Source organism: Lepidochelys olivacea, assembly GCF_965140295.1.
Source record: "Lepidochelys olivacea isolate rLepOli2 genome assembly, chromosome: 4".
In the NCBI taxonomy this organism is placed as follows: Eukaryota; Metazoa; Chordata; order Testudines; family Cheloniidae; genus Lepidochelys; species Lepidochelys olivacea.
In genome coordinates, this window is record NC_140414.1 from 58,585,217 (window position 1) to 58,866,702 (window position 281,486).

Genomic DNA, 281,486 nt, shown 5'->3' on the forward strand with positions numbered 1-281,486 from the left:
TTAAATCAACGTTAAAAACAAAAGGAGTGAGGTGGGAGGGGACAGTGCGAGAAAGTGAGACCAGATTCCTTGGCGATAATACATATAAAACTTTCTTAAGTGACAGCACTGGGTTTATTTTTATGATTATTGCTTCCATCCTTGGAATAGGAATCCAGAGTCTGTTACTGGCAGTGCTAGAGCTCTTGGGGAACGCCAGTGCTGTATCCACCAATGGGCCTACAGCTGTAACAGTAACAGAAATAATTCCTAGCATTGTTGATAAAACCATATTAAATCATATGTGGCTTCCTGTTCTGCATCAACTGCCGCTGCCTCATGTGAACAGTAACTGTAGGAGCTATTACTGTACAATGGAATTTTCTTCCATTTTGTCTGTGAACAAACAAGTATTTCTTTCCCCCATTTTCCTGCCATTCCCAAAGGCAAAGGTTTTATGATCACTTACAGCTAGACTGGCACCTCACAGGCTGCCCTGAATATTTATAGTTGCATTGCCCTAGTAGTCACACTTTTTGGTTCCCACTTCTCCCAGCTCCCTGGCGCAACTCAGCTGTGCTGGCTGGTGTGTTAAGGAAGCAGAGCCCTGGGTGCTCCTACTCTCCTCCAGCCTGTCAGTTCCTTGGCCTCGGTGCAGGAGGGGGAGCAGCTCACATAGGGAGACTGCTCCGCCATTCAGGTCGGAACCTGTGACATGGGCAAAGGGACACTTTGTGCCGCTGACTTCCCTGCCTAAATAGGCTGATTCACAACTGAGACCATACGAAGAAATTTAGGCAGCCTATTTTGTGCAGTATTTTGATAGATTGAGGGACTGGGCAACTCAAGGCCAGTAATAAGAAAGGGAGGTGTTCATGTTTAGGATACTGGTCCAGGGAAATTCACCACCTGCTGGCTTTCTGGAGGTCTGTGTGAAATGACCTCCATCCAATTTACATGTGTTCATATCTCTAACTCACCAACACAACTAGAAGTAACTGGCATCTTTATTGGCAATCTCAGGAGAGAAGCACAGAAAATGAGCAGCCTTTAAATTACTGCAGATGGATAGTCCAGGACAGGGTTGGTTAGGCAAGATGAAGCTTGGACTGCCATTGCTTGGGCAGTATCTCTTTTGCTGGCTAAGCAGTGCTTCCCCTCCAGAGATTTCAATCAAGCGCTTTTCATATGTGCTAAAATACACTTTTAATTTTCTTAAAGAGAAGTAGTTTCTGCTCATGCCATGATTCTGTACATAGCCAACATAACTCATTAAACTCTCATACAGCTTTGCAGACTTGAATCATGGGGGCACTGATCAAGGCCCCATGTCCATGGCTGTGTGAGAGAGGAAAAAGATAACCAGAGCATCAAGCCAATTCTTCACTTTAACAGACAGATCACATCTTTTACTTCCACACGGAAAGCATCTGGGGAGAGAAAGTTCCTCAGGTTTAACATCTTCTCCATCTGTGCATTAGCAGCATCGAGCCAGTCCACTGAGCATAAACATGCTTTGATTATTTTAAAAATAAAAGAGGGGCTAATTAGTGCAGTAGCTTACTGAATAAGCCTTTCACTTCTGGAAAATCTGCGTTCAGATCTTACCTGTGTAACAAGCCATATGAATTCAAACTTCTCTCTAGTGGATGTATTTATCTGGTGCACAATTTGTAGTCCCTCATCAGAAGACTCCAAAGGACTGCAATAGCAGCAGTCGAGTTTAATCAGCAGAACTATTTATTTACTTTTGCCTGGTTGTGCAACTGATTTCTGTGAAGTCCAAACTCAGTTGAAGAAGAACTCAACAAGAAAGCACTAGAAATTTTCATACATCAACAAAAGCTGGATTTACAGTTCTGTTTGGAAATATGAATGACACAGTAATCAGATCCACTTTTATTAAAAAAAGTCGCAATAAAATTTCTTAGTATTCACAATCTTAACTTTTATAGCTGCAATATTTAACTAGTACATAACAGAGTCTCACATACTTACATTCTTACCCTCTCACAAAAATAGCCAGGTGGTACTACTGAATAATGTTTCCAAATATCAGCCTTAACATTTCAGCATTTCCCCCAACTGAGCCACTGTCTATGCTCTTAAGCATTTACAGTATATACTAAAGCAAAATAAAAGTTTGTGCCTCTTGATTTCAGGCAAATCCCTTTAAAGATGATAGTTCTCTGACTCCCGTATTTTTCAAGAGATATAAAGTGCATTAAAGGGGGAGATGTATGCATAATAAAATAACTGCAAAGACTTAACTAACAATTGAAATACATTTGCAATACTGTACAGAAAATAAAGCTTAGACAAATGTCTTGCTTCACAAACCACTACTGCATTGTATAGGCAGACAATTCACAGCTAGCAAAGAATGCTTAATTAAAAATTGTCTATGCAAATACCACCACGTAATTCCTTCATGGTTTTGCATTCGATGTTTCACATATCAAAGTGAGGTTGTTTGGATGATAGAAAATTTTCTTAATGCAGAGGTGAAGGGTTAACTTCCATTACAGCAAACATTGTAGGCTCTGCAGAAACGGATTGTAAAGCCAGCTAAGGAGGCTCACTGCAAAATACACCTTAATCATAGCAGGTCTTCAGCAAAACAAAAGATACGTTTTGCGTGTAGGAACAACAGACCCTGCTTCAGCTTTTAGGAAGGTATGAGAAGCAGGATTATGCTCTAATTTTTTAATATTTCACTATTATAATACAGTTTTCTAACTGGAAATCATTTCAGTAAGATATGCAGGTCTTTCTCTGAAACACAAAATAAAATACACCAAGGAGTTAAATATTTTAGTTTTTCCTTTTTATTTTTTTTTATTGGCATTTGCTGGTACTGGTCTGCTGGAATATACATCACAAGAGAAACCTGTGGAGCCATTGCCGGAGACCGGAATATTTTTGCTCTGCTCATGAACCACATGCTAAGTGGATGCCACATTTATTTTTTGTTTTTGTTTAAAAACTATTTTAAATAAAAATAATTATTTTCTGGAAATGGATGGAATGTATATTTTGACAAGTACAAAATCATTTTCAATGTTCACTAAATATAAGGAACATCTTGCTAAAAAAGTAACAACCCCTCCCAACCCCTGTCCCCTCTTTATATTTCTAATTATAAAATGGTACAGCCATTTCAGGTAACTAACATAAAGCAGGAAGTAAGGATGGGAGTATGTAGACATACAAAACACTGATATTTCACAACTGTAATAACCTTTTACATTCATAGCAAAGAAGTATGTTGATTTTGATGCCTTTTTAAAAATCATAAGCAACAACGTTCTTTCTTCCTTTTTTTCTGCATTCACTCCACCGAATCACAAAGAACATATTTGAGAAATACTGAGTTTTTTTCAGGTGAAAAGTTCTTTCATTGGCTTTTCAATGAAACTTCACGGCATCCTTAATGCACCTTCCCCTTTTACGTTGTTTTTTAAAATATGGACCACATTTTCAGTTGCTGAAGAACCAGTATTTTTATTGGCAACAAAAATTCCCAGTTGCTGAAGAATTAGTATTGGTTGTAATGAGTAAGTCCTTTGAAAACTCTAGCTGGCAGATTAGAAACTTGCTGCAGAGGGCGCTCCTCTCCCTAACTATCCACTTCATCAATCAATAAGTACCATCTGGTACATGAACAAATTCCAGACTAAAGTCCATCCGGTGTTCTTTTTTTCAACTGCAAAACTATCAATTAGTTCAGGCAACAATGTGCTAAAATAGAAGAACTAGTTGTGTTGGATCAACTGCTGCTATTAGAAAAAAGTTCACTAAAGTAACAGTTTTCAGAGTAACAGCCGTGTTAGTCTGTATTCGCAAAAAGAAAAGGAGTACTTGGGGCACCTTAGAGACTAACCAATTTATTTGAGCATGAGCTTTCGTGAGCTACAGCTCACTTCATCGGATGATCCGATGAAGTGAGCTGTAGCTCACGAAAGCTCATGCTCAAATAAATTGGTTAGTCTCTAAGGTGCCACAAGTACTCCTTTTCTTTTTGTAAAGTAACAGTGTCACCCTGTCCTTCCTATCTCTTATAAAATATTTCATTATTTAAATTATTACTCTAAGCAAACCAATTAAATTCTTTGACACTAATTGACCAATATATGCTTAAATTCTTTGGCTCTCTAAAATAAATTAGTCAATGCTCAGTTTTCCTTAACAATCACGGTGTTAGACTGTTGGCCTCATTAGTGTTGATATGAGTGGTTACGTTATCCTGAAACCCTCAAACAACAAGGGCACTATCTTTTACTAAGCATTTAAACTGCATTATGTTGTAGACAAAGAAGACTCCCTCATTCTTGTTTACATTGAGGTCTCTTTGCACTGCCAGAGTGGTGTAAAGCAGCCTTAGTGTGAATTAAAAATCAGGCCCTATATGTTGTACAGGCCAGATCTAGGGCTGTGGGTAAACTTCAAATCAGGGGTGCACAAATCAGGGGTGCTATACAAAGTTGGCAAAGAGCTCACATTTCCACTCTCATGAGTTTGTTGCTATTCTGGGAAGATTAGGGCTCTTGTGATGAGTTAGAGCAACCTAATGGCTGCTCTAAGTTAGGTTGGCAACATCCGCCTGGGCAAAAAATGCAGCCGAGGATTGGTGTTATCCTGGCCTTGCCACCGTCCCTCTGCAACACAGAAAGCAGAGAGAGGGGTGGGCTAAGAACTGCTATATCGTCTGTGTGACTCTGGAAGATCGCTCTTACACTGGAGTGATTCACTGTGGGCAGGTTAAGGTACTGTAGGGCCAAAATACACTTGGGGTATGGTGCAAAGTGGATGCATCACACCAGTAAATCTGGTGCTAAAATATCAGTTTGTAAAGTCAGATCAACTTGGATACAACATATATTCATGATGACATGGCATCCTTATTGTATTGCTATCAGATTTGCAACCTTCTCTTTTTTAGACATCTGCAGAAACATCCCTATCAGGGGAACAAACCCATTACTAATAAAAGAGAAATAAAAATCAGTAAGTGATCATTTGCCAGTGCCGACCTTTATATGCCCAGACCACATGGTCATATCCTTATTGCTCATTCTGACCTATTTGCTTAGCCCGAAACTTTCCTAGGGACAGTTACTGGTTAGGAACAAGCCACCTATAAATAAAATCTCAGCAATTCATAGCTGCTCAGCTGAAATGCATTTGCCTGGGCATAACATGCATTGTCATTGCAACACTGACCAATCGTCAAGACCAGGATTTGCATCCTGTGTTATAGAAAAGCTTGTGCTCTGATCATTGCCTTTTAATCACAAATTTTCCTGGCAGAAGTAATGCAACGTACATTAAACAGAGAAAATTCATAGGGTTGCGTGTCTGAAAAGCTATACGAACAAATTACTGCACTCTAACGTTTCTACACTGAACAGAAACTGCAAATAAAATCCATATTCTGGAAAATCAGTAGTTGAGGTTTGCTAATTAAGTCCACATGCAGGTGTAAAGCAGTCTGCAAATGCTTCTCAGGGCAAGTCAGATCTGTTTGAATAATTGAAGAATTCATAATTAGACAAGATGGTTTTGATTCAGAAGAGGAGGAGGGTGAATAAAACAACAGAAACCCGAGATGGGCCTAAACCAAATCTTGGTTCCTGACACACACAAACTTTGGGATAGTTCAAATTCCAGTCTGGATCTCAAGTCTGTTACTTGGGCCTACCTCTAGCAGAAATGAGAATATATCACTAACTATTCATATAGCAAGTGACAAGTTTCTATTAAAATACTAACCTCTTACAACTGCTTCCTGTGGGCTGGATCCACAGCTCACTGAAGTCCATGGAAAACCTCCTATGGAGATCCTAGGTCCACTTCCTAACAACACTATCACCTTGGTGATAGGAACCAAGCCCTCCTCCTTGCTTGCCCCACATATGAATTCAGTAGTTTTCAATTAAACTATTAAACAATTTAAAAGCTATTAAATTAGCTTTTTTGTGTCACTATCTCTAACTCAAAAACTGACTAAATGTCTATCTCCCTCTGTTTTCATTACAATTAATTCTTAAAAATCGTATCATTCTGTCTGTGCACATACACATGAGAATTCAATACTGTAGAGACCAGGAAGATGAATATCAATTTATTCTGTCTACAAATTATTGACCTATGATCATCCCAGTCCCTCCCCGCCACGTTCTAAAACTACTGTAAATCAGAAAAAAAGTAATATTTCATGCCAATTTTTCAGCCCCTTGCAGAATGGGTGAGTCAGGAAAAATTGATGCACAGCTGGCACATGCCCCATATTTGTGTTCACAAACTAGCATTAGCATGTGTAAATTGGGTAACCTGTGAGTGCATATTTTTTCCCCAAGTGCAGGGTTTTGTCCATGCACGTTTTATATGGTTCATGCACTCAACTGGTCTTTTGGAATGTAGCTTAATTAAACCCACAAAAACCATGAGAAATTCACAGCGTGGGCTCTGTCTGCCCAAATTCACATCTTCAACTGAAGAGTCTTCAGCTTTCCTAAGTTACCCAGCTGCAGCGCCTACTGCTTATCCAAAGGACAAACTACCCCTCAGTAATAATCTCTGCATTACATGGCTGCCCAAGCTTGGCCCTTCCCCAGAGGTGAAGTCACAGTCTCTGATCAGCTCGATGGCTTTTGGGAATGGTGCTGCAGAATACTGAACAAGCTCCGCAACTGTAAGACATTTTAAAGGGTTGCGTTGAAGGTATTCTTTGGTATGAAACTCATCCAGGGGGAAGCCGAAGATTTCTCACCATTCACCCACATTGTGAATGGGAAATCAGAGGAACACTCACGTGGATGAAAAGAACAGCAAGAGAGGGGAGAAGCAAGAGGATTCTCTTCCCAAAATAGGGATTTTCTTTACTTTGGCTTGGTCTACACCTAAAATTTATGTTGACCTAGATTTGCTGCTCAGCAGTGTGAACAGTTCATGCTCCTGAGAGATGCAGGTAAGCTGACCTAAGTCTCAGCGTAGACAGCACTAGGTCAGTGGAAGAATTATTTCGTCGACCTAGCTACCGCCTCTCGGGGAGGTGAATTAACTACAGTAATGGAAGAACCCTTTCTATTGCTGTAGTGAGTGTCTACACTACAGCTCAACAGTGATACAGTTGCAACGCTGCAGCTGTAGCATTTCTATTGTAGACACCTTTAAAGCATTGATCTGTCTCCCCAGCCAGTGACACTGTGCAGGAAGTTACTCTAGTCCTAGGAGTAGCTAGTAAATCCCATGGGCTTTGCAGCACCAGCAGGTATGGCAGTGGTGAAGAGAAACAGACAGTAGATTGAGCGTTACAATCTGAGGGAGGAGGATTATTTCCATGAACACTCCACTTCCTTAGGGCAGACTGACTTGTTTTCTGGATAGGAGGTAGGCTGGCTGTACAGTCAGCATCTGAGGCCCAGAAGTCAATGGATATTCAGTGCTGAAGTGAGCCTTTAATACTGAACCCCAATATTAAACATAACAGTATGCAGGAATTACAGGGAGTTCCAAGCAGGGGGTAATCTTGCATAATATTCCCTAATCTTTCAAATTCTTACATACATGCTTAATTTTACTCATGTGCGTAGCCTCATTGAAGTCAGTGGGCTATTCCCATGAGTAAAGTTAATTATCCCTATAAATATTTGTAGGATTGCGGCCTATATGTATTACAGTATACCTCCGCACAGAACGATGAGTTATACAGAGTCAATCTTAACACTAACTTCAATGATTTTGTGGGTTTAATAAAGCAATGTAATAATTTTTCAGCCTAAGATTCTCAAGGTGCTTGACAAATTTTAAATACAAAGAACACTATCAATCAGGTCCTGATTTAGGAAAGCATCCCCATTCACGACATGGACTTAGCTTTAAACAAACCAAATCAAGGGGATTTGAATACATTCCTAAACTTCAACATGTGCTTAAGTGCTTTCTTGAATAGGGAAGAATTTAAGCATATGCTTAAAGGCCGACCTGAACTGTGGCCCCAATGAAGTGTAACTGCTCTGGCAGGCTTAGAACAGTGCACAGAACAACAGCAGGTGGAATTGGGGAATTAAAAACTGCAATTTGGCCAGGACACAACAACACTTGTGAAAATGACCAGAAGGAGGCCAGGCTTCAGTTTTATATCTGACCAGAAAGACGGCACATCCTTGAGCATAGCTACTTCTAACGCTATTGCTGGGTCAGTGATTTAGCACTGACTAAAAGGTTAATTTCCTGCTCCAGTGTGGGTTTTCTTTCATCTCTCACTGAAGTACTGACCTCACCTGCCTTACTGTTGGGAACATCCCAATATCAGATGGCTAGAGATAACTGGTAATGCTCACCCTTGATATTAGTTTAACAAAAGTTTTGTAATACAATAAATGCTTTGAGACAGCTCCACTGCAATCCATGCTCTGGTGTTAAGGATGATTCTAATTGTTCTGTCTATTTGTAGTCTGCAAATATTTTGATGTTAAAGGGTCACAGTCAACTTAAACATCATGTTTCTTTCTGAACATTTTTTAACTTATTCTTGATCCAAGTAACACCTTAGACGACTATAACTGGGAGAGATTAGTGACTTTTTTCTCTCTCTACTTCATCAACTTGTTTTCTTTGTGTATTGAGAGCTCTTTGTGTATAATCAGTTTCCTTATTTCCCCTGAATAGCCAATTTAGGTGAATTTCATCCCTGTGCAGAAGGTCTATGCATCAGTTACATTCCATTTCAGCATTATTTCTAGAGCTTAAGTGGGGGTTATGTGCTGCCTTGTGCCCAGGGATAGTACTGCACTCTCAGTCAGTCACATTCCCCTGAGGTTAGTGTTGATCTTTCACAGAGAAACAGTGAACAAAAAAAGTTCAAAAAATCTGATTATAAAACCACAAATATGGTGGCAATGGTGACCCAAAGCAGCTGAAGAGTCCGACGCAATCTTTAGCTTGCTTTTCAAACTGACTAGATTTCCAATTGACTATGTCCCTTTAGTAAAGCAAAAAGATATATTTTAAAAACTGTAACGGTGTGTGCACCGGCCACACTTTTGAATTGTTATTAGCTTGAGTTATTTTGCCGAAAGCTCCTAGTTCACTTGTGTGGACTAAGAATACTCAAAATTTCATCTACAAAAGGAACTGTTTGAGTCATAACTGGACAAAAAGAGTCCAGCAAACTCTCTCTCTCCCTCCTCTCAGCCCCATCCTATAATTTAAGAAAGAATCAACCAGCTTTTAAAAAAAATATTGTGAAACAAATTTCTCCTAGTGTAAGACCTCATGTGCCATGTTTCAACAGGGAGTAAACTTTTATAGTTAAAGTATAAATGCCTGAAAAGAGGAGATTAAAATGGCAATGCTGAAAGAACACAGTGGCATTTTGAGATTCTGCTATAATACAAATAAGTGAAAATAATTTTCCTTTCTTTGCAATTTGTATCTGAGCTGTGTGCTGTTGATTCTACTGACCTGCCCAAGAGGGGGTAATGTGATTTAAATCTTTTGACTGTCAAAAGAAAATGTTCCCTCTCTTAGAAACAACAAGCTGAAAGACCTCCTTTGCACTTGACTATTTTGATTGAATCATAAAATTGCCACCTGAATAATTAGCAATAAGTAGCACCTTTCTGTCAGTTATAGTTAAAGACAGGCTAGTAATAGTTAAAGACTTCGGTTTTGGCATTCATATGACGACTTAATTTTTAATGCATCAGCCAGAAAAAAACCCTGAATTCTTCCATTGACATTTTTTTCAGGTTCAAATATACCAGTAATTCATCTCACTCATTGTATTGCCACATTCAGAGGTCTCTAGAAAGCAGTGAACTGAAGATTCACCTAATCCTTGTGTTTGCTAACAATGATGTGCAAAAATTGCACTTAAAAATATGAAGGTAAACAATTTGTCCAGCTGCTCTTGGGTTTAACTATTTATTCTGGAAATTGACATTGTAGTCCTCTTTGCAGTTCAGACCTTTTCTAAAATTATTTCCATCAGCCACAAATACCCACATGAAGATTATCAAGCGCTCTCTTGAAACTGCTCACTCATTGGTCTGCTAATTTTTGTTTTTAAATTTAAGGAAGTACCTGATTTTAAACTAGATCTTGTTTTCCAGCTACTGAATAAGGAAGTCACAAGGAAGGCCATTAATACCAGAGGCTGTTAATGGCAGAAAATATAGCAAGGACAGGAAGAAGTTTAGTGCCATTGATTTTTCTCTCTTACACGTTATTGTCTGTGCATGTAATCGAGCTCTGTAAGTGGAAGCCAACATAATGCAGTTTCAAACAACAAGACATCAATGTCAATTCATTGAGGGCTTCAACTCACGTGGGTAAAGGCTTCTTGAAGATATAATCTCCAAGACTCACTTTAAAGGTTTTAAAATCTTAAAGAAAATAGGCTTCATATTAATACAGAGTGCTGAAGCACTGTTTCTTTTCAAAGCCATGCATACTTCATGCAGAAATGTCAAGGCAATAATAAATCCTGGAGACAGATCATGAAATGATCAAAGAAGAGGAATTCAAACTTTCAGACTGAACTCTTGGAAAAGCTGGGGTCAGTCAGTGAAAAAAAAACAGTATCCATCGATATTCAACTATAAATAAACATCATCATCTTTTAAAAAAAAAACAATGAACAAGAGTAGAAAACACTCAAGCTGTCATTTCAGTTGTACACTTACGAGCCACTGAAGAGGTACAGGATTGCTTTTAAGCATGTGGGAAAACAATAAGCTTTCATCTTCCACGTGAACAAAATAGACACATGTAGATGATAAAACTGCATCCAGGTAGACACAGCTGTTGCTATTGCTTTTTCGTGACCATCTCAGAATGGAGTGCACTGGATTGATAGTGTTCTAGAGGGTGTGTGTGTGTGTGTGTGTGTGTGTGTGTGTGAGAGAGAGAGAGTGTGTGTGTGTGACTGGTCCAAATTCTAGAAAGCTTACTCTGTCCCTGCCCCTCATGCCTACCCTTTAGTTTAGTAGGGTTTTCTGCTTGTTCTTCAGGATTTCACCTCTTCGCAGTCTTGGTCAGTAGAAAGCTCCACATCAGACAGTCCCACCTCCATCGCCATAATCAGTGATATATCAGAATCACTGCTGACTGCTGGCTCATGTTCACCTGGAAGAAGACAAGAAAAGGGACTAATGTTCAAGTCTTTATTTCAGTTTACCACAGATATTTAAATCCAGAGATAAGCCCACAATCTAGATCCAAGCTTTCCCAGTGTTTGGATCCTGGAGTCTCATTCTATTCAATCTCTAAGATATTTTAAAAATCAACAAACTCCGGCCAAGAGTGAAGTAAGGCTAAAAAGGGCCTTGATAACAAAAACTTCTGCCGGACTTTTCCACTTCTGAAAAGGTTCCTGTAGAGCTGCTAGTCTCCATGACCTTCTTGCTATTCTACTGACACTTCCTCCCAATATATATCCGCTACCCCCATTTCTCTCCTGCTCAGTCTTCCAGGTGTACTCTGGCAGCTCCAGACCCATCAGTCCCAGGGTTTCTACCTTAATTCACCTTGATCCCAACTAAATTTAGAAGCAGATCAATTAACCTTCACCTGATCACCTTATGCTGTATGTTTAGGAAGTTCACCACTTTTTTGGTATGATCCTGCAGCTCTTACTGTATGTGTATTTCAACACTGATGAAGCCAATGGGAGATCTGCACACCAAAAGACTGCAGGATCAAGCTAATATTATTTTGAGGACAAATAAGAAAACCATCATGTCCTGGTCTTGGGGGGAAAAGAGGGAGGGGAGACTTCCAGAGGCAAAAGGTCACTTGGGTGGCCAACGCCAATCGACAGTATGGATCTTTTGCAAGAAGGCTGCTGTTTCATAATTGTCATTTTAAACAAACAGATTTGACAGTGTTTCACTGTTATGATACAGTGTAGTTAAAGTTGTGGTAGTTCTTCCTTTCTAAACTTTATTTCTAGAGCTGATGACTGAACCACAGAATCTGAGCTAGACTGAAATTTAAAACAAAAAGTCTAAAGGTGGATGTGAGATTGCCATGAGGTCATGAAATGATACCTCAATCAAACCACAAAAGCAAAAAATACAGTATGATTTACCTAAAGTAAATGAGTACGATCTTTTTTCATCCTCCTCCCAACAACTGCAAGATTCTAACTGTGATTATTAAAGAAAAGGTATGTCTATTGTTGTTTGTACTACCATCAGACTTGATATTTTGGCAAGAAAAATTAAGAACAGCTGGGTTAGTGCACAGTCAAACAGTTACTGAGTGCCATTTCCTCCCTGCAACTTTTCACTTTCAATTTTTATACACTTTGTAATTGTAAAACAAATAATCTGACACACAAGTATATCTGTCCTATAAACTCACCTCCATCAATACCGTATCACGGTAGCCAAAAGTTTAAGACCATTGCCTTGGCTATAAATATTACCACTGGAGGGAAAAGGAGTACTTACTGAATGAATAATCTAGGATGCAAACATTAATGGACTTTAATTACATTAGATTGTTGGATTATTTGTTAGATCAGTGAAAAAGTATAAATGTTTATTTCACTGAGACCTCAAACATCATCTTTATTAATAAAAACTGCCTATGTCTGAAAGAAACTTTCCAGACTACCGGTATATTAATATATGTTTCATAGTTTAGGATTTTTAAAAAATAAAATGATAATCAAAACAAACTGACATAATATGTTACATTTTACATTTCACTGACAATATATTCCATTGTTCATATGGTTGAATCACATTAAAAGTCAGCTGGAGGATTTTCAAGACAAAAGTAATTTTAACCTGAACTAGATGTGAGGTAGAGATGAACTAGTTGATTTACACCACCCTATACACAGGTATTCTGAACCACCATGCTGACCCTTCCATACAGATGTTACATCATCATCTAATAAGTACTTCTAGTGCCGTTTTTTCCAGGGAGAGATGGCAAGACCGTGGCAGTGTCCAGAGCAGGAAGACAGAGCAGTGATGATGATAGCACTATGACTCACCTACAGACTTCCTAACATCCCCATGTTCAGAGGTGTGAGAAATCTTTTCAAACCTGTTCACTTCTATTTGGTAATAAAAGGCTTATTTTCCTTTGGCAAAAAAAAAATCACAGTAGGAATTATGAAATACACTGGGTAAAATTAATCTTTGTTTAAAGAACAATAAGCTGCTGCCCAAGTACAGTCATTTTACAATGACCTTCCTTGCTACAGAAATAGAATCCAATCAGACTCATGACGGAAGGGGTCATAACAATTAACACTTGGACAATGCTTCAAAGATGGAAAGTGCTATGTAAGTGCTGAGTAGCATTAATATTTCATTTTTCATTTTTTCAGGGGATTAGCTCATCTGCGATCAAAGCAGAAGTTAAAAAACTTAAAGCTGCAGCCACCCATTTTAATACAGTGAGAAGAAGGTGGCAAGAAAGAAATTAAGGTTGTGGACAACCAGGATTTTTGTCCAGTTTCTTCATAGTGACACGGCCACTTAATGGGCTCAGCACTGAACTTCCTTTGACAGGTGAGAACAATGCAAAAGAGCAGATGTATCTCTATGCATTTAGTGCCTGATTCTGGTCCACTAAATCAAAGAGGGTTTCAACCATTGACTGCAAGAGGCATTGGCTCAAACCCTATAAAATCAGCGTAAGATACATCCTAGCCCTTATGGTAGCAGAGAAAAGCTTGAAAATTTGAATGCTAAAGGCTCAAACACAGAAGGAAAATAAAAAGTACCCCAATTTATTCCTGACCCCCTCGCGTAGTAGCTATTCATGGAGTATGGCTGAAGCATTCCACACAAGTAATCCTGGATCACTGAAATAAGCCTTAAGGGATCCTTCTAACCAGTGAAAGTTAGGACAGCCCACAGGCGGCTCCTACATATACCTGGGGCCAAGCCATCCCCAGCAGCCCCTAACTTCGGTGGGGTAGAAAGGTAGCAGAACCTGAGTGTTGGACCCAGTGGGAGCATGCACATTTTTGCTATTATGACCAGTGGGTCCACACTGGAAAAATGGCCCCAAATATCATATACCAGAAAACTTAACTACTATAGGTTGTTCTCTATGCTAAAGGGTAGATAGACAAATCTTAAGATCTTTGCCATTTTCCCTTCTCCAGGCTTTCAGGTAGCACTCTGTTATTATACCCTCTCTTAAGGAAGCAGGGGAAGTATTGTTTATTACACTTTAAATGACAGGTGTCACCAAGGGTATAATTCAGCTGCCAAAGAGTAACTCAAGCCAAAATTCTCTTTTTCTTGTGGATTAAAAACTTGGGCCACAGCAGTAAACTATTCAGTGGAAAGTTGATCTCTATTCTCCTATATTTTAGTAATGGTCCGTGAACTAATTCAGCTTACTAAGGAGTCCAATCTTTCATGAACACAATTAAACTGATGGTACAAAACCTACTGGGGGTTAATAATTTTATCTTATGACAGTCACATGAATTAGGAAGTAAGAAAAAACTTGCAGGGGGCAACACTTCTAAAATTATGTGCAGACAATGCTGCCTACCCTAAAATGTAGGCTTTTATTTGTGCTAAATACACTTTTCTTGGGTTGCCCCCTGATGTTTTAATCAACGTTGCAATTCCTGACAGAGGATAATAAATATTTGACTTTGAAGGCATATATATAAATATAAACACATTGATTTCATCATCCAGTCAGACATTTTACAACTACAGAGTTTGTTACATTATTTAGGCCAGCTGGTATACATTGATCATGGAAGTCAATGGAGCCCTTCATCTAAAAATCTAAATATCCAGTCAAAATACACTGTATCTGACAGGATCTCATAATGCCATTTCATGAAACTCATCCAGTTTCAAAACTGTTTATTTTATATAGGGGTGGAATTAAGCCTGCACTCAGACACACTCAAACTACGGGAAAGTTTGGATCCAGAGCTAGATAGAGATCCCACCTTCGCAGTTTCTGCCCATTTCTAATTTGGGGCTCAAATTTAGCTTTAAGGCATTACCTCAGGTTAGGTGATATATGGAAGCACCCTGCCCCAAAGGGAAACTGGAGATAGAATTGCCTCCTGGAGCCCTGGGGGGCAGAAAATATGGCTGCTACACCAACCTTTGTCCACTGTTCTCCGAGTCTGGCCAGTTTCTCTGGCTGATGTAAGGAAGAGTGGATGTTGACCTGCCTCCTTTCCAGAGGTTAGTTCCAACAGTATTGCTAACTCTGCAGCGCCCTTGGACTCACTGAGCCACATTCTGCTCAGTATAAATCCACATTAACTCTGCTGATGTCAGTGGTATTATTCTGGTGAAAATCTGAGTAATCTTGATGAGAATCTGATCTATTGTGTCTGGCCACCAAGCAGAGAGGTAGGACTGGGAAAGGAAAAAAATACTCCTCAAGCCCTCTCCCTTCTTTTCATACCCAGAGAGGGGCCAGGCCCAAACTAGTCCTTTATGTATTACTGTCACCCCTCTGCTGAGCAGGTGTACATATTAGGGCCTTGCATGTTGGTTTCCAGTTGCAGAAGACTGTCAGTCCCATGGTGTTATGGCATTTTCTTAGTGTACACTATACACTCTTGCACTATATACTTCAGTCCTGCAACAGAGGTGGTCACAAATGGCACACAAGCAAGCCCATCTTTCAGAAATCTTAACCAAGGCAGCAATGCCCAGTTCCTAGGAAGAAATTATGTCTCAAGAACTGATTTTTGTTAGTGAGATTAAAATGAGAGTTTACTGTTCACCACTCTCAATGCAACTGCATCAAAAAACTAACAACTGTACCAGACTGTACCCTGCACACATACTAAGAAAAATAAATTGTAAGAGTATGCCATCTGGTGACTCCCTGCACAACAGTAGCAATAATGAATTTCATAAAACTACAGGCTAATGAGCTGTTGGAAAAGGGCTCAGTTACAAACTTGCCCTGGGGTATGTGTGAGGGGGGAAGGATTATAAAACTTCTATTAACATGTTTCTCTACACTGGAGCTAACAATGTTGATGGAAGCATTTAAATGTCTATAAAAGGAGAGCAAAGGAGTGGGGGAAATGCTTCAGAATCCAAGATACTGAGGAAAATGCTGAAGCTGCTATACAACCTCTGAGATAGGGGATATCAAAAGAACCTTTTTGATAGTAGGGAAAATATCAGGAAAATTAGCAAGAGATATGGAGGTGGAGACTAGAATCTTTTCCTGAATGAGACTGAGATCAAATTGAACGTAACTACCCACAACAAGGCTCTGAAGGATAAAATGACCTGTATAAAAAGAAAAGGAGTACTTGTGGCACCTTAGAGACTAACCAATTTATTTGAGCATAAGTTTTCGTGAGCTACAGCTCACTTCATCAGATGCATACTGTGGAAAGCGAGCTGAAAAAGATCTTCTGTACTTTCCACAGTATGCATCCGATGAAGTGAGCTGTAGCTCACGAAAGCTTATGCTCAAATAAATTGGTTAGTCTCTAAGGTGCCACAAGTACTCCTTTTCTTTTTGTGAATACAGACTAACACAGCTGTTACTCTGTGGCCTGTATAGATGACTTTGAAAACAGAGGGTCCAAAAAATAAAATATAAAATTGTGGGCATTCCTGAAAAAATGGAACATAATGACCTGAAATAATTCATACAGCTATGATTCCCGCATAAAGTACATTCTGCACTATCAAAAAAGCAATATATTGATGCCAGACACCACATCTCTTTCCTGTTGTCCAACCAGAATTTGTGACTGAAAATGTACCCATATTGTCTTTTTTTATGTTCAGTTTTACACCTAGGGTGAAATCCTGGTCCAATGAAGTCAATGGTAAAACGCCTACTGATTTCACCTTTAGTTTTTATTTACTAACAACATGATGATGATGCAATAACACTCCTTCCCCTGCAATAAACTATGTTCAACCTGCAGAATTGGAGGTGAGTGAACCCACAGAACTTCACTTCTACTTTTCTCCACAAAGATACATAATCCTGACCAGGAATTCATCCCGTAGCTATTCTATCTGAAAGGGCTGGTGGAGCACAGGCATATTTTCTTCTGGCTGGCCACACGGAGAGATGGCTGTCTTCTTCCCCCTGTCCACACTCCAGCAACGGGCTCCCAGAATGTGGGGTACTGTGATGTGGAGACGATGATGCCTGTGCTGTGACAAAAGTGTCTATCTGAAATTCAATGTTGGGTTCATTTTGAGGGATGTAAATACAGATTATTTGGACAGATTCATGTTTATGCCCTAATCATTCACCCAGTCCTGGTAACACTACGGGACAATCTTATCAAATGATGGTGCTACGTCTAGAAGAATGGTACTGAGAAAGGGTAGGTGGAATAGGGGGAAGCCAGCACTGTTCCCCAACCCATCTTCCCTGTATTCCACCTGCCCTTTCTCAATACCATTCTTCTATGATTCATTAAATCCTGCACACCGTAGCCAAAATTTTCAAATCTAAAGTTAGGTTCCTAAATCCATATTTAGGCTTCTAAACAACAATGGCCTGGTTTTTATCTGTGGCTCCCAAAGGGATATGTGGGTGCTTAGCATTCCTGAAACTAAGGTACTTATATTTAGGACCCTAACTTTAGACTTCAAACTATTAAGCCATGTGTTACATTGACTCTACCCCATTGCCCACCCAGATTGATATATTCTGCACAAATTTAGTGCCCTACCATGAATATTTAAATAAGTGAATGTATTTTCTTCCATAAGAAATGTCTAACAGTACAAAAGGATAATCTTTTACACAGATGCTTAATAACTCAGGCAAACATATTTCTAGGTCAGTTGCCAGAACAGTCCTGATGTACTACTATGTGCTGCCATCTCAAACAATAAATGTCAGCATTACTGGTCCTATTTTAAGACTCTCTCAACAGTGAAATACTTTTTGTTATTATTTTCAGCTATGGCTGAAAGATAGTGTCAAAACTGGATCCCTTACTCAAGGAAATAGTCACATGTGATAACCATGGGACCTCTCAAGTGTGTAAAGGAAGCAGGCTTTAGTTTAAAATCCACCCCTTCCTCAGGAAAAAGAAGTTCTGCAAAAGTCCTATTGAGACAGAAGTCAGGTGTAACACTGGGAAAAGTTACATACATTTGTTCCCCATGTTGTCCACAAAAGACTTCAAGAATAATTGCATGGGAACGCATTCTATTGTGGAGAGAGGATCAGTCTTTATACTACCTCAGTTCGGCCCTTCCTGAGCATACCAAATTATGGAATATCTTTGACATCGACTATCACCTACCAGCAGCTAAAGGGTATTGTACAGATCTCTTTCATGTATGCTTTCTTCTCCCTCAGCCAACTCAATGCCTTCTCCCATGCTGTATCCTATGCCTGGAATGTCTTCTCTGATCAGTTATGCCACATTATTCTCTTCCCTCTTTTCTTGTTCAAGTTGTGCTTCAAACTTGCGTCCTTCCAAAAATTAGTCAGTCACTTTCCCACCTTCCTCAGACATTCCCCTTTCTCATATATATCATGGGAAAACAAACAGCTGAACAGTTTGGGCTGAAATTTTCAAAAAAATTCAGCCTGAGGAGGACACCTGGCATGTAACATTTCATCCCAAATGGCTGAAGTTTGGCAAAGTTGTAAGCAACTGTAAACTGGGTCGTATAATAGGAAGTGTTGGGCAATCTTAAAAATAGGAGGTGCTACCAGCCCCACATTTACAATCAGGAACATACATAATGTGCAACGTGTGATACAAGAAAACCTGCTTTCTTTATTTTGTGCATATTTCCCTCCTTCCCTTCCCTTTGACAAATGTAATTTTTCCCTGTGGCATGGTAACATCCCAGATCCTGAAAACACTTTCCATATCTTTGTAACGCTGCTGAGACACATAGTCCTATTGAACTTAACGGGATTACTCATGTGCATTAAATTATCCATGTGCTTAAGTGTTTGCAGGACTGAGGCCTTACAGCAGGACTGTGCCTAATCTCTCTATACAGTACACCCAGGTACACCCATTGTATGGCCGTATATAGAAATATCAAATGTTAATGGTTACAGGTGGGCATGAACACCAACCATTCTGTCAAGGAAGACTTGTGCCTTATTTTCCATTTTTTTAAATGAAAGGCAGGATCAGCTAGATGGCTCTTCTGAACACAGAGTGCATGTCCGGAAATGCCATCTTGGAAACAGAGCACAGCTGATCCACTTCGCAAGCTGACAGGCTGCCATAATGGTTTATCCCTAAATACTACATAATTCACTTCCAGCTACTGCAATGGTGTAAAAACCTTGGCGGCATGGACCTATTTAGGCTTATCTAAATATTGCTGTGTCATGTCCTGACAGTTCATAGATAGCTTTGTCGAGGGCAATTTCAGTACATTTTATACATATTATATACATGCACGCACACCACCAACTCCATGGAGAGAAGCAAACAGATGTTATTGAAATCAGACCATTTTAATACATAATACTTTGCAGTTACCTAAGAAAGGTGAGGGATGGGGATCCGAAGTCCCAAGAGGGAGGGACTTCTCAGTGAGTGAGTCGTAAGAAGCAGCTGCTGAGTTACACCCATAAGCTGGGGTGTGGGAAGTGAACTCCCATGGGTGAGAGGATCCGGCAGGAGCAACAGCAGGGAAAGAAAGGAGCACCTTGTATCCCCCCCTCTCTTTTTCTGCTGCCCCCTCCTGGTCCCCTCCCACACTCTTATCAGCTCTACTGTAGCTCAACTCTCTCCTCCTCCTTCATTCAACACAGTGATCAGCTCAAGCAGCTCTTCCAGTGGGTTGGTGCCCAGCTACACAGCCTTGTGGAGAGGCAGTGCCCCAGAGCTGAGTGTTGGGTCAGCAGAAGGACAGAAAGGAGAAGCTCCAACACCAACATACCTGGCAGCTAGGCCCAGCACCCCACCCAGAAAGAGCCTCCAGCAACAGCCAAACAAGTCACAGCCATCTAGCTCATTCTCTTAGCCCACCGCTTGGACCATGTCACCCTTCTCCTTGCATCCCTCCACTGGCTCCCCCTTCTCTGTTGCATTGAATATAAGCTGCTTGTCTTCACTTTCACATTGCCTATCTGACCTCACCTATCATCTCTCATTCCCTGTAGAGAGGTCAACTCCTGCCTCCAGTTGGACCAAGATGGCAGCCTCCATTGATGGCTTAAATGTTAAACAAGCACCTTTGTGCTTTCTCCCAGGCTGCTACTAATACTTGGGAGGAGCGCCTCAAACATCCACAATACTACCTCATTATCCTCCCTAACACTCTCCTTTGCTAGGATAACCATTGTCAAGGTGGTTGTGGGTATGTCACTGGTGTGCCTGCACCACGGCGCTGACCAATACGGTCTCATTGTTTCCTAGTATTCCCTTCTCAGTCTATTTATATATCTGTCGTCTCAGGTCTTGTGCTTAGATCGTAAGCTCTTTTGGGCAGGGACCATCTTTTTGTTCTGTGTTTGTATGACACCTAGCACAACGGGATCCTGGGCCATCATTAGTGCTTCTAGGGGTTATGGCAATACAAATTAAAATAATAATAAAGCTATCTGTAGGGGTTGGTCATAGATTATGAAGCATTTATCACTATATCACAAACAGTGCAAGGATTTCTACAATAACTAAGTTAAGAAATGAGTACATGTGTATGCTCTGTAGAAAGGGAGTAGAAATCTTTAATTGTGATGCATCCCACTTGAAAAATATCAGTGATAAGAAGAGTGAAATAAAGGTAGTGACTAATATACATATTCCCATATGTAGTACTAGTATATAATATATGCTACATAATCTACAGTCTACTGCTAGACTATTATAGAAAAGAGGGTTTTTTAAATCCAAAAGTATAAGATTCCAATCACAATTTAATATGTGTATCCCAAGGTCAGAAAGATGAATGAATGCTAATGGCTACTAGAAAAGGAGTACTTGTGACACCTTAGAGACTAACCAATTTATTTGAGCATAAGCTTTCGTGAGCTACAGCTCACTTCATCGGATGCAAGCTGTAGCTCACGAAAGTTTATGCTCAAATAAATTGGTTAGTCTCTAAGATGCCACAAGTACTCCTTTTCTTTTTGCAAATACAGGCTAACACGGCTGTTACTCTGAAAAATGGCTACTATGTCTATTTTATTTTATTTATCCTTCTGCAAACACAAGGGGAGAAGGTTCCTGATCAAACAAGTTTATGGTCTTGTTCAGACACAGCATACATTGGCTATAGATTGAGTTTGAGGTGGCAAAGGAAACATTTTTTTAAAGGCTTCATGAAAGAAGCGCTTTTAAAGGAGGCGTTGGGAGAACGAGAGAAGTGGCGCTGGGTGCACAGGTAGGTGGACACCAAGCACACAGATGAGACAAAAGGAAGGATACAAACAGGGCTGGAAGGAAGGAAGCTTAGGCGAGCAACAGTAAAAGGGTGAAAGTAATGTGATACATCTGTGAAAATGTGATGGAAATGTCTCTTGCATTACATTCCGGCTATGGATCACAAATGGTATCCTTTTTCAGAAAGAGGGGCACCACCAGCAATAGTCTATAGCATGTCAATTTTAATTTAAAAATTAAAATTTGACTACGTTATAGTTCATGTACAGTGATAAGTCATTTTTATCATGTGAACTTTAAGATTGCTGTGGCAAGCGAAAACAGAGCCCTTTTATTTAACCTCTGCGATTTGTCACCCTCCAACCCCCCAGAAGATGAATAGCTTGTTTTGAAGGCAATTCTTGTTAATTCTTAAACTATGAATGACTTTTAGAGCTGTTGTTAAATCTGGTCATGTATGCTTCTCTTGGAAATGTGCCACTGATTTTCAAATCTGCCTCAGTGGGTATATTTTACTGCATAAACTCTCAACAGCTAAGGTCACTGTACCAGCTTTCCAAGAGCAAGTACAGAGAAGGTCTCATGCACAAATACATAATGGAAGCATGTGGATCATGGGATTTAGTGTGGTAATATGCACAAGTAGAGAATAATATTACTACTACCCACGGGTGGTGCTGACTTGTTCCTGATTCAAGCAAACAGAATGGAAAGAAAAAAATAATTTATGAGGAAATATATGTATGTTGTCTGAAACATAGCATGAGTGTCATCTTGTTCCCAGTATTGATCCCACATGCCATCTCCTGTATCACTAACAAGAAAATAAGGTAATTCCAATATATATTAACGTAGGGGCAAATCCTGCCGCTTTCTTTTCAGTGTAAAAGGCCTCACATGCAATGGGACTGACCAGGTCCTGCTGTACTGTGTGTGTATAAAAAATGGAAGCAGCGATGGGGATGTGGAACATCTGCAAGGTGAGCAGTCAAGAGCCATGGGAGCACCCAGGGTAGCTGTGCTTGGGAAGGCTAGGCAGGCTGGATATGTGGTCAGGGGGGATCCGTCTGTACCCAGATTTACCAGCTATTTATTACCCATGCAGTGCATGGTTCAGGCACAACAGAGATTTACTGCAGCCTGAAAGTTGTAGTAACAGCTCTGCCGCTGAGCTGTGGCCTCCTTTTCTCCCCACCTCCACTGTGATAACCATCACACAGCCCTCTGTGGTCTACGGGTTGATTTGCAAGCTTCGGCCCTGGATGTAGAACACATATATGATTCACCACATTTGACCATTTCAACTCTCTGTCTTGTAAAAATGTCACTCATTAAATGTGCTTAACCTATTATACAATGGGCAGGCATAACAAAAAGAAACTGGAGTCGTTTGACTAAAGTTCAGTATTTAGATTAAAGATCAAGAATCACAAGTCCATAGAAAAAGAAAACATACAAGAGAAATCTTAATGGTAGATGAAAAATCTAAAATGAACAATAATCAACATTCAATTTGCCACAAAATTGTTTCAGCCATCAATATGTGAATTAGCAATGAACAAAAATGGTTTAACTCTCAGGTCTTTCATCTCTTATGGAAAAGTCCTGTAGATTTTAATGGGGATAAAATTAACAGAGTACAGAAATTACTTTGAAAATCTATAGTATTTCATAAAGAAATACTATAGATTTTCAAAGTAATTTCTGTACTCTGTTAATTTCTGTACTCTTTCTATTCTTTTTTTATTTCTATGGAATGTCTATAATTTGCTTTTAAAGGCTTTAGGATGATTCAAAAATTCTATAGAATGGTTATTATATATAAAGGAAACCTCAGTTTGAAAATTATCCATGCTGGGTTTCTTGTGTACTATTTTCAAAGCGTATAATTCCTTTGCTGCATGTGCACAGCCCACCCACTCACACCTGGAAATACAGTCTTGGCTCATGATTACAGATAGGAAAGTGAAAGAACTCCAGATTGACACATCTAAAGCTAGGACATTGCCTCTATTGTTCGTTAGCAAACACTGAAAATGATACACCACCAGGCAGTGCTGAAAGTACAGCAAACACATCCCTGACAGTAAGTAACCTGAAGTTGCTCTGTCATTTTCATTTTTCATTTTCTCCAGGTTCCAAACAATTTTTTTAAACAAAGGAAAACTCAACTATATTTCAAAAGTAGCTTAGAAGTTGAACAAGATTTTTAAGCTATGAAGTATTTTTCCTTTCTTAAGGAGAAAAATATGGATATCTGGCAGCAACTAAAATCATCCTGTTTATACCCAGTTTAGAAAAAAAATTAACTTATGTCGTCCATCCCTCTGCCGGTGCAGACTGACAGCTGGATGAGCTACAAGAGCTGGTTCACAAAAGCTACAAGAGCTGGTTCACAAAAAAGAAAGAAGAAGAAAAGGAGTTTTGGCATTCTAGAGATGACTAATCAACCACATCTCTCTTCTGCCTTGGTGTCATTCACAATCTTTCACACCATGCAATAAGTTCTACATTCCAGCTCATTTATATAGATGTTGAACAGAAATGGTCCTAATTCTGAACACACTAGTAACCCACTTGATTACCTAAAGATTTAGCCACACATATCCTGCCTGCCAACCAACTTTTACCTGCTACCAGTAGTTGTTCTAGCACTGAAACTTATGTTTTTAGTTTGCTTCTCACTAAAGGTGAAGTTTACCCCTTTGCTGATGGCCCATGCATCACTTAAGGCCTATATCCTCTTTTGAGGTCATAAGTGGGACATAAATGGAGTATAGGCTTTGTGTTGGCCTTCTGCACAGTGTGAATTTCACAGTAATGTTCCTGTTTGTTGGCGTCCTTTCAGTTTTGAATACCTCTCCTAACAATACATGTAGATTAGAGTTACTCAAGCTCACTTTAGGGTTTCTATTTTTGTTTTGATGGTGGCAGGGGAATGCAGTACATTAAGCTGTGGCCAACACATAGACTAACAGATTAGACTTTATACTGGCAGCCATGGTCTATCCATGAATCTGGTACAAGCAGGATGGGTAAAGTAGGAGCAGCAGGAAGGGTAAAGTAAATCAGCACAGCTAGCAACACCCTTTCTTCTTAAGTATGAACATTTACTTGAGAATTTTGTAAATACTGTATATGTAACCAAGACCAAAGAGCACATAAATCATCATCATCACATAAAGTCCCAGGTCAAAGGACACTTAGCAATCCTGAGGAGCTATAAAGTTTGCAGGCCACAGGAGTAAAAGATTTAATCCATGTGGCAAAGAGCTGTTTTTATTATAACCAGGCTTCCTTTCTTTAGGCCAGAAAAAGAGACTGTATCAAAACCTTTCAGTTTTGGACAAAACAGAATCATGGAATATCAGGGTTGGAAGGGACCTCAGGAGGTCACATAATCCAACCCCCTGCTCAAAGCAGGACCAATCCCCAATTTTTGCCCCAGATCCCTAAATGGCCTCCTCAAGGATTGAACTCACAATCCTGGGTTTAGCAGGCTAATACTCAAACCACTGAGCTATCCCTCCCGCTAAATAAAGCGCATTCAATGTCTTCTGGGTCTTCTTTGTGGATCTTTTACTGTCTAGATAAAAGCATGTGGAAATATTTCTTGATTTAAGCAAAACACGGAGTTAACTTTATATAGGAAAACCAGGCAATTTTAAAAGTAATTATGTCCAGATGAAACTGCAAATAAAATAGGAGTTAGACAAGAGTAGAATGATGTCTAATTGGATCAGAATTCTTCAAGATTTTATCATCTCTTGCAGCAGTGCTCATGTTAGTGGACAAAATTCTAACAAATGAGAGTGTGCGTACATACATGCATGACTATTAAACAGCAGCCTAGAAAAGTACCTCCTGTAAATCAAGCACTTTCTCCCATGTCTTGTCCAAATAAAACCTTTAAAATCATTTAAAGTACATCTCTTTTTAAATGGGACATTGTGACGCTCTGTACTTCGGGGGAATGCCCTACACCCCCATCTTTACAAAATGATGATGTGGTATCCAATGCAAAGTTTGTCATGTTGGGTGTCTTCGGAAGGCTCATGATGCACTGAGCATGGTTGTTATAGTGATGTTATAGTAATTTTACAGTAATGGTATAGTAAGGTTATAGGTTATAATTTCATGTATATAATTATGAGGCTGAAAATGTATCCTCATGGCTTAAAATAAGAACAGGCAAAAACTCTCCAAGAGCAGAGAGGCAGTTCACACCTCATCAGGGCAGGTATGGGACAAACCCAGCCTCACAGGAGCAAAGGATGCTGGCCTAGGCAACAACAAAGGATCTGTTAGACTCTTGAGGGAGTTACCCCCCTTCCTTTGGTCAGTTTGGAACTGCGATGAGGTAATGCTCACCTGACTCTCAAGGGGGTGGGGGACAGCAAAGCCAAAAGGGAAGAAAGGATATGATAAAAGGGAGAAACATTTGCCATGCTCTCTCTCTCACTCTTCCACCTACATCTACAGACACTGCACCAAGTGACTGAAGCGCTGATCAAAGGGGAGAGCCTGGCTGAAGAACTACCAGCCAGCTTGTGGTGAGAAGCATCTAAGTTTATAAGGGCACTGAAATTGTTAAGGTCAGCTTAGAATGTGTTTTGCTTTTATTTCATTTGACCATTTTTATTTCATTTGACCAAATCTGACTCCCCTTGGGATAACAAGCCTGGTATATAAGCTTGCAGTGTCTAGCAGACATAACTGGACTCTTCAAGACGGAGGTTCCTAGGGGTATTGGCTAGTGTCATTCAGTTGCACAATCAAAGAAGGAGCTTACATGCCAGAGGCTGTGCGTGAACAGCCCAGGAGTGGGGGTTCTCACAGCAGAGCAGGGTAAGGCTGGCTCCCAGAGTCAAGGATTGGAGTGACCTAGCAGATCACTGGTCTGGATAACACCAGAAGGGAATGTCGCAGACATGTTCCTTAATAATGGTGAAATCAAACTTATTGAATTATTAAAAAAACCAGCCTTTGCCTTCTAGACCATGTCTCTTGGAGTCAAAAGCTTATTTAAAAGAGTGCCTTTAAAGTTTACTTACAGAAAGAAAAATAAAGGCAGCCCTCCTGTTTGATCTGAAATCGAGGTAACAAGAGCATTTCAAATAAAACATTTTTCAGATGATTCAACTTTAAGGTAAAGTTAAGTTTTTAAAAGTTGAAAAAAATCTATTAAGTCATTTAACTTGACCTGATCTGACGAAATGTCAGGCCAGGTTCTTTATTTTACCATCTTTAAACAAGTGATTTTTTTTTTTTGCTTCTTTAATGAGCTTCTTTCACTTTCTTTCCCCTCTATAACAAAAATAATACAATGGAAGAAGAAAAAAATTCCATTTGCCAGATCTAAAGCTGCTAAGGAGATGTGACAATTACAAACCGAAGGGAGGACACAGCCACAAAAAGCAGCAGAGCTAGTGCAGTGGAGGTAGTTTCAGGTCACTGATCCAAACTCATCCCATCCCAGTAGTGATAGAAAGCTGTTACCACTTGACAACTGTTTGGCAGCCTACTTAAAATAAGTGTACCATCTTAGTCCAGTCCCAAGTGGACAAGGTTACACATAACAAAAAAATCCATTATACTTGACGCTAACTAGTATCCTGGTTGGAGGGCTCCTTAGAAAGGCCAAGGGTTGAGGCACTGATAGACTGCTGTGCCTGTGTGGAACCTCTGTGAAGTCAATGAGGCTCTGTACGGGTGCAGTACTCTGCTTGCGTGCAAGAGGTTGCAACACCCAGCGGTGGAATTTACCCCTGTGCAGAAGACCAGCAAAAGGCCTATGCATGATCCGAGTCCTCAAAATAGGGGGTTAGTGGGACTGAAGTGATGCATAGGCCTTGTGCATAAAGAAAAAATCACAGCCATAGTGAACAAGGAGATTTTACTGACTCTGTGAGGAGGCCAGCTCAAGATCAGCTTTAAGGCTCATTGGCCAGGCAGAATGCGGAAACCTATGTTACTTCTATTCTATTGAGAGAGGATTTCAGTTTGCAGATTTTTTTTTATAAGCAGTATAACAAAACAAACAAAACCACTGGAAAGGTGAACAAATCCTTTAAAAATGTGAGGAAGATATTCCTAGAAAACTAGATCACCTGGTCACCAAAGGTGTGCCATTCACATGGCCACCTTGCTGCTCTGCTGCACACAAACCTTTTAACAGAAGCAGCTGTATTAAGTCTACTGAAGTGTTACTATCCAATTTACACCAAGACAAAAACTCATTTCTGAACACTTTACTTGAATTGAAAAGCTTCTGCCTCTATTCCATTCATTTCAATACATCGTTAGTTATGGAAAAGTTTTTTTTCCCTAGATTTTTAAAGAAACACCTCTGTTCCCAATTTATCTTTCCAGTTTTTAAAACCATTTTTAAGTTCTGAACCTTCACACACATTCTTTGGGAAAAAAGAATGAAGGTGACTTGTTATCCTACCCACTGAAGGGAAGCTAAGATAGCTTTGTTATTTTATCTTTCAACCAGGAAAGTTACTTGTGAAACCTCTAAATAAATGAAGCTACCTTTGCACCACTAATTTTAAATCTGTGTTAGTATTTCCGTCATTAACACTGCTATAAAAATAGTGTAGCCATTTTTCAGATATAAAATTAAAAAATAAACGGTTAAAAATATTTTAGTGGAGCTCCAATGGCCTAAAAAAGGCTCTGTTTTTAAACTGACAGTTTCCTTATGGAAAAAGGATGCCTTTTGGGGATCTGCAAAAAAATTAAAAAGTTAAAATATGGCCCAATTATTTCATTTAGAAATAATATGAACCTTCTGAATCAAAATAAACATCCTTTACATGCACAGAATTCCACCGGGAAGGCAGACTTACGTGTAAGCATTAGTCCTATCCTTACTAATGAGAGATAACCTGAAGTGTTTATTTGCCACATCTATTTAGCATGATAGAGAAAGAAAGAATTCCTTCAAACAAACCTAAATGCATCCAGCTAGTGGGTGGAAAGTAAAGTAATTAGTAGTAGTCCAGGCTGATCAGTCCAAAAGATGATCTCTCCATTCCAGCATTTCCTCGCACCTTTTCCTTTAAAATGTGTTCTCAGAATGGAAAAACCTATCAACCTCTGAACAGCTGGGAGAGCAGGCATCAGAAATTCCAGAGCAGGATTTGTTTAGGGTTGTGTTTTCTAAGAACTCTAATGATAAGAGTATTGAAGCCCTAATGATTGCTGGCTTTTCACATATTAGAAAGACATTTTTAAAGGTATCACTAATATTTTGCAAGAGACTTCTAGATTGATATTTAGGACCTTGAGTGTCTCTTTAAGCAGAATTGACACAATGTTTAGCATAGTTCTTAAGTCAATGCCTCAGCCTTGTTAAAAATACCATGCATGTTGGACAAAATGCACCTCAAGTGCCACCTTACATGTTTGATATGTTACTTTGAAAGGGCCATGTTCCAGTGAAATATTCAAAAAATGCTGTCTCATTTTATAACTGTATCAGGAGAAATTTTTATTTTTTAAAATTTTTTAATCAACTTTGCATTTTGTTCTTGAGATAATGCTATTAAAGAAAGAAATCTATTATAAAAGCATGTTCATTGTCATCTGATATTCCAGGGGTGGCCAACCTGAGCCAGAATTTACCCATGTACATTGCCAAACAGCCACAGTAATACGTCAACAGCTCCCCCACCCCGCTCCCAGTGCCTCCCGCCCACCGGCAGCCCTGCCGATCAGCGTCTCCCCCTTCCTTCCTGCACCTCCCAATCGGCTGTTTTCTGGCGTGCAAGAAGCTCTCGGAGGGAGGGGGAGGAATGAGGGCACGGCAGGGGGTGGGAAGGGTGGAGCGGGGGCAGGGCCCGTGGCAGAGCCAGGGGCTGAGCCGTGAGCACCCCCCGGCACATTGGAAAGTTGACGCCTGTAGCTCCAGCCACGGAGTCGGTGCCGGTACAAGGAGCCGCGTATTAACGTCTGAAGAGCCGCACGTCGGCCACCCCTGTGATATGCTGTCCTCTCTTCACTAGTAGACTTCCGGACCTTTTGGTACACGAGTGCTGACTTTTGTTTTTGCTGGCGGGTGCTTTTGAAGAGGTGTGTCTGTTTGGGGTGGGGATGGATGGGGGGGCTCTCTGCCAGTTTTGGGGGGAGGCTATTTTTAGCATATTTATCCACTTCTTTCATATTCTAGTTATTGAATATGTGTCTATATTGATATCTTAATTTAATCATTATTAAACTACATAATTACATTATCATGAATTACAGTATATTAAAATCATTGCACTCACCTACAAGCTGTCTTCACGAATGGCCCAGTTTAAAGACATTATGTCTCACTGTAGCTTTCTGGATGAAACTATCACCAACACAGTGGCGCATAGGTGCTCAGTATCGGATTTACAATGGCATCAATGTGCCGGGCACACATGCAGAAAGGGCCCCAGTGTATGGTCTGCCCCCACACTCTGCCCCCACTCGGCCTCTTCCCCCTGAGGCCACACCCGCCGCTCACTCCTCTCTGCCCCTACCCCCTCTCCTCCCGCTCGCTCCCCACCCTGTGCAAGCAGCAGGCAGGGACTCAGGATGGGGGGAAAGGCTGAGTGGGGGGTAGGACTGGGCCTTGGGACAGAGCAGCGGGCGGGGTCTCGGGGGGAAGAGGCTGATCAGGGGCAGGAAGAAACAGAGGGCGGGGCCACGGTCTGGGTGCCAGGGCCCACAAAAGATTAATCCAGAGCACCCCCTATTTTTTTCGGTGGGCGCTTCAGCTCCAGAGCACCCATGGAGTCGGTGCCTATGTTTTGGTATCTTGTTCTGCATCTTTTCCATACATTTTCTCTGCTTGCAGCCCTTTTCTTTGTTGTCATGCAGCACCATGCTAATCAGAATGTGGCAAACAGAAGAAAAACAGTTCTACCACAAACATTTCCAAATATGTTTCTGTACTTGGTACAACGTGCCATAACATAGAGTCTAATTACTGTCACAGCAGAGCATATGCTCTTGCCCTCTCTCCAAAGAGAAGTGCCTGAGGCACATTATCTAAGTGAAAATGAAGAGAACGTTGAAGAAGCCTGTTGGTGCTATTAAAAACGATAAAGGCCAAAGTTGTGTGTATATTTCACAAATGTCTTTCTGCGCACTTTGGAGGTTGAGTGTGTTTCACGTGCAGGGCTGGAATAAGACAATCCAGAGCCCTGAGCACAACAGACTACAGGTCCCGCCCTGTAGCCCCATCATTGTGATATGGTGGTGGCAGGGGTGCCCCTTGCCTCCCAAATAGGCAAATAGCACGGGGTTCCCTTTTCCTGCAGGAGATGCCATTCTCCCCTTTACAGAGACTTGGTGGCAGCAAAGTATTTCCGCCCCCCACGCCCTCCATCTACTTATCCCAGCAGCTGGAGTGTGCCTGGGTGGGTGGTGTGTTGGCCTGCTGCACTCTTCAACCCTTGCCACACACAGAGTCCTCCACTGAGATGCATGGGGCAGTATCCCCTCACAGAGCTGTAGTTTCAGGCTGGCTGCAAGTTCAGGCAGATGTCACTGCATCGAACTTCCTCACACTGAGGAAACTAGTTCAGTTAAAATAAGCACTGACAAAAACCCTCAACCAAAACTTGAATTCAACCATTTTGAGATTCTAAAACGTGTTACATTGGGGAAAAAAGGTCTCTTTGCATGTCCTGATTTTGGCTGGAACACAAAGTGCCACGATAACTAGGGAAAAGCTGTTTTAACAGTATGCTGCAAAGTACAATATGATCTTGTGATGAGAAGGTATTACCATGAAAAGATAAACATTACCACTTTTTTGCTGACCAGGGTGAAACCAGTAAGTATTGAAAATTTTACAGGAAAACCTGAATTCATGAGCCCAAAGTAATCTGGAAAAAGCTTTTTTTAAGCGCATTGTGACAGGTATGATGAACACAGGCCTATCTGGAGACTGTCTTTAGCATTATGAAATTTTATCTGTATGTTAGAGCCAGACCTTGAAAGCATGAAAACTTCAAAGACCATTATACCAAGATTAGACAGATGATAACGAGCCCATGGAATATTCATAGACCTTTGTATGAATACATGTTATATATGTTTGTGTGTTCCTAGCTCACAAAGCATGCGGGGAGACATCCTGTGGAATCTGAATTCACTAGGGTATGATTAATGAAGAATCTCAAGGCTGGCTATGCAGCTATCCAGTCCTTTTAGCCCCATTGGGGGTGGAGGGGGCAGGAGAAAGAGGACAGTGATCGGCTTTTACCTGTTTTCAGGAGGCTGGGAGACAAAGGCTATTGGGGATAAAGGCTGACTTTAAAGAGACTTTCTGGGATCTTGTTTTTGATTCAACAAATGGATATGACCTTTTGTCCAAGGGGGCACCCCACTATGCTGAAAGGTTGAAAGAACTGAAACTTGTCAGGGTCCCCATAAGGCTGATGGATGACTTCTGGTACGTTTAGTAGATGTTTAGACCTTTATATATTTTTTCTGTATGTTTCTGTTCTTAAATAAAGAAATCTGGTTTGAAAGAGCTGGGAAATCACTGTCCTTGTGGAGAGAAACTAAAAGAGCAAAGGTCTAAATGTTTGTCAGACGTGCTTAGGGAGAATCACAAGGAGACTGCAGTGTAAAACCCCTGTTTAGAAAGGAGTGGATGAGAGTCTTTGCCCAGAGAGATGACAGTTAAGGTATATATCTACATTGCAATTAAATGCCCACAGCTGGCCCATGTCAGCTGACATTGGCTCAGACTACTGGGCTGTTTAATTGCGGTGTAGCTAAAGCCATTGAGATTTTGCCCAGATTTGTTGTTCATGAGGAATTATCCACCTTTTTTACAATGGTTACTAACCTGGGAAAGCTGAGGGAAATCTCTCACTTTTGAAAGAATGCAGCTAGTAAAATTTCCTGTAAACGGAATCAAATTTAGTATGTTGTTGTAACATGTATTTGCTATAGGGGGCTGAAGAGTACCTTGCTTTATAATAGCCCTATAACTTGAAGAAAATAGAGAACATTCAGTTCACCTATGCTGGTCCTATATCTTGTCCTCATGAACTTGTTTTGCCTTAGGTGATTCTGTTGTTGCTGTCTGCATTAGACCTCCCTTCCCCATTGCCTGTTAGATTTATTTTTATGTTACATCTCGCCTTGCCTGCAAATTTTTCAGGGAAGGATCCATCTAGTGCTATGTATACATACAGGGCCTAGCACATTGGCATCCAGACCCTGATGGGGCCTGTGATGTTCAGTGATCACTTAATGCTTAAGGAGCTTGTCAGTGGTCTCTTTTATTCTGTGTCCAATTCCAAATGATTGTGCATAACAAGAGCTTCACAGAGCATCACCATGGCACCTAATATATCAATTTAAACCAATTCACAGTCCTCCCTCACCTCCTTCCTTGGTATTCCAGCCCTCTTTTCCCACACGGCTCCTTTGACTGGCTGAGGGGCTGACATGAGATCCAGAAGAGGTGGACAGGTCTCACAGAGGTGGCTGAGCCCTTCTGTGCAGGAAAAGAGATCCATGCATCAAGGGTCCCCTCCAGGCCTGGAGCTGAAGGGCCTGACCTATGCCATTGCTAAAAGTTTTCCCTAATGTTGCCAGAGATGGCAGATTTGAGACAAATACTTGTCTCAACCTTTCCAATTTGTCTACTTTGTGCATTTGATAGCACTTTCTGTACAATCAGTTTCACTGTCTGCCATAGAGAGACAACTTGTGTTTTGTGGGTTACACACACCAACATGACAAGAAGAAAAAAAATTTAAAATAGGAAAATGTCGTTGTGAAATCACAAACGTTGGCAGAGGGTTAAGGGCAGGTGTAGCAACCAACTATTTTAACTCATTTTATGAAACTGACGATTTCACACTGGTGGTATTCCTGTAAGAAAGTCATCAGCCTTTCAGACCAGCAGTGCTATGTTGGCACTGGTGCAAGTCTTAGGCTTGTCGACACCATACAATTAGTGCTCATCACCTTGAGTGTAAATTTTAGTCTGGACTAGCATATCACGCACAAAGGGACTGCATGGACCCCGCTGCCACACACTAAAAGTTCTTTTGCGTGCATTATCTTAGGACTGTCTGAAACAAGACTACATCAATGACACAAAGGAATGTTTAGCATGTAGCAGAGGGGTCTGCCACACTAGATATTGCGTGGCACATTGCTGTGGACCAGAATTTACACCTCACCTGTTGCACACTAACACACTGTGTAGACAAGCCCTTAAAATAACAAATCCAGGACCTCAGACCACTGTAATTTTCAGTACCTGCTAATTGTCTAGTTTAGCATCACTTTGGAGCTTTAACAGGGCATTAACACACATCGTATCGAAGGCACTTGGGACCCAATCCTCTCACTTTTTGAGTACGTGGATCCCATGAGTATTCCATCTCCAGGATACAAATTTGGTGTTTCGATGCTTTCACCGTTAGCTTGTGCAGTTGTCACATGCTTCTCTCTCCTCAAATTACTCCTCAGAACAAACTACTAATAACACAGAAGAATGGCAAAGTGACTACCAGCAGATAAGATAAAGCAACTGCCCAACTAACGTGAAAGCGTCCTGACAATCTACATCTTTGGAGCTTATCCCCAAAACAACAAAACCCAGGAAAAGAAATTTACTGCCATACCTATCTGAAAGACTTCACAATTGAACTGAGGGTGAAATTGGTCATCTGAAACTCTTTTGGTGAAAAATGCTGATTTGGTGACACCAAAACATTTTGAGAATTTGTGTTGGTTTCACCAAATTGTTGTGTGTAAAAAAAAAAAAAACCCTGAAGAAGTTGGAATGTTTCATTTTGACATTTTTGAATAACTTTCCACTGAGAAATTTCCTTTAATTCTATCAAAACCCTTTAAAATGGTTGAATTGAATGAAATGTTTTGTTGCAAAGGAACTATTTTGTTTGACTTGTAGCAATTTTTTCTTCTACTTTTCTGGAATTGCCAATGAACCAGAAAACACATTCACATAGCTCTGCTTCACAGCTTCAGGTCCACATAAAATCTGTGGACCTCCCCGGCTACCCAGCCATCTTCAAACTGAGCACAGTGGTTACTCCAACTCAGGACCCTCTCTCTTTCTGGTGTTGCCTTGGGAGTTTCCAGAGTTGGGGCGAGGGGAAGTTGAATTTAGGGGGCCCTCTGCAGCATGCCAATCATTTTCTTGAACAGGTGGAGTCAGTACATGTGTCCCTTTGGGGCTTGTAGAGCTTGAAAGGCCAGAGGTATTTATAGGCCTGACCAAGAAATAAAATATGAACAGTGAATGAAGCCTGAAAATGCATACAAACTAACTCTTACCAAAAATAGCAAACACCATGTGAACTGGGAAATTTCCATATGATCACAGATGAAACAAAAGTACATGAATGCTTTATTTGTCTCCAAATGCCAGATTTCTAACAACTATATATATATAGTGACAAAGCTCTGTCCTTGCCTCTGTGGGTCCCACGTTTCCTGGCGGATTTCGCTAGCCTCAGAGGCTCACTGTGACCCTGCACGTAACCCCTCTCTCTAGAGACAAGGGTCACAGTCTACTGAGCCATTTTCATCATAAGCCAGCGAGGGAGGTGAGGAGAAGTTATCCTTCCTTGCACAGTCTCTGTTGTCTCCCAGTCTCAGTGATTAATCAGGGGGCAAAGATGTGTGGGGGGAGGAGGAGTGTGAGGGGGGGCCCGGGCCCACCTTCTACTCCGGGCTCCAGCCCGGGGACCCTAATGGTATCAGCTATGGTAGCTGACCTTTTAGAAACATTACATGTACAATTCCCTGGGCTACTTCCCCCACAGCAGCCCTCACTTCCTCAAGCTCCACTTCATCCTTACCTAAGGGCCTCCTTCCTTGTGCCTGATATGGTGTGTACTACTCAGCCTCTCCCAAAGCTCCTGACATGCACACCCACCTGACTAACTGGGAGGCTTTTAACTAGTTTCAGCCAGCCCTTGATTGGCTTCAGGTGTCCCAATCAACCTAGCCTTCTCCCTGCCTTCTGGAAAGTTCTTAATTGGCCCCAGGTGTCTCAATTGACCTGGAGCAGCTGCCATTTCACTTATCCTGGTACCAGGGATTTGTTTAGCCTGGAGCTAATATATCTATCTCCCACTACTTTTCTATAGCCATCTGGCCTTGCCCTGTCACAATACACACACACACACACACACTCTAGCTGCTCTTTTCCTACGAGAACTACAGTATTTTTAACTCAGACACTTAATGCTGATTATACCTGGCTCAAGCATAGGTGTGGGAAGGATCCTTTAATGCTGACCTTAGGCACTCTATGTAAAGCCAGGGATAACTGCAATTTCTATGCTTGTGGAAATGCAAGGATTCCACACTCAGAGGAACAAATTGTTCCAAAGGGGGTAAGGAGGGGAGGAGAGATGGCCTTGAATGCTGTCTGCACTAACTCAAGGAGCTGTCAGTCTCCAGAAAGGGAAGCATGCTGCACCATTCAAAGGGACACTGTCAGGTGTACACTCCCCATGTGCTCACCCAGGCAAAACCCTCCTGCCGCTCCCCCACCCCCTTATTCGAGGCTGTAGCTAAATGCTACAATCTAACCCCTGCTTTACATTTGCATGGAATTGCTCCTGCTTGAAGGTGCTATGACATTTCCAGACATGATAGCTCTTACTGCAGAACAGCCCACTAATAAGAAACAATGCAGTGTGACCATTACTACAGGTGAGGGAATGGGAAAAGAGATTTGACACTTTGAAGACCTTAAGATTAACAGGGTCACTGATTCTTGAAACAGTAAATCCAATAGCTGACCTGAATATAAAACTAAAGAAATTCTCTCTCTCTGTCTAATTTTAAAATGCGGTATCAGCTGATACACGCAGGGATTGAAAAGGACACTCTAGGATTTAGCATACAAATCCTATTATTAATACCACCTAACAAACATTTCCTTGAAGACTGGGGCCCCCTGTGCTGGGTGTTGTAATGAGATTGGTTGAGCGTACCTCCTGGTCCTTTACTTAGTGCTCTGAGCTACCATGCAAAAAATCTGATCTTGGTTTTTAATAAGGGGTGGCAAAGGTGGACTCTACAATGAGTTCCATCTAGCTCTTCATGGCCAGGAAAGTTACTAAGGGCCTTGAGGAAGAAATTCTCTATTCAGAAGAAGAAGAGGGAAATGTCCTCTGAGCACATTCACAAAAATAAAGTAATAGCACTGGCAAAACTGCATGGATGAAATCTTGGCCCCAGTGAAGTCAATGGAAGTTTTGCCATTAACGTCAATGGATACAGGATTTCATCCCATGTATGCAGCAGTATGAAAATGTCCTTCCTCCAGGCCCACTTTGGGAGGGTCCCTGCCTCTGGATCCTGTCAGGAAACAAATAAACCACCAAACAGTAACAGAAAGAAAAACCAACAGCACTGTGGGATGAGCACAGCAATCCACAAAAACTACAACAGTGGCAGCAAGTGCAGGGTTTGGATGCAGTGTACTCTGTAAACACTGCAAGGCTTCAGCTCACACAGGTTCAATCATAAGAAGAAACCACGCAAATCTCTGGTGCAGACTCAGCCTAGGAGCACTCTTCTGTCATTAACAGTGCATAAGCGGGGAGGGGCAAAAATCAAATATCTCCGCAAAGATTCCTGGTAGCATTTGTAAAATCACAGACAAACCAAGTTCATGCTGGAGTGGGATGGGGGGATGTTGGGGGAAGCTCTGTGGTTCTAGGTCTTTGACCACACTGGAACTATTCAATACAATTAGTGAATACAATTCTGACATAATTCTTGTTGTTTAAAGCCATGTCTATAATACAGCTATAACCAAGTCAGTTACACCAGGATTACACTCTCACCCCCTTATAACTTGGTTTAAGTTGTAGTGTGTATTGGCTGTAACTGTGCCCCCCTAACTGGGTTAAAACTGTGTACGGTTTGAGAACTTGAGGGCTTAATTTCAGAGGGGCGGAACACTTATAACTCCAGTTGACTTCAGTGGGAACTGCGAGTGCTCATCACCTCCGAAACTCAGGCCCCTAACTCCCAGCAGAGCACGAAGGGGTTAGTTTACTGCCAACCCCTTGCAAAATGAACACGGTCCAGTTGCTGAATACTATTGTGAATCAGACCATATGGATGTTTTATTGAAACGATGTAAGTTTGCGCACCCGACCATGCCAAAAAATTTTCAAGCATTAAATGTAATCCTGAAAAGAACAAAGTATAATAATCACCTATACCTAATAAATAATATTGCAGCCCAACTATTATTAACTGAAAAACCAAGCACCAAATCAGAATACCACGGATGAGATTGTGTGCGAAGCGTAGTACATAAACGTACAGCCCAGGGCATTGAAGCTGGCTAAGGTGGCTTTAAGTTTCCAGTATGCCTTCCTGATTCTGGTTGTTCTGAGGGTTGATGCAACCACTCAATGCACTTAGGAGCTGCTTAAGTTACCACCTCCAGTCCTTAGCTGGCAATAGGCTGCATCACCATCTGCAATCTCCACAGTGCTATGGGCAGTTATCCTATCAATGCAGGTGCTTATGAAGTGGAGATTTCCCCCTGTCCAGTGCAGGACTTATTCTGGTTCCTTTCAAAAGCCACAGCAGCACTTCCTTCCAGTGCCTTGCAACCAGCCCCGGGCTCTGGACCAGGAGGAAGAATCTCTCCCCTTAGCTTTGTTTTCTGGCTTTGCCATTTTCAGTAGGATTCTCTGATAGGGATACATTACCTCTGCTGCTATTTGAATGATGGAAAGCAACATCAATAGATTCATCCTGTATAGTTATCCTGTGCTGATTTTTTCATTAATAAGGGTTAAGGAACTGACTCCCTAATATGAGAACCACAGAATCTAGATTTGGGAGTTTTGGTGGATAATCAGCTGAACATGAAGTCCCAGTGTGATATTATGGCCAAAAGAGCTAATGTGATCCTTGGATGTATAAACAGGGGTACCTTGAGTAGAGTAGAGAGGTTATTTTTATCTCTGTTCTTGGCACAAGTGTGACTGTTGCTGCACAATTCAAGAAGGGTATTGAAAAATTGAAGAGGATTCAGAGAAGAGCAATGAGAATGATTAAAGGATTAGAAAACATGCCTAATAGTGACAGACACATGGAGCACAATCTATTTAGCTAAACAAAGAGAAGGTTAAATGGCGACTTAATTGCAGTCTACATGCACCTACATGAGAAATAAATATTCAAAAATGGGTTCTCCAATCTAACAGAGAAAAGTATAATAGATTTCAAAGGCTGGAAGTTGAAGCTAGACAAAATCAGAATGGAAATAAGGCGTAGATTTTATAACAATGAGGTAATTAACCATTGGAACCATTTACCAAGGGTTGTGGTGAATTCTCCATCTCTGGCAATTTTAATATCAAGATTGGATGCTTTTCTAAAAAATATGTTCTAGCAATTATTTTGGGGAAGTTCTCTGGACTGTTTTATACAGGAGGTCAGACTAGATAATCACAATGGTCTCTTCTGGCCTTGAAATCTGTGTATCTATTTTATGTTACTGAAGCAAGAGTGAAATTCTGCATGTATAAGAAAAAATAGTACATCGAAGCAAGGCAGACCAGGGGATAAGGAGTAGCCCAACTTGGCAGACAAGGGCATCCAACAAATGAATTTAACAAAGGAGCTGGGTTATAGGTGTAGATTATCAAGGAAGGCCTTGGTAAAAGGATTCAGTCAAACAACATGTAAAGATGTCTATAACTTTAGTCTACTTTGTGTTAACAGAAAAGGCCTATTTCTACTTAGTCTAGAGTATTCTTCCATACATTTCACTTTGCTATTCTATCAGATTCAATCCATTTATTTGCACATTGGGTTCAGAGTATGTGTGATACAGTAATGCTCCATGATAATTCAAAGGTGCCATTTTAAGCCAAGTTATTTATCCTCTAGATTTCAGTGAAATTTAAGTAGTGAAAACAATATTCCAAGCCCCACACCTCTATACATTTCTTTGTGATTCAGGTTTCTGCATACTATTGTCAGGGCAAACTCTGCCAGAAGGAGAAACTTACTACTTGTTGTGAAGTTACCCTCCCCAACCTGGGGAAGAGGATCTGCATCCGGGATGACTTGTAGTACTCCCACAGTCCGGACAGGAGGATCCAGAGCTACAGAGCTTTCATTCACAGTTATATCACTAGCTCCTGTAATCTGATTAGTTGGTGGTCCTCCTATGGAAGCTTCAAAATCTGGAGGTATCTCATCTATGCAATCCGCATTTGGCTAATGGAAACAAAAAGAAAAGTCTTTGAGCTTTTATTCTACAGAGAAAATACTAAGGACTACAGTTAAGAAAGAAGGCCAGTATTCCGTCTTCTGACAGTGGCCAATGCCAGGTGCCCCACAGGGAATGAACAGAACAGGTAATCATCAAGTGATCCATCCCCTGTTGCCCATTCCCAGCTTCTGGCAAACAGAGGTTAGGAACAGCATCCCTGTCCATCCTGGCTAATAGCCATAGATGGACCTATCCTCCATGAATTTATCTAGTTCTTTGTTGAAACCTGTTATAGTTTTGGCCTTCACAACATCCTCTCACAAGGAGTTCACAGGTTGACAGTGCATTGTGTGAAAAAAATACTTCCTTTTTGTTTGTTTTAAATCTGTGGCCTATTAATTTCATTGGGTGAACCCTAGTTCTTGTGTTATGAGAAGGAGTAAATAACTCCACGAGTCATGATTTTATAAACCTCTATCTTCTCCCCCCTTAGTTGTCTCTTTTCCAAGGTGAAAAGTCCCAGTCTTATTAACCTCTCCTCAGATGGCAGCCGTTATGTACCCCTAATAATTTTTGTTGCCCTTTTCTGAACCTTTTCCAATTCCCATATATATTTTTTGAGATGGGGCAACCACATCTGCACCAGTATTCAAGATGTGGGCATACCATGGATTTATATAGAGGCAATATGATATTTTCTGTCTTATTATCTATCCCTTTCTTAATGATTCCCAACATTCTGTTCACTTTTTTGACTGTCATTGCACACTGAGTGGATGTTTTCATTCTCTGAAAACAATGACTCCAAGATCTCTTTCTTGAGTGGTAACAGCTAATTTAGACCCCATCATTTTATACGTATAGTTGGAATTATGTTTTCCAATGTCCATTACTTTGCATTTATCAACATTGAATTTCATCTGCCGTTTTGTTGTCCAGTCACCCAGTTTTGAGAGATCTTTTGGAGTTCTTCACAGTCTCCCTGGGACTTACCTATCTTGAGTAGTTTTGTATCATCTGCAAATTTGCCACCTCACTATTTGCCCTTTTTTTTCAGATCGTTTATGAATATGTTGAATAGGACTGGCCCAGTACCCCTGGGGGACACCACTATTTACTTCTCTCCATTCTGAAAATGGACCATTTATTCCTACCCTTTGTTTCCTATCTTTTAACCAGTCTTAAAGGAAATAACTGCTCTAGATTTTCTTCCTGAATTTATACATAAGTGGTTGTAGTTAAACAAACATTAATTTAGATTTTTTTCCTCTCGCCCATTCCTTTTAGGGCCCTATCCTGCAATCACTTACTATTATGTCTTGTGCTTATTACTGTTGCCTCACTGATTTAAATGGGACTATGATAAATATTGCAATTTTGGGCCCTTAAATGGTAATATCCAATAAATACATAGTTTATTTGCTTTCTACATACCTGGATCCTCTTAATACTATTTGTAGGAAGACTATCTTGCAGTATGCAGAGGAAATGTTTAGTATGAAAAGTCTTGCCCAGAATATTGATGTTTGCTTCCTCACAGAAAAAAAAAAAAAGTTTGGGGGAGTGTGTCATGGAGTAAATGAGCACATATATTGATATAATCTGCCTGAGGTAGGCACACTGCTGAGTCAGATTATTAACATAAACACAGGCACTAACTGCAAGGGATTTTGTACCTCTTAAGTCACTGCTTTCTTGAAATACACATACTATAGAGCTGATATCAGAGACTTAAGTGAAGGCGAGGAATTGATAAGAACTGCATATGTGCACATTTGTACGAGGGGTGGAAAAGGGGTGTATAATTGCTAAGAGAAGGAAAAATGTTTTCAATATTAAAAGACTTACATTTTGCCTATACTGTACTTCATTTCTTATAGCTGAAAATAATGAGAAAGAATAAAGAATTCATTGTAATGGGAATTTCAGGAGTCTTTCCTGTATTGTGGTCCCAGAGAAACCAAGTGAATTAAAAAACAAAAACAAAATAACTGTTTAGCTCAGAATTAAAACTCATGCCTATAAATGCACATATCCCAGTAAATTCAGGGCTAATGGAAAAGTGATTCAGATGCATTTAAAGCAGATGGTTACAGAGCTTGTGTGTTTTGGTGCCAAGACCTCTGTTAATATCCTCTAGACAGCAACTCACTGGTCAAGCTGAGATGACCAATTGCAGTAGAATTTACTGATCTTTCAAGCATTTCTGTATTGGTTTATTTCCTGACTGTCAGACTGATGATTTCTGGAGAGTTCCCCTCTGAACACTAATGGCAAATTGTGTAAGTCAATTCCCTTTGCCGTACATGAGAATGCAGACTCCCCTAAGCCTTTCGGCAAAGGTGTCAGGTCTGCTCTCTCAATAGCAGGGAGAGGTTGAGCTTGCACACCCACTTCAGATATAATGCCTTAAGGTTATGCCATAAAATAATAAAAACAAGGAAAATTCAAAGATTAGGGTACTGTTTGCAATGTGTTCAATAGCACCTGTAAGCATAAAGGGGCATATTCAGATAGAACTGCAGTTACACAAATATCCTGTTAGGCCTAAAAAAGTTAGCAGACACTACAGGGTAGATTTTCAAATGTATTTAGTGCCTAATCTATTTAGGCACTTTTGAAAATTCCACTTGCTGAGCATCTGCATCTATAGTTGCCTAAATACTTTTGAAAATCTGATTCAGCGGCCCTGATCTAGCAAAGCATTTAAACATTGTTAATGTCAAGCATCTGAGTAGTCCCACTGAAGAAAATGAGACAGCTTATGTTTTTTCAGCTAAACCTGTGCCCAAGTGCTTTACTTGATCAGTCCTTTAGCCTATTTCACCCTTTCCTGTGAATTTCCTGACTGTTGTTTCATGCCAGGATAATGGACTTAAAAAAAAGTGCAGCATGTCTGTTCTCTGAGTTTATTAAGTCTCATGATAAAAAGTCTAAGGGGAAAATATTCATGAAAGCTGGCAGTTTCTCAAAACGACACTATTAAAAGCACAGCAGCAAGCTATCCCGATACAAAAGAAAGTAAGAGTAGCAGTAAGAAGCCAACATGGCTCTATCAGGAGCTCTTTCATGGCCTGAAATAAATCAAAAAAGGAACCTACAAAAAGTGGAAACATGGATAAATTGCTAAGGATGAATAGCAAAGAACAGCACAAGCACATAGGGACAAAATCAGAAAGGCACAAAATGTATTACTCCTAATAAGGGATATAAAATGCAATAAGAAGAACTTCTATAAATACATTAGGAGAAAGAAAAAGATGCAGTGTATAGGTCCACTACTTAGTGGGAAGGAGAGCTAATAACAGATGACATCAAGCAGGCTGTAGTGTTTAATGCCTATTTTGCTTCAGTCTTCACTAAAAAGATTAATTGTGACCAGATGCTTTACACAATTAATATTAACAATGGGAAAAACACAAGCCAGAATAGAGAAAGAGCAGGCTAATGAATATTTAGATAAGTTAGATATATTCAAGCCAGCAGGCCCCGATGAACTTCACTCTTAAGGTACTTAAAAGAACTACCTGCAGCAATCTCAGAACCATTAGCAATTATTTTTGAGAACTCATGGAGGATGGGTGAGGTCCTAGAGCAGGGGAGGGCAAACTTTTTGTCCCGAGGGCCACATCAGGGTGCGAAACTGTATGAAGGACTGGGTAGGGAAGGCTGTGCCACCCAAGCAGCCTGGCCCCTGCCCCTATTCACCTCCTCCCACTTCCCGCCCCCTGACTGTCCCCCTCAGAATCCCCAACCCATCCAACCCCCCTTACTCCTTGTCTCCTGACTGCCCCCTCCTGGAACCCCCAGCCCCAAACCGCCCCCCCTGGGATCCCACCCTTTATTCAACTCCCCCTGCTCCCTGTCCCCTGACTGCCCTGCCCCCTATCCACACCCCCGCCCCCTGACCTGCCCCGAGGGACTCCCACACCCTATCCAACCCCCCTTGTTCCCCGCACCCTGACCGCCCCAGAACCCGCACTCCTAACTGTCCCCTGGGATCCCCTACCCAACCCCCCCGCCGCCCCCTTATCATGCTGCTCAGAGTGGCAGGAGCTCACAGGGCAGAGTAACTGCAGGGGAGAGGGAACAGCGGGGGAGGGGCCAGGGACTAGGCTCCTGGGCCAGGAGCTCGGGGGCTGGGTAGGACAGTCCCGTGCGCCAGATGTGGCCCACGAGCCGTAGTTTGCCCACCTCTGTCCTAGAGGATGGGAAAAGGGCAAACCTATCTTTAAAAAGAGGAACAAAAAGGACCCAGGGAATTATAGACCCGTCAGCCGAACTTTGATACCTGCAAAGATACTAGAACAAGTTATTAAACAATCAATTTGTATTGCCCAATTAGTGGATAATAGAGTAATAGATAATAACCAACATGGATTTGTCAAGAACAAGGGGGAAACAGTAGAAGTGATACATCATGATTTTAGTAAGGCTTTTGACAAAGTCTCATGTTACACTCTCATAAGCAAACCAGGGAAACGTGGTCTAGATGAAGTTTTTATAAGGTGGGTGCATATCTGGCTGAAAGATCATACTCAAAGAGTAGTTATCAATAGTTTGTTATCAAAACTAGGAAGATCTATCTAGTGTGGTCCCACAGGGTCTGCCCTGGATCCATTTTCATCAATGATTTTGATAATGGAGTAGAGACTAAGCTTATAAAATCTGTAGATGATGCTAAGGTGGGAGGGTTTGCAAGCTCTTTGGAGGGTAGGATTATAATTTAAAATGACTGTGACAAATTAGAGAATTAGTCTGATATCAACAAGATGAAATTCAATAAAGACAAATGTAAAGTTCTGTGCTTAGAAGGAAAAGTCAAATGTACAAATACAAAATGGGGAATAACTGCGAGGCTGTAGTACTGCTGAGTAGGATCTGGAGGCTATAGTGGATCACAAATTGAACATGAACCAACAATGTGAAACCATTGCCAAATAAATAAATAAAGAGCACTAATATTCTAGGGCATATTAACAGGTTTCATATATAAAACATCGGAGGTAATTGTTCCACTCGGCACTAGTGAGGCCTCAGCTGGAGTATTGTGTCCAGTTTGGGGCACCATGTTTCAGGAAAAAAGTGGACAAACTGGAAACAGTTCAGAGGAGACTACAACAATGGACACCTAACCTATGAGGAAAGGTTAAAAAACGGGGCATTTTAGTCTTGAGAAGAGACAACTTAGAGGGGTCTGATAGTCTTCAAATATGTTAAAGGCTGTTATAATGAAGATGGTGATCAATTGTTCTCCATATCCCCTGAAGATAGGACAAGAAGGAATCAGCTTAATCTGCAGCAAGAGAGATTTAGGTTGGATATTAGCAAAAGCTTGCTAAATATAAGGATAATTAAGGATTGGATTAAGCTTCGAAGGGAGGTTGTGGAATCCGTGTCACTGGAGGCTTTTAAAAACAGGTTAGACAAACACTGCCAGGCATGGTCTAAGCATACTTGGTCCTGCCTCAGTGGAGGGGGCTGGACTAGATCACTTCTTGAGGTTCTTTCCAGCCTTACATTTTTATGATTCTATGTTACAAACTTAGCATTACTTTAAAATGGTTCATAATAAAAGAATATATTCATTAAAACAATCTTCATATGATTTTCAGTTCACAGACTAAAGTACAGAATGTAGTCAGACAACAAAAAACCTAAACCACAGTTTGGGGGTTTCGCGTTGGGGAAGAGACTAAATAACAGTTGGCGTGAAGACAAAGTGCATCTGCAAGCATACAAAATTCTAAGCAACTTTGAGCAAAGAACAGGCTTTATCCTGCAAAGACATGAGTCCCACTGAACTAGGAGTATTCATGTGTGTAAAGCTATGCATTATGTTTACTTGCAGGACCAGGGACAAAAATTGCTGGGCACAAACATCCACATTTTTTCCCATTAGATTTCTTTTCAAACAGTTGTTGGAAGCCTTTGAAAGTTCATTTTAAAATCAAATTTGGTTTTGAGGATTATACAATTTAAACAAATAGTCTAAATATATATACACACACACACACGTGCATATATATGTGTACATATATATTTTAGCACTATAACTAAGCAAATGCATAAATGTTTTTCCCCCCAGTTATCCATTTGCTCTTGTGTTCGCAGTTTTTGCTAGAATGAGCTTTTATGACCAATTTTTAAACCCTTAAAAATAGGAGAGAATGGAAAGCCTGACAAATACTAACTAAAGTGGCACAAATGTCATGGTTCAATTTAATTGATCCCATTTTACATGCAGGTTTAATATAATTTTACTTGGAAAAAAACTAAACAGTAGACTTTAATCCTAATAACAAATATTGCTTTTTTAAAATTACTATTTATACCTTGACTGTCAGAGTGACACAGATATATTTTGATACATTTTGTTAGTTACATTAGTTTCTCTAGTTCTCTGTACATATGTGCTTTTAGGGCCCGATTTTAAAAATGGGAATCTTTCCACTGACTTGAATGGCCTTTGCATCAGGTTCTCAATAAAAGGCTCCAACTCAACCAATCTAGTAAAAAAAGTGCAGTTGTTTTCCTGTTCAGATCATGTTTCTGGGGAAGGAGTCAGAATTGAAGGGAGATTATTTTACTTGATATGAGCATCCCAACAATGATGTAGCTCTTTGAAATTGAAAGAAAAAAAAGTTTCCCCTTTAGACACTAAGACCAGAAGAAGCTCAGCTTTGTGAGCTGAATTCACCATCAGCATGCCAGTGAAAGGACTGAGGCCAGACATTTGCTTCTGTAAATGGTGGCAGAATTCATTAAGGGTGGAATGCCTCCAGGGGACCAGGCTGCCTCAGCAGAAAGGAGATACATCTTAATGGGAGCTTCTGGGCACTCACCAGTTTTGAAAATCAGGCTAGTTATTTACATGTCTAAATAGGCTTTAGTTTTAGGCAGCCGTTTAAAAAAAATCTTGGCTATGAAGTAAACTCTGTGATGAAACTGGCATGCAGTGACTTAAAAATTTAGATCTAGTTTTTTTAGAACAATATCAGTTAGAAACTATTATACATTCCTCTTAAAATGGAAATGTAATGCCACATTCATACTCACACAAACCAATTTTCAAATGTACATCACTAAGGTAAGCATACAACTGGCATAAAGACATTCTATTATAAATGGAGCCAGTAGCACTGCTTATAAGCCAAGGTTCCCGACACTTTCCATTATAAGACTGTTTTCAGTCGTTTATAACTTTGCCAAACTGCAACCATTTGGGTTGAAGTTTTCCAAGACAGGTGTTTGCCTCAGATTTTTTTTTAAGGGTAGTGGGGGTAGTTTTGGTTACAACAGTTCAGCAAGAATTGAGAATGAGGTTAGGGAGGGAAAATATGTTTTGCCCATGTTAACCAAATTTGTACAACTGTTTAATTGAGAAGCTGTAGGGCTTCATGCTTTGGAACAGGACTTGAAATTGGGAAGGAGAGTGACCTTTTTGTCACAGATGTGCTTTTTCCAGTACCTATGAAATTCCACTCAAATTTGGCCAAGTTTGAGCCTCTGAAAATATCAATTCACACATGCTCAGTAGAGACCTGTTAAAAGTTAGGCAGCTACATTCTCTGAAGATTGCATCAGTACCAAGCATGATCCAGCTCAGCGGACGCAGGAGCTGAGCAGCACTTTCCTGCAATTGTTCCCCCTGGCAGCCAAGGACTGCTGCGGCATAGGAAGCCATAACTGAGAGGAGGGAGACTGTCTCTCCTGTGCTTTTTTTATGCTCCTCCTTCTGGGGCCCAGGCAGCAAGGAGAAATCAGCCTGACTTGAATGCAGAGGGGTGAAGAGCAGTGGGAGGGGAGGAGAAGCTGGGGAGGGGTGATAGGATTTTGGGGAACAGGGACAGGAATTTATGGGGAAAGAGGATAAAGGGGCTGAATCTTGGGGGGGCAGGGAGTTTGGAGTAAGGAAGCAAAGGGGACAGAGACAGGCTAAGGGCAAAAGAGCATACTCCCCTCCAGAACCTGGAACTGAATGCAGGAGTTCTGAGTGGTTTCTTTTCTGTCAGCAATAGCTGTGAAACCCACTGGCAAAGTGTGCGTCTCATCCCCCGCTAATGGCTGGTCTGCATGCTGCATAACAGCCTACTACTGCTGCAAGTTACTTAGAGATCTGTGGTAAGGGTGGATCTTAAGGTCCTAACCCTGCTGATGACCCACGTGGAAGTCAGTGGAAAAAATAGTATGTGATGATGGAATTAAACAGTAGTGCATACTAGGGAGCTGAATGAAGGTTGAACATGCAGCCTTAACACTGGCATTTCCTAATTTCTGAGTGTTTGACTTTGCAACTTTAACAATCTTTCATTGTAGTTTTTTCTGTATGTAACACACACACACACAAAATCAAGAAGCCTAATTATAATGTATCATTAGAATTATATTATTTGCCTCCTTTTGGCTTTATAATTGTACTAAGTTAATGGACACACCTGCATGATTATTTTATTATTGTGCTATTTCCTAGAATAATAATTTCAGCACTTGTATCAGACTTTTTTCATTTCAGTAATCTGTTTGGATTATATGTCCCCATGTCATTTCACTGCTGCTCTTGGGGGTAACTACATTAGCTGTCCTCATTTGTTCATCTGTTGGCCTTTGTCTCATTTCTTTTGTGTAGTGCTCAGATATGTAATGCTGGCATGCTGCTACCTCAGCTTGGGGACAGTGTATTTACAGCAGCTGTTGGCATACCAACCACCACTGGTTCAGTGTTCAACTTGACAGTCAGGAGATACTTTTTCACAAAGCATAAACCTTGATTAATTTCTTGGTGGAGAAGACACTGAACTGTGAGATACCTGTAAATTTAGGGAAAGTAATTGCTGGCAGAACATGTACTAAGTATATTTGACAATAGAATCCAAAGAGTTAATTGGCAAGTTTTGGCAGGTTTAGAAACAGATCTGAATTTACTAAGTGACTAACAATCTAACATTTTCTTATACTGTAATTACATGAATCTCATATGTTTAATAACATTTCCCCCAAATGATGTTTCATAACTAGAATTCTGAGCGCAAGGCCTGCTGATATGCAAGGATGCCTTAAGAGAGGAAATGGAACCAGACAGAAAAGGCAATGACTTTTGCCATCAGAATCAGAGGCAAACTGCCTTAGAACGATACATTGGGAGAGTTTTTATTTGTACACCCTTTACTTTGAGACAAGGAGGAATGTAGTTAAAAAAATCCAGCCCTGATGTAAAAGAGTAAATAGAAAAGGTTTGTATGTGACTGTACAACCCTGCCACAATTACTTAAAACAATCCAACCCCTCAACAAACCAACCAAGCAACACAGACACACATGCACACCCTCCCAGCCAAAGGGCATGGGGGGGGGAGGGAAGAAGAGAAAAATAGATGTCTGCTTGTGTTCCTGTTAATAAATCAGTGTACCATGGTGATGAATGTGGTAGGAGAACCTAAATAACACACAGATGGGCATGTATACAGGATGGAGGTGTTCTCACTCTATTTTGACTAGCCTGTTGCATGACATGCTTACCGGAATCCCTAGAGCTTTTAGAATGTTCATTTTACACATAGGGCAGGTGCGATGATCTAGCAGCCACGGGTCTACGCAAGATTTATGAAAAAGATGCCTGCAATAAAAAGCAAGATATTTTAATTCAAATCCATCCGAGTGTAGCTTAGAGCTGTTCAGTCATAACCAAGAGTTGCTTCTGAATGTAGTATAATAGGGAGTTTTGAAAGTGTAGTTTTTTGGTATATGACAAGGATTATAAAAGTGCATAGACAGGAGTATAAAATCACTGTACTAAATCTTATTCAGATAAGCACACCGATCCCTGCCTGTTAGAGTTCACTGACAAGGTGCAGAAAGTTAGATGTACAAAATTAGACACCAACAATCAGAGAGCCAAATGTACGTGTAGCAGCAAAGCCAACTTTCTTAAAATGCTATAGACTGCCAGCTGTAACACAGATAAATGAAACGCAGCTTTTGGTAAAGGTCAGATCATGTATATATCTACTGTTGGTTCCATAACACAAAACTGACCCCACCACAGTGACCCAGAACTTTAAATAGCTGTAACATGAAGCCATTTTGCATCTGTTATTATTTTGCAGGATCATGACAGTGTGTAAGCAGAAACCCCCCCGCCTTTTTTTTTTTTTTTTTTTTTTTTGAGAGAGAGAGTGTGAGTGCATGGCCTTTTGGGTGAGGCTCCTCCCCTCCCACCTATTTTCCTGCCCCTCAAAAGCCACCCATGAGAATGAGCATCTTTAGACAAACATTTCTCCCTCTGGAGCCGGTTGATACTATCCCTTCAGCCAATATGAAGTGATCATTAGCAAGACAGTGAAGCCATTCTGCCTACATATTTATCCAGTTATGGGAAATATAGTTTCTTAGCCACAAGTGTCAGTTGTCTAAAGTTGCTTGAACAAACTGGAGGTTGCATACTCAAACATGTAATTTATGCACCTCATTCATTCTTGAGAACATGTTCTGTTATGTTGCATTTGACAGGATAAGCACCTCAGCAGACTCAGAGTACAGAGCAAAGTCCTGCAGTTCTGCTGGGTGAAGAATTTAAGAAATGCTGGGAGAAGAAATTAAGAGAATTTCTCAGGGGGCTCAGATACGAGACAGGGAAGTTGTTTGCTGTCTTTGTGCCTCAGCTGGAGCATCCCTACAGAAAACAGCTCCCAATTTCTTTTAATCACTATAGTATACAGAGAATTATAGCCAGATTTTTTTAGTTATTTGTGAGTACTTCAACTGAAGAGAGGGGATATACCAGGTGCATAGATTGCTGTGAGGAAGAACATTCCGGAAGCCTGACTGCAGCTGAATGGAGTATTGTTGGCACAGTGAGGTGGTCTCCAGTGAGACATTGGAGCAGAGATTTCCTCTCCTGTATCCCATAGATTTTTGTGAAAGCTTGTGGTTTTTCATTATTCATCTGTGGATTTTTATTAGAATAATTGTTGGTTTGTTTCCTGTTAACAAACAGTCAATTTTGCAACATCTTGGACTTTTAATTCATTTAGCCAAGTGTAAGATTCATTGACTTATCTCACACATATGTTTGCTGTCTCCTTGAACATGCCATGTGGCTCTATCTGCTCTGTAACGTTTTGTACCTACACCTTTGGTCCAGCTATACTGTTTCTGAAAAACAGGTACAAAGTTTTCTCATGTAACCATAGCCTCAACACCTAAATCTTTGTGTAGTAGTCTGAAAATACACTCACCCACCTAAAAGTCTGATTTACATATAGAAGACTTAAGCAAAAATCAGGAGGAGGACGCTTTTATTCTGAAATAAGAGTGTCCATACTTAGATTTGCATCAAAATAACAAAAGCTGTGAATTAAACATATTTCGGTTATTTCAATGCAAATTTATGTGTAGAGCAGTCCTAAATACCTTTTCTCTAGCAATTAACAGATGTGCAACATTGTGCATGTCGAAAAAAGAAAAGGAGTACTTGTGGCACCTTAGAGACTAACCAATTTATTGAGCATAAGCTTTCGTGAGCTACAGCTCACTTCATCGGATGCATACTGTGGGAAGTGTAGAAGATCTTTTTATATACACACAAAGCATGAAAAAATACCTCCTCCCACCCCACTCTTCTGCTGCTAATAGCTTATCTAAAGTGATCACTCTCCTTACAATGTGTATGATAATCAAGTTGGGCCATTTCCAGCACAAATCCAGGTTTTCTCACCCTCCCAACCCCCCCCCCCCACAGGAGGTAATGTTGTCATCATGAATAGGTCGTAATATGAACAAGAGGCTGCTCGGCAGCTCTCCAGCACCACTTTCTACAAGCCATTACCCTCTGATCCCACTGAGAGTTACCAAAAGAAACTACAGCATTTGCTTAAGAAACTCCCTGAAAAAGCACAAGATCAAATCCGCACAGACACACCCCTGGAACCCCAACCTGGGATATTCTATCTACTACCCAAGATCCATAAACCTGGAAATCCTGGGCGCCCCATCATCTCAGGCATTGGCACCCTGACAGCAGGATTGTCTGGCTATGTAGACTCCCTCCTCAGGCCCTACGCTACCAGCACTCCCAGCTACCTTCGAGACACCACTGACTTCCTGAGGAAACTACAATCCATCGGTGATCTTCCTGATAACACCATCTTGGCCACTATGGATGTAGAAGCCCTCTACACCAACATTTCACACAAAGATGGACTACAAGCCATCAAGAACACTATCCCCGATATTGTCACGGCTAACCTGGTGGCTGAACTTTGTGACTTTGTCCTTACCCATAACTATTTTACATTTGGGGACAATGTACACCTTCAGATCAGCGGCACTGCTATGGGTACCCGCATGGCCCCACAGTATGCCAACATTTTTATGGCTGACTTAGAACAACGCTTCCTCAGCTCTCGTCCCCTAACGCCCCTACTCTACTTGCGCTATATTGATGACATCTTCGTCATCTGGACCCATGGAAAAGAAGCCCTTGAGGAATTCCACCATGATTTCAACAATTTCCATCCCACCATCAACCTCAGCCTGGTCCAGTCCACACAAGAGATCCACTTTCTGGACACTTCAGTGCTAATAAACGATGATCACATAAACACCCCCCTATACCGGAAACCTACTGACCGCTATTCCTACCTACCTGCCTCCAGCTTTCACCCTGACCACACCACACGATCCATCGTCTACAGCCAAGCTCTGCGATACAACCGCATTTGCTCCAACCCCTCAGACAGAGACAAACACCTACAAGAGCTCTATCAAGCATTCTTACAACTACAATACCCACCTGCGGAAGTGAAGAAACAGATTGATAGAGCCAGAAGAGTTCCCAGAAGTCTCCCACTACAGGACAGGCCTAACAAAGAAAATAACAGAAGGCCACGAGCCGTCACCTTCAGCCCCCAACTAAAACCCCTCCAACGCATTATTAAGGATCTACAACCTATCCTGAAGGATGACCCAACACTCTCACAAATCTTGGGAGACAGGCCAGTCCTTGCCTGCAGACAGCCCCCCAACCGGAAGCAAATACTCACCAGCAACCACATACCACACAACAGAACCACTAACCCAGGAACCTATCCTTGCAACAAAGCCCGTTGCCAACTGTGCCCACAGATCTATTCAGGCGACACCATCACAGGGCCCAATAACATCAGCTACACTATCAGAGGCTCGTTCACCTGCACATCCACCAATGTGATATATGCCATCGTGTGCCAGCAATGCCCCTCTGCCATGTACACTGGTCAAACTGGACAGTCTCTATGTAAAAGAATAAATGGACACAAATCAGATGTCAAGAATTATAACATTCATAAACCAGTCGGAGAACACTTCTGTCAAGGTTCCTCCCCCACTCTGAACTCTAGGGTACAGATGTGGGGACCTGCATGAAAAACCTCCTAAGCTTATCTTTACCAGCTTAGGTCAAAACTTCCCCAAGGTACAAAATATTACCCCCGTTATCCTTGGAATGGCCGCTACCACCACCAAACTAATACTGGTTACTGGGGAAGAGCTGTTTGGACGCGTCCTTCCCCCCAAAATACTTCCCAAAACCTTGCACCCCACTTCCTGGACAAGGTTTGGTAAAAAGCCTCACCAATTTGCCTAGGTGACTACAGACCCAGACCCTTGGATCTTAAGAACAATGAACAATCCTCCCAACACTTGCACCCCCCCTTTCCTGGGAAATGTTGGATAAAAAGCCTCACCAATTTGCATAGGTGACCACAGACCCAAACCCTTGGATCTGAGAACAATGAAAAAGCATTCAGTGTTTTACAAGAAGACTTTTAATAAAAAATAGAAGTAAATAGAAATAAAGAAATCCCCCCTGTAAAATCAGGATGGTATATATCTTACAGGGTAATTAGATTCAAAAACATAGAGAACCCCTCTAGGCAAAACCTTAAGTTACAAAAAAGATACACAGACAGAAATAGTTATTCTATTCAGCACAATTCTTTTCTCAGCCATTTAAAGAAATCATAATCTAACACATACCTAGCTAGATTACTTACTAAAAGTTCTAAGACTCCATTCCTGTTCTGTCCCCGGCCAAGACGACTACAGACAGACACACAAAACCTTTGTTTCTCTCCCTCCTCCCAGCTTTTGAAAGTATCTTGTCTCCTCATTGGTCATTTTGGTCAGGTGCCAGCGAGGTTACCTTTAGCTTCTTAACCCTTTACAGGTGAGAGGAGCTTTCCCCTGGCCAGGAGGGATTTCAAAGGGGTTTACCCTTCCCTTTATATTTATGACACGCCCCCCAAATCTCAGCTAGGGTGAAACACTGGCTGGGATTTCTTCCTGGAGCTCTAGGAAAACAGAGTTAATAAGACACATGCATCTCTAAATATACTACCAAGTACATAAAGACTAACAATATTTTCCACATCTCAAGGACGATTTTAACCAGTTGATTCTGGGAAACTTTCACGGGAGAGTGCATCAGCCACTTTGTTAGAAGCTCCTGAGATGTGTTGGATGTCGAAATCAAAATCTTGGAGAGCTAAACTCCACCGAAGAAGTTTTTTGTTAGTTTCTTTGACGGTGTGAAGCCACTTTAGTGCAGCATGGTCGGTTTGCAGGTGGAAACGCCGTCCCCAAACATATGGGCGTAGCTTTTCCAGAGCGTAGACAATGGCATAACATTCTTTTTCAGTGACTGACCAGTTGCTTTCCCTCTCAGACAGTTTTTTGCTGAGAAACACTACAGGGTGGAATTCTTGATCAGGTCCTTTCTGCATTAAAACTGCTCCCACACCACGCTCGGATGCATCTGTGGTTACTAGGAACGGTTTGTCAAAGTCTGGGGCCCTTAGTACAGGGTCAGACATGAGTGTCGCTTTAAGCTTGTTAAAGGCCTTCTGACACTTTCCGGTCCACTGAACAGCATTTGGCTGTTTCTTTTTGGTTAGGTCTGTCAGTGGGGCAGCGATTTGGCTGTAGTGCGGTACAAATCGTCTGTAATAACCGGCCAAGCCTAAGAAGGATTGAACCTGTTTCTTTGACTTTGGGACAGGCCACTTTTGGATAGCATCCACTTTGGCCTGTAGGGGGCTGATAGTTCCTTGACCCACCTGGTGTCCAAGGTAAGTCACTCTGTTTAGGCCTATTTGACACTTCTTAGCCTTAACAGTTAGTCCTGCCTCCCTTATGCGCTCAAGGACTTTTTGTAGATGTTCCAGGTGGTCTGCCCAGGAATCCGAAAATATGGCCACATCGTCAAGGTAGGCGACTGCATATTCTCCTAATCCCGCTAGGAGACCATCTACAAGTCTTTGGAAAGTGGCGGGTGCATTTCGCAGCCCGAAAGGGAGTACATTAAATTCATACAGCCCGAGATGTGTGATGAAGGCTGACCTTTCCTTGGCAGATTCATCTAGCGGTACCTGCCAGTACCCCTTGGTTAAGTCCAAGGTAGAGATGAACTGGGCCCTTCCCAGTTTCTCTAATAGTTCATCTGTGCGTGGCATGGGATAGTTGTCTGGGCGAGTTACAGCATTTAGCTTACGGTAGTCCACGCAAAAACGTATTTCCCCATCTGGTTTGGGAACTAGAACCACTGGAGATGCCCATGCACTTTCAGAGGGGCGGATTACACCCATCTGTAACATATCCTGGATCTCCCGTTCTATAGCAGTTTTAGCTTGAGGAGACACCCGGTAAGGTTGGACCCTAATTGGGTGAGCATTACCTGTGTCAATGGAGTGGTATGCCCGTTCAGTCAGTCCTGGGGTGGCTGAGAACGTTGGCGCGTAGCTAGTGCACAGCTCCTGGATCTGCTGTCGCTGCATACGCCCAAGGGTCATGGAGAGGTTCACCTCTTCCACACCACCAGCACATTTCCCTTCGTAGTAGACACCTTCAGGCCACTCAGCGTCGTCTCCTCCCTGGGCTGTAAACTGACAAACCTTTAATTCTCTGGAATAAAAGGGCTTTAGAGAATTAATATGATACACCTTAGGCTTTCGGTTGGAGGTGGGGAATGCTATGAGATAATTAACAGCTCCCAGGCGCTCCTGGACCACGAATGGCCCTTCCCACGATGCTTCCATTTTATGGGCCTGGAGCGCCTTTAAGACCATGACCTGGTCTCCTACTTTGAAGGAACGCTCTCTGGCATGTTTATCATACCAGGCTTTTTGCTCTTTTTGAGCATCCTGTAAGTTTTCTCTAGCAAGGGCTAAAGAGGTTCGGAGGGTGTTTTGTAGGTTGGTTACAAAGTCCAGAATGTTAGTTCCTGGAGAAGGTGTAAATCCCTCCCATTGCTGCTTCACCAACTGCAATGGCCCCTTAACCTCACGGCCATATACAAGTTCAAATGGGGAAAACCCTAAACTGGGATGTGGTACAGCTCTGTAGGCAAAGAGCAACTGCTGCAATACTAGGTCCCAATCATTGGAGTGCTCATTTACGAATTTACGTATCATGGCCCCCAAAGTTCCATTAAACTTCTCCACCATGCCATTTGTTTGATGATGGTAAGGAGTGGCAACCAAGTGATTTACCCCATGAGCTTCCCAAAGGTTTTTCATAGTTCCTGCCAGGAAATTAGTCCCTGCATCTGTGAGGATGTCGGAGGGCCAACCTACCCTGGCAAAAATGTCTGCTAGTGCCTGGCACACACTTTTAGCCCTGGTGTTGCTTAGAGCTACTGCTTCCGGCCATCGGGTGGCAAAATCCATGAAAGTCAGTATGTACTGCTTTCCTCTGGGTGTCTTTTTCGGAAAAGGACCCAGAATATCCACAGCTACTCGCTGAAATGGAACTTCAATGATGGGGAGTGGCTGGAGAGGAGCTTTGACCTGGTCTTGGGGTTTTCCCACTCTTTGGCACACCTCACAAGACTGGACATAGGTAGAAACATCCTTGCCCATTCCCTCCCAGTGGAATGACCCCCCCAAACGGTCTTTGGTCCTGTTCACCCCAGCATGGCCACTAGGGTGATCATGGGCTAAGCTCAAGAGCTTGGCCCGGTATTTAGTTGGAACTACCAACTGTCTCTGAGGATGCCAGTCTTCCTGGTGTCCCCCAGAAAGAGTTTCCTTGTATAAAAGTCCTCTTTCTACAACAAACCTGGATCGATTAGAAGAGCTGAGAGGCGGTGGGTTGCTCCGTGCCGCCGTCCAAGCTCTCTGGAGGCTTTCATCTGCTTCCTGTTCGGTCTGGAACTGTTCCCTTGATGCTGGAGACATCAGTTCCTCATTGGATTGGGGACATAGGCTTGGTCCCTCTGGAAGCGATATAGGAGATGGAGCTGTTTCTGTTGACTGTGAACCGCTCTCCGCTGGTGCACTATGTTGGGATTCAGGCTCCGGCTGAGCCTCTTGTGTAGGGTTATCGGCTGCTGCCAGTTCAGGTTCGGTGGGGCCCTCTGGTGTTGAGGTTGCAAGTACAGGATTCAGTGCTGGCACGGGGTCTGGTGTTGGTTGTTTGGCTGGTTCCGGTTCTGGGACTGGTTCCGTCTGGGTCTCTGGGACTGGATCCACTACTGCTGTTGCAGACATTGGCCTGGGGTCCAGGTCCATCACCTCTGACTGGGTCCTGATAGAAGTTTCCGGAACAGAGCTAGGCCTCACGGCTTGTTTAGCCTGGTTGCGGGTGACCATTCCCACCCTCTTGGCCTGCTTCACATGATTGGCCAAGTCTTCCCCCAACAGCATGGAGATGGGATAATCATCATAGACTGCAAAAGTCCACATTCCTGACCAGCCCTTGTACTGGACAGGCAACTTGGCTGTAGGCAAATTGAAAGAGTTGGACTTGAAGGGTTGAATCGTCACTTGGATCTCTGGGTTGATTAAATTGGGGTCCACTAAGGAAGCATGGATAGCTGACACTTGTGCTCCGGTGTCCCTCCACGCGGTGACCTTCTTCCCACCCACACTCACAGTTTCCCTCCGCTCCAAGGGTATCTGGGAGGTATCTGGGCCTGTGGACCTCTGGTGTGATTCCGGTGCAATGAACTGTAACCTGTTGGGGTTCTTGGGGCAGTTGGCCTTTACATGCCCCAGCTCGTTACATTTAAAACATCGTCCAGCTGACGGGTCACCGGGGCGAGGTGGGTTGCTGGAGAACGGGGTGGTGGGACAATAAGGGGTCTGGAGGGTTCTTTGGGAGGTAGGTGGGGCTTTGGGCGGCCCCCGGTAATAGGGTGTGGTCTGGGGTGGTCCCTTCTGGTCTCCGCTCCAACTGCGACCAGTTTTCTTCTTCTCTGCCACCTCCACCCATCTGGCTCCAATCTCTCCTGCCTCAATTACAGTTTTGGGTTTCCCATCTAGGATGTATCTTTCTATTTCCTCAGGAACACCCTCTAAGAATTGTTCCATTTGCATTAGGAAGGGCAAATTTACTGGAGATTCAACACTTGCTCCTGATATCCAGGCATCCCAATGTTTTACAATGTGGTAGGCATGTCGGGTAAATGACATGTCTGGTTTCCACCTTAGGGCTCTGAACCTCCGACGAGACTGCTCGGGTGTTATCCCCATTCTGACTCTCGCCTTGGATTTAAACAGTTCATACTTGTTCATGTGTTCTTTAGGCATTTCAGCTGCCACCTCAGCTAAGGGTCCACTGAGCTGCGGCCTCAGCTCTACCATGTATTGGTCAGTAGAGATGTTGTACCCAAGGCAGGCCCTTTCGAAGTTTTCTAAGAAGGCCTCAGTATCATCACCTGCCTTGTAGGTGGGGAACTTTCTGGGATGGGAAGTGGTACCTGGAGAAGGATTGCTAGGGTTTGTTGGTATATTCTGCTGGGCCTTTATCCTCTCCATCTCCTCCACATGCTTCCTTGCCTCCATTTCCCTCTTGTGGGCAGCCTCCTGTACCTCCTTCTCCAGCCGCATGAGTTCTATCTGTCTTTCATGTTCCCTTTGTTTTTCCTCAGCCTGAAATTTGGCTAATTCCAGCTGTAGTCGAGCTGAGGATTTGGCCATTCTAACCTCTCTGTTTTTAACTAACTTTACACCCGAGGTTTAGAAATAAACAAACAAAACTTGGCTGTAAACTTTTGCTGTGCTGGAATAGAGTACCTATTCTCTGATAGTGATTGTCAGCCTACAGAAAAAGACAATTCCCTTGTCTCTGCTCTGGGCCCAAATTAAAGCAAAAAACCTCCAACTACTTGGAAAACTGCTTACCCAGCCCAAAGAAAAAAAAAATTTCTTTTCAAACCTGTGCTCCTTGTAAAACAAAAAAAAAAAAAAATCAAAATCCTAAAAAAAAACCCTGCCACTTTTGTCTCCAGGCAAATGGGTAGAGCACACACCCCTTTTTACTTTTAGGAAGAAAAGAAAAAAAAAAAACCTCTGGGTTGGAAGACTGTGAATTTCCCTGCAGGAGTTAAGTACCCTGCCTCCAGGCAAGAAAACCTGCAATTCACAAGATAATCCCCTTTTGTCTCTGCTTGGCCACAAAGCAGAGAGAAACCAAGCTGCTTTCAGTTTCAAAGCTGCCTTCTGGACTTCCTAAAAATTCCTTTTTAAAATCTGTATTTCTAGTTCAAAAAATCTCAACTGGATCTCAAAATGATTTCAGGTTAATCCCACCACTGTGCCACCATGTCAAGGTTCCTCCCCCACTCTGAACTCTAGGGTACAGATGTGGGGACCTGCATGAAAAACCTCCTAAGCTTATCTTTACCAGCTTAGGTCAAAACTTCCCCAAGGTACAAAATATTACCCCCGTTATCCTTGGAATGGCCGCTACCACCACCAAACTAATACTGGTTACTGGGGAAGAGCTGTTTGGACGCGTCCTTCCCCCCAAAATACTTCCCAAAACCTTGCACCCCACTTCCTGGACAAGGTTTGGTAAAAAGCCTCACCAATTTGCCTAGGTGACTACAGACCCAGACCCTTGGATCTTAAGAACAATGAACAATCCTCCCAACACTTGCACCCCCCCTTTCCTGGGAAATGTTGGATAAAAAGCCTCACCAATTTGCATAGGTGACCACAGACCCAAACCCTTGGATCTGAGAACAATGAAAAAGCATTCAGTGTTTTACAAGAAGACTTTTAATAAAAAATAGAAGTAAATAGAAATAAAGAAATCCCCCCTGTAAAATCAGGATGGTATATATCTTACAGGGTAATTAGATTCAAAAACATAGAGAACCCCTCTAGGCAAAACCTTAAGTTACAAAAAAGATACACAGACAGAAATAGTTATTCTATTCAGCACAATTCTTTTCTCAGCCATTTAAAGAAATCATAATCTAACACATACCTAGCTAGATTACTTACTAAAAGTTCTAAGACTCCATTCCTGTTCTGTCCCCGGCCAAGACGACTACAGACAGACACACAAAACCTTTGTTTCTCTCCCTCCTCCCAGCTTTTGAAAGTATCTTGTCTCCTCATTGGTCATTTTGGTCAGGTGCCAGCGAGGTTACCTTTAGCTTCTTAACCCTTTACAGGTGAGAGGAGCTTTCCCCTGGCCAGGAGGGATTTCAAAGGGGTTTACCCTTCCCTTTATATTTATGACAACTTCAATCTCTCTGGTCACGCTATTACAGACATGAAAGTTGTGATATTACAACAAAAAAACCTTCAAATTTAGACTCCAGCGAGAAACTGTTGAATTGGAATTCATTTGCAAATTTGATACAATTAACTTAGGCTTGAATAGAGACTGGGAGTGGGTAAGTCATTATGCAAGGTAACCTATTTCCCCTTGTTTTTTCCTACCCCCCCCCCCAGACGTTCTTGTTAAACCCTGGATTTGTGCTGGAAATGGCCCACCTTGATTATCATACACATTGTAAGGAGAGTGGTCACTTTAGATAAGCTATTAGCAGCAGGAGAGTGGGGTGGGAGGAGGTATTTTTTCATGCTTTGTGTGTATATAAAAATACCTTCTACACTTTCCAGAGTATGCATCTGATGAAGTGAGCTGTAGCTCACGAAAGCTCATGCTCAAATAAATTGGTTAGTCTCTAAGGTGCCACAAGTACTCCTTTTCTTTTTGCGAATACAGACTAACACGGCTGTTACTCTGAAACCTGTCATTGTGCATGTCAAATTTCAGCTCAACGTTGACAGCTGAGGTATTATAAAAAAGCCCTGCCAACTGGAGTGTTAATAAGTCTTTTTACTCTATGCAAGTCTATATTTCCCTGTGCATGCACTAGCCCTTCCCCATTTGCAGTTCCTCTATATGAATGCATACAAAGCCACCAACTAACAGCGGTAGGGCAGGTTTACAAACTGTCTTAATGCTAGGTACTGAGCTAGTAGATCAATAGTATAAATTCTCTCTTCACAGCAGGTATTATCTCTGTGAGAAATGCAGAATCACCTTGCATACCCAAATAGTCATGTTTAAATTAAGAACACTGCATGCAAAGTAATAATTTTGCTTTGCTATTCCATCCCAATATTTAAAAAACAGCATCCCACACATAAAGATGTATCCATCCTTCCAGTTAGTTGGAAGAGAGACAGAGGTACATTCTCATCAGTGTTAATTTTTAACATCTGTTCCGTTGAACGGTCTTTGTAAGTGGCATCATCCCATTCACGAGCTGGATTTAACACTAAACAGTATGAAAAATACAAATCTAAAAATGCATGAAATTTCATCAGACCCTATTACTCACTTCACTTGGCTCCCTTTCCTACTACTTCAACAGGAAATTGATCGCTTGGGAATAAGAGTTACAAGGAAATTACAGTATTCCATTTTAAACTGACACTGACTTCGCACAGCTGTGGCACAGAAAATCTGTTCTTGGAATCTGAAACTAGTCTAATTATATCACTTGGCTGTAATACCGAAGTTTGTCAGACCTCATCCGATACCGTATGTCAACATGATTAATGTAAATGAAGCATCATGATACTTAAAGTTAAAACCACCACTTTACTAACGTTACAAAGGTTCACAACTCCACTTCCAAAACAACATTCACCATGTTGGGTAGAGAACCAAATGCATCAAATTTCCATCTCTGCACTATATTAACCTCCTTCCTTCCCCTTCTCCCAAGAGATATGTATTCAACATATAATCGCCAGACAAACATTTTGAGTGAGCAGGCGATATAAAAATTACATATAATCCCCAAGTAGCTACTTTGTGAAACAATGAATAAGAAATGTTTTACATTTAAAATGTGTAAATAAAATATCTTGAATGTGTTGATTTATGCAGAATACTGAACTGAAAGTCAATGTCTTACTTTTCAGCTATTTGAAGGAGCAATTTCAAATATTCTTAGTGTTGATTTTTTTTTAATAGTGTGCCCATGTTCATAGGCTAGTATATGTTTAACTGCCAACGTTTAATCTTGATTTGGGCAAAAATAATCAGTGCAAGCTTTCAAAAAGCTCAGATATTCGCTATGCTCTTGAAAAATGGACAAAAAAAATCTGTTTCTGATCAAGAATATATAACCTGAGTGATGTGTAAAATCAGATCAAGTCATTCAGGCATAGATGAGAAAGGCCCCCTTTGTGTTCAAGTTCAAGCTTTGCAAGCCTTAATCAGGCTGCAGATCACATTGCAACATTTCATAATGTTTGTTAGTCAGATAGTGTGTGGAATTTTCATGCTTTACAGACATTTACCTCAAGTTTGGCTGTTCCTAAAAATTAATTGGTTTGAAAGAAAATTATTCTAAAAGGAATGCTATCAATGTTGAGAGATTTAAATCCATAACCATGACAGGTTAAGTCTCCTTGCACTTTAAAATACTATATTACAAGTGTACTATGGCTCTAATTTTAATTTTTGACTTGGTACGTATTAGTTAGATTGAAGGATCTTTTTTATAAAATAGAAAACCACAGAAGAATGAATGCCAAAATTAGATAATCTAAGGACTAAAATTATCTGTTTGTGGGTATGCACATATTTTGATGGAGCATGTGATAAATCCATTTTTGCCAATTTGGATTTGAAGGTCTGTTTTATTTGCTGTTATTTATATAGCACCATAACATGCATGGTGCTTTATAAGAATTAACCAGGAATCCCCGCTCTGAAGCATTTACAATCTAAGTCAAGACAAGAACAGGAGGACAAGATGACAAAGAGTGTGGCAGGAGAACAACAACAGGATCATGCAGTTACTTGGGAAAAAGATGTAGATGTCTTTAGAATTGAAAAAAAATCATCTACATTTCAGTTTACATACCTCCATGGGGAACTGAGTTTTTAAAAGGGATTCAAAGCAGGAAAAAATGAAGGCGCTGAGGGGGAGTTCAGAAGCATGGGGGCAGTGAGAAGGAAGGCACACAGATGGTCTAAGAAGAAGGATATGAAGACTTAAGTGTGAAGAGAAGTTTGAGCTAAGAGAAGAGGACAGGTGAGGGCAAAGGAGACAAGAGCAGATAGAGAGGTAGATTGTAGATGGCCTCACTATAAGAACACACTGCTTGAATTTGACGATAGAGACAATAAGAAGCTAGTGAGTAGATTTTAAGAGGGGGTCAACAGAGTTACAGCACTTAGCAAGGTGCTTTTTTCTTTTTTGAAGAAGTCTAGATAGGAGGAGGAGGAGGGCAGACTTGCAGGAGGCAGTCAAAGGCAAAGAAGAGTTGTCGAGAGTTGTAGTAATGACACTCAGAGGGGAGGAGTACAGTTGCTTTTCAAGGGAGACTGCTATACTGAATCAAGAGGATGGACCTGTAGTGCAGTAAATCTGAATGGTCTCTGGATTGTTTTTCCTCCAGAGCCATTCATCAGCCCTGGAGTCAGTACAGAAAAACTGAATGCAGGAAAGAAGCCAAACATCAAAAAGGATGGGCACAGAGAAGTGATGGAGATGATGGTTTCCTCATGGGAGGCTAACACAAGGAAAGGAAGGAGGGGTTGGAGAGCATCAGTGAAGTCAGAGTTGTTAATAGACTGGAGATTATGGAAGGAATGCGATACTGGGAGGGGTACCAGAGCACGTACAGACAAGGTTGAGAGAATGACCCTGATAATGAGTCTGGAAGGTGACACAGAACAGGAGGATGAATGGAGAAGTTAGTAAGAGGAAGACAAAGCTAGCAATATCAGCAGTCTAGGAGGAGAAAACAAGACAGATGAGGGGTTGTAGAGTAATGATCTGAAGATGGAGATTTGAAGTTGAAAGTGGGAGGAGGACAGGTGAAAACGCTCTGGGAACACTGGAACATGGTTACATTCAATCTTGTGTCAATGCCCTAGAAACTAATTGTAATTATATTTGCTACTGTCAACTTTTAAACCTGGATATAAAACTAAGACTTATTTCCGTCAAGAGAAAAATCAACACAACATGCAGCATCAAAAGGCACATAAGAAAATAAGAATGGCCATACTGGGTCAGACCAAAGGTCCATCCAGCCCAGTATCCTGTCTACCAACAGTGGCCAATGCCAGGTGCCCCAGAGGGAGTGAACCTAACAGGTAATGATCAAGTGATCTCTCTCCTGCCATCCATCTCCACCCTCTGACAAACAGAGGCTAGGGACCATTCCTTAGCCATCCTGGCTAATAGCCATTAATGGACTTAGCCTCCATGAATTTATCCAGTTCTCTTTTAAACCCTGTTATAGTTCTAGCCTTCACAACCTCCTCAGACAAGGAGTTCCACAGGTTGACTGTGCACTGAGTGAAGAACTTCCTTTTATTTGTTTTAAACCTGCTACCCATTAGTTTCATTTGGTGGCCCCTAGTTCTTATATTATGGGAACAAGCAAATAACTTTTTCTTATTCACTTTCTCCACACCACTCAAGATTTTATATACCTATCATATTCCCCCCCTTAGTCTCCTATTTTCCAAGTCTCTTTAATCTCTACTTTATACTTCACACACTACTTTATACCTCAACCTGATCATTTAAATTCTGAGCTTTTCAGAATGAAATTTAAAAACATAGGTAGACGCAGGAGGACGGGAAAAAAAAGTATATATGAAATTGATCTCCCCTCCAAAATAGCCAGTGGTATCCCTTCATTGACTCTCTGCCACACTTAAAGAGAATGCTCTGAGGGAATGACACAGTGAAAGGACCCGAAGAGCTAATAAGAAGCTGTTTATGTGGCTTTGAAATTCATCCACTACTGAAATACTGACTAGTGGATTTTCACTACAAATTTTTGTATAGACGAGGACAACAGAAAGCCTCAAGATAGCTACTAGCTGCATCTGGAAACTTCCTGGTTTAGGGCTGGCTGTGGGAGAGCTGCTGATACACTTGCTTATTTAGATTTGTTCAATATATACATTATGTCTATTCAGGCTCTAAGCATCTTTCACATATATTAAAAATGAAATCATATTAGTTCAAACAAAAATAACCTCAACAGCATCCTCTAAACCAGGAAGGAAAACAAAAATGACCCTAATCCCAGCAGCTCCTCCTTTTTTCAACTAAGGAGGCTATTGACTGGGTGCCTCCACTGATCAAAGCTGTGGCAATATCATGTGGAGAGGGAGAGGCAGTTTCTCAGATATGCTGACCCTAAGGCATACATGGCTTTACAGGTCAAAAGAAACATCTTAAACTTCACCTGCATACCAAAAGGCAACCAGTTCAGATCACCCAGCACTGGTGTCATGATGATACTGGCTTTTCGACAACTGAGAAATTGGAAGTTTCAATAAGGTTTGGTGGGAAGCCAATGTCTTCCCTGAACTGCAGGCTGCTATGCCAATGCCCTGCATATACAAGGTATATACAGTGAGCATACACTGGGGATGACAAAGAACGAAATATGTATTTGCAGGTCTGTGTCTTCCTTTTGCTAATCACCAGTGCAAAGAGTGCTCTTCCATCTTATACGATTTCCCTATTGACTTGAAACTGATTTATCATCAATATTCTTTATTTCCTCTCAGCTGCCCAGTGCATCCTATCTTGTTGGTATTTCTTTATAGATTGTAGACTCTCATTGGCGGGAACTATCTTTATTTTTGTTTCTTGTATAGCATTTGGCAAACTGTTGGCATTTCACCAACAATAATAGTAATAATAATTAACACCAACACCTATGGTGGTGTACAAAAGCTTACAAATCTGTAAAATGTTACCTTTCCTAACTGGTACAGTAGGGAAGATAGTTTCAATAAAGTAGCTACTTGGGAGGGAACTCCTCATCTCTCATAATTCAACAGTGCCAAAGTTCAAAATGACAGGTTTCAGAGTAGCAGCCGTGTTAGTCTGTATCCGCAAAAAGAAAAGGAGTACTTGTGGCACCTTAGAGATCAACAAATTTATTTGAGCATAAGCTTTCGTGAGCTACAGCTCACTTCATCGGATGCATGTGCACTTTACAAGACAGATCTGCTGCTAACCTTTAGCTGGAGCCATTTCCAAGTAACTTTTTAAGTCAACCAAGAGCTAAACATCACCTGCTAACTATGTGTTTCTGATTCAGCAGGCCTTATTTAATACTACGCACTCTCATTTAACCTCGTGAACAACATTAAGGATGACTCTGTGCTGGGTCATTTGTGAGAATGATACAAGTGAAAGATGGGGTTTAGATGTATGTGTTCCATATAATTTCCTCAAAGAAATACCTGTACCTTAAGCACAAAATTTCCAAAATTTGTCTAGGGCCCCACAGGAACATACTAGGAATTAAGCCCACTTCTAAACTGTATATATGTCCCATTTTCTAAACTCTTAGCTGAGGAAGCATTGTGCTTGTGTCTGACAAGAGTACACGTGCTGTGTGTCAGAGATGGGGGTTCTAGAGCTGGCCCAATTTATGGCAGTAAGCATACACATCCAATGACTCACAAGAATGATCACAGGTAGTAAGCACTTAACATTTAAAATATCTACCATGGAAGCCTATTATTTATAACATAGCCAAAAAGGAACAAATATTTCAGTTCTTCATGTCAAACAGAAGATGGGCTCCATAGAAAATGACACTTTACATGTACATGCTTTTGGTATTCCTGTTTCCAAGGAAAGCAAGTTGAGAAATGGAGTATCTAGCTGTCTTTGATGGAAGCCATCCCAGATATGATTTGTGTAAGGTTTCCTTCCCACTTTATTTACACAGCAATTAAAAAGAAATTAAAGTGAAGTTAAAGCTCATGAAAGCTGCTGAATTTCAGATAGCTGTTCTGTGGACAACTAACAATATAGGAAATGGCAATGCAAGTGTCCCTACACTATCCTGCCAATGAACTGCAACCTTGACCTAGAATCAATATTTCTATTCCTCATACTGCTTTAAATCAGGAGTAACTCCTCTAAAATCAATGGAGTTAAACTGGTGGAAGAGACAGCAGGATCAGTCCTCCCCCCACACTTTTTCCCCCTTTTTACTGAAGACTTTGTAATATTTCCAAATTCCACAGACTTAGCAACTGGGCTCTTACAAAAAGTATTACCCTCCAACACTCTGCCTCTCTGCCCAAACCTTCTGAACACTAGGCTACCTTAACACATAGCCTAAATCTCACAACCATTCTCGTTACTAGAAAATATCGTCAGCCAAACTGCTCTTTCCCAGTCAGGCCAATATTAATGGTTAACCAAAAAGCCTGACCAAATAAGATCCCCATATACATGCCAAGCACGAACATAGTTAGACTCAAGCTCTGATGTTAAATGGCTCGTCACTCACTGCAGTTATTATTTTAACTACAAACACATCAGAGTAACATGTCAAATCTTTATGGAATAGTTTTTGAGTACAGAAAAAAAAAATCCAAAAACTTGAAGTTCTCAGATAATCTCATTTTAAGAATTTGACAATTCCAATTTTGCAGTTTTACACTAAAGGACAGAGACTTTAAAACCAAGAACACATTAGTAAATGCCTCCATACACTGTATTAACTTACCTGCATGGTAAGATCCTGACAACATCATTTGGTTTGTAACCTTCAATACAAACTGCACAGTTATCAAAATCTGGCTCAGTTTCCTACAGTAAAGAGAATATTACATTAGATTTTTTTTTTTTGGGTTAATCACTTCAAACAAGAACCTAAGTAGCAGAGCAAAGTTCAAATGGTTATTGATGTGTTTAAGCATGACAATGTATCTTAAGGAAAGTGTGAGAGGCATTCATTAGGGATCCAGACCTGCAAGGGTCTGTGCACATGCGGCATAGATCTACACTTGGAACTGGGGTTGTGAATCCCAGCTCACAGAGACACACTTTAGCACACTAGCTCAAAACAGAATGTAGCAGCAGCAGTACAAGTGGCAGGAAGGGCTAGCTGCCTCATATACATGCCTAGGGTCTCTGATGGGCACGTATTCAGGTCAGCTAGCCTGTCCCACTACTGCAGCTACATTAGTGCTCTAGCTTGACGAGAGCTCGTACAAGTATGTCTCTTTGAACTGGGAATTACTCTATGTACAGTAGTACTCCCACTACGGTCAGTGAGAGTTTTGTCTGAATGAGGGCTGCAGAATTTGGCCACAAAATTTGGTTTGCAAACTGTAACAGCAGCTACTTTAATAGTCAGACTAAAATAACTTTACTGTATCTTTATTTAAAATTTCCCTTCCCTTCCCTCCCTGTTCCATTCCATCCTTAAGTTGCTTACCAGCGCCTTGCCCCTGGCTGTGGGATATTTACTAGTATAAAAAGCAACTGCCACTCCTCTCTTATTTCCCTCTCCTTGGCAGTCTGAGAGGATCCTCGCTGCACAGTTCTAGTTTGAAAGGAAAAAATTACCTTGTCACCTTTCCTGATTGTTCTGACCTGCAGCTTGCTGATTGCTTTCTTTGCAGCATCTCCAAGACGGCGCTGAAAATGCAAAATTGTCCGTTAGTAAAGAATATATCTTTAGGCAGAAGCCATCACCTTATTTTTCTATAGGTGGTTAATAATCTGAAGCAGTTTTACATGAAACAGTAAGGTTCTGTGTAAATGTAAACTGACAGGGCCAGGCAGGTTGCTGTGGGAAATAGCATGACATCCCTTTTAAAAACAAAAATGCTGCATGGATTAAAGGCTCCTCAGTTATCTAAATTTCATTAGGCAAAGCAGCTATAATGCTAATCCAGTGAAGAATTGACACTGGCCTATGACAACACTAAACTATTGCGTTATGGGCATTACATGAAAATAGAAACAGATATGTATTAAGTAACGATTCACTATTTTGGGAGCCTATTTTTTTGCATTAGTCTCATTGACTTCAGTGAAGTTGCAGGCAGGCACAGCAGTCTGCCCGTATGCTCTCAATTGTAGGATCAGCGTCCAACTTTGCAGTTATATGTCATGAACAGCAGACGAGCCCTACAGTCATGGTTTGGCCATCTACTTTCATTTGCGTTTTTCTTGTTCCTTGTCACCTTTCCCTCCACATTACATACTGAATTTCTTTCCAGGTGAAATTTCATAGTGTTTTTCTATTTTTTCGTAACAAAGCATCATCTTCTGATACCTAGTGCCCATTTCTGATCTCACTTACACTTGTTTTACAATAGTTTATTGATTTCAATTACGTTTATTGATCTCATTACTGATTTACACCACCGTAAATGAATTCAGCCTCTGTATATGCACACATGACAGCTACTTCCAGAAACAGCACAGTTTAGAAATGGGGATTTAAGAACGGTGGTGACTGTGAGGACATCGCATTTTTAAGGTCAAATGTTGTGTGAGAGAGAGTTCAGAGACATGCCAGTGTGGAAGCAAATTCCAGCTGGAGTTGGTTAGAAAATGAACCCCAAAATGACGTGAGGTTGTATGTAGCTTGTAAATAGGGACCCACTCATGAAGCAAACTCGATCAATATGTTTCCTCTTTTCCCCTGTTGTTATTCTGATCTATGGCACATTTTTCTCATAGCTTGCCTTGAACAAAAGAATCAAACAAGAGTTGAAAACGTTACTTGCAAACTATTTGTTTCTTTAATATAAATCAAAGGCAGACAGCTAATGTAAAATAAAAAAAGAGAGACATTATGTAGTGCTTCTGGAATTTTTTTTATTTATGTTAATGAAATGTCTTGTTTTTTTCGTATATTCTTCAAGAGAAGAGTTCAAGATTAAAGATTGGTTTAAAACTTTGATCTGTTTGTTTTCATGTTTACCTTTTCTTATCTGACATCGTTTTTGGCTTTCAATGAAAATGTGATCAGTTTTTTTTTTGTTTTTTTAAGGAATACTGTTTCATTGGTATATGCTGGAGAAAAAAAAACATACTTCCGAAGAATCTTTGAAGTGAAATGCATGCTATCAGTAACCAAACACTGCCCCCAAAGATAAGAATGGCTAACATTACAGCGTTTAAATGTTTGAAGTGGAGCTTCGGGATTTATGGTTATAAATCTCGTAATCTAATTAACACTAGGACATTCAGTCCTGAGCTAGTCAGAGTTACCACTCCTTTGGTGTGGGCAGTTGTTGCCCACCCCCGCTCCCCAGGACTCCTGCCCCATCCAACTCCCCCCACGTTCCTTGACGCCCCCCGCAGGACCCCTCCCCTATCCACCCCCCTCCCCTGTCCCCTGACTGCCCCCAGAACCAGGCAGGAGGGTCTCGTGGGCCACTGTAGTGGGTGCCCACCCCACCCCTAAGAGCCAGAGGCACCTGCCGGGGGGGCGAGGTGGGGAGTCCCGGCAGTGCTTAGCTGGGGCAGCTCCCAGGAAGCATCCGGCAGGTCCCTCTGGCTCCTAGGGGTGGGGGAGCGTAGCTGGGGGGGGACTAGGGGAAGCTGCTGCTCCCCCCCCAATCACATCAAAAGCGGCGCCTTAGGCGCCGACTTCCTGGGTGCTCTGGTGCTGGAGCACCCACAGGGAAAATTTGGTGGGTGCAGAGCCCCCACCAGCAGCTCCCTGCCCCACGCCCGGCCCCAGCTCACCTCACCTCTGCCTCCTCCCCTGAACAGCACCATCCCACTCTGCTTCTCTGTGCCCCCCCCGCCCCCCCCCGGGGCAAATCAGCTGTTCGGCGGGAAGCCGGGGGGGACTGAGAAGCAGGCCGTGGCCTCCCGCTCAGGCCGAAGATGGCGGAGGTGAGCTGGGGTGAGGAGTGGTTCCTCTGCACACCCCGCCCCCCCAGGTTACCTGCTGCGGTGCAGGCAGACCTCCTTGCACCCTCCCCCCACCCTGGCTCACCTCTGCCTCCCTGAGCTTGCTTCTCAGCACGCGAACAGCTGATTCGCGGGAAGCCTGGGGGGGTGGAGAAGCAGAGCAGGGCGGCGCGTTCAGCGGAGGAGGCGGAGTGGAGGTGAGCTGGGGCCGAGGGTGGGGCGGGGAGCTGCCGGTGGCCACTTTTGGCCAGTTAAATTTAGAAGCCCTTTTAGAACCGGTTGTCCCTCACGGCATAACCGGCTCTAAAAGGGCTTCTAAATTTAACAACCGGTTCTAGCGACCCAGTGCAAACTGGCTCCAGCTCACCAGTGGGTGTGGGGATCCCGCCAGTAAGGGAGGTCGATGGTGGTTAAACAGAAGGAGTGGCACTGTGGCAAAGAGCCTTCCTTGTGCCAGTCCTGGAGCGGGAGTGCTAGCTGATGGTCAGTGAGAGGGGTAAAGGGACACCTGTTCTCTCTCGAATTTATTTCCTCCCAGATTTCCTGTTTTCTCCATGTTTGTCTTTTAGATTCTCTTTTAGCTTCTCAGGGCAGGGATTGTCTTGATCTCTGTGCCTTGCACAGCACTGAGCATATCATTAGTGCTGAACAAGTTATTTGTGAGTTCAAAGACCAGACTGGGGCGCATACTTTGCCATACTTACCGTTTCCCAGACAAGCGAAGAGAAACGCCATCTGACATGGTGACAAAGTTCACAAAGCTCATTGTCTTGGGAGACTACCACAGCTGCAAAGAGGATACCTTTCATGCGATGACCCAAAGCTTTGTATTCAGGCTCTCTGCTGTAGGTCTCTCACAGGTAACATACAGACACACAGCATACTGGACTGGATCCTCATACTGAATGTGGACACAGGAAATAGAAATTCTCCTCATTTGTGAACAGAGCAGTCCCTACTGCAGGCAGAAGTCAGAACTCGCTCCAGCGTCTCCTTGCCTGATGATATCTCATCATGGTCCAGCCATTCCCCAAAATATCATGGAGCCCACAAAGTTTCAAAACTTACTTACAGCCAACTCCTCCCTAACAAGAAAGCAGGGAGAAGAATGAGTAATGGACAACTCCTGCCATATACTGCTATCAGCCGTCTGGCACTGAAGCACCCTCTCCTATCCCAGGGTTCCCACATGACACAGAGCAAACTCCAGAGGTGCTAGTGGAAAATGTAGTTTGACAGACTGACACAGGAATTTTTATTAACCTATGTCACTGCTGTGAAGGAGGCAAAGAGAGCTGCAGCAGAAGTAACTCTGCAGAATATTTCCAGAACACAGTTTTCTAATCCCAAATTGTTTCTGCTCAGCCCTACAACCCGAGGTCTCTTGATGCAAACAATTCTCACTGCTTTTCATAGAGAAGATCTCTTGCATACAGGATGTCCATTCACGACAACAAGCTGAGCAAAGAACCAAAAGCTACAATGACTTCCTTCTAAGAATTCAGTTCATTTGCACAAGCAGCAGCACGGAAGTACAAACAGGTATCAGAACAGCCACCTGGTTCCTGCCCTGGCTGGCTGATAAAGAGTAGAGCTTGGGCACTTTACCAGAAAGACTATCAAACCTATCTTTTACCCTAAACCATGCCACAGTCCAACCACTACCAGGGACAACAGTTAAACCTGTTCTTTTCTTCTGGGGTAAGGATGACTTTACATTTTGGAAGCCTGAAATTTAAACTAGAGGCCCAAATTTTCAAACGGATTTATGAAAATGCGATTGCAAATGCGGCTGGCACACATAGTTGTATGCACGAAAGCCCACACTGGCAGACGTTTACATGCACACATGGATAACTGCCTGGCTAACTGCCAACCTGCATACACAGTTACCCGTTGGTAAATGCACAAAATAGCAATGTGCACATATTTTGTGGGCACATGTAAGAAACTGTAAATTTCAACCAGAAAAGTAATTCACAACATGGAGGCCATGAGGGAAGAGCCCTCCATTTTTCTGACTGCTGATCATGATGTGGACTTGTTCCTCTCCAGATGGATCACAGTCAGTTCCTTCTCGAATCTGAGCTCAATCCCATTAGGGCAGAGCTACTAACTACCCTGCATGTAGGAAAGGAGGTGGGCCTGGGAAAGAAGGTCACAATGAAAGGAAAGGGTAGACTCTTGAGAAGTAGACAGGAGGTGGAGCACATTTGTCAGGGAGTGAAGACCTAGTGCAATGGGAAGAGGACTTAGTCCAGGTGGATCTGTGGGGAAGGTAAGGCACAGGGGGAGGGGACCAACTGGGATAGTGTGTTGGTGCAATCAAGCGAAGCAATTCAGAAACGCTCTCTTCCTACAACAATATCACAACCTTCAGGTTAATGTCACATCCTTCAGCTTATGGTCTGTTGCTTCATCCCATTCCTTCTATGCAGTGCCTGAATTGCCAATTATAAAGTCTCCGTCTACAGAGAGGTGGTGTGAGCTGCTCTGGATAGCCTAGCTAGTGAGTTAGCAGCTAACCCTAGAAACAGCAAATATGAAAGATCTCAGCATGGATAGTTGGCCTCAGTGGGTCTAGGATCTTCTCTGACACAGAAAACGTTTGTGGATATTAACCCTTCTTTCCCAAGCCCCTGGTTTAAATGCACTGGATTTTAAAGACTTCAAATCTGTTTAATCAAACCCTAGTTAAATGAATCTCAGTCACAGATCTTGGCATTTTCAGAGATAGCCAGCCAGTCTGTAAAGCCAGCCTTTATTGTAACTCTGGAGTGGGGACTGGGAATACTGCCTTTTCTAAACTGGACAACCGGTTGGCTCCCCCTTAATTTGAAACTCTATTTATCCAAAAGGTTATGGCTGTGACCCTAGCTCTTTGGATAAATGGGGCTGTACTTTATTGGACTAAATGAAATACAAACTGAAGATGCATACTTCTCAAACCTGGCTGATGATGCATGTGCTACAGCATGTACAGGACTTTCTACAAGTAAGCACAGTATCTTTGTGCAAAGACAAAAGACACGGACACACACAATGATTATAATGGGAAAAGCCTTTGAGCACCATGACAAGAGGAGTCAGATTTCAACTCTACCCAAGGAAAGAAATACAAGCTGCTGCTCTATCATACACGCAAGAAGATACAGTATCTCAGGACAGGAGTGTTGCTAGCCTATCCCTGTACCATAAACAAAAATGTCAAAGATAAGAAAAATAGAACATTAGGAAAACTGAGATAACCCTCACAGAAAGGACAAGTCTGAGTTGTGCTCTTTTGTTAGCTCCTTACATTAATGATCGCAGGAGGCATGAAAGAGAAAAACAATGAAGCAGGCATGTTGCTATGGTTTCCTCTGTCCAAGTGCCAATGATGTAAAACTTTTCTCTCTCTCCCCATCTGTGCTCTTCTTCCCTATCTTCCTGAGGATTTTCCACATTTTTGAAAATCTGCAGCCTCTATCTATCTCAGCTGACTAACATCTCACTTGCTACAGGCACTGCTTTGGCTGCCTCCTGCATGCATGGACTCCCCTTTTTTGCTACAGAGTGTGACATTATTCCATGTCAAAATCCCCAGCCGCAGGAGGAGAAAGAAATTGGAGGAAGAGAGGCAAAATAGTCAGAGAGTAAAATAGAGATGAGAGAGTAAGAGATCAGTTGCCTGAGGAAACTTTGCTTCTGAACCTCAACCGAACACACTAACATGCCCTGTTTATGTTATACCTTAATGAGATATTGACTTATAAATTAAAAAACACTCACTTTATATGATCTGCCTAGGATTAAATAGCAATCACAGACCAATTTGAGGCTTTTGAGGGTGGAGGCATGCTACACTCTTCTGCACCGGCAGACCCTCTACTGTGTTGAATCAATATTCATAGCGGTTGCTGACAAGAAATCAACCTATATGCCACTCTCCAAGTAGCAACATTAGCACTTCTCTTTACTTCAAAACCTTTTTGGTGTACTGCTATCATCATCATAGCATACTGGCTGGTACTGCTTGCCTGAAACATCCATCCCTATTAGCAGTATTTGATTGTTGGGAAAGGGTTAAATGGGTTCTACTGACTTATTACCCCACTTGGATAAAAGGGAGACAGGCCTGTCCCTGTCCAGAGGGAACAGTCCTTCAATAGGAACATTAGAAGCAGTCAAGCCTGGAAAGTAGTTTTGAGCCAAGCTTTGATATCTTATTGTTAATTTCTATGCTAATCAAACAAAAGCTCAGTAAGTGGGTGAGTTTGGACTCTCCACAGTGTGTGGGCTATGGGGAGGGATATTTCACCTACCTCTGACATGAAGCCCCCTGAGATGGAACATGGCAGTTATCTTACAAACAATACACAATGGTTTACAGCAGAAAATGAAGAATACTGTATCCTATTAAAATTGCAGAGAGAATTTATTTAGGCAGAGGGTAATTATTTCAGTTGGCACTAGGCCACAGCTCCAAGGATAATCAGCTCCTTATCGTACAAACAAAATGCCATGGGATCTTTAATTACCACAAATCGACAGACTTGGTTTTACTTCTCTTATGAAAGATGGTAGCAGTAACTAAGAACCAGTAAAGGGATATAGCATATGTCCAGCATAATATGGTAAAGCAAGCTCTTAGAAACAAATTCCCTGACAATAGGAAATAGATGGATCTTGCCTTTGGTTCTCCCATATCCTAGGTGAGGGCCCTAACAACCCAGAGACAGAGTCATGCTCACTCTTTCCCTGGCCCAATGACTATCCATCGTCATCATGAATGACTATGACTTGTCACTATGAATAACGACAGACAGCCAACGGGCCAAGGAAAGAGTGAGCATAACTTTAAGACTTGGTGGTTAGGGCACTCATGGAGGATGTGGGAGACCCAAGGTCGAGTCCCTGCTTCTGTGACTATTTAATTATTTATACACAGTGGAACAGCTTCAAGAGGAGAGACAGAGAGCATTTTGACTTGAAATATGCTGTTTTGATAATGTCAAAATGTTTTGATTTGAAGCTTTTCCAATATTTCCATTCACTGAAAATTTTCAAAAAATGCCATTTTAGGTTTGACCCAAAAATGAAAATTTGTTTTAACTTTTCACAACTTCCAGCAAACCAAAAATCCACTATTTGCCCAGCTCTAGACAAGAGCTGTTTGTAATACCTCAAATGGTTGGTTCCCAAGAATGGTGACAGTTTTAGTAGATCAAATTCATAAAATGAATTTTTAGTTTGTGCATAGCAACCTCCCCAAACCCTTGAAAAGTACTTATTGAAATTAAAATCCGCTTTAAAGTATGTTATAGTTCAAAATTGATAGGTTTGTGGGATGGAGAGTAGCTTCTACTTAGAAATGTAAAGAATAAATTCTCCACTGAAAATACAGCATGGAATTTTGTGCAGTAAGAATGTAATCATCTCCGCTGGAATTTAGACAGCGCACCAAAGATGATGGGTTCAATATGGGCGTAACATGTCTAGTTTTCAGAAGTTTGGGGATACTAGTGAATATGTTCCTAGTTTCTGCATGTGGGTACCATAACTGTGCATGCAATCAAGTAATTACACCTGGAATCCCATTCATTTCCATACCATACCTGCAGACAATGATTTACTAATAACCAACATTACTTCATATACATGTTCAGCAGTCAGTGTCAACGGCCTGAGAGGAGAATAGATGTCTTTATGCAAAGACCCTTATAGAGAGGTTTTAGTATTTGTGAATAAAATATTTTAAAATTAAAACACTTTTCCATTCTTTTCCCCCTCTTCAGTTGTGGCACACCCCTTTTTTGTACACCAACTTACGGTTCTGCAGTCACCTTTGACTAGGTCTTAGATTCATTTATATGCATTTCTAGGTCAGTTAGATAAATGTACTAAGGGAATCTTTCCCCTTAGATATAGTATTATCTTTCTGATTATTTCTTATACTATTGTGTGTGTGTGTAAATGCCAAATGTACACAAATATTTAATTCTCTTTTCATTATTTATCAGTTGTAGTGACGGTGAGAAGAAAGGAAAACTCATGTCCTTTAAACACCTTGCTTCCTATCCTACTGTCTATGCAAAGAACATATTTATATAGGTTTCTCTTCCTTGAGTCCTGTCTACCCTTCTGGAAGTCTTTTGATTTCCCAAAGATGTTAGCACCTCTCTAAGACAACTCATTTCCCTTTTCGTCAATTGCTACCTCATATTAGTGCTTCCCCCAAGAGAAAATTTTTATTTAAACTTTAAAATCACATGGTGATGCTCTTGGGAGGATAAATGGTCATTTTAAGCAATGCAGGACAAATCCCAAAGCCCATTCACATGTTCCTCACCTGGTTTCTGTCTCTGGCATTTGCATATCGGAATCTCTGGATATAATAGAAGACCAGCCATGCCAGGGAGATGATCATCAACACGATGAAGGAGATGGAGACAAACACCACTGAGGTACGGCTGACGTACTTCTGCAAGTTGCGTGTTCCAATTGTTATATACATCATCACAGTAACATTCCTCTCCAGCAGACTCACTATCTCTTTTCCTTTAGGCTCAGGAATCATTATTGCTACTACATCTTCTACACCTGTCAGATAGGAGAGGGAGGGGGAGAAACAATAAGAAAAAACAGGAACAGCAGCAGCCACAAAAGAAGATGAGTCAGCCGTGGCACAGTAAAAAGAGCTCAACAGTCACAAAATAAAACCTTCCCCTCATTCTGCTGCATGCTGTTTTTTATTGCGAGGTAAGCCAGACAAAATCCAGCAGAAAACTTTGGTTTCAGCTGTAACCAGTTAAACAATCTGGTCCAGCATACTGAGCCTCAAGGGTGGTTGTGTGACTAAGGGAAGTTTCATGAGTTGGCACAAACACAGTTTTCCACTGCTATTGAGGCTTATATAGAAGATATAGCCATGGCATAAATACAAATAGGAGTAGTTGTATGCTACAAGCACAAATAGATGTATCGTGCTCTACTTGCATGCTGCACACTTCATGGGTCTGTAAAAGGAAACAACTATAATGTTTTCCCTCTACATCCAAGTACTCAAACAGGAATTCTTAAAACATACGATTAGATCCTGGGATCTGATCTTGCTGCATCTGGTGTAGTTCAGGATGGCATGATGTGTGTGAGAAAAAAGTACGCAGAAGAAAACTGTCTAAGCGACCAAGGGAGCAAAATCTGCTCTTACACGAGTTTAAAATTTAGATTAACTCTACTGAATGGAGTTACTCTGGATTTCCACTGAATTAACTGAGACCTAATGTTGTCCAAAGGCATCTAATGCTTTTGGAGAAAGCAAAACAGTATTGTCTGGATGATAGCCAGGTTACGTTAAATGTTCCACATTCATTCGCAGCAACGTTTCCAGCATACAGTCAATATAGAGCTCAAAAATGAGTGAGTGATTAGGAGGATAAAAGACAAAGGAAATAAACATGATAAGATTCATTACAGGTCCCTTTTACCAGGTGACTTACAGATGGATCCAATTACATCTTTTCTTTCAAAAATATTACAGGTTAGTAAATGTAACCATCAACTTTACTCCCTTTCCATCTGAAATACATTTTTGTTTTATTACTCTGCTTTAGTTAAGGGTGTCAGACCGCTGGTCTGCTTGATGTATTAATCCAATACCCATGATAGATTCTAGCAAATAAATAAATAAATAAATAACCTAAAATAAAAAATATCTAGCCCTTGTGGTTGCAATGATAACCTTCTGAATGTGATCTGTTGTGGCATAGGCAGCCCGAAACAGCAGCTCAGGGGGTGTGAACTGACTTCATTCATCTTAATGGGAGTTTATCTAATAAGTGGTATAACTGAAAGTGTAATTTGGCCCTTCCCACAGAATGAATTTGACATGTTTGCTCAAAGGGCTCGTTGAAATAAAAGGGACACTGTGTAAAGGTTTGTAAGAAAGGAAAAAAAAAAAAAAGAACCATTATTAACTTTTGCCTTAACTCTCCGAATGGCAGCTTCTGGAAAAAGCCAGCAATCAAATGCATTTGGAGGATGGTATATACATCTCATCAAGGGTTCAACTGTTCATAATATATTGCTGATGACTTTCAACTTTGCTGTTCAAATTCGTCTCTTCAAATGTTTCCTGAGCACTTTGGATTCACCAGAGTCAGAGCACTGACCCCACCACAGGAGACTGGGCTCCAGGACCATGCCTTTGACAGAGAACCGAAGCGGCACATGTGGGCACAGCGCTCCCCACCCCACCTCTTATCTCTCAGGGGCTAATGAATCGTTTAGCTCTCTTTGAGATGTAATTTACCTCAGTAAATTATCCCAAGAACCATGTAAAATTTGACAGATTGCAAAAACAGTAAAGCAGCATATTAGGAAACTGAGATTAAACAACAGGTAAAATAGTTCCAAATACTCCTCAGCATGAACTCAGTTTCACCTAAATAGGTGCAAACCTTGGAATTATATCAGGCAAAGACAGAATGAAACGCTCATAACTTTAAAGATAACTGGTTGTGTTGGTCACTCCAGGCTGTTAAATTCTAGATATTTCTCACTCACCACGAGCTATGTTTCACCCTTTCAGGTCAGCATGCCCACATTTCTGTCAGCCCTTTTTCCCTCCTCAGGCCTCTACTATGAACCCCTTCCATTACTGTACCAGCCATGAAGCGCATGTTGTATTGGCATAAATATAACGTCTGTGCAGATGTCATATCTTAGGAAAAGTAATATTTTCAGTCCCTTTGCTCTCAAGCCCCCTAACATCTCAAAAAACTCTTTTGATCTTCTCCATATACAGTTATCTGCCTTCTCTGCACAAGTCTTTTCTCCAACTGACAACAGACCATTGATTTAGAAATATTTCTTTCAGATCACATTAGTATTCCCTTTCCTGCAACAAGACATTGGTTTATCTCCTGCTCATACACAGTAATGAGAACCACAAGCAGTACTTACATATTTTCAAATCACCATAGAAACTTTAATTAATCAATACCCACAGTACCCCTAGGTAAGTACTGTCTCCATTGTACTGATGGGGAAAGTGAGGCATAGAGAAGTTAAATGACTTGGTGTCACAATGTCAGACCTAGCATTAGGTCTTAGGAAATCCTGGTTCCTATGCCTGGACTAAGACCACTAAGTTAGTGGGAAGAGGTGTGATCTAGGTGCCTTAGTCCAGGCATAATCTAAGACCACTAGATCAACAGCTTCTCTGATCAAACAAAACAAAGCACTAGAATACATAAACCACAAGTAGCTCATTGTGTAAAATGCATGCAGCTCTTAGAAAGGGACAGAGCTGAGATGTACCACTCCTGCAGAAGTTTAGGGCACGTCAGGACTATAAGTGCAACAGTGGCACAGATGCAGCGCTGCAGCTAGGCTGCTGTAGTGTAAACACTTACTTCAGTGACAGAAGGGGTCCTTCTGTCCCTGTAGTAAATCCAGCCCCTCAAGAGAGGGCAACTAGGTCAACATGGCTGCATCTACAGTGAGGAATAGGTCAACTAACTACATCGACACAGGGCATGAAATTTTTCACAGCCCTGAGCGATGTATGCTAAGTTTTAAGTGTAGACCAGGCTTCAGGAATGAACTCTGCCTTGCTGAGGCAGAATAATGCCTTGTGGAATTTTCCAGAGTGCAGTTGGAGTGCCAATTCTGCTCTATGGAGCAGCACAGAGATATTAGAGGGGAGTCAGGGCAGGGGGGAGAAGACAGGAACTGCATTAGAGGAAGAGGCTCTTTATGCTTTCTCTACCTGCGTAAGGTCCTGTTTCAATCTGACCCTAAATTAGCAAAATAAAGGAAGAGCTTTAAAAAAAGCCAAGAAAAGATGGCCATAGAAGGATCAGCCTGAGAAGAAAGGCAGGCATAGAAACACTGTTGGCCATAATGGACTAGATCCTTAGGACCAGCCATTTGGAGACTATGAAAGCTAGCCGATTCCTGGGCCACTGCACCAGTCCTGAAAAGCAACTTACAGCAGTCTCAAGATATATCTTGAGCTCTTTAGAGCAATTTTCAGGCTCTCTGCACAGGTACTATGGCGGAGAATGGTTTGGAAGAGTCATCCGAGGGAAGGGATCAGAAGGAGACCCCATCGACTGGAAGGCATGGGCTATCCTGTCCTAGGGATGAGGGTTCCACGACTACCACTCCCAAGAGGAGGAGACAGGCGGTGGTAGTCGGGGACTCCCTCCTAAGGTTTTTGGAGAATGTTGGGGACAACTTCCTGGTGCAAATGCTGGCGGAACCAACTAGGGGCTGTGCTCCTCTTGAACTGCTGCTCACAAACAAGGAAGAATTGGTAGGGGAAGTAGAAGTGGGTGGCAACCTGGGCAGCAGTGATCACGAGATGGTCGACTTCAGGATCCTGACAAAGAGCAGAAAGGAGAGCAGCAGAATATGGACCCTGGACTTCAGAAAAGCAGACTTTGACTCCCTCAGGGAACTGATGGGCCAGATTCCCTGGGAGGTTAAAATGAGGGGGAAAGGAGTCCCGGAGAGCTGGCTGTATTTTAAAGAAGACTTATTGAGGGTGCAGGAACAAACCATCCTGAAGTGCAGAAAGAATAGCAAATATGGCAGGCGACCAGCTTGGCTTAACAGAGAAATCTTTGGTGAGCTTAAACACAAAAAGGAAGTTTACAAGAAGTGGAAACTCTGACAGATGACTAGGGAGGAGTATAAAAATATTGCTCAAGTATGCAGGGGTGTAATCAGGAAGGCCAAAGCACAACTGGAGTTGCATCTATCAAGGGAGGTGAGGGGTAACAAGAAGGGTTTCCTCCAGGTATGTTAGCAACAAGAAGGTGGTCAGAGAAAGTGTGGGGCCCTTACTGAATGGGGGAGGCAACCTAGCAACAGATGATGTGAAAAAGCTGAAGTACTCAATGTTTTTTTTGCCTCGGTCTTCACAGACAAGGTCAGCTCTCAGACTGCTGCACTGGGCAGCACAGTATGGAGAGGAGCTGAGCAGCCCTCAGTGGTGTAAGAACAGGTTAAGGACTATTTAGAAAATCTGGACATGCACAAGTCTGTGGGGCAGGATATAATGTATCCGAGGGTGCTCAGGGAGTTGGCTGATGTGATTGCAAAGCCATTGGCCATTATATTTGAAAACTCATGGTGATCGGGGAAGATCCCGAATGATTGGAAAAAGGCAAATATAGTGCCCATCTTTAAAAAAGGGAAAAAGGAGAATCTGAGGAACTACAGACCGGTCAGCCTCATCTCAATCCCCAGAAAAATCATGGAGCAGGTCCTCAAAGAATCCATTTTGAAGCACTTAAGAGGAGAGGAAGGTGATCAGGAAGGTGATCAGGAACAGTCAACATGGATTCACCAAGGGCAAGTCATATCTGACCAACCTGATTGCCTTCTATGATGAGATAACTGACTCTGTGGATATGGGGAAAGCGGTGGACATGATATACCTTGACTTTAGCAAAGCTTTTGATATGGTCTCCCACAGTATTCTTGCCAGCAAGTTAAAAAAGTATGGATTGGCTGAATGAACTATAAGGTGGATAGAAAGCTGTCTAGATCGTTGAGCTCAAAGGGTAGTGATCAACGGCTCCATGTCCAGTTGGCAGCTGGTATCAAACGGAGTGCCCCAGGAGTCGGTCTTAGGGCCGGTTTTGTTTAATATCTTTATTAATGATCTGGATGATGGTATGGATTGCACCCTCAGCAAGTTTGCAGATGACACTAACCTGGGAGGGAGAGGAAGATACATTGGAGGGTAGGGATAGGGTCCAGAGTGACCTAGACAAATTGGAGGATTGAGCTAAAAGAAATATGAGGAGGTTCAACAAGGACAAGTGAGGAGACCTACACTTAGGACAGAAGAATCCCATGCACTGCTACGGGCTGGGGACCGACTGGCTAAGCAGCAGTTCTGCAGAAAAGGACCTGGGGATTACAGTGGATGAGAAGCTGGATATGATTCAACAGTGTGCCCTTGTTGCCAAGAAGGCTAAAGGCATATTGGGCTGCATTAGTTGGAGCATTGCCAGCAGATGAAAGGAAGTGATTATTCTCCTCTATTCAGCACTGGTGAGGACATATCTGGAGTACTGCGTCCAGTTTTAGGCCCTCCTCAACAGAAAGGATGTGGACAAATTGGAGAGTCCAGCAGAGGGAAAATGATTAGGGAGCTGGGACACATGATTTATGAGGATAGGCTGAGGGAACTGGGCTTATTTAGTCTGCAGAAGAGAAGAGTGATGGGGGATTTGATAGCAGCCTTCAACTACCTGAAGGAGGGGTTCCAAACAGGAAGGAGCTCGGCTGTTCTCAGTGGCAGCAGATGATAGAACAAGGAGCAATGGTTTCAAGTTGCAGTGAGGGAGGTTTAGGTTGGATATTAGGAAAAAAACTTTTTCACTAGGTGGGTGGGGAAGCACTGGAATGGGTTACCCAGGGAGGTGGTGGAATCTCCATGTTTGGAGGTTTTTAAGACCCATCTTGACAAAGCCCTGGCTGGGATGATTTAGTTGGGGCTAGAATCATAGAATCATAGATTATCAGGGTTGGAAGGGACCTTAGGAGGTCATCTAGTCCAACCCCCTGCTCAAAGCAGGACCTAGTCCCCAACTAAATCATCCCAGCCAGGGCTTTGTCAAGCCTGACCTTAAAAACCTCCAAACATGGAGATTCCACCACCTCCCTAGGTAACCCAAGTATTTGGTTGGTCCTGCTTTGAGCAGGGGGTTGGAACAGATGACCTCCTCAGGTCTCTTCCAACCTTAATCTTCTATGATCGTATGATTCAATTGATTAGGAAGGTTTATGGAACACTTGCATGCCCCAGGGCTAAATTCTGCTCTCAAAGATACACAAAGAACACTTAAAATCCATGGGAGCTTTGCACCTATTCCTACAGGCCCCTTACTCCTGAGGGCATTCTGCACCAAAAAATTAAAAATTCTGTGCACAATATTTTAAAATTCTGCTCCAGAAACACCCTAGGGCCCTGCCCCTCTGCACCAAGCACACCAGGTGTGGGGCAGGCAGGCTCAACCAGGCAGGATCCAAGTGTGGAGGTGAGAAGGTTCTGTGGGGGAGAATCTGGCTGCAGGCAGCTCAGTGGGGGTAGGGTGACTATGTGTGTGGGGGGGATCTGGATGCAGAGAGGCTCGTTGTGGGGGTTCCAGGTGCAGGGGCAATGGGACTCTGCAGGGGCTTCCAGGTGAAGGTGGCTGGCGCTCAGCAGAGGGGTCTGGGTGTGGGGGTTTGGGTGCTGGGGGAGTGGTGGGATGGAGGTCTGGCTGTGGGGGCTCAGAGTGGTGCAGGGGGTGGGACATTGAGTGTAGGGAGCTCAGGGGGTGGTCTGGAGGCAGTGGGGCTCCAGATTCAGGGGTTGAGGTTCAGTGGGGTGCAGTTCTGGTATGGAAGACTAGGGTCATCCTTTCTGTTGAGGGGGGTTCTGGATGTACCGAGTGAGGCTTGGCGGGGTGTCTGGATATGGGAGGTCTGATGCACAAGGGTTGGGTGTATCGGGGAACAGCTCCCCATACAGTGACTCTCCCCCCAGCCCCTGCAGCTGAGGAGTGATGGGGGCAGGAAGCAGAGGAGCACGACACCCTTCCTGCAGCTGGGGGAGGGTTTTGGGGGTGGCCCCAGCCATTCCTTGCAGGGGAAGAGAAAGCCCCATCCTCTCCTTCCAGCCCAGCCAGGACTAGCAGCTGATCCTGGCTTAGGGTAGGAGCCAATGGCTGGGGTGTCCCCAGCCCCGCAGCAATTTACCTCTCTGCCGGCTGCTCTGGGTGTCTGAAATGATGTACCTGCGCTGTTAGGGAATGGTGCATGACTGCTCTTGCAGCTTCCCAGTCAGAAAGTCATTTTTCAGTGGGGAAAGAAGAAATCTGCGGGGGACAAATTCTGCACACGTGCAGTGGCGCAAAATTCCCCAAGGCATATACAGGCAGAACGGCACTTACAATTTTGTATTCTTTTAAACCAGGGGTACGGAACCTACAGCCCGTGGGCTGGATCTGGCCCGCTGCTTCATTTCAGCCGGCCGGCAGCAAGTCTCTGCACCACGGGCCAGAAGCTCTGAGCCTCAGCACCCCCGCACAGGACTGGAGCCACAAGCCCCAGCGAGCCCCGCTGTGGGGGGAAGCTAGGGTTGCCAAGCTGTTAAAAGTCCTAACGGCTCCTAACAGCTCCCAGAAGTGACCAGCAAGTCCCTGCGGCCCTTAGGATCGGGGCAATCAGGAAAGCTCTGCGTGCTGCCCATGACCACACTGCCAGCTCTGCAGCTCCCCTTGGCTGGGAACCACTGTCAATGGGAGATGTGGGGGTGGTGCCTGCAGGCAAGGGCAGCACGCACAGTGGAGAGCCCCCTGGCCCCTCCACCTAGGGGCTGGACGTGCCAGCTGCTTCTGGGAGCAGCATGGAACCAGGGCTGGCAGGGAGCCTGCCTTAGCCCCACTGACTGGGAGCTGCCTGAGGGGGGAGCCGCCTGGCCGGAGCCCGCACCCCAAACCCTCTACCTCAGGTCAAAACTCCCTTCTGCACCTTAACACCCTCCCAGACCCCAGAGCCCGAGCCCTCTGCCCCAGATCAGAACCCACTCCTGCACCCTAACACCCTCCCAGACCCTGCACCCTCACCCCCTCCCAGAGTCCACACCCCAATCCATTTATTCTTTTACGTAGAGACTATTCAGGGGACACCATCACAGGGCCTAATAACATCAGCCACATGATCAGAGGCTCGTTCACCAGCACATCCACCAATGTGATATATGCCATCATGTGCCAGCAATGCCCCTCTGCCATGTACATTGGTCAAACTGGACAGTCTCTACGTAAAAGAATAAATGGACACAAATCAGATGTCAAGAATTATAACATTCATAAACCAGTCGGAGAACACTTCAATCTCTCTGGTCACGCAATCACAGACATGAAGGTCGCTATCTTAAAACAAAAAAACTTCAAATCCAGACTCCAGCGAGAAACTGCTGAATTGGAATTCATTTGCAAATTGGATACTATTAATTTAGGCTTGAATAGAGACTGGGAGTGGCTAAGTCATTATGCAAGGTAGCCTATTTCCTCTTGTTTTTTCCTACCCCCCCCCCAGATGTTCTGGTTTAACTTGGATTTAAACTTGGAGAGTGGTCAGTTTGGATGAGCTATTACCAGCAGGAGAGTGAGTTTGTGTGTGTATGGGGGTGGGGGGGATGTGAGAAAACCTGGATTTGTGCTGGAAATGGCCCACCTTAATTATGCACATTGTAGGGAGAATGGTCACTTTGGATGAGCTATTACCAGCAGGATAGTGAGTTTGTGTGTGTGGTTTTTGGGAGGGGGGTGAGGGGGTGAGAGAACCTGGATTTGTGCAGGAAATGGCCCAACTTTATTATCATGCACATTGTGTAAAGAGTTGTCACTTTGGATGGGCTATCACCAGCAGGAGAGTGAATTTGTGTGTGTGGGGGGGTGGAGGGTGAGAAAACCTGGATTTGTGCTGGAAATGGCCCACCTGATGATCACTTTAGATAAGCTATTACCAGCTGGACAATGGGGTGGGAGGAGGTATTTTTTCATATTCTCTGTGTATATATAAAGTCTGCTGCAGTTTCCACGGCATGCATCTGATGAAGTGAGCTGTAGCTCACGAAAGCTCATGCTCAAATAAATTGGTTAGTCTCTAAGGTGCCACAAGTACTCCTTTTCTTTTTGCGAATACAGACTAACACGGCTGTTACTCTGAAACCTGTCCTAATGTATAGGGGCTTTTTAGATAAACTCCCTTCTAAGCAATTTGACTCTATGGTTAAGCTGTTTTGCCATTAGCAATTGCTATTAATGTTTTTTAAAAAAGATTTTCTTTCCTACCATCCCCTTAGAATCATAGAATATCAGGGTTGGAAGGGACCCCAGAAGGTCATCTAGTCCAACCCCCTGCTCAAAGCAGGACCAATTCCCAGTTAAATCATCCCAGCCAGGGCTTTGTCAAGCCTGACCTTAAAAACCTCTAAGGAAGGAGATTCTACCACCTCCCTAGGTAACGCATTCCAGTGTTTCACCACCCTCTTAGTGAAAAAGTTTTTCCTAATATCCAATCTAAACCTCCCCCACTGCAACTTGAGACCATTACTCCTCGTTCTGTCATCTGCTACCATTGAGAACAGTCTAGAGCCATCCTCTTTGGAACCCCCTTTCAGGTAGTTGAAAGCAGCTATCAAATCCCCCCTCATTCTTCTCTTCTGCAGGCTAAACAATCCCAGCTCCCTCAGCCTCTCCTCATAACTCATGTGTTCCAGTCCCCTAATCATTTTTGTTGCCCTTCGCATACATAGATAATCTTACATAGATAATCTTAAGATTTCAGAATGGCATGTTATGCAATGACATGTATCCTGAATTGTACGAGGCAGGTAAAAAGTAACAAAGCTCAGGTGAATCTGAAAACAGACTATGTAAAAATATTATGTAAAATTAGCATAAACTGAAGTTTAAATGGGTAAAACAAACTCAATGTGTTTAAACTAAAAAAACTTTGATTAGGAAGTTTCAGAGTTTCCAGTCAGGCCACAAATCATTTTTAGTAATGGACCAACGTTGTATTGGAATAAGAGCAAGTATCCACAACTAGGGCAGATATGTGTTTTGATCAATTTATTTTAATATGACAAGTTTGCCACCTGGGTTTGGACACTTTTTCCTGGGGTTACTTGGCAACTTCTGGAGGAGTGAGGAGAAGGAGGACTCAAACTCACTATCAAAGCTGCTGGAGATGCTGTCAGATGCTGGGAATGGATCACTTGATAATTATGCCGTTCTGTTAATTCCCTCTGAAGCATCTGGCATTAGCTACAGTCAGAAGAGAGGATACTGGGCTTGATGGACTATTGGTCTGACCCAATATGGCCATTCTTACATTCTTATTTATGGATGGAGTATAGATACACACCTAGTGGAATTTTCAAAAGCACCTACACCTACAGGTTAAGCACTTAACTCCCATTGAAATCAACTAACTGATTTGGCACTTTTGAAGATCCCACGCAGCAGCTAGATACCTTTCAAAATTTGGCACTAAGGGACTTGCCTTCAGGTCACACAGGAAGGCTGTTGCAAAGCAGGGAATTGAACCCAGGGCTCCCATCCTTCCTCTAAAAGGATCTACCATCACATTGATCTTGAAGTGTCCTAACTAAAGCAGGAAAGGAGAGGGAATCACTTGACATCAGTACCTCTATTAGGTCAGGTTCCGGCTGTTACCCTTCCATAGAGTATTGCTTTCTTTCCCCAGCTTAATTCTTCTACTTCTTTCCTATTTTTCCCATTTTGTCTTCTGACTAATAGGAGCCCATCTTAACCAGATAGGACAGGTCTACTCTTGGAGCATTCCTGTGACCTAAGAAAGGTAAACTGAAAAGAATGACCTATCAGTCTCGTCAGTTTGCCAGGATTCAAGGTGGCTAACAAGGGCATGGATCAGGTGCCACACCTGTAATTTTTCAAGCCAACATGCAAGAAAGAAGCTTCACTTTTGTCTTTTGCTGTTCCTTTCTTGCTGTCCTGTGTGCCTTCATCTGGTTTTTATTTAAAAACAAAACAAAAAACCCACCCGTAAGAATGAAGACACCTCCCCTTCAGAACTGCACTTCAAAAACTACCCCCCAAGAGTTACCATTATAATTAACTGTCTCATTTCTCCAATAAGGGCATTTAACATAGTCTTTAATATCACCTGGAACACTATGAGAAATAACTTTTCCTTTTTAAAGTCTTTATAAAACTAACGGGAAAGGAAACAAGACTTTAAAAAGAAAAGCGTATTTAATTTTCTAAGTGTAAATACCTTAACTGAGTCTTATTTTGCTCTGTTATTTATTAAAAAGTTAAAATGTATTTTATGGTGCTTGTACACAATGGAAGTAGGCCAGATATAATGCTACACCACTCCGGAGCACACTTAGGTGTTTTATTCTGCCTTAGGAAAACAAGAGTTCTCCAAAAAGATTCTCTCCCCATTTATAAGTACAATGGGCATTCTATGCTTTGTGTATTCTTAGAACAATAAAATACTTGAAGACAGCACAGAGAACGTCACCTAATTCAAAATCTCAGTAATTATTTTTTAAAAGGGCAGTTTCAGAAAAATGTGGCTATTTTATTTCTTTATTCTGGGGTGGGGGAGGAGAAACTATTTTCAGGGTCTTGTCCCAACCTACTCCACCTAACTCTGATCTCAGTTCCATGCACTAGCCCTCAACACTTCCAAATTTTATGCCCACTGCTCATCATAGCTGAGCATCACTTTTTCATGTGTGTTGCCTCCACCTGTCAGAAGATGGCACTTGCATTTCCTCCCAACAAGCCACTCTGCAATTTCCCCCTTTCATGTCTTGCTTCAAAACTTCTTGCATCTGATTGCACCTACACACTTTGTTTCTTCATCCTTGCTTCCTCCCCTTTTTCTCTCTGTGACAGTACATGCTATCACAAAGTCTTGCCCTTACAAAGCACTTTGTGATATTTTGCAGCAAAGATGCTACATAAATACACTGCAGGAAAAATATGCTGGACACACCTACACTGTGTAAAAATGGAAAGTCAGAAGACAGCTGTAGCAAAACATGAGCAGAGAGAGTTTTCTGAGACAAATAACCTGATACCCTGGCTTTGCATTCAAGCTTTGTTTAAAATTCCACCGAGTGACTGATCAGAGCTCAAAAGGCACAGTAAGGATTGTTGTTCAATTGATTGGATCACTATACCTGGATTTTTATTCTCAAATATCATATTGCAAAGAAGAGAGAAATAACAAGAGCTTTATGTTCGCATTCCCCCCTCCTCTTCTTAGTAAAATATTTGTTTCTTTTAGTTTCATATGAAATTACACATGGCGCGGCCCAGCCTGTGGGAAACCCATTCAAAGCAGAGGAAAGAGAATAGTCACAGCTAATTAATGTAGGTATTGTATTGATATGTTCCAGTGTAGTTTAACCATTACGTTTAAAAGCATATCAGATAATATACAGAGATGTTTCTTTTGAGCATATGCATGCATATGCAACCAAACGTAAAAAGACATCTCTCATTGCCATATCTTTAACAACAATTGCAATGCCCTAATAGCAGTTTATTACCTACGTATTTTTTTCTATTTCTGTCCAACATTAGTGCAGAGTTTGCTATGAATTTTTAAGCAGTTGTCAGGGTGAATCATAGTGAATCATGAATCAAATGATTGCAGGCTGCAATGAATGGATTTTTTTGAGGCGGGGGGAGGGCTTAGAAAACATTTAACATGTCAATGCTTCCCTCTGTGTGTATCAATCATAAAACAAGTTAGGTAGAACTTGTAGGGCTTTGAGTTGGGTTAAATCATTTTAATTTGCTGAAACACACTTATCTAACCAAACGTGTTTGGGTTGAGTGAATTGTGTGATGTGTGACTAACCTTTCAGCAACTTTTCTGTTTCAAAGCAAACTTGACTTTAGGATTACACACGAGTGCCAATCACATTGTGTCAGTGGGTAACGATGGAACAGGGCATTGTGATTGGACAGTGGCAATACTGAAAAGATGTGTTCTGGCTTAGCCTCAAAAGAGATTCTTTTCTAGTCCGTGGGCCAAATACATCCCTGGTACATCTTCATTAACGTTAATACAGTTACACCAAGTGGTAGTGACTCCATTCATTCAGCAGAGTTAACCAGAGATGAATTTGGCCCAAAATATTGAGTAACTCTTTCTTCTCCATTCCCATCTGCAGGAGAAGGGGTCCTTCTCATGCAGAGCTTCTCTTTGCTACTTGGAAAGTGAGCTCAAAGTGCAGCACGTCCTCCTTATGGAGATGCTCTTCATCCAGTCCTGGGTCTGTGTGGAGGAGAGGACAGAGTTGAGGAGGAGGAAGAAAGCCCGGGAAAGAGTGAGTGGGGTAGACGCAGGGCTCAGGATGAGGGAAGGGTACTCTCCCTCTGGCCTCATGGAAATTAGCTGGAAAAGTTAATACAGCTTTAAGGGCAGGCGGCATAACTTTATTACTATCCAAACCATTTTTCCAAACTGGCCATGAACATACTCCACGGGTACACACAGTGGCGGATTAATGATTTTGCCACCCCTAGGCCCTGAAGTAATTGCCGCCCCAGCCCCATATGAACTTGTTTTAGAATCATAGAATATCAGGGTTGGAAGGGACCTCAAGAGGTCATCTAGTCCAACCCCCTGCTCAAAAGCAGGACCCATACCCAATTAAATCATCCCAGCCAGGGCTTTGTCAAGCCTGACCTTAAAAACTTCTAAGGAAGGAGATTCCACCACCTCCCTAGGCAACGCATTCCAGTGTTTCACCACCCTCTTAGTGAAAAAGTTTTTCCTAATATCCAACCTAAACCTCCCCCACTGCAACTTGAGACCATTACTCCTTGTCCTGTCCTCTTCCACCACTGAGAATAGTCTAGAACCATCCTCTCTGGAACTACCTCTCAGGTAGTAGAAAGCAGCTATCAAATCCCCCCTCATTCTTCTCTTCTGCAGACTAAACAATCCCAGTTCCCTCAGCCTCTCCTCATAAGTCATGTGTTCCAGACCGCTAATAATTTTTGTTGCCCTTTGCTGGACTCTCTCCAATTTATCCACATCCTTCTTGTGGTGTGGGGCCCAAAACTGGACACAGTACTCCAGATGAGGCCTCAACCAATGTCGAATAGAGGGAAACGATCACGTCCCTCGATCTGCTCGCTATGCCCCTATTTATACATCCCAAAATGCCACTGGTCTTCTTGGCAACAAGGGCACACTGCTGGCTCATATCCAGCTTCTCATCTCGTTTTAGTTTTTGTACAAATTCATTGGAACCCACCAGCAGCTGTTTCCTGCGGCAAGCCTGGGAGGGAGAGGGTAGAAGCGGAGTCGCGGCGTGCTTGGGGGAGGAGGCAGTGGAGGAGAGCTGGAGCGGGCAGCAGTTCCTCTGCCCCCCCTCCCGGGTTACTTGCTGCAGCCCTCTCCGCGCCCCCAGCTCACCTCCGCTCTGCCTCCTCCCCTGAGCGTGCCACTGCTCCCCTTCTCCGGCCTCCCAGCGCTTTCGTGCGGCAAGCCTAGGAGGGAGGGAGAAGGAGGGGAAATGCGGCGCGCCCACAGGAGGCAGAGGAGCACGAGCACCCACCAGCGATGGGTAAAGTCGGCGCTTATGGCTATTATAAATTTGCCGCCCCTGTAAATTTGCCGCCCTAGGCCTAGGCCTTTTTGGCCTAGGCGATAATACGCCACTGGGTACACACCAAATTGCAAGTTTCGAAGTCCACCCATTGTTGGGTAATTTGTGTGCATCTGCAGTGAGGAAAATAATAGCTACGGGGACATATGGTATTAATTATATAGTACTGGAAAAGTGAGGGGTTTAGCCCCTCAAATTCAAAAATGGCTAAATAGATTTTGCACTTTCTTTGAGAAGTGAATAAGCATAGAAAACTTTAGACAAAAGGATTTATGGAAGTTTGCCACCTTGACCACAGTGCTGGCTGTCAAACAAATGGCATTATTTATGGATTTTGTTCTTGGAGCTTTACAGGTGCTATTGAATATACTTTATTCCCCTGGTTACTGGTCTGGTAGGGTAACAAAGGCTGCATCTTTAATGCTCTGTCAATTTTTAGGTGAGCATTAAAAGTGTGATGTTTGACACAGTACAGAAAAGATGTAATTCTTGAGGCTGCCAACTGCCCAAGTTTAGTTAAAGGACAAATGATTAATTGAATTATTTGAACAAAATTCAGCAGATTTATGAAGTCTTCTACAAAATCTTCCTAGTAATATGCCAATGAAGGTTTCTCCTACATCAAACACAGAGACAATATGTGGTAAAATAGTTCCTCTTCAAATTTTAACGTGGCTGGTAACCAAACCTTGAACTGTATTTAGGATTTAGGAGTTGCCCTAATGACTTAATGACTCAGATTAATGGTCTATGAAGACGAGTATCCGGTCTGACAGGGGCCAGCAGCAGATCCTTTAGATAAAGGTGCAAGAAACTGTAACAAATCTTTTTTTTAAACTCCTGCATTAAATAGTTTTATTTTCCATATATGTAGTACTTGAAACAGTAAAGCAAATGAAGACCTCAGCAGGTTCTTATTGTCATTCCCATTATTACTGCAGCAATGGAGTAGAATCTGCAAGTATCCCCTAGAAGTATCTTATGGACATCACAGGTGGTTTGAGCCAGCTCAATGGTTCTAATTCCCAAGTTTAGTGGAGCCAGTTCTGTACACAGTGACTTACTATCTTGCTGATCCTGGGATCTCTTTCTCTCAAATGTACACCTCAGCAGCAACTGTTGAGAGAGTGGGTTTTTAATAGTAGGCTTTATCATTTTTACAGTATTTTAAAAACAAAATTATAGTATTTTAAAAATAAATTATTACATTTTGTTACATGATAGAATCTTCAACACAAAGTCTCTGACCCAGCAAGAAAGTCAGTAACTAGCAGAATAAAAATTAATTGGCATCTTTCACCTGGTATTCTTTAGTTTACTGTTCATAAAAGATGAATCCATCATCATAATCCTCTGGTAAAAAAAAAAAGTGCTCTCCTTATAACCATGTTGCTGTTCTGTTTCTTTCCTATTAACATTATACTGGAAATTTCCATCTGATTTGCATATATGCATTTTAATATAAAGTTTAACTACTTATAACCTGCTTCTTCACTATAATTTCCACAAATGCAATGAGAAGTACAAACTCATTATGACAACCCAGTAAAAGTTCAACCATGTTCATATTGCTTAACAAAATATTTGCACTAAACTGGGAAATTATAAAAACACCAGATAACCCCTGACTTCTAACAAACATCCTATAAAAATAAACATGGGTTTAAATCACAGCTGCGTGAACTCAACCAAATTTTGAAAGCCCAAATAGTTCAAGAAGTTTACAAAACATTGAACTCTATGAGCTTCTGCCATTCCAGAGAAGAACCAATACAGTATCACGTAAACAACTCCTTAGATTTTACCTATATCAGCCATGAAACATTACATTTCATAGATAAATAGTCTGGGAGGTGCAACAGGGGTGCCTAATTAACCTGAGGCCTTAGACACACAATACCTATCAAAGTACTCAACTGTGCAACTGAAAGTTGAATTTCCCTATGGGCAGATGAAAGATGAGGTCAGATAATCGGCAGAGAAACTTGCAGGAGTCAGTGCAATACTGCAAAAAGGAGCAGGAACTCCTTTCTACGTAGGAAAAGCAAATCAGAAGCAGCAGGGGCTGGAGCAGACTCAGGCTCCTCACTCTCTGGTCTAGGGGTAAGTGCAGAGGAAGAATGGGAGTGGAGAGCATAACTGACAGAGCCTTATAGCCTGTCCCCCATAAGGTGGCTTTACAATATTATGTTATGGGTTTTTCTTGAAAGATGGAGGAAAGGAGACAGTAAAACGTGACATACCAGATCTGTGCGAGACTTAGGGCCTGGCCCACGCTACCAAGTTAGGTTGATGCAAGTCATCTTGAGTCGACCTATTTACGTATGCAACTACACTCAAGTTTGTCTCCCACCGACACAAGTACGCTGTTACAGACACACAATAAAACCACCTGCCTGAACAGCATTGGGCCATAGACAACCTACTGAGTTTGACGCAGTGTGAGTGTACACACTATGTGACCTATGTCGATCCTAACAGTCATCCAGTAGCTGTCCCACAATGTTGCATTCCCTGAGACAGTGACCACTCTGGTCACAATTTTAAAAGTCCATTGCGCGGGAATCACACAGACCAGAAGCTATCCCCCCCACCCCCCTTAACATTCCCCCCAACCCCCGTGTATTTTTAAATAACTTTTCCTGATTGCAGCTCTCCACTGTTGCATACAACGGCCCATGCCAGCTCCACACATGCTAGACGCACTTCTGCCTGAAGTAGACATGAAGTATTGGATCTCCTGGGCCTGTGGGGAGATGAGGCTGTGCAAGCGCAGCTATGGACCAGCCACAGAAATGCAGACATCTATAAATATATTGGATGGGGATGCAGGCAAACGGGTAAAGACTGGGATCAGCAGGACGGCTGTGTGAAAGCAAAGGAACTGCAACAGGCTGCCCTGCAGATCTGCTGCTTTTACAACATGCTCTATGCCATGCTTAGCAGAGACCTCACCAGCACCACAAAAGCCACTGTGAACCACTCGGAGACAAGACAGAGATCCCTGCGATGAACGGGGGGGGGGGGAGGTGTGAGACGGAGACATGGAGGGTGGTTTCAGCCATGCCACGAGCCAGGACCTGTTCAAGATTCTGCCACAGCATAGCCAGCCCTGCCAGCTGAGCATGAACAACTCCAATGAAGGGGATGGGACATCAAGTAAGTGTATGCATGTAGTTTTCCTTACAGTGTTTAAGTTGTAAGGGTGTCTGGCCCATTCCCAATTAACACAACACAGATACCGACTTTTGCTTGTTTTACTCATACAAAACGAGATGGAGATACAACAGAGGTTGACCTGGCGTCTGCTTTTTATTCCCCTGTTGGGTTAGGTAGGAGGGCCATGAGGAGCAGTTTATGTACATAGCGTTGTTCCTTTTATCCTCCTGAGAGATGTGGATGAAAAACCTCCATGGAAATACTCTGCAATCCTCTCCCAAAGGTTTCTAGAGATGGCTGCCTTATTTCCTCCTCTGCTGTAGAACACTTTTCCATGGTACTCTGCAGTGAGTTTGGCTGACACCATTGCAGTCAACAAGCTACTGGCATTTGGGCCTGGCAGCTTTGAGATAGTAGTAGCAGCTGTGTGCTCTGTGCCTGTGTTAACCTCAGGAGTGAGATATCAGCTAAAACCACCAACGCTTGTGGAAACAGTGCCAATATTCAGTGCCGCTCCCCTATATTTGTACCCATGAATAAGGATAGAAATTATATTGCAAAAGAAAATTCAGGCCCCCACCCCATACTCATGGCTGGGGCTGGAAAGAGGTGCTGTGTAGAGGCACTCCAAAGCTAGCGTGTCAATAAACATCTCATATTAAAAATATTTTTGGGAAGAAGGGGAGGAGTTTTGAAACATCTCTCTCCTTTTCCATTGTGACTGTGAATCCAGTGGTACCTCTGTCTCTTTTTATCAGCAGCATTTGACATGGCAGCCTCAACGGATGCCCTCTCCCCACTAGCGGAATGCCTGACCCTGATGAGGAGGAGAAAGAGGAGGAGTAGGGAAGACATGCTCACTGAGATCCTGCAAGGCAGTGCTGCATCCAACTGTGAACAAAAGGCTTGAAGGGCCAATATGACTGATAGCATGAAGAAGGAAAGAGAGGACAGGAACAATGACCAGGAGTCCCAGCAGAACAAGGAGAGAGAAATGCATCAGGACATAATGGGGCTTCAGGCACTAACTCAAATGCTCCAGACCCTGGTTGACCTAAGTCCAAGAATCCCAGACTCTCCACCCTTTGCAGTTCTTGGAGAACTCCCTAGTCATTGCTTCCTACCAGTGTTCCCTCTAGTTTTTCCCACCCATGTGCGGAATGAATTTTGTTATGTGCACCGATATGGAAGTGATGTGTCACACATCACCTTCATATCGGTGCACATAACAAAATTCATGGGGTGGGGCTAAGGCGTTTGGAGTGTGGGAGGGGGTTCAGGGCTGGGGCAGAGGGTTGGGGTGCAGGGGTGACAGGGCTCCATCTGGGGGTGCAGGCTCTGGGGGTGGGGCCGGGGAAGAGGGGCTCAGGGCTGGGGCAGAGGATTGGGGTGCAGGGGTGAGGGCTCTGTGGTGGGGCTGGGAATGAGGGGTGTGAGGAGCCAGAGGGTGCTCAGGAGCTACGGTGGGGAAAGAGTATTCCGCTCAGCTCTCTTTCCCTGCAGCAGAAGTACCTGGGATGGGGGCGTGGAGAAGCACCTCTCCACACCGCGGCAGCTCTGGGGTTGGGGCTGCAGGATAGGCGCCCCTCCCCTGAACCCAGCAGGTCCAGACTGCTCCGGCCGTGCCATCCCGGTCACGCCTGGGGCTGTGCTACTCCAGCAGGTCTGGTCTCTCCAGCCCAACTGCAGCTGGGCCCAATCTGGCTGCACCGCCCCAGCAGGTCTGGGCGACCCGTCTGTTGGGTCCATTCCGTCCGTGCTTGGGGCCACTGGGCCATGCTGCAGCAGAGCTGGGGATGGGAGAGAGGTGCCCCAACAGGTTGGGGGGCCAGGCTAGGTGGGGGCTGGGGGATGGGCACCCCTCCCTCGGTGGTGGCAGGTCCCTGGGAGGGTTCCTTGAGCGCCTGCATGGCCGCGCAGCTTACAGGGAATTTAGCTCCTTATATCCCCCAACATACCACATGGTATCATGGGCTGTATCCTTACCCCTACCACTCCACATTGGGAGACAGCAAGGAAAACCACAGCTTCACACACACTGACCTGTGAGAACTATGGTTGGTGTATTGTGTAGCCACAACAGGCTGCATTTGTGCACTGAAAGGGACAGAAACGTTTGCTGACTTTCCGATTTTAAAGTTCCACTCTGTTAATTTATATGTTAAAAATTTGTATTACGTTACCTGCAGTTCTCTGCAAAATGTATTTCTGCACTGTTTTTCCCACTCAAATTTCTGTTTTTGGAAAATACAATTATCTTTATTAGTTCACAGTATATTGCAGAATGCATTGTGGTACTCAAAGCACACAGTACTTGAAAACTTACAGCAAGCACCGCATAATACATCAATTCAGGAAAATACCAAGTCGGATTATAATTGTCCTGCAAGCACTACACAATTATTCGCAGCATCCAAAGCTCTGGGTCCAGAGCACAGTCCAGCACAGAACAATACTGTGGCTGACCGCTAGAGTGCTCTTTCAAAGTCTCCCTCAACTACATAGCTCCATGTTGGGTCTTGTAACGGAATTGTGTCTGACTGGTCAAAGTCAGAACACAGTCGCTCACCCTCTGACCTCCACCCTAGTGGCAGGTTTTCCTCCCTTGTCTCACAGATATTATGCCAGACACAACAGGCAGCTATAACCATTGGGATATTTTTCTCACTGGGATCCACGAGCATCCCTTCAATCTATCAAAAGCACAATCAGTTGTCATTCTGCATCTGCTGTTCTGGTAGTTGAATCTTTCCCTGGTGCTGCCAAGGTGGCCAGTGTATGGCTTCATCAGCCAGGGGAGCAAGGAGTAGGTTGGGTTCCCCAGAATCACTATGGTTATTTCAATATGGAATAAGCTGATCGGGAAAGTAAGTCCTGGCTTGCAGCTTTCTGAACAGTCTTGTGTTCTTAAAGATTCGAGCATCATTCAATCTTTCCTGATCAGCCCACACTGATGTCAGTGAAGCATCCCTGATGACTCACTAATGCTTGAATAACCATAGAAAGTTAGCCCTTTCTGTTGATGTACTCTGTAGCAAGGTGGGCTGATGCCAAAACAGGGATACATGTGCCATCTATTGCCTCACTGCACTTTGGGAACCCCATTGCTGCAAATCCATCCAGTATGTCCTGCACTTTGTTGAGAGTCACAGTCCTGCATAGCAGGAGGCAATTAATGGCCCTGCACACTTGCAGGACAATGGCCTCCACTGTTGATCTTCCAGCTCCAAAATGATTTCCCATGGACTGGTAGCCTGTTGCTACCTTCCAGAGTGAGACTGCTATTTGCTTCTCCACTGTCAATGCAGCTCTCGTTCTGGTGTCCCTGTGCTGAAGGACCGGGGCAAGTCTTGCACACAGATCCAGGATGTGGCCCTTTCGCATCCAAATGTTCTCTTGTAATCACTCATTGCTTTACAATGCAATCCCAGCAGCTCATTTCTCAGGCCCAGAAGCGGCCCCCCGTCTGGAGCTGCTCTGTGAATACCACAACCAAGTTTGAATTGTTTTTCACTAAGTCCTTTAGCAAATGGTCCTTGAAGAAGTAGTCATGTCCCTCATTGTTGTAGTACTTCTTGAGAGTCTGCCAATACAGGAGAACAGTATACCCTATCTTGGCAATGTTCATGAGGTTAGTACAGAGCTCTGCAGGCTCCATGATTCTCTTAGAGAAGGTGGACACCAAAAAGTGCCACGTGGGTTTGCGGGATTTAAAAAAAATAATGTGAAAAGTTTGGGATATAGAGGACATTATGGGATGGAGAAAGTTGAATGCTGGGAACTTGACTCCTAGCTCCCCGAGATCCCCTATCCCATAGGAAAAGTTTCCCAAAAGGTATTTTGCTGGACAGTGGTGCTTGGCACACGGGGACACCTGCCTATGGCACACTGTACATTGCATCAACACAAGCACACTGAATGAGTCCACAGAGCATTGACAAGCAGTCAAACATACACGTGCCCGAGTAACGTACAATCTTCGGTGGCTGAATGCAGACTTAACTTGCACTGACCAAAGTCTGTAGTATAGATATGGCCCTAGTATTGTTATGAGAACAGGAACTTTTTTCTATTTAAATCCACAGCCTTTGCCTTGAAGTGATGGAGGACTTCTCCATTTAAAATTTTTAGTTTTTTAAAAAACTAAGGAAGAAAAATCCCTTCACTTAATGCTCTCTCCCTCATTCCTCTTTGACCCTCCTTTCAGCTTTTATCTCCTCAGTCCCTTACCCCTCTTCCAGTGCTTTCTCCTGAAAATGCAGGAGCCACTGCACAGGTGGAGGATACATTCTTAGGAAGTTAGTTCTTTCAGGGGAAAATCTATTGCTTACATTATTAATTTGCTATAGGTTTCGATCCTTTTACCATGAACCACTTTTCACTACAGCAGCATACATGTTAATTCATATCAATGGAGCTCTGGCTACGATATTAAGCAACTGAAATGACTTTTCTACTTGGTCATTAAATGAACAATAAAAACCCCCAGTGGACCCATTGTTGGCTAATTAGATTTCTTTCAATGTTATGATTAGACAGAGACAAGTTGTGCTGGCAGTGATCTTTCCCATGAGGCACAGTCTCTAAGCCACTGTTTAGAAGGACAAAGACATTTCTGCTTGTGTTGCTTTAATCAATGTCAGTCTTGCCAAAGGCCCGAATAAACTGTGGCAAAACAACAAAACCAAACCAGCGTCCAGTGGAAGAGGTACATTTTCCCTGGACTTTGTTTTCCACAAAGAACTTCAATCCATCAGTTAGTTCAACTAACTGACCATACCAATGAACTGTAATTCTCCTATTTATTTTTATCAGATTACAAATGCCATAAAAGGTGCTGTAAACATCTAAGAGTTAAAGGTTCCATCAGACACCATTAAAGTCTTTCCATAGTTGCTATTATAGCCAGTGAAGTATTTTTATTACACGTGCTAATAGTTTACCCTGATGATCACGCTAGAACTCTCCTTTGTTTTCTAATCTATACACACCTTTAATGGAACAATTTACTGCCACTATAAATTCTTTTTCTATTCTACTCCCAGCTTAAATTCTGAGACTCAAGTTCGACTTTGAGAAAAGTCTTCAGATTGTAATCTATACAGTTTGATTTTGCATTATAACACCCTTTATAGAGGCTTTAAGACTATGGCATGCTCAACTTAATAGTGAAACACAAAACTGCTAAAAGAATAAGGTATTTACTGTTAAAATATATCTATTTAACATGACGGGTCATAATCAGCTTTAGTCTAAGCAGAAACAACTCCATTGACTTCAGTGTAGCTATGCTGAGGCTGAGGGAAATTTAACTTTACATCTTCGTAGTATAGTAAAAACACACAACATTGCTATACTAGATAAATATTTTTATCCCCATTTCGCAAACAGGGAAACTAGGGCAGAGGGGTTGAGTGACTTGCCCAAGGCCACACAGAGAATAGTGGCACAGCTAGGAATATAATACAGGAATATCCAATTCCAAGGCACGTCTTGGACTCTATGCAGGTCCACGCATGTAGCAAAACATGTGGGGGCAGGAGGTACTGGGTATGGAATGGCTCTGACCAAGAGGCAGAGGTATGCATTCTCATGTGCAGAGAGGAAGGCAAGAAGCAAGCACTGCTGCTCCTCTAACAGGATGGGAGGAGAGAGAGAAGAGTGGCTAGAGCGGCTGCTATTTTCATAGAATGGGAGGGGAAGCCACTGCTCCTTTAAGAGTGGGAGAAGGAGTGAGAAGCAGAGGGTCATCCCCGAGGAATGGGGGTGCTCAGGACTGAGGCTAGCAGTAGCAGTGCAGCCCAACCCGCCAAAAGGAGATGGTGGAATGCAGGAGAACAGCGCTGATTTTGCTGGTAGGGCAAGAATTGCTAGGAAGAACTGAGTGGAGAAGGAATTGATTAATTCAGTTCATTTTGGTGGGGGGGGGGGGGAGAGGGATGAGAATGGATTGGGCCAGAGATTATTTATGACAGAGAGTGAACAATTACCAATGTAGTAAAATGCATGGATGTGGGGGTGTGGTTTTGGAAGAGTGACAGTGCAGGCATTTTTCACTTGTGCAAGTGGATGTTGGGGAAGTTATTCAAGTCCTGTTCTTACTCTTACCCAAGACCATAAGAGCAATGGACACAACAAGCTGTGCCTCATCAGCAATGGAGAAACCCAACACCTGATCCTGCCAAATCCAACCCAGACAGTTTCGGATTGCTTGCTGGCCCTCATTCCTTGCAGGGACATATACGGAGGGGAAGGGGGAGGAGAGAAGTGGTGATATTTGATGTTAAGGTTGTTTCTGGTGACAGTGATAAGGCCTGGATCCTATTCTCTAAGGCCTTATCTACACTGGCAATTTTTGGGGAAATCCCTCATTGCTGCACTACCATGGTGCAGGTCCACCAATGGAAGTAAGATCAAGAGCCCTAACAAAGAGATCTCTGGCATTTTTACATCCAGACCTGCGGATTCCGTGACTTTCTGTGACCTCCATGACTTTTGCAGTGGCCGGTGCTGGCTCACCTGGGCCAGCAGTAGCAATTTGGGTGTGTAGGAGGGGGCTCAGAGCTGGGGCAGAGGGTTGGGGTGCGGTGCTTACCTGGGGTGGGGGAGGCTCCCCAGTTCCCACTGGCATGTCCCTGCAGCTCCTAGGCAGAGGGGCCAGGGGGCTCCGTGCGCTGCTTGTGCCCCCACAGGTGCTGCCCCCGAAGCTCCCACTGGCTGTGGTTCCCAGCCAATGGGAGCTGCGGAGCCGGCACTTGAGACAGGAGCAGCATGCAGAGCCCCCGGGCCACCCCTCCTGCTAGGAGCTGCAGGGAGACATGGAGCTGGGTAGGGAGCCTGAGAGCCCCGCCAACCCTCCCCCACACCAGCAGGGATCCCAGGCCACCCGCTGCCACCCGCCCCCCCCAGCACCCACTGTTCCCCTGTATTGCCCCCCAGAGCATCCGCAGCCCCCCAGGCCCACATTTTAGTGAGGGGTATATAGTAAAAGACATGGACAGGTCACGGGTCGTGAATTTGTGTGTATTGCCTGTGACCTGTCCATGACTTTTACTAAAAATACCCATGACTAAAACATACCCTTAATCATGAGAGATGGAGTCTGGCCAACAATTCCAGCCCATAGGAGAAAATGGGGGCAGGAGATACCCAAACTACAACTCTGATGAGGCACTGCAGCACTTTAGGCAGATTAAGTTTCATGATGAATTGACTTGGAATTAAATTTGTTTTGACTTTTTTTGTAAAATTGAAATTTTCTCATGGAAAATTTTGATTTGTGGAAAGTGTATTTTCCATCAAAAAGTCATTTCAATGGAAAACACCCAACCAGCTCTAACTGACATTCAGTCTTGCTGCAGCACACTTCACTCTTTGGAGTTTTGCTTTCATTGCTATTTTATGGCACTTTTAATACAGATTTTATTTTATTGAAATAAATGCTTGGGAGTATGGAAAATTCCTAAAGATGGAATCCTCACAAAAGGCCTCATGTTAATCAGTTTTCAGAGATAAATGTGTATGGATCTGACAGTAGAATTTTACCATAAAAATAATCCAAACACATTTAATTCTAGAGCTGCATGTCTACTGCATTTTCTGATGGTGGTTTGGCCCAAGAGGGCATTTTTAGCCCAGCATCTCACTTGTTCACTTTGTCTTGCCTGACAATCACTTAACTGAAGTCCATGTGATATTTAACATCCAAGGTACGATAAATTGCCCTCCCCATGCTTTTCTAATTAAAGTTATCTGGACACATTTCTCCAGTAAGTGAAAATGTTCAAATGCAAATACCTGCAGCCAGAGTCCTCAAGGAAGTTCTGGAAAATCTTAATCTTAGTCATGCATTTGGCTCTGTACATATGGCTCTATATTCCATTGCATTGTGCTATGTAACGTGAATCTATACCTGTACGCCTTAGCCAAACACAGAAGCTTCCAAAGATAATAAGTGACTGACCTCATGAATGCAATCAGGTCTTGAGTAAGAATTTTTTTTTTAATATAGATTGTATTGGGAACTGTCAACTAGGATTAGGAAAAAAAAAAGAGTAAAATTTCCCTTGAAGTATAGATTGCACGTTACTTTGAATACTAGGCTAGCTATTGGTTGAGCACTGACCACGCACCTGCAAATCCCTCCAACCTTCAAATCCACACACTGGAAATATGTATACGATAGGGCTGAATTTGGTAAAAATGCAACCCCGATGAGTGCAACAATCTACTGAAAATTCAGAAGCAAAATCAGTACTGGCAATGTTCAACTTTATTGTTTTTTTGTATTAACAAATCTGCTATACAAAATTATATCTTGTTTATTATGATTAAATTTGTCTTTTTCCATTTGATTTTTATGAAAAAAAATTGACAATAAAAAAACCAAGGAAACAGGAATTAAGAATGAGAAAAATTCAAATATAAAAATGTATCCTTTAGTATGCAAATTAATATAGGCTTTGCAGCTCAATATATAGTCAGAAACAACATATTTTTACTAGGGGGCCACATCCTGTTTACTTTACTCATGTCACTCAGAGGAGATGAAAGACGACACTGAAAGCAGTGGGACCACAAGCATGAGCAAAGCAAATAAGATTTGACCCTTGGGTGCTAAAGTCATTAGGAACTTTCTGAGCAATACAAAGTTGATGCATGTGTAGAAATCTTATTTAAAAATTAAATAATTCAGTTTTAAAACAACATTTTCAATCTGGTTAACACAGGTCAGACTACCACTAAAATCCATGGGGCTGGTTGAATGCGCTGAACTCAGAACACTGATGGGACAATCACCTTTACACGTAGCCTGCCACCAGGATATTGGGGCCAAATTGATTGCTGGCATAAATTAGAGCAACCTCACAGCTACTGTAACTTGTACCAGATGGTAACAACCTCCACGTGGCCATTACGCTAGCTGGAGAGTGCCAGAGAGCAGTAGTGGTCTTGCCCTAATCCCATCCCTATCCCCTCTCCACCACATCAGGCAGAGAGCCCTTGAAAAGCTAAGACAACCTGAACCAGTTCCTGAACAGGTCCTCTGTGGACACACTCAATAAGTGTGCTGCATTGGGTGTAACACTCATGCATTTTCCCCACCATTCACAGAATCCTACAGCCCTGCTGGAATCTCTTGCATCCAGCAGGGCAGCAGTCAGTCAGCAGGGTTTCCCCCGAAGTTCTTCCTTCTGGCCACCACGGCTGCAACCTAACTTCTCTCAAGTTCCCCTTTCTTCTTGCTGCTCCACTCCCCCGCCGTATGCCCCTTCCCCTTCCCTTTGTTGCCTACTATGGTGAGAGGAGCCCGTATGGGAGAAGAACACTAATAGCACCAGCAGCTGCCGATGAGGGTTGATTCAAAAAAGTTCTCCCCTGATATTTAGTTTACTTCTGCTGTAAGATCACTCATGTAGATGCTCTATGCCAACGGGAGACAGCTCTCCTGTCAACATAATTAAACCACCTCCAACGAGCGGCGGTAGCTACATTGGTAGGAGAGCATCTCCTGCCAACTTAGTACTGTTGCCACCAGAGCGTCTGTTGGTGTAACTTATGTCACTCAGAGGGGTGTTTTGGTCACATCCCTGAGCAACATAAGTTAGTTAGCTAGCTAGCGTAGACACAGCCTAAGGTCTACTAACCAAACTAACACAACAGTACACCCTCTTTTATACAGAGAGCCAGGTCAGAGAGTCTACCCCTCCAGAAAAAAACAGCCACCACCAAAAACAGAATCCTTACATATAAGCCCATGCTGAATGCAATCCAGAAAGTTTAAAAGCTTGAGGTTATGAAAACTGACAAACATCCAAAAATACTAATGAAGATTGCTTGCTAAGGACATGGGAACTTGTGTATGACCTGGACGGTATTTGCTATGTAAAAGAACAAAGGTGATCCAACAGTGAGGAAGCCATTAACAAATTAGAGAACTCATTTAGACTGGCTGAAAAACACTGCGGTTACTGGTAGATTCTGATCTTCATTTCAAGCCATCCACTACTTAGACAGCCATGCAACAAACTGGTTCACTGCCACAATCCTGGAACATTTATAATTAATTTCTCTAACTCTCTCTGAGAGATGCTTCCTACTTGAGTAGAATTCAAAAGGCTGAGCATCTTAATCACTCAAAATAGGAAGGTTAAAAACAAACAGGAACTGTGAATAAATATTGAAAGAAATCTATAGCTAGAGTGAGCTGTTTATAAAGAGATCTTATATAAAAATTGTACTAAAATGGGAAAACAAAAGAAAATGACAAATATGCAAAAGTCAGACATCAGCAGAAGAAAACAGACAATGACATTTCTAACTTCTAAAACAGCAGGGGAAGACAGAGCTCTCTCCTGCAAGTTGCTGAGCATCCTTCACTCCTACTGATTTTGATAAGAATTGAAGGCTCAGAAGCACCACACAAAATCAAGCCCTAATTCAGTAACCTAGGGGTCTAACAATTCCAAATGGGACCTTTGGGAATTCCCAGATGATAAATATTTACCAATGCTATTAGATAACAATTATAAGTGAGCAAATTTAAGTGAAAGTTATTCCCAAGCTCCCTAACAAGTGGGTTATAATGTTACATACTTTTTCAGTGAGGAAAAATTCATGGTGGCTTGCCCAGCTGGCCCCCTTTTCCTAGTGGCTGCCATTTTGTGCTCTAAGATGTAAGTGTTCACTTAAAACATGAGTCTCTAGTTATTGTGGTCACAAAGACATTTTTCAGAATGTGACCAGGATGTAAACTGATGCCATGAGACTGCACTAACTACTTCTGAGGGAATTCTGATTATGGCAGCATGTGGATGGAGCTTTGGTTGTGGACTAATTTCAGAAGAGTACCACTATTCTCCACCTGCTTTTGTGCTTTCCTCAGAAGGAGTATTTATTTTTTATTACAGTTTTAGCATCCATATGCAGAAATATGACTTTATTTGTTGTTAACCAGTTAAAAATTATTCACAAAGCTATCAAGAAATTAAAATGTCCAGATTTCCGTTTACTATAACCCATTAAATTCAAATTACTTGTACAAAACTCTAAAAGGTTATATGCACTGATGTGAACATGGAAACAATGAGAAACCGACACACTAGTATTGATAAACATAGAGGCTGTATTTAAAACTATAACCTAACTGGTGTAACCTCCCCAAACTACCTGGCAGGGATGTTCCAGTGAGGATCTCAGCTGGTAGAGGCACCATTAGCTCCAGTGGACTATAAAACCGAGGGGAGAGTGTGAAGGCTATGCCCCCTCTGCAAAAGTCCCTGACTGGAAGTCAGAGTCCTCAACTGCTCTCTTCTTCCACACTGGAGGGAAGGGACCTGCAACCTCTCATCATGTAATGCTGTGCCCAGGACCACATGCCCAGACAGCCAACTGGATTATAGGGAAATCAACTGGGTCTTGCCCAATTCATTAGCGGCACCAGAGCCTGCCAAAGCTGCAGGAACAGTAATTTAACACCTCTCCCCCCGCCCCCAAAAACCAAACCCAGACCTCCTGGATGCTGAATGGAAGGTGGAAGTGCCCACACAGCAGTTTGCCAGTTTTACCATGTGGGAAAAATCCCTTCCAGACCTCAGAACTGGTGATCTGCCTAGTTCCAGCATCACTAGAGATCCAGCAACTAGGTTAAGAATGAGAAGGGTAGGACTGAAATAAGTTACTAACAATGCTTACATCACCAGGCAGCAAACTGTATCAACCAGCTTCATGCTCCCCTACCCCCAAACAGGAGCCCCCAGCACCAGGGAAAAGAGAGAAGCAGCAGCCCCCACATGCTGTAGGCAAGGTGAGTGGGAGAGAGGAAAAGAGAAGGGGCACATAGAAACACTGCCTCAGCAGCTCCCAGTTGATTCTCTCCACTGCTTGCTTCCAACAAAGCCACAACCCAGCTAGTCAGGTGAGCAGTTGTGTTATTTGGCTTTTATGCTAGAAAAGCCTGAAAGCATTGAGTTTATTGGGGATTCTTGAAAAGAACCAACCAACCAGAAAAAGGATTTATTCCGGATTGATTTTATCTTAGAAATATCAGTCTTGCCTTTCCTGTAAGAGTCCTTGGGTTATTCAGATGTGGATAACGGTAACTCTTCTATCCTTATTTGAAAGGGGAGAAGTGCTACATCTTAAACAAAGAGACCTTTTCTCCTAATTAACTAAATAGGTATTAACAAAATAAAGGCTCTGTTCCTCATATGGAAGCTAAAAAAGAGTAAAAGTGTCTTGTACAGTCTGAATAAAATCAATTGTCCCTCTCAGTAGATCAAGTTTTATTTCACTGGTATCACCATCATTAGCCTGCTAGTTCTATGGCTGTCCATAGAATCCCCAAGAGCAGACAAAAATTGAATTTCTAATTTAAAAACAGGAAAAGAAAATGGTAGGCCTTGCCTATATTAAAATACGCACAAGTTTAACGAAATTTAGTTTTTTAAAATTGATTTAGTTAAACCAATGCAAACTTCCTATTATCAATGCAAACCAGGTTCAAATCAGTTTAAGACAGTCTACATAAGGGTTTGCATAAGGTTACATACACAGATTGAAAGATCAACTTTTGATAGATCAACCTTAGAGGGGGGGCGGGAAAAGCTTTCAGGCCTTTTTAATATAGCATAAAGAAGAAATATCAGGCACAAATCACTCCCACCCCACACTTTTCACATCATCTTTAGTGACATGTTTCTCTGAGGATGAAATTCAGTAACACGTGTTCAGTTTTAATGATTCAGAAACACACCAAGTCACAGAAACTAGAGATACAATTGAGGACAAAGCATTTTAAAAGGAGATATGTACAATACCTTGAAGATTTTTTTTAATGAGGGAGTTAGATTCCTGGATAGTTTTTCCTGGATTTTTTCCAGCTAAGATACTTTGCTCGTCCTTCTATACATCAGACCAATTGCTTCAGCTGTGGAACTAATTTAATCCTGTCTGCTTCTAGACCAGGGGTGGGCAAACTTTTTGGCCGGGTAGGAAAGGCTGTGCCTCCCCAAATGACCTGGCCCCTGCCTCCTATTCGCCCCCTCCCACTTCCCGCCCCCTGACTGCTCCCCTTAGAACTCCCAACCCATCCAAGCCCCCCCTCCCGCTCCTTGTCCCCTGACCACCCCCTCCAAGACCCCTGACACTAACCCCCCCGGACCCTACTGCCTATCCAACCCCCACCCCGCTGCCTGTTCCCTGACTGTCCCGACCCCTATTCACACCCCCGACTGCTCACAGGCCCCCTGGGACTACCATGCCTATCCAACCCCCCCATTCCCTGTCCCCTGACTGCCCCCAGGAATCTCCTGCCCCTTATCCAAACCTACCCCCGCTGCCCACTCCCTTACCATGCTGCTCAGAGTAGCAGGAACTCGCAGCCCCACTGCCTGGACAGAGCCAGCCACGCCACCCGGCAGGAGCGGCGGGCCAGATCACTGGCGGCGTGCTGAGGCTGCAGGGGAGGGGGGACAGCAGGAGAGGGGCTGGGGGCTAGCCTCCCCAGACAGGAGCTCAGGGGCCTGGCAGGACGGTCCCACGGGCCACCATAGTTTGCCCACCTCTGTTCTAGACAGCATAAGTAATTAACCAACCTGATTCAAAAGTTAAAACAATGCCTGGTAGGAGGAAATATAAGGCAGTTAAAATTATCTATTGATACCATGTCTGCTGAGCCCACTCTGTCCTGGTCTTCTAACAATACACTACTGAGCTGAGCTGGTGGGATTAGCATCGTAGACACAACTTTTCTGTATTGGATTTGTTCTGGAAGTGCTTGGTTCTGATCCCACAGAAAGCTTGTGCTATTCTTTACAATCATAACACTTTGTTCGTCTACAGCAGCTGTAATGAGGTGGGTAAATCTTATTATCCCCTCAGAGGGGCAAAATGACTTGCACAAAGTCACATAGCAAATAAATAGCACAGCCACAAGCAGAACTCTGGTCTCCTGACTCTGTCCCATGCTCTATAATCTCTAGGCCACATTCTCTTAGACTCAGATTCATAGACTAGCACCAGAAGGGACCATCATGATCATCCAGTCTGACCACTTTCACATTGCAGGCCACAGAACCTTGACCACCCATTCCTGTAACAAATTCTTAACCTCTGGCTGAGCTACTGAATTTCACAAATCATGATTTAAAGACTTCAAGTTACAGATTCCACCATTTAGGCTAGTTTAAATCAGCAAGTGACCCATGTCCCATGCTGTAGAGGAAGGCCAAAAGTCCAGGGTTTCTGCTATCTAACTTGGGGGGAAATTCCTTCCCAACCACACATATAGTGATCAGTTAGCTTCTGAGCATGTCAGCATGACTCACCAGACAGACACCTGGGAAAGAGTTCACCATAGTACCTCAGAGCCCTCCCCATCCACTATCCCATCTCTGGGCATTGGGGATATTGCTACTAGCAATCACAGATGGGCTACAATGGCATGTAGCCCATCATACCATCTCATCCATAAACTTATCAAGCTCAGCCTGGAAGTCAGTTAGGTTTTTTACCCCCATTACTCCCCTTGGGAGGCTGCTCCAGAACTTCAGAACGCCTCTGATGGTTAGAAACCTTCATCTAATTTCAATCCTAAACTTGTTGATGGCCAGTTTATATCCCTTTGTTCTTCTGCCAGCATTGGCCCTTCGTTTTGCTACTACAGCACAGGCCAGAGTAGAGCACACAAGACACTTGTTTTATGTGCACTCCCATTTACTAGTGACTTAAAAGACTGAAAAAGATGTTAGTTCTTACATTCACTTCCTGTAATCTCCCAGAAATATCTAGTTATGTTCCCTGGAAAGATACATACAACAGAAGCTGCATCATATATAAAAATACTCAACTACTGATGATAAAATTTGCAGATGACACACAGATTGGCAAGCAGGGGGTTGGACTAGATGACCTCCTGAGGTCCCTTCCAACCATGATATTCTATGATTCTAAAGCAGTAAATAATGAGGAAGAAAAGGCAGTCATACAGAGTGACCTAGAGCTCTTGGGAAACTTGGGAAATTTCAAATAAAATGAAATACAACGAAATGCAAAATTATTAGGGCTTTCAAGCAATTAAAAAAATTAATCTCATGATTAAAAAAATCAATCATGATTAACAGTGTAATTAATCACACTGTTAAACAACAGAATACCATTTATTTAAATATTTTTGGATGTTTTCTACATTTTCAAATATATTGATTTCAATTACACAGAATACAAAGTCTACAGCGCTCACTTTATATTAATTTTTTTTGAAGTATTTCCACTGTAAAACAAATGAAATATTTTTCAATTCACCTAATACAAGTATTGCAGTGCAATCTCTTTATCATGACAGTTGAATTTACAAATGTAGAATTGTGTAAAACAAAAACAAACACTGCATTCAAAAATGAAACAACGTAAAATTTTAGAGCCTGCAAATCCACTCAGTCTTACTTCTTGTTCAGCCAATTGCTCAGACAAAGTTTGTTTACATTTGCAGGACATAATGCTGCCAGCTTCTAGTTTACAATGTCACCTGAAAGTGAGAACAGGTGTTCTCATGGCACTGTTGTAGCCAGCATCGCAAGATATTTATGTGCCAGATGCACTAAAGATTCATATGTCCCTTCAACCACCATTCCAGGGGACATGTGTCCATGCTGATGACGGGTTCTGCTCGATAACAATCCAAAGCAGTGAGGACTGTCGCATGTTCATTTTCATTATCTAAGTCAGATGCCACCAGCAGAAGGTTGATTTCTTTTTTGGTGGTTCGGATTCTGGAGTGTTGCTCTTTTAAGTCTTCTGAAAGCATGCTCTGCACCTCGTCCCTCTCAGATTTTGGAAGGCACTTCAGATTCTTAAACCTTGGGTTGAGTCTTTAGAAATCTCACATTAGTACCTTCTTTGCGTTTTGTCAAATCTACAGCAAAAGTGTTCTTAAAATGAACAACATGTGCTAGGTCATCATCCGAGACTGCTACAACACAAAACATATGGCAGAATACGGGTAAAACAGAGCAGGGTACATACAATTCTCCCTCCCCACAGGAGTTGAGTCACAAATTTAATTAACAAAAATTTTTTTTTTTAAACGAGTGTCATCAGCATGGAAGCATGTCCTCTGGAATGATGGCCGAAGCATGAAGGGGCATATGAATGTTTAGCATGTCTGGCACGTAAATGCCTTGCAATGCTGGCTACAAAAGTGCCATGCAAGTGCCTGTTCCCACTTTCTGGTGACACTGTAAATAAGAAGAGGGCAGCATTATCTTGTGTAAATGTAAACAAACTTGTTTGTCTTAGTGATTGGCTAAACAAGAAGTAGGACTGAGTGGATTTGTAGGCTCTGAAGTTTTATATTGTTCTGTTTTTGAGTGCAGTTATGTAACAAAAATATCTACATTTGTAAGCTGCACGTTCACGACAAAGACTGCACTACAGTACTTATATGAGGTGAATTGAAAAATACTTTCTTTTGTTTTTCATTTTTACAGTGTAAATATTTGTAATAAAAATAATATACACTTTAACTTCAATTACAACCCAGAATACAATATATATGAAAATGTAGAAAAACATCCAAAATATTTAATAAATTTCAATTGGTATTTTATTGTTTAAGTGTGGTTAAAACTGCGATTAATCGCGATTAATTTTTTGAGTTAATCACATGAGTTAATTGTGATTGACAGCCCTAAAAATTATACATATAGGAAGAAAGAATGAAGGCCATATCTACAGAATGGAAGACTATATCCTGAAAAGCAATGACCAAAGTATTTAAGTGGTCATAGTGAACAAAAAACTCAGCATTGCATTGGGAGCTCATGCTGTGCCAAGAAGGGCTAATGCAATCTCTAAATTTTGCCTCTGTATATGACACTGGCGAGACCAATACTGGAATACGGCTCACAGTATGGGCATCCATTTTAGAAAGGATGTTGAAAAACTGGAGATGGTGCAGAAGAAGAGCCACAAAAGTCATCTGAGGGCTGGACACATGCCTTTCAGTGAGGGACAAAGCACTCAGTCTGTTTAGCCTATCCACAAGAAAACTGAGAGTACAGTGTACAGATTACTGATTACAGTGTATAGTACTTTTATGGGAAGAAAAATGCCAGGTTCTAAAGGGCTCTTTAATCTAGCAGAGAAAAGCATAATAAGAACCAAAGGTTGGAAGCCGAAGCGAGACAAATTCAAATTAGAAATAAGGCACTTTTAAAATAAAAGAAAACAAAAAACAGAGTGATAAATCACTGGTACATACTACCAAAGGAAGAGGTGGATTCCCCATCTCTTGGAGCCTTCAAATCAAAACTGGACTCCGTTCTGGAAGATAGGCTTTAGCCTAACACAAGTTACTGGGCCCAGTACAGGGGAAACTCTAAAATGTAATGTCCTGTGATCCACAGGAGGGCAGACTAGATGATCTAATGGTCACTTCTAGCTTTAAAAATCTTATTTGTCCATGATTCATCAATTTTCACAATGTGCATCCTGACTTTTTAAAAAAAAGAATCTGAAAACTAGAGATGAATTCTTTTTGTCCAATTTCACACCCACTCGCATACAATGGCATTGAAATTTGACTCAAATGTGCAAATTAATCTTTTTTTCCCACCCCTTAGGTGAAAAAAGGAGCAGTGCATATGTAGTGTAGGTAGCAGTACTTTCCACAGCAGCAATAACTTTCAGCTGGGATTCAATTTAACGTAACCCAGATTGGTGATACTTGGAAGCTAGCCTGTGAACAGCACCAGAGAGAAACAGTTATTATTGTTGGTGTCTAACAGCCTCACCCAAGAACCCCTTTAATATTCATTATCGTACTTTAGCCATAGGGACACGACAAGGAGAGAGACTGACTGTAGTGTAAAACTACAAACCACCTGCAGACAAGCCTCTCACCTCCAGAGCACCTCCAAGTGCTTAGGTGAAATGTTGCAGGGTTTTTCTTTTCAGTTTAGCACCCACATTAGCTCTTCTGGTTCCACAGCAATCTGTTTTCTTCTCTGGCCTAGCCCTCCTGCCAGGTCACTACTCAATCCATTCCTCCAGGAAGAACAGAAAAGTTCAAAAATAGGAAACTCTGAATGTAATGGCCTTCAAGCCCATCTCCCGACATCTACCTGGAACCTGGAATTTTTTACTCAACACCCATACACACCCTCTTGGTCTGGGGAAGAGATAAGGAAACCCAGGCCTGCCCTCTCCTTTGGGTTACAGCCCAGGGACCCTATGGCAGATAAAGAGTGTTCCTTTGATCCCTCTGCCACTTCTGAGCGGCACCTACCTGCATCCTGTCTGTCAATGTCTTCATCAAGGCTCTGGACTCTGCATCTATGGTCCCTCACAGCTTCTCCTTAGAATAGTCAGCTTCAAGACTTCTGCCAGCTCTCTTCATTTGAACATCCTCGCTACTTAACCTTCTAGTGTGGAGGCTTCAGCAGGCCAGCCTTCTCCTGCAAGCATCTGCCCTTGCTCTGAGGGAAAACACAGCCTTTATGCTGGCCTCTTTCTCCCAGTTCATCTCCCAATTGGTTGGGGAAGAAAGGAGCCTTGCACTGAGCACTCTGCCAGGCTCCAGGACCCAGGCCTTTAAAGAAACAGAGTCTACCTTTCTTCCAACCACTATTTCCTCTTGGAACAGCTTCCTCTCTATCCCAATTGCTCCGTAGGTCCTTGTATATCTTTATTTGGCCTTCCAAAATCTTTAAAGGGCCATGCCAGGTGGTAGGGTGGGCTGGCCACTAGGCACAACTGCCCTTAAGGGCAGGCCACCCCTTCCCTGACCCTGAAAGGAAAAAAACTCCACCACAGATTAAAATACAAGGGGAAATGTTGCAGACTTGAACCCAGAAAATAGTTGGCATCGATTACCAAACCTCACACTCCACAATGTACACTCATCCCTAATTACTACTGCCAACCAGGACCAAAATGTTTTTAATACACAATCTTCTCAAGGAAATTAAACATAGGATATGAATAGCTATACCTCTCAGAAAAAAACATTTGTACTTCTGTAGAGACAATGTTCATATATTTTAAAAATCACCTTTTTGAATGCTTTTCCGTACTCCACAGAAGAACAAGATTTTGTTCTGGGCTTTCATACTTCTTAAAATTTGTGCAGAGCTTAGATATATCATAGCTATATAAAAACCTACCACGACAGATAAATTGACATGATGGCAAAATAGTAATATTATGCACTACAATGTCCATTTGTAACCGTTAAAATTCAAACATACATACAACCCTGGGTTTCTGGGGTTGGGGACCGGTTCTGGGACATGGATTTCTGTTCAGAATTGACAGGATCTCTATGGGTGTGATCCCACTCCCATTGAAATAAACATTAAAACTCCCATTGACTTAAAAGGTGCAGAATCACGCCCAGCTTCTAAGTAAAACTTTCATACCTGGGGGCCTAGAGGTAGGCATCTAAATCCATATTTAAATACATAAAAGCAGCCTAGTTTTCAGAAGTGCTAAGTACCCACATTTTTACATGAAGTCGAAGGGAGGGGAAGACACCTAGCACATAATGAAACCAGGCCACTCTTATTTAGAAGCCTAAGCTTAGATACCAGGTTTTAAAATTTTGGCTTACAGGCCTTCTTCTCTCACCACAGGATATCAGTAATTCCCACTCCTTTGTATGGGAGTTACACACATCCTGTGGCAGAAGAATAGGGCTCCAAATATCCTGGCACGTGTAAGAGCTAAACATTGTTTTAAAGAATGATTATATGTCCCAGTGTTTTAAGAGATGTAATGGCTAACAAAGCAGAACTATGCACTTCATGGAGCATCTTTTAAAGCTCAGCATCTACATGAACCACTGCTACAAGTATGTACCGAATGATGCAACTTCACAATCTTAATTCAAAGTTATAATTGTTCCCAATGACTTGTTCTGAGGGACCTTTCCCCTCCAGAGAAAGAAAGAAATTCACTCTGCATTTGCAAAGTGCATTTGCCACTGCCAAATATTTATGGGCATGGTATTATGCAGTGGTGGTGTAGCTATGTCAGGCCCAGGATATTAGAGCAACAAGGTGGGTGAGGTAACATCTTTTATTGGTCCAACTTCTGGGCATGGTATTGTAACTCTGGTGTTCCTTTCAAACATAATGTTTCTCTATTTCTTAATAAAGATAGCCTTATTGTTAGATCACTGCCGTAAAAGCCTGTAGAGGTATGAGAGACATTCTGTACCGTGGGGGAGCACCCTATAACCGCTCATATTCCTCATCTATATATAATTGTGATATTACATATAAAGCATTCCTTGTAAGGTATCAGGGGAAAGGTTATGATCTGCTGAAAGTCATTTCTCTATCCATTTATGTATATCATTAATGCATGTGAAGTTATGAGAATTGTGTTGAATGGCTGTCACTAAAACATGCTGTAAATTGGGGAATCAGCCAGTTATCTCCCCAGGGGCAACAGCAAGGAAAGTAACCAATGCCTGGGCGGGGTGTGAAACAACCCATCAACAGCCATTGTCCAGAAAGGGAGCTACAATGCAATCACTCACCTGCATGAGGCCACACCAGGGGAATTGCTTAACCTTGCTTGGAGAGACTCAACAATGCCCCCCCAGACATGCCTGGACTTGTGTTTTCCAAGCACATGGACTGAGGGTATAAAACAGACAGAGTGGACACATACTGGGCCCTTCTCCTGATCCCAACTATGCTGCAAGCAATTAAGACACAGAGGAAGACAAGACTCCAACAGAGGAGATTGGCCCAGGTTTAAGGAACAACCCTGTATATTAAGCATTGCAATATCTAGTGGGGTGAGAAAAACTGCTTAATCTAGATGTTGCCCAGTCTAATAGGGTTGAGAGTTTAGACTGTGTGCTTATATTTTATTTCTTTTGGTAACTAACTGAGTTTTTGCCTATCACTTAATATCTACCTTTGTTTAATTCAATACATAGTCAATACATTTGTTTAATTGTTTATCTTTACCAATGAGTTGATATGAAGTGTGGGGGCAAATCTGCTCATAGTACAAAGGCTAGGGTACATACACTTTCCATTGTTGAAGTGGTGAACCAATTAATAACTTAGATGGTATATTCCTGAGGTACAGTACTGGGAGCTGGGGAGGGGGGATTTGCATGGTGCCTTTCTCTGTGTGATTCATGAGTGGTTCTGGGAGCATTCATGCAATATAGCTGGGTGGGGGGCTCCACATGATGATGTGCTGAGTGATCACAGTGCCTGGAGGGGCTTGCTTGCTGCTCACTAGCAAGGCATTGTGAGAGAGAGCCCAGGCTGGAGAGAGTTAAGGGGGCACAGAGATCCCACAGTCCCAGGCTGCACACTGGGGGGGATCCCGTCACAGTATGTTTCATGACTGAGTGGTGCAGAGAATACATTACTTTTCTTTAAGATTATGTACAATGCTTCTAAACCTTTCAGACACTTGGATTGGAAATGCAGATTATAGAAAACACAATCTAACTTGAGTTATTGCTCTTTTTACACTAAGATTTTCAGAATAGCTATACGTGGCTAAGTTTGTGTTAGTATATAATAATGCTAGATTAAGATGTAATGACATCACATAAAAAGAAAGAACAACTATTTATAACCGCATACTACCCAGAATAAACCTCTTTTAGTGCAAATGGCAGGCAAATTAATTTATCTCATTTAAGGCATTTTCAGGCTTCCTTGAAAATGTGTTTTGTATATTTTTCCTAACACTGTCTACATTCAAATGCTCCTGAGGCTATCCTCATTTTTGTCTAAATGTTCTTAGAGATTGAAATAAAACCAAATTAGAAAAGCCAAACAAACGAAAAACCACCTTGCTAGACCCTCCCATGAGGAGGTGCCCTAGACTCACAGGCAACTAATACTTGTTACCTATTGATTAGGCCGGTTTCATGAAAACAGTCAGCTGTACAACTTGGTTCCATTACACGCACTGAAGACATATTCATTATCTGGTATTCGACAGACAGGGGGCTTCTGAAATAAGGTAAATGCTCCCTTCTTTGTCCATTTGGTAAGATAAAATAAAGTCCTGGGGATCACTGTGCAATATCTATGTAACACAGATATATCCCTTAAATACACAAAACACTCTGAGCTTGTCAAACCCTTGAAGTTATTTTTGCTGTTGAAGAGCTAATGCTCAAAAATATGGTGCCAAGATCTTTTGACATTAATATTATGTTTTTTTCTGTTACCTAAAGCAGAACAAAGAAACTGATCTATTGTCAAAGAGATTGAGGGAGACAAGGACAGGGAAAAACAGAAGAGGTGATGACAGAGAAGAGCACGCCTGCATGTGTTATAGCAGTAATGGATTTCCATTCAAACCCGATCTGCCTGCTCCATATTCTCTCATTGTTCTCGAAGTACATGTGCCAGAGCACTTTATATTTCAGGGTATTCATTGCTCCTGACTAACAAAATGCTATTTGTTTCAAGCCATAGAAGCCTGTTACTGCTTTACTTTGATTCCAAATCGGCAAAGCACAATCATCGAGTATAGGAAGTTTCCAATTAAGTAATAAACTATAACAAAAGTAAATAAATACTTAGTAGTGATTTGTAAACAATTATTCTGTATAACATCCCTGTGTGGTAAGTATTATTGGGCCAAACCCTCTGCTTGTGTAATTCAACTGGCTTCAATGGCCCAAACTCTCTGCTGATGTGACTCAAACTTTAAGGCCAGAAGGAACCATCACAGTCATCAAGTCTGACCTCTTGCACCTTGCAGGCCACAGAACCTCACCCACCCTCTCCGGTAATAGACCCTTAATCTATGGCTGAGTTACTGAAGTCCTCAAATCATGGTTTAAAGACTTCAAGTTACAGAGAATCCACCATTTATACTAGTTTAAACCTGCAAGTGACCCATGCCCCACATTGCGGAGGAAGGCAAAAAAACCCCAAGATCTCTACCAGTCTGACCTGGGGGGAAATTCCTTCCTGACCCCAAAAATGGTAATTAGTTAGACCCTGAGCATGTGGGCAAGACCCACTAGCCAGACATGTGGGAAAGAATTCTCTGTAGTAAGGCAGAGCCCTCCTCATATAACGTCCCATCAGCAGTTCGTTGGAGATATTTGCTGCTAGCAGTCGCAGATGGGCTACATGCCATTGTAGGTAATCTCATCATATCATCCTCTCCATAAAGTTATCAAGCTCAGTCTTGAAGCCAGTTAGGTTTTTTGCCCCCACTGCTCCCCTTTGACATGAGAGAAAACTGAAATAAAAAGAGGACCAATCCTTCAATTCTGAAGCAAGCAGCAGTTCCTCATCTGAATAGTGCCACTGTCTTTAGTCATTTGTTGTGTACTAAGGGTTTCCAAGACTGGTCCCAAATAGATGGGTACTGGAATTTTCAAAAGCCTACACAGGTGCAAGAAACCTGCTGCTAACTGCAAACAGGGTTCCGTGTACTTTTGGTCATACGGGATTTTCAGAACAGCTTGTTAGTTGTGCTCAAGTCCTTGGAGTAATCTAGGAGTGAGCTTCAATAGGGCAGGTCTGAGAAGTGGCTAAGGGGCCAAAAGGCTGCAATGCTCTCAGCCATCTGCTTCTTAGTCATGTGAAGGGCATGACAGTTTGTGCCTGCTGGCTTCAAGTCACCAGCTGTTCATTGGTTAGAGCACTGCACATAGGTGGAAAAACACTACAAGGTGTGAAGAAATGGAATGACTAGGATAGTGAGAGAAGAGCGGAAAGATAACCTTTAGTAGGGGGTTGAGAGTTGGCGCAGGGTTGGAGTGATCTAGGGCAATTACAGGGGACGGGAACTATAGGTGGTCAAAAGGAAGGTTGTTGAGTTTTGGTGTAGAGCAGGGGTGGCCAACCTGAGCCTGAGAAGGAACCAGAATTTACCAATGTACATTGCCAAAGAGCCACAGTAATACGTCAGCAGCCCCCCACCAACTCCCCCCACCCACTCACAGCGCCTCTCACCCACCAATCAGTGCCTCCCCATCCCTCCCTTTACCTCCTGATCAGCTGTTTTGTGGTATGCAGGAGGCTCTGGGGTGGGGGGGAGGAGCGAGGGCACGGCAGACTCAGGGGACGGGGTGGGAACGGGTGGAGTGAGGGCAGGGCCTGTGGCAGGGGCAGGGGTTGAGCAGTGAGCACCCCTTGGCACACTGGAAAATTGACACCTGTAGCTTCAGCCCCAGAGTCGGTGCCTATACAAGGAGCCACATATTAACTTCTGAAGAGCTGCATGTGGCTCCGGAGCCACAGGTTGGCCACTCCTGGTGTAGAGCACGGAGCTGAACCAGTTGTAACTATGTTGCCCTGGAAAAAACGGTTACCTACTTTCTCGTAACTGTTGTTCTTGAGATGTGTTGTTCACGTCCATTCCACATGAGGTGCGCGCGCGCTGCATGCACGAGCGTTGGAAACTTTTTCCCTTAGCGGCTCCCGTCGAGCCGGCAGGCCCCCCAAGTGGCGCCACTGTGCCGAGCATATATACCCCCCGCCGGCCCAACCCCCTCCAGTTCCTTCTTGCCAGTGACTCCGACAGAGGGGTAGGAGGTGGAAGGGATGTGAACAACACATTTCGAAGAACAACAGTTATGAGAAAGTAAGTAACTGTTTTTCCTTCTTCGAGTGCTTGTTCACGTCCATTCCACATTAGGTGAATTACAAGCTTATCTCTGGAGGAGGGTCGGAGTCACAGAACAACTGCTCGGAGGACCGCTCTGCCAACTGCCGCGTCCTCTCTGGCCTGCTGGTTGACCGCATAGTGGTTGTAAAGGTGTGTACCGAGGACCAGGTGACTGCTCTGCAGATCTTCTGGATTGGGACCTGTGACAGGAATGCCGTGGAAGTCACCCGCACCCTGGTCAAGTAGGCCATGACCGCCGGGGCCGGAATACCTGAGAGCTCATAGCACGCCCGGATGCAGCTTGTAATCAGAGACGAAATCCACTGCGCCGACACTGGGAGGCCTTTAATCCTCTCAGCTACAGCCACAAACAGCTGCGTGGATTTGTGAAAGGGCTTGGTGTGCTCCAAATAGAACGCCAGCACTTGACGCACATCCAGGGTGTGCAAGCTGCGGTGACTCGGGTCCGTATGGGGTTTCGGGAAGAACACCGGCAGATAAATGTCCTGGCCCAGATGGAATTGGGAGACCATGTTATGGAGGAACTTGTGATGTGGCCGGAGCTGCACCTTGTCCTTGTGAAATACTGTGTACGGTGGCTCAGAGGTGAGGGCCCTCAGTTCGGACACCCTTCTGGCCGAGATAACTGCAACCAGAAATGCCACCTTCCAGGAAAGGTGGAGGAGAGAACAGGTAGCGAGGGGCTCGAACGTGGGTCCCATGAGTTTAGAAAGGAGGAGGTTAAGGTTCCATGGAGGGACTGGGGGGCGGGAGTACAGGAACACCCTCTCCATCCCCTTAAGGAACCGAACCACTGGGTGGGAAAACACAGAGCTCCCCAAGAACCCTGGATGGAAAGTGGAGATGGCTGCTAGGTGCACTCTGAGAGAGGACGGGGCTAGCCCTTGCTGCTAGAGGTACAGGAGGTACTCCAGAATGGCCTGGCCCGGCCGCACCTGTTGGGGTTCACACCAACAAGAGAACCTTTTCCACTTGGCCATATAGGCAGCCCTGATAGAGGGCTTTCTACTGCCAAGCAGTAGAGCCCCCCTTGCTGCACAGAAAGGGAGCACTAGCTCTCCAAGGCCTTTAGCCACAGAGCCTCCAGGCCGTCAGGTGCAGTGACTGCAGGTCGGGGTGGACAAGCCGCCCACCGTCCTGTGTAATGAGGGCCCGATGCAGAGGTAGGACTACTGGGGCCTCCACTGACAGCTCTAGGAGCGATATGTACCAGTGTTGGTGGGCCCAGGCTGCGGCAATGAGGATCACCACCGTCCTGTCCCTGTGCACCTTGAGCAGGACCTTGTGCACCAAGGGGACCTGGGGAAGGCATACATCAAACCCCCTCTCCACGGGATTGCAAATATGTCCGCGAGGGAGCCTGGGCTGCGGCCCTGGAATGAGCAGAACCACGGGCACTGGGCATTGGCCCTGGTGGCAAACAGATCTACCCAGGGAAACCCCCACCTGCGGAAGAACAAAAGCACGATGTCCACTCTGAGCGTCCACTCGTGCATGCGGTAGGACCTGCTGAGGGAGTCCGCCAGCTCATTCTACAGCCCTAGGAGATACGACGCCTTGAGGTGAATTGCATAGGCTATGCAAAGGTCTCAGAGGAGGAGAGCCTTGCGACAGAGTGGCGAGGAACGAGCCCTGCCCTGCTTGTTCATATAAAACATGGCAGTAGAGTTGTCTGTCAGAACTGACACGCTGTGACCACTCAAAGTGGCGTGAAAGGTCTGGCAGGCGAGACGAACCGTCCTAAGCTCCTTCACGTTGATATGGAGCGACCACTCTGCTTCAGACCACAACCCCTGCATCATGAGGTCCCCCAGATGAGCCCTGCATACGTAGTCAGACGCATCTGTTACCAGCGTCAGGTCCGGAAGTGGGGCGGCAAAGGGGATGCCTTCGCAAACCACAGGCTGGGACTGCTACCACAGCATGGAGTCCAACACATCTCTTGGGGCTGTCACTACCAAGTCCAGGGGGTGCCTGCCTGGGCGCTACATCCAAGAGAGCCACGCCTGCAGAGTCCTGAGTCTCAGTCTGGCATGCCTGACCACGTGTGTGCATGCTGCCATGTGGCCTAGCAGCCGCAGGCAGCACCTGGTTGTTATCATTGGAAACTGGCGCAGGGAGGCCACTGCTTGTTGGATAGCCCAGAATCGGGATACCGGAAGGCTTACCCTGGCTTGCACCACGTCCAGGACCGCCCCAATGAATTCCACTCTCTGCGTGGGTACGAGCATGGACTTGGGGATGTTGACCAGGAGCCCCACTTCACGAAACAATCTCAGGGCCACCTCCACACGGCCCCGCACCTCTGCCTCGGATCGGCCCGTCAGGAGCCAGTCGTTGAGGTACGGGTACACCCGGATTCTCTGCCTCCGTAAGAAGGCTGCCACCACCGCCATGCACTTCGTGAACACCCTTGGGACCGCAGCTCGACTGAACGGGAGAACCGCAAACTGGTAATGTTCTCGGCCCACGGTGAAGCATAGGAACCGTCGATGTGCTGCGAAGATGGTGATATGAAAGTACGCGTCCTTCATGTCGAGGGCAGCGTACCAGTCCCCTGGATCCAGGGAAGGGATGATGGTGCCAGAGAGACCATGCGGAACTGGGCCTTGACCTTGTTGAGCCTGCGCAGGTCTAGGATGGGGCGAAGGCCCCCTTTGCCCCTAGGGATGAGGAAGTACCGGGAGTAGAACCCTTTTCCCCTTAGGCCGTGAGGCACCGCCTCTACTGCCCCCGCCTCTAGCAGTGAGTGGACTTCCTCCTCTAGGAGATGCTTGTGAGAGGGGTCCCTGAAGCAGGATGGGGGCGAACTGCAGCAAGTACCCGTTCCGCACCGTGCATAAGACCCAACAGTTTGATGTAATGGTGGACCACGCATGGGAGAAACAGGACAGGTGGTTCAGGAAACAAAGGGACGGATCCAGTGACTGGTCTGGTACGCTATCCTCGAGCGCACCTTCACCTTAGTGCCCGGCTGGGGTTTGTGCTGGCCTTGGTTCTGGCCCGGTGCATTATTGTTATTGCGCCGTTGTTTGTTATCCCTGTCTCGCCTACGGTAAGGCTCATGCCTATGGTGAGGCTGGTACTGGCGTTGAGGGGGAAGCTGCGGCTTAAAGGGCTTCGTCTGGGTCGCCGGGGTGTGGATACCCAGCGACTTGAGCGTATCTCACGAGTCCTTGAGGCTATGCAGCCTCGCGTCTGTCTGGTCCAAGAAGAGCCCGGACCCTTCGAAGGGGAGGTCCTGGAGTGTATTCTGGACCTTGGGGGCAGGCCTGACTCCTGGAGCCACACTGAGCGCCTCATGACCACCTCTGATACAATCGTTCTAGCCACCGCATCTGCCGAATCCAGGGAGGCCTGGAGAGAGGTCTTGGCTACTGGCTTGCCCTTGTCCACCAGAGCTGTGAACTCCTGTTGGGAACCTTGAGGGAGGTTGTCCTTAAACTTCCCCACCGCCACCCAGGAGTTGAATTATGCTGTTGAGGATGGCTTGCTGGTTAGCAATCCTCAACTGAAGGCTCCCAGATGAGTACACCCTTCTACCAAAAAGGTCCAGGCGTTTCGCCTCCTTGGCCTTAGGGGCTGGGGCCTGCTGACCATGGCGCTCCCTTTCATTGACTGCCGAAACCACTAGGGAGCATGGACTCGGGTGGCAGAACAGGAACTCATAGCCCTTAGATGGGGCAAAGTATTTACGCTCCACTCCTTCAGCCGTTGGAGCGCTGGAAGTCGGGGTCTGTCATATAGTCTTATAGTTAGACTGGATGGTCTTAATGAGTGGGAGCGCTATTCTGGATGGAACTTTGGGGCTCAAAATGTCCACCATGGGGTCCTCCTGCTCAACCATCTCCTCGGCCTGCAACCCCAAATTTTGGGCAACTCTGTGCAGCAGTTCCTGGTGGGCTCTATGGTCTATTGGCGGAGGGCTGGACACCTCTGTACCAGCCGCCGCCTCATCGGGGGAAAACGAGGAGGTTAGCTGCTACTCCACTCCCTCTCGGTGGTCCTCCTGCTCCCCATCTCCCGTGGTAGGGGCCTCCGGTTCAGGCCAGGGTGGAAGTCCATGGGATGGCACCGGGCTCGGTGCCGGACTCTCCGGTCTATGCTGTGGGGGATGCTGGAGGCCTGGATACTGTTGCCTCCAGCACTATCTGGCGTCAGTGCCTGGACCGGGACCGCTGCACTGAGTAACTTGCCCTGGATGGGGCCCCTTGGCGCTCCTGATAGGCCCAGGGGGTCCAAAAGGGTCAATGGCCTGGCGGCCCCCACTGAGATTGCCAGCTCCCTTGAGGGTCCCTGCTTTCCAGGCCCCAGTGCGAGTAGCTATAGCAGCCGGAGCCAGCACCGGACTGCAGCGACGCCGATCGCGAAGGCCATGGCGGTGCCAATGAGCTGTGCCGGCGGGAGAACGAGCGGCTCCTGGCTGAGTGGGAGCGGGAGCGGTACCTGTATCTTCAGGACCAGGAGTGGTGCCGGCATTCCCTGGACCGGGACCATCTCCAGGAGACCTCTAGCGAGGGCCGTCTCAACTCCTCCCGGTGCCGGTCTCTGGGCGGTGCCGGAAAGCGGTGTGCCCTTTCTGGTGCTTCTTCGCGTCAACCCACTGCCGGTGCTGCAACCTCCTTCTGGGCCGCTAGCAAGTGCGAGTCTGCGGAGTCGGAGCTCGACCGGGACCAACTCCGGGAGTGGTGCCGGGACAGTGTCTTCGAGCAACACACCATTGCTGGCTTACCCCCGATGGCACCTGAGGCATTGGCACCGGAGGGTTCTCCCCATACGGAGAGGGCATGCCGCCAACAGCTCAACGAGGTCCTTTGCAGCCTCAAAGGTGCCAGGTGTAGAGGGCTTATCCGTTATGCCCTCAAGCCCATCGTCTGCACTGAGCTCACTTAGGTCTGGGCTCGATGGGGCTTGTGCTGCCGGACCGCCTGTATCAGCGCCGGTACCGCGGCCTACCTGCTCTTGTTGGCGCTCGGGGCCTTGGGAGGCGCCAGCCTCCTGTGCGGGGAACGACCAGGCCTTCCTTTAGGCTGTGCCAGGGGCCGCACCGGGGAGGACTATCAGTGCCGGGGCCTAGCCTGGCACTCTGGGGCCAACAGTTTACGGTGCTTCGCCAGTGCCGGGTCTCTCCCACACCGAGGAAGCCTGAGCCGGCATTGGACGCTCCGGGCCTGGCGGCTGCATCGCAGCCTCCATCAACAGTTGCTTTAGGCAAAAGTCTTTCTTTCCTTGTCCTTGGCTTAAATGCCTTGCACATCCTACACCTTTCAGTTTGATGTCCGTCCCCCAGGCAAGACACGAGTCATGGGGGTCACTAACTGGCACAGGTTTGCGACACGTGGCGCAAGCCTTGAAGCCGTGGGCCTGCGGCATGGGCCCCGCAGCCGGTGCTGGAGGCCTCCAAGCACCTAATGACTTAAGTGTCCACAATCTGTATGTAAACTAACTGATAACAGCTACTCTAAATGCTAAGGGACTGCTCTTCTACAAGTGAGGGGGGGGGGGTTGTTCCAACGCCGCCACGGACGGACGATAAGAAGGAACTGGAGGGGGTCGGGCCAGCAGGGGTACATATGCCATATGCACGAGGCAGAGGCGCCACTCGGGTTTGGAGGGAGGGAGGCAGGGACTGCCATCAATGGCTGTGCTACAAATGCTTTTTTAGGATTTCAAGCCCTCCACATTTTCAAAGGCGTAATGGTTCCTGTGGTGCCCAACAGGCACAGGGAGACGTTATCCCAAGCAGCTGGAGAGAAACACGCAGTTTATGCAACAGAAGTATTCAAATATACAGTGACTGAACAGCATGTCTGTGAGTGGGGTGGGCTGATCAGTTACTGAGGCGTCCCTGGAAAATAGGCCCTTCCTGAAACATGACTACTTATCTGCAGTTCCTAAGTCAGGAAAAAAGTCTGCAGCTACCAGCACCCAGGGTTGGGACAGAATTCATGAGGCAATCAACAAGATGCTGTGTTAGCCCTCATGTGACTTACCTGTTATGACTGCATGGACACACAGAACCTCAGAGCCTTCCCCCTCCCAACCCTGGCACACTTCTGGACAAAATTTCAAATTGCAGTCATATTTGGGGCACATGGATTCTGTCACCTATGGACTGCCTCTAACTGAAATGGACTGGATTTGTGATGGAACACATTTCCTCAAACAGAGTTCACTGTTTCCAGGCGTCTCAGTAGACCACAGAGTGGTTACAGAGTGGCATACTTACAGGCATGGCAATGTAAGGTTATTATTTTTAAGGAACAGGAATGGCGTTAGCAAAATCTGTGCCTTTCTAGTAAAACGATACACTTTGAAGGTGTTCTTTATTGTTTGCAGGTCCTGGTCACCTTTTTGAACTCCATGTGGTGGGGCGGGGGGAAGCTATGCTGCTGGAATGCAGTCCACCGTTAGCAGATACACACTGCTAACCTGGGCTTCTCATAACTTTTGCATGGGTTCACAGAGTGGCAATCCCTCCCACTACTGTATTATAAACATTCAAATGGTGCCACAAACTTACCGGGCTTAGGGGCATCTTCTGTCCCATCTGGGTCTGCTGAGGCTCCGCAGTGGGGTGTTCCTCGGGGGGTGCATCAGCTCCCCTGCCTATGACCCCAGAATGTGCTGCTGATGCTCCTGCTCCAAAGCCTACTCTGGAACCAGGTTCAGCAACAGAGTTACTTCACTGTTCTCACTCAGGGCCTACTGCTGGCTCTCATCAGTCCCCCCGCTGGATTCTGGGACCAGCAAGGCACCATCCCAGCAATCCCATCATCATGCACCACAGTCGCCTCAATACTGGGCGCAGTGTCCAGCACCCAGTCAAACTCTTCATAAAACAGGCATGATTTGGGCAAGTTGTTTAAGGTGCCAGTTCTGGTCCCTGGTTTTTCAGTACCCGCTCTTGAGTTGCTTAATCTGCTCCGTGCACTGGTTGCCAGTCTGGTAAATTTGCAAAGCATGTGTGGTCATTCCTGATACTCTTACTAAAAAGTGCATAGTTTTGCTGGCCTTGCACCAGAGATTAACAAAACCGGCCTGTGCTCCCATGACTATGAAGCAGCATGCTTTGCAAAAGGCTTGTTCTGTTCAGTGTCCATTGCAAACATGGAAGGCTTTCAGATGGTGTGTTTGCAGCTCAGTCATCTGAAAACAATGGAAGGGTTAACACTAACTTACTGAGCTGCTGCACTACACCAAGGATGGTTACTTCCATTTTCAATAGAAAAGATTGAAAGATTCTTGAGATAAAGAGGACAAAGGAAGTTGGCCCATAGGATTGTGGGATACTTTTTGGAAGACTCCCAGGCCCTGAGTCAAGTGGGGCTGAGGCTGCATCTACACTACAAAGCAATAGGCCTTGAACCCTGGGTCAAGGCTTGACCTGGGCTCAGACCCTGCACCCCCACAGGGTCCTGAGACCCTAGGTTTGAGTCCTGGGAGAGTGCAATTTGTGTGTCAATGGAAGGAGGTTAGGCCTGAGCTTACATTGCAGTGTAGACATACCCTGATAGAAAGCAGAGCACATGCCTTTAGGAAGACTGGCTTGCTGCAGATATCACATTTCAAGGCAGGGACCTGTGCAACCTGAAAATCCAGGTCAGGAGGGAGAGACACAGAGGTCTCCAGCTGGAACAACTCATGGCTGGGAGCCAGAAACCTGAACTGGGTGCCCTGGAGGGACCATGGAGAAGGGATACAGGTGCAGTTACCCTGAAACCGATAGGCTCCCTAGATGCTACTGCAATACAAAATAATAAATACAATGGGGGAGGGGAGACTAATTTAGACCATACAGGTTCACTCAACATCAACTATACCCATCCTTTGAGCCTCCCTTGTCCTCTATTATTTTGGTAACAAAAGATGGCGACAACAAGCTTGCATTATTCATTCATTGGTATTGACATTCAAACCAACGTGTGCTTTGTGGATGTCATATTGTATCATGATCTACCACTTATTGCAAACAAGCGATAGGAATGGACTTGACTGAAATAAGAGGAAGATAATGCAATGAACAGTGCTAAACGGAAGTTTGGTATTTCCCTTTTATTTGGGATGGATTTGCTTTATGGCCTGAATGTGCACTGTTAGAAGTAATTATTTGTTTTTTTATTTTCCTAAAGCAGGAAGCCAAAAACCACATTTATGAACTCCAGCTCATTTCGGAACTATCTAGTAAGATAAGAGGGAAAACTCATAAAATAGGGTTGTTGGTTGGTTTGTTTGTTTTTTTTAAGTCCGACCCTTGTATGTATGACATTACTGAAAAGGTGGTGAGGGGTAATCACGGAACCACAGTTTATCAAAAGCAGCCTACCTAGACTATTTTACAATTCTGTTTTCTTTTCAAAAGGGAATTTGAGGAGAAGAGCTAATGTGATGAATGCATCGCCTATTAATGCCAGGTTCCATAGGCAACATCTGAAATTTAATCCTACAAATCAGTAAAAGGAAGGCATTTGATTGAAACAGCCTGCTCTCAAAAGTGATTTCCCTCTGTCAGAATCTGTTCCTGAATGAGCTGCTGCAACTCAGCACCCTCCATGAACGCACGAACAAACCAGATTAACTGTTAGGTAATCTGATTTAAAAAACAATCTCCCCCACCAGTCATGCTTCACTCTGATAAAAGCACTCACCAATAAGAGTCATGAATGGGAAGGCGGAATATTAAGTTCCTCCTGTTGTTTTCAGAACCTGCATACTAAAGCTCTTCTCCAACTCCACCTCCCCACAAAAAATGCAAAAACAGGTTTCATATGCTATCACCATACTTTTCAAAAAGATGCAAAGAGCACACAGAAGAATATGCTGTACCGTAAATTGTGAGATGTTTTTTAAAAAAACAATAAATCAAAATGGAAGGTACTACTCGAGTTTATTTTAAATAGAACAAAATATTGTTGGTTGTTTAAGATAATGATACAGACTCCAATATACCCCAGAATTTTTCATTTTGCTAACTGGAGCAGCTATACATCAGTTAACCTTATTCTCCCCTTTTTTGGTCTTTTAAAGACTTTATTTAATTTCTTGGCATTTAGTCTACATAAATGGCAGCTGTGGACTGAAAAAGATCTTTTCTTTAAAAGCAGCAATTTAAATATAAAGCACCTTTTAGTAAAGAGGCAGGAGACAATGCCTACAGCAGCTGCCCCTTTTCCAGAGCTGCTGGAGAGGGGCATGCTGAAAAAAACATAGGATTACACTAGCCTTTCAAAAACTAGTTACTAAATTTGCTCCTCCTTAACTTCTCTTCATTAATTTGTAAAGGTATTAAAATCTTTGTTTTATTCAACCTTTAGAAAAAACAGATGGAAAAGATGATCATGACACTTTCAATATTTTATAACTATATATAAAGTACTCCTAAAGATAATGCTGGTATATCAACTACATTCATGCACGTAAAAAAGGAAGTCAATCCATACAAGAATATTTGGAAGGTTTATTATAAAAGTAACATCTTGGACTCCATACTACATTCCAGACCTTATGGAGGACTTAATGGTTTAGGCTGGGCATGAGGGGGCACCGCCTCCTCAAATGGCACCAAAGTTCCCTTGTGAATCTAGCCAATTTTTTTTTTTTTAATTATTTTTGGCAGGAATTATTTGGTGAATTTATGTCAAATTTGCGAACAGTTGTGGTCAACCTGAAAGTGAATTTTTCAGCAAATAAACTATTCATCTGAAAAAAAAATCTGCCCATCTCTTAGTACATCGTGGTATATAGTCCCCGAAATGCTTGCACATTTTTATTTGACAATGTTAACTAGCACAGAACAGTAAACACAACCAGGCAGTTCCAGATAAGGGTTAGAGAGTTGATTTACAGCATATGTGGGGCCACTAGCCTACTGATTGATACAATGTTGACATCCTGCTGACATCCTGCTCTGCACATCGTGTACACAGCATTGAAAAACAAGGAGTGAAAAATAGACTGCAGGATAAATCATACACTGTACTGGAATCTGTGCAATTGTCCATCAAAACATCACTGATGTAATGTGAAAAAAATATATATAAAAAGATGAACAGGCACACATTTGACATTCATTAGTCAGAATCCTTGATCACTAATTCAGGATATTCATGGCTAAAATGGTGTTCAGTCATTTAGCCAGATGTTTCTTATACCGCTTTAAGAAAACTGGTGTATGCTTGTCTCATAAAAATATTTGAATGGTTTAGTCAGTCAACCAATGCTACTTGATTTAGCCAATAGATTGTTACTAAAAGACAAAAAGCCAAACAAGCATAACCACCTCACTTATTTGGCAAATTTTGGCCCTTTGCCTCAATTATTACAGACAATACTCAGTGAAGTTATACTGTTTCAGAGCTTATACTTAAAGGAGACGTGAATTACACTGTCACAGATACAGCACTGAAAACAGTAATTTTTCTTTATACTGGCAACATACTGCCAAAGGTGTCCCTTTATAAGCAAGCTTTGTCTGGGATTCTGTAAATCATATTCACTGTAAAGCCTTTTTGTATTTTAGAAATGCAGTCTTAGTACTACTGGGATTATTGCAGGCAATAAAATGGTACTTTAAATTTAAACACACTATAACCCCTCTTCCCCCACACCCCATTATCCCAGGTCACCTAACCCCATTTCATATTTTTTCTAGCCGTGACAACATATCTCAAGTAAAGAAGGTTGATTTTAAGCAAAGCTCATATACTAATAGAAAACTATCCATTTAATATGCGTTCTTTATCACAAAAATTGTGACATCTTTAACGCAAATATTTATTTCCAAAGTTAGTGGGAAAAGTGGTTCTATATTGCATTGGGCCAGATCTTGCTCCTTTTGGAATAAAATGATGGACTTTGAAGGGAGAAGAATCAGACTCATTGACTACAGTGTTTCTTTCATTACAGAATATTCTTTTGTTTGACAGGTTTGCTCATGGATATAGTCTCTTATACCTGCCTGCTATCCAATGAGTTTGGAACGTGTAACAACTTACGAGTAGATTTAGATATGAACAAAACCTTGTAGCTGAACACTGCTGAACTTTGAAGTTTGATCCATCTCAAATAGAAAGAACAGACTATACTCAATTGGACCAAATGTACAAGAGTGGCTTAAACTAGATTTTACAAGTGAGCTCAAAATAAGGTCATTGTTTTGAAGGTTGTTTTTTTTAAATTTTTTTATTTTGGCTCAAGGTCCTCAAGGTTTACCATGATTGCTCATCTTTAAATATCAGCACGCATACTTCAAAATCTCTCAAATATACTCAAGACAAAGCCTTTTCTTCTTTTTTACTGTGCACAAAAAGTGATTTATAAACCAAGGATACACCAAACATAGGGCAACCCCCCTTGCTCTCCTACTGAATATAACTCTTCACTTCCTACACAGAAATGTGGCTTTTTGTTTACACCGCATTATAAAAATCAGTTAATTGCTAAGGCTCCCAATCTCTTTTTCATTGCAAATAGCCATTAAAATGTCTTTTAATTACTATAAAAGACATGACAAAGAATTGTTATTTTTAACATTGTCTCAAATAAATTTAGTAGTCTGAAAGGTACCAGATTGCCAGCCAAAAAGAATGATGTCCTCTGTTTAGAGACAGAACAGGAACAGCATGGACAGTAGCAGTTTAAGATCAACACTGCCCCGACAATCTGAAGAAATGGCAGCAGTTTAAGATCAACACTGCCCCGACAATCTGAAGAAATGGCAGTGATAGACAATCTGCAAAATGGAGTACTAAAACTACATATAGCTTAACACACAAAAATATTCAGATTTAAAATATAATTTATGCCCAGCAACAGAGACTCTGTTTTGAGACTCTGACTCATTGCACCAGTTATAAGTGGTACACTGGCACCTAAAAATGTTGAGTGCCACTATCACAGGAAAGGAAAAACAAAATGGTGGGTCTTGCCAGAAAGTGTGTGTGTGCAGGGGGGCGGGGGGAAACCATCCACAAAGTAACAGACTGCTAATCTTAGACAATATTTTCACTGTGAGTGAAGGATTTTATGTTTTACCTTCAGTTGTTACTAGACAAGTTCATAAAAAAAGTAATACAAAAGCCATTTATGATCCAATATTAGATGCAGAGGATACTAAAAACCAGACCACTTGACTTTCCCTCATATTTTACTTCTGGCAACTAGAATGAAGTAGTGTATGGATCATAATCCGGACACCAGTAGCTGGTACAAATTATTTTCCATCTTCTTTCTATGCAACCTGATATGAGTTTTTCATATCCTGTATAATAAATAATGACAAATGGGGTGAGAGAAAACAGTGAGGTGTGCACACAAACTTTGGTTAAGACAATCAATGAAGCTTTGATAATCTCAGATATTAATAGATACCATGGTAATGGAGGCGGGCCATATAAATGGAACACATCTGTTTGGGAAAGAGTTTGAGATACACAAAGTGATGAAAATTCTATCCCATTGTTGTATATTATTTTATATTAAACTTTCTAAAAATGTTACATTTAAAATATGATTTTTTTATTTTACTTTTTAAATCCTCTTACAATAAAGTTTGGAGATTTTGATTAAAAAGTATGAATCGTTAGATACAAATTCTTTCTAGACTACTAGGAGCCAAAGCACATACCTGGCCAAGAAAGATTACCTTAGATTTATAATAAGATTATGCATTTGATGGATGACCTTGAGGTCATGATAATTTAGTCATTGTCAATATACCTGTTCTTTGAACAGGTTCCTCAACCAGTACCAACATATTTGATGTACCTCTCTACAGTAAGATTGCATTTGAATAGGTGGCCTAATTATCTTTTTCAGTAAGAAATGCTATTCGTGTAAAAAACTGATGTAGGATGAAAGATTACCAAATGATTAGTCTCCATTTTAAATTATAAGATTACATCCAGATAGAACATAGATTTCAATTCAAAGCCCAGGCCTGATTCTGCCTCATGTATTCATGCTGAGTAGTCCCTTGCTCTGTGAGCAGGTTTGCAGAGTAAGGTGCTACTCAGCATGAAATGTGGCAGAATCAGGCCTTCCATGACCAGGGTGGATAAAAAAAAATATTTTTTTTTAAAAAGAATTTTTTTAAAATTTAAATTGGACGTTTTTGATAAAATGCTTTTTAAGGAAAAAACCTAGCTAAAGATAGTTTTAATTCAGATACATTATAGCTCAAAGATATCTCACCATGGAATAGGGATTATAAATTCTAATTCTACAGTAGGAGACAATATATTCATGTAATGTTTAAGAAAAGTTTTGTAAATGAGTTCCAATAGTTCATGGATTAGGGACCCAATCTTATGGGGTTCCAGGGGCTTCTGTATAGATTATTTAGGGTTAATCTTTCTATCTACCCAATGAGACTCAGTGCTCAGTCTAGAAGATACCATCAGAGATGCTCAGTTTTGCAGTTCCCAAACTGTGAATTTGTGTCTCCAGAGATAACATGCTTGTTAACAGCAAAAATGTTTTTAAAATGAGAGAGAAAGAGAGAGAAAGAAAGAGGTGAGATATAACATACCTCAATCCTATTGTCCCTCTGAAAATTTATGTACATAGGGTCAATCCCTCACTTCTCCCTAAAAGTGCAAAGTTTCAAAAAGTTAATGAATAGAAGATAGTTGGGGGCAGAATAGATCTGGACAAGGAGAAGTCTGGAGATAAATGCGAGAAGGGAGGGACAGGCAGTAGAAACAAAAGTGAAACTGTTGGAGCAGCATATTCCAGAAGTCTTGAGGTCTTTCTGTGTGTAGCCGACATTGATTTGAGATCTATCATACCATTCTCTCACTAGAAGGGAAAACCTATAATCACCTATATAAAAAGGCTGTAAAAGAGACCCAGTTTGGGAATATTTTAATGAAGTTCCTCTACCTGTGGGTAAGACAGGCATGCATGCAAAATGCAAACAGTGCAGCAAAGAAATGCAAGGCCTGGTTGCCCCAATGAAACATCATGAGAAGTGATCCTTCTCAGGAGGAAGCTGCATTGAAGATGAAAGGAACATGTCTGAACATACAGGATCTTCAGGTTGGTAAACTTTTTTTATTTCATATGTCTTTCTTAAGGACTGCCTATCTTCCTTCTGGACTATTACTGAATTCTCATGTTTGAGCAAAAAATATAGTTGTTACTATGGTACTATCATTTTAGATGCAGATGTGATAAAAATAATTAGCTAAGACAGGCAGATCTTCCTTTTACAATTTCACCTTTATAGTAGTACTGATTGTCAGTGAATGCAATGAGTAATACTAAATGAGCAGTATGGTAATAATAATTAAAAAACTGCATTGACTTATTTTGTTTAGGAGAATCCATCCTCAACATACAGGATTCTGAAGACTATCCACCTTCAAGATCACCATCATTTTCTATAGTTTCAGAGTTATCTGCCAGTGATAATGTTTCAGTCATATCATGTATGTCACATAACCACAGTATATCACCTGTAGCAAAAAGAAAAAAACCTCCATCATCCAGGAACAACCATAAATAAATTTGTGATAAGAACCAGCAGATTACAAAAAGAGGTAATAGATGAAAAAATTGCACGGTTTGTTTATGCAACAAACTCTCCTTTCTATATTTTTGAGAACCCACACTTCATTAACATGGTTCAGTCATTAAGACCAGGATACATTCCTCCCAACAGAACAGAGGTCACAGGAAAATTGCTGGATAAAGTGTAGGAAAGAGAAATTGAGCAGTGTGCAAATGGTCTAGAGGGTGAAATTGTTAACCTGAGTTTTGGTGGGTGCAGCAATGTCCACAATGATCCTGTTGTATGTGCTTGTGTGACAACAGAAGAAGGGAATGTCTTCCTCACAGAAACAACTGATACATCAGGAAATGCACACACAGCAGAATACTTACAAGAAGTAGCAGTAAAAAGCTATAACAAAGTGTGAAAAAAATTAAAATGTCTAATACGCAGCTTGGTCACAGACAATGCTGCAAATATATCCAAGATGAGAAGAAATTATTTAGAAGACAGTTCCAAGTTAACAACATACAGTTGCAGTGCTCATTTGATGCACCTCCTAGGCAAAGACTTCAGTGTTCCAGAAATAAAGGCTAATGTCGTTGAAATTGCAAAATAGTTCCGTAACATCCACTTCGCAGCAGCTGCTCCGAAAAAAGTGGGATGGAACTCAGCAGTGGACTGTGTTGAGCACTAGATCAAGAACTGGCCTATTCTGATGACAGTTTGTGAACAAAATCGTGGAAAAAATAGATGGCATTGTTACAGCCAAAGCTCTCAACACTGGGCTTAAGAGAAATGTTGAACACATGCTGAGTACCCTGAAGCCTATTTCTGTAGCCTTGATCAAAATGCAGGGAAATAGCAGTTTTATTGCTGATGCTGTTGAAATTTGGAAAGAACTGGGTAAGATCTTAAGAGAAATATGCAATGACAGAGTTAAATTATAAGCATTAAAAAAAAAACAGGACAAGCACTATTTCCAGCTCATCTTCTTGCAAATATTCTCAATACCTGGTACCAGGTTCAAACTTTAACTGCTGAAGAAGAGGAGTTGGCTACGACATGAACATCCAGCAATCATCCCTCCAGAATGCCAACTATAATAAACTTCAGAGCGAAGGGTGATGTTTTACAGAAAGTCACACCAGTGAACTGGTGAAAATCAGTTAAGCACTTGGATTCAGAGACTATTGAAGTGAATCTCACTTTTAACAGCAGTAGCTTCTTCTGCCAGTGTAGAAAAAATATTTTCTTCCATTCGACTAATTCATTCCAAATTGAGAAATCGTTTTGGACCTGAAAAAGCAGAAAAGCTTGTTTTTCTTTTCCAGATTATGAACAAACAGGAAAATGAAGGGGAAAATGACTGAGTTAGCTGCAGAAGCCAATATTTTAAGTTTTTCATGTTGACGTGGCTGACAGACAATTTGTTTTTTTTTTAAAAAAATATTTCATTTAACTATTTTAGATAAAAACAATTTTAACAAAAACAAACCTGATTTTAAAAAACTTGAATGTTGAGCATATGAATTTTTGAATTTAGTTTTGTTAAAATATTATATATTTGCTGTTGAAGAAAAAAATCCAGAATACATAATGTTGTTGTTTTAGTTAAATAAAACAATTTAAATGTTTGTCTGGTGATGTTCTCCGCCTAATACAGCATGGCAAGAAAATCCTCCAAATATTAATGATTAACCTGTTGAATTGGAGATAGTTTACCTTCCAATGACTTCATAAATATCTGCTTCAATTGCTTTTGGTAAATGAAATAACCAAACAATCATTCATTTTCTGATATAGTTGTAAAACTAATCTGAAAAGTTTTCATAATAAATCACTTTAAAAACGTATAGTGTGTACCTTCTAAAAATGAAACCTACATCTATCTGAGTTGCGAAGAATATGTATTAAGGTTATTACAAACAAGAATGCACTTTTATGAAGAAATTCATGATTAAATAGAGTCTTCCTGATTTAAATCATGGATTTAAATCAAATCCACCCTGTCCGTGACTAACGAGCCAGACATGGCATCACCACTCTGACTGCTCAGTCTATTAGAATATTTTCAGCTGATCAGTTGTTGATAGTACTACACAGATTTATTTTCTTTGGGCTACTATACAGCTGACACAGAACTTGATTCTACTTGAGAGAATTAAAGACAATTAGGACAAGAAAATTTGTGTACATTTGATTTCTTCTGCCTATGCTTCTTTCTTTTTCTAACAAGAGATTCAGTGGGCCAAGTTTCCCATTGGAGCAGGGGACAAACTGAACATTTCTGCCCCTCCTGGCTGACTACATATTGGCCACAGTCCATTAATAAGTCAAGGGTCATTAATAAGTCAAGCGCAGAGTAACAGTATGCTACATCTATAAAGGAAGCTGAGAAAAGTGAAGCACTGGGCAGAGCATCAACAATGTGCTAAAAAAATAAACGAACAAGTGAACCCTTACCTAGCTACTGGTACACATGTAGCTGATTGGGCAAGCATGCAGAATGCACATATGCTTAAGTGTGCACTTGTAGAAATAGGAAATTTTTCTATTGAACATGATCTGCAGTTATCAAAAATTTGTCATGTTGGTAAATTAAAGCCTCCCCCCCGACCAAACAACAGCTTAGTTCTCATTGGTGCCCAGGTACATGACACATTTCAAAGATAAGTAATTTTTCTGTAGCCCTGCTCAGAAGAACGGTTAGAAATTATTATTGTTGGTTTTATGCTGGGAAAAGTACTTTTCAGTTTTCTAAAGAATGGCTAAGAGAGACCTTGTTGAAACTTTCCAAATCAATTAGTTTCTGAACTCAGAGAAAGGCAACGTCAGCTCGAAAAGTAACCCCTTTGGAAAGTCATGATCATGCAAACACAGAACTCCAATGGAAACTGTTCTGCAGCCTTTACTAGGATGGCCACTACCTGCAACAGATACAATATGAAATGCATTAAACACACACAAACGCGCGCAAATTGCCAATTTTGGTTGGACATATTCCTGGAGGTCTCATCACATGACAATCCTGGAGGACTGGCAACCCTCACACACACACACACACAGAGGGAAGGAGTGAGTGTTACAATGTTTCATTACTTTACATTCTAGTTGCAGGGAAATAAATATTTGTGTCTGGTGCACCGAGAATATTGAGCAAGCATGAGCCATAAAATCAACGAAAAGAAAGGACAGCTTAGAGTAAGCTCCTGCACCAGTGTATTTGTAAACATCACAGAGCACATAACATGAGTAAGACATACCCTTCTTCAGCAGGAAAAAACAAAACCCAAAGCAATGTGTATGTAATGGGATACAACCATAACTGGATTGTAGCTTACTTGTATTAGAAATTCCAACCACTTTTCCTGGAAATTACAATTACTGACCTTAAAAACTGAATGGCTGCATGTGCACTATGAATTTACTTAAGAGAAATAAAAATCCTCAGTGGAATCATCTTCACTTCTGAATTGAGTCACAAAAGCTCAGGATTTGGGGAGATTTGTTCAGGAGAAGACAAGACATCAACACCTTATTTTGGAACCTTGAAGTTAGTTTATACCAGGGTGCACAAAAAGATATCAAAACAAATCTCACAATCTATTTTATTTGTAGTTTTGATTTTTCTTCTAAATCAATTCTTTAGAGTAATAGAAGCTGGGCTCCTGTCAGGCTTAATACTTGGAGGGGTGTGTGGGTGTGCGTGGGGGGGGGGGGTATCTCAATGTTCACTTTTGTCAGGTTTCCAAAATGTTCTTGGTTAAGAAACTAAATTAAAATATCAAAAACACACCTGCATCAGACAGGCACACAGCCAATACTGTTACAGACGTACCCATCCCACTCCTGTAACTAGGTCCTCTCTTCTGAGAAACTAATACCAGACTGAACAAAACTAGTAGGTCAGTCCCCAAAAGCAGAAAGGAGATTTCAAGTATGCATAATCAGTGGATTTCTCATCAACATTGTTACCTCTCATAATGTGTTCAGATGCAGAAGTCTATTAGTTTCTTTTTTTAAGAAGGGGACAGGCAAAAAAATAAGGCAAATAAAGGAGTAGGTGAGGAGAAGAAACAGGTACAGGTTAGTAAAACAAAAGAAAGCAGCTACCCTGCACGGAGCTCAGTCCTCAAATACTACCAAGCATATGTTTCCTGCCATGAGCAGAGCCATTAAAATCAATGGGACTATCATGAAAATATGATTAAGCATGTGTATGAATCTTTCCAGGATCAGGGCCTACATTTGGTAATATCTGTTGCAGGATTGGACATATTTGCAATTTTAGGATCTCTTCTCCAGGGAAAGCAATACAAGAACTAAAGCCGTAGACCAGTGGTTCCCAGACTTGTTCCGCCGCTTGCGTAGGGAAAGCCCCTGGCGGGCCGGGCCGGTTTGTTTACCTGCTGTGTCTGCAGGTTCAGCCGATTGCGGCTCCCAGTGGCTGCAGTTCGCTGCTCCAGGCCAATGGGAGCTGCTGGAAGTGACACGGGCTGAGGGACGTACTGGCCGCAGCTCCCAGCAGCTCCCATTGGCCTGGAGCAGCGAACCGCAGCCACTGGGAGCCGCGATTGGCCGAACCTGTGGATGTGGCAGGTAAACTGGCCCGCCCCGCCAGGGGCTTTCCCTGCACAAGCAGCGGAACAAGTTTGGGAACCACTGCCATAGAACAACCCATGCATCTATTCTTTGTTTGTGTGTTTGATTTCTGAGGCTTTCAGCTGAAAGTTTCTAATCAGTTCTGAAACCATTAAAAAATGCCAAAACTCTTCCTGATGCTGTCTGCTTAGAAAATGGAGTTTCTCTGGTAGATGAGCTCTTAAAGAGGATCACTTCATCTTACAAAGGACCTGTACATTTGTAAAGCCTGCAGGATTTCACTAAATTGTTTGTTGACAAAAAGAGCCCTACCCCCAAGGACAAGAGGCTATTTTCACATTTAATTTGGAAGCTTAGCTTCTTCTTAAATAGAAGATGTGGTTTAGAATAGAAATATTTCAAAGAAACATGAAACAACACAGGGAAAAGGGCAGGTTGAAGACATACTAACATTACATCCCTAGAAATTCAAGTAATGACTTTGAGGATTATGTAACTACCGCAGTTAATCCTCCTGCCTGAGATACTGACAAAGAATAATGAATATAATGAACATAAAAGCATGAAGTATTCTAGGTTTGACTCACTAATAATAGTGGTAAAGATCAAGGAAAACTCTTACAATAAGGAGGTCTCACTACGACTGACCAAACTGAAGAAAATCTTTGCAAGAATTTTTGCTAAAATTTTAACTTGGTTTGCAATTTCCCCTTGATTTTGAGAGACTGAACAGTTATTTTTTTTTAAACAGTGACGTATATGAAAAACACACAAATACCTTTTGCATGAAAAAAAACTTTTACAAAAAAAGCACATTTTCATGAAATTTGAAAGAGGAGAATTAGCTAAGAGTTTGAAAGAAGAACAACAAAAATTCAGCAAAAAGGCAATGTCCTTAAAAGGCAGGTGGTCTGGTGAATTATATCGGTGGGCATCCAAAGAGTTTACAAGCATTACATTTACACACAATTAACATTGACAAGCACTGTACTAGGGAAATATCACTATCTCCACTTTACAAATGAGAAAATGGAGGTTCAGTGATGTCACTACTTTTTCTGGATGACATTGGGCCTCAGTGTTAGGGCCAGGATTAGACCTCTATATACAGTACTTTAACTTGCACATTGAGCAGCTGGAAAAATGTACGGTACACCACTTTTGACTGCAGTACACATTGGTACAGAGTGGTCTAATTTACACCACTTTATTCAACACCTCTTAATTTGGCCCCCCGTTTGTTTTCTGGGGGTGGCAAGGGTAAACTGGTATTGCCATCTTCTCCACTGGTAGTTTTTTTTAAAATTTACACTTGTGAATTTAATCAAAAAAAAACTTTTGCCATGAATATTTTGCCCCTCTGTAGTCCTTACAATATTAGAAAAACAGGGTGGGTGAGGTAAAACCTTTTATTGGACCAACTTCTGTTGGTCTGAGAGACAAGCTCTCAAGCTTACACAGAGCTCCTCTTCAGGTCTGGAAAACCCAGTAGTTGTCCAGACCCGAAGAAGAGCTTTGTGTAAGCTCGAAAGCTTGTCTCTCTCACCAACAAAAGTTAGTCCACTAAAAAAATATTACTCCACTCTCCTTGTCTCTCTAATATCTGGGGACCAACACAGCTACAACACCACTCCTCACAATATGGCAGTTTCCCATACCAAGGATATCTGATAAAGGAAAGTGCTTTGGTATACTACTGAAAAGGAAAGCCTGAGAATTAGTGTGAATTGAACAAAAAGGGCTCTTTTTTCAAAAAGTGACCTCAAAGCCTGCACATAAAATCCCCATGTGCAAAGCTCATATTTATCTAAGTGGAAGTTGGGTAGTTAAATGCTCATTTATGTATTCTGCATGCACAAATGCCTATTTACACATTTGCATGCAGGTTTTTTGCATCCCCAAATTGCTAGGATGCCTTCCCAAAGATATGTGAATTTAGTTAGTTTTCTCATCACAACTCAGACCAACACTAACAGGATCTGCGTGTATGAATTCTCAAATGCTGGGATGGGAATATGTATCACAAGACATGCTCACCTGACAACAATAATCAGCAGCAAAGAGACAGCTGAACTAACACATTTGCAGTGCTAGACTTCATCCCCAGGCAGCACCTCTTATGGTCTGTAAACAGATCTCAAGGAAGGTACATAAATCTTCAAGTAACATTCATCCATTATTGTAACTTTAGCCAATAAACCAAACTTGAACGTTGCTTCACAGACTATATGGCAGTAGAGCAGCAGCTGCAGCAGCTTGGGAATTCTTCCTGCAGGGCTGGAGCCCCTCTTAAAACCACCTTGGTGAAAACAGGAAGTGAATGTATCAATTTTTTTTTTAAATGGACAAAATGAGGACATTCAGATCAGTGAGTACAGATCAGCAATTAGGAAATGCAAACAATTGATTCAGGAAACTAATGGATATCAGTGAAATATCTATGACCAGTAAGGTTAAGGACAATAAGAAGGAGTTCTTTAAATATATTAGGAACAAAAAATCCTAACCATATGTCATAAATATAAAGGGAAGGGTAAACCCCTTTAAAATCCCTCCTGGCCAGAGGAAAAATCCTCTCACCTGTAAAGGGTTAAGCTGCTAAAGGTAACCTCGCTGGCACCTGATCAAAATGACCAATGAGGAGACAAGATACTTTCAAAAGCTGGGAGGAGGGAGAGAAACAAAGGGTCTGGGTCTGTCGGTATGCTGCTTTTGCTGGGGATGGACCAGGAATGGAGTCTTAGAACTTTTAGTAAGTAATCTAGGTAGGTATGTTTCAGAGTAACAGCCGTGTAAGTCTGTATTTGCAAAAAGAAAAGGAGTACTTGTGGCACCTTAGAGACTAACCAATTTATTTGAGCATAAGCTTTTGTGAGCTACAGCTCACTTCATCAGATGCATACTGTGGAAAGTGTAGAAGATCTTTTTATATACATACAAAGCATAAAAAAATACCTCCTCCCACCCCACTCTCCTGCTGCTAATAGCTTATCTAAAGTGATCACTCTCCTTACAATGTGTATGATAATCAAGGTGGGCCATTTCCAGCACAAATCCAGGGTTTAACAAGAACGTCTGGGGGGGGGGGGGATAGGAAAAAACAAGGGGAAATAGATTACCTTGCATAATGACTTAGCCACTCCCAGTCTCTATTCAAGCCTAAGTTAATTGTATCCAATTCGCAAATGAATTCCAATTCAACAGTCTCTCGCTGGAGTCTGGATTTGAAGTTTTTTTGTTGTAATATAGCAACTTTAATGTCTGTAATCGCATGACCAGAGAGACTGAAGTGTTCTCCGACTGGTTTATGAATGTTATAATTCTTGACATCTGATTTGTGTCCATTTATTCTTTTACGTAGAGACTGTCCAGTTTGACCAATGTACATGGCAGAGGGGCATTGCTGGCACATGATGGCAGATATCACATTGGTGGATGTGCAGGTGAACGAGCCTCTGATGGTGTGGCTGATGTTATTAGGCCCTGTGATGGTGTCACCTGAATAGATATGTGGGCACAGTTGGCAACGGGCTTTGTTGCAAGGATAGGTTCCTGGGTTAGTGGTTCTGTTGTGTGGTATGTGGTTGCTGGTGAGTATTTGCTTCAGGTTGGGGGGCTGTCTGTAGGTAAGGACTGGACACTACAGTGCTAATAAACGATGGTCACATAAACACCACCCTATACCGGAAACCTACTGACCGCTATTCCTACCTACCTGCCTCCAGCTTTCACCTTGACCACACCACATGATCCATCGTCTACAGCCAAGCTCTGCGATACAACCGCATTTGCTCCAACCCCTCAGACAGAGACAAACACCTACAAGAACTCTACTACCCCCCACCAGACGTTCTTGTTAAACCCTGGATTTGTGCTGGAAATGGCCCAACCTGATTATCATACACATTGTAAGGAGAGTGGTCACTTTAGATAAGCTATTAGCAGCAGGAGAGTGGGGTGGGAGGAGGTATTTTTTCATGCTTTGTGTGTATATAAAAAGATCTTCTACACTTTCCACAGTATGCATCTGATGAAGTGAGCTGTAGTTCACGAAAGCTTATGTTCAAATAAATTGGTTAGTTGCTAAGGTGCCACAAGTACTCCTTTTCTTTTTAGGTAGGTATGTGTTAGATTATGATTTCTTTAAATGGCTGAGAAAAGAACTGTGCTGAATAGAATGACTATTCCTGTCTGTGTGTCTTTTTTGTAACTTAAGGTTTTGCCTAGAGGGATTCTCTATGTTTTGAATCTAATTACCCTGTAAGGTATCTACCATCCTGATTTTACAGAGGTGATTCTTTTACTTCTATTTCTATTAAAAGTCTTCTTGTAAGAAAACTGAATGCTTTTTCATTGTTCTCAGATCCAAGGGTTTGGGTCTGTGGTCACCTATACAAATTTGTGAGAATTTTTACCAAACCTTTCCCAGGAAGTGGGGTGCAAGGGTTGGGAGGATTTTGGGGGAATCTGCAGACTATGTCTAAGATTTCCAAAGGGTTCAGCACCTCCATTTGAAATTTTTTAGGGGTCCACAAATGAAAAAGGTTGAAAACCACTGCTTTACATCAGTAAGGAAATACTGTCTATTTCATCAGTAATTAGGGAGGATGTTAAAACTGCAACTATTAAACATTTTTAAAGCGAGCAGGACTGGATAACTTGAACCGAAGAGTATTAAAAGAACTGACTGAGGACCTCTCTGAACCACTAATGTTTGTTTTCAGCAAATCTTGGAGGGGAAGTTCCAGGGCACGGGGGGAAAAAAGGCAATGTTGTGCCACTATTTAAATAGGGTAAGAGGATGACTTTAGAAACTAGAAATCGGTATAATTAATACCCATCAGCATAGTTTGATGGAAAATAGGTCTTGTGAAACAAACTGGACATTGGTTTGTTTGTTTTTTGTTCTTTTGTTTTGAATAGCATTACAAGGTTGGTTAATAAAGGTAGCTGTGTGGACATAATATACCGAGCCTTCTGGAAGTCATTTGACTTAGTCCTGCATAACGTTCAGATTTTAAAAAGCACTCAAAATTGAAGTAGTTCTCAGCCAGGGCTACATATCCCCCTGGGGGTATGCAGAGGTCTTCCAAGGGGTACATCAACTCATCTCGGTATTTTTCCAGTTTTACAACAGGCTACATCAAAAGCACTAGCAAAGTCAGTATAAACTAAAGTTTCATACAGACAAAATGAGAAAGTAAGCAATTTTTCAGTAACTGTGCTATGTGAAGTGAAACTTGGGGTTCACAAGACAAAATCAGACTCCTGAAAGGGGATCAGTAGCTTGGAAAGGTTGAGAACCACTGAGTTAAAAACTGGTTAACTGGAGTCAGACTGCCCTCAGAATGCCCAGAAGGCTTAGTTCTTGGTCACATGCTTCCAGTCACAGACTCTTGTATTCATTCCCTCCACCTGGGGAGGTGGGCTAAGGCAGACAGGGCCAGCTAATCTATTCCCTATAGTAAGTAATCTTTCCTTTTAACTTTAAAGTCAGACTCTCCCTTCTTAAATTTTACATAACACTATAATTAGAAGTGTGACGAGATGAGGAAGAAAGAATCTTTTGTCTTGTGCTGAAGGAAGAGGAAACATGACAACACTATAAATCCAGCTGTTTTATCCAGTAAAAAGGGTTCAACACACTGTGACCCAGATGGAGTAGCAGCAGCTATTTCAGCTGTTCATGCCACAGATAAAACAATCTGCAGTTTTGTTCCTGTGATCTATTCAATGTGCTGTAACAAATCAGAAATTGTGCTGACATATACCTCAGTGGATACCAATCGGATCTAAGATTTGATGTGCTAATTAGCTAATCTGCTTAATTGCAAGAGTTTTAATCAACCACACTTCCCTTCCTGGCAAAGGCTTACCAATCACTATACAGACATGACATCTTGCTTATGTAAACACTGGCACTTCACAAAACTCCTTTCAATGTGTTAGTATCCTATGCATCTATCTTATTTAGATATACGAAATGAAAGACTCCATGGCCGGACATCCAAAAGGATTCTGCACAAACAGACAAATGTATTAATATATTAATAAAAGTTGTCAAAGAGGATGGTGACAGAGAGAGTTGAACTACTGAAAGGGAAGAGTATGCATGGAATAAATAAATGACACAGGGAAGAACACCCAATAAGAGAGAAAGGAACTTGCAATTCCATTCACATGCCTCAAGTACACATCTAGGGCATGGCACATACTATTTGTCAGAAAGAACACATGGGCCCAATCCTGCTCTTACTGTAGTCAACGGTAAAACTACCACTGACTTCACTAGTGCAAAATCAGGCCCACTGGAGGATTAAAAGTCACCAATTAGCTGGATCTAGTTGCTAACCAACAAGCTTGCTGAAGCCCCTTCCTCACTTCAGCAGCATCTCTAATAAGTTATTAAGTTTCCTGCTTATAGCCCACAGGCAAGCCGCACTGAAATATGGATGTTTCTTATTTCTCCCTCTTCTCTCCCACTCCAACCTTCTGTTTCCATATTTGCATCAATCATGCATCCCTTTGCATTCATATATCCATTGTTCTAGGTTTTCAGTGGCCAATATGGAACCTTCCCTGGCTGCTTCTGCCACTAATTCTGATAGCATTCCTCCTTTCGGGGGGCAGAGCGGAAGGGCGCATCAAAAGTCTCACATTACTGGCCTGGAGAATGAACACATAAAATCACCTCAGAAATATGCTCAGCCTGAGATACTGAGTGCAATCCAGAAATATGTCTACTTTATAAAGGCAGCACAATGTGCTTTTCATTAGCCTTGTCACCTTCAATCTCTCATAGATATATCTGTCTTATCAAAGCTAAAAGTAATCTATTTCCAGAATGAGCTTTAAATGTCATCTTTCAGATAGACGTTAGAAGTGCTGAAGACAGCTGTGAACATATGCTGTTGAGACTATGTTAAAAGCTCCTTAAACTTTCCAGATTTGTATCAGGAGGATTTACTCTGTGCATGTTCCAATAGCTAAATCTAAAGGACAAAAGGACAGGTATGGGTTATTTACTATACTAAACTAGCCATAGAAATAAGAAATACCCATTGTCAAAATTCCACATAAAAGTCCTGTATGACATCACTCAAAATTTCACAAATCCTCTAGAATGCCTACAATATTTTGGGATCAAATCTGGTTCTTTAAGTACAACAGTCAGCCAGTAGAGGTCAGATTTTCAGTTATTTGGGAATCTAGTGGGAGTCACAAGAGTGCCAAGGCACCTAACTCCCATTTAAAAATCAAAGGGAGTTAGGCAGTTAGGTGCCTTTGTAAATCTTAGGAGACGTCTATCTGCATCTTTAGGTGCCTAGAAACCTTTATAAATCTGGCTCTAGTTGTCTCTTAGCTTAAGTTTTAGGTAATAATTTTGGTTCAAATATCTGTCCCCCCCAAAACTTGTACATGGTTTTCTGTCCTATCCATTGTTCCCAATTTCATCTAAATGATCCTCTGCAATATATTATAAAACCAATGTTCTCTTTACAGAGTCTTTCAGTGAGGAAAGGGTACTTGGCATACGCTCTAAGCATAATAATTTCAAACATTTCACAGTGTGGTGTGTTTTGCTCTTTAGACAATAATATTAAGAACCAGGGATGGCTGGTTTCCACATAATCATGTTTTATTAAGTCTATATAGACATTCCAGGCTTCACTATGTAGTACAGGTGTGTCTGATTTCTAAAACATGGAACTCAGTGAGTACCACTACAGGACTCACAACAATTTAAAGGAATGATATCCTATTGCTATACGCTACTCATGTCAGAATTAATCACTGAAGAGGAGTTAGAAGATAGCAGTTCTATGTCAGAAGATGGTGCTGTTAAGAGGTTGACTAGGCCTGAAAAATCTGGTTGGTGACTTTACTTTTGTTTGTGGGCCTTTATTGGGCCACACAAATTATGATGGTGTCTTCAAAAGTAAATACTGAGGAAAAACCATCTTTGAGACGATGATCAATATAGTTGTGGATTTTAAGGTGAAGCTGTAGGGACTCAGAAAAGCATGTAGTCTTAGTTCAGTGCCCAAATGCAGTTCCCAATGGTTTCACTTTTATATTTGTGTGCTATATTGCACCAGCTCTCCTCGTACGTGTAAATAGCTATGAGATATATGTCCCAGACCACTTGGAGGTTTTTTTTTCTGTAACTTTAGAACTAATCTTGCATATCCTTCTCTGACATGTGATAACTGCATTATATTTTTTTACTTCAATGACTTACAATAAAGTAGTGTTCTCAAATCTGAAACCTGTTGACTCCTTACTGTCATCAGAGTACATAACAGTAAGTTGGAAAACAAATATGCAGTGAGTTGACGGATACAATATGTGGAAATTAGGTCAGATTAGAGTCCTGTTAATTTATTGTAACTGTCTTAAGAACTTCATATAGTTTTTTGATGAGGTTTTTCTTTCTGAAGGACCAGGGACCATTGTGGGGGTGCCACACTTCGCTCAGGTGGGCAACTCTTTGGAGGGCCAACTCCCCCAAACAGTTGCTTTGTGCTGATTGCCCCTGAGGTAACTGTGATTGTGACCACTTATTCTGAGTCAAGAGCTAGGGGTTCTATCATACGGGACCCTCAAGGATGGGAATGAGGAAAAAAAGTTTAGGAATGGGGGAAGGGAAAGGAACAGACTCTTTAAAGGATTCCTTCCTTCCCCACTTCAAAATAAAATGTCTGAATACCGGAATTTTCAAAAAAACATTCTATTTTCTTTTCCTATATGAAGAGTGAACGAGGGTGAAGCAAAAAAAGTCACAATTTTTACCAGGGAAATGAAGAAGACATGAAAGTAAAAGTAGGAGGTCAATGATTAATTGGAGGGGGGGGGAGAACAAAGATGTCTGATTTAAACTTTAGATTAAATAAAATAGTAAAAGCGATTTTCTGCCAGTGCCAATGGACAGAGATGACATATTTCAACTTAGGGTGCTTCAAAGCATCAACTCTTTGGCATAGAATAGCAGCTAGAGGGCCTGCACAGACTATGGCCCTGATCCTGCATACTAATCTGAGTAGAAAGATCGCTGAACCTGCACATAACCGGACTGATTTTAGTGGAGCTCTATGCAGGTACGGCAATCTGCCTGTAGGATCAGGGCCCATTTTAGCACACGATGAAGGGTATAATCAATTTACTAAAGCACAGCAGTGACAGATCAGTTAAAGAAATAGGCAGGAAAACATACATCATCATATCTCTGTTTACATTCACCTGAAATGGGTTAGAGAATCTCCATATTTTCAGCACATTTCACTTTCTCGATTTATATTAGTCACCTTTACCCAGTGCCATCCTTCTATTTTGAGGAGAGACGGATCTGAGGCCCAAAGTCAATAAAAAAGGGGCCGGATGGAGGTGGGGGGGCGGCGGAAAGATTCAGAATTGTTATACTTCATTTCCAGCAGGCTACAGATGTGTTCCTTAAAAAACTGTCTGAAGCATAAGTATGGAACAGAAGCTCCAAATCCATATCATTAGGATCCACACAGGAATCCTCATTAGCAAATCTATTAAAGAGTAGCAAAAGCAGCCCTAATACACATACATGTCAATTATACAATTATCCCACTGTCAGTCTCCTTTATTTTCACATATTTATTTCCAGTTCACTTAAATATTTCCTTTGTATGTATCTGTGCATCTTTTAAGTATAATCATTCCTCGAGCCTCATGCGGTAGCTTTTGCTTTCTCTTGCCCCCAATATTTCTGTGTTTAAAAATAATTATATTTATTTCAAAACTATTTACAGAATACTTAAAGAAAAAACATCTATTTATAGCCAGGAAGAAATTACCATACATGCCAAACACAGTGCAGTAACATAAAAGAGAAAAATTACCAGTATTCCTACTTGCTTTTAACTTTTGTCTATCTAGTGAGAAGGACAACTATAATGTAAGAGATATTAACGACATCCAGTTACAAACAACGGTAACCACCTTTCCAATGAGTTAAGGGTCTTAAATAGAACAATAATTAAACAGATTTTTCCATATCTGCTGATTTTCCCCTGGTCTAATTGGATCAAGATGGACCATAGATTTCCCCTTCTCAAAGTCCAAACAGATAAGCTACTGGAAGATTTCTCATTTCCTTTGGCCACTCTCCTCCTTTTCATTTCCTCCTCCTCCTCTCACCTCAGGAGGGCTTCCATAGCTTAAAAGAAATATAGCCCAGATTCTCTAGCTTGATTGGATCTTTCTGCCCTCAAAACTGGCCTGATGTCCCCTGCTGGAGATTCCCCCATTGTGTGGGAGATCACAGTGTGCGCAGCCGGCTTCTATCCTATCCTCTTCCTCTATTTGTGTATGGCCTACAGGGGCAGGGAGGCATGTCTGAAAGGCACTGTGCTTAGCAATCCCTGACTGGCAGATAGCCCTTTGGAAGCGTTAGCCAGCTTGAATCAATTAGAGCCCCTTCCAACATGTTCTAATTTATGCTCGGATAACATAGAACTGGCTCCCCTGTACTCCCCCTTCCCCATTATGCTGCACACAATGAATTCAGTAGAGAACCTAACCTTAATAGTCTATTCTATTCAGTCTGTAGCAGTGTCTCCATGTTCTCTCTTTGTAACACCACTTCTGGTAGATACTGATGCTGGTTCACCCACTCTACAGGAAGCACATTAGCAGATAAGCAAAAAGTGGACTGTATTTGGCTAGGAACTGGATACAGACGAGGGCTACTGCTTGGGGAAGAGGAAAGAAGGTAGTTTGGAAAACTGTAATATAGGTTCTGGTAAGCTATGTTATTGTCATATTTGGGTCAACAATATTTTTTATTTTCAAAACAAGCTAGAATCTCTCTCTCTCTCTCTCACACACACACACACACACACACACTTTGTTTACACAGTCCACCGTCTCATTACATAGACTGAGACTACAGCTCATCTTACACAAGACTGAGCAAGTCACCTTTTATATTGCGTTCATCCAGTTTGGCTTAAAAAATAAAAAAAGACCCAAAGAAAGTGAATGATATTGTGCTTTTTTATACAAACAATCCACCTTTGTTCTTAAAATTGTATTAAATGGGCCCTGCTTCCATACATCACCTAAAACAAAAATATGCATCTTGTAAGGAACACATTTATGACAAAGATTCAGCATAGATCTTCCTTGACCAAATAGTCTTCTTCAGTTAAATTAACAAACCACAACTTGGGAAGATGAAATACTTTGGGTGGAGAATAAAAACCAGATTTTTTTAAAAGTCTGTTACAGAGACCTTCCAGTAACCATCCTATTTTACTACTGGGGTAGATAATTTATTTAAATGATCCCATGTTGCATTGCTAATAACATTCTACCTTTGTGATTGACAAGGTTAGGTCTAAACTATTATTAAATGCAGACTATTTTAGCTTTAATAGGAACCCTGTGTGTGACAGGTAATTATGTTTGGTTGGTGCCAGAGTTGATATAATCAGTGTGAGGTAGCTATTAGCTCCTTTATAGTCAGGCCTGAAACAAAATGGACACACAGATAATAAAAGTATCACACAATCTATTCACACAAGCAAACTCACCTGCATATAAATCACATGACTATGAAGAGAACTGAAATCACAAGTAACACTGTTGTTCTCTTATACCAGCATTAAAGAAGTTACATCCAGAGTAGTCCACACTTCTCTAGACATAGAAGCAGCCTTTGAATTACCCCCAGAATATAGAATCAGCTTCTTGCTGCACTTAACAAAATTGCTTCTAGTTCATGTGTAACGCTTTTAAACTTGAAAATTACGGTCATAAAATTTATGTGCTTACTTGATTTATAAACTCTGAAAATTACCGATTCAGAATGGCTACCACAGTCAGGCTGATAGCATCATAGAAATGAATGAGTCCTATCAGATTGATTGCCTTACGTTGCATCATCATGACATACCGCGGTTTTAAATTGCTACCTTTTAATAATTTAATGTATTTCTGGGAGGGGTATTTTCATTGGCTTTTATATACTGTATTTATTTCTGTTTGGGGTTTTTTGGGAGGGTGGCAACAGATTTTAAATGGACTCTTTGGAATGAATCCCCACCCCACCCGGTGGCACTAGTAGGCTTTGCGGGGCGGGGTCAGGATGACCGAAATGTAGACTGGAGACAGAATCCTCCCCTAAGCTGAAGCCAAGGGACAGAGAAGTCACAGAGCCATTCCATGGACAGTATTACCTCTGGATCTGCTAGTGCAAGACCCTGCCTTCATGAGGAGTTCCACTGAGATCTGACTCTCCACACAGGAGCAGGAATCCATACTAGCAGATGCCAATGTGGGAATGGGTCCTAAACTGGATTTTTGAGCAGTGAATCAGTGAGACCCACGGGCCATAGGCCTTTCCCCAATAACTTTGCTGCCATGAAATAAGCAGGAAGCAGAGTCCCTCTGCAGCTCCTAAATGTAGCCTGTTTCCCCACAACACATGTAATGAAATGACTTCTTTAGCTCAAGCGGTAGAGACCTTTTGCTGCTTATGGTCCCACACTCAGTTACCACTGATGATCCATGGAGGAGTTTGTTACATTGTCACTGCAGATGGGAAAGTGTAGAGCATAGTAAAACAAGACAAAACACAAATGAACAGAAAACAGTGTCTAAACTATTTTGTAATAACCCATTTAAAAGCCAGGAATTCTAACTCCCTTGAATGCAATATTAGTTCTTGTTTCCCTGGGTAAGTGTTTGTGACATGTAGGCCATTACTCACAGTTTACTATTGATGCAATACTACCCCTTGTCTTGTGGTCAAAACATCAATGTGTAAAATGGCTGCTTGAAGTGCCATCACCACCACAACGTAGGGACAAACTATCCACCAGCAAAGCCTCCTGATGGGTTTCTGTCCTATGGACTTTTTGGACAAGAGGTAAACGGCAAGATGGATGGAACCACACTTCTGAAGGACAATGAAGCCATCAATTCTCACTGGAAAGAACATTTTGAAGATCTCCTTAACCGTAATTCTGTGGTTGCAGATGAAGTCCTTGAGCAAATCCCTCAAAGACCATTTAGGGATGAGCTCGGAGACCCTCCTAATTTGTCTGAGGTACACAATGCCACCAAGCAGAGGTGGAACAACAAGGCAGCAGGTCTAGATGGGATCCCCGCTGAAATCTTTAAAGACGGTGAACCAGAGCTAATTTGGCAGCTTTACCTGCTTATCCTTAAAATCTGAATAAAGGAGGAGATACCCAGTGAAATGAGGGATGCCCTGATTGTCACCCTCTTCAAGAAAGGGGGTGAAGAAGATTGTGGAAATTATCGTGGTATCTCCCTCCTAGCCACTGCAGGCGAAGTTCTGGCACAGATCCTTGCAACTCGCCTTCTGCCCCGTCAGAATAAGTTTTACTGGAGTCACAGAGTGGTTTCCAACCATGTTGTGGAACTGTGGATACAATCTTCATGGCATGGTAGCTGCAAAAATAGTGTCGGGAGCAAAACCAACCACTATACATGCTTTTATTGATTTAACTAAAGCCTTTGATTCAGTGAATCACCATGCCCTCTGGATCGTACTCTCTAAGACTGGATGTCCTGATAAATACATCAATGTCCTAAAATGACAACACGAAAGCGACTGTTTGAGCAGCACTGGCTCCCAGAGCGAACTTTTCAATGTACAAACAGGAGTAAAACAAAGCTGTATCATCTCTCCAACCATGTTTGTGGTTTTTATCACGGTCAATCTTTACCTAGTTGCTGGGAAGTTTACAGCCGACGTTGAAATCACTTACACAATGGACAGAAAGCTGTTCAGGCTTATCAGGCTGAAAGCCAAGAGTAAGATCTCCACAACATCTATTGTGGAACTTCAGTATGTTGACGACAAAGCAATCTTTGCCCACTCCGAGAAAGATCTTCAAACTATCTTGCATGTTTGCGCCGATGCTTACGCATGTCTTGGTCTCACTCTTAATATCAGACTAAAGTGCTCTATCAGCCCTCTCCAAATGAGGTATTACATGCCCCATCTATCAAAGTCAATGGAGTGGCACTGGAGAATGTCGATCATTTCCTCTACCTTGGAAGTCATCTTTCATCCAAGGTAGATATTGATGCAGAAATTCAACATCGCCTGAGCTGTGCCAGTGTAGCTTTCTCTCATTTATGGCACAGGGTTTTTGAAGATCACGACATTCGGACAGACACCAAGCTTCTTGTTTATCAAGCCGTTATTCTCCCAACACTATTGTATGGGTCCGAAACTTGGACAACCTATAGACACCACTTGAAAGTCCTTGAGAGGCACCACCAACGCTGCCTTCGTAGGATTCTGAAGATCAAATGGGAAGACAGGCGCACTAATATTAGTGTCCTGGAAGAGGCAAAGACCACCAGTATCGAGGCAATGGTTATCCGTCAGCAATTCCGCTGGACTGGTCACATTGTCCAGATGCCAGACCATTGCCTCGCAAAACAGGTCCTGTTCTCTCAGCTGAAAGAAGGGTACCGTAACATGGGTGGACAACGGAAGCGATATAAGGACTTACTGAAGGACAACCTAAAAAACTAATATTGACATTGACAATTGGGAGACACTTGCCCAGGATCGCTTAAAATGTAGTGAAGTCCTACGTGATGGTCCCCTGTATTTTGAACTTATTCACCAACAAGCTGAAGAGGACAAGAGGCGGAGAAGGAAGGAGAAACTGACTTCCAGTCACAGTCAACAGCCTCCTGCTGAGCCTGAAAACATCTGCCCTCATTGAAATAGAACTTGTGGTTTAAGGATTGGCCTTATTAGCCACCTGAGGATCCATAACTCCCATGGAAGATGATTATACTTGGTAATGAGTGATCGCCCATCAACATCATCAAATGGCAAGATACTTTTTTCCTCTCTTCTACCTATTTCTCTGTTCACTAAGTCCCTTTAAAAGGTCACTTAAGTATTTATCAATGAAACCCAGGATAGTATCCCTGGATTCTCATAAGCTTTTGTACATCTTGGGCTATTTCTGGTCTCTTTTGCTTTAAATATTAAATGGCATCACATCCTAAGGATCATCCTGATATCCTTCACTTGATATTAGCTTCCCAAACTATGGGTTTTTTGTTTTGTTTTTTGTTTTTTAAAGAAATGAGGTCAAATCTGTGGAGTTTTAATTTTATTTTAATTCCACAGTCTTGCAGTTAAGCACTTCCTTTATATTTTCCATATGCTAGTCAAATCCTTGCTATGCAACAGGATGTTGCTTAAACATGGGATACACACGTAACCCAGGAGACTCCTCAGACCCTAGTCTAGAGGTGGGCAAACTATGCCCATGGGCCACATCCGGCCTGGCCCCTGAACGCCTGGCCTGGGAGGCTCGCCCCTGGCCCCTCCCCCACTGTTCCCCCTCTCTCGCAGCCTCAGCTCACTGCGCTACCAGCACAATGCTCTGGGCAGCGCAGCTGCACAGCCCGGCCTGACCCGGTGCTCTCAGCTGCGCGGTGGCATGGCTGGCTCCAGCTGGGTAGCTCAGTTGTAGCGTCGCCAGCCACTGGTGTTCCAGGCAGCGCGGTAAGGGGGCAGGGAGTGGGGGGTGCGGTTGGATAGAGGGCAGGGGAGTTCGGGGGGAGTGGTTAGGGGGCGGGGGTGTGGATAAGGGTTGGGGAACAAGGGGGTTGAATGGAGGCAGGAGTCCCGGGAGGGGAGGGGGGCAGTCAGGAATGAGAGGAGGGGTTGGATGGGGCGGCAGGTCTGGGGGCGGTCAGGGGACAGGGAGTGGTGGATGGGGCAGGAGTCCCGGGGGGGTGGGGAGGCATCAGGGGACAGGAGGTTGGATAGGGATCAGGCCATACCTGGCTGTTTGGGGAGGCACAGCCTCCCCTAACCGGCCCTCCATACAATTTTGGAAACCCAATGCGGCCCTCAGGCCAAAAAATTTGCCCGCCCCTGCCCTAGTCAACGTAACACTGGAAAGCTGTTGGCGCATGCTGCATCCTGAGAGGAATGCAGATCAATTCACACAATCATCATGTTATAAATCTGGTCTGTTTCTGAACATCCACACTTATGAACCCATCTCATCCATAAATCTCACCTCTGCAAAGCACACAGAGGGAAAAAGAACAGGTTGGTAGTGGCAACACTGCCCAGGGAAGTTCCATCTGTATTAAACAACAACAGCGCGACAGTCCAAAAAATATGGTATAGTTAGGGCCATATATGAACAAGTGTAATTGTGGACATTCTTCCAACAAGAATATAAAAACATTTATTTTCTACTTTTCTTTCATAGTAAATCTGTCTCCTTTTAATTGCACGCCTTTTATTTTCTTCTGTGGAGCAGACTCTAATGAGTAATTTAAAGAAAAACTGTTCCTACCACAATCCTTTGTCTGCATATCCTCCAGTCCACTTGGACCTTTTGGTTTTAAACTCCTCTGCACTGTTCGATGAAAAGAGTTAATTTGCTTATTCACAGTAATGGTGGCCTTTTCTGAGTAGCTCAGGTGAAAATTATTCTATCGTGGTAATACACCATTATTTCACCAATGTCACCAAGCACATTCATAATTAATTAATAGCATTAAGGAAAATGTGCTTTGGGAGAGCAGGGAGGCTGGAGAGAGTTCATTCCAACTGGTGTTGAGAGCTTCCTAGAAAGAATTCCATTTTAAAAGTTTTTATTGTTTAATATACTATTAAACTTCAAATTGGAGCGAGAGAAATTCGTTGGGTAGAAAGGCCAGCCTGGTGGAGCTTCCACTCTTTGCAGAAAAATCATGTACATTTTAAAACAAACCGTAACCTCTCCATTGTAAACTGGAGTGCTTACGCTTACATACTCAAGCTTTTATTTTTTGTTAATTTGAAATGCTGTCAAGAAATGGACTTTTAAAAATCATGTAGCTAATTTACAGTACATTGGCGGTCTCATTTTCTGAGGTGCTGGGCATGCACTCTTCATTAATGTCAATGGAAATTGCGAAAATAGGCCGTTAATGTACAGACAATTCAACTATTAAAGGATTTTACTGTCAAATATCTGCAACATTTCATGCCAAATTAAACAGATTACACATAAGACTGTAAATTCTTCAAATGAAAACCATCTGAAGTAATTATGTTTAAAAGGACATGTAACAACTTACAAATGACTCAGAGTAGCTAAAGAAAAATAAATGAAGACTTATACCCACTCTAAAGCCATAATTATGATGTAACAAATTTCCTGCAATTACACTAAATACATCTAAAAAATTCAATATATAAATGTTATTAATACTTTGTGTGTTCTAAAAAGGAAATTCAAAAAAACAAACTAAATTAAAATAAACTTACGCGTATGCAGAACTAAAGAAGTGAAGAAATGTGCAGTTAAGCATTAAAGACCTGACATTTTAGGCAGAAAAAAAACCACTTAATGGTATCTTACTAGGACTATGCACTATTGGGGCTTGCCTCAACCAATTTAAGAACAAAAGCCACACTCCATCAAAAATTTTTAAAAGCACTGATGGCATCTGAATTTGCAGTAAAATTATACACTAATTTAATAGGATTTGTGTGAAGGACCTGGTATTTTTAAAGGCTGCATGAGTGTTTCAGGGATCCCTTAAAGATACAGTAATTCAGCTGAATTTAGTCTAATTTTGTGGCACATTCATTTTTCTTTAGGTCATCACGGAGAGCAAGTCTCTAGCCCTATAGTTTTGGCTCTTAGACGAGACTAGATCAAAACTAAATAAAAACAAAAATCAAAAAAAGATTCTTGTTACTACATCTTTCTGATGTTGTTTCAGAGAACAAAGCTATTGAAGAAAAAAAGATAAGCACTCCTGTTTACTCAATTCAAACTAACAGATAAACACTGAATAGAAATGGTACCCATAACCAGCATAAACTGGTTAAACCCTAGAAATGTTGCAATTTGACTTCTGTACATACAGGCTGTGCCACATGCATGCTACAGTGATTTTGCCTTTCCCCATCTTCAGTTATCCCTGAAGAAGACTGTAGCAACCACTGCAGAAAGCATGCTTCATCTGGCCTTCCCCAGTTGGAGCCAGATCAGCTTCAACAGCGTTTCCTGCCTCAGTGGAGAAGATGAGGAACAGCATGCATAACACACAAAGGAGGATAATTAGAAAGAAAAAAACCCCCCACCAAAACTACACTATATAAAAAAAAATATTACTGCATGTGAACCTCTTAACCAAAGATCTGTGAATCTAGCACAGCTTTTATTTCCTGAAGCTACCCAGGCTGAAAGAGTTCCCTATGATTAGCTGTTCCACATAGGGAGCTTCAGCTCCCCCAACTTACTGTTCTTGGCACATTCAATTTCATTCAGCTTTTTTCTCAGTATTGTTTTTTATACCACCCAAGTGCATCAATCCCTTAACTCAAGAGACCCCGCTGTGGAGGAACAAATCACCATGAGCGTCCTCTTGTAGCTAACCTTCCATTCTTCATGACAACTTCAGCATGGACTTGAAACAAAGTTGAGTGAAACATTCAATTACTGGAGGACAAACTAAGTATTCATCTACTGAATCACCCTGCTTTCAAGCATATTCCTCTATTAAAATAAAGAATGATCTTGTTACACAATTAAAAGAATGCCCTGTGCACCCATTTTTAATGTATTAAAATTGGAATTAAATTTATCACAAGCACATATCTGCATATACTATAAACTCAGAATGCTTTATCTCTCTCTCTCTCTCTTCTGGCAATCAACTAAAGTGAAGAGATAGGCAGGATCTTTTTATGGCGAGGAAGTGAGTGCATTGGCATTCAGACAGCACATGCTTAATCTGGAATTAAAGCCTGCGTGTGTCCCTTAAATGCCACTTCCTCTTAGGTTAGGATATTTTTTCTAAAGCTTTTTTCTCTGAAGCAAATATAACAGGTTTTGACAATCTATCAGTAACAAGAAATTACAGTGCTCAGAGCTGAACTACTTTGTTTCAGGCCATTTTTTTGTTCTTCAAATATGCTCTGAACACTGAAGCTAAATAGATAAACTACCTAAAATAGCAGCGGTCATAGCAACTGGAATATCTTACAAGCGCAGAATGCTGTCTTTGCAATAAGTTCCTGTTGTAAAACATTTCTGATTGAAACAGACTCCAAAGAATTTATGGCTTGATTTGGCGCTACAGGTGCTCAGCACACCTGAAAAATAAGACTATTTAAACATAAAACAAAGAATGAAAAGATGATCCTACTCATTTAATTTCTAGATTAAAATATTTTTTTTAAAATTTACTGAGGCTATTCATAGAGCCTTAAGTTCTTTATCAGCATCTCTCTCTCTCAGTATTTTCAAAAGGTATAGATGCGGATTATTTGTTCAGGTCAAAATTTGAGAAAAACCTCTGATTAAAGTAGGTAAAATCAAAACAGCCACAATATTATAGTTACTATACGCACATCTCTCATAAGTGCTGTATCTCAGTATAAGTCAGAAGATGACCAGGACTGTAGTACACACTATTTAAGTGTTTTTAACTGACATTTTTGTGTTTAAAAAAAAAAAAGTTTACAAAGAGAGTTGTCTTCATCAAGGGGGTTGGACTAGATGACCTCCTGAGGTCCCTTCCAACCCTGATATTCTATGATTCTATGATCTCCCCTCAGTGGTCTGGCAAGGTCACCGACACAGGCTTCTGGATCTCCAGCCATTGCTTCTTTTGGGTCGAAACCCATGTCTCTCTCCCTTCTGACTGGAGTATTTCCAGGCAGAACTGTCTCCTGCGATATACCCCCAGCAAAAGATAGTCTGCCTAAGCAGCCCTGCATCACTTCTCTCCTCAGAGATGGTATAGGATGCAATTGTAATTGTGGTTATAAGCTACCACACAGCTCTTTCTAAGCAAGCATTTTTTTTTTATTCTGAAGGTAAAAGCACTAAAGAGAAAACATATTAAAAATAATTGAAGAATCTACACATATGCTCACAAGCTTACCGGAGCTCAACCCCTCCAATATGGACTTTGGCAGGAGCAGGGCTTCAAAACCTCACCAAGGGGTTTCCCTATGGTTTCAAGTTCATCACACATGCTGCTCAGAACGTTAACCCCCAACCCATGACTGAGCCCTGGTTTACACTATGGGTTTAGGTCGAATTTAGCTGTGTTAGGTCCATTTTAAAATTAATGCATCTACACAACCAACCCCGTTCCATCGTCCTAAAGGGCTCTTGAAATTGACTTCTGTACTCCTCCCCGGCGAGGGGAGTAGTGCTAAAATCAACCTTGCTGGGTCGAATTTGGGGTAGTGTAGACGCAATTCAATGGTATTGGCCTCCGGGAGCTATCCCAGAGTGCTCCAATGTGACCGCTCTAGAAAGCGCTTTGAACTCCGATGCGCTAGCTAGGTACACAGGAAAAGCCCCAAGAAATTTTGAATTTCATTTCCTGTTTGGTCAGCATGGCGAGCTCAGCAGCACAGGTGACCATGCAGTCCCCCCAGAATCGCAAACAAGCTCCAGCATGGACCAAAAGGGAGACTCAGGATCTGATTGCTGTATGGGGAGAAGAATCTGTGCAGGCCGAACTCCGATCAAAAAGAAGAAATGCGGATATATATGCCAAAATAGCACAGGGCATGGTGGAGAGAGGCTACAAAACGGACACACAGCAGTGTCTCGTGAAAGTTAAGGAGCTCAGGCAAGCCTACCAAAAGACAAAGGAGGCAAACGGTCGCTCCGAGTCAGAGCCCCATACATGCCGCTTCTATGATCAGCTGCCTGGCATTCTGGGGGGGGGGGCTACCACTACCCCACCACTGTACATGGACACCTGCAAGGGGGGAAGTCTCACGCAACAGGGAGGAGGATTTTGTGGATGAGGAAGAGGAGAATGCGCAGCAGGAAAGCAGTGAATCTGTTCTTCCTGGCAGCCAGAACCTTTTCATCACCCTGGAGCCAATCAATACCCTCCCAAGGCAGGATCCCTGACCCTGAAGCCGGAGAAGGCACCTCCGGTGAGTGCATATTTGTAACTACAGTACAGGGTTTAAAAGCAATAGTGTTTAATGTTTGATTTGCCCTGAAGAATTGGGATGAATTTACAGCCAGTACAGCTACTGGAAAAGTCTGTTAACATGTCTGGGGATGGAGCGGGAATCCTCCAGGGACATCTCCATGAAGCTCTCCTGGAGGTACTCAAAGTCTTTGCAGAAGGTTTCTGGGGAGGACTGCCTTATTTCGTCCTCCATGGTAGGACACTTTATCACGCCAAGCCAGTAGCAAGTAGTCTGGAATCATTGCAGCACAAAGCATGGCAGCGAATGGTCCTGGGTTTTGGTCGCATTCAAGCAACATTCGGTCTTTATCTTTCTGTGTCAGCCTCAGGAGAGAGATATCATTCATGGTCACCTGGCTGAAATAGGGGAATTTTTGTAAGGGAACAGTAAAAGGTCCCCGTTCATTCTGGGTTGTTTGCGCTTGGCTAAAAGGGACCACCCTAGAGAAAAGCCACGCAGCGGGGGATGGGAGGTGTGTGCTGCACATCCACCCGAAAACCACAGCCCCTCCTTTTAAATGTGAAACCCAGCCAGCATTGCTTGCTATGGGAAAGGATGACGCTGCAGTTTGAAACCATTCCCACATGTTATGAAGTCTTAAGAAGCTAACCCCGTGTACCCTTTGGCTTACTGTGGCTGTCTGGAAACCGAATTCTGTTGCCTAGCAGTTTGTGATGTGTTACCATCCCGGCAGGCACTCAATATAAAAGGCAAAATGCAACCGGGTACCTAAAGCACATGTGCTGTCTACTGTGAATTGCTTGATTCACTGTGAAAGAGTTTCCCTTTTGTCCTCAGAAATGTATCATCTTAAATTTTACTCTCCCTTTTTATCTCCCCCCAGGTGTAAATGTTTTTATGCTCTCCCTATCATCTCCGTCCCTGAGGTTATCGAAGATTAGAAGGCAAAAAAACCCCGCACTCGTGATTACGTTTCCAAGCTCATGCAGTCCTCCCACACTGTTAGGGCACAGCTTAATGCACGGAGGCATTCAGTGGCAGAAGTGCCAGGAAAGTGCTCATTAAGTGAGCACGAAGAGCAGAGACAGGAGGCGATGCTGAGGCTAATGGGGGGAGCAAACGGAAATGATGAAGAATCTGTTGGAGCTGCAGGAAAGCCAACAAGAGCACAGACCCCCACTGCATCCATTGTATAACCGCCTGCCCTCTTCCCCAAGTTCCATATCCTCCTCACCCAGACGCCCAAGAACGCCCGGGGAGAGAGGGGGGCGGGAAGGCTCCAGGCACCCAGCCACTCCACTCCAGAGGATGGCCTAAGCAACAGAAGGCTGTCATTCAAACAAACAGTTTTGATTTGTAGTGTAGCTACAATAAGTAATGTGGCCTCGTCCTTCCTTCCTCCCGCACCCCACCCCACCCAGGCTACCTTGTCAGTTATCTCACTTTTTTTTTTTAATTAAGAAAGAAAGAATGCATGGTTTCAAAACAATAGTTACTTTATTTCCTTTGCCAGCTGTGATCGAAGAGGGGAGGGTGGTTGGTTTACAGGGAATTAAAATCAACAAAGGGGGCGGGTTTGCATCAAGGAGAAACACACACAACTGTCACACAGTAGCCTGGCCAGTCATGAAACTGGTTTTCAAAGCCTCCCTAATGTGCAGCACGTCTAGCTGTGCTCTTCTAATCACCCTGGTGTCTGGCTGCTCAAAAATTGGCCGCCAGGCAATTTGCCTCAACCTCCCAACCTGCCATAAACATCTCCCCCTTACTCTCACAGATATTATAAAGCACACTGCAAGCAGCAATAACAATGGGAATGTTGGTTGCACTGAGGTCTTACCTAGTCAGCAAACAGCACCAGCGAGCTTTTTAATGTCCAAAGGCACATTCTACCACCATTCTGCACTTGCTCAGCCTATAGTTGAGCAGCTCCTTACTACTGTCCAGGCTGCCTGTGTACGGCTTCATGAGCCATGGGAGCAATGGGTAGGCTGAGTCCCCAAGGATAACTATTGGCATTTCAACATCCCCAACGGTAATTTTCTGGTCTGGGAAGTAAGTCCCTTCTTGCAACTGCTCGAACAGCCCTGAGTTCCTAAAGATGAGAGCGTCATACACCTTTCCCAGCCATCCCACGTTGTCGTCAGTGAAATGCCCCTTGTGATCCACCAGTGCTTCCCGCACCATTGAGAAGTACCCCTCAAGTACCTATTGAGAAGTACTGGCAAGGTGATCTAGTGCCAAGATAGGGATATGTGTTCCATCTATCACCCCACCACAGTTGGGGAACCCCATTGCAGCAAAGCCATCCAGTATGACCTGCACATTTCCCAGAGTCACTACCCTTGACAGCAGAATGTCAGTGATTGCATTGGCTAATTGGATCACGACAGTCCCCACAGTAGATTTGCCCACTCCAAATTGATTCCCGACTGACCGGCAGCAGTCAGGCGTTGCAAGCTTCCACAGAGCTATCGCCACTTGCTTCTCAACTATCAGGACAGTCCTCATCTTGATATTCCGATGCTTCAGGGCAGGGGAAAGCAACACAAAGTTCAAGAAAAGTGGCCTTACGCATGTGAAAGTTTTGCAGCCACTGTGAATCATCCCATACCTACAACACTATGCAGTCCCACCAGTCTGTGCTTGTTTGCCTGGCCCAGAATCAGTGTTCCACTGTATCAACCAGCCGCACTGCCGCCATGATGTCCCAATTGCCACAACCCGCGCTTTCAGGAACGTCTGTGTCCATAGCCTCATCACAATCGTCCTCGTGCTGGTGTCTTTTAGCCCGGTTCTGCACATACTGCAGTATAATGTGCGAGGTGTTTACAATGCTCACAACAGCAGCGGGTGAGCTGAGCAGGCTCCATGCTTGCTGTGGTATGGCGTCTGCACGGGTAACCCAGGAGAAAAGGTGCAAAACGATTGTCTGCCATTGCTTTCATGGAGGGATGGGTGACTGACGACATGTACCCAAAACCACCCGCAACAATGCTTTTGCCCCATCAGGCATTGGGAGCTTAACCCAGTATTCCAATGGGCAGCAGAGACTATGGGAACTGTGAGATAGCTACCCACAGTGCACCACTCCGTAAGTTGATGCTAGCCACGGTAGTGAGGACGCACTCTGCCGACTTAATGCGCTTAGTGGGGACATACACAATCAACTGTGTAAAATAGATTTCTAAAAATAGACTTCTATAAGATCGACCTAATTTCACAGTGTAGACATACCCTGAGAGTCACTCATTTATCCAATTTGGTTCTTTGAAGAAACTGTGAATAGGTAATCAGTCAGACAGTGGGTCTCTGCTCAAAGTGCAGCTTCAAAAAGATGGATCTGAGGCAGGTTATTTGTATTTCCTTCACCCCCCATCCCCCAAAAATGTATTTTCCAATAAATCTACTCCCCATGTATTGTCCCCAAAAGTCCTTTGAAGTTTTTAACATCTCCTAGAGATTGCATTAGCCATGCCCTCCTCCCAAAGAAGTTCCACACAATCCCACAAATATCTACATTTTCAATAAAACGGACTCCCAAAATACCAAAACTCAGCTCAGTAAGATTTAGCCTAATTCCATAAGGTTTGTCCAGGCTGTTGCAAGATATTGTCATATCCATCACAGTAATAATAGCCTGTGAGTATTTTTAAGGTGCAGTTCTGTTCTGAAAACAGATGTTAGAAAAATGGTATGGTGGGGTTCCAGTGTTTTGTGTTTCTCAATACTTTCCATATTAAATTTACAACTTGCAAGTAAAAAATTGTTTTTCCAACTAGTACTGATGCAAATGTAGTCTCAGAGTCAGTCTTGGTTCGTGTGTTCTCTCTCTCTCATTATTACCAGAGGTCAAATTATGTACTCAGTTATATCTGCACAACCCGATTGTCTTCACATTAGGCTCTTAATGACCTGTAAAACCCCATGGGTTTGTATAGGTTACACTGATTAGATTAACAAATTTGTTAATGATGCATAATGTGAAAAAAATCTGTCTCTCAATACTATTTTGGGTATTCAAGGCCAACAGGAGTAAAAATTCAGTAGAAGGCTTATTTCTCTCACTCAGGTGAGCAGATGTGACTTTGAATACACACGAGTAGCTGATTTGTGGAGTGAGAAAGTGCCATGCTTACAGTCACTTTTCAGAGTAGACAGTAACGCAGTGCATAGGGAAAAATGGCACTCTTTTTCTTCAGCCTAACAGTATAGGCTCCAGTCCTGCAAACAATTTTATGCAAGTGTATAAATGTTTCCAGGACTGGGTCTGCTTTCACAAGATAAGGAGAACTGGTCACCAAGAATAAATGGAGAAATATAGCTTTTTAAAAATTAACTAGAGTTGGCATTTCTGAGACCATTACTGAAGATATCCATCTTCCTAAAAAAATATGGTTTGTGGGGTTTTGTTTGTTTGTTTTATTTTTCACAGTTAGCATGGGAGTACCAGAGAAGTGACTGGAAACTAAAGTTTCCAATCAGCTTTAATCACGGTTCAAAACAAGCTTAAAAAATTCTAAATTTTAAAAGTTTAATTTTAAAAGCTGTAATAATTTATAATATGTAAATCATGATTATATATGTGAGGTGAGCCATGTAGCCAGACCCCTCTGTCTAGACAGAGCCTATTAATTTCAATGGAAATATGTACAGGCCTGAGGGTTCACCTCCACCGGGATCAATCTGAAGAACAAAAGGCAAGGTAGAAGGTTGTTTATAGCATCTTCCAGTGGACTCTGTGTCACAAATGACATCACTTTTCAGCAAAACAATTACCTCCAGAACTAGGATCAAAAATGCCAACTGAAATTGAAAACTTATGTATTTCACAGTTAATTCATGGTGATGAGGGCTTTATGGTCTTGCAAACTCCAAGACTGTTGGGTTGAGAAAAATAGCTGTATTCTTCCTGGTGAAAAAAATTCCATTTTAAAAAAAAGTTCTGATAGTTCAAAAATAGCCAGATAGAATTTTTTATCAAACTTTCACAACAAATTCACCTCTGGGCTAAAAATAATTGTGATAAATTTAACCCTAAAAGGTAAATTTTTGTTAGAAAGTTATAAGAACCATAAAACGGGAAGTACCTTCTCTACCATAACTATACGCATAGCATGATGTTATAATTAGCACTGAAATTCCAGTCAACATGTAAGAAGCTAATTTTTTTCCCTTGTACACTGAATTGCCATCCAACACATTTACCCACAGTACAGTCACTGGAATTGAAATAGATTATAATTGAAGCTCTTGTTCATCTAGAATGAAAACCGATTCCACACTATTAAAATCTGACAGTGTGGTATTGGCATGTACAGGGAGGCACAGCTGGAGCATTCGAGTGCATTTCAGATCACTGCATTACTGAGCTGTTGTGTATTTTGTTCATAGTTCAGCGAAATTCAAACTCATTTTCTAGTATTAACAAATGTACACTATGTACTGTATTTACAAGTACGCCGTCTTCAAAAGCACCATGTTTTCTTCGCCTTCTCTTGTGGATGGTACAGAGTCTAGTATGGCATGTGTTAAAACACTGTGAAAGGTGCATACACTGCCTTACACCCAGAGAAGAAACAGAAAAGAAAAAAAAAAGATGTCTGCCTAAGCGGTTCTCAAATTGCACGGACTGAGAAAACGGAAAGTGTTTTATTACTGAAACCTCAGCCTCAAATGAAGGACTCAAAAGGTGTGCCTTTATGGGACTGAGATGAATTCAGGGTAACAACTGACATGGAGCCAAGATGGCTGGCAGTACTTATTCACTACTGTATTTTTGTAAAATGTATTTTATTTCTTCCTTCTGGGGAAAACATGCTTTGATGAAGCATCTCTTCTTACAGAGTCCTCCCAAGGGGAATGCAAGCAATATTGCATTACGTGATTGAAGCCACAATAATAAATATAAAGCCCTGATATTACAGACCCCCTTAATATCAAATAAAACAAATCAATCATATTACAACAAACAGCAATCACGTTTTAAGACAACCACGAGTTTAAACAAAACACACTGTGACATGCTTTAATTTAAGGAGACAAGGTATCCCAGAAAGCCATGCCCTTATCGAAAAAAGTGTCTCCTACCTATTCAAGCACAAATGTCAACAAGGTAAGAACTAGTTCTCTTGAAAATGTACCATAGACATGTTACTTACTATTTTTGAAAAACCTTCACTTTACCTGTGTCTTTCTTTAGGCTGCCTATTGTTGATATCTCCAAACAAAAGCAGCATCATACAACTCTCTTCTAGAGACGGAGGTGTTTTTAAATGGTCTACAGTACAATTTTGTGTGTATTCAAAAGTATAACAGACAAAAGTAAGCTGGAAACTATAATGGATATTTTTAAAATTAAAGAATGTACATATCTGGAAATGGCATCTCCTGATTCAATGCTAGCATTATTGCACGGCATAATTGTTGATTATTCTTGTAGTTCAAATAAATAAACAAACAAACTTAATGCCATATGAAGATAGCTCAATGGTTTGCTAAATTTAGGACATAATCCATTACCCACTGAAGTCAACATGTTTATTCACAAGTAGTAAGCACTGTGGCTCAAATCCATAAAAAGGACTTAGCTATTGCCGAGTATTACAATGCCTAACTTAGGCGCAGAAAGCTGCCTAAACTAGCCAATGGGAGATGCTGATATGAGAGAGGTGTGTCCTAAACCTCACACATTTCTCAAAGATAGGTGCCTATCTCTGCTAGTGATCCATAAACAGGGGAAGGTAGATGCATTATTTACGTCATGTGCAGAGCCTGATCCAGTTGGTTTGCTCAGAAGTTAACTGCACACAAATGGGGGCAGGGAGGAGAGGAAAAGGAGGCCAAAGATCTCCCTTATCACCTTTAGCCCATTTGTTAGAGCACTCACCCAGAATGTGGGAGAGCAGCAGTTCAAGTGCTCCCTCCCCCTGAGGAGATGAATGGATTTGAACAGCAGCCAGCCACCAACCGCCAGAGTGCCCTAACCACTAGATTATGGAATATTCTGATGTGGGTCTTCCTCTATCTCTCCTATTGACGATGTTCCGCTTTTATTAAACAATTGAATAATTAAATATCATCTGGGCCAGTGAAAGAGTTAAAATGACACTGTAGTCCAGTGGTTGGGGCTCTCACTTGAGAGGTGGCAGATCCCTGTTCAAATCTCTTCTCCACATGAGACAGGGCGTATCTCTTCTAACCACTGGTCTAAAGTTTTTCAGGGAGGTCCTCTTCTCTTAGCCCCACTCATTCTGCATGAATTTAGGTTGCCTCTAAGCATGCCTACCAGATTGGGTACCAGATGAACACCTGTCTCCCCCGAGTTCGTGGATCACTCTGTGACAAGGGGAGAGATAGGTGCTCAGATACCTAGAAGGAGGCAGCAGTGCACATGCCCAGAGACAGAAACTCGGGTGCCTAGGGAATTTGTACTGCAAAAACATAGGTGGCAGCTGAGTGAGGTTTTGTGGATTGCAATGGTGCCTAAAGATGGGATTTAGGCACCCAAGTCTGAGTGTGTTAGGCACACAAGTAATTCTGTGGATCTGGGGCTACAAGCCTGAGCCAAATATCCATTACCATCAATTGACATTGGACAAGGTCCCAAAACTGGTACTAAATGCAGGAGTAGTCCATAGTGATGAAAATAATGAGGGTAATATCCTCAGCCCCATTACTTTTGCTTTGCCCTGGTCTGGTTTAAATGAGAATTGATTGACAAAACTTAACTAAATTATACACAATAAGAAAGCGAAACACTTGCAGTAGCAAGACAGAACATTCCAACAGCTATCATGGGCAGTAAGAAGGAACTAAGGGTATGTCTATATTGCAATCACAAACTTGCAGCTGGCTCACACCAACTGACTTGGGCTCGTAGGGCTCAGATTAAGGGGCTGTTGAATTGTGGTAGAGACATTCAACGTCTACACGGCAATTAAACAGCCCCTTTGCCGAAGCCTTATGAGGTAGAGTCAGCTGGCTTGGGCCAGCCATAGGTGTCTAAATTCCAGTGTAGATATACACTAGGAGGAATCAGGGTGGCTCTGCCCTTTACTATATAGCATCACGCAGCAGCACAAAGCAGCAAAGGGCACACACACTGTCTCAATGGGTAGCACTAAGGGAAAAATCGCCAACGCTAGTGCACTGAACCCGCACGCACATGAAATTGAATGGACATGTACAATCACTCAAATATTTCTATTGCCCTTCAGTTTTAGACAAGCTTGTTTTTACAATATCTATATTTGGAACTAACTGTGACCTGATCCTTTTAAAAAAAAACACAAACTGCCCAGCGTTACCATAGTGGTGCCTGACAACACTGCTGTGTTGTGTTATTTCAATTTTTGTAGGTTTACTATTTGACCATTTTTATTTGCATTGGGCTTCAATTTGGCAGGCTGGTTCTCAGCTTTTATGTAATGTCACATTAAGAGAGGTTTAAATCATTTTTAGCAATTGTTGGTCTACACTATAAAAACATTTAGTTCTGATTAAGCTATTTTTAACGGTCTGATTTAAAAAAAAAGCAATTTCACAGGCAGCTCAGGTAAATTATGTTCTGTCTAGGTTTAGAGAAACTAAACTGACTTCAGCAGATTTCAGAATAGCAGCCATGTTAGTCTGTATTCGCAAAAAGAAAAGGAGTACTAGTGGCACCTTAGAGACTAACCAATTTGAGCATAAGCTTTCGTGAGCTACAGCTCACTGATTTCAAAATTATATGTGGTGAGAGCACCTTTGTATTTACTATGGACTACTGACTATTTCAAAACAAAATCTATTTCAAAATAACAATTCCTATAGCCACAATTAAGGGAGATGCATATGAAAACAGAAGGGACCTTTTCAAGTATTTTATGTTTATTTAACAAGAGAAAAAAAGAAAATTGTTTTGTTTTTGCACAGCATAGTCACATGGCAAATTATGACCTCCCTTTCATCCATGCAACTCCTATTAATGTCAATGAATTTGAAATCATCGTCACTGATGTTAATGGCTTTTTAAGCAGTGTGTTTAAGAGGATGATTTAGGCCAGTGTGTATGAGAGAAATTGACTTTTAAATATCGATGTATATGTTGGATCATATTAAAGAAGTTCTGTATTAAAATCACAAATGAGTGATTCCCCATAGTTTAAATTCCAGGGTATTACTAATTAAGAGGTCTCTTGGTTTTTGGTACTGTCTCTCTCCCTCTATGTGTGAAACTTGCAAGCTGCTAATTGTGTTAGTACATTCTAAGACAGAGTCTGTTCTCAAAGCAATTCACACAGAGAGAGACTCAAACCAATACTCTGTAACAACAGAAACAGCACAGAGAGACTCCCCGCCCTTTTGTTGTATTAACAATTGTGATTAAAATAGAGGTAGAGGATGTATGTGGATAATAACTGAATGATCAGGGAGGTGCCAGCCTAAGAATGCAGTGTCCATCGGCTGAAGAAGGCGTCAAGTGGAAATAACCAGAGGACCCCCCCGGAGGGCAGACTGGAATCCACCCAACAGCCTCAAGAATGGGAGAACCAAAGAACAAGATAACATCTAGCAGCACCACGTCAGGAATGTGCTATCTGCTGATTGATTCTGCAACAGCATGATGAAGCAATTCCCATAGACTGGCATAGGAAGAAATTCCTATAAAAATGGACTCTAGAAAGTGAGAACTTGAAGGGGGGGGGGGGTCTGATTCTGAAAACCAACTTCCAGGAGCATCAGACAAGGCCCTGCTCCCTCCTCATGTCCAGGCCATCTGGCCAGTGGCTTGGCATGAGCAACTCTAAGGCTGGTAACTATAATAACAACCCTGCAGAACCTGTGTGTGTGTTTGTATGAATGAATGTGTGAATAAATAGGAGATTGAATGGAATGTTATAGCTATAACTAACTGCTTACTATGATTCTTTCTGTATCCACAATAAATGTGGTATTTTGCCTTTTCCCCTTTAATAAGATCCTGCTGGTTTTTATTTTATTGGTATAACAAATAGATATTTAAAAAGTTTTTAAAATTACACTATAGATATCCCTTCTTTGTTTGTACAGAACCTTGCACGTTGTGGGTACCGCCAAAAAACAAAATCAATTATGTGGCAGAAAAGATAAACAAGGCCATATTAATTGATATAGCTATCAGCAGACGGACATAAAAAAAGAAACAATACGGAAAGATAGCAAAGTGGAATGATTATTGAAAACAAGAGCAAAGACGGTCCCAGTGATTATTGGACCACCTGAAGAGATCCCTAAGGGTACGAATGAGCAGCTCAGGAAGACATCAGGAATCACAGAATTATAGGACTGGAAGGGACCTCGAAAGGTCATCTAGTCCTGTCCTCTGCACTTATGGCAGGACCATTATCCAGACCAGGGGTCAGCAACCTTTCAGATTTGGTGTGCTGAGTCTCCATTTATTTACTCTAATTTAAAGGTTTCGCATGCCAGTAATACATTTTAACGTTTTTAGAAGGTCTCTTTCTATAAGTCTATAATATATAACTATTGTTTTATATAAAGTAAATAAAGGTTTTTAAAATGTTTAAGAAGCTTCATTTAAAACTAAATTAAAATGCAGAGCCTCCCGGACCGGTGACCAGGACCGGGCAGTTGGTGCCACCGAAAATCAGCTCAAGTGCCGCCTTTGGCAAGCATGCCATGGGTTGCCTACCCCTGATCTAGACCATTCCTGACAGGTGTTTGTCTAACCTGCTCTTAAAAATCTCCAAGGATGGAGATTCCACAAATTCCCTAGGCTATTTATTCCAGTGCTTAACCACCCAGACAGTTTGGAATTTTTTCTTAATGTCCAATCTAAACCCCCCTTGCTGCTATTTAAGCCCAATGCTTCTTGTCCTATCCTCCGAGGTTAAGAACAACAATTTTTCTCCCTTTTCCTTGTAACAATCCTTTTATGTACTTGAAAACTTATGTCCCCTCTCAGTCTTCTCTTTTCCAGACTAAACAAACCCAATTTTTTCAATCTTCCCTAACAGGTCATGTTTTCTAGACCTTCAATCATTTTTGTTGCTCTTCTCTGGACTTCCTCTAATTAGTCCAGATCTTTCCTGAAATGTGGCGCCCAAAACTGGACACAATACTCCAGTTGAGGCTTGATCAGCGTAGAGTAGAGCAGAAGTATTACTTCTTATGTCTTGCTTACAACACTCCTGCTAATACATCCCAAAATGATGTTCACTTTTTCTGCAACAGTGTTACATTGTTGATTCATAGTGGATCACAAGCTAAATATAACCCCCAGATCCCTTTCCGCAGTACTCCTTCCTAGGCAGTCATTTGCCATTTTGTATGTGTGCAACTGACTGTTCCTTCCTAAATGGAGTACTTTGCATTTGTCCTTGTTGAATTTTATCCTATTTACTTCAGACCATTTCTCCAGTTTGTCCAGATCATTTTGAGAATTTTAATCCTATCCTTCAAAGCACTTGCAATCCCTCCCAGCTTGGTATCATCTGGGAGGGGTTGCAAGTGCTTTGGAGGATAAAATGCAAGACGTCAGGATCAGTGACCTCCAGAAGATAGCACTATTAGGCACTGCAAGAATTTTAGGGAAAGTCAAAGGAACACGAGTGCATTTGAGCACCTAAAATGCAGGAATTCTGTAGACTGTTTGGGTAGTCCGCAGTTGTGTTAAACTTACAGAGTTGTTTTGTAGTCAGGATTTATCATGGGGATAAACTTTAAATATAAAAGGGGGAAAGTTGCTGTCTAAAGAACTTGCATATTATGAAGACTGCTTGTTAAAAAAAAATATATCACCGTGATGTAATACTGACAAATAATAAAATAAACCCCTTAAAAAGATCAGCATTTTGCTAGTCCATAAGAACCAAAATATAAAAATGACTACGAACAGGAAGTGACCGGATCTCTGTAGTTTGTCAAATCTGACTGAAGCACCAAAACAATTAATGAAATTCATACAAAATTGGTCAAATCTGAATTAGATTTTAAAAAATTACTTTTAGTTTTAATAAGGTAATATTATAACATGGGTAATCAGATTTCTTCAGAATATGAGGCATAACTGACAGGGCAAAGGTGTTACCTTTATGCCTCCCACATTCTGGTGCAAACTGGGGTCTGGATTTACCCTGGAACACAAATCAGAGCACCTTCAGGGCTTTTCAAACTTTCACTGCCAAAGGGCTATTAGACCACCTGGGACTCACCAAAGCGCTGTACTGCTCCAGCCATGTTCCCCCATAGGGATAGGAAGGGAGACTATCGTAGAGCTGGCTCTATGTCACTTGGGCACGTCTCCACAGAGGGAGAGTGCTAGACCCTTTACATGGCTGAGTGGCACAAAAAGATAGCAGGGGGTCAGGATGTGACCCACGATTTTTATCTTGACAGCATCCCTTTATTTTTACACCCATTTTCCTTTTGTGATAGCTATTAGTTTATTACTTTTTCTTTCATATTTTAGTCTTCTGGCTCTCTGAAGATCTTCCTCTGTAGGTTGTCATTTCTCTAACAGTTCTTCTAGGCTTGCCAACTTCCTAATTGCAAAAAAACGAACAACCTAGTCCCACCCCTTCCGAGGCCCTGCCCCCTCCCGCCCCTTTCTTGAGGCCCCACCCCCTGCTCACTACATTCCCCCTCCCTCAGTGGCTCACTCTCCCGCACCCTCACTCACTTTCACTGGGCTGAGGCAGGGGCTTGGGGTGCGGAGGGGGAGGGCTCTGGCTGAGGGTGTGGGCTCTGGGGATGAGGGGTTTGGGGTGTGAGGGGGGCTCTGGGCTGGGACAGGAGTTCGGGTGCAGGGGATGTGATCTGAGCTGGGGCCGGGGATGAGGTGTTTGGGGTGCAGGAGGGGGCTCGGGCCGAGGGATTGGGAGTGTGGGGGTGGGGGAGGCAGGCTGAGGCAGGGGGTTGGGTGCAGGAGGGGGTGAAGGCTTTGGGGTGGGACTGGGGATGAGGGGTTTGGGGTGCAGAAGGGGTCTTGATTGGGGGGCTCAGGGCTAGGCTCTGCAGTGAGGCCAGAGATGAGGGCTTTGGGGTATAGGAGGGGGCTCCAGTTTTGGGGGGGCTGTGGCAGGAGATTGGGATATGGGCTTACCTCGGGTGGCTCCTGGTCAGCAGTGCAGTGGGGGCGGGCTGAGGCAGACTGCCTGTCTCTCCTGACACCACATGGCGTGCACGCCAGAGGAGGCCAGCAGATTCGGCGCTAGTAGGTGGGGGGGGGGGGTGTCCAGGAGGCTCCGTGCCCTCTGCTCTCACTGGTGCTCAGGGTGGGGGCAGCACATGGAGCTCGGTGGCCCCTCACCTAGGAGCCAGACCTGCCGGCCGCTTCCGGGCTGCAGCACAGTGCCCCAGGACAGGTAGGGACTAGCCTGCCTTAGGCCTGCAGCACCGCCGACCAGACTTTTAACGGCCTGGTCGGTGGTGCTGCTCAGAGCCGTAAGGGTCCAGTTTCAACTGAGTGTTCCAGTCCAAAAGACACCTGGTCACCCTAAGTTCTTCAGTTCCCTCTTCATCTCTGTTCACCCTATTTGGAGCTCAGAATTGCTTGGCAACACATGCATGTGCTTTATCATTAGATTATTCTCCTGGCAGTAACAGATGAAGCACAATGTTGGCAAAAAGCCTCCAATGACTCAATGAAACTGTGTGAAATGATGGCACAGCACAGGCAAGTTTGTTCTACACAACAAGGAAAGCCAGCAACTTGCTATTATGCTTTTTATAGGGCTTCCTAGCACAGACCCGAATTTAACAAGGTACTTAAGCATATACCTAACTTTAAGCAAATGAGTAGTCTTAGTGACTTCAAATGGAATGACTAACATTAAGCATACGAGACATATGCTTAAGGAACTTGCTGAATTGGGTCTTTAACATGGGATTCCTGATTCCCATTCTCTAAGCTGAAGAGCCCACTAACATCAGCCCTAACCCTGTTGCCTGCAGTAACCTACTTCTCCTCTAACTCAATACTTTGCCATTGTTATCTTCTTTATATTTATTATTCTCCCCTTGTTAGTATTCTTTCCATGAGACTGTACTCCTATCAAAGCTAGATTAGATTCATTTGTCAAGTGAGATTTCACAAGACTTTCCTGAATGCTTAATTAAAATGCATCAATATTACCTTTATTCACTAGTCTTGTAATTCCGTGAAAAAGCATTTTCCTCACGTTATGTGTAATTTTACGAGGGCTTTAAGTTGGATTTACTAGGGTTTTAAGTTGGATTTAATAGGTGGTAATTGCTGGGATCACACTCTCTCCTTTTGAGAATCTTGCTCCAAAACCAGTCGGAGGTCAGGGGTACACCAATTTAGCATCTTCTGGTGATACCCTTGACATTCAGTACCTAAGAAAGAAACACATACTCCAGGTGTCAGTGTTTCCAGTAAACTATTGTTCCATTATGGCTTCCCCCTCTCAAAAAATAGAAGTTGACTTTTGAAATTCTCCTTAGGGGAGGGGGGATTGGTTGGTCTGTTGCCCCCTCCCCCCCACAGACGCATTCATCTGCTGAGCTGCATTTCATGGGTCTGCCTGCATTTCAGCCCTTGATCTCTGCTTGGATAAACGAAAAATTGCACACGCACCTGCTAATTCTAACACTTGCATTTGAATAATTTTAACATCTACATGTGCATTTTGGGGTGATTGCACCTTAAAAATATAGGCATGTGCACAAAAGGAAGCTAGATTAAAGCCTGGGTGAAAATGTGTCTCAGCCTACATCAGACTGTTAGGATGTTAACTATTTAAAAAAAAAAAAAAAAAAAAGAAAAAGCTAGCTAATTATGTTTAGAACAATTAAAAAAATTAATAGTTTACGCTTCTTTGTAATTAGAAATAGAGATTTAATATTAAATTATATTGCAGCTCTTTAACAGTGAAAAGGTCTGGATTAAGTTTATATTGAAAGAAATACATTAATTAACAAACATTCCAATATTTTCAGTTGATTCCTTGAGAGGAGCAAGGGTCTTTCACATAGAATTAAAATTTATTTCTGAAATAGAGACTAGCTGGTCACGAAAGAAGCCCATTCTCAGGTTCTGTTGGAGGCCCTTCATATGCTGTGCATGACTTAATTTGTGGGCTACCATGTATTATTGGGTGTTGCATCCCAGTTATAAACAAATGGTGAGTCCATTAGCCACAGCATTTGAGAAATGAGAAATTACAGTTAACTGATGGGAAAAAAAACCTCTTTAGTCACAGCAGTAGCTCACCATTCTCCACTTGTAAATAGTAGCATCCAACTTTCCCATTGTTTCTATGTATTTGTCAATATAAAAGAACTTGGGTGGAAGGCGTTACTTTATTTATAGAAAACAATCGTTTGAGATCATTTTAAAAGGGCAAAGTTCAAATGGAAAACAAGTTTGAAATTTACAGTTTTTGGAAGAGAATTTTAATGGACTTTTGAGTCACTTAAAAGACCTTTTTCCTTGGTTAACCAGAGCGTTCGAAGTTTTATGTCTGTCTATTCAGGCTTCCTTATTGTTCTGTTTCAATAGCTTTAATGCTTTTTGTCTTGCTGACGGCACGCTACTGTTTTCCATAGTTTATACATTTAGTCGTTTACCTTACTGTACAGCACATGACACTGGTGTGTAATGCAAATTTCTGGAAATGTCTAATTGCATGGATACCAGAATTCAGCACCAGGGTATCTTTGCATGTGCCACATCATCTGGGATGCCAACCGCTGGTGTTGTGGTGCTTGGACATGGTCTGCTTTCCATATATGCTGCCATGTATGTCCAAGGGTCACCGATATAAGGCAGCTTGAAGCTATGTAGGATGCTCAGAGCTGCACTTCAGGAGTCGCGCTGGCAAAGTGCAGGACTTGTGCAATGTCTGGTTCTGTTATGTCTGTTCCTCTGTTTTGTGAGCAGTGTATCAGCGCAGGCACCATCCAGAACCCTTGGCTCTGCTTCCTATTCTAGGGGCACTTACGAAGGAGATTCCCCAGTTTCTGGCTGAAACAGATTCTGATGCCCACTTCCATCTTAAAGACAGACTGGTGGAAATAGTTTCCCTTATGATTAGAACAGCAGCCACCCACTGCTGGGCACCTGCTACCCTATTGGCACACTTCCTCTCCCATGCTATCCTCTCGCTGTGCATAGGCCTGCTATTGATTTGTCTGTCACTTAACCTAGTGGGTTGAACTACAGAAATGGCTGATCTATCTGTTAGTCAGCTTCTCACATTGTCAGATCCTTGTCACTGAGGAAATGACTTCGTATTTGCATGTGGGAATAACAATTATCTCCTGCCCACTTACCTCTCCAGGGTCAGGTTGCTGACATCTCTTTGCACTGCCATTTCTTTTCACACTTCACATCCCGCTCTTTCAGACACATTCCCTCTCACGCCAGCTGTAGCTTCCTCGATAGAGATCTTGGATTGCCCTGCTGTTTGGCTGCCGCAGGGACATCTGCTGTCCTGGCCTTTTCGTCTCTTCCTCTAGAGCATCCACCTGACCCATCTCATTATCCTCAATCACCTCCTGTCCATCCAGCACTTCATCCTCTCTTTCAGCCTCTTTCCTCCACCTCAAACAATGGTTGATTTTTCCATTACAGTGCACCACTGCTACTGAGCATGTTTTACCCTCTCCTAGTCATTTTAAAGATCACTTTGGGAAAAAGTATTAAATCTCATTACAGAGATTCGATAGCTGTGGCTTGTTGAAATACCTAACAGGACTCTTAACATACAATAGTGCCACTCTGAGCTTATGCCTCTCTCTATTCTAAAAACAATTATTAGTATAATAATCAGAGACTATCAGGGTTGGAAGGGACCTCAGGAGGGCATCTAGCCCAACCCTCTGCTCAAAGCAGGACCAATCCCCAATTTTCGCCCCATCCCAAATGGCCCCCTCAAGGATTGAACTCACAACCCTAGGTTTAGCAGGCCACTGCTCACACCACTGAGGTATCCCTCCCCCTTTGTTTTTTTAAAACTCCACGGTTTCTTCTACTTGTTTTGGAAAATCAGCACAAATGGTGGCAGGTGAAGCCACAAATAAACTAGACAGGTCTTCCTAATCAGACTAAAATGAATATCCAGATCATCATCTATAAATGAGCATAGCTTCCTTGAAGTCAGTGGAGCTATGATCACTTATACCAGCTGAGGATGTGGCTCATAATCTTTTATACTGCACCATAACATTTTATTTATGCCACATTTTTTTGTCTTGCCTGGTTAGGTTTTAGTAGCACTATTTAGAGTGTAGTTTCTACTTTTCTATTCCGCCCACCCCACTTTGAAAAGCCCCATTTCCATTGCAAATCTGAGTATGCACAGCTAAACCAGAAGAAGAGTTATGACAGCTTAGTGGTATTAAGACCACAAACTTCAAAACCCCTTTCCCAGTGTAAATCCTCAATTGTGTGTATGTTTTTAATATCAAAATATGAGTCATAAGAGGCTCCTGGATTTCTTTTTGTACCATGAGACTTCAATAGAGAATCGGAAAAAATATTTTGAGGATACATGCCCCAGGACCTCTTTTTTACCTACCATATCAATTCTACCTACTTCTCCTAGATTCAGGGAACAATTCCATTTTGCTCTCTCCAGCCTCCCATTTTCATCAGTCTCCTTTGTATGGATACAATTTAGACCAATGAGGTCCCACTTCTGTAACTGATCTTTGCACACTGTAAACCATGCCTGCACCCTGAAAAGTGATCCCAAACTCACTATTAGGTGTATTTATCCTAATAGGAACTAATAGAGTTCTGTTAGTCCGACTATATCTAAATTAATACAACTCTAACTCAATAGAACACTAAAATCACGATAGACCTTTTTATATAGGGTCACAGAGTGGGGTACTCTTTCACTTTAGGAAAAAGTATTAAATATTGCTACGTGGGTATCCAGCTACACAATTTCAACAAACATTAATGAGATGTATGGCTAAATTTCCCCTATGCACCAAAATGAAAATTAATGTTATCTAACCTTTCTCCTTATCTCTTTTCACATTCAATTAGGCATCTCTGTAAGTAAATCTTGTTATAACTTGACATAAGTGATTTTAAAAAAGTTATAAACTGTATAATTATACAGCAATATCCAATGCATAATCATCAGTGTGAGCATTTGAGTGGATTCTGGCTATTTTTTCAATGCATTTGAAGTGATAAAATCCATTTATAGACTACATCTTTAATCCTATGCTGTTTCTTTATCACAGATTTGTTAACATAATATTTCCTCTAAAATTCTGCCAGGCCTGCTAGCAAAGTTAAAAACATTTTAGTGAGAGATTCAGCTCTCATAAAAAGAGGGAAATCTTGAAAATATTTACCACAATAAAATTAGAACAAACCTTTCTTATCTGAATGAAAGGTTAGTTTTTTATTTTTAGTTCAATGATTTAGAAGGGTGAGAAATGCTGCTGTATTTTCTTCCACATTTCACTTTGGGTAGGCAACAGCAAAGCAAGGTAACTGTGCAGCATCAATATGTTTGGCTTCTGTGCTACATAAGCCCACACATTCTGTTTCTGTGGCTCTCTTCATCTTCCATGGTACAGAATGCTGGACATATTTTATATTGAATTGGGCTCAGAGTTTTTATCAAGTGGATGTTTTTTGAGAAAAAGCAGCCTGGGTTAATTTTCTGGTTTTGGTTGGTTGGTTGATTTTGTTTTCTGTCTAAAGGTTTCTGATATTACAAAGAATGACAGCTGCCTTTATTAAACATTGCTATTCATAATATCAAATGTTACATCATGTAGACTAGAAAAATATTTAACCTCATAGGTTAAAGAGGATGGGTGAAGGGGTAAACAAAAAAAAAACAACATGGAGTGGCACTGAACTCCAGCGTCAGTTGAGGTTTACTGTTAATTTGTTATAGAAAAAGATCACAGAATCTCAATATGGTCAGAACCACATCGTTTCTTCCAATTAGATCTTAATGCAAGAAAAATGCATTAATTTGCATTGGGTCAAGAAAAGAAAAAGAATCATGCTAAAATTAAGTCGGCAAGCAGTGAGCATTACTAAATCTTGTCATATGACCTTATTCCCCTTCTGCTTTCAGTAATGCTACTGTAGTTCTTGTTGCCATTTCCACAGAAGACGTTATGTATAATGCTCCACAATGCTATTAGCTATTTGTATGATGGCATTCTAACGCTCTTTTTCTTGATCCAGTAATTTTACACATCTGTGTGCAAATTAGTTGGTAAAGCTGACTACTGTGTGTGAAGGTACTTGGGTTCTACTTCTGACTTATGCTGGCTCATTGTGAGAATTTGGGTAAGTCAGTTACTCTCTCTGAGCTTCAATTTCTCCACTCAAAACCAGCATATTTATTTACCTACCTTTGTAAAGTGCTTTGAGAGTCTAAAAATATTGCTGAACTGGGCTTCCTATGTCTCAAGTTACATCAGACAGCACCATTGTTCTTACAGAGAGACATCAGTGCCATTTGCTGGTAATTTAATAATTGATTATGAAAATTTAAATAAAGATATTCACTATATTTCTTGGTGGGTTTTAGGCCCCATTCCTGCATTGTGATCTGCATGTGTGGACTGCAACGCCTTCAAAGACCCCATTAAAATCTAAGGAGATCCAAGGGATGCAAACTTTTACATATTTGAGTAACTGCAGATGTGAATAGTTCCAATAAGTTCAATTCATGCATGGGTAAAGTTACTCACATGCATAAGTATTTGTACCACCAGGGCCTAAAATAATAGAACCAATCAGTATATTTTTTCTGGCAAAAGAGCCTCTCTTTGGCATAGAAGATATATACTTCATCAGAATTTTTTAATTCCATATTTGATCATGCTATGGCACACAAACTTTCAGATGGGAAGGAACACAGACCATTTGTCTGACTCATTTCTAAACTAGCAGAGTAACATGGGAAGAATAGTAATTTCACTTTTGCACCAAGAATCTAAGAAACTCATATCCAGATGGAATTTCTTTCTTGTAATGTTCTGAAATTCTAATATTGAGTAAAATCCTGGCCCCAGTGTAATCAATGGCAAAACTCCCATTCACTCCAATGAGGCTACGATTTCACCCATTAATTCTAAAATCATGGCTGCTCATTTAGCAGATAATTTCATGTCAAACGGTATTGTCATTTTTACAAATCCAGTTTTAATATCCTCTCTCTCTTTATTCTAAAAAGTAACCAGTGTGTCCTAGCTTGCTGCTGTAAGTAACAAAGATTATTCAGGACATTATTTTACCTTGGAAACATTCAATTTAATGCAGATGCATATGCTTTTAAAGTGGAATCCTACAGACTCTACTTAAACCTGAATGACAAATGCATTGGGAATCAGATGCAATGAATATTCACTGTGGATATAAATTGTTAACAAGCAGTAAGGACCCGGAGAACACCTCTGCTGCATGGTGCAATAAGGAAACAGACAGCCAGCTAATCATGTTGAGGTGGGTCAAGAGAGGAAGGATGGCATAGTAGTTAAGGCACTGGCCTGGAACTATTCCCAGCTTTGCCAAAAACTTCGTGTGAACTTGAGTAAGTCACTTCATCTTTGTTCCTCAGCTGTAAAACAGGGATAATAATACTTCCCTACCACAAAGGGGTGTTAAGATAAGTTCCCTGATGCTTGTGAGATCCTCAGATACTATGGCGAAGAGTGCCATACAAAAGCCTATACATAGAACAAATATTGGAATCAGAGAGGGAAAATATGGTTACATGGTACAATCCCCATCACTGCAAATCCTTCTCTGGATATGTCCAGACTGCAGTCACAGGGCATATCGCTGCTCAAGTAGACAAACCTGAGCTAGTTTTAATTTAATTAGTTTAAATCCCAGAGCACCAAACTGCAAAAGTCTGAGCTTCAACGTAGCTGTACAAACCCGCCTTGAACCCTGAGTAATTACTCCCAGGGCTAGCCTGCGCCGAAGCTCATGCTGGGAGGCTTCAGTGCTCTGGGACCCAAAGTAGCTAGATTAAAGCTAGCTCCGGTTGGTATGTCTACCTGAGCAGCTGTCACTCCCAACCACTGCATCCGAGACATACCCTGTGAGAACTATATGCGAAAGTGCAAATGTGCAAACAAGAGCATCACAGAGTACTGCAGCGAGTGGGACTTGCAGAAGAGTTGTTCTTTGTGGCATGTTTTTCTCTCAGAGTAGCATAACAGAGTCCTAAACCCCCTCAAAACCTTTTGTCATTCTTACACTATTACCATTGTGACTAGTCTTAAATTATACCACCATTGAAAGGGTCACATGAGCACAAATGGCAGGGAGGGCCAGAGCCAGCCATATTAACAGGTTTTTGTTCTTCTTGGGTGATTTGAGTGAATAGAGAACAGATACTCTAAGGCCCAGAGAAGCAGTGGCAATTTCCACACTTGGATGGAGTACTGGAGGTAATTTCCTCAACCTCAGGTCTATTTTTTCCTCTCTTTCAGCTTGCTTATTCTGTCATGCCACCAGTCCCAGGATTCTAAGGGGATGACACGGTGCTGTGTTGAGGCCATAAAAGCCATATTTTGCCAAGTCATTTTTTCCCTTTCCATAAGCATTTATGTGGAAGGGCAGCCTCAAACTCATTAGCCAGGATACTTTAAAAATACCAGAAATATCAATGTATTTAAGTTACTGTTATCCTAGAAAAAGTTAGTGGCTGCCATCAAATAGGCCTTTGATCTATAGATACTTCCACTGGCTCAAGCTGCTAGGTATGCTAAGCTTCCTTCAGGTCAGGCTGAATGTACTTAATTTCGAAGTACTTAAATTCCCCTTTGTGTAGTGATAAACAGTAGAAGTCACTACTCAAGGCACTAGGCCACATGGCAAGACCTGATCAACAACTAACTCAGGGAGAATATGAGGGGTTTCCGTGAGTCTTATTGGAAACACGGGAGCTAGGGTATAGAATGGTTCAAGCTATGCATGTCTATGTGTACTAGAGGCAGAAAGCAAGAGGAGCAGTGGTAAGTGTGGCCATTGAAATAGCAAGAGACAAAGCTTCCTGTGGGCACAGTATTCAGTGGAGAGGCAAAATTGGATTTCCGAACAAGAAAGCTGCCAGTTGAGGTTTGATTCTATCATATAAAAGGAAACAGGACTTTGTGCACATTCTCTGTAAATAAACAGGACTGCACCAAAGAAATACCTGAACTCAGTGTTAATTTCTCCTCCTAACTGAAACAATCCAACAAGAGCCTAATACTGGCTAACTGCTCAGGCCAAAAAAGACATACACCCACCCACTCCTACCTTTCAATGATCATAGCAGACTGTGTATTGAAGATGTATCAGTCAACTAATGAAACACAAAATATTAAAACAGAAAAGACTATCATCTATCTATCTGTAATCTGCAAGTATGGGCCCCATTATAAGTGGACTGTACAATCCGTCTCAGTGCAAACACGGTTTTGCATCCATAAGACAGACATGGACTTTATGCAGAAGGTGGCAAGACCTATGCACAGAAGAACATCTGGTTTGCCTATGACTGTTTGAACTCTACCTCAGAGGCTAGGTACATGAACTTGTCAATGCTCCCCATGGTATTCGATCCCACCTGCCCCAAGGATTTTGGGCAAAGTTCAGGATCTATCAACCCTGTTTGCTACCTATATTGCTATGCAAGTCAGAAACCTGGACCCTCTGACAAACAGACAAGGAGTGGCTAGAGGCATTCCACATGCAATGTCAGTGCCAACTACTGACTATCAAATTCGATCTGACTTTGTTCAAAATGTCACAATCTTGCAAAGATCTGGCCTCCCTTCAGTTACTCATCATATCTACAAGTGGCACAGCATGCTCTTCAACCACATCACTAGGATGGACAAAGACACCCCAACACACCTCACTTTCAAAACTTTCCATTGACATGCGAAGGGGTGCATGTCCTGACCCTAGCTCCCCAGATATTCAAGATTTGTTGGATTCAGCCAGATCTGGGAATGCCACCAGGCGTGATGCTTTCACCCGGGGTCATGCTAGCTAGCGCAATAGTACTTAGTAGACTATGTATGTGTACAACGACAATGTATGTGATATTTAAATTCTAAGTGCCAAGAGATTAAGCACTACAGCTAGTTGGGAAATTAATTTTCATTAAAACATTTTCTTTGAATTTTCTTAACAAAAATGGAATTTACTTTTCACACACACGTGTCCCTTTTCTCAAAAAAATGCAAGGTTAAAAGAACATTACTTAGGCTGCAAGTCAAATGTTATATCTATATATTTATTTGAATCAATTATCGGAGTCCATCTGTGCAATTGTACTATATACTCATGTAGTCAGAGTCTTTATCAGCCAGTCAGATTCCTCCTTTATGATGTCAGGTTTCTAAAAAGGGTGTCATTCCTCCAACAACTGCAACAGAATATGAAAGCACGACTTCACCTGAGAAGCACAGTCCCACTCAAGTTGGCTCCTTCAAGTACACTAAAGAATCCTAGGAGTTTCCAAACACAGAAATGTGTCACAGCGCGCTCTCATCACATATGGCTTCATTCAAAATTACAAACAACATTTTTTGGCCTTATCGGATTTTGTGTTACTATGGTTTTGATATATAATAAATGCTGTGATTTTCCACGGATTTCTGTGATAGCTTATGCAAATCTCTAGGATGATGAAAATAATGATTAAATTGAAGATAAGCTACCCTACTCATAGCTAGGGCCCTAACAAATTCATTTGGTCCATTTTGGTCAATTTCACAGTCATAGGATTTAAAAATCGTAAATTTCTCAATTTCAGAGATTTAAATCTGAAATTTCAGTGTTGTAATTGTAGGTGTCCTGACCCAAAAAGGAGGGGTGTGTGTGTGGGTGTGGTGGCTGGGGGGGGTGTTCTGTAAGCTCACTGTAGGGGGAGTTGTGGTACTGCTACCCTTAACACTGCCACTGGCAGCGGCGCTGCCTTCCGAGCTGGGCAGCAGAGGCTGCTGGCCGGGAGCCCAACTCTGAAGGCAGAGCCGCCGCCAGCAGCAGCGCAGAAGTAAGGAGGGCATGGTATGGTATTGCCACCCTTACTTCTGCGCTGCTGCTGGGGGGGCGCTGCTTCGGAGCTGGGTGCCCAGCCAACATCTGCCGCTCTCCAGCTGCCCAGCTCTGAAAGCAGTGCAGAAGAAAGGGTGGCAATACTGTGACCCCCTACAGCTCCCTTTTCGGTCAGGACCCCCAATTTCAGATACGCTGGTCTCCCCCGTGAAATCTATATAGTATAGGCTAAATACACACAAAAAGACCAGATTTCACCAGGGGGAGACCAGATTTCATGGTCCGGACACATTTTTCATGGCCATGAATTTGGTAGGGCTCTGCTCATAATTAGTTCCAAGTTACCTTGTTTTTCTAATCAAATGAGTACAGTTTTCAGATCTTTTGATAGTATCCACCGACAAGTGAGATTTTTCCTCAATGAAAATCCCCTATGAACAGCCCATGTATGTAGCCTAGCTTGTATTTCCCACTGAAACCTGATAATCTGAAGTAGACATATACCTGAACCAAAAGGCCGGAGATCTGATGTGAATTTCATAGCTCTATAATGGAAAATCCAAAGTCTTGTTTTGGACCATCTAAAATATAGATGTTCAGAATCCTGATCTTAATGCAAAGTTTCCCAAATGTCAGTGTTAAGATTAAGATATTACAGAGATAAAATTCAAACTGCAAACCTGAATCTGAAACAGGATTTGAGGGATTTGGTTTGAACCCATCTCTAATTTTAAATATCATTTACTCCCTGAACGTGTCCTCCTGACACTATTTATGCCATACTGTCTTATTCCTTAAGGAAGGACTAACGTTATTTAAAGGCTTTGAAGTCTTTCCTTAACACCCTCAAATAGGAATACTGAAGTTAAAATTTCATCTGTAGCTCAGTATGTAGAACCACCACTCTGGAACGTAAATATTCCTAGTGTTATCCCTTGTAACTGACCTGCCTTCTCCCAGGCATCCCCTCAGGGCAGCCTCTTGCCTCAGTTTCCCTTCTGAGTCTTCAGTAACTCCATGGAAGCATGTACTCAAGTCCAGCAACATAATTTATTAAACAAACAGTGCAAAAGTCCCAAAGCATAGTCAATATCACCCCAGTGCAAATAGTTCTTAGAAATCACATAGCTTCTTGGCTATTTACATAACATATACCACTTTCCGGTGCCTTTCACTGCACCCAGTCTCTGTCAGTCCTCCTCTGTTCCTTTTCCAGGACACCCAACTCAGCCCTTCCTTCTGGGGTGCAACCTTAGGCTCCCAGCGGAGAAGCTGGAGGAGTTCCCACAGGGAAGACCTTCATGGTTCTTCTGGGGCCCAGCTCTTTGGCAAGGAGATGTCAGGGGATAAGCCCCTCCACTGCTTCCTACCCTACCCTTCAGCCCTTGGCGCTGACTCTCTGGCTTAAAGCCAAAAGGCATCTCCCTCTGCTGCTGCTCCTCCTGCCTTCAGCCCTCTCCAGCCCTGGCTTGGGGATGTCAGCCAGCAAATCCCTTTCTGCTCTCCTCCCTTGAGCACTCTCTCAGAAACCCCACACTCTCTCTGGCAGCTCTCACCTCCTTACTGACTCAGTCTGCTTGGATATATTGGATCTCACCAGGCTCCAAACAGCCCCTAGGTGCTGCCCTGCCCTCTCAATTGGCCCAACTGGGAGCACCAGGACTGGAACAGAAGCACTGAGCCCAGTTGCATTTAATGGGCTAGCTACCACATTACATGAAGAAACATCAAAAGGAATGTAATTCTATCTTGCTTCTTATATGGGCATCTACCAGCATGCTGTCTTCATTTGGCCTTTAGCCACATAAACTACTCATATGCATAAGTGTTCGCAGGCTCAGAGCCTTCATTACCTTCCTAAATACTGAACTCCAGCAACTATACCCGATTCTGTTCTGACTAATCTAATCTATTCTCGGCAGGATGTAAACTTCAACATCTCTTATTTTTATATAATTACAACAGGTCCAATATGTGTTATATCTATGTCTATCCTTCGGGGATTAATTGGACCACAGGAGATATATTTTTAATGAACTTAAGCTCAAAAGATAAAATGTTTATGGGTTTTAGCAAAACACGTATTGACAGCAAGGCAAGGGTTCTCTCAATGCATATCTCTTTACCATGCAAAGATATACCATCACAACAGGTGCCAAGGACTTACGAAGGAGTTATTTGGTCGTATCTATCATATCAGAATCCAACATTTATACAGCAGGAAATCTAATAAAGATGACAGTGTGGATGAATCGATCCTTTTTATTTTGTAGTCAGGAGACTAAGCAAGAGATTATTTCTCAGTACTCCAAAGTAGTACGTACATTTTCAATATGTCCTGCTGAAATATGGCATTAAGGGTTTAAAGATGTCTGTACTGCTGCATTACTGCCTGAACTAATCATTACTAAGGTGACAGAATTATTATTATTTAAAAAAAAAAATCTTCAAAACACAAAACACACACCTCAATAATGGCAGCTTAACATTTAAAATGTAAGCTCAGAGATTCCAGGGCCAGAAGGGACCACTGCATCTTTTTGAAATCTGTTCATTATGAGCTTAGGCGGCTCTGTTGGCAACAAGAAGCACTGCATGTTTTGCCATGAAGCATTCACAGTGCCCAGTCAGCAGGCTGCTTGTATGGTTTCTCAGTTTTAATTTATTCATGATACCTCACATGATGCTACTGAAAACATTTAAAAATTGATTTTCCAGCACTGCTGGAGCTACCAGTTGTAACTGACTTGTCTGCTATACAATAATGATGTGTTTCCATTGCCACTGACTTTCAAAGGCCAGCAGGAGAGGAAAGAAGAGTTTACAGGATCATAAAGAGATGGAAAAGGTCTGTTACATCATCCAGTCCATTTCCCTGCCAACGCAGGGTTTTTCCCCCACAGCACGTTTAGTGCATTGTCAAGTCTAATTTTAAAGTTACACAGAGATGGGGCAGTCACTACATCCCATGGGAAATTTTTAACAGCTTATCATCTCAGACAGGAGATTTTCCAGATATTCAGCCTACAAAGGAAATATGGAGGCTATTGTGTTTCCCATAGTTATTATTTAGCCAAGCTCTGCAACCAAGTTATTTAAAAAGCATGCCAGACATGCTCCTCAATCCATATTTCGGTACCTAAATATATGTCTTGAATTTCAAAAGACACTGAGCACTCGGTAGTTCCATTAATCTTAGGTCTCTAAATGTGAATTTAGGAGCTTAAATTGAGGCCTCTATTTTTATTTTTGGCCCATACAGTTAGATCTTTTAGTCTTTCCCTATAAGACAGTCCTTCCATTTCAGCCTCTTTAATCACTTTATCTGGTGGTCTTCTCAATTCCTTCTAGTTGAATACACTTTCTGGTGATAATAAACACAGGACATTTATAAATATGTCTAGCAATGAACAGGAGACTGCAAACAGGAATGTTACTGAAGCAGCAACATACCTCTATTTATCAGTGTCTCTGATTACCACTCAAACCATTTTTCCATCTCAGGGCATATTTACACTATAATCTTAAGTCGACCTATGTTAGGTCGATTTACAGCCACCGCAGTCCACCAACTGAAGAGGGGCAGTATAGGGGGCTAAGTCAGGGCACGCAGCTCCACATAGCTCCCTGCCTGGAGCAGTGAAATTGACAAGACAGTCAACAGCTGACATAAGCATCACCCTAACTACACCGACATAAGTTCTACCCCTCTCATGGAGGTGGAGTTATGTCGTCGGCGTAGTGGGGCACTTACAGCAGTGAGACAAGGCTGTAGTTTTTGTCCATGGACATAATTACATCAGCGTAAGCTGTCTTACATCTACCTTACTGTGTAGTGTAGACCAGATGTCAGCTCTGAAAAGACACCTGTACAGACAGACTGGGAAACTTTGTTTTTATTTAAGAGGTACAACCATGTTTGATGGGCCATTGTTCTCAACTCTCTCAAAAAGCCGCCATTTCACAGAAGAATAAGTAAGAGATTATTTGGTCTACCTCTGTATATTTTCTAGTGCTTTCAAATGTCTCAAATGACCAGACTTTCAATTTCCTCATGAGAATTTCTGGGTACTCAAACTAAAATAGCTTTAAACTATTTATTTTCTAAACTCTAACCTGGTTACAATCTTACAATAAGTGCACGATGTTTCTCTACAGATGAATGCTTATGATACTACTCCCTGCTGAACTTCTCCTCTCCATTCTTCCACATAAGAAATGGAATGAAATGCTTTCCGACTACTTCAGGGGGAGTAAGAGGGTAATGTTAGGCAAGCCATCAATTCACTCTGTTGTTTAGAAGTGCCCTTGGACTCCTCTCTGACACTAAGTTCTGACATAGCAGGCTCCATGAGTAACACCTTCTACCATTTCTGGTTGGCTAGGAAACTTTGTCCCATCCTGATGTGGTTGATGATCAGGCCCCAGTTACACACACTTGTCACCTCTCAGCTGGACTACAGGAATGCAATATACTTGGTCATGAAGCCTTCAGCACGTTGGAAATTCTAACCAGTACAGAACATGAAACCTCTCTTCCAATGCTAGAAGCCCAGGTGATAAACAAGAGAAATTAGAAATGCTCATTTATTAAAAGAAATCTGATGGAACTGATATTACTGAAACCTGATGGGATGGATCACATGATTGGAATATTAAAATCACCGGATACACCCTATTTGGGAAAGATGGAATGGGCAGAAAGCTATGGAGAGCTGGGGGGTAACAGCCCTCTGTGTCAAAGGTACTGTTATGGGTTGGGCATAACCATCACCTTCACTTAAGACACTTGTATGACACAGTTAAGCTCCTGAATGGAACCAGATAGCTGAAACAATAGCAGACTCCACCCCAAACACATAAGCATGTCACCGCCTAAATTAAAGGCGCATGTGGGCAGAAGGGTTTCACTGGCAATTGTTTTGTGAAGGTTTGTGTGTCTGTGAAGGAGAGACTAAAAGGTACAGAGAAGGGGAGAGGAAAGGCAGTACGGAAGCACCAGAGACAGCGTGAACAAGTACTGGGATGCAGACCTCGGAAAAGCCTAGAGAGCGCGCTTTTGGGGCTAAGTGATGGCTGGGAAAGGAGTTTAGAACTGGAAGCAAAGACACTGGCTTGTTATTTGATTTCCGCTGTGTTCAGGCAACAAGACTTGGTCCATTCTTTGTAAATAAATAGGATTGCCTGAAAGATTCCATCATCAATTTCTCCTCCTCACTAGAACAATCTATGAGACCCCAACATTTTGGCTAACCCCTCTGATGAAAAGGAGTAACAATACTATTATCATCTTCTTTACAGTTGACAATTCAGAAGGAAGCATCTTGGAATGGCATGGATGAATGTGCTAACTGATAAACCACAAGACAGGTACTGGTAGGACTCTGTTACAGACCACCACATCACACAAGGGAACAGGATGAGCAGCTCCTTAAATATTTGTCCAGTGTGTAGAAAGAAAACTAATCATTAAGGCTATTATCTTGGCACCAAGGTCACGGTGTTCATGGTAACTGTAAATCTGAATAAAATCTGTGATAAGCCCACCCCCCACACACCCTACAGTGGTTGCTCCTGACCTGCGGGCTGGGCCAGGCCCAGCTTCAGGTGCTGTGACCTGGCGCACAGGGTTACAGAGTGACTCAGGTTTGGCATATCTGCCCCTCTGTAGTTGAAGACATGGAATAGGCGTGTCAGGTATTGGAGAATTCTTCTGTCGCTTAGCGGGTAGAGCTACCACTAAAGAATGCAAACATGCCAGGTTGAAGCTGGGATGGATTCCTCAGAAGCAAATGAGCAGTAGGCTCGCGCTCCACCCCCACTCCTCTTTTCTAGGCCTTATTTTTTCCCCCAGCATCACAGCCACGAAATTTACTACGTTTCTGTGCCAAAATCGTAGCTTTTGCTATCATTGAGGATTTCCATAATGGCAACCTATGCTGGAGGCCTTGTGCTGCCGCTAGTAAGCCATTCTTGCGGTTTCTAGAAATTATAGAGGATAGCTTTCTAATGCAAAAACGCTGCAACCAATTTAGGGTAATTCTATATTAAACCTCTTTCTGAAGGATAAATATGAATTGATCCCTGAGCTAAAAACTGATGGCTGCTTAAGTGCAAGTGATCATAATCAAATTTCATTTGCTGTGAGCAAACAAATTATAGCCCTACACAGTAATATGCATACTTGGTGCTTGAAAAGGGCCAATTCCCCAAAGCTGAAAATAGTTATGAAAAATGAGATCTGTTCTTGGCCTAATGCTACACAATATATTTATTAATTACCTGGAATATAAAGTCATTGACAGTAAAATTTGCAGCTGACACAAAAATTGGTGTTGTGCTAAAAAATGAGAGAAACATGTCATTTATACAGACTGACCAAGATCGCTTGGTAAGGTGGGATCATTTGAACAGCATACATTTTAACACAGCCAAATGCAATGACACATATAGGAATAAAAAACGTAGGTCACACTTGTGACAGAGTGGGATATGTCTGCCAAATTATGAACTCCATTTTGTGTTGAGTGCTGAACACGTCTAAACCGGTCTGACAGTAGGCTAGTGTAATGCCTTGCAAACAGTTGCCCTGTCCAGGAAAGGTGCTTAACACTTCATTGAAGGACTATCCTGAGAAGCCATCAAGACTGCACTCTGGAGGCTTCGATTTTAGTGGTCTCTCAACTAACTGCCCACCCCCATGAAACAATGTTTTTTGTACACAGGGGCCTGTGGGAAGAATGATGGGGAAGGGTGGGGTGTGTGTGTGTGTCATACTTAACAGATGGGTGCTGGTCTGAGCAGAGGGGCTTGAGGAGGGAGCAGTCATAGCCACATATAAGCAGGACTGGCAGGAAGGGCTCTGCCCAGCCTGAAACACTGATAAACCTCAGACTCACAGCAAGGGTGAAATCAGACCAGGGGAATCTCAGTCCTTCTGTTGTTTTCAAACACCTGTGACTCTTGAATGCTTGAATCTCAGAAAGGATGTTGAAAAACGGGGAAGAGCTACATGAATGCTTCAAAGTTTGGAAAACATGCCCTATAGTGAGAGACTAAAGAAGCTCAATCTACTAGTTTATTGCAGGGAAGGTTAAAAAGTGACTTGATCATGGCCTACAAGCACCTAATGGGGCAGAGATTTCTGATAGTTGATAGCTCTTGAATCTAGCAGAAAAAGGCATAACAAGACCCAATGGTAGCAAGCTGAAGCTAGACAAATTCAGACTAGAAACACGGCACGCATTTTTAACAGAGAGGACAATTAAACATTGGAACAACTTAGGGAAGTGGTAGCTTCTCCATCAACTTTCAGTCTTTAAATCAAAACTGGATGCTTTTAGAAGGGACATATTCTAGTTTAAACCAAAATTATGGATGTGTGTCAAATTACGGGGTGAGGTTCTTTGGCCTGTGTTATGCAGGAGGTCACACTGGATGATCATAATGGCCTCTTCTGGCCTTTAAAAACAAAACAAAATCTATGAAATGTAGCCCTGGATAAGGTGACTAAAAATTGATACAAATAGACTGACCAGATATGGCACTACTAGAGATTACAGACTGGGACAATAATGATATCCTTTGCCAAAGAAGTCCATAATCCCTTATAATGCATTCTTTGGGGGTCTTACTGCTACTGTAAGTCAAGATGAATGAAAGCTTTATATTTAGTGGTGTATAAAATAATCAGTGCTTAATTTAATTTGTTTATGGCTTATATTTCCCATTCTGGATCTCTGTTTTTCCTCTGACTGCCAGCTTCTAAATGAAAAATGTTAACATAATCATCTAAAAGGAAGATTAGAGTATTTTTTTCTTTTTTAAGAGACATTGTAGCATCCAGCCAAATGGGCCTATGCAAGAAGAGGAGAAAGCCCTGATGGCTAGTTTGCAGTTTGGAGGATGGGAATCCATTAATTGACTAAAACAGCCATTCCCACACCTTGTTTCTTTCACGCCATGAGGGAAAAGGACAAAAGGATCTGTGCTGAAACAGATCATCTGTCCTTGTTACATCGCCATGCCGGAGGAGCCTATCCCCACTGCTACACTGATTCTGCTCTTAGATTACCTTCCATGGTCACGAAGCAGGATTTACCCCAAAGAAGTGATGTTTACTAAATGTGAAGATGTTTTAAGTGTTGGGAAATTCCTTTATTTGTATTTTAAATAAATGTTTCACTGTCCATTTTGGCTTGAAGTACAGTTCTCAGTGATGAGGTCAGGGCTTTACAATGTAATACAGACTATCCTTTGATAAGTAATATGCTAAGATTCTAGTCTACTGAAATAGATTGGCTAAAATAATGGCAAATAATTGTGATCACATGGCATCAAAGGGCCATCCTAATGACAGTCACTCACTCAAATTATTTTTAAAAATTTCAAATGAATAGAGGCAATTTCCCATTCCATTCATTCAGAACTCTCAGTACATACTGTTGGTTCTATTGTCTCTGGGGGAAATATTGCTTCCTTTCATAGTCCATAGAACCATATTTACTTCAGATAGAACAGACTTCTTAAAGTAAATCCTCTGCAAGTATCCAGTTATAGGATGTATCAGTTATTAAACTGATTTAAAAATGTATTAAAGCTTATTTTAAAATGATCTAAAAACACAGATTAATTAAAAAGTTCCTATTCATCCGGGTATAATGCTTAAGTATTACTTGCAAAAGTAGCAAGTTTGGTTTAAAAAGTCATAAAATGTACATAATCTGCAATATCCCAAATTAGGGTTAATAAATTAAACAGTACAATTTAAAATCTTAATGTTACATTTAATCTTAGTCAAAATACCAAGAACTTTGAAATTACAGTATATCCACTTTCTTGGGGCCCCTACACACACACACACACACACACACACACAATTAATAACGACTGGAGTGTTACTCAGATCTGGGATTCCAGAGGTTGGCAAGAACTACAGCACTTAATAGAAAATATGTAAAACATTCTTATCAATAATAAAAGATACAGTTCTGTAAACACTACCAAATGAAATGGTTGCTGGTATGAGTAGCCCCATGAAAATCAAGAAGTTGCAGTATGGCTGGAAAGAGTTTTGTTAATTAACTTTTTTAATTTCGGTGGAACTACTTAAAGTAGAAACCAAAATAGCTGAGAGTGTTTGCATAATCAAGCCCCAAGATGACAAATTATGTATTTCTCACTAAGTCTGGTAGCCAAAATTAGTAAACATATAGGGCAAAATTATCTCTAGTTCACAAGATCTCCTGCCCATATTGTGGATCTCTGTTACAAACTCTACACCCATTTTGGTACAGTATTTTGAATATGCAAAGCATTACCTATATGCTAAGTAGTAGTAATAGTATTCTATACAGAATTTCCATTGCCACCAGTAGTAGTTCCATGGGAAGAACAGCTATAGGATATCCAATAGGTATCCACAATGTGCATAAGGGATCTTATGGACTACAGTATAATATTTTGCCCACAGTATTTGAGATAGTAGAAACATAAAATGTGTTATTGTACATTACACTATTCAAAAACTTGTGAAAATTCAAAATATTTTTCCACTATTATATATACACACCCACCCAGCAGCAATTTGGTAGAAACAAGTTACTAACTTACACCACCAGAAGAAACATGAAGCATTTCAGTTCTCTAAAAGCTAATTAAAAAACTGAGGCTTCATGTTTAATTTTTAACATTCAGATCTCGATCCATTCACAATGATGGACTGTTGGGTATATCAGGCATATATAAATGACACTGCTCTATCCTCCCTTTAGCCCTCAGCAAATTTGCTGTAACAACTGAACAGTACTGCTTCTCTCTCTTACTTAGTGACCAACTAAACAAAATTTCAAATTCTACTTCTGCAACCAAATTCATTCTGCAGTCATTACTAGTAGATGTTTGGCTTTCCGACAAACTGTAAAATTCTGCCCACCTCCATCCAAAGGCAGAATTTGGCCCATTGTATAAAGCATGAAACAACAGATTCAAACAAACAATCCAAAGCACCATTTGTAGCAGGAAATGAAAATACGTGCACTTTTAATTGATCAGGACAGTCATTGTTTGTCATAGAACACCAACAAATGAGTGACACCAAGTCTATGATAGGGACCCAAATGACAACAACAGGGAATGGGTTTTGAGAAGTCTACAACTTCTCAAAAGGTTCAACAACACCCACCAGAGTGGTCAGCATATTCCCATTAAAACTAAGGCTTTTAAATTGCTGTGTAACACAGCTACAGTACGGCTTTCCTTCTACTTGAACGGTGCTTAAAGGAAACTTGAGTAAAGCAAACAAAACATGTATGTTTCAAAGTCTACCAGCTACTGTAACCACCTGTTTGAAATATGTTTAGACTGTACTAAGGGCCATTTTAATTTCGTCAGATTGGACGTAGGTAGTTGTTCACCTCCAGTCTAATTATTTTAGTTATACCCCTTTTCTTCTGTTCTAGGACTCTTTTCAAATGGAAGGAATTTAGATTCCAAATTTTCATTGTGTTCCACTACTCTTAATTTGTAGCCATTCCTCTGACCGATACCTCAGAAACATTTCTCCTTTGACAAGGAGGTCCTTGCAATTTCTTCTTAGTAGATCAGTCAGTGAGGAATGGTGTGAAAGCTATACTGCTCGCTTGCTTCAAATATAGCATACATCTTCTCTGTAGTTTACTCAGCTAGCGCCTCCTTGAAATTTGAAAACTTTTTTCTGAACTATGACTTTTGGCTGACAGCAGTGTTCCTTACAGCTGTTGTGTGGTTATCTGCTCACTGTTCATAATGGTCACCTGGCAGACTTGTACATCTTCCAAACAAGGCTTTTTCAGATTCTCCCTGCAGTAATGCTTGAATTCAATCCATTTGATGCAATAGCCATGGATCTCTTGCAAACAAGATGTTAGCTATACGGAAATTCCAAAAACCAGAAAACTTTTTTTCACAAACCAGTGGCAGCAACATACTTATGTCACCTACAAAACTCAAGCACTTACATGGGAAGAAAATGAAGTGACATAATTGTGACGCTGGCAAACTAGGTGCCAGGTCATGCCAAGGCCTCACTGAACACTTACAAATACATAGCTGGAAGCCAGTCTTGCTTACCTGTGTGTTGGCATTACCAAAATATTAGCTGTTAAGTTCATAAGAATGTGTTCAGTGTTTTATAACATGCTTGTAGGATGCTGCATGTATTGTTCTCACTCAACTATGCCCCTGTTATAATGCAACAAACATTTGCATAGTATATACTCCTGTAACTAAGCAATCCATCAAACAGAAAGAAGCCTTGTGTAATGCAAATGAAGGACTATAGCAGGAAGGTGCTAATTCCTGCACATTGAAAAGCAATGGTCATTCTGTATGACGATCAGAGATCAAAGACTCCAATCCATTCCTCTCTCTCCATCACCAAAGAATGCACATAGGTAGCCAAGGTGTCAACTTGTTTTTCTGTGAGAAGAAGCTATGAGTATGGACACAAGTTAAAAATTCTTCACCTCTGGATTCTAATAGGGCAGAATAACTGAAGACGACAGAGACCCCCAGGGTTACTCCAGGTAGTCCAAAAATAATTTTGGGAAACTGGCAGATTACTAGATCACTGCTACCTTTTGAAATTAGAGACTGAGATTCACCTGTACATATATTTTACCTGCTCTTACCTCTCAATAACTCTTATTCCTTTTTCTTTGCTAATAAACCTTTAGTTAGTTTACTATAGAATTGGCTACCAGTGTGGTCTTTGGTGTGAGATTTAGGATCCAAGTTGACCTGGGTGAGTGATTGGCCTCTTGGGACTGGAAGTAATCTGAATATTGTTGTGATTTTTGGTGTAAGTGACCATTTACCACATAGCTCATCTTTTGCCTGGGCTGCAAGATAGTCACCTCACTTACTGCAGTTTATCTGTGACTCTGTTATAAGACAATTGTAAAATTTTAGGAGTTCATATTTGGCACTAGGTTGGTAAAATCTAATTATAGAACATACCATCAGTTGAGGTGTCTGCCCTGAGGCGGGCACTCACACTTGTGAACCACTCCAGACAGTGCGACCATCAAACTTTACACTGGCCACATAATGATCATCATCACTTTGGGCCAGATTGGGAACCCTTCTTCCAACAGGTGAATAGCTACAAGTAGTCCCACTCAAGACATTCACGGAACTTCATATAATGCTCTGTAGCAGTTTGCTTGTGCTCCTCTTCAAAGCAGTTGTGACAATGGGGCACCAAAGCTATCTCCTCAGTTAAAACTTCATGACATCCTGAACATTTCAAAAAGTCTGTATAATGAAACTTTATCACAAGTACAAGGCATGATCCATTTGTTGTTTATCCATCGCACTTAAGCACTGCCTATTTTATCTTCTTTTCTGATACAGACATTACAATACTAATGACTGAAAACAAATAAGTTACAATTATTTTGTTGACTGCAAAAAGTATTATTCATTTGAAGACAGACTTACTAAGCAATCATAAATAGTAGAATCTATTAAAAACAAGTTTGTATTGCTTTAGGGTAACAGCATGAACACCAGGTTAATCTTCAAATTAATCAAAACTGCAGTAATTCTCTGAAGGGTGGGTTCTAATGATGTATCTCCTTTAATAAAACCTGAGGACACACACTGGGGTCTAATCTGCAAGGTGCTGAGTACCCCCATCTCCTACTGAAGTTAATTTGCATTGAGGAGGCTGAGCATTTCCTAGAATTGGGCTCTTGCTGATGCATACGTGTCTCCAGGGCACTGGAGGTACAAGACTTAAGCCACCTAAGGTGTTCATTAATCAGCACTATTGGCTAGACTGGCATGTCTTCCTGTGACTATAAAACTCTTATGTGGACAAATTTAAAATACCAGAATAGCAAATATAAGCTTGTGCCCTGTAACTTAGCTCCAGATTAATTTCTGTAAGTAAATATGGTAATTAAACAAGGAATATGAATATTTAATGTATGGCATATTTGTCAGTTTTCCTTCCTCTGATCATAGGCCAATCAGCATCCTCTGTTCCATGCCTCAACTAAATCATCCACTGCCAAATCAGAGAGTTAGTGCCATTTAGAATTGATGTATACAATCAGGCACATTAAGCAGCCTCCACTTGAATTTCTCAATACAAAGTGAAGCTGACATACTGATGGGGTCACAAGGGAAGGGGAAGGGTTGTAACCAGCAAAGCAAAATCAGCAAACATTTAAAATTATACTGAAAATGGAATTGGCTCAACCAGGGGTGCAACGATAGCTCAGAGGGGTGCAACGATAGCTCAGTGGTTTGAGCATTGGCCTGCTAAACCCAGGGTTGTGAGTTCAATCCCTGAGGGGGCCATTTAGGGATCTGGGGCAAAAATCGGGGATTGGTCCTGAGGAGGGGGGTTGAACTAGATGATCTCCTGAGGTCCCTTCCAACCCTGATATTCTATGATTTTGGGGGGAGGGATAGCTCAGTGGTTTGAGCATTGGCCTGCTAATCCCAGGGTTGTGAGTTCAATCCTTGAGGGGGGCCATTTAGGGATCTGGGGCAACTATGGGGGATTGGTCCTGCTTTGAGCAGGGGGTTGGACTAGATGACCTCCTGAGGTCCCTTCCAACCCTGATATTCTATGATTGATTCAAGGTGTAGGGATACTGTACAGTTGATAAGCCTTAAATACATGTATATTTCTCAATTGTGCCATTCTCCTATTAGTAAGAGAATATGACCACTGTATGGTTTTTTTCCAATTATGCAAACTTCTCCATTCTGACTGACTACTATGAATTACTCTGATTTGGTTGGGCACTGCTCTCAAATCCATTTGCACACAACACCTGGTTTACCTCTTCTTTCCTCATCTAGCATTGACACTCAGTGCACCTCTGGCCCCAGATATTAAATACAACTTAACTTTAAAAATGTATGAGCGTGCATGTGAGCAGAGGTCTGTTAAGTTAATCGTCCCACAAGGGAAAGGAAGAGGAGTGACAGGTATTGAGAAGACTGCAGAGCATGGCCAGGAAGAAGTTGAGGCAGACATTTATTTATCGTTGGAATGTGGAACGGGAGGGAGTTCTGAAAGCATCAGCCAGTTCAGATCAGTGATACGGTCCCACACGACATTCTCACAAGCAAGCTGGAAAAAATGCAGGCTTGGCAGAACAATATTAAATAGATACACAATTGGTCAAAGAGTAACTATTAAGGAATGATATCAGATTGGAAGGAGGTGTCAAGTGGGGCTCCACGGGGATCTGTTCTGGATGTAGGAATAGAGAGCATACTTATCAAATCTGCAGAAGACACAAAGCTGGAGTGGAGGGTAGGGTTGCAAAACACTTAGGACGACAGAGCTAAAGTTGAAAAGGGATCTTGATCAACTGAAGAACTGGCTATAGACAACAAAATGAAATTCAACAAAGACACATGTAAAGTGTCACACTTAGGAAAGAAAAAACAAATGCACAAATACAAAACTGGGAGACAACTGGGTTGGCAGCAGCATTGCTGAGAAAGATGTGGGAGTTGTGGTGAATTACAACCTCAACATGAGTCAGTGAGATGCTGTTGCACAAAATAAATAAATAAATAAAAAATAAAAAAAAGCCACGCAAATGCAATTTCAGGTTGCATTAATAGAGGCATAGCATGCAAGCCACAGGAGATATCACCTGGCTGTTTTTTTTTTTAATTTTTAATTTTTTTTGTGCAACAGCATCTCACTGACTGGTACCACTCTGCTCGGCTTTGGTCAGCCCTCAGCTGATGTCCAATTTTGGTTACTGCTGTGCAGAAAGGATGTAGAGAAACCTGGAAAGGATCCAGAGGTGAGTGACAAAGATGATCAAAAGGATGGAATGCAAGCCATTCAAGCAAAGACTGAAGGAACTGGGTAGGTTTAGTTTGAAAAAGAGGCGATTAAGGGAGAAGGTGATAGCAGTCTTTAATACTTAAAGGGCTGCCATAAAAAAATATGGAGAAAAATTGTTCTCTCGTGCCATAGAGGACAGGACAGGACAAGAGGCAATGGGTTCAAACTACAGCATAGCAGATTTAGATTAAATCTCAGGGAAAACTCTAAGAACAGTAGGACAATGGAACAAACTGCCTAGGGAAGTCATGGAAGCTCCTTTACTGGAGGTTTTCAAAAAGAGACTGAATAGTCATCTGACTTGGATGATTTATACACAACAAAACGTGCATCTTGGCAGGGGGTAGACTAGATGACCCTTGCAGTCCCTTCTAGCCCTATGATTTAAAATAGTCAAGGAGATCACTGGACAGAGAAGATGTTGATCACATTACAACAACATAAGGATGCTCCCATGTTTACAATGGAAATAACAATGCTCTAGGTTAATAGACACTTTTGCTTCTTGCCTTATAGTAAATTTTTTCCATGAAAGCCATTTTTAACCACTTAGGTTCCAATTCAGGAAAATAGCACATACTTAACTTTAAGTATGTGCTTACTTAACGGGAACTAAGCATGTGCTTGAAGTTAAGCATGTGTGCAAGAGCATTCTTGAACATGAACACATTCCTGAATTGGGGCTTTCAGCAAGAATCACCACCAAATTTCCTAATCAACATTAAATAGATATTTAAAAATTTAATGTGAATATTCTAAAATGCACAAAGTACCACAGAAAATCACTAACATGGCACCAAAAGAGTGAGTCAATTTTAATATTCATTTTTAAATTTATTTTAAGACACCTGTTTCATAATGACAGTAAAAGACTTTGGACTCTGTCTTAGTGAAATACCATGTATGTTGTACCTCATTGCACAAATCAGCACTACTGGACAGCCCAGTGTGTTTATTGATGTACGTGCGTCTAGTAACTTCTGCTTTGCAGGCTAGTTCATGTATGGGTCTAATTAGTGTATAACACCTTACTGGGTCACAGACAACTTTGCAATAAAAAAGTTAAAACTTAGCACTGTTACCTTTAAATATACCTTAATAGGCACAAAATGTACTTGGACTATGACCCAGGATAATCACCTTGAACTGGCTAACAGCACAATCCACTATACTGATTAAGCAACACATTGGCCAAAACCTAAATAATAAATTTCACAAACCTTCATGTCAGGTATGTAAAAGAATCACTAAGTGACTGACATTAGATGCTAAAATTCAGCCCTAACAGTATTATTTTTATGACTCTACTCACATGAAGTCTAAAAGAACACAATATATAGTTACACAGAGAGGATAATAGAAATAAAAGCCCTTTGACTATCAAAAAAAGACAAGAAAGGAGAGGTCATGCCCATTTAGAAGCCAGGTAATACCTATTCCATCTTACAGAAAAATGGCCTTCACCAGTTCACTCTCCTCCATTCAACATAGTGAAAATAATCCAACTCTTCTTAAAAACTGGCTATTAGCCATGTTATGTACTGCATCTGAAATCATTTCTGATTGTAAGAACAAAGGTGGCAAAAGACTACTTTTGGGGAGCATGGTTGGATAGCAGTAAAGAATGAATAATAATAAGCATTAATGAATAGTAGCAGATTGGTATTCTTGTAATAAAAGAAGAGAATCACTGGATATTAAGAGATTTGTTGATAGCACACACGTTAGTTTTAGTCTAAGAAGCAAGGCTGCTAGGTCATGGTGGTGGGAGAAGAAAATAAGTATAATTGCTGGACAAGGGTCTATATACTTTCAAGGTCCTTGACTGCCACATGACAAAATAGATTGTTTTCCCTTCTAGTTACATCGTGTAGAAACATCCCCTACCACAATGGTGGAAGCTTTCCATGCCACCATTGGATCTACTCATGCCATATTCTCATCAATGCAACTTTCCCCACTGCACAGGCCGACCAAAGAGACAGAGTTTCAGCAGCAGACTAAATACTGCCAAAGAAAACTTACAACTCTAGGCGGAAAATCAGACAGGCACCCTATACCAATAGCAATATCGACCCTCAGTTTGTAAAATTATTTGATAAGTGGCAAGAAGAGACATGGAGCAAGGGATAAGAGCAGGAGAAAGGTATATGGGGATAGGAACAGAGCAATGGCGTTGAGGCAAGGAACAAGAGCCAGGAGGAAAGTGAAAAGAGGAGGGGATGACACATGGATTAGTTGAGAGGTTTTATATTTCCCCAACTCAAATATTATGTATTCAATTCTACTGTAGGTATGTTAGAGATTACAAGATATTTTAACAGCTTCCCTCTCCCTAAGATATAGTCTCATCTCTACAAGATTCAGCTTTATGCAGTTGCTCCTCATCCATTAATTATCTTAGCCAGACCTTTGAACAACTTGGAGACGGTGCTATTTGCATTTGATAGAAGGGTGATTCAGAACTGAATGCGATATCTTTGGTATTTTATGCTGAACTGTATAACAATTTTCTCTATTGGCTTTATATAGATTTTGAACAAGATAGAGGCCGATATGGATCCTTGCAGGCCTAGATAGGTAAGAGTTCTGGCAATGGAGGAGCAGGGAGCTGTGATAGACATCCGAGCATAGTCTGAAAGGAATGACTGAAGTAATCTTAGCGTGAACCCACTAACCACTATCACATTTCTGAGAGGAGGCATCAGGATTCCAGGGCTGACCATATCAGATGCTGAGGAAAAATTCAGTAACTTACTCCTGGGGGGAATTCAGCACCAAAAAATTAAAAATTCTGCAAAATTCTGCATATTTTATTTGTCAAAATAACAATATAATCAGTTCAGTTTCAATTATTTAAAAAAAATTCAAAATACCTGTCATCAAGTATGTCAATACAGACAACAGCAAAAAAGATTCCCCCATGAGTAGAGAGTTAAAGAAACTCCTACAACAACCCAGGGAGGTGATGGAGGGAGCTGTGTGGTGCCCTCCAAGCCCAGACACCTACACTCCCTTCCCCCGCGAGGCAAGCCACAGGGCACCTCCAGTCCCAGACACCAGCATTCTCCTCCGCCCCCCTCCCCCAGAGCCCAGCCATGGGGCAGCCCCAGTCACCAGCCCCCCAAAGCCTTTACTCCACACAGCTTCTTTACGGTCCTGCCAGGGGTCATAATGTGGTGCAGTACTGCCCTTCCTCACCCTATGCCAGAGCTGGCTGGGTCTCCCAGGTTCTCGCCCATCCCCGGGAGAATAAGGATCAAAGAACAGGCAGCCTCCAACCCTATCGGGTTGGGTACTCTGCTTACTGTGAGCTGGGCTCTGCAGAGTCCAGCAGGCCCTAGTGGAGGCCAGAAAATCTGCAGGGAAATAGGTAATTCTGCAAAATTCTGCACACCACAGTGGCACAAAACTCCCCCAGGAGTAACGAACATGAATATGGATGTATGGCTCGTGTCCATGGCCAAGAGAAAATCAATTAGTATCACCACCAGCACCAAACAGAAGCTTTTTAAACTTAGAATCAGCTGCAAAGGGAAACTGACAAAGATTAGGCTCACACAATCTTACAGATCGCTACATGTATAAAGTATTAGCCTTTGCTTGTTGATGTTAACCTGGCTGTAGAGACAGGGAAGGGTGAGACGGAGAGGGAAAGAGAGAGAGAATGAACAAGTAGAGAGGAAATGGAAGTACAGAGCACACAGATAAATGAATGAGAAAAAAAGGGGAGAGAAAAGAAAGATATATGACAGATCAGAGCAATGAAGAAATGACAAGCAAAAAAGGGAGAAAAAGAAAAACTGCAGAGCACAGAGTGACGACAGAAGGAGGAAGAAAAAATGAGACAGAGAAAAAAAAGACCAAAAAGGAGAGAGAGAGAAAGAGAGAGAGAGAGAAATGACAAGGTAGACAGACAAAGAATATATGGACATGTCAAGATTCACTTAAAGGGAGATGAGGGATTACTTATAGATGTGGGGAGGAAAGGATTAGTGGGAAAGGAGACTGCCTAGCTCATGAAGTCAGATATAACTGAGTAAAACTGTAAAAATGGATCAAACTTTTTAAAAAGGCATGAGAGGGGAAAGCTAACCATTCTATACAAACCCAAGAAGTGTACACAATGAGACAGCTGTATCCAATCTTCATGTTTTAAAGGTATTGTTGTAACAAAGACACATAGGTGCAATAGAAAAATGGTCAGAGATTTAAAGTGCCATCGTCCACAGACTACTCAAGGTATTATTAAAAAAATACCCACACAGAAGGATAGTATATTGCTAACATGTAGCACTGCAAGAGCAAGAGAAAAAAAACAAATATTTTGTCTGCACAGCAGACAGTTGGGATAGACAATGGCAATAAAAGCATTGAACTCTTTCCTGGATGTTCCTATAGACCACCTGCACAGTCAGATAAATCAGGAAATTTGGGGGGCATTTGTTTGGTTTTTTTAAAGCACTAGATTATATACTGTAAGGAACAATCCTGCATTCGCAAGGGGACAGATTACATGAACTAATAGGTCTTTTCTATAATTCCATAATTTTATTGTATACTCCTTCTGTACCAAATAAGCAGCCAAGTACCCAGCACTTGGATACAGCTGACAGTGCAGAAATAGGCCTTGTCTGAAACGAATATGGTTTCTGTGCAGGTAGACGGAAGGTATTGGAATGTGGAAAAGCATTAAACAGGGCTATCCCTCATAATGAGTCTTCACAAGGCTGGCTCAGGGTATAAGGAGCTAGAGGTCATTTGAAACTCAGGCTTCTTGCATGACAATGCACTACATTGTCTGACAAACCAACTGGGCAAAATAATGGACTCATTCAGTCCTTTTGTGACATTTGAAAATGGCGTCCCTTTTCTATTATAAGGAAAGCAAGCCCCCTCCCCCAGTGCCAACTTTTACGCAGCTTCTTTTTTGCTTCTTCTGTTAAAACATTCCAGTGGTAACGCATGCAGATGTACTGCAAATGGGGGTGTGGGGGGTGAAGTCACTGCAGACATATCTGCATGAGTTAATGAACTGCATCTGTGTTAACACAATAGTGACAGACTGCATTCCCATAATATCATAACAACTCTAATTAGCAAATATCATTTTAATGCCAAAATACCAATGGGACTAGAACAAACAAACAATAATGAACTACTGCTGTAATTGTAAGCCATCCTCTCAAGGCCAGTATACCAAAATGGAATACAAGATTAATGACAAGAGGTTAGAACAAATGCTAATGTAGTTTCATTGCAAAGGAAGTGATTTCTCTTGGATAAACTACATATAACATACAGAACCTAGTAACTGTGCAAGTACGATTCTGCGCAACAGCTAACACAGGGCCTCAGATAACGGGAGGGTGAAAAGGAGGAAAGAAGTCAATAGGTTAGGAAAGTTTGGGTCAATAAAAGTTACAAGCTATCCCTCAGTGAGCCTACTTTAATGAACTGACCAGATGCTCTCTCAGGGCCTAATCCATCCCGTTGAATTCAGTGGGAATCTTCTCATAGAGTTCAATGGGTTATGGATCAGGTGATCACACCATTAGTGTAAGATAAAAGATTCAAATTAAAATGAGAGGCAAGTTCTCAGTAAGTCAGAAAAAAAAAAAAACAATTTTCTTGGGAAATTCATGGAGGATGGGTCCATCAATGGCTATTAGCCAGGATGGGCAGGGATGGTGTCCCTAGCCTCTGTTTGCCAGAAGTTGGGAATGGGCAACAAGGAATGGATCACTTGATGATTACCTGTTCTGTTCATTCCCTCTGGGGCACCTGACACTGGCCACTATTGGAAGACAGGATACTGGGCTAGACGGATCTTTGGTCTGATCCAGTACGGCTGTTCTTATGGAAAAATTGGGGAAAACGTTGGAGCAACTGGGAGCAATGAATTTTATCCACAGGGCTCTGGGTTGCAATAGATTAAAGGAGTAGTTTTTTCACCTCTGGGAACATAGAGTAGTGATTAAAGTTACTTTGGTGTTCTCTTCCTAGTCTCCATAGTCCAAACTCATCCCTGTTATATCCCTTTGAGTTACACAGGGATGAATTTGGCACTAGCTGTCTACATCACAAAGACACCTCACAATCAGACATAACTGACAGCCTCTACTAAAGAGAAGCACAAAACTGGAATACTAGGAGAGTTGTGAGTCAGGAGTGAGGTTCACTGGCAGAACTGAGTAGGGAAGTTTGTACAGTACCTATTTGCACTATGCTTAGCTCCAGGGCCATCTCTAGCTATTTTGGTGCCCTATGCAGCCCCCACACGGGGGTGGAGGGGTTGTGTGGGGCCCCACCCCAGGCCTCCACTGTGATGCGGGAGGGCTGTGCCCAGGACACCGTGGGCAATGGGGAGGGGCCTGGCCACTTCCTGCAGGAAGTGGAGTGACCCAGCCCCAGCCTGCTCTGCTCCCCTGGCTCCCAGGCTTGGGGGGAAACCAGCACTCGCCGGTGGCACGGCTGGGAACCAGGGGAGCAGAGCAGGCTGGGGCCGGGTGGCTGTCTTACCGGTGAGTGCAGGTCTGACCACGTCTGGAGTCCGCAGGGGAGTGGGGGCGGGGCTGGGGCGGAGCAGGGGCAGGAAGAGGCGGGACTAGGGCACGGGGGGGGTCCTGGGGAAGAGCCAGAGCAGGGGCTGGAGCAGCACACAGGTGCCCCAAATTTCCTGGTGCCCTACGCAGGTACGTACTTTGCATATGCGTAAGGACGGCCCTGCTTAGCTCAAGCCAGACATTATGGACCCCACTTTTAGTGCTCATTAAAGTAAGTATTTTCTAACGTCCCTAAGTGACTTAGGAGCACAAGTCCCACAGAAAGACAGTGGGACTTATCCCCCTAACTCAGGCACTTTTGAAAATCCAACCGTAAATCCACTCAACATTTTATTATATATATTTAATGTGAATATTCTCAGAAATATTTGTACTGAGTTCAATAGACTATCTAAAATCCAGACCCAAAAACACACAAAGCATAAATAATTAACTATCTTACTAAAAAAGAAAAGGAGTACTTGTGGCACCTATCAAATTTATTTGAGCATAAGCTTTCGTGAGCTACAGCTTACTGCAATGTTAAAGGTCAGTTGTAAAACAACAAATAAAAATAAATACAATTCAACCTCAACCTCAGTAAAGGGATACATTTTCAACTGCAGCCTCTCTGTTTGCGTCCCCTGAAATAGGTCCCTAAATGTTTGCACTCTCAAAAAAAATGTGCATGCCATTATCTGAATGTGAAAATGGGCATTTGTGCATACAAATCAGGTAGTTGGGACATCACTTGACTGGCATGCAGAAACAGATATTTGCACCAAAGATACACAGGATTTTTAAAAAATTTTTAAACAGGCATAAGATCAGAGACTGTGGCTGAAAATTTGGCCCTACACACAGTATACATTATTATATGTGCTGCAAATGCTAAATATCACAGGAAGAATGAGGCTGGAATGAAAGCCCCGACTCCAAATATATTTTACTTTGCTGGTTTAGGCACAGCCTTCATATGAGCTAAACAGTTTGTGTTTTTGATTTTTTAAAATAATAAATACGAACAACCTTCTCTTCAGCATTCACTGCATCTAAAGACAAGAAAATTCTGTTTATATTAAGAAGACTGAGAATTTCAAATACTTATTCCAGGCTTTTAGCTACAGTATTCAGAAAAATATTTACAAAAATTCTTTGAAGTATGGTATACCCAGCCATGGTTTTCCCTGTAATCCAAATACTACTTTTGTTCTACAGATCATGTATGTGAATTCTAATTTGCATATCTGTGCAAGCCCTAAAATTTAGTTTTAATACAATACAGGATTATAGGTGGAAGCAGGAGAAAGTGCATTACTAGTCCAAAGTACCTCTACCTGTATGTTCTAAAACACATTAAAAGAAATAGCTGGGCAGAGACCTTGATAGCGTGTGGGACAGAAGCACTGTTACTTCCAAAGAGTGATCTAGTAAAAGGGACTCCAGCACAGGAGACCAGAGATTACATTTTGCCTCCACTGAAGTCACTGCCAGTTTTGCTATTGACTTCAACGGAACAAGGATTTCACCCCAGGTTCTTAATGAAAAGAAGAATCATAATACTTGGCTTTTATTATAAAAGACAGAATATTTTGACAATCATCACTAACCCGTGACAGCCATTTCAAAAATCCAAAAAGTACCTCCCTCTTGTTGAGAGCTGGATGTCACTTTCCACATACAAAGGACACTAAAAATTAGTGATGACATGTACCGTAAATGCAGAATACAGTGGAATTCAGAGTACTTGACTCATGTATACATGCTGTTCAGAACAATTATGACATTCTAAATACATGTGGTGATTGGATCAAAATTTGTGAGGCATTCATATGCAGCATCACAATGTTGATGGCACCAGAGAGCCCATTGTGACATTTGTTCAATATTGTAAATTATGCTGATTTCAACTGGATTTACTTTATTCACACTAGGTATAGACTGCCATAGATAATATTTTATGAAAATTATGTACAGCAGCTAGCTGCTTTTCAAACCTAAACAACTGCTATTTTGTTTTAAATGAGGGGCGGCGGACACTCAAAGGCCTACTTGACAGGATGGATTACTATCCTGGAAAAATCTCTTTTAATGAACACATTTTTTCATACAAGTTCATTACTGAGAAGTGATAAAAGCTTCTGAACCTAGCAGAAATTCTAGATGCTTTGCTCTTCCATAATTTAAAAACAAACTATTCAAATGAAAAGTAAGCACATTCCAGCTAATCGCTTCTATACTGTACTTCAGACCAAGACAAATTAAAACAGACAATTAATAAAATCTTCATAATTTACAATGCAAATACGGAGAGTCTCGCTAGTACCGGTACTGACATTTTCTTCAAGAAAGTTTTTATTTCTGCAAGTAAACATGAAAAAACTACCTTGTTTCACTGAGGTTTGGTTTATGGACATGTAGCCAATGACCCAAGAACAAATTACATTTTAATACCGGTTAAAAATCTTCAGATTTACACATCAAAAGGTACTAAAAGCTGATCACCACTTGTGACTTTCAGATACTAGAGATGGGCGCAAACACAAAACCCAAAGTGCTAGGTTCAGATCAGAATTTGCAGCTCAACCTAGTCGTTAATGGGCCAAACCTAAACGCTCCTTAGGTCTGAGAAAGTTCAGATTTGGATCCAAATTTTGAACACACAAGTTCAAGATGGTTTGCATTTAGGGTTTTGGTTTGGCCCTTTATAAACGCTATGAAGTTTGGATCTGGGATTTTGAATCCCTCTTTTTTAAAAAACAAATATCAAATATTAAGTGTAAATTAAAAAGGGGTCAAGTAGGTTTGCATGAGTATTACCAATTTTGTGAATAAACAGAAGACTTCACTCTCCAGGCCTGTCAACCTGGCACTTTTCACTAACTCTACATTTATTTGAAAAATAAGAAATAGAAGAACAAACATTAACTTGACACCTTTTGCTAAAATATATAGCAGACTTTCACTAACCGGCCTTTTAAGTTTTGTCCCTCGTTTCTAAATATCAGACACATCAGGAAATAAAAAATCCTCAGCATGTCCTTCTGCACATTTCATTGGAATTAAAGTTGCCAGGCCTGTGGTGTTCACTTGGGGCCTGATCCAAAGCCTACTGAAATCAGTGGGAAGACTTCCAATGAGCTTTGGATCAGGCCTGTGACAGTGAGGATTTCAATACAGAGTTTGCAAAAAGAAAAGGAGTACTTGTGGCACCTTAGAGACTAACCAATTTATTAGAGCATAAGCTTTCGTGAGCTACAGCTCACTTCCTCAGATGCATATCGTGGAAACTGCAGCAGGCTTTATATATACACAGAGAATATGAAACAATACCTATTCCCACCCCACTGTCCTGCTGGTAATAGCTTATCTAAAGTGATCATCAGGTGGGCCATTTCCAGCACAAATCCAGGTTTTCTCACCCTCCACCCCCCCACACAAATTCACTCTCCTGCTGGTGATAGCCCATCCAAAGTGACAACTCTTTACACAATGTGCATGACAATCAAGTTGGGCTATTTCCTGCACAAATCCAGGTTTTCTCACATCCCCCCCCACCCCCATACACACACAAACTCACTCTCCTGCTGGTAATAGCTCATCCAAACTGACCACTCTTCAAGTTAAAATCCAAGTTAAACCAGAACATCTGGGAGGGAAGGGGGTAGGAAAAAACAAGAGGAAACAGGCTACCTTGCATAATGACTTAGCCACTCCCAGTCTCTATTTAAGCCTAAATTAATAGTATCCAATTTGCAAATGAATTCCAATTCAGCAGTTTCTCGCTGGAGTCTGGATTTGAAGTTTTTTTGTTTTAAGATAGCGACCTTCATGTCTGTGATCGCGTGACCAGAGAGATTGAAGTGTTCTCCGACTGGTTTATGAATGTTATAATTCTTGACATCTGATTTGTGTCCATTTATTCTTTTACGTAGAGACTGTCCAGTTTGACCAATGTACATGGCAGAGGGGCATTGCTGGCACATGATGGCATATATCACATTGGTGGATGTGCAGGTGAACGAGCCTCTGATAGTGTGGCTGATGTTATTAGGCCCTGTGATGGTGTCCCCTGAATAGATATGTGGGCACAATTGGCAACGGGCTTTGTTGCAAGGATAAGTTCCTGGGTTAGTGGTTCTGTTGTGTGGTATGTGGTTGTTGGTGAGTATTTGCTTCAGGTTGCGGGGCTGTCTGTAGGCAAGGACTGGCCTGTCTCCCAAGCCTACAGCCAGCCCCGCAACCTGAAGCAAATACTCACCAACAACCAAATAATTTAGAGGGAGAGAAGATAAGAGTTTCGGGTGGGGGGAAAGAGTTGAGAGATAATAGTGTAAAATAGTTGGGAAAAGAGGAAGTGATGTGGGATTGGGAGAAGGTGAAATAAGGGACAGTGGAATGGAGAATAGAGATGAAGAAAAGATGGGGCATGTAAGGCAGGAGAGAAGCAGCAAGTAAGAAAAACTGATGATAGCAGAGGAACTGAGACAGAAAACAATGGGGTAAAAAGAAGCCAAAACATTCTGAAGAGAATGTGTTAAAAAACCAAAGCTTGCTCTTAGAAGCATTTTCTTGTTCGTGAGGGACAGAAACCCACTACAATATACAGCAGGAAATGGTAACAGCTATAAGGAAAGCCAGAATTCACTTGCCCTTCAAAACCATCTTTGTTTCCACATTTTTCCATGGGGGAACCTTTTCATTTTCCCACTATGGGAGTTTAGTGTTTGCAGCACACACAGCAGACATGGCTGGCCTGAAAGCCCAATTCAACTTGCCCTGCACCTTGTGTCATCATTGACACCAAAGTAAAGTGAGTGTAAAATGCTAACAAGCCAAATTGGTAGCAGTTATGATTTTATACCCTTCTTACACTCAAGCCTTGGTGTTAATGATTATACCATATGCAGGGTATGGATAAATCAGTCCTTGGGTTTCCACTAGTTCCTCAGATATCAACTAGGCAGGTATCTAGCAGATAGCAAAACATCCCTACAATTATGTTTAATTAATAATTATTTTTCTTCTGTTTTAATAGGCCTGGCCCTAAAATACCTCTGTTTCAATTGTGCAGAGGACAGGGTTTTCCTAAGATAAGAGAGTAAACTGTTTTTCAGCATCACAAAACTAAAATGTTCATTGATTTTTGAGAAAATGTGAAAGAACGGAGTTTTGAATTTAATTTGAAAAATAAATGATCTTCAAGGCCTCAATGGTCTGACTGATCATAGTTTACAAGAATGTTTTTTAAAAGTTTCATTTCATTTAAGCCTATGGGATGGCAGAATCACACAGCTGAGTGTTCCTGATTAAGAAAGTAGCATTTCTAAGGGAAACCAAAGCAGTCCTTGAAAAGGAGTTTCTGAATAAGCTGCAAAGGTGCCAGGTAATATTAAAGAAGCTGTCCCAAGGTTAACTGATATAGTATTAGTATTTTTCTGAAAGCAGAGGGCACACACAGTAATAAATAATCTTTCTTTCATTCCTTTTGGACTTTAACCTTTAAATTTCAGAGTAACAGCCGTGTTAGTCTGTATTCGCAAAAAGAAAAGGAGTACTTGTGGCACCTTAGAGACTAACCAATTTATTTGAGCATAAGCTTTCGTGAGCTACAGCTCACTTCACTCCTTTTCTTTTTGCGAACCTTTAAATTGTTAGTAGATTTTTTTTTCTACCACTGTTTCCAAATAAACCACTATTTGCATGGGAAAACAGCTTAGTGCATTCTTTAAAAACAGGCAAGCCACTAATTGATTCAACATGTTGGCAGTTTTAAAGAAACTTATTAGACAGGAACAAATGGTGTATCCTATTTTGTGTTGAAATACCCTGAGCTTGACTTTAAGAGTACTTATATTTCTATATGTCAAGCTCTTATTATGTTGCCTGCTAAATAATCTTCAATACTTAAATAGGGAGTACAACCTAAACAGAAACTAAACCATATGTAGTTTATTGAGAAGTTTTAAGACTATTAGGAGCTCCTAATTTTAAAGATTAAAAAACATAAAAACCTTCTTCTGATCCAATCCACCCTCTCAAAAGCATATCATTTTGCTCCACCAAACAGTTAATCTCTTCATAGAGGACTGAGTGCAAGATGATCAAAATGTTCTGTCCAATAGCTGCACTATTATAATGTTAGTAATGAAGGAATTCTTTTACCTCTCATCCATCCTGGCTAGGTGATTGCAAAACATACAAATTTGATTAAAATATCCATGCTTTGTAACCTAATTATGTTCCAATTTACCCCCAGCACCACTAAGATTCAACTGGCATGAAAGAGCTGGGTATGATTAGTTACTGGCTGCAAACCAGAGATTCCACTAATAAGTGGCATGTTAGTCAGGCTCTTGGCATAAGAGACTAATGGCCCCTGGCAGAAGACTTTGTCCCTAAAAATAAATCTGATTAGCTGATCTTTAAAACAACAATTTCAAAACAAACATTTTTATAAAAACAATGTTTTCATTATATAGCAATCCAGTGTTTGTTCTGGCTTTGCTGTTATTTCTGATGGCTATGTTTACCTTCCCTCTCTGATAGCACAAGTTGATTAATTCTTTGAACACCCATCTCCAGGCATCGAAGGCACACATGGGAAGGATGAGAAACCATAATTTGAGACAAATGTCTGCACCTGTATTTCATAAAATCAGATACTCCACAAGGTTTGGTCCCACAGATGAAAATAATTGCAAAAATGATGGTAGACACTGCATTCCCTACTTTGCAGAACCTCTTAGTAATTAAGAAATAATGTTATCCTTCACATCTTGAAGAGCTCAATCTCACCCACAGCCCCTGCCTGACATGGGCCACCGGATTTTAATGATCCAACAAAAAATGCTTACAGCTGCCTAACTGCCTTATAAAGGGACCACAGGTCCCATAAAATCCACAAAAGTGGCCAAAACTTCACAGCTTTCGAGCTTTTCCACCAGATTGAATGTTATTGTTTATAGGTCTTGGCAACCCGTCAATTTCTCTCCATGGCAGCAGTCAGAAGAGTATTTACGACCTGTACAGGTGCCCAGAAAAACACTTATCTTCTATGCACAAATGAAACATGAACCAAAAAGAAGAAGGGGTCAGAGGGACCCAGTGGCAGCTAACTCTTGGCCAGGATAACGGATACACAAACTGACCAAGAGGGTCCGTCCAGCCCACCCCAGCTCTCAGCCCAGCCCAGATATTTGGGGAGAGCATGTCCCCCACCTCCCCAAGGCACCAAACTCCTGCCCTGGCGAGCGAAGCCTGCTGTAACACCACACTAGGTATCAGCAGGCATGGTCCCTGGTAAGGAGCGGGGTGGACGAAGGGGTCAAACTGGCCTTACTTAAAAGCGTCGCACGGGAGGGCCGCGTACCCCCCAGCAGGGATTTCTGCAGGCAGACCTTAGGGGCTCCGCCCGCTCCCACGCACCTGCATGCGGCATGGTGATGGTCTCGTTGGCGTTGCTGGAGCCCACGTTGAAGATCACCACGGCAGAGGCGTTCTGGGCGGCGGCGTGCCGGATCTTATCCTTGTACGTGCAGTTGCCCCTGGGGATCAGCGCGACCCAGCTCTTGCCCGGGCCCGGGGCGGCGAAGCGGGTGTGGGGGTCGCAGGCCAGGCGGTCGTGGGCGGAGGCGGTCATCACCACCTGGCCCCGGGCATCCTGCTTGGGCGAGTGCTCCCCGTAGCGCCCGCACTCGCTCTTCTCGCTGCGCAGCTCCAGGCTGCCGGCCGCCGGCTCGGCGTAGGTGATGTTCACGAAGGCCGTGTACCACTCCTCTTTCTCGGCCACCGTGAAGTCCAGGCAGAGCAGATGCACGAAGCAGAAGGAGAGCAGCCATGTTGAGAGGGCCAGGCTGCGGCACGCCTGGATCAGAGACACGGCCATCCTTCCTCGGCCTCCCCCCTCGCCGCCGGCCCGGCTGCGTGCGCGAGCGAGCGAGCACCGGAGCCTGCTCGGGGGGAGGCGGCGGCGGCTGCTCCCGCTGCTGGGATCCGGGCGCGCGAGGCAGGGGCGGGGGGGGGGGAAGCTCAGCGGCAATGCATTTCACGGGGGGCTTTCCCCTGCCTCTTAGCGCCTCGCTCCGCGGCTCTCTCCCCCTCTTCTCCCTTTCCACCCCGCCCCCCTCGGGCTCCTGCCCGGCTTTGCGGTCGCTTCCCTCTCCCTTTGGGGGCAGGGGGTGGGTGCAACTGTACGGGAGCTTGTGGGAGCCCCTTCAAAAGGGAGCGTTCTTGCTATATGGAGTGTGGGGGGGGGGGGGCTGCTTCTCGCCCTCCCCCGCTCCACCCCCTCGCCGGGTAGCTGTGCAGGCGGCTCGCCAGAGGAGATGCTGGCTCTGGGGGGGCGCGTGCAGGAGGGGCTTTGGCGTGATGTCGAGAGCCCTTGCGGCTGGGCTTTAATGGCGCTCAGCCTTCGAGGGGCAGCAGCGCCACCTGCCGGGAGACAGGCGGGACAGCGGCAGAACCAGTCTGGGAGCCGGTGGAGGGGAAGATACCAGACTCTAGGGCAGTAGCTTTCGACCCGTGGTTTGCGGACCCCTGCGGGGAGGGGGCAAAGGACTATGTCTAAGCCAGGGTCTGTGAAAGGTTGTCACCCTGGAGCAGTGGTTTTCAACCTGATGCCTGTAGACCAGGGGTGCTGCACACAGACTGTCTAAGATTTCCCAGGGGTCTGCACCTCCATTTGAAATTTGTAGGAGTCTACCACTGGCAAAGGTTGAAAACCACTCTAGCAGAAAGTCTGGGAGAAAATTGAAGTTTAGGATTAGAGACTTTAAAAATCACTTTTTGGACCCGGTTATTTTAATTAATTTACTTGTTTTCCTACCTGCGATCAATGAGAATTTTTCTTGATTGGTAAATTATCCATAACTACCCACAGTGGGGTCACTGTCCTCTTCCTCTGAAGCATCTGCTACTAGCCCCTGTCAGAGACAGCACACTGGATTGGATGGCCCACCGCTCTGACCTGTTATAACAGTTCCGATGTTCCTAAGAAAAGAAAGCAATAAAGGACAGTTTGCCACTGAATTTCTGTTTTATTATATGGATCTCTAACAATAAACAAGTGTGTGCTATGCTGTTACATGAGAGAAGCATTTATGTATGTATATGCATGTATATTTATAGTGAGGTGTGTGTATGCATACATTTGGAAACAAACATTGTTTCAAAACAGAACAGACTTGCACAATAAACAGATTTAAACACAAAAACAAGTAGGTCAACTATTGACACAAATATAAAGAATGTTTAGTGTGAAACTTAAAAAAAAAAAAAAACAACCCAGAACTTCTGAGGCAACAGCAATTAAAATTGGTGAGTCAAGCACAAAGAGCGGGGCAAAAAAGGAATGGGTAAAATCCTGGACCTGCTGTAGTCAATGTTTTGGAACTCTGATTCTTTATTATGTATAATAATTGGAATTAAAATACTCACAGGGAGTAAGTATGTAGTCAATATTCTGATCTCTTTCACACCAGTATGAAAAAAGTGTTAAACCACAACTGAGTCATTCTGTATCTACTCCAATGCAAATGAGATCAGAATCTGTTGCATATAAGGAGAAAAAGTTACATTTTGCAATGCCCATTTATTCTTTATTGTAAACAGATAGCTGACATGATGAACATATATGGTCTGTTTTAATCTTCTTGTGGCTAAACTCTGCTGTTGCCCTGTGACTTACATGGGACTTGTACATGTAAACTGATGGCAGTATTTGACTTTTAAGTTATGTTGCTACATGGTTACGTTGAATGTGGGCAGAGTATATACCCGACCAGTAACATATCTGTGGTGCTTCAGAAGGGCTGATTTCCCAAAATGGGGAAGAGTATGATCAAAATTGGTTGGGAGGGGAAAAAAAATCACAAAAGGGTGAATAAAAATTGGGAGTTGTTTAAGAAGAATCATAGAACCGGAAGGGACCTTGAGAGGTCATCTAGTCCAGTCCCCTGCACTCAGGGCAGGGCTAAGTATTATCTAGACCAGAGGTGGCCAAACTATGGCCCGGGGGCCACATCTGGCCCTCCAGACATTTTAATCCAGCCTTCGAGCTCCTGTCAGGAAGCAGGGTCAAAGTCTTGCCCCACTCCGCATGGCTCCCGAAGCAGCGGCACGTCTCCAGTCTGGCTCCTATGCATGGGGCAGCCAGGGGGCTCTGCATGCTTCCCCCATCCCAAGCACTACCCCTGCAGCTCCCATTGGCCGGGAACCGCAGCCTGTGCACAGGGTAGCGTGTATCTGCATAGGAGTCAGAGCGGGGACATGCCACTGTTTCTGGAAGCTGCTTGAGATAAGCGCTGCCCGGAGCCTGCTCCCCTGACCCTCTCCTGTGCTCCAGCCCCGATCCCCTTCCTGCCCTCTGAACCCCTTGGTCCCAGCCCGGAGCACCCTCCTGCACCCCCAACTCCTCATCACCAGCCCCACCCCAGAGCTCACTTCCCCAACTGGAGCCCTCACGCCTTCCTGCACCCCAACCCCCAATTTCCTGAGCATGCATGGCCCACCATACAATTTCCATACCCAGATGTGGCCCTCAGGCCAAAAAGTTTGCTCACCCCTGATCTAGACCATCCCTGACAGGTATTTGTCCAATCTGCTCTTACAAATCCCCAATAATGGAGATTCCACAAGCTCCCTAGGCTTAACCACTCTGACAGTTAGGAAGGTTTTCCTAATGTCCAACCTAAATCACCCTTTATTAGAGTTTATTAGGTGACCAAAAATCCACAATCAAGTAACAGAACAATTTTGGGTAGAAGCCCATCATTGTTCAGTATAGAAGTGAAGGCAGTAACTGGGGGAAGGATATAACATAGAAAAAGAGGAAGTACATACCAACCACTATATTAGAAGTTATGAAGTACAGAAAATTGATTCAGGGAAGCTAAATACATCAGTGGAAAAATCCAGACCTGGCAGGGCTAAGCACAATAAGACTGAGATTTTAAAAGTATATTTGTAAGCATTTCTTTTGTTCCTATGGTATAGGCCCCCTTACTAGATCTAGATGGTAAGAATGTTGATAATGATGCAGAAAAGGCAAAAGTGTTCAAGTATATATTTATGTTCTGTATTTGGAAAGGATCAGGACAATGAACTTGTATCACATTGGGTAATGAAGTACTTTCCTGCTCATTAATAATTAAAGATGATGATAAACATTTTTAAACCAAAAGGTCCAGACACCTTAACACCCAAAAATCCTAAAAGACTTGGCTGAGGAGATCTCTTATCCTCTGATTTTAATTTTTTAATAAATCTTGGATTACCAGGGAAATTTCAGAAGACAGAGTATGCTAGAGTTATGCCAATATTCAGGAAAGGGTAAGTGGGATGACCCATGTAATTATAGGCTGGCTAGTCCTAAGAAAAATCATGGAAAAGAATAAGAGGATGGGAATATACTTAGTGCCAGTCAACATGATTTTATAGAAAATAGGTCTTGTCAGACAAAATTTAATTTTTTGGTGAGATTACAATTTTGCTTGATAAAGACAACTGCATAGCTGTAATTTCCTTAAACTTCTATAAGGCAGTTGCCTTTGTACCACATGACAGTCTTATTACAAATTTCTCATTATTCAATAAATAAAGCAGACAGATTAATAACTGACTAAGATTAATAAACACTTTATACAGCAGTGGTGTTCAGTTATATTTTCTGAGGGGCCAGGTAAAGCAATGTTCAGATCTTGGAGAGGTAAAGAGCTGTTCAGGTGTTTGCTCCCTAGAGACAGCACATAAATTCTTCACCCATCAGACAGGGATTGGCAACTAATGGCATGCATGCCAGAGATTGTACATTGGCTGGTTTTTGAATGGCACGCAGACTGAGAGTCCCATCAGGGCAGGTTTTGAGCTGCACTTCAGTATATTTTCCCCTCTGATTACCATCATGCCAAGTTAAAGTCTGTTTATCTGAATTTCAAATAACCCAAAATCCTGATTATTCAGATGAGCAGTATGTCCCCCATGCTCATTTTCTGTCCCAAGGGAAGAGAGAGGGAGGGGAGTAGCTGCAGAAGACAGGAGCCTCCTTAGTACTGCTTGAGTGCGGGGAGCTGGGAGGAAGACCAGACGGTGGGGGATTTGGAGGAGATCCAGGGGACTACTCCACCCAGATCCTGTCCCATTCTTGCCACCCCTGACTCCTGCTCCCAGCTGGATAGTCTCTTTTAAGGACAGCCCTGTTACCTGGCTCCATCTCCAACCATGGACAGCTCAAGCTCCCAGCTCAAGCTCCGCCCTCAGCTCTTGGTCGCTCAGACCAGGGATGGTCCCACTACTCAGCTCTGGCTGGCCCATGGCTCCCAGCAGCTCCAGCTCCTGCACTCCCCTTGTAGTCCTGGCTGCAGTGGTTCCACCCTGACACACATGTGAGCATTCCTACCCCACCCAGGCCAGCAACTGCCAGCTCAGAGGATGCTCTGCAGTCAGGGAAGGAAAGAGGCCACCTGGCAGAAGAGCTCAGTGACTGGAGCCACTTGCTGGGTCTTTCGTTATGCCTACCAGGAATCAGCTGTTCCCCTTCCTGCTGGGGGCCCTGAGCCCTTCCTGCTGGGGGCCCTGCTATCCGGCTCTAGCTTGCCCCAGGTCCCGGCAGCCAGTGGGGATGCTGCAGTCAGGACCATCAGGAGAGTGGGGGGGGGGGTGGGGGCAGAGCCACTGGGAGCCCAGGAAGGAGCTGGAGTGAGGTAGGGTGGCTGCCCTTATGGCAGAGCTCCCAGCTAAAACCCAGTGGGCCAAATGGAAGGCCCTACCAGGCTGGATCTGGCTAATTGAAGAATAATGTTATACAGCATTGGTGAAAATGATACTGGAATACTGTGTCCATTTCTACTGTTCACATTTTTAAAAGGATGTTGAAAAATGTGGAAGGGTGCAGAGAACAGCCATACAAAAAATTCCAAGATGAGAGAAAAAACCCTACAGTGAAAGACTTCAGGAGCTCAATCAGGAATTTTTTAAATCAGAAATAAGTTTGAGACGTGAGTTGATTAGAGGGTATACTTGAAATAACTTCACAGAAGAAAAAAAAAAGCCAAACAGGTACTAAAAGGCTCTTTAATCTAGCAGAGAAAGGAATAACAAGAACCATTGGTTGGAAGCTAGAACCAGACGCCTCAAGTTAGGAAAAAGGCACTTTTTTTTTTTAAACATTCAGGGTTATTAACCATTGGAACAAACTATCAAATGAAGTGGTGGATTCTCCATCTTTTGGAGTCTTTTAAATCAAGTGTATATGCTTTTCTGGAAGACTTGCTTTAGTCAAACAAGACTCAATACAGAAGTAACTGGGTCAAGTTCTTTGGTCTATATTATATAGCAGGTCAGACTACATTAAATGGCCCGTTCTTGCCTCAAAAATCTGTCAGTCTAGGAGTAAAGACAGCAAGACTTGATTATTCCCAGTACCTTACTTTAAAATAAATAATTATTAATTTGACCTACTGTAATTCAATGTTGAATAATAGAGAAGTGAAAATGTACAGCAATTCTACTTAACATTTTATTTTTTGTGTTGCCAAGATCATTCTGAACTCTCCTTCTGTCTAGCTCCTTAAAATACCATTCTTGCTCTGGGATAGGAATATAATACCATTCACTAGATATCAAGCCATCCTTACCATTCCTCCCAAGCCTGCAAATTATTTTGCCACTAACCTTACCCTACCCTATGCTCTCTCCTCCAAAAAAAAAAGACTGACCTTTGTTCCACTCACCTCCTCGCAGAAATGTAAAGCAAGTGACTCTTGTCCTGCATGATGAAATACCACTTTGCATTAATGTGAATGAACAGCACAGGCTCAGGACTTATCTATGCAGGGAGAAAGCCTACAGTAGTTAGTGCAAAGTACTTGCCAACTACTCCACACCAACTCAGTATATGGATACTAAAAGGGCTTTTGTGCAGAGTAGCTTAATATACTTTGGAAGTTCATTAAGCTACTGTGTACAAAGGCACTTTTAGTAAACAGTAAGAGTGTTCACCTAGCTAAGCCAGCCAAGGGTACTCTTAATGTTCAGTAAGAGAGTATCCATACTGGGAGTTAGGGTGTAGTAAGCAGTGTGCTTTAAATTCACACAGTCACTTATTGAACACTAACTTCCCTGTGTAGATAAGCCCTCCATTTTTATAATGGGGTCCTGAAAACCAGGAATGTCCCTGTTCGCATGGTCTGTACCAGTCATTTTTACAGTGTCTGGTACTTTTCTTTTTTATACTCCGGTAGACTTATGGACACCTTAAGGAGTCATTGGCCAGCTGAATTGCTGAAATTGCAGCAGAGCTTTTCATTTAGCTGTTCTCAATTCAGCCCTTGAGCAGACACGGTTAATTTGGAACCCTGTAATGTGAATTGTTAGTTCAAATTATTCCTTCTAACATGTATTACTTTGCATTTGTCATCCATGAATTTCATTTTCCACTGTGCTGCCAATCCACCTACCTTGTCCAGTTCCTCTGAAATTCTTCATAGTCTTCTCTAGTCTTGACTAAATTAAATAATTTTGTTTCATCTGCAAATTTTGCCACATCACTTATCACTTTTTTATCTGTACATTGGTATCAATATGTACCATTACTGGGGCTCCTCCCTAACACTATCCAGAATTATTATCTACATAAAGAATTATTCGTAGTACTTCATATTAAGTGTGTGTTTGGACATCTAGAGGTCCTCCCACACTGGACTTCTGCTGCAACAGAAGGGGAGCACTGCTGATGGTGCTGTGTTCTTTGCATAGGTACCAACATTTAGAAAAGTTTTGCAAGAAAAGACAATTGTCTGAATAAGGTGTGGTTCTGGGGACCAGTAGGTCCCCAGCCATTGTAAGGTGCTCTGTGTATTCTGGTGAGTTATAGGACTAAGGGTTTGTCTCCACTACCAGTGGGATTGACGCTGCGGTGATCGATCCACCGGGGGTTGATTTAGCGGGTCTAGTGAAGACCCACTAAATTGACCACCGATCGCTCTCCCATCCACTCCGGTACCCCACTAGAACAAGAAGAGTAAGGGTATGTCTACACTACCCGCCGGATCGGCGGGCAGCGATCGATCCAGCGGGGATCAATTTATTGCGTCTAGTCTAGATGCGATAAATCGACCCCCGAGCGCTCTCCTGTCGAGTCCTGTACTCCACCGCCACGAGAGGCGCAGGCAGAGTCTATGGGGAAGTGGCAGCAGTCGACTCACCGTAGTGAAGACACTACGGTGAGTAAGTCTAAGTACATTGACTTCAGCTATGTTATTCATGTAGCTGTGTGGACCCCGTGGTAAGTAAATTAAGCTACATCGACTTGAGTTACGCTACTAATGTAACTCAAATTGTGTAGCTTAGATCAACTTTTGCCCGTAGTGTAGACCTGCCCTAAGATAGCACTTCACTAACAATAACTATTCAATTGTCACAGCTTCTCTGTGGCTCATATTTGTGAAATGAGAATAGTCATACTTATCGACAGTACCGCATAGAGAAGCTAAGGCCAGCATATCCAAAATTTGGGTGTATAAAATAAGGCACTTAAATCCATATACAGAGTGGACTGATTTTCAGGAGATGCTGAACACCTGCAGTTTCAAATTAAACCCACAAGAGCTGCAGTAGCTCAGCCCCACTGGATTTAGTTGCCTTAATTTAAGCACTCAACATTGATAGTTATAAACTATTTGATTTGAATTAGTCTTGACAAGAATCTTCATAAGGGGCTACAAACTTTCTTTTAAAAAAAGAAAGAAAAGGAAATGTAGACTCTCCTTTAGATTTCCAAGTCCCCTGTATCGTGGCGTGATGTTGGCAGACCAGATGCCAGTGGTGCTGGAACAGTTTTTGGAGTGGGGGTGCTGAGCTGCACCCCTCTTACCCCGTCCATGTCCCTCACCACCCCCAGAGCTGGGGCCAGGAGCAGGGTTGTGGCTCCGGGAGGGGAAGAGGGACATGGACCGGGGTAAGACAGCGGAGGCTGGGGCCACAGCTAGAGATGGGTGCAGAGCTTCGGGCATGGGGCCAGCAGCCGTGACCCTGCATGCGAGGATGGCAGCCTGGAGCGGAGCCCCCAGGGCTGATGGACCCTGGGCTAGCAGCGGAGCTCCCGGGTGTGGGGCAGATAGTGGAGTGGGACACAGGGCCGAGCGGGACCTGGGGCCAGCAGCGGAGCCCCTGGGCCGCAGTGAGGCCAGTGGCCAGGACCACAGACAGCAGGGGCATGGGGCTGGTGGCCAGGGCATGGGGCTGGCGGACAGGACACTGGGCACAAAACATGGGGGTGTTGCAACAAACCCGACATCTCTATTTCCCATGCCTGTGCCAGGTGCCAGCTCTTGCCAAAGCTTTAGGCCTCAGCTGAGAACTGACAAATTCATTGCTGGAAATCAGTCTGTTTCACCTGTGTGTTAGTATGGTTAAGATGGGTATTGAATCTGTAACAACAAGTTTAAATTTTATGAAATGCTTGTAAATTGCTGCATGCATTAGTCTTACTTTTACTTTCTTTACCATGTTATAAAGGTAATATTTAAGTTTTTGCTTTGTAACCGTAAAAAATATTTGTGCTGAATCGCTGAACCCAGACTGGAGGGATCGTCTCCTGCCCATCAAGAAGGCCTATCAAAACGAAATGGGAAGAAGCGATGTGCAAAAGTGCTCATCTCATCAGCTTGAATTCTAGAAGAAGGCAATAAAAATAGCTGACAAGAAAATTTTTCATCTTTTTTGCAGTTTAGACTCTCACAGGACCGGAGCTATGAAACAGAAGCAGAGATGTCAGGGTGAGCTTGGGTTAGCCTAAAAGACATTGAAAGCTGACAAATTGAGAGCTGAAGATTACTTCAATTGGCACAGTCAAGGAACTATGATGTTATTGGAATAACAGACACTTGTGGGGGATGAGGGGTAACTCACATGACTAGAGCTCTATCATGGATGGGTATAAACTGTTCAGGAAGGACAGGCAAGGGAGAAAAGGTGGAGGAGTTGCACTGTATGTAAGAGAGCGGTATGATTGCTCACAGCTCCAGTATGAAACTGGAGAAAAGCCTGTTGAGAGTCTTTGGTTAAAGTTTACAGGCAAGAGCAATAAGGGTGATGTCATGGTGGGCATCTGCTATAGCTCTCCAGACCAGGAGGATGAGGTAGTTTTCTGAAGAAAGTCTAGTCTAACAGAAGTTTCCAGATCACAGGCCCTGGTTCTCACAGGGGACTTCAATCACCCTGACATCTGCTGGAAGAGCAATACAGCAGTGCACAGACAACAAGTTTTTGGAGAATGTTGGGGACAACTTCCTGGTGCAAGTGCTGGAGGAACCAACTAGGGGCAGTGCTCCTCTTGACCTGCTGCTCACAAACAGGGAAGAATTGGTAGGAGAAGTGGAAGTGGGTGGCAACCTGGGCAGCAGTGATCATGAGATGGTCGACTTCAGGATCCTGACAAGAAGAAGAAAAGGAGAGCAACAGAATTTGGACCCTGTACTTCAGAAAAGCAGACTTTGACTCCCTCAGGGAACTGATGGGTAGGATCCCTTGGGAGGCTAATATGAGGGGGAAAGGAGTCCAGAAAAGCTGGCTGTATTTTAAAGAAGCCTTATTGAAGGCACAGGAACAAACCATCCCAACGTGCAGAAAAAATAGCAAATATAGCAGGCGACTAGCTTGGCTTAACAGAGAAATCTTCGGTGAGCTTAAACTCAAAAAGGAAGCTTACAAGAAGTGGAAACTTGGACAGATGACTAGGGAGGAGTATAAAGATATTGCTCAAGTATGCAGGGGTGTAATCAGGAAGGCCAAAGCACAATTGGAGTTGCAGCTAGCAAGGGATGTGAAGGGTAACAAGAAAGGTTTCTACAGGTATGTTAGGAACAAGAAGGTGGTCAGGGAAAGTGTGGGACCCTTACTAAATTGGGGAGGCAACCTAGTGACAGATGATGTGCATAAAGCTGAAGTATTCAGTGCTTTTTTTGCCTTGGTCTTCACAGACAAGGTCAGCTCCCAGACTGCTGCACTGGGCTGCACAGCATGGGGAAGAGCTTAGCAGCCCTCAGTGGTGAAGGAACAGGTTAAGGACTATTTAGAAAATCTGGACATGCACAAGTCCATGGGTCTGGAGCTAATACATCCAAGGGTGCTGAGGGAGTTGGCAGATGTGATTGCAGAGCCATTGCGCCATTATCTTTGAAACTTGTGGTGATCGGGGGAGGTCCTGGACTATTGGAAAAAGGCAAACATAGTGCCCATCTTTTAAAAAGGGAAGAAGGAGAATCTGGGGAGCTACAGACCTGTCAGCCTCACCTCAGTCCCTGGAAAAATTATGGAGCAGGTCCTCAAGGAATCCATTTTGAAGCACTTGGAGAAGAGAAAGGTGATCAAGAACAGTCAGCATGGATTCACCAAAGGCAAGTCACGCCTGACCAACCTGATTGCCTTCTATGATGAGATAATTGGCTCTGTGGATATTGGGAAAGTGGTGGATGTGATATATCTTGACTTCAGCAAAGCTTTTGATATGGTCTCCCACAGAATTCTTGCCAGCAAGTTACAAAAGTATGGATTGGATGAATGAACTATAAGGTGGATAGAAAGCTGGCTAGATTGTTGGACTTAATGGGTAGTGATCAACGACTCAAAGTCTAGTTGGCAGCCGGTATCAAGCGGAGTGCCCCAGGGGTTGGTCCTGGGGCCGGTTTTGTTCAATATTTTCATTAATGATCTGGATGAGGGGATGGATTGCATCCTCAGCAAGTTCACAGATGACACTAAGCTGTGGGGAGAGGTAGATAAGCTTGAGGGTAGGGATAGTGTCCAGAGCGACCTAGACAAATTGAAGGATTGAGCCAAAAGAAATCTGATGAGGTTCAACAAGGACAAGTGCAGAGGCCAGCACTTAGGATGGAAGAATCCCTTGCATTACTACAGGTTGGGGACTGACTGGTTAAGTGGCAGTTCTGCAGAAAAGGACCTGGGGATTACAGCAGGTCTACATTACAAATTTAGTGTTGTGCTTCTGGTAAAGACATTCTAAGCCGATAAGAGAGAACTCTCTTATTGGCTTAATAACTCCACTTTTGGGAGAGGTGGAAGCTATGCCATAGGGAGAAGCTCTCCTGCCAACATAATGCTGTCTACACCAGCACTCAGGTCGGTGTAACTTCATCGCTTGGTGTGTGAATTATTCACTCCCCTGAGTGATGTAGTTATACCGAAGTAATTTTGTAGTGTAGACCAGGTTAATAAATCCTCAGATAGTTTACTATAGGCTTGGCTACAAGTGTTGTCTTTGGTGTTAAGTCTAAGGTGAAAATTGACCTGGGGTAAGTGATAGGTCCTTTGGGACTGGGAGTAACCTGAATACTGTTGTAATTTTTAGTGTAAACTGACCCTCTATCACCAAGTCCAGCTTGCTTGGGTGGCAAGATAAAGTGGAATACCATAGAGTGACTCTATGGTAAGACAGTTCCAGTGCTTCAGGAGTTCACATTTGTTATTGGGTTGATGAAATTGAATTATAGAACATAGGGAAGAGACCCCAAACTGACTGTGAGGTTGGCACTCATGGTTGTGAGCCACTCCAGACAGCATGACACCCAGGATTACATGGCCATGTTCTTTGCAGGTCTGAAAACTCCATCTCTGCTAGTCACCTTCTGCACCTTCTTGCAAAGATTACAAAGGTTTAAGCGTTTTTCTGTGCATATGGACAGTGATTAAAGTTAATTGAAACAGGAGCGGGAGATCTCATCACACCACTGAGGAAGATGGGGAGCTGTGAGAAGAACTGTGTCCCAAGCCAGGGAGAGAATGGGGAGCACTCTCTTTAACGCTATCTTAATACTCTAATCTCTGCCAATGGATATGTGGCAGAAATTGATTCCTGTTTGTAACTGGGGAAGAATAGAGGCAGATGTTAAAAGACTGCAAAAACTCCTGTCTTCATTCAATAGCAATACTATTTCAGGGATATATATAAACTCCTTTTTCCATTAACAGAGTTAACTGTGCAGTAAATCTTCTCTAAATCCAAGTGACTTTAATTCTCCATTCACCTTTATATTCAAATATTAATATCTATATTACTTTCCATAGACTTTAATACAGCATCCTGCCCTAGACTTAAATAGTGTGTTGATTCCTTGATAACATCTTATGAATTACTTACAGTTAACCTTTAGTTCACAGTCTCTATTAAGTTCTGGTTTCATTTACTTAGTTCAATTTAATATTCTCAATAATGTTCTGATACTAAAAAGAAATCTTCAGCCAGAATAAAATTTCAGAAAAGTCACAGCCCTGGCCAAGAGAAACTCCTAACTGTGGCTATGTGAAAGGTTCAAATACAACCCTAAACTTATGCGTCAGGTGACATTTTAATATAAAAATTGCAAAAGGAGATTCAAGCAATATATTGAACTTTATTTTGATTTTATTAACCTTTCTTAGCAAGACAGTGCTCTTGTTTCCTCAAAGACAGAATTGCCGTGATTTAATATTTACATGGCATCTGCCATTGGTATATAGTGAAGAAGAGCTTTTGTAAACTACCAGTACCCACGGGATATGCAGACTGCTGGTGAACTTCCAGTCTGTTCCTTCCTCAATTTTACGTACATATTTTATATATATATATATATATATATATATATATATATATATATATATATATATATACACACACATATATATATATATATATATACACACATATATATATATATATATATATACACACATATATATATATATATATATATACACACATATATATATATATATATATATATATATATATATACACACACACATATATATATATATATATATATATATATACACACACACATATATATATATATATATATATATATACACACACACACATATATATATATATATATATATACACACACACACACACATACACACACAAAAGTGGAAATGAGATCATATTACAAAGGATCAATATACAAACAAACACCACACAAGCATGCAGAGACAAAATTAGAAGGCCAAGGCACAAAACGAGATTAAACTAGCTAGGGAAATAAAGGGTGACAAGAAAATATTTTCCCAATACATTACAAGCAAGAGGAAGAACAAGGACTGGGTAGGCCCATTACTCAATGAGGAAGGAAAGACAACAATGCAGCAATGACTTACAGTTTTCACCAAACAGGTTAGCAGTGATCAGATAACTAACATAATAAACATCAGTATTAACGGGATAGGATCTGAGGCTAAAATAGGGAAAGAACAAGTTAAGAATTACTTAGGACTTGTCTACACTTAAAATGGTACAGCAGCACAACTGTAGCTGCACCATTGTATAGCAAGTGGTAACTGGCCTAAATTGCACGAAGGGAGATTTAGGTTAGACATTAGGTAAACTCCTAACTGTCAGTGTGGTTAAGCACTAGAACAAATTACCTAGGAAGGTTGTGGAATTTCCATCACTGGAGATTTTTAAGAAGAGGTGGGGTAATCAATAGGTGGACCATAGGCCAAATCCAGACACTTTTGAACGGATCCTGAAATCTTTTTATTTACCCTTTATTATCATTATTGTAATTTGTTTTTTTCCTTTGGAATCTGAACCTTAACTGTACCTTGACCAAGAAATTTGGACCTTGACAAAAAAATAATTAGTTACCTCCGGGATAGATAAACACCTGTGAGGGATAGTCTAGACAATACTTAGTCCTACCTCAGTGCAGGAGACGGGACTGGACTGGACTAGAGGACCTTTCCAATCCTACAGTTTTATGATTCTGAGGTATAGCAAAGTCTTTCCTTCAACAGTCCTAGGCAGCCTTCCCAAGTGTCACTCCTTCAGCGGCTGGTAGGGGAACCTGGGCCCAACCTCTACTCCAGTGCCCTAATGTCTAACCTAAATCTCCCTTGGTCCAGAACCCCTCAATCAAGCAGTTCCAGACTTTACTCTCCCAGCCCTCACTACTCCTTTCCTGGACTGTTTTCTACCAGTCCTATTTCTCCCCCTTTCCCTGAGAGTACTAGCTCCAAAAGTGACTGCTGTACTTGTCTGTTGCCAGATTCCAGGCTTTATAGGCCTCACCTGTTCCTGCCCAGCTGCACCGGCTTGCAATCAATTCCCTGCTCCCTGGCTCTCCCTCCAGGTGCAGTCTGTGGAGCTAATAGGCTTACCTGGCCACCTTACCTCTTCCAGTCCTGTGTGGTGTGGACACCCCACTGCAGACTTGTGCATGTATAATGGATGGCAGCATTTGGCCTTTAAGTTTCAGTTCATGTTGCTACATGGTGCATAAAAATAACTCGTGATCCAGCTAAGCTTTTTCTGGTTTCCAGTAGACCACATTTCTTTGGTTTTGCTGTACATTTGCTTCAACCCCACCAATCTCAGCTTGAGTGAGATTTTCCTGAGCGGGAACGTCACACACATTGTAAGGGTTGTGAGATGGCTGATTTAAAGGTCTGACTTGCATAAATTACAACACATTTCTTAGGTCATGGGGTTTTTAAACTAATCAGGGAACCAGAAATGAATATTAAGAGAATTTCAGTAAGACGTGATAGGGAATTCAGCTTCCTGAGGAGAGATACAGATCTAATTTCCATGGTCTTCCCCAAAATAGGCTTCTATACTGTAATTTCCCAGACATTACATTACACTGAGGATCTGACAGGAAAGCTCATTGGAAAGCGATAGAGACATTTTCATTGTTGTGATTTGCAGCTCAGTAAGTGTAACAGCAGTAATACAGTAAATTATTCTGTAGGGTGTGTACAAATCCCTCAGTCCAGTCAGTTCATGTGCCTCACTCATGGCAATGATTCCCACAGGGCCATGACTGCTCATCTAAGGGGATGGGGTGATCAAGCCCCACTAGATGATAAGTTTGAGATCCTGGGCTAGAGTCTATCATCTGCTAATGGTCACTAAAGTGGGCAGAGAAGGTCAGTGGAGAATTGTCCCTGCTCAGGGGAATTTCTGCCAGCATAAAGGTTGTGGAGGTCACTCTACTATCACCTGCATCTTTGTCCCCTCTCTCCCCCATCCTGCAATATCCACATCAGGGGAAGGGCGGGGTGTGTTCCTCGGGCAGGATGAGGGCAAGAGGAGGAAGGGACAGACATGCTAGAGCAGAACTCTGCTATCCCTGTTCTTTCTCTAGTGTAAGACCAGCGAATCGAGCCCTTAAGATTTATTTGGGGGGTAGGGTAGCTTTTACCTATTTAGTATATTCCTGAGTTTTCTACCATTTTATTCTAAAGTTCCTGCTTGTATTTTTCTCTTTCAGGTGGCCAGGGCTTGGCAGATTTTGCTGCAACATCTTCCACATGAGGGTGCCAGTCCTTGGACAGAGTCATGTAACCCTCTTTAACACTTTATCAAACTTTCGCTCTCAATTTTATAGCAGATGCAAAAAAACCCAACCTTTTCTCCTCTTTTGTAAATATATTAAAGTTCTCTGATACATGGTATCCAATGACTGAAGGACTGCCTCAGCATAAGGGAGTCTTTGGATGGCATCAAATCACTGGAGCAGCTGCTACTCCAAGAGTTGATCCCTGGCTCTGGAACAGCCCCTTGGGACTATTGGTGTAAATTAGAGCAGCCTTTGGGCTGCTCGCATATGTAGTGGTGCTCCAATTTATGTTTAAGACTCAACCACTATCAGGCCTGTTGTGGAATTGGGGAGAAAAATAGTGCCTTACGTTCAATGCCCATAGTGTTCCACCAATGTGAACACGAATCAGGGGTATACTATATCAGGGCAACTGCAGAAGCAGCAGAGAGTTGCTTTAAACTGATGCAATTCCACCAATGGTAGCAATGTTTCTACAACACCAGGGTGATTATGCACTGATGATACATTTCGGAGGTGGTTTGGGTAGAAATAGGAATGCTTTGATGTGGTGAATTTTTCTGCAGTACTTGCTCAACCTTTTCACACAGTCACAGGAATTAGCATATTTGATCAGACCTGAGGTCCATCTAAGCCAGCATTTTGTCTCTGACCGTAGTGAACATAAGATGCTTCAGAGGAAAGTGCAGGAAATATGGGACAGATGTAGGGAGGTCTCCTCACAATCCCTTCCAATTAGGGATTGCCTTAAACCTTGAAGCATGAGGTTTCATATCCCTTCCAATACTCTGTTAGCATTAACTGTTATAAGTATGCGTATTCATGTTATTCATATAAAACATCCAATCCCTCTTTGAATCTTGTTGATTTCTTTGCCTCAATGACATCCTGTGGCAATGAATTTTGTACATTTCTAACCATGCGTTTTTTCAAAGTAACTAGGAAGTGGAGATCTGCTATGTTTAAACTAGAAATTTGTATACCCACTTTCCAGCACCAATGTAGCTCATTTTACATTACTGTTTACACTGTGGCTACCACCATGCAGAAAAATGAGTACAAGCATTTTCAAGTGCACACACACCTACTCAGGACTATTAATGTGTCAAGTTTCGAAGTGTTGCCATTACTGAGTTATCCAGTAGAGGCAAAGGCAATGATTTTCCTGCTATACAAAAGTGCCATTTTCCCCAACCCAAACACATATATAAATATCAAAACTAGTTGAAAAGATATTTTTTTAACATTTGGATGATGATCAAACATCCAGAAATATGAATATTTTAGAAAGTTAGAAGCATCAAAATCAGGAGGGTTATGACTAAAACTGTTTTGAACCTTAAAGGAATGTTATCAGGTTAAAATATCATTTTTAAAATCCTTACCAGTGTTAACACAACCTAAGATTATTTATAATGAAATATTTTTAGAAATCTCATTTACTTTTCACCATCAATGTTGATTGTTTACTGTTTGTATTTCCGTCACCGGGGACAGTGAAAAAAGAGGAGTCAAATTCTTTGTTTGGTTCTCCTATACTACCACAATGCTACAGTGTTTGGGATGCAAACGTTTAGTTTGATGTGAACATTCTTCCGAAGTGTTGTAAATGTTTGTTTGCTTTCAGTTTCATTGAAAATCTTCCATTGATCTTAGGTTACAGAAATAAGCTGTAATTAAATTTGTATTGGGCAAGAGGAATCAGTAGGCCAAATGCTAGCAAATTTTAAATTGTAATCAAATGGCTTCTCCCCAAGATGGTTAGGCCACTCTAATTAGCACTGAAAACAGATTTTAATCTAACCAAAATTCAGACTAACTCCTTTAAATATGGAGCAGGTCTCTTAAAACAAAGCCCAGCATTTAACCTAGCTGGCCACAGGAGGTCACTATCCTTCCACAGTAACAAAACTCTCATACTATTATTTGTTAATAGAAATTTAGGGCTAGAGTCTGCTCTTGTTCACACTAGTATAACTGTTGAGTAGCTGAGAACAGGATCTTACCCTCAGTGTTTATTAAAAGCTTGTGAAATAAATGAAATCAAGGTGACTTTTAAAAACCTGTATCCCAGTCTTCAATATATTTATAATTCTCCCCCCCCCCACCCCATTTTAATATCGTAGGTTTTTCTGAACCTTTCAAGTCATTTTGTTCCCTCATCTGCTCTTAGATTCCTAAGAATGAGGTTTTGGGAAGGATGAGGGAGGGAAGACTGGAACATGTAGTCACACTGAGAAAAACAGATCATTAGTTCAAAGAGAAGGAAAGATGACAGTTCCTGCCCTCCTCTAGAAAAATCCTCTGGCTGCTACAACTGAAAGTGTCCCTCCATCTCATTCTCACCTTTGCTACAAAAATAAAATATCATATGAAAATACTTCTGTCCCTCCCCCACTATTGATATCACATGAGGCTGTTCCACCAGGATAAAGGCAAGCAAGCTTTGAAAACGTTTTCATGACTCATACTTTTTCTAGGTCCTCACATCAAGGCTATGTCTAAATCTTGCTGATTCTTTCCGAATAATATCTCTAAGGTAATGCCTATCCTATCTATCTGCACAGCTAACACTCTTGTTCCAAGCTCTCATCATCTCAGATCTTGATTGCTGCAACAGACTTTTCTCTGGCTTTGGCAAATGCAAACTTGCCCTGCTCCTATCCATTCAGAATGCTGCTGCAAAGATCATCTTCTGAGCCACCTCTCTTTGCACACCCTCCATTGGCTACTTCTTTTCTATTGTATCTTCATTTTCTAGATCCCTTCATGACCTATTATCTCTCCTTCACCCATGATGCCCACCTCCATGACCCACTAGTTAAATTTTCAAACAAGCGCTTTCATGCTTGGGAAGTAGTTCATATAAAGGTTCATGCAAAGGTACTTCATTGCTCTTCTTCAGATTCCTCCTTAAAACTCTGCTTTGCCATGATGCCAAAAAAAAAAAAAACCTTGAAAACAGTTAGGGCACTGGTGTGCTGACACCATAGCCTATCATTGACTTGAACAGGTTTTGGATCATGCCCTCAGATAGTTTACAAACTCTGCAGTTTTCAGAGTAGCAGCCGTGTTAGTCTGTATTTGCAAAAAGAAAAGGAGTACTTGTGGCACCTTAGAGACTAACAAATTTATTTGAGCATGAGCTTTCGTGAGCTACAGCTCACTTCACTGGATGCAGTTCTACAACAGTGGATTTTATAAACTCAGCCAGACTCTTAGCATTTGTTTGGATTTAACAAAATCTCTCCTGTACTAGCCAGTACTAGTGCTATAGTGAAAATACCTGACTGAAGAAATGCCCTCTTGCAGAAGCTCTTGCTTTATAGTATACAAAATTAGATTAATATAATATATAAAAATAATGTAATTCCATTATAATGATTCCCCTCATGATTTCTGTCTTCTAGGATCTCCTGGGGTGTGGAGAGAGATCTGTGGGTTCTGTCAGTTTTTCCCCAACTTTATCTCATCACCTACTTTTCATGCCCTGTATTGTGATTACCAGTCTTTTGTTTGAAAACTCTGCAAGACTTTCTTTAATCATGTGAAAAGTCCACTATTCCATGACATACAAGATGCTTTGGGGATGAGGTTAAACAAGACACTTTGGAGAGGAGCCTGCTTTGTACAAGAGCATTCCTTCAGTGTTGCAAACTATCTACAGTACATACTTGGACTAAAGATCTAAGATGTAGTTAATATATACATGCAAGGATCAGATATTCACACGCTGGCTTTGAGTTCTGTGCCTGTTCTTAACTGGATTATTATAAGGTCCAAGAGTCTAGTTCTTTGTATTCTAAAGATTCAGTGCCTGCATTTCTTTATATTAATGTATGCCAGGGATGTAACTTAGAGTACAGATGTTAACATTTACTCAAGAACTGAACTTTCAAACTTCATCTCACATATTTATTAAGTTCCTTCATGAAATATTTGCAGTCTGTTACTCACATGCTCATATGAAGTTACCTCCATCACCAATTGCTTCCAATTCTCAGTCCATCTAAGGATAAGTCAGACCAAAGTGATTCACTGCAAATGACGCAGGATGCACCATTCTCACCATTCAAGATGCACAATCACCGCCAGCTGACCCCTTGATTTTACATACTTAAGCATGAATATGTTAACATGTATTTCTCTTTGCTCTTCATTAAATGTTCAGAAAAGACCCAGGGAGGGACCTGGAATGCTGAATTTCCTTTTGTTTCTGCAACTTCATTAATAAATTCAGCAAGCTAAATAATCTTTTTGACAATCCATTTATTTGATAGCCTTGAGTAGACTATTTTGGAATGACTGGAGGCTCTGGATTTTGTTTGTTCATACTTAAGCACAGAAACAGTCATTTCATGCATAGAAATCATCAGTGACTCACAAAATGACGTGCTTACTGATGCATAGAAATCCACACTAACTCACACATTGACACGCTCCTGCCTAGAAATCCATACTAACATACACAATGGCACACTGCCTCATCAGTGCATACTTTAGAAATCCTCACTGACTTCCAGAAGGGCCCAGCCTCCGTTGAAGCCAATGGCAAAACTTCCCAATGTCTTCAAATGGAGCAGGATCCATCCCATCATGACAAACATATTCATTCCCCTTATTCTCTCTGTTGACACCTTTCAAACTATTTTTTTACAGCCTTTAAAAGTTAAAGGGCCCCTGAGGTCACAAATGAACTCCAAGAAAATGAGATTTCCTTTCATATCTTCATATTTGAAAGCCATAGCGTGCTGAATCGCTACCACCCGGGGTTTTTATATGGAAGTTTTATGTTAAACAAATGTAAATGACAGTCAAGGGAAGAAATGTCTCAGGGGATTGGTAATGGGATGTGAAGTCTTTCTTCTCCAGGTCACTGCTTTAAAAGCATTCCAGGATATTTATTTACATATAACACTGGAAAAAAAAGAACAGCCATATGAAGGTCTGAGTACGGGGACAATAACTAGACTTTTACAATAGAAATAAACCCAGTAACAAAAATACTAACCACACACAAAGTAATTTCACCAGGTAGCACCTTTAAATAATCAAGTGGAAATAAAATTTTACCTTAGCCAGCAACAATAAAAATGGACAAATTTTCAGAAAAGCCTCCCCTTGACACCAAAAAAAGAATCACAGCCAGGAACACACCCTAATCCTTCCCTCAAAAGACCTGTTCAACAAATGGCTTTTGCTACATTCCCAGGTGGTCAAATTCAAGCTATTTTAGACCAAAGGGAGCAAGTAGTGACCAAAAGTCATTACCATCTAACTGCTCCTCAGAGACTTGTGTGATATATGCTGAAGTCTCATTATTTTTAGACAGGTATCTACATTACAAAAAGTCAGATCCAGACCCAGGTAAAAACAAAACAACCAAAACCACTGTTACAATTGGAGTCAACACTAGTAATCTCTTCCAAGAAGCCAAAAATTGAATGCATGTGTAGAACAAGTTACTCTGATTCTTAGAGGTGATCCCTCCAAGCCAGGGGTGGGTAAACGTTTTGGCCAGAGGGCCACATTTGGATATGGAAATTGTATAGTGGGCTATGAGTGCTCACAGAATTGAGGGCTGGGTGTGGGAAGGCTCCGGCTGGGGGTGTGGGCTCTGGGGTGGGGCTAGGGATGAGGGTTTGGGGGTGCAGGAGGGTGCTTCGGGCTGGGACTGAGGGGTTTGGAAGGCGAGAGGGGGATCAGGGCTAGGCAGGGGTTTGGGACATGGGAGGGAGTCAGAGTGGCAGGCTCCGGGTGATGCTTACCTCAAGCGGCTCCCAGAAACAGCGGCATGTCCCTCCGCCAGCTCCTACATGGAGGCCCAACCAGGAGGCTCTGCTTGCTACCCTGTCCGCAGGTGCCTCCCCTGCAGCTCCCATTGGCTGTGGTTCCTGGCCAATTGGAGCTGCGGGGATGGCGCTTGGGGTCGGGGCAGCAGGCGGAGCTCCTTGGCTGTCCCTATGTGTAGGAGCTGGAGGGGGGACATGCCGCTGCTTCCAGGAACCGTGCGGAGTGAAGCAAGACCTCCTGAGGTCCCTTCCAACCCTGATATTCTATGATTCTATGAAGACGCCAACCCCGCTCCCTGGCTGGAGTGAGGCAAGCCCCAGACCCCACTTCCCGGGGTGAGCTCAAGGGCCAGATTAAAACATCTGGAGGACCGGATGTGGCCCCAGCCGTAGTTTGGCCACTTCTGCTCCAAGCACATGTTGAGACAAGTTAGAAGGGTAAAACCTGGTACTGCCCTGCCTGTGTTATAGTAATTCTATGATTATAGGACTTCTTCAGACTCCCCTTCTGGCATATTACACCTAGCAGTAAATTCAACCCACCTGTAATGCAATACATTCAACATGTACATACAGTAATATAGAAAATTTCCTTCTTATCAAAAAAGAAAACACAGTTGTTCAAGAAATGTATTGTAAATTGATTAGGATTATGTTGAGGGTGAAATGGGATACATGTTCAAAATATGGTTTTTGTGAAGTGTTTGCTTTTTGGTTGTTCCTATTTTCTACTACAGTCTACAGTTCTGTATCATTGTTTATATAAATATTATAAATAATTCAACAAACCCTTGGACCCATGATTATTCTACATCCATATGTATTTTGTTCAGCTTCTTAAAAACAAAACTTAGAACATTTACAAAAATATATATATGTAACACAAGACTTATTAGGATACATTACTTATTCACACATCTCCGGTTAAAAAAGCAATACAGATTCATTACTTTGCAATAAATCTACATAAGGAGTGTAGTGCATATTGTCAGCATAAAGCACTATTTACGGTGACATTTCAATAACATTGAGTGCAGGGGGTACTTGAGAAGTGATGGAACTGTTACTATGACCACACAGTCCAAATGAAATTTAACAAAGAAAACAGAAATGAGAATGGATAAGAACTGCTGTGGGAATACCAATGAAACAGCAGTGGAATATAACCAAATAGTTTCTCAAAATGAACCAGAATTATTGAGGATTGATATCCATGACTGGGATTGCTGAAAAACTCATGACGTGGTTCTTAGCTCTGTCAGTCACACTTCCATAAGCATATGATTTTACACTCAATTACTCACATTCAGACATATTATTTGTAATATAGGTATTACTTAATACAAAATATAAAAAACTATGTGATAAATTGATGTGCGATTTCATTATAATCTCTGCGTGTAATTCTGTTTCTTATCTATAGCCAATATTGGAGTTTAACTGCAGAGTTGTATTTTACTGTTCCCTGCAAGTTAGAAATACCAGTGAGGGAGGGGGGATTCTGAAAAGTTTTTATGTGTTTGAAGATAATTGGAAAAATCTCCAAGGCTGTGCCTTCTACTATCAAGTAGATCCAACATCCATTGAAGCCAGTGAAAAGAATCCCATTGACATTGGGAGAGATAAGAAAGAATATTAATTTTCCATCTATTTTCTTAAACAATTGCAGTAGCATATTCAGTACTTTAGCTGGTTCATATATTTCTGAACACAAAACTGCATGACAGTACCTTTTTCACATTGCTTTTTAACTAGATGGTAATTTCCCCCCTCTAATTATGGCTTTACCTTGCTCAAAAGCATTCTGTTTTAGAAGACTTATGCAAATGCATACTGAACAGTTTTCAATTTTAGTGCAAATTAGATGAGTGTGATACTGGTGGTATTAAAATTAGAGTTTCGTTTGGCTAAAACTGATCCACATTATCACAATTGCATTATATATACGTTAACCAATCAAACTGCACAAGTATTTATTGTATCAGAAAAGTATAAATCACATATTAAATAAACTTCCCACTCAAACTGATTGCCTTGCCTCTACTAAAGGAAATATATATTTCATATATGAAAGTATAGCTCATATATATTTCAAATGGGTAACCACTTTAATACATAACTTTATAATAGTGCTTTTCCTCAGTAGATCTCAAAGCACTTCACAGTCTTTAACATATTTATCCCCACAACATCTCTATGAGGTAGGGAAGTATTATTATTCCCATTTTACAGATGGTGAACAGAGGCACAGAGAGTTTAAATGACTTGCTCAAGGTCACACAGGAAGTCTGTGGCAGAGCTGGGAAATTAGCCTTGATCTCCTAAATTCTTGGCTAGTGCCCTAATCTCAGGAGCATCCTTAAAAATAGTTTATATAGAAGTCATGGAAGCCTGTTGTATAACATATGTACTGCTTATATTGCATTCATGTATGGTGTATTTTTTCCACATGGACAAGTAGTCAGAAAGAAAAGTTCTTCCACTATTACACTGCATGTTTTGAAGTCAAGGGGTAAAACATTGAATCATGCTGTTAACATCTTAAGCCCTGACCCTACAATGACTTACACATGTTCTTAACATGCAGTGTGAGTAGTCCCATTGAACCCCATGACAGCGTGTAAAGTTAAGCACATATGTGCGTCACGGCAGGATCAAGGACTTATTTTGCAGACTGCATTGCTACTATGCTTTGGTAAGCTCCTCAGGCAAAGATGGGAGCCTTGAGAAAGACAGATGACCTGGAAGAATATACATTGCTAGATTAGAACATAACAGAGCCATCACTGGAAAGCCCTGACATGCAAGACACTGAGGATGGAGTGGAGATCAAGGATAATCTAGGCATGGCCCAATATCTAAACAAATACTTTGCCTCAGTCTTTAATAAGGCTAAAGAGGATCTAAGGGATAATGGTAGCATGACAAATGGGAATGAGGATATGGAGGTAGATATTACCATATCTGAGGCAGAAGCGAAACTCAAACAGCTTAATGGGACTAAATGGGGGGGGGGCCAAATAATCTTCATCCAAGAATATTAAAGGAATTGGCACATGAAATTGCAAGCCCATTAGCAAGAATTTTTAATGAATCTGTAAACTCAGGGGTTGTACCGTATGATTGGAGAATTGCTAACATAGTTCCTATTTTTAAGAAAGGAAAAAAAATGATCTGGGTAACTACAGGCCTGTTAGTTTGACATCTGTAGTATGCAAGGTCTTGGAAAAATTTTTGAAGGAGAAAGTAGTTAAGGACATTGAGGTCAATGGTAAATGGGACAAAATACAACATGGTTTTACAAAAGGTAGACTATGCCAAACCAACCTGATCTCCTTCTTTGAGAAAGTAACAGATTTTTTAGACAAAGGAAATGCAGTGGATCTAATTTACCCAGATTTCAGTAAGGCGTTTGATACCGTGCCACATGGGGAATTATTAGTTACATTGGAAAAGATGGGGATCAATATGAACATTGAAAGGTGAATAAGGAATTGGTTAACAGGGAGACTACAGTGGGTCCTACTGAAAGGTGAACTGGCAGGCTGGAGGGAGGTTACCAGTGGAGTTCCTCAGGGATCAGTTTTGGGACCAATCTTTTTATTACTGACCTGGGCACAAAAAGTGGGAGTGTGCTAATAAAGTTTGCGGATGATACAAAGCTGGGAAGTATTGCCAATTTAGAGAGAGACCAGGATATCATACAGGAAGATTTGGATGACCTTGTAAACTGGAGTAATAGTAATAGGATGAAATTTAATAGTGAGAAGTGTAAGGTTATGCATTTAGGGATTAATAAAAAGAATTTTAGTTAGAAGCTGGGGATGCATCAATTAGAAGTAACAGAGGAGGAGAAGGCCCTTGGAGTATTGGTTGATCATAGGATGACTATGAGCCGCCAATGTGATATGGCCGTGAAAAAAGGTAATGCGGTCTTGGGATGCATCAGGCGAGGTATTTCCAGTAGAGATAAGGAGGTTTTAGTACCGTTATACAAGGCACTGGTGAGACCTCACCTGGAATACTCTGTGCAGTTCTGGTCTCCCATGTTTAAGAAGGATGAATTCAAACTGGAACAGGTACAGAGAAGGGCTACTAGGATGATCCGAGGAATGGAAAACCTGTCTTATGAAAGGAGACTCAAGGAGCTTGGCTTGTTTAGCCTAACTAAAAGAAGGTTGAGAGGAGATATGATTGCTCTCTATAAATATATCAGAGGGATAAATACCGGAGAGGGAGAGGAATTATTTAAGCTCAGTACCAATGTGGACATAAGAACAAATGGATATAAACTGGTCATTGGGAAGTTTAGACTTGAAATTAGACAAAGGTTTCTAACCATCAGAGGAGTGAAGTTTTGGAATAGCCTTCCAAGGGAAGCAGTGGGGGCAAAAGACCTATCTGGCTTTAGGATTAAACTCGATAAAGTTTATGGAGGAGATGGTATGATGGGATAACATGATTTTGGCAATTAATTGATCTTTAACTATTCATGGTAAATAGGCCCAATGGCCTGTGATGGGATGTTAGATGGGTGGGATCTGAGTTACTACAGAGAATTCTTTCCTGGGTATCTGGCTGGTGAATCTTGCCCATATGCTCAGGGTTTAACTGATCATCATATTTGTGGTTGGGAAGGAATTTTTCTTCAGGTCAGATTGGAAGAGCCCTGGAGGTTTTTCGCCTTCCTCTGTAGCATGGGGCACGGGTCACTTGCTGGAGGATTCTCTGCTCCTTGAAGTCTTTAAACCATGATTTGAGGACTTCAATACCTCAGACATAGGTGAGAGGTTTTTCGCAGGAGTGGGTGGGTGAGATTCTGTGGCCTGTGTTGTGCAGGAGGTCAGACTAGATGATCATAATGGTCCCTTCTGACCTTAATATCTATGAATCTAAGACCACCAAGATATCCATTTCCACATTTTAAGTCTTCAAAAGCATGAGTTGTTCTTTAAGCCCTGGCTGAATCAGATATCCAAGATGAGACTCAGTAATAAATCTCAGATAACAGCTACACTGTTTGGCTTACATTACACAGAATGGATGGTTTCACTGTTCTTCATGGAAATAATGGAAGAAATGAGAAATTCTGCAATTTAAGATTCACAAACAAGATTAAGAGATTAAGGCCACAAGGGACCACTAAACATGTGCTTACGTGCTTTGCTGAATCCTACTCTCTTAGCAACAATTTTTTCTCCTGGTGTATCTTCACAAACACATGATCCTTTGAAATCATAGAATCATAGAATATCAGGGTTGGAAGGGACCCCAGAAGGTCATCTAGTCCAACCCCCTGCTCAAAGCAGGACCAATGACCAGTTAGAGATTTCCTGTTGAGTTGCAGTGCATGTTTTGAATAATAATTCGAAGCATCAGTTATAAAGGAAAAAAAAAAAGCATACAATCCTTCCCTCCTCTAATGTAACAGGGTACATTTCAGAATATGCTATCTGAACATGATGCTTTACTATACACCAGTAAATGTTTGCCTTAGGTTCCTTTCTTTAGTCCCTTTTTCTTTGTATCATTAAATCAGCAGGGATAAGTGTCTTTGGACAAAATGATTTTACATCAAACAAATATTGACATAGCTTTTAAGGTCACTTGCTGCAAGGCTATGACTTAAAAGGAAATTAAGTTTGATACATGCACTTTCAAAAGTCAGTTAGAAACATATACACTGCACCCATTTTATAATACAATGCCCCAGGAGCCAGACATATTGAATGCTGTACAGAGGCATTGCAATAATGAAGGTAATTATAGGAATAGGTAGGAAAGTAACAGGGGCTTAATTAGATAGAAACAGCCAGGGTATTTTAGAGAAAAAGGCAAGTGCTATGTACTTAATTAAAAATAAATTACAACAATTTAGGTCCATAGTTATTTGAATGTCATAGCTAACAAGCTTTATTATATTTTCAAAATGACTGCGAGAACTTACAGTGAGATGCACTGATAATGTCTCATTATCCAATCTTGACACCATCAACCTGTGTTTCATCGCAACCTATCTCCTCTTAGGAGCCGCTTCTTTCTCTGACCGACTTCCTACATTTGACAGAATGGAAAGACACTTTATTGCTAGTGTATCTTAGCAAATCTCTGGAAGGCTTGAGGGAGACATAAAAACAACTAGGCGTACCTCTCAACCGGCTAATACTCAAGTGTTTATCAAAGACACAAAAGGAGAGACTCAAATTATTCATGCAGAGAACTCCTTCTCTTAGTGTAAATAACTATTTCTGTAACTTCAGCTTCATGATTTTAATTTCTGATGTCAATAATTTACAACACTAAGAGTGAAGAGACTACAGATTTGTGTAGACTGTAGGTAACTTTGGGATGAGCAACAGCGTCTGAGCTAGCAGGCAGAGAAGCCAGGGGGTACACCGACACTGCAAACAAACAAGCAAACAAAATAAACCATGGCAGAGTCACAGAACCTACAGACTCAGGCTTGTGAGGTCTGTGCTACAATGCTAAACGTAGTCATGTAGACGCTCCCACTCAGGCTATGAAATCTGGTGAGGAGGGTGGGTCTCAGAGCCTGAGCTCCAACCTGAGTGGGAGGGAATGTCTACATTGCTATTTTGAGTGCCATAGCACAAACCTGAGACAATGGATCAGAGACTGAGACTTGCTGCTGTGGGGGGTTTTGTTTTGGTTTTGCAGTGTAGACATAACCAGGGAGGCAGATGAGGCAGTAAGGAGGATAGCTGATGAACGGGGTTATGGAGTCAAGGAGGCAGGATGTGAAGAGAAGGCTTGATCAGCAGGTTTTTGCTGCCTCACTGCACCAATACCCAGCATATCGCTCTCACTCCCCAGTGCTCCTGCTCAGTCCAGTTATCCAGCCACAGAAACCTGAATTAAAAAGAAAGAAAGATTGCTTGAGTCTCTGTTGTTCTGCACCTTACAAAACAATTTATACCCGTTGAGACTGGGTATAAAAACACCAACATTCTTCTTTGGTAGCCATTTTCCACCTACTTTTCCACATGACTACAAAAGATGCAGGGCAACATAATATTTGAGCAGAGAAGAAAGGAACAACCCGTGTATACTGCAGGGTTTACAATTAATCTAACAATATGACAAAAATACTAGACACAATATTATATGTATCCCTTAGCTTATCCAAGGTGACCCCCATTGTCATTCATTTCTGGTCTCGGTCTCTTGGTCCCCAGACAGCATGGCTTAGGGTTGCAGCAGAGTCAATGCTGCTAGGCTGACACAGGAGGGCATTACTCAACAGAAACCCATCTAATCAGTTAAAGAGCAGTATTGATCGCTCCAGTGGGAGTCTTGTCCAGTTTTCCTTAGCTGGAAGGATGATGGCTGTGATACAAAGCTATTGAGGTTTCAGAGGGGTAGCGGTGATAGTCTGTATCAGTAAAAACAACAAGGACTCCTTATGGCACCTTAGAGACAAACAAATTTATTTGGGCATAAGCTTTCGTGGCTAAAACCCACTTCATCAGATGCATGGAGCGAAAAATACAGTAAGCAAGAGGGAGGAGGGATGATGATTGAGCTTTGACAGGGAAAATTTCACCCCCAACTGCTTACAAATAAAATGTACAATGTAAAATGTTCTGATGAATCACATTACATCACATCTCTCATGCTTTATTTGTACCTGTCCGATGAAGTGAGCTGTAGCTCACGAAAGCTTATGCTCAAATAAATTGGTTAGTCTCTAAGGTGCCACAAGTACTCCCTTTCTTTCTGGTTAGATTGTACACGCTTTCCAGTAGAGATCTTACCTATCTTTAAATTGCCAAAGAGGTGCTCACTCTCTCTATAATAATATATATAATAAATCAAGTTCTTACTTCTGATTTTAACATGCACATATGCACAATAGGAGCCCAAACAGCTACTGGCTTTGCTTATATTTAAAGCTTATCCCAACACTAAAAGCAAACATTACACAAACCCTGCAGTCTAGTTTTATTTCTAGGGGCAAGGCTGACCAGAGGCGATTGCTCAGATGGGGTCTTTGGGCTTCCAATGTGTCTATTTACATGCATTATTTTTGTACCTTGCACATGATTTATTATTTATCCAGGACTGCTTGTCACTTCGCAGACATATAGGAAACAAGGTCTCCGCTTCAGAGTTGGGTGCAAGGTCAAGGGTCACGGTGGCCGTCAGCACCTGCCAAGTCTGAGCACGCCCGGCTTTGTGCTGCCACCCACCAGAAGGGGCATTTTTAGACAGCGCTTTGGCCCTGGCCGCGTGTCCGCTCAAAGTTCAGCCTCCAAGGTGCCCGTGCGCCCCGCACAGCGAGACTGCTCTCCGGCGGGCTGCAAGGAGCGGGCGGGCGGCCACAGTAGCCCTGGAGCCCCTGGCACCGGAGAAAGGATCCGGGATCCAGCCGCCGCTGCCCGGAACCTCCGAGGCTGCACAGCGAGCTGCTGTGTGTGAAGCCGAGAGCGGCTAAGGAGGGACCGGTTCCGGCTTCCGCACAGTCATTCACCGCAGCGCAGAAGCCGGGCGGCCGCCGGAGGAGCGGGGCCAGGTGAGGGGCAGCGTGGCGCTGGGGGCGGTTTGTCGGCCCAGGCTGCCAGCTGCGCCTGGTTCCAGATCAGCAGGGGCGGAAAGAATGCTGGGCTCTTTGGCGTTCCACTTGTGTCCCAACGTTCGGGGGGGGAGGGTGGGAGAGACCCTAGAGCTCCCCCGGGGGCGGTGGCAACGCCTGCAAACTTCTCGGGAGCGGGTCCCTGGCGTAGTGCCGGGGCTTATCAGCAGCCACCTCCATTCTCATTGGTTTGGCCAGGGCTTAGGTTGACTATGTCTGGGACATTGTACGCCCCTGGCCCTGGAAGGGGGGCAATGAAGCTGGAGGCGGACGGTGTTCTGTAATATTTGCTTTTAGTATTTTAAACCACGGGCTCGACTCTAAGGGATCGTCACTGGGAACGCCTCGCAAGCTGGATCCAAAATTTGCTTCTGGGAATGCCTCGCAGGCTGGATCCAAAGAATCCCGCTTTGATCTGTGTTAGGGTCATTGGCAGGAGGTCCTACTTGATCTCACCTTCTGGAGACGGGGTCACCTGAGGGGCGTGACAACTCATGATTTAGGCACCACTCTTACTTAGAGTCCAGTAAATCATAAAATCTGCTCTGGTTCTCAGTGGTTTCCAAAAACATAAAAAAGTTAGTTATTTTAGCGCCTACAATGTATGCTGGACATTAAACAATATACTGGTAAGCTCTGCTACCAAGAGTTTACAGTTTAAAGACTTACAATACTAGATATCTTGTATGAGTGGTGACAGGTTTCTAGCACTTCTAGAAAACATGGCTATTTCTAAATCCTGCTAGTAGTGGCTACTGCTTTAGTAACTCTGTTGAAGTTTAACCAGCAAGATTTTCCAGGATGATTGACACCAGCTTTCAAAGAGGTCGCTAATATTCTGTCACAGATGAAATGTCAAGCCTAAAATAATCAGGAACAAAAATACGCTGAATTTTTGTTAGATGGAATATTAGTAACATAAATCAAGCCATAAAACTACTTGAATGTGTGCCTCAAATAGTTCCCTGCAATTTTGATTTAATAACCAAACAGAAAAGGTGGGCGCAGTAGAGAATTTTCTTTATTGATAGCTAATTGCTGTGTAGGGTGGTGAAATAGGCAGCCAGTGCCAGTACAAGAGTTGTGCCATTCATTTGAAAGGGAAGGCAGCCGGTAATTTGGCTGGTATTTACAGGGCTCCTGGGAGTCTTGCCTGGGTAAAACCTAAAGGATTCAGCCTATAAAGAGCAAGACATTCAGGAAATAAAAGTGGCAGGACATTACATATTTTGTGACTAGAGAGGATAGCTGGTGTGGTAGTTAAGTGATATATGCACAGTCATTGTACTGAATAATATAAATACCAAATGATGTTAATACAGTGGAAACATTTAAAATATAATTTCATACAGATTCTGCTCAAAGTGATTAATAGACACCTTGATCAAATACTCCTTATAATAAAGGTTCTGGTGTGCTTTTCAGCTGCCTTCCCTGTATGGGGCATCCTACTGATGTGCATGTATAAATTGTCATGCATATGAATCTGGGTGATAAGGACAGCCTACTCCAAGTGTAAACATTTGAACTCATTAACTATGAAAACATTGATTTCTCTTGTGGGGGAAGCAGACTTTTATCTCAGATGTGCAATTTGTTACAACTACCCATTATAGCCATAACAACATCATGGGTTACCATTACTGTCAAGGTTTCAGAGTAGCAGCATACACTCAGGCCAGTATGGAATTAACAGTGAGGGGAAGTAGCGATTATAGAACGGCACCAGGGGCTAGGTTTCCGGCATTCTGCTTGCAAATCTGTTATGTTTCCTGTATATTTTTGGCAATACATTTAACCTCTCTGAGTCTCATCTTACCCTTCTGTAAAATGAGGTTGATACCTACCTCATAGAAATGTTGAGGATTAATTAATAGTTGTAAAGTATTTTGAGATTTGAAAAGAACGATAAGTGGGCAAAGTGTTGTTGTTTATTGCGTAGTGTTGAATGGGTTGTTTGAGATGGTGTCTTTATTAAAAGAAACCTGCACCATTTTTTTTTTTTTTTAGTGCAGCTTTCTTTACATTCACATCTTACGCATTTGTTGCCATCTGTGTATCCAGTTGGTTTTGAACTGTGAAGGTTTTCATTAAAATTGCCATTTCGGTTCCTCCGAATCTGAAATCAACAATGACAAGGTTGTGTATAAATACTAAACATTAAAGTGCTTATTGTTAAATCAGTATTAAAGTAGCATGTAAATTAGTTTACAATCTGATACTGGGCTCTAAGCATCATAAATGTCACACTCCAGAATAATGACAGTTGCCAGCAGGAAGCTCAGCAGTGCAATTTTGAATACAAAATATGACACTCTACTACGATTTAAACCTGGTGCGAAATGCGAAGAGGTGAACAAACTGACTTATATGGGTTATCAAAAAGCAAATTTTAATATCTGGACTAGACAATATATTGCTTTCTCTATTAGAGGGGAAGATAGGTATTTTTCCCCCCCCTTAGGAAACAAAATTTTTCTTTAGAAGTTACTAAATTCTTTAGCCCTCTACACAGAAATTTGTGGTAACGCTCTCCTAAAGCCTTTTCTTCAGCAGAATAACTGTTCTGTCAAATAAGCTTTTTTAGTTTGTTTTTTGCTTTTTTTGGAGTGAAATTTGAGATACGGATTTACACCTTGAGATATCAGAGGCCATTGGTGATGGGTTTGTTTCTGTTTCAGGGTTGTGATCTTGCAGTTCATTGTATGCCCGTGTAGCAGTGTGGCCACGCTAAACGCTAATGATAGACGTAGAGAAAGGGAAAGTATTTAGGGGTTCACATAGCATAAGAATTAGGGGTCACCCTATGAAATTAATAGGCAGCAGGTTTAAAACAAAAGGAAGTACTTCTTCACACAATGCACAGTCAACCTGTGCAACTAATTTCCAGGGGATGTTGTGAAGGCCAAATGTATTACTGGGTTCAGAAAAGAATTACATAATTTCACGGAGAATAAGTCCACCAATGGCTATTAGCCAAGATGGTCAGGGATGCAGCCCCTTGCGCTGGATGTCCCTCAGGCCTGGTATGCACTAGAAAATTAGGTCAGTTTAACTACATCAGTTGGGTGTGAAAATCCACACCCCTGACTGGCATTCTTAAGCCAATCTAAGTTTGTGTGTAGACAGCGCTAGGTTGGTGGAAAAATTCTTCTGTCAACCTAGCTACCACCTCTTGGGGAGACAGATTACCTGTGCCGATGGGAGAACGCTTTCTGTCGGCGCAGGCAGTATCTACAGTGAAACGCTACAGCTGAACTGGTGCAGCTGCGCCACTGTGGTATTTTAAGATTAGGCCGTGTCTACACTGCCACTTTCTGCGCTAAAACTTTTGTCATTCAGGGGCGTAAAAAAACACTCCCCTGACCGATGAAAGTTTTAGCGCTGAAAAGCGGCAGTAGAGACAGCGCGGCTCCTGGTGATAAAGCTACGACCTGCTTGTTTGGGGGTTCTTGGGGTTTTTTAAATTATTGGGAGACCTCTCCCCGGGGGATAAAGCGTGTCTACACTGCCCACGTCACAGCGCTGCCGCAACCGCACTGTAACGTGGGCAGTGTAGACATACCCTTAGGCAAGCTCTTGACTGTCAGAAGCTGGGACTGGACGACAGGGGATGAATCACTCGATAATTGCCTGTTCTGTTCATTCCCTCTGAAGTATCTAGCACCAGCCTCTGTTGAAAGACAGGATACTAGGCTAGATGGAACATTGGTCTGACTCAGTATGGTCATTATTATAATCAAGTCACATCTCTCTAATTGTTTGTGAAGTGTTAAGTTTGCATTGCTGCAATACTCTGACTTTTGCAGTTGAAGAACAGTGCTCTTTGACTGAAATAACCAGATTGTGTCTAGATTTGAGGGAAGAGAGAGAGGTGAAAGAGCGAAATAAACTTCATATGTGATCCATTAGTAAGACAAGTGGCGAAATTAAAGCAACAACAAAAAACCATCACCACTACCTTACAGATGGATTATATGGCACATACTGCCAAGCACAGAGCTCAGTACAGAGTAGCTCCATTCAAGTCATTGGGACTACAGCTAATTCAGTGTTTATGGGATTGGACCCTTAAATTACATTCAAAGATGAAGAGGTGGAGCTTTCAGAGAAAGGAATGAGTGGAAGTAGATAATGCTGAAATAAGAATACTTCCCTTTATAGGGCATGACTAATTAAAGGACTAATTAATGCTTCCATATGTGTAAAATATTTGTGTGTCTGTATTGTTTTTTGTTGTTTCTGACAGAAAAAGAAAAAATGCCTAAAAAGAAGACAGGTGCACGCAAGAAGGCTGAGAATCGTCGAGAACGTGAAAAGCAGATAAGAGCTTCAAGGGGCAATATAGATTTAGCTAAACATCCTTGTAATGCTTCAATGGTAAAATAACCAAAACTACTTCTGATTCCAATTTTTAAATTTCTGTGAAACCAATGATATAGTTACACTGGCTGCATTAAATTAGAAAGTCATTCTTTATACTTATCTAGTAATTTAGTTATATCCTGAGCTTTGGATTTAAAGAGGAGTTTGAGTGTTTCAATATAAATATATATCTATTGGTTACCGAACTATAAATTATATCAGAATCATTACAAAAACTGTACACTGTTTTACATGGGGAAAAATAACTATTTATAATTTACATTTCACAGGAATGTGATAAATGCCAAAGGTAAATGTGCTTTTTTTCCGCATCATCATTTTAACCTATTTTTACTTTTAAAGATTTTGTTTAACGCTTTGTTTTGATTTTTTCATGTGACAAGACGACAGAAGAATAGAGCCTTCTGCTACTTTTGTAGTTCTGTTCAAAAATTGCCTATTTGTGCACATTGTGGTAAGTATAACTGGCAAAAGAAAATACACTCTCCGCCCCCCCCCCACTGCATTCCTTTTGTGTTGTTATATGAAGTCTCAGTATTTTAACTAGGTCTGTCTAGAAACTGATCGTCAGCTGGTATAAATTCATGGAGCTATGCCAATTTGCCCAGCTGAGAATTTGCCCGTTGAGGGCTGATTGTGCAAACTCCTGTGTGCATGAATAGTCTCACTGACCCCAAAAGGGTTTTGGCCCTTGATTTGTGTCTCATATTTATTGTTTAAAAAAACATGTTTAGCTCTTTGTTATAACTGAGAATGTTCTACATTCTGGCTCTCTCTTTGAATAATTGACTGTGGGATTGCTTGATGCTGCGAGCGAAGTTAAAAAGGCTGCCAAAACGCTGCTCTTTTAATCAGGAAATATTGCAGCTTTTAGGACAACGTTATCACCACTGCTTATTTCTTAGTATAAATTAAATCAGTGATAAATTGTTTGCCTTGTATGTGTATATTGTATAACTTGTTAGCACAGTACTTACGTGCATTAAAGGACTGCTCCAAAGCCCTTTCAACTGAGTGGAAAGACTCCCACTGAAGGCAGGGGACTTTAGATCAGGTACTAAATCTTATTTGCACTGGTGCTTGCTTAAAAGGGGAGGTGATGGGGGGCTAAATATGACTTATACTTTGAAACGAACTGTGTTGCTTTCCTGGTTTAACAAGCTTTGACATATTTTTTTACATATTTTTCTACTTGCCATAAAGCATGTTGGTGATTTGTGGTTTGATTTTCAGAGGTGTTGACCACCTGCAATTCCTGTTGACTTCACAGGGAGCTGCAGATGCTAAGCATTTCTGAAAAACCAGGCCATTAGTGTGTAATACTATTCCACTATATATCATCATTCACAACCCTTCTCTCTTTCATTAGCGACTACACTAAAATGGTAAACGTTCATTTTCTGCTCTTCTAGTACATTACACATCTTTTAAATGAATTGAGTCTTGCTGAACTTGTCTATCTTGATGTGAAAAATGTTTACAGAGAGAAGAAAATGTTCCTAAAAGTATCCTACAAAAAAGATGTTAGCTTCCAAGATTTCCCAATAAAGACCATCAGAATTGTTTGGTACTTGTATCATAGGGTGAGCTGGTGGTGATTCTTATATTTAGGCTGCCTAAAATTTTCCATAAAAACATTCCAACCCTCTATTTTTAAAGAAGTTCTAACACCTTCATTGTTTGTAATGGGCCTTCGAAATTAGGTAGGGACAAAGCCTGAGGGCTAGAAGCATGCCTTTTGCTTTCTTGTCCCATGAAATTCTCCTGAGTTATAAAGTTGTTAAAAATGTTCCCCCCTCTAGGTGTACCGTATAGGGCACCAGCTCCCCCAAAGTCCTGAAAGGGGACCGAGAGCCATGCTGATGAGACCCCAGCCACCCTTCCATACCCAGCACATAACTCCAGCAGTCCTTCCCCACCCTTCCTGCCGTTAGCTAATGTAGGTTGTCATGCAGCTAAAGTACTATAAGCACCTGCTGATGCTGCATAATGGAGGGTTTAATTTACAGTTCCACATGGTAGAATTTTTAATACTTTTTTTTTAAGGAAAAATTATAAAATTGCATACCATGAAAACTGTGTTAAAAGAACATTACTAAGGTTGCAAAGTCAAGCACTCAAAAGATAGGAAATGCAAGATTTGCAGTTGCCTGTGCACTAGCCATTCAGCCCTTTTGTGCGTATGTATTATGATAGTCTTTAGATACATGACCACACATTACTTTTTCCAGACCCTGGCCTCATCCAGTACACAAGGTGGACACACTAGGGGGCAGAATTAAGGTTGCAGAGGTAACTCTTAAGTGTGGCATTTCTTAATGTGTAGAACATAGGAGCTGCAATACTGGTTCAGGATATAGTCCATCTTGCCCGCTATCCTGTCTCTGAGTGGCCAGACCAGAGCTTCAGGGGAGAGTACAGAAAACAGCAATTATGGAATGATACACCACTGTCTTCCATTCCCAGCTTCTGGTAGTCAGAGGTTTAGGGTCGCCCTGGGGGTGAGATTGTGTCCCTAGCCATCTTGGCTAATAGCCATTAATGGACCTATCCTCCATGAACTTATCCAGTTCCTTTTTGAACCCAGTTATACTTTTGGCCATCACAATATCTCATGGCCATGAGTTCCACAGATTAGTTGTGCACTGTGCGAAATAGTACTTCCCCTTGTTTGTATTAAATTTGCCTGTTCATCGGGTGACCCCTGGTTTTTGTATTGTGGGAAAGGGTATATAACACTTTTGTATTTACTTTTTCCACGCCATTCATAATTTTATAGATTTCTATCATAACTCCCCTTAGTCATCTCTTTTCTAAGCTGAACAACCGTTATCTTTTTAGTCTCTCCTTGTACGGAAGCCATTCCGTATCCTGCATCATCTTTGTTGCTCTTCTCTGAACCTTTTTCAGTTCCACTATATCCTTTTTGAGATGGGATGACCAGAACTGAACATGGATGCACCACGGATTTACATGGTGGCATTATGATATTTTCTGTTTTATTTTTTATCCCCTTTCCAAATAGTTCCTAACATACTGCTAAGCCTTTTTGACTGCTGCTGCCCATTGAGTGGAGGTTTTCAGAGAACTCTCCACAACATTTCCACAATATTGTTCTTGGGTGCCAACAGCAAATTTAGAATCTATCGGTGTATATGTACAGTTTTATTTTTTCATGAAATGAAATGAACCCTGCAGTTCATTTCTCTCCATTGTGAAAACTGACCATTTATTCCTATCCTCTCTTTCTTGTCTTTCAGCTAGTTACTGATCCACGAAAAGACCATTCCTCTTATGCCATGACTATATAGTTTCCTTAGAGAGCTTTTTGGTGAGGGACCTTGTCATAGACTTTCTGAAAATGCAAGTACACTATATCAACTGGATTACCCTTATCCACATGCTTGTTGACTCCTTCAAAGAATTGTAATAGATTAGTGAGGCACACCTTCCCTTTACAAAAGCTCTGTTGACTCTTCCCCAACAAATCATGTTTATCTCTGTGTCTGATCATTTTGTTCTTCACTGTAGTTTCTACCAATACACCCAGTACAGAAATTAGGCTTACTAGTCTGTAATTGCCAGCATCGCCTCTGAAGCCCTTTTAACAATTGGCATTCATTAGTTAATTTCCAGTTACCTGGACCAGAGACTGACTTTAGTGATAGGTTACGTAGTACAATTAGTAGTTCTGAAATTTCCTATTTGAATTCCTTCAGAACTCTTAGATGAGCAGCATCTTGTCGTGGTGACTTATTACTATTTAGGGCAGGGGTAGGCAAACATTTTGGCCCGAGGGCTACATCGGGGTTGTGAAACTGTACGGAGGGCTTGGTAGGGAAGGCTGTGCCTCCCCAAACAGCTTGGCCCCCGCATCCTATCTGCCCCTTCCCACTTACTGCCCCCTGACTGCTGCCCCCCTCAGAACCTCCGGCCCATCCAACCCCCCCCCCCGCTCCTTGTCCCCTGACCACCCCCTCCAGGGACCCCCCCGCCCCTAACCGCCCCCCCGGGACCGTAACCCATATCCAAACCCCCCGCTCCCCGCATCTTTACCTCTGGCAGCCACGCTGCCTGGCTGGAGCCAGCCCCGCTGCCCAGAGTGCTCGCGGCACAGCAAGCTGAGACTGCGGGGGGACAGCAGGGGAGGGGCCGGGGGCTAGTCTCTCCAGCTGGGAGCTCAGGGGCCGGGCAGGACAGGCCCACCAGCTGTAGTTTGCCCACCTCTAGTTTAGGGTATCAATTTGTTCTAATCAGGGACAGTACTTCAGAGTATGCCCAAAAAGAATAGCTCTGATGCGGGTATCTTCCCCAAATCTTCTCCAGTGAAGACTGCTTCAGCGAATTCATTTAGCTTCTCTACCATGGCCTTGATGTCCATGAATGCTCCTTTTACACTTTTGTTATCTGTGGCTCCGCTGCCTGTTTGGCGGGTTGCCTGTTTCTGATGTACTTAAAAAAAATCTTATTGTTAGTTTTTGTGTCTTTAGCAAGTTGCTTCTCAAATTTTTTCTAGGTCTGCCTAATTATACTTTTATGTTTTACTTGCCCGAGTTTGTGCTCCTTCCTGTTTTAGGATTTGACTTCCAGATTCCGTCCACTGCCACCCCGCCATGGCCTCCATTAGTCTGAAGTTTAGCCATGGTGGTATTCTTTTGTGGTCCTCCTGTCTTTTTTGATTAGGGGTATACATTTAGTCTGAGCCTCTGTTAACGGTGTTTTTAAGTGGTCTTCATGCTGCTTGAAGGTATTTTACCCTTGTGAGGGCTCTTTTTAATTTTCAGCTAACCAGCGTCCTCATTCTTTTGTAATTCCTTTTTTAAAAGTTAAATGTTACTGTGCTGGGATGTTTTGATATTTTCCCACTACAAGGGTGCTAAATTTAATTACATTATGGTCACTATTACTGAGTGGTAAAAATGTTGATTGTTTGACTCTGCAATCTAAAAAATGTTTTTTAATTTTTATGTGATTTTTGATAATTTGTGAAGTGCTGACAGAGTGCTCAGCAGGCTACAAAACACATAGGAAGACATGGGCCCAGTCCTACAGAATTTACAGTCTCAGAAGTAAGGTGAGAAAGATTTGGGCCTAAATGGATAAGAAAAACAAATAATCAGTTTGTTCTGGAGGATCAGAGAAAGAGGTGTGATAGCGTGTTGCATGTTGTTTTGTTGCCCCCCCCTTTTTTTTTTGCCTTTTATGTACTTAAGTAACTACTAAAATTCCCTATTTTTCACTGCTTTTACGTTGTCATTCACTCTAAATTGTTTTGACTCTAAATAATTTTTTGTTGTTTTTGGATTAATAGGGAAAACAAAATGTATGATGAAGTCTTCAGACTGTGTTATAAAACACGCTGGTGTGTACAGTACTGGCTTTGCAATGGTGGTATGTATACAAAAGCATGTTGTCTTTTGGAAGACGAGAGCAATGTGCAGAATTCTTCAAAAATTCTGTGGTCTGTGTTATACAGAAGGTCAGACTAGAACAGTGGTTCTCTACCAGGGGTCCGGGGCCCCCTAGGGGGCCTCGAGCAGGTTTCAGGGGGGCTTCCAAGCAGGGCCAGCATTAGACTCACTGGGGTCCAAGGCAGAAAGCCAAAGCTCCACCGCATGGGGCTGAAGCCCAGGTCCCTGAGCCCCACCACCTGGGGCTGAAGCTGAAGCCTGAGCAATGTATCTTCACGGGGACCACTGTGGCTTGGGGACCAAGGCAGTTGTCCTGCTTGCTACCCCATAATGCCGACTCTGGCTTCTATATGCTGAAAACCAATTATTGCGGCACAGGTGGGCTGTGGAGTTTTTATAGCATGTTTGGGGGTCCCTTAATAATAGTTCCTTCTGTGATTAGGGCTTTTATTTTTTATAGACTAATATCAGACTCAATACACTATAACAAAATACTTCTCCATAGGACTACAAACCTAAATTAACACTTTAAGTGCAGATCCTGCAAACTCTTATGCACTTAAGTATCTTTACATACATACCTGAGTAGCTCCAATGAGCTTAGTGGGATTATTCACATAAGTAAAGTTAAGCATGTACAGGTTTGTGACCAAACCAGTAAAGGCCACGTTCCACTCTCCATTAAAATGGTATAAATCTAGATTAATGCCATTGAAGCTAATGGAGTTATGCAGATTTTTAGAATGCAGTCACTGAGAACAATGTTTAACCATAAATAATTTTATTGATAGTGATTGTTCTGTAAATCAGTAACTTATTTTTCCTCCCTTATATAGTTAAGTGATAAGTCCCTGTGAAATACCAAAAGTATTCTTTGTAAATGTGAATATTGCCAAAGAAATTCTTAAAAAATTAAAATTTAGGGGGATGGGGCTCCTGTGTGAAAAATTAATGTAAGTATATCTCTGCAGCTGCCTCCTCTAGGTAGTGGACTGTTTGCAACAACATAATCATTCTGTGCCTTAAATGCAACAGTTTTTTCATTGAATCTTAACTCTGTGGGCCTGATTCTTCACTCCAGTATGTCAGTTTTATGTTGATGTAACTCCATTAAATCCCTATGCGTACAGTATATTGTGAAGTTGCTGTCATATGTGAGATAGGAAATCTTCTGTCTGTTAAATATTAAAATTGAAGTTTATTGAGGTTTGTAGTTTTTGTAGTCTTGTAACTTGAAGAAGGCCAATGGCATTTTGGGATGTGTAAGTAGGGGCATTGCCAGCAGATCGAGGGACGTGATCGTTCCCCTCTCTTCAACATTGGTGAGGCCTCATCTGGAGTACTGTGTCCAGTTTTGGGCCCCACACTACAAGAAGGATGTGGAAAAATTGGAAAGAGTCCAGCGGAGGGCAACAAAAATGATTAGGGGACTGGAACACATGACTTATGAGGAGAGGCTGAGGGAACTGGGGATGTTCAGTCTTCAGAAGAGAAGAATGAGGGGGGATTTGATAGCTGCTTTCAACTACCTGAAAGGGGGTTCCAAAGAGGATGGCTCTAGACTGTTCTCAGTGGTAGCAGATGACAGAACGAGGAGTAATGGTCTCAAGTTGTAGTGGGGGAGATTTAGGTTGGATATTAGGAAAAACTTTTTCACTAGGAGGGTGGTGAAACACTGGAATGCGTTACCTAGGGAGGTGGTAGAATCTCCTTCCTTAGAAGTTTTTAAGGTCAGGCTTGACAAAGCCCTGGCTGGGATGATTTAGTCGGGGATCAGTCCTGCTTTGAGCAGGGGGTTGGACTAGATGGACCTCCTGAGGTCCCTTCCAACCCTGATATTCTATGATTCTATGAACTTTAACTGTAACATGAAATTGTTTATAAACTGATTACTTAATTATTGCTTTATTTTTCGTATGTTATATGACCTTTACTGTCTTAAGAGGTCAGAGTTCGAGTGTAGAGTTTGTTATTAAATCTAAATAGTTGATTTAAGCTGTAAGAATAACTTGAGTGGTCTTTGATTTGATAAATTGTATTTTTACCAGAGCGTTATCTCATATATGTCAACAAGGCTGCAAGATCATATCCATAAATTATAGGGGAGAAAGCTATTTTTCATGCCTAAGATTCAAGACATTAATGGAAAAAATAAAACAGCAAAACCAAAGTGCAGTTGATTATATTATATCCTGCAGAAGTGAATGCCGAGAACATGAGCTGAATATTGAAAGGACTTGATTAGAATCTGGATACATTTCTAGCTACTGGGTGTAAAGGTGAAAGAGGTATTATGCCTTACCTTCACCTCCCCTCAAACCAGATGCCCCTAAAGTGGAATGAGCCCACTGATAGCCTGAGCGGATATGTGGGCACATTCTGGAGTACAGAAGCAGAATTTCTCTTTTGGTATGATAGATGTTCCAAGATGATGTCTTTCTGTGCTTGTAGGGTGCAATATGTGATTTCTGTGAAGCTTGGGTCTGCCATGGTAGGAAGTGTCTCAGCACACATGCCTGTATCTGCCCTCTTGCAGATGCAGAATGCATTGAGTGTGAAAGAGGTGTCTGGGATCATGGTAAGTTGTTTAAGATTGAAGGATAAGAAAACTAATTTTTTGCCTATAGCATCTGGATCAGTGGTTCTCAACCAGCGGTCTGGGGCCCCCTGGGGGGCGATGAACAGGTTTCAGGGGGGCCGCCAAGCAGGGCCAGCATTAGACTTGCTGGGGTCCGGGGTAGAAAGCTGAAGCCCACTGCATGGGCCTGAAGCCCAGGGCCAGAAGCCCAGGGCCCTGAGTCCTGTCACCTGAAGTCAAAGCCTGAACAATGTAGCTTTGTGAGGGCCCCCATGGCGTGGGCCCCAGGCAGTTTCCCGGTTTGCTACCCCCTAATGCCGGCCCTGGCTTTTATATGCAGAAAACCAGTTATTGTGGCACAGGTGGGCCACAGAGTTTTTATAGCATGTTTTGGGGAAGGGGGGCCCGAGAGAAAGAAGTTGAGAATCCCTCATCTAGATTATTGTAACACTCAACACTTAATGTCGCATTTTACATCTTCAAAGCACTCCAAAAATATTAGCTAATCTTTAAAACACACCTGGAAGCTCACTAAGAATTATCCCCATTTTACAATGGGTAAACTGAGACAGAATTTAAATTACGTGCCCAAGAGCATATAGGTAATCTGTCTAAAATGGGATTACAACTCAGGAGTATTTATGTCATCTACTTAGACATTTATACTGCATTCATCACCTTAGTGTCTGAGAGCCTTATGTAATTATATCACTCCAACAGGTGTGTAAACACTGGCTGTCTCTCTGGTATTCTTGCTCCTTTCCTTGCACTAGAAGAGGTGTTTTGTTTCCTTTGATACCAGCTCCTTGATCAAACCACACCAGTCTCCAATTGTGGAGTTCCAGTTGTGTATTTGAACCAAATTTATATTTTGGAGAGGGGATGGTGAGCATGGAAAAGGGATATTTTGGCCCAAAAATGTCTTAACATGATCTCTTTCAGCCATAATCAAACCAAAACATGATGAGAATAAAATGACCAGTAGTGTTCCTTGCTTCACTTTTATGCTAGCCTGTGTCATTATAATATGTAGTATATGTCAGCATAATGCCAGATGGACAATGTTTAATATGGGATTTTCTTCTTAAGTGTTTTGTGACAGAAGGGAAAATTTATTCTTAGTCAAACCCACGTAAAGCTGCCTAAGTGGCATGAGTAAAAGAGAGGAGTTGTTTTTTTAACCCATGCTTGCTATTTTTTCTATTTGTCTTGATAAATCTTGTAGGAGGCAGAATATTCAGTTGCTCTTTTTGTCATAATTTCCTCTGTGAAGATGATCAGTTTGAGCATCAAGCCAGCTGCCAAGTTTTGGAGGCAGAGACATTTAAATGTAAGTTATCCACTTAAAACCCCTTTCACCAATGTTAAACAGATTCACCTTTTCCTACTGTGTAATAATACCTGCTTAGGTGGTGAAAAATGGCCTGGTATTTCACTTGTCCAGTGTGATTATCCCAGCTGGTTAGGCAATAGGAGTTTTTCTTGTTGGTCCCTTAAAAATAATGTAAGCTCTGTCTAGCATGGCTGCACTTCCCCAGATTCCTTGTGGTTCAGCTTGAACTCCTTGAATAGAAGACAAGATTTTTTGGTCAGTGTGGGTTAGTATCTGAAGAAGTGAGTTTTGAGGACGGACTTGAATCAGGCACCTGGCCTATCGTGTAGAATACAGCACAGATGAAGGCATGAAGAGGAGTGAGAAGGATGCAGAAGGAGTAGGGAAGTTTTTTTTTTATCCAAAGCCCGAAGTCAACAGGCTTTGTATGTCTGTCTGTCTCTCTCTCTCTAATATCTATATAAATCAAAGGGTCAACATTCATATTTTAACAACACATACCTTAATACATAGACTAAAGAACAGAAAACTGCAAACTATCAAATTTTGATTACCATAGGGGGTCTGGTACAGTCATAAAATCATGTGGGCAAAATTTAAAAACCTCAGATGGACTTGAAACCTTACAGGAACAGAGGAATTGTAATATCAGATCAGACTAGTGGTCTAGCTAGTCCAGTATCCAGCCATAGCCAATTCCAGAGGAAGATGGAAAAAAAAGTGGTAGTAGGCATGAATGAAACATACTGTCCATTGGATAATTTTCTTCTTGTTAATTAGGGGATGGCTTATGCCCGACCCATGAGGCTTTATATTGCTTTCAAAACTTGGTTGTGTTTGGTTTTGGTTTTGCCTTTTTTTTTTTTTTTTAAATCCTTGCTATCCTGTCTACATGTTCTTGTTGTCCATATAAATGCACAATCCTTTATTGAATCTACTAAGCTCTTGGCCCCAATGGAAGCTCATGATTCAAAATATTCCTGTTTTAAATGTTATAATCTATTTTTCTAAGTCTTCCCTCTCCTTTTCATCCCTCATCCCTTTTTTCCCCTGCCAACTGTTGCCTGAGCCTTGATTAGCTCCCCTTTATGTAGTGCCAGAATGCCTTCCTGTGAAGCACCCTTGGAGCAGCAACTGCTGCTCAAAAGGGATAATTTTCTCTTGATGGGTTGACTCTTAATTCACAGCTGTGATGTTACAGTGAGTGAAGAAGTTACTTTACAAGGGTTCCACATTCTGCAGTGCAGGGTAGTCCTACTAGAGAGATGGACTGAGTGTGTTTAAATTTAATATAAAACTAGTATTGTCAAACAGATATGGCCAATCCCACTCTAGCTTCGAAAAATGTTCTATTTCATAAGTTTGAAATATAAAACGTAGCTGTAAAAAGCAAAACAAAACATTTAAAAGTGCAGACTACTCGTGGGAATACTTCAATGTACTAATTACAGTTCACGGTGCCTTTGAATATGACAGATCCCACACCCTTGCTCAGCATTCACAAAAGGAAGAATCCCTCCTGTCCATTTCTGAAGCTTTAAAAGCTTGTTCTCACAATTGGATGAGAGAGAGATGACGGTTTCGTTATAAACCGCACACATGATAAAATGTTTTAAAGATTCAAAACAAGCTGTGCATGCTCATGCATTCTTTATCCAACAAGCCTCATTTAGGCATAAAATCCTATTTCATTTCATTTACAGTACTCCCTGTTGTGGAGATAAAAGTAACAACATGAAAATGTTAAGGCAGCCTCGATTTTAAAAAGACACCATCAACCCAGTTCTGCTCCTTGCTACTTGTGTATTTGCTATCAATAACATTACACTAGATTGTATATGTAAATATATGTAATGAGGTATGATTTAAATAAGGACATGACAGACAATTCTTTATAAAACTACTCACAGACAGCTCAATTTTGCAAGTTGCTAAGCATCAAATCCTTTTCAAATTAGGAAAATAAGGGTAATCAGCATTCTGCCCTTACATTCCATTTAAAATTACTTTTCAGCTCTGGTGGGGGTTTGGCTTTGTTTTGTTTTCTTTGTTTTGATACCACAAGGAAAAAAGAAGCAGTGAAACCACCTTGTGAACAAACTGTGGTGAAACCACCTTGTGAACAAACTGTGGTTTCAGTCAACTCCAACATGTTTGTAAAGATGTGAGAACACAAAAATATTTGAATCTTTTTAAAAAAAACTGATTTTGAGTGGGTAATGGACCATTTGCTCCCAAACTTATACCAAATTATTAATGAAATAGTAGACTCAGTATATAAAACTCTTAAAAACAGCGATAAAGTAGCCCAGTACAACTGTAACTACAGTGAATAGGAGTATGATTGTAGCAAGATACACTTATTGTAAGGACTTCAAAAAATACATTGAACTTAGAGTATAAAAGTAAATGATTTTGTATGTTAAAAACTTCAGTGGCAGACAACTCTGCAATTGGATAGCTTTCGGAACTGTTGATCAGGAAAAGTTGCTGAGAAATGAAGGGCCCTTTCAAATAATATAATATTTGGATAAATATGTATTTCCCTGTATTATCTTTTCATTTTGTTTGGTGACACTGGTGATTTTAGGCTACCCAGGGAACTGGAGAGCTGATCTGGATGTAAAAAGTAGAAGAAAAGAGCCAAGTTACCTTTCATTTTCAAAGTTTGATGTTATCCATTTTTTCATCAGGTGTTTCCTGTAATCGGCTTGGGCAGCATTCATGCCTGCGTTGTAAGGTAAAAATACAGATACTTAAAGTAGCTATAATTGTAACTCCTTCTCCTTACGTGTCCTTCTGGTACCAAGTCTTGTCACATCGCCCTCCACAATATATAAAAAACTCATACCTTCTGTATGAGGTAAGGGCTGTATGGCCCAAATACTTGTCTGTGCCCCATTATGTCTTGCTTTGATTCTCTCACCTCCTCTTTGGGTTCCCAGATCCCACACTGATTCCTCCCAGTCCATCTAGCTGCTAAAACAACTGCTAAAATGATCTTCTCCCATTGTTCAAACCTCATCACGCTCTTCCTCATATGCCTTCACTGGCACCCTGTGGTCCAGCACTTTTAAGTTCTCAATTTCTCATTCTTGCTTTTGAGGCCCTGTGATGACTCCATCTTGGCCTGGGTCTCTCATCTCATTTGGTATAATTTCCCCCTTCCCCCACAAGCACGCCCTCTTGCCCCCCTTCAGCCTTCAGTTCTGTTAGTGTAGCCAGGCTCTTCTCAGTTGTTTCCTGCTCCCATTTTCATACAGTCTTCAGTGCTGCTTCCTCTGCACTGAGCATGTGATTCTCCCATTCCAGTATCCCAGGCCTCCACCTTTTCCTCCTTTGGATCATTCCTAAAGTCTTACATCAAATTAAATGCACTGTCCACCCCAACATTTTTCATTGGAGGGCAATTTAAATAAACAAAATGAATCAATCTAATTAACTCCATTCTCTCAGTCTACTATTCTTACTGTGTGCGCCTCAGAGTTCAGAGCAGGAACTGTCTTTATTGAGGTGTCTTGGACAGTGCTGAGCACACTGTCGGTGCTTAATTAGTACTAATTCACTAATTCTTTTAATTACAGACTGACTGACTGTGGCAGGGAGAGGTTCCATTTAGCAGGACAATGAACACACTGTCCTGCAAGACAGACATTTGAAGTTTAGTTTAGTTTTGTTTTCTTTTAACTTGTTGGACTAACCCATTATCCGTATGGCTGAGGTCTATCAGACAGTGCTCCCAGTGACTGAGGCCAGTTCTCCCCAGGAGCCAGCCTCCCGGCTGACAACTTCCAAGACGAGGCACTCCTTGAGGACCCTGCTTCCCCTGCCACCATCCTCTTTTCCCAGTTCCAGCATCCTCGTGGCTTCCCTTCCCTAGAAGGCAGTGGAACCTTGTACAACACAGAAGTAGTTAGTGGGTAGATTGTACATGAATTCCAGTCCCACTACAGAAAGAACTCGTTAAATTTTAATCTCAGTCAGATTACCCTGGTGCTGTTAGAAATTTAACTTTTTTTTGCCTGCTGAAGAGTATTATGTTATGACTATAACTTTTATCCTTTTTGTTATCCTCTTTCCACCCTTCAGGCTTGTTTCTGTGATGATCACACCCGAAGCAAGGTTTTTAAGCAAGAAAAGGGAAAAGAGCCTCCTTGCCCTAAATGTGGGCATGAAACTCAGGAGACAAAGGATCTGAGCATGTCAAGTAAGGGCTGTCCTTTAAAGGCTAATGGAACAAATGCTGTGTCTCTGATTTAGCAAGTCAATTTACTAGGAGTCTTATTTTCTGTGTTTGAAAACTTAATATGTTCATCTTTTTAAACTGGCAACATGTGATGCCATTGGTTGCCGTGTAGGGATGTTTATGTGTATGGGAATGTTGAAGTTCTTGGATGCTTTGGAATATTTTGGGGAGTTTGTCATATTTACATTGAGAGAACTTGGTTTGAGTTGTTGCTGACTCTGAGCTGCAACTTCTCTTCATTAGGACTGATATTTGTGCCCTGGATGTTGACAACATTATGAATTTGAGTGCTACTTTCAAGTTTTGGTATAAGGAAGAAGCACCCATGATCACTGTTTACTTCTGCTCTGTCACTTCTTATTTCACCATCAAGAAATAGCATGCTGAAATTCATTAGAAGATACCCATATGAGTCTGCTTACTCAACACTGCTTATCCATAAAAACACACATTATCTTTGGTGCTATGTATCTCTATATAAAATACATATTACAGTACCAAAAGTGTGCTCTACAGGCAAAGTTCTGGTCCTGAAGAGTTTATGATCTAAATAAAATATCTGATACATTATTGTATATATGAATATCTCTGGAGATAGGATATTTTGGATATGGAGCAGCAGAAAAAGGGTCTGTCTTAGTTAGGTGCTCTGACTTTAAGGATTCAACCTGAAAATAACCAGTTAGTCTCTCAAGAGACTGATCATTGTAGTCCTGGGCTGTTTGCTGACAGTGTGCTCTTGAGTAGGTGGTGAAGATGGATGGTAGATGGAGAAATGTCAAATGCTCCACTGATGAGTGGGTGACTTATGACTGAGGCTGAAAAATAAGAATTTAATTATTGTCTATTCACAGCACGCTCTCTGAAGTTTGGCCGGCAGACAGGAGGTGAAGAGGCAGATGGAGCTTCTGGCTATGATGCCTACTGGAAGAACCTCTCATCGGGCAAGAATGGAGATGCAGGTGATCATGACGACGAATATGAAGAGGATGAAGCAGAGGATGACGATGAGGAAGACAATGAGGAGGGAGGGAAGGATTCTGAAACAGAGACTACAGATTTATTCAGTAACTTGAATTTAGGAAGGACCTATGCTAGTGGCTATGCCCACTATGAAGAAGCTGAAGACTAAGATTACATAGTGAGGAGCTATAAAGCATTTGGAAGACATAAGTATAGGAGTGCTTTATGCGTGCCACTAGAATAGCTCTGCCAGGCACTTAAGCTTCAACGCTTATTAGGGAAAAAGGGCATGGAACTTCTGTAGAAACTCAAGGTGAGGTTTGTGTGTGTGTGTAAGGTGAGGGTGTGCAGAGGAAATCTGGTTACTTGCATGAATATAAACGTTCATCTAAGTGGTTTTGATCTCACGATTACTGAGTGTAATAGCTTAATGTCTCCCCCCCCCCCAAAGTTGGGAGTGTAGGAGGGTAAAGAGATTTGTTTCCATCTGTTCATCAGAAATTAAGTTATTTTTCTTGAGTAATTTTGACTGTAATTCTGGAATCAGATTTCCTAAATTATATGTAGTGGTGTAAATGGGTGGCTGTATCCATTTTTGGCCTACAAAGTAAGAGTCAGCAGCATTCTGTAGTGAGTTTTCATAAATATTGATCCGGACTGAGTACCTGGAAAGCACTTACTGTAGGCCTCTCATGAGCTAAATATAAACTGAAATTAAAATAACTTTACTATTTCATGTAGGCGAGGCAGATCAATACATTTCCCCATAACATATTTCTTGAAGATTATCATTCCATGCCTTTTTGAACATTATACATTAATCATAGCCATTATGCACAGTCACCTATTGTGTCACTTACATACATAAGATCAAAAGGTTTATTTATCACAATAAAAATGTTAATATATCCTTCCTACCCAATAAAAGCCATCACTCTCTTTTAGTATAGTATTGTCATTGTTTGCAAAGAGGGGTCAAGAGGGCGGTAACTAGTCTATTCTGCCCCTTCACCAGCATTGCAGCAGGAAGAAATCAAAGATTCAATAAGAATCACACCTAGGGTTTTTGTTAAAATAAGATAACACTAGGGTGTTTGTGTTTTGTTGGAATAGCACCCCGTTCCTTGTTGGGTATAAGACTGTCATAACCACACAAGAAGTGATGCACGCTCTGGAGTGTCTTGCTGACACTAATGACTTTATAAATCAAAATATTAGGAATTATTTGCTGCTTTTTTGAAAGTCATGTGATTCTTCCAAGAAACAGTTCCAACTTAAATTGTTTAAAGTAAAAAAATGGACCTGGAACTTGGTGTAACTCCAAATAAATATCTTTTTTCCTTCCAGTTTCTTCCAGTGATACTTTCCATACAGCAGCAACATGTGTGCCCGCACACAGACACATACTTTCTGCTTTGCTTGCTAGGTACTTATTCCCCAGCTTTTAATAAATTGCCTTCTTCCTCTCATCACTATTCGGGTTGACCATAGCATGCCATCTTGCAGCAGAGCCAGGTGCTTTGATCCACTCAGGTGAAGCGTCATGACACTTCAAATGGAGCTAATGGATTAAAAAAAGAGAAGCACTGGCAATTTTCTGTCTGATGCATTTGCAATTCAGCTGAATAATTCCTGCCTGAAAGACCAGAGAACCAGGAGTTGGGAATGTGGCCCTATGCAAGTCACTTACTTTCTCTGGTAGTGCCTAAATACCTTTTGAGGGGATAGGGCTCAGTTCCCCCCATCTGGTAGTGCTTCCTCACTTCCAAAAGAGTGGTGTAAGGATAATTGTGAGGCATTCACATTCTACAGCAATGGTGGGCCATATAAATGGATGAATAGACCTTCGATATCATTATTGACCCAGCAGAATACAGAATTTCCAAATGCCATTTTATAATTTTTAATAACACTTCATAAAATGTATTTTACATTCTCTTTATGGAAAAGGATTTCTCATTAGGTTGTGGTGCAAATGCCATAGAGGACCATATATAGTGACAGTAGAATTGCCTAATTTGGAGTTCCTAACAAAACACGACTGAGACACACAATCACTGCCTTTGCCGTTTTAGTTTGGGCATGAGATCCCTCTTTCAGCGAGCTGTCTAGGAGGTGGCTTGCTTATTTCATCAATAAAAAGGGGTTCCAGCCATTGTTTTGAAGAACACCAGAAGAAGCATGACTGTCGAGATGGAAGAGGAGAATTCACAGCAGTGGCTTTTTCTTTCTGAGTACTATGCATGATCTTAGATCAACTACTATAGAACCTCTCCTATATGCTTTGCATCCCAAATCTTTGAGAAATATTGAAACTTAAATATCGCTAAGATAAAAATAAACAGATGCACAATGCAACTTGCTTATGACTGAATAAGATGATGTGCTAGTGTACGTGACAAACTGGGCCAATCACATCAAATACTCCATGATCAAACCTCAGAAGGGAGACCAGGTGAAGCAGTGTTTCCCAGACTTTTGAAAGCTGAAACCAACTGGGGTCCTATTCAGTTGTTCGTTAAAGTCTTAACCATTTGAATATATCCATTTTCCATATCCCCATGGCTAATCCTTCACACCCCCCTTGGGAAGTACATCCCATACTTTGGGAAATACAGAGGGAAGGAAAATGGGACAGTGGCCGTGCCTTCCTATTACTAATTATTAAATTGTGAAATCAGCACTAGGAGTGTTGGCTCCAGTTCAGCCCATGCTTAACTCTGTTAGGCGCAGGTATTTCCACTGGTGATTCAGTCTTCCCCTGGTGATTCTACAGACAAAAGCTGACTAGTTGCAGATCTTGACTGATACCTCATATGAAAAATAATTAAGTGCTAGGACAGAGTCTTAGGAGTGCCGAAAGGATGTGTGTTCTTTCAGTTATGTTTAATACTGAAATTGTGTGTCATCTGCAAATGTTACTTTTTTATTATTATTTACTGGAATTAAATTCTATTAATGTTCTTGGCTTGGGGAGCCAGATTTTCCTGTTGTGAAATCTATTGCTGTCAATGGCCATGCCAGGGGTTGCTGATGTCAAAGCATTAATCATCATCACCAAAGTAAAGAATTATTCATGTTCTCATTGAAATGTCCTTGCAATGGTAATCTCTTTGCAAGATAAATCCTTCTTAGCTAATTCATGTTCCTGTCTTTGCCATCACACTCTAGAGTAAGATAATGCCACAATGCAAGGATGTACTGCACACAGCAGCTATTCAGGACACCAAAACAAATTTACCAAGGCTTCTGATAAAGGGGTGTAGCAGAGCACATGCATTCATGTTTCTATCACTGACTTCCGGTATGTGCAGGGGGAGGTTATTGCCTGCCTCTGGGGCTTGGTTCCCCCAGATATAAAACAGACACTACTTACTTACCTACCTCCCAAAGATGTTGTGAGGTTCAGTTCAGTGAGGTTTTTAAGAGGCTAGACAAGTTCAAAGTGCAGCTTTTTGGAGTGGCTCAACCTAATCAGTTTCCAGTCAGAGAGCAGGGGATGCTTCATTTCTCTCCTGAATGCCAAGTGACAATGGAATGGGTCGAGGAGTGCCTCTAGGATAATGAGGGAAGCCTGTAAGTTTTAGAAAGAGTAACAACAGTTAGAAAACAGATGGATTCTCTTTATAAATTCCTCAGTGTGTGCTGCTGTTTGTTCGGTTTAAAAATCCCTGCCCTTGATGAAGGACAATGCCAGGCCGAAGCGAGACCAGGATAATTTCTGATGTGAAACTGGGGACCCTTGACCGTTATGAGTAACACTTCATAAACTTAGAACACTTTATGCTTTAACTGCTTTCATTCTCGACCATTTAGTGAAAGGTCTACTTGGGGTTTGAAACAATTGCAGTAAAGACCCTTGAGTCTTCAGGTCCTCAAATTACACCTTGGTGGTGTAATGATTACACCTGCTCGTGATGAATTCACTGAGTGCTCCTGTGGACGCAATACACTGGAATACAAATGAAAGTGGAATTTAGCACCAGTGACCAAGTCAGTTGATCAATCCCAGGGCAGAGCTGCTGTTTTTACTTCAGGCAAATTAATGTGACGATCATTCTAATGTACTAACCAGTTTCAATTGCCCTTTGATTGGCAACAACATTAGTGTCATAGAGAAAGAGCATGGCTCAGCCCACCTTCCCCCCCCCCCCTTGCCCCAATCCACTTTATGATAAAGAGGCATAGGCCTCCACCCAAAGCTAAAGCTAGGGGGCAGGATTTCCCATTTCCTAGAAGATGAGTTTTCACTGATCACAGACAAATCTGTCAGGGAAACAGTGAGCCACAGATACTCTCTGAGCTGCGGGCTCTACCCCATCCATTTTTTAATCCAGTCACCCGGTCCAACAACCCAGTAAAACAATGTGATCCAGAACAGAATATCCTCTGAATATGAGAATGATAGAGAGCTTTTCCTTGGAAGAAAGGTTCTCTGGGTTCTACTCCATCTTCATCATTGTACTGAAGCGCACTAGGCAGTATCAGAGCCATTCTCAATGTCACAAGGCTTAACAAGTGGATGAAGAAAAAGTTTTGGATGAAGACCCTGGCCTCTAAAGTGTCATCCCTGTTCTGGGGGAGATTTCATTAGATGTAGGGGATGCATTTCTCCATATTCCCACTGCAGACGTCAGTATTGATGTTTCCACCCATAGGTGAACTTCAGAACACTCCTGTTCAGTCTGGCCTCGACCCCCTAGGGTTTTATAAAGATGGTGGTGGTGATAATTGCCTTACTCAAGTCACAGGACTCTCACCACAAGGAGAAGTGAGAGAGACAGAATGAGATTTTCGTTTAGACAGAAGATGACAGGTCAGGAGTGGAGAGGTAAATTTTTGAGTTGTCAGAGTCCTAGAGGATTCCCACAGAAAGTGTTGGGGGAGGAAAGGGAGGGCACTGGGGTAGGGGGAAGAAGCGGATTTTCTGAATAGCATGTTGGAGGAATGATTAGAGAGGAAAGAAGAAAAAAGTTGTCATGAAAGTTGAGGAAGAAGAATTTCAGAAGAAGAGCAGGGTAGATAGCAGTGATAGCAGTTAACAGGTTAAGGAGAATAAGTATGGAAAAACAGTTCTGAGCTTTGGTCAGGAAGAGATGATTAGAGACTTTGGTGAGAACAGTTTCTTTGCAATGCAAGCAGTAAATGCTAGATTGGAGACGGTCTCGTATGGAACTGGAGGAGAGGAACTGCAGAAAGTGATTGCAAATAGCACATTCAATGAACTTAGAGATGAAATGGAGAAGGACGCTGGCACAAAGGGGCGGTTTTTTTTTTTAAAAGACGGGGCAGCTAAATTATGTTTGTGTTGTGAGGGAAGGAGCCTGAAGAGAGAGAGATGTTGAAGAGAGGAATGAGGGAGGGGATGATAATGGGGCCAAGGGAGATCAGGAGAAAAATGGGAAGGGGTCATGGGAGCAAGTGGACTTGTTGGAGGAAGGCAGAAGAGAAACTTTTGCGTCAGTGATGGAAGAGTAGGAGAGAGTGAACGGCAGGTGTGGAGGAGGAGGTCATGCTGGATCTTGTCAACATTTTCTTTGAAAAATATCAGTAAGATCCTGTGTTGAGAAGGCAGTGGGGTCAGAATGGGGGGAGGGCATTTGGGATTGCAGGCATGGCAGTCAATCAAGATGAAGAAGTAAAGCTGTTTAGCTCAGAAAATGGCAGAGTTCAAACAGAAGAGAACAAATTTGTAGTGGATGAAGTCCATCAGGTTGCAGAACATCAGCTGGGCTTGCTCCATTGCAGAGAAGAGGATATTGGGGCTGAGCTAAGGCTGGGGGCTAGCAGGGTAGATCTTGTGGAGGCAAGATCAGAGGGAGAAAGTGGTACTCAGTCAAGACCAAGGGTGCAAATCAAATGAGGGAGATGAAGGCAAGGGGAGGGACAGCTAAAATCTCCAAAACTGCTCAACACAGAGAATGCTAAGGTACAGCAGGTCAATGGGTGTTGCTGAGAAAGATGTTGGTTGCTTAACATGGCTATGTAACTCAGTATTAAAGATATAATTGAATAAGTGTAAGCCAGTGGTCCGAATGAGCTCTGTCCTGCCATCTATTGTTGAACGGGGAGAAAGACCTCAGGATCAGACTGTGTTTGCATAGACCCATCTACTTTGCCAGGGTGATTAGTGCTGGCTGTTTTGGGTTTAAAATTCACTTTAGTCTTGGATGTAGGGATTATGAAGTGTTGTCCTTCTTGTGTGACTAAAGGGCAGCAGAACTAAACTTAAGATGCCTGAAATTGATGGGTCTCGCTAACTTAACATCACTGCCCCATGCTTAGTGAGGGAAGTAAATCAAGTGAAACTCAGGAGGTGGTGGGAACAGGTGTTTCTACCTGGTGGAGAGGACTCTGTTTGAGGGTCCTACATGCCATTTGACCCTTCCCCTCCAGTGTGTAAAGCTAGAGCTGGTTAGACTCAGTTGAATCCATGTCTCTTCTCAGTGACCTCGAGAGCTGAAAGCACTGATAAGCTGGTCTAGGGGGGGCTAAGCCTTAGACCTGGTGTGGAGATGGTGAAGCATAACACAGAGGAGACAGTGGCAGTGAGGTTCTGTGCTATCTGCTGGCATCACTGTATCTGACGTCACTAAGAACTGGCCTAGGTGATGGAACTTCAGTTAAAGGCCATGTGGTGAGAGAGACAGCAGCAGTAAAGGCACCCCGTCTGTACCCAGCAAATCTTAGAGCTGTGACTACCAATGGACACAGCAAAACAGTAGCTGAGGCAGTAGTGAGTAGCAGCAGCAGCAAAATGGCAGCGGAGGCATCACTTGCTCAACTCCTGCTCCCCAGGGGCTGGAGGTCAACTCACCTGAATGCACATCTTGACCTCAGATAACAAACCATGAGTGGGGTACAGCAGAAGAAATGGGGGAGTCATGTGTTAAAGGGACTTTCATACTGCATAGCAAAGGATGCAGCCCAAGATACCGTGGGCCAGATGTTTTACTTATTGTTTGCTTACTTTTAAGTCATTGTTGCGGTGTTTTCCCAAATTAATGCTGTGGTCCCTTCTCCCCATAATCAAGTTTTCCTTTTGGTTCTCTCTTTCTCTCGCACACGTACACACACAGAGCATTTGTCTGGGGAAGAAGTGCCCAGGGCTGGTATTTAGTTTTTTCAGATTTCTGGGTGGAGGGTTGAGCTGCTGCTGACACCATCTGGCAGAACAGTTACATAAGATTGTTTGAGAGACCTTGAAACATGGGACAGATTATAGATCTTGGAGATATGAAATAAATTGTATTTTTCCTTTGCTCATCACATCAAGGATCACAGCCACCAGAGAGGAAGCTGCACTAACCCTCTAGTAGGAACATCCCATATTCAGTATTAAAGACAGGGTAGATTCCTCCTGGCAAAGATAAGCATTTCCCCATGGAAACTCTGCCCTGGGGGAGAGATGCAGACACTCCCTCCCCAGACTGAGGGTCATTTCTGTAATGCTTATGCTCCCATCTCCTGCCAGTTTGCGGAATATAAAAAAGAAGTTAGAAATGAAATGTGACCCCTTCACTAGGCTAGTTCGGAACAGGCAGAAACCCAAATACTTCAGATTATTCCATGCAATTCATAGTTAGAGGCAGGTAAAGTGGGTTGTCTAATCTAAAGCAGAACCCTACAATATTTATTCTGTTTATATCCCCCAAGGATGACATAATGAATCCCAAAAGTTAATCAGGCAAAGTATTTTCCAATTAGTTCTCTTCAGACCTGCAGTTAATAGATTAAAAAGTAAAGCAATGACAGAATGAAAATAAATAGAATATAAATTAAAAGTGCAATATTTTACCAATCAGTGAAAATGAAAGTGCTGCTTGATGTAGCTGCATAGCAAACAAGTATCTTTTTAAAAACAAAGGATTACTCAATTCATGCTATTTTAGGGTATCTGGGATGAATTTACAGTTTATATATATTTTGTTGCCAACCCTATTCTATCATTAAAATAACACTCTTATTATAATGCCTTTATAATATATTAATATGACTAGCTCTAGGTTTCTGAAAACAAAATTGTAATCTCATGATCTTTTTGTATATACTGTAATTTTCTATTAGTGAAAAAATATCAGATCACATTATTAACCACTAGTAAAAAATGACACACAAATGCCCCACAGTGGCATTTAAACGTTGCTTAAGACTTTGCTCTGCTAGTTGAACATTGATAATGCTCATTTCCTCTAGAATCAAAGATTACAGATCTCTCCACTGGCCATTTGATTTTTAAATAAGCTGTGTCCTACCACTAGAGGATGCTCTTGCTGAATGTTGTTAAAACATGTTTGCTGGGAATGACCTGTGTGATGATTAGATCTGTGTGAAATTTTCCTTATGAATTCCAACATGGATGTGATTATATCCAAATTAGAAGTAGATCCAAATTAATGAAAAGATGCACTATGTTTCAAAAGCCTTTTCAAGAAAAGCTGAGATGTTTTGTGGCTTTGATTTGAAATCAAGTAAAAGTTGGACTGAATTTTGCATGGATATGTCTGAATAAGTGCAAATCAGAACTGAAAGAAAGGTTGGTATTTATACTATCCTTACATGAAATAGTACAAAATGTTCCATCTTGATCCTAGCAACCAGGTGAGGTTGGCTACAGATGAAAAATAAAGCAAGGGAAATTCATGTTGTTGTTTTTTTACCAGAATAATCCTTTTGCCCACATATTATTTTGTTGTTGCTTTAATACATGAAATGTTTGTCATGTTACAGCATTAATTAAAAAAAACCAAACAGAATGAAACCTCTGATTCTGTTGAACTATGTAAGCCTCTATCAAATATCCAAGAAGCAGTAATTGTATTAACAGGCACCTGAGTGCAAACCAAATGTGGACTAGTAGAGTTCTATGATGGGGTCTTTTGTCAACCTCATCATTAATATGAATCCGACTGCTTGGATCAAGATGGAACATTGTTCACTATGACTTGTAGGGACAGATCATTGGCTGGTATACATTGGCATAGCTCAATTGATTTGAAGCTATACTGATTTACACCAGCTATCTGGCTTGTGGTCTCCCTTGCCATAACTATGGCCGTTTTCTGACTCTAGTATCTCGTTCTGACATTGATGTTGGCTCTTTGCTGAGTGGGAGTAGATGTCTGGGGTCCTGCAGGTCAGCTTTCCAGTGAGAGAGAAGTAAGTAATGTGGAGCCTGGTATTTTCTAAATGTAACTTTTCTATTTACACATATTTAAGATTTAGAGCAGGTTGCACAGCGGAGCCAAGAGGCCAGTGAAGAAGCTTGGCAACATGTGACCTCCAGAAGAAGAAGGGGGAATGTCCGGGTTCCAGCAACGTGGACACAGGTAACTAACCACTTTCATGTTCTCTCCACAGGTACCTTTGCGGAGAGTGGACCAGATGATATGTCTGGGGGGAGAAAGCAGAAGGAGACTCTGCTGGTTGGAAGGCATGAGATGCACTGTCCTGAGATGGGGGGTTCCACGACCACAAAGAGAAGGAGGTGGGTGGTGGTGGTCGGGGACTCTCTCCTCCGGGGGACTGAGTCATCTATCTGCCGCCCTGACTGGGAAAACCGAGAAGTCTGATGCTTGCCAGGGGCTAAGATTCGCAATGTAACGGAGAGACTGCCAAGACTCATCAAGCCCTCGGATCGCTACCCCTTCCTGCTTCTCCACGTGGGCACCAATGATACTGCCAAAAATGACCTTGAGCGGATCACTGTGGACTACGTGGCTCTGGGAAAAAGGATAAAAGAGTTTGAGGCGCAAGTGGTGTTCTCGTCCATCCTCCCCGTGGAAGGAAAAGGACAGGGCAGGGACCATCGAATCATGGAAGTCAACGAATGGCTACGCAGGTGGTGTTGGAGAGAAGGCTTTGGATTCTTTGACCATGGGATGGTGTTCCATGAAGGAGGAGTGCTGGGCAGAGATGGGCTCAATCTTACGAAGAGAGGGAAGAGCATCTTTGCGAGCAGGCTGGCTAACCTAGTAAGGAGGGCTTTAAACTATGTTCACCGGGGGAAAGAGACCAAAGCCCTGAGGTAAGTGGGAAAGCGGGATACCGGGAGGAAGCACAGGCAGGAAAGTCTGTGAGGGGAGGGCTCCTGCCTCATACTGAGAATGAGGGGCGATCAGCAGGTTATCTCAAGTGCTTATATATGAATGCACAAAGCCTTGGAAACAAGCAGGGAGAACTGGAGGTCCTGGTGATGTCAAGGAATTATGACGTGATTGGAATAACAGAGACTTGGTGGGATAACTCACATGACTGGAGTACTGTCATGGATGGTTATAAACTGTTCAGGAAGGACAGGCAGGGCAGAAAAGGTGGGGGAGTAGCACTGTATGTAAGGGAGCAGTATGACTGCTCAGAGCTCCAGTACGAAACTGCAGAAAAACCTGATTGTCTCTGGATTAAGTTTAGAAGTGTGAGCAACAAGAGTGATGTAGTGGTGGGAGTCTGCTATAGACCACTGGACCAGGGGGATGAGGTGGATGAGGCTTTCTTCCGGCAACTCGCAGAAGCTACTAGATCGCACGCCCTGGTTCTCATGGGTGACTTTAATTTTCCTGATATCTGCTGGGAGAGCAATACAGTGGTGCATAGACAATCCAGGAAGTTTTTGGAAAGCGTAGGGGACAATTTCCTGGTGCAAGTGCTAGACGAGCCAACTGTGGGGGAGCTTTTCTTGATCTGCTGCTCACAAACAGGGAAGAATTAGTGGGGGAAGCAAAAGTGGACGGGAATCTGGGAGGCAGTGACCATGAGTTCATTGAGTTCAGGATCCTGACACAGGGAAGAAAGGTAAGCAGCAGGATACGGACCCTGGACTTCAGGAAAGCAGACTTCGACTCGCTCAGGGAACGGATGAGTAGGATCCCATGGGGGACTACCATGAAGGGGAAAGGAGTCCAGGAGAGCTGGCTATATTTCAAGGAATCCCTGTTGAGGTTACAGGGACAAACCATCCCGATGAGTCGAAAGAATAGTAAATATGGCAGGCGACCAGCTTGGCTTAACGGTGAAATCCTAGCGGATCTTAAACATAAAAAAGAAGCTTACAAGAAGTGGAAGGTTGGACATATGACCAGGGAAGAGTATAAAAATATTGCTTGGGCATGTAGGAATGAAATCAGGAGGGCCAAATCGCACCTGGAGCTGCAGCTAGCAAGAGATGTCAAGAGTAACAAGAAGGGTTTCTTCAGGTATGTTGGCAACAAGAAGAAAGCCAAGGAAAGTGTGGGCCCCTTACTGAATGAGGGAGGCAACCTAGTGACAGAGGATGTGGAAAAAGCTAATGTGCTCAATGCTATTTTTGCCTCTGTCTTCACTAACAAGGACAGCTCCCAGAGTGCTGCGCTGGGCATCACAACATGGGGAGTAGATGGCCAGCCCTCTGTGGAGAAAGAGGTGGTTAGGGACTATTTAGAAAAGCTGGACGTGCACAAGTCCATGGGGCCGGACGAGTTGCATCCGAGAGTGCTAAAGGAATTGGCGGCTGTGATTGCAGAGCCATTGGCCATTATCTTTGAAAACTCGTGGCGAACGGGAGAAGTCCCAGATGACTGGAAAAAGGCTAATGTAGTGCCAATCTTTAAAAAAGGGAAGAAGGAGGATCCTGGGAACTACAGGCCAGTCAGCCTCACTTCAGTCCCCGGAAAAATCATGGAGCAGGTCCTCAAAGAATCAATCCTGAAGCACTTACATGAGAGGAAAGTGATCAGGAACAGTCAGCATGGATTCACCAAGGGAAGGTCATGCCTGACTAATCTAATCGCCTTCTATGATGAGATTACTGGTTCTGTGAATGAAGGGAAAGCAGTGGATGTATTGTTTCTTGACTTTAGCAAAGCTTTTGACACGGTCTCCCATAGTATTCTTGTCAGCAAGTTAAGGAAGTATGGGCTGGATGAATGCACTATAAGGTGGGTAGAAAGTTGGCTAGATTGTCGGGCTCAACGGGTAGTGATCAATGGCTCCATGTCTAGTTGGGAGCCGGTGTCAAGTGGAGTGCCCCAGGGGTCGGTCCTGGGGCCGGTTTTGTTCAATATCTTCATAAATGATCTGGAGGATGGTGTGGATTGCACTCTCAGCAAATTTGCGGATGATACTAAATTGGCAGGAGTGGTAGATACGCTGGAGGGCAGGGATAGGATACAGAAGGACCTAGACAAATTGGAGGATTGGGCCAAAAGAAATCTGATGAGGTTCAATAAGGATAAGTGCAGGGTCCTGCACTTAGGACAGAAGAACCCAATGCACAGCTACAGACTAGGGACCGAATGGCTAGGCAGCAGTTCTGCGGAAAAGGACCTAGGGGTGACAGTGGATGAGGAGCTGGATATGAGTCAGCAGTGTGCTCTTGTTGCCAAGAAGGCCAATGGCATTTTGGGATGTATAAGTAGGGGCATAGCGAGCAGATCGAGGGACGTGATCGTTCCCCTCTATTCGACATTGGTGAGGCCTCATCTGGAGTACTGTGTCCAGTTTTGGGCCCCACACTACAAGAAGGATGTCGATAAATTGGAGAGAGTCCAGCGAAGGGCAACAAAAATGATTAGGGCTCTGGAACACATGACTTATGAGGAGAGGCTGAGGGAACTGGGATTGTTTAGTCTGCAGAAGAGAAGAATGAGGGGGGATTTGATAGCTGCTTTCAACTACCTGAGAGGTGGTTCCAGAGAGGATGGTTCTAGACTATTCTCAGTGGTAGAAGAGGACAGGACAAGGAGTAATGGTCTCAAGTTGCAGTGGGGGAAGTTTAGGTTGGATATTAGGAAAAACATTTTCACTAGGAGGGTGGTGAAACACTGGAATGCGTTACCTAGAGAGGTGGTAGAATCTCCTTCCTTAGAAGCTTTTAAGGTCAGGCTTGACAAAGCCCTGGCTGGGATGATTTAATTGGGGATTGGTCCTGCTTTGAGCAGGGGGTTGGACTAGATGACCTCCTGAGGTCCCTTCCACCCCTGATATTCTATGATTCTATGATTCTACATACACCAGTCCAGCAACAGAGGTGTTGGAACAGCAGCAGGTCTGACAGATTAACAAATATCCTGTAATATTCTGAAAGAACATTGCTGAATTAAGTTAAATCATATTAAATTAGAATTAATACCTTTGGGGTATTAGTGTTTATGTACTGTTGAGAGAATGTTGGGAATGTCTGCAAAAAGAAGACCAGATTAAAGCAATTTCTGGAAGGTGTGAGGTAATTCAAAAGTCTTTTTGGAACAGTAAGTATGAAGTGGATTTCCTAGGAAGTACCTTGAGGTGAGGTTTCAGAGTACCAGCCGTGTTAGTCTGTCTTTGCAAAAAGAAAAGGAGTACTTGTGGCACCTTAGAGACGAACCAATTTATTTGAGCATGAGCTTTCGTGAGCTACAGCTCACTTCATCATGAGGGGAATGCAAATTCTCCCTTCTGAAGCCAACGACAATATGCCCTTTGGAGAGAGACCCATTTTACAGTAATTACCTGCTTCTGGAAACTCCAGGTCAAAGACCCCTCATCTGTATAAAAAGGTGGACTAAACTTGTCATGGGGCTGCTTATTCTAAACTGAAGTTGCAATGTTAAAAGTCTGCTCATGCCAGAGCCTACTGGGTTGCATGTAGAGTTGGGATGAACTCTGGTAAGCCTATTAGCATGCATGTAGGGTTTTTTGTTTTAGTATTTTTTTCTGTAATGCTTTCACCCTAAGAAAGCTTTAGAAAGGGCTGTGTGGTAACATATCTGTATCAATCACTCTTATCAGTCTCTGAAGGGAAAGCAAGCAGGTTGGTTTAGGCAGGCTGTCTTTACTAGGAGCAACACAGTGAAAGCAGGGAACTGTTCGGCCTGGACATACCCTGATCAGAAGGGAGTGAGATATGGGTCTTCAACCAAGGAACAGCTGGGGAGCTGGAAGCCGGAGATTGAGTGCCCTTGCTAGACCACTGAGGGGAAATACATGTGCAGTTACCCTAAACTATGAGAGCAGGCAATCCCTCTTTTCAAGAATCTCAGCCCAGCAATGAGTGGTTCCCAGAAAGCAACTCTGCCCCAAGAATTAGCTCTAATCAGAGACCAAGACAGAACAAACTCTCTTGCTTCTTATATAGCTTGCTCTTTCAAGACCACTGCCTCTACACAGAACCTTGCATAACCAAATCTAACACCACCACAATGTGTCTTTCCAAAACTGAACATTTCTGCACACTCTACGAAAAAGAAAAATCAGCATAAAAGAACTGTTCATCATTTTCTTCTCTTCTAGACAGGGAGATTTTTCACTTTGTGACCCAAAATAAATAAAAAAGCAAACAACTAAAAAGTGCTTAAAACTACTTGCCAGCAGTGATCACAACGTGAAATTTCTTCAGTATTTAGTACAAGAAATAAGGAAATGATAACCTACTCGCATGTAAGTCAAAGGGAATTTTGTGATTAATTTCAAGGGGAGCAGGTTCTATATCTCGGCTACCACGGTATGTTACTTTTTGGCAATCCCTGTTTACAGATCCTCTGAATTCTTGTACCAAACATGAACTTTATAAATAAAGCTTTGGTACAAAACGACACACATTCGGTCTTACTAAATTCAAAATACACAACTACTGAACTACTTTGTTATAAATTTCTCTTTCCTTTCCTGAATGAACAACTGTAAAAGGCTTGATTAAAGTTCTTTGTTTTGATGATGTTGAGAACAATAACTAGAAGTGGTGAGTGGCGGAGTCTCACATCTTGAATATTCTTATACATTTGTGCTAGTAATTTAATAGAACTTACCATAGAATTCTATGAGTAAACCTGAGACCCCCAATGCACCAAAACTCCACTCTGGGTGGTGCTGTCTGAAGAGTCCTGTCCTCAGTTCTCATTTTGACCATCGATGGTCAGTCTTTGGTTTCAGCCTCCCATCCTGCTGTGGCAGACAGCATGAGATACTTCAGCATGTACAGAATGCTAAGACCCATTCTTTCCCTCCATGCCTGCAAACCATGGAGGAGATGCTCTTGGCAAGGATAGGCTAGAATCCTCATATTCTCTGAAGAGTTCCCAGTAGATCCAGGCCTCTACTGCTTTTATTAGCCATGCTAGCTCCAAATCCTCCCTCCTTTCCTGCCCTTACTCTACTCCCAAGGGTAAGATATGGCTTTAACTCTTGCAGTTTAGGACTCATGTTTTATCATCCTTCAGTTATAACAGCGGAACTATAGCATATAACCTATAGACCATGTATGGGGCTCCCAAACACCACAAAACTTGCTTTGTACAATATTCATTTTTCTGTTAGGCTAATTTATATGGAAAAATCAATTACTTGGTAAACAAACTATATCATTGGCTAGTTAAAAGAGATAGCATAGTATTAATTCAGGTTTCAGAAGCGGCTAGGTGATTGAACCATAATTCAGGTATTAAGCTACTTTTGCAGTTTCAATTACTTTTTATATGCCTGAAAAGTAACTTTGAAGTCTCATCATAAAATTAATAAAGCATAAAGTTATGCAGGAGTGCCAAGTGAGTAATTTCAGCTGCCCCAGGCAATGTGACCTGCTTCTGAATAAATTCTCTGATTGTCTGAGGAAACAAAAACATAGAAAATTAGAAATCAAAGGATCTAGTATTAAAGTATTTGTTAACTTACTTTTGTGACAAAACTGATGAAGCTGATAGAAAAGTGTATTAAATGAAATGAAGCTGCAGCGTGTGAGATAATGGTACCATTCTAGTGGTCTAGTGAATTTCAGTGGACCAAAATATGAGCAGTTTTGAAGTGTATTTTTATAGTTGTGTTAACCAGACAAGTGTGCTCCTTTACAGATAAGGCAAGAGATATCTTCATAAAAATGCATGTTTCTTTGTCAAGTTGTGGTCTGGGAAAATGTTGTGTCACTCATGGTGCTGTTCGGACAAATATTTGCTTTCTAGAAAAGATTCCCCACCTCAAAAGCTTTCTGTGATGTAACTCCAATGGCAGGGAGCTGCTAGCCATATTAAATCTGAGGTACCGGAAATGGCATAAAGCCTGACTCTGCCCCTTACAAAATGTGAGCATCACTTACACAAGCAGTAGAGTGTCCCGATTTTATTGGGATAGTTCTGATTTTGAGGGCTTTTTCTTATATAGACACCTATTATCCCCCACCCCCATCCCCGATTTTTTACGCTTGCTATCTGGGCACCCTGACCAGCAGTCTTATTAACTTCAGTTCAGTGTGACTATTCTTGTGTGTGACTGATGCTCAAGGTGAGTAACACGTACAGACTCAGGCTCACAGTACTACAGTAATAAAATAGAGGGTGTGTGTGTGTACACACGTTTAGTTAGTTAATATGAAGTGCTAGTAGATGGCAGTCAAGAATAGGCAGTATTGTTTCTGGGTTTTGTAGGACCAATAAAACATTTTGCTGTGACTTGCAAATGGCTTGCTTGGGCAGAATTCCTTACTTAGGTATAGTTCCTGCTGAAGTCATGGAAGTTTTACTTGAATTGAGCGTACAGTATGGGGCCCTTGATTTGCACTTGAAATTCAGCTGCATTCCAGGTACAAATACATCAAATCTAGAGGGAGGGAACGAGATGTACAGGACCTGCTTAACTGCCTCTGGCTTCCCCTTGTTTGGTGAACCCATTCTCCCATTGCAGTGAAACCTGAGGGCACAATGAGAACCACTGATGGGGAGAGGATATTTGAGGATTAAATGTCCTTGTTACAGATCCAGTTGGTTGCTCCCTCTGGACTTCTGTGAGGGGAATCCAGCTGCTGGTCACTGAGTGTTTTAAGCTTCCAGGGCCTTAAAGGAGCCAAGACACTGCCCCGCTATTTGGGGTCCCAAAGTATACCTTTAGAGTGCAGCCATGTGTCCAATACTCCCTTCTGAAAGCTGGAGCCTGCTGTCTAGCCCCTGGGCACAGGGCTGACCCTTCATGCTTGCCCATACTTAAACATACCTTCTCCCAGAATGCCACTCTAAAAGGTTTCAGAGTAACAGCCGTGTTAGTCTGTATTCGCAAAAAGAAAAGGAGTACTTGTGGCACCTTAGAGACTAACCAATTTATTTGAGCATGAGCTTTCGTGAGCTACAGCTCACTTCATTGGATGCATACCGTGGAAACTGCAGCAGACTTTATATACACACAGAGAATATGAAACAATACCTCCTCCCACCCCACTGTCCTGCTGGTAATAGCTTATCTAAAGTGATCATCAGGTTGGGCCATTTCCAGCACAAATCCAGGTTTTCTCACCCTCCACCCCCCCCCCCCCCCCACAAATTCACTCTCCTGCTGGTGATAGCCCATCCAAAGTGACAACTCTTTACACAATGTGCATGATAATCAAGTTGGGCCATTTCCTGCACAAATCCAGGTTCTCTCACCCCCTCCCCCCCTCCCCAAAACCACACACACAAACTCATTCTCCTGCTGGTAATAGCACATCCAAACTGACCACTCTCCAAGTTTAAATCCAAGTTAAACCAGAACATCTGGGGGGGGGGTAGGAAAAAACAAGGGGAAATAGGCTACCTTGCATAATGACTTAGCCACTCCCAGTCTCTATTTAAGCCTAAATTAATAGTATCCAATTTGCAAATGAATTCCAATTCAGCAGTTTCTCGCTGGAGTCTGGATTTGAAGTTTTTTTGTTTTAAGATAGCGACCTTCATGTCTGTGATTGCGTGACCAGAGAGATTGAAGTGTTCTCCGACTGGTTTATGAATGTTATAATTCTTGACATCTGATTTGTGTCCATTTATTCTTTTACATAGAGACTGTCCAGTTTGACCAATGTACATGGCAGAGGGGCATTGCTGGCACACGATGGCATATATCACATTGGTGGATGTGCAGGTGAACGAGCCTCTGATAGTGTGGCTGATGTTATTAGGCCCTGTGATGGTGTCCCCTGAATAGATATGTGGGCACAATTGGCAACGGGCTTTGTTGCAAGGATAAGTTCCTGGGTTAGTGGTTCTGTTGTGTGGTATGTGGTTGTTGGTGAGTATTTGCTTCAGGTTGCGGGGCTGTCTGTAGGCAAGGACTGGCCTGTCTCCCAAGATTTGTGAGAGTGCTGGGTCATCCTTTAGGATAGGTTGTAGATCCTTAATAATGCATTGGAGGGGTTTTAGTTGGGGGCTGAAGGTGACGGCTAGTGGCGTTCTGTTATTTTCTTTGTTAGGCCTGTCCTGAAGTAGGTAACTTCTGGGAACTCTTCTGGCTCTATCAATCTATTTCTTTACTTCCGCAGGTGGGTATTGTAGTTGTAAGAAAGCTTGACAGAGATCTTGTAGGTGTTTGTCTCTGTCTGAGGGGTTGGAGCAAATGCGGTTGTATCGCAGAGCTTGGCTGTAGACGATGGATTGTGTGGTGTGGTCAGGGTGAAAGCTGGAGGCATGCAGGTAGGAATAGCGGTCAGTAGGTTTCCGGTATAGGGTGGTGTTTATGTGACCATTGTTTATTAGCACTGTAGTGTCCAGGAAGTGGATCTCTTGTGTGGACTGGACCAGGCTGAGGTTGGTGGTGGGATGGAAATTGTTGAAATCATGGTGGAATTCCTCAAGGGCTTCTTTTCCATGGGTCCAGATGATGAAGATGTCATCAATATAGCGCAAGTAGAGTAGGGGCTTTAGGGGACGAGAGCTGAGGAAGCGTTGTTCTAAATCAGCCATAAAAATGTTGGCATACTGTGGGGCCATGCGGGTACCCATAGCAGTGCCGCTGATCTGAAGGTATACATTGTCCCCAAATGTGAAATAGTTATGGGTAAGGACAAAGTCACAAAGTTCAGCCACCAGGTTAGCCGTGACATTATCGGGGATAGTGTTCCTGACGGCTTGTAGTCCATCTTTGTGTGGAATGTTGGTGTAGAGGGCTTCTACATCCATAGTGGCCAGGATGGTGTTATCAGGAAGATCACCGATGGATTGAAGTTTCCTCAGTAAGTCAGTGGTGTCTCGAAGGTAGCTGGGAGTGCTGGTAGCGTAGGGCCTGAGGAGGGAGTCTACATAGCCAGACAATCCTGCTGTCAGGGTGCCAATGCCTGAGATGATGGGGCGCCCAGGATTTCCAGGTTTATGGATCTTGGGTAGGAGATAGAATCTCCCAGGTCGGGGTTCCAGGGGTGTGTCTGTGCGGATTTGATCTTGTGCTTTTTCAGGAAGTTTCTTGAGCAAATGCTGTAGTTGCTTTTGGTAACTCTCAGTGGGATCATAGGGTAATGGCTTGTAGAAACTCGTGTTGGAGAGCTGCCAAGCAGCCTCTTGTTCATATTCCGACCTATTCATGATGAGCCTCTGGTTTACAGTTTAACTCTTTCAGGAGGCATGTAGCAGTTGTGAAACATCTAACACATTTTTCTTTATATTTAACCTACAAAGCACAGGAGAGTACCTATCATTTAGAAAACAACATCCTAACCGCAATGCTGCTTACTACCTCACTCTTCCCCGGGATGTCCTTGGGGGACCATCTGGGCTCAGGAAAGCAGACAGTCCCCACCTTGTGCAGCCCTTGTGTATTGGGTTGCTTTTCTTTCCTGTTGAACGGGGGGGAAATGTCCAGAGACCCAGCCAAAGTCACTCCTTTTTTATAACTTTGAGCTTCCCTTTGTCAGGAGACCCCCTTGCTAGCTTCAACAGGCGTTCACCTGCCAAGTGACTTCATTGCCAAGGACACCTCTCCCCGCCAAACCAGTTCTCTTGCTTGGGAGCCAGTTTATGGTTTAGAGCGATCCTGTTTTGATGCAAGAGCACTTAACATCAATGACTTTCTTTTGCCAACAGCCTTTGAATTTCAGCCCACGAGTCCAACATGAAATTAAACAGACAATAAAGAAGACTGCACCTTCAAAATGGCATTTGCAGCTTGGTAAAGATATGTGCAGAGAGTCATTCATGATACACCAAGCTTT

The 281,486-nt window shown here is 42.3% G+C and overlaps 2 protein-coding genes and 1 long non-coding RNA gene across 5 annotated transcripts; 1 reads left to right on the plus strand and 2 right to left on the minus strand.

The window, feature by feature from the left end:
- Window positions 1-1,873: 1,873 nt before the first annotated feature.
- On the minus strand, window positions 1,874-213,734 carry RNF150 (ring finger protein 150). Of its 3 annotated transcripts, none has more exons than XM_084626119.1 (8): window positions 212,386-213,734; window positions 76,837-77,087; window positions 68,196-68,267; window positions 67,351-67,433; window positions 49,064-49,160; window positions 39,340-39,550; window positions 10,962-11,112; window positions 1,874-2,754 (listed from the first exon to the last, which is right to left on the minus strand). In XM_084626119.1, the coding sequence occupies exons 1-7, from the start codon at window positions 212,843-212,845 to the stop codon at window positions 10,994-10,996; spliced, it is 1,293 nt and encodes a 430-aa protein (XP_084482245.1). In that variant the 5' UTR covers window positions 212,846-213,734; the 3' UTR covers window positions 1,874-2,754; window positions 10,962-10,993. The 3 variants fall into 3 exon arrangements, with proteins under 3 accessions (XP_084482245.1, XP_084482244.1, XP_084482243.1); XM_084626118.1 differs by lacking the exon at window positions 1,874-2,754 and adding an exon at window positions 3,953-5,499; XM_084626117.1 differs by lacking the exon at window positions 1,874-2,754 and having other exon boundaries at window positions 3,953-11,112.
- Window positions 213,735-240,343: 26,609 nt separating this feature from the next.
- Window positions 240,344-242,258, minus strand: LOC311519526. Its single transcript, XR_014711297.1, has 2 exons — window positions 242,142-242,258; window positions 240,344-240,958 (listed from the first exon to the last, which is right to left on the minus strand). It is a non-coding gene; the product is annotated as an uncharacterized lncRNA (long non-coding RNA).
- A 277-nt stretch (window positions 242,259-242,535) lies between these two features.
- Window positions 242,536-262,944, plus strand: ZNF330 (zinc finger protein 330). Its single transcript, XM_084626120.1, has 10 exons — window positions 242,536-242,621; window positions 246,931-247,061; window positions 247,337-247,356; window positions 247,451-247,521; window positions 252,379-252,458; window positions 254,930-255,056; window positions 256,282-256,386; window positions 259,083-259,129; window positions 260,479-260,596; window positions 261,490-262,944. The coding sequence occupies exons 2-10, from the start codon at window positions 246,942-246,944 to the stop codon at window positions 261,765-261,767; spliced, it is 966 nt and encodes a 321-aa protein (XP_084482246.1). The 5' UTR covers window positions 242,536-242,621; window positions 246,931-246,941; the 3' UTR covers window positions 261,768-262,944.
- Window positions 262,945-281,486: the final 18,542 nt, after the last annotated feature.

Bases quoted from the DNA above. Each gene is read 5' to 3' on its own strand.
- ZNF330 (XM_084626120.1), top strand. From the start codon at position 246,942: ATGCCTAAAAAGAAGACAGGTGCACGCAAGAAGGCTGAGAATCGTCGA. The intron at 256,387-259,082 runs GTAAGTTATCCA...TTTTTTCATCAG, and splicing joins GGAGGCAGAGACATTTAAAT to GTGTTTCCTGTAATCGGCTT. The intron at 260,597-261,489 runs GTAAGGGCTGTC...GTCTATTCACAG, and splicing joins AAAGGATCTGAGCATGTCAA to CACGCTCTCTGAAGTTTGGC.
- RNF150 (XM_084626119.1), bottom strand. From the start codon at position 212,845: ATGGCCGTGTCTCTGATCCAGGCGTGCCGCAGCCTGGCCCTCTCAACA. The intron at 77,088-212,385 runs GTGCGTGGGAGC...CCTATCTGACAG, and splicing joins CATCACCATGCCGCATGCAG to GTGTAGAAGATGTAGTAGCA. The intron at 67,434-68,195 runs GTAATTTTTTCC...TCTTTACTGTAG, and splicing joins CAATCAGGAAAGGTGACAAG to GAAACTGAGCCAGATTTTGA.